A 220,799-nucleotide genomic window follows, 5' to 3' on the forward strand; every position below is an offset into this window, starting at 1 on the left:
AAGCAGTTTGCAATTTGACAAATGAAAGACAGACAGATCCACAAAGCGGCCTCTGCAGCCCTTGGGATCATCAAGTCGTGTAAGCCGTACATCAACGGAGATACCGAGATATAAGAATGCCAGCCGGGAAGCAAAGAAAGCAGTCGCTGTCATCCGAGCGAACAATTACAAAAATCTTTACGATAAACTGGACACTCGGGATGACGAGAGAGATCCGCATCGACTTGCCAAAAGCTGAAACGAACGCACACAGGATATCGAACACTTCTGTTGCGTTAATAACAAGAACGGTACTTTGCTTACCAATCGTCGAGCCGCGACGGATAGATGGCGAGAATACTTCGTGCAGATTTCAACTAAAGAATTTGCTCACTTTCCTCTTCCACAATCACTGCCGACATTTGGACCAGTTCCATCAGTCAGCACAACTAAAGTCGAGGAGGCAATAAGACAAATGAAATCGGAGAAAGCCACAGGACCTGAGGACATCGCATCTGAGCTCTGGAAAGTGAAGAGCTGGGACCCAACACTGTGGCTCAGTGAATTCTTTAATTTGGTTATTCAGGAAGGAAGAACACCATCTGACTGGCAAGAAAGTACCGCTGTACCAATATGGAAAAAGAAAGGTAGTCCAGCAGAATATTCAAATTACCGTCCGATCCGATTACTTTCCCAAACCATGAAGATTTTTGAATGCATTCTTGACAACCGTATTTGGGAAATCGTTGAAATACCCGCGAATCAAGCCGAATTTGTCAAGAACTGCGGAACTACTGACGTAATACACGCTGCGCAGTTTCAGTTACATTGCATTTCTAGATCTAGAGAAACCGTTTGACTCGTGCGCTGGGTTCAATTGCTCTACCACGATCCGAAAAGTAAAGTTCGAAGTGTGGCGGGTGTATCAAAACCGCTTCGTATATCTGTTGATGTTCATCAAGGAAACGCCCCCTCACCACTCCTCTTTAATCTTGTTATGGACACATCCAAAGTCTAGCGCCCTATACACTGCTTTATGCAGATGATGTTTTCCTAGCATCACATAGCAAAAATGATCTCGAGCAACTTGTTCAAAAATGGAATGATCGCCCCATGCAACACGGTCTCAGATTAAATCTGAATTTTTTATGACCGATCCCCATGAAACAGGCACAATCACTGTCAGTGGCAGTAATCTGCCCAGAAATGAGCGATTTAAATACTTCAGATCAATGCTATCAGCCAATGGAGAACTGCGTTATGAAATTGCTTCACGCATTAACGCAACCTGGATGAAGTGGCGTTCCACAAGTGGTGTTCTTTGTGATCGACGTATTAACGAACGACTCAAATCTAAAATTTATCGCAATGTCGTCCGTCTTGTCGCATGACCTCTGGCAACGCAAATGGAACGAGTCTTCGAAGGACCAGTATGTCTTGGACATCCCAACACCGAGACCCCCGCTAAGCTTTTTGTTTCAACTCGCCCGGCTAAGAATCCTTATCTTGGGTACCCTTTATTGTCCCTAAAAGTTAGCTGCTGCTAAAAGGAATTACTATCTAAATTCCGCTTGGGCGGAAACACAAAGAAACGGGACACGGGGTTGTTACAGGCAATATCTTGTTGGAAATAATGTTAACTATTCATTGTAAATCAAACAGGTCTAAAAAAAGTTTATTAAAGGACAACCTTTTAACTACTCTACTGCAACGGTTGTTTCTACTGCCTCTATGGTTGTGTAACCTTAAAAAGAAGTGTAGTCGCATATTTAGTTCTTCGAAATAAATCGTGTATTATTATGTAAATCTTGGTTGGGATGGATAAATGGCTGGATGATTCGGCGAACTGGAACCGAAGGATGCTGAGCTTGGGATATTTCACTGCACCAAGCGCTGGGAAGGAACACTGAGCCTGGAGAATATAGTTGCAGAAATGCCGAGGTCAAAAAACTGGCTTACTGGCTTCTTTTGCAATTGTAAAAATACAGATTGAGCTGGTGGAGAAAGGGGGAGGAAAGCTTAAAGGACGACAATCGTGATGCCTAAAGGCAAACCCAATCCGCGAAGTAATACCTAAATGGTAGTCTCGCGGGGCAGGGGCTGAAGAGACCGAGAGGTCGTTTTTAAAAGATGCCAATCCCAAAAAAGCACATTCTAACTTCGTCGTTTGTGCAGCGGAGCTGGAGCGGACGTGTCTTAATACAATTTTCCACTTCCGTGTACGAACAGAGCAAAAAAAAGTATTTCCAACACTCGCTATTACACTTAACAGCCAAGTCGCTAACTCAGATTTTCAATAAAAGAAGCTACAAATACTTATTGATACGTTGTCATGTCCACTGTTGGGAGGATGAAGCCAGTACCTCACTTACAGCTACCAGAAGCGAATGTACATATACATACCTCAAAACTTGTCGATACTCCTTACGAAATCGAGGTGGTTTCTATTCGCAGCTTGCTCCGCTCGATGCATAGCAAAATCAGACGCCACTAGCAGTGATATTCCTCTTGAAGAAATTGTTGACGACCCACGGGATGGTACTTTCGAATATTCATATGGAATTGCTTTTAGATTTATGATTCCTGAAACCAAATGGCCTTGCCGTTTGTGGGTAGGTGTCAATTTGATAACAGCTATTAATCTTGATTAATCCTGCGGGGCCCGCTATGTGAGAATGCCTCGAATGCTTACAGTCGTTATAACCGACCCGCTTGTTTTTACTATATATTGGTAAGAAAATTTACTAAAAATATCTCAACTGAACATAATTTTTTCGGAAGAGACACTTTCTGAGATTCTTTTGTTGATTTGCTGTTGAAGATGGTAGGGATGGTGGCGGGATAACTCATTAACACTGCGACATTCCCTATAATTTTCACATGAAATCCACCATCAAAATGATGAACAAGGAATCCAGGTTTTTTTCGACTTCATGGGTTTAACTTCACCTTCAGGTTACACTGAGTCGAACACGACTAATTTCAACGTTCCCTTCTAACACTCCTCGAAAATCTTGATGACACTACACTTCCTAATTTAATCCCCCAACGCCTACATTTTTATAATGAAGCGCCGTGCAGATACGTATCAAGGCATTATTGCGGAGATGAATTCAGGTGTAGATGAACCTGCACGGCCAACATTCATCAATTTCGAAAATGAGGTACAGATCTGCCCCCTGCTCAAAATGTAACGACCAAAATGATTGTTTCTGACCAAATTTTGAGTTGTTTGTTAATTCAGCATAAGGGTTTGCACTTCATTACAAGTGCGGTCACTTCATTACAAATTGTGGGGATAGTTAAATACAAAATACATATTCGTGGTTAAGATTACAGATAAAACCATGTGACGTATAATATTTGATCATTATTATGACAAGCGCTTACCAAAATATAATAGTTTCAGATCTAACTCTACGGTTTGTATCAACTTTAAACTAGGATCTTGTTTTGGTTTTATGACTCCCTCTTTTCTACGTTCAGTTCTTCAGTACCTTATGAAATACTGTAAAAAATAAGTCGGGCCATAGTATTCGCCCTGATAAAACTGCAGTGTTGCATTGATATTAAATTTGAACATGTTCCGGATTGTGAACCAGTTTTTTGCTTAATTAATTTTCATTCGAAATAGGATAAACAAACATGCATACGTTTCAAATAAACACTCGATAGTTGAGATGTTGCTGATAAAAATAAATAAGAGATAGAATACTTAGTACACAGTCTACAAAATGAAGTATGAATACTTATAGATTATTATTCTAATGGTCGGGGTTAAGATGACGATATGAATTACGATGAAATGGGCAACTTGCCTTCATCATTCAGGTGATGCATGTTTCTTTGTTTTCTATTAACCTTACACTAAGATTTTACTTATATACAATTAATTACTAGGAAATGTCCTCTCCGCGTATGCTTAATGACTAAAACAAAAGCGTAAATATTTCTTAATTTAGATTTTCATATTTAAATAGTAATTTGATTCCCAGACGTCGATGCTGACTGTTCGGTCCCGCCGTTCATCACTTGATTTCTTTCCACTGGATTAGCTGAAAATCGACATTCCGGCGATTCACACTTGCAGGCGAAGTATTTTTGTTTTACGGCCCAGAATTTCTCGCCATAGTCGAAACTAAGGATTTGATGAAATTTGTGGTTCATAGTCTATGGGGAAAAGACAATTCAAGATACTCACGCAATTTCCTCTCCTATGGCGATGTTTTTACATGCAAAAAATGCGATTTTCGGAAAACGATAATCCTGATGGTCATAGTAAACACGTACAGGGACAATATTCGGTGAACACGAATGATTGAAAAATCGACTAACATTCCCGTAGTAGTTTGCGTCGATACAATGATCGGATGAATCAAGATCAAAAAAGTAACTGTCATCAGTGCGACGATCTGCTTCCATATCAGTCAATATTTCCCCAGTGTACTCAGCTACAAACGTTCCACGGGGTATTTGACGCAAGGTTCGTACGCCCCAACCTTTAGCACGTTGTTGACATTCAAATACTTGTAGAGGTAATTTCATGCCATTCTGGACTACACGATTTTTACAAATTAACTGTGGAAAGTGTAAAGGAAATTTTGTTGTGAAGGCGATATGTTGAGAGTTTTCCTAGCTTTACCTTATTGCAACCACAAACATCATTACATTCAAATATCATTGGCGGATCATCGAAATTGAAGTCCCCATTCAATTGACCTTCGGGTGTATACCAGTTTTGAACGGATATTGTACTACATTGACACTTGTCGGAATTACAGCTGAAAATATATGCAAAATATTATATTGAACTATGGACGCATTAGGACAGCTAATTTGTTTAAAATGTAACATTCCAAACTGTTTGATTTCATTACCAAATAAATCAGCTATTGACTATAAAAACAAAAAAAAATTAAACCAAGGGAAAATTCTACCGCTGAACCGGGGGGAAAGAGGGAGAAAAACGACTGGAAGTTGGGTGAATGGGCCAAATATATATGTTCCCCATTTACCGTACAGTGGAGTGGTAGCCTTGGCCATATGCAGCCAGTGTGAGGAGGTGGAAGAGACGGTCCTACACTTCGTACACAGCTGCCCGGCTTCCTCAGACCTCAGACAAAGATACCTTGGTAAGGTTTTCTTCAACGAAGAGTCTGCGCATTTTCTGGAGAATGTTCTCAGATTCGTGAAAGCCTGCGCACGCCGTCGGCGAGAGGCCGATGAATAGGCGATCTCCGAGGATAGTACAATGGACCTAGCAAAAGTCTGAGTGTTTGGAGCTGGGACTCCCCGCAATGAACTAAACTAACAAACTAACCAACGTATAGTGCGTCAACACATGTCCCTCGCGGTTACCTGAAATGCACTTCCTGAACCGCCCGCACTCCTTCTCTACTGTTCTACGCTAAATGCCCTTGAAGCTACCCAAACGTCGGCCAACTTCTGTGACTTATCAACTGCCAATTACGCCTTCCGATCACATCGCATACGGGTACCAGGTCTGTGCGTCGAGCAAGTTTTTCGTTTGCAATAGTATCAGGCGTGAGGGTCACTTTCCATGTACTACTCCCATATAGCAACACAGAACGGACATTAGCACGGAACAGTTTCAATTTGATTTTGATGTTGAGATAACTGCAATTCCAGGTTTTAAACAGGGCAGCGAAAGCGGATCTAGCACTGTTAATGCGTCGGACAAAGTGCAGTTTGGTTCCAACATCGCCAAAACCACACTTCCTAGATATATAAATTAATCGACGCCTTCGAGCCTAGGGAGGATGCGACGACCCACCAGACTGAAAACCTTGGTTTTATTGGTGTTAATCGTCAGTCCTCTATTTGCCTCTCTTTTCAAAGCCAGAGTCAATTGGCCAAGGTCCATGACTCGATGAGAGGGCAAACAGAAGTCATCAACATAGTCTATGTGTTTCAGGAAAAATCTCATCGTTCATTGAACTCCTGCACATCCTCTGGACAAGGTAGCATGAACAACGTGACCGATAACAAGAAGAAATAATATCAATGACACGATTCAACCCTGGCAACATCAAACCGATTTCGATCTCAAATTTTACCAATGATTTTACCTCGGTGTAGCACATAGCACTTTGCGCCAATATATGTCGCTCTGATAATAGCTGTTGCTTTTTTCAGAATGCCCCTCTTGAAAGGGAACTCCAGATAAACTCCTTATTCACACTGTCAAAAGCTTCCGCGAAATCGATGAAACGAAGATCCAAACTCCATGTGATGCGGTATATACTTCTGAAATAATTGCGCTCTGCGGCATTTTCTACTTCCCTGACTAGCACAATAGCATATTTCCATTTGTTACGTCGAACTTTCCAAGATTTCGCTCGGTATCGAAGTTCAAGCGCGTCACATTCGCCATCACTCGCAGCAGTCAATAAAGCCTTCAATCGTTTCATCGATCCGTTTCCAAGATCAACCAGATCTCTCGACGCCCTTATAAGATGTGCCGACGACCTGCGTAGCATCTGAGAAAAACATTTTTGATGTCGGCACAACTTTCATCGATATTATCTGGTTAATACAATTTGGAAGGACGCAGCTCCTTAGCCCTACGAGAAGTGGCGAACGCAACACGCAAGCGACGGTAAACGAACAACATCAAATGGTAATCTGTTTCAAGGCCAAAGTCAGTGTCTCTCGCACGCCCAGAAAACAATTCCTAAGTCTACTGCTGATCGTAAAGTGGTCAATCTGATTGTTCGTACGATGTCAGTGAGTTCTCTGTTCGAACCAATGACGAGGCGGTGGAAGCTACAGAAACCCACAAACCCCCCACTATTATCCATTTCCACGTACAGTTTGACCGGCGAGTGTGACGTGGATAAATTGCAATTGGTCTGTCCGTTTTGATTGTTCAACGACCGATGATCAAATCGCCCAACCGGCCAGGCATGTTTGTTTAAAATGTGAACGAGGATTTCATGCTTGTTTAGGCTGTGAGTGAGAATTTTATGGGCATCTTTATCGCTAATGGACATTTTTGATAAATGCTCGCGTAGAAAATCATCTTAAATTTGCATCTCAATGCCTTCCACTTCCAGAGTTGAACTAATGATGTTGCGACTTGCTGATACGTTGATGCTGCATTCAGTTCAACGGGCTCTTCCGGCATAACCGACAGGCCGAACTGTACGTGGATGGCGAGCTTTAGGAAGCATCTATTGAACTGCGTGTAATTGCTCGTAGGAAGCATCCTTTTCCACTATATCGGATATCTTCGTTGGTGCATAGCGCTACCCAATTGTGAAGCTCCTTAACCTGAACCGGAATCATGCAGTCAGAATTCTGTCAGAAACAGGCTTCCAGGTAAGGAGAGCGCTCCTTGCGATAACCGTCAGTAACAACCTGACATCTGATTCGCGCCTGCTACCACTTGACATTCCATAGTACAAGAGCACATTGCCGCAAGAGGGAGAAGAATACTTTCCAGAGTCTCATAATCTTAATTCGACCCAGAATGTCCAGCTTATATCGTTGGAATTCTCGCTTGAAGTTGAAGAAAGCGAGCATTCTGAGGACCTTCGGTACAGTTTTCGAGGAGCGTACGCACATGTCAGAAACCAATTGTAATCTGTTTTCGATGGGCAAAGGTCGCAGCCTTGAGGTCAGTCCCAATTCGAGACGTAGTTAATATTTCGGAAGCAGTAAAGTTTTAAAATTTATAGATTGCTAGCCCACAAATATCAGTCCCTTTTAGTTGCCCCTTACGACAAGCAGGGAAGACTTTGAGTGTACTCTCAAGCCCAAACGCACAGGGGCATTGGACCAAACATGAACTCAAATTTGTGGAAAGAGGCCCATGTGCGACTGGATCTCAATTAAACATTAATCAGGTTTTCACTTCGAATTTGCTGTGAGCTTATCAGTTGTACAACGTTAAGTAATATGATAGTGAAATTGAAGCACAGTCTCACTGTGTGGATGCCATATATCCACTGAGGAGTGAACATGAAACACTAGATGGGGTATACAGCAAATGGGGATCAGTAGCTGCAGATCCAGGAAGGGCAACCGTAGCTGTTGATTCAAGAAGGGCAGCCTAACAACGTAATCTATTTGAACTAAATTTCTTGGAATTCTATGCAAAAAACAAAGTGCAAATCACAAGAATCTTGGATATCCTCAACGTCAATTTTAAACACATTTATATGTTATATCTGGAAATGTCCAAATTAAAGATTTCGGAGGCCTTTGGACGTCTAAAACTTATCTTCTTTTTTTTGACCAACTTGGCCTCTAGCTTCCTTGAAACATTGGTTCAATAAGCTCAATCCTTCGACCGATTATACATTATTTGTCCTTTGAATGCCCTCTAAGGTATTATTAGATAAATTGACTGACGATTTCGTCCAGAGCAGATGCAACTCATAAGACACTGCCTCACCTCTGGCCTGGGAGCAACGTGACCTAAAGTGACTACTGGAGGCAATCGACCCATTTAAATATAATCGAAAACATGACAGGAGTGCGAATTATATTCAAGTGACAACCGGCTGGTGTTTAAGCCCAAACTAGCCCGAAGTGATTTTTTTCTTTGATTATCCAAAAAGCAATGTCACGTGAAATGGTCGTTGGAAGCGTCTGGTTCGCGGGGACAAAAATTCAAAGATAAACGCAAATCTCTCCAGACGAAATCACCTTCACTTACCCGCCTTGGTGACCATGATGATTGCTTTTTGGATCGTGTCTTTAATTTGGTTCCACGATTCTTCCACATTCGTAATGGTTGGTAATCGTGTGAGTGAGATCGTTTTTGCTATCTTCTCACCAAATCGCCACCATTTAATGTGTCGCGGGCCAGTGCGTTCCGCACGCTGTTTTATCGGTGGCTTAATTCGCAGGACAGCAATCAACGGTCGATGTTGAGGTGCGATGGTCTCAAAGGGAACGGCTTTGCAATCGGTGACGGTGGTAAAATGTCGGCGTCTTATGAGAATATAGTTGATTTGCGTTTAATGAACCATGTATTCATACGTACAAGGTCAGGGGTGTCCGCAAAATTGATTATACGCTCGCCACCCTCATTGCGCGCTCGAAACCCCTTTCCCCATGGCACCTTTTACCGTCTGCCTTCTTACCCACATGATCATTAAGGCCGCCGACAATGATAACATAGTCGTCAGCAGGGACGTGACAAATCTTTTTATCAAGAAGTTGCCAGAAGGCATCTTTCTCGGCATCAGGTCGACCTGTCTGTGGTGCGTAGGCAGTGAACAAGTGAATAGTGCGATTAGCTGATATAATGGTGAGCTTCATCAGTCAATCATTAAATCGTTCGACTTCTTTAATGGCATCACGGAAACCCTCTGAGATGGCAATGCCAACACCATATTCTTACAGGGTTTCTCGCAGAGCGCAGATATCAATGCGCCTTTTCCGAAGGGCTCTTGCGTGTTCCTCGGTCTTTCCAGTTAGGGTATCAACATTTAGCGTGCAGACAAGCATTTGTTTTGTTTGTTTTGTTCGGACTAACTTGCTTACGTCCTGACGCTGTCCATGCGTCAAGAACCCTTGCCTATTTCTCGACATGACCAGGGCCCGCCTTGCCGCGTCGACTAAGGTGGACGCCCTAGCATTTCTCCGAGGCTTGTGACTCAATCCGATCATCATGTTTGTAACGACATTTTATGCATTTTCTTGGTCGGTCTGTCGTGGGTCACCAAGAGAGATCAGGTAGGATTTAGCATAGTGGAATAACTCCAACTGTACTTTGTTTATCTCCTGTAAAAATTCAAGGCTTCCTGTATATAGTCTTCTTGCTTTTGAGTCTAGTTATAATGACGATAATGACATCAAATACGCCTTTCTACCATATGTTCGTTAGAAGAAATTTTTGGCATATTATACCTCTCCTGATGTATCAATGGTACCATGGAGAAAATTCTCCTGACTACATTAACATTAAGGTGGTCATAGAAAGACTCCCCTGAAGTGTCTCACCATGCCCAACTTTGAAGCATTGTCCAACATTTCCGCTTATAAAGCGAGCCTTGAAGACACTGCCATCATTATTTCAATCACCAATTCGTATGGGCTTTGCCAAAAATGAAAGATTACAATAGTACTAACCAGAAATGGACTTACCTATCGTTACACGAACAAATCCGCATCTGCGAGACGCGATAATCAATTTGCACAGAGTTTTGTAGCAGTATAGACTTCGTAATGTACTTAAAATCAGGTAGAATTGTTTCATCGTCGACTTCGTTGCTGATTTTACCTATCCTAGGACGACGCACTACTTCTATTGGATAATGTTCCCTTCCGTTCGAGATATCACTGTGTAAGGAATTAAATCGTCATTCAAAGTATCCTAAGGAGATTAGAAAGCTACACATACCTGCAGATTATTTTCACTTGTAATCCGCTTGGTCCAATTGATCTCATTTGCATGTTGAAACCTACAGCGCGCGCGCAAGAATCTTCTTCGTCTCGTATACAATCGTACGGTATTTGTCCTTCATTATTTTTTATCATTAAATCTGCTCCACGACTGATAAGCATTAGAGCAGCACACGTATTCGATTGTCGACAAGCTATGTGACTGCCGGGAAAAGATATTCAGTGAATTGTTTTGGTTTCAATAAGAATTAGGTAAAATGTGTTGCGCGATAATTAGAAACTTTGTACCCGTATAATCATTGAATGTTACGATTTATACTCACAGTGGTGTATCTCCATTAATATTTTGCACACTACACCGCACATTTGTTTGTAGAATTACCTTCACCACATCATCGCATGCTGATATTACCGCCCAATGAAGGGCCGTATTATTTTCCATATCACAGATACTTGGATCGGCACCATAATTAAGTAAAAGGCTGCGAACATGAAAGCTCTTTTCAGGACCGCTATATAGATAAAAAGCAACACAAATTACCTAACAATTGACGTGTGATTCAACTCGGCTGCCCACACAAGAGGAGTCCAGCCTCCATCATCCTTAGCGTTGAGGTAATCATTGAATTGCTTAAAGCTCGAACTGCTACTGTAAGCCTCCAGTAGGATTTTCGCAGCTTGAAGATTGCCACTCCTTGTGGCAAAATGCAGACATGTCATTCCATCTGTCCCCTGAAGTTATTACACTCTAAAGTAAGTGGATTGCGACAATTAAGTACCCATCGCTTACCTTCAGTGAAATATCAGCACCGACTTGAATGAAAAGTTGCAAAATGTCACACTTATCTCCAATAATGGAGCACATTGCCGCCGTACGTTGCTCCTTATCCCTTTGATTCAAAAACTCAGGCGTCGAATTACGTGCCAGGAGCAGACAGGCCATTTGTATTGTTCCGAAATGTGCGACGAGATGCAGGCAGGTCCCATCGAGGAACTCTTTCATTTCACTTGTGATGTCAAAGCCTGATCGTATAATTTCCGCAACACGTTCCAGATCATCGTTGTTTACGGCATAGAACATGTCTTTGGTCGTGAAGTCGTTTATCGAAGCACCATTCTCACGAACCACGACATTCATAACGGATTCTGGAATATATTTGACCAAATCGAGGCACTGTTGTGGCTGATGCTTAACTACTGACAACCTTCCGTTAGAGGATGATAAACCCATTTTTGCCGGTTTTCTATAATTCACAAATTGATTTTTACATTGTTAGTGGTGGCTCTAGCTCGAAAATGTAGAAAGCTAGACTTACATGGGCCCTTTTTGACTAGGAAGAAATACTGGAGTGTTTTGACACTTCATTGTGACTAGTGACTCCTTCTCGGAAGTATCGCAACCGCAATGAGGACACTTCAAAACTAACTTTGGGCTAGGATATGTTGATCTTTTCGCAGGGTCATATGGTGTATTGAGAATGAGCTTCTGGGCACAGCCCGGGTGAAAGAAATGTCGATGTTTGCATAATATGAAACTCCCCTGATAAAAATACGTTTTATGACTTACTGATATCTTTGCAATAGGAAGCATAGGAAACTTACCTGCGTGCAGAACACACCGCATCCAGCACAACTGTTATGGGAAAGAAACCTTATGAGATGTTGATCGCAAAGCAAGAGATACGGTACGCGGGCACTTGGTCGATACAACGGAACTATTTCCGTGTTAACAACTTTGTTGAAGCAACCAACTCGATGGTCTTCAACATGATCAATTGCCTTGCAAAATACAACTTCGCTGCTCTTCCGGGCGTAGAACTTTGGTTTTGCTTGGCAGGAGCAAATCAGCTTCTGATCCTTATTCACTGTTGATTGACTGGGCGCAGCTTCTTGTGGTGGGACAACCGGTGCTCCAACTTTCTTATGCTGAGCGACAGGATGATGACTGCTTTTTGGGGCTTCCTTTCCACTCACTGAAGTTGTTGCGTTTTCTTTGTTATTACGTAAGCGAAGTGTGACGTTCGGTTTACCAACGCTAACTTTCTTCGATGGAATAAACTCTTCGTTATCGCTGGACGAATTGCCTGATTCGGTAACATCGTCCCGTACGTTACGACGAAGTCCTAGTCGTTCAAAATGTTTTTCTTTTTGTTTTAATAATTTTCTGTGTTGCTTTCTGTTGAGTTTTCTATCCTCAGGCGATCGATGCAAATTTATTCCCGATGCTTTGATTTCATTCAGGAAATCTTGGGGTTCAGGGCATGGTCGGCACTTCTTCGATGGGTAAATATTGTCTACGTTCAGATGATTCACCAGCGGTGACGATTTTTTCTTAACTGGCGTTACATTGTTCTTGCTTTCAATGTGAGTAATGTCCTTCGATTCGCGATTGCGACGGGCTGATTCTGAGGCATGCATGGTACCAGTCTTATTATCTCCAGATGTGGCTACAATGCGGGCAATGTTTTTCGATTCGAACTCATACCGAAGCTCTTCGTTCTCAAGGATTTTCGCAGTTGGTTTGATCCGTCGTAAAGGACGCTGAGATGTGACAGTAGGTGCAGAGTCATTGTGACTATTGTTTGCAGTAGCTTTGTCTCGCGATAAATGTTTTTCTTGTGAATTACTTTCAACGTTATCTTTCGTCGAACGTTGACATTTTTTACTTTGTGTAGGCACGTCGGAACTACTTGTGGCTGGACTAACGACAGGTTTTGCCCGTCTACCACGTTTTTTTGGAGTCTTATCATTAAGTTGTGATTGGTTTCCTGTTATTTCAGGTTTAACGTCCTCATTTTCGTCCGTTTTTGGGATAATTGCCGCGAACTCTTGTTGTTTGGGAATTTTCTCTGCAGGGGGATGACTGATATCGATGACCGACAACTGGTTTTGTGGATAGATGAGTAATAAATCAAGAATATAATTATCGTCAATACATATCATAAATAAAATTATCAAGTCCAAATAACATTGCGATAAATAAAATTCTTTATATCGGAATCATTCTTTTCACTTAGTTTGTGCATTGTAAAGCTTTGCGGTACTGAGGATGAAGTTTGTTATATTCGACAGAAACGTATTTTTACATTCTGTGAATTGATTTATGATCTGAATATGGTGCGTTTTATAACAATAGGACCATCTCTGATTTGGTTGATATAATTAGGATAATCCATAATCGTCGCTTTTGTGGGGAAAGAAGGGAACTTATTCAACAGCGTACGAAATCATATCCCTTGCCGAACACCGAAAATGGCAACGAAACTCCGAACCAAGTGAAAACGACGGCCCAAAAATCCCTTCGAAAAAGCGAGGACGGAAAGCCTGGGAATCCTACGGGGCTAGCCCCTCTGAATATGACGATGGTGCTAGAAAAGTACCCAAAAGAAAACCTCAGTACTGAAGGAACCTAGGAGGTGCAAAGGGTTATTCTCTCTGCGATGTGGAAATGTGAACTCTCCACTGAGCTTCAATTCACAAGTACCTGTTTGAACGAAGAAGTCTTGTTTATGATTTGCTACAGGTCAAGTTGCCGCTCATTATAATTTGTAGTAATACCGAATGCAGATATATTAGCTGACGGTCTAGAAGAACTGATCACGAAGTTAAAGACTCACAATATAGTTCTCAAAAGCCACGAGCGGAACGTCATCGGCTCGAAGCACAATGATCATGGTGTGCCGACCCTTATGAGCTGAGGAAAGACACCTCGGTGGAGACACCGGGTGGAAAGCTTACCGAGGTCCCCGAAGAAATCTCGGAAGCCATAGAGGCGAAAAGGACTGGATCAATCAGGGAAGTAGACCTGCTGCCCGGTGAAGAGCAGAAGCTGTACGGCATGGACTTAGAGTAGGCAGCGATGCGGGGAAAGTGTCATGTCGGGGGAGAAGAGTGATACTCCGACAGTGGAGAAGAGCTTCCAACAATAACGGGGTCAATGGCCACGACTAAAATGGCCCAGATAAGCCTCCACTATGCAAAAGCTGCATCTGCGTTGATTGCAAGGGCAAGTTCCAGAAGAACATTGGAATAGTATTGGCTCAGGAGCCCTGGGTGTACCGGAGGCAGATTCGCTGTCTGTAAGGAGAAAGCATGCAGATAATTTGGGGCTCCTGTTGCGAAAAAGCAAGAGCTTGCATAATTCTAAAACGTAATTTAAAATATATAGAACTATAGTCCGGATAGCTGAGTGGTTAGAGCACAAGGCTATCGTACGGAAGGTCGCGGTTCAAATCTCACTGGTGGCAGTGGGATTTGTATCGTGATTTGATGTCGGATACCAGTCGACTCAGCTGTGAATGAGTACCTGAGTCAAATCAGGGTAATAATCTCGGGCGAGCGCAATGACCACATTGCCTCGTACAGTGTACTGTAGTGTACCGTTACGGTCTTGAATGAAGTGCTCTAACACACTTCAAGGCACTGATCCAATATAGATTGTTGCGTCAACGATTATTATTATTATATATATAGATATATAGTTCCTTACCTTGTGGCTATTCAAGTATCACTGGAAACCGGGGGGAGCACTCGAGAAGCAGTCGTGGCATCGGACTACTTCCCAGGAGACGACATCCGGATTCCACCGGAACTAGTCGCTAAACTGGTGAAGATACTATAAGAAGAGGTCGTTACCACTTCTACGGTTACGATGCCAACGTCCATCGCGAAGTCTAGGGAAGCAGCAAAACCAATCAAAGAGGTGAGTACCTTCGTGAATTTATTCTTAGCTAGGAAACGCTCCAAATTCGTGACCAGCGCTAGAAAAGAGGTACTAGACTTAATTCTAAGAAATGCTCTAATGAACGGGCTGGTCAGAAATTGGAGGGTGTCAGATGAGCCCTTTTTTCTGATCATAGAATAACCGAATTCGACATTGAGGGCTAGTCCGAGATAAAAAGAATAATAAGGAATCCCAGGAGAGCAGATTGGCAATATGGCATATGCAATGTACCTGAAAAAAAAACATAGCTCACCTTCAAGGAAGCGGCGACATCAGGAGCAAACTGGAACTAGAAACAGTGGTGGAAAAACTCAACAAAGGTATTGACATTGACGCATATGAGGCCAGCTGTTAAGCAGTTAAGTCATCAAGGGATGCACCCTGGTATCACAGGCACAGCAAGAATAAGAGCAGAAGTATGAAAGCTCTTCAACCGGATAAAACAAACCGGGGACTGCCTGAGGTACAAAAATGCACTGACTGCGCATAGCAACGCGATCAGGGAAATAAAACGGAACATCTTCAGGGAATTCTGTGAAGAGATCAAGCAAACCACAGAATCAACTAGGCTTTACAAAGCTGTAGTCAAAGACGAGGCAATATCTTGTGTCTGTTTGAAAGAGGATGGGACATTTACCGAGAATGAGCTGGACAGAGTATACCTGCTTCTCAAAACTCATTTCCCGAGGTCCTATCGCACGGCGGCAGGCGACAACATTCTGCCTGACACCCCAACAACGAACAAAAGGAAACTAGCAAAAGAGATATACTCGGCAGTGGGAACTTGTAAACCATTGAAATCACTCGGAGTAGATGGCATGTTCTCAGTACTAACTTAGAGAAGCCTAGAAATCATCGTAGAGTCTCTTCTGAGGGTGGTAAGCGGTAGCGTAGCCCTGGGATATATACCAAGGGCATGGAGGGGCAAAATTGGTCTTTATTTCAAAAGCGAGTAATTTTTTTTATCCTAAATTTTTCAGACCAATTTGCCTAACATCGTTCATACTCAAAACGGTGGAGAATGTCATAGACAACTATATTAGAACTAACGTTCTTAAGCGTAATCCCCTACATCAGTATCAATAAGCTTACCGAGCAAGAGGGTCAAACGAAACTGCTCTTTATGGGCTGACTGTTGTAATACAGGATGCTATAGAAATAAAAGAAATAGCACTGTGTGCGATTTTGGATATGCAAGAAGCATTCGATAACACATCGCACACAGAGATACAAGATGCTCTGATCCGCAAGGGATTGGGAAACAGCCTGACCTTCTGGATGGCGAAAATGTTGGAGAGTAGGCAAGTAGAAGTACCGACAGGTACAAATTCGATTGGCATGAATACAACTCAAGGTTGTCCTTAGAGCGGGGTACTATCACCGCGTATGTGAAGTATGGCGAGTAGGCAAACTGCTGGCCGTGCTAACCAATATTGAAATACAGATCCAGAGTTATGCGAACCACATTGTGTTAATCTGTAAACTGGATTAAGAGTTACTGGTGCCTAATGCAGGAAGGCGGGACTGCGTATCAATCCAGCCAAAACCACCATAGTACCATTCACTAGAAAACGTAAGCTTGATCACCTGAGACCCATAAGGTTACATGGCATGGAGGTGAAACGAGAAACAGAGGACAAATTTTTGGGAATTACGTTAGCCCAAAAAGGTGCATGTCAGAAACACTTCTCGGAAAGCTACAAGGGCTCTGATGACTGGTAAATCCATCGCAGGAAAAAAAAATGGGGTTGAACCTCGAAGATATTACTTTGAATATACACTGCATAGTAAGGCAGAAAGAACTGAACTCAACACACAGGCCAACTCCAAAGACTGACTTGCATGTTTCAGTGGGGCAATGAGGACATGCCCAACGGCATCCCTGGAGGTCTTTCTGGGATTAACCTCTCTCCATGCGGACATACAAATGCAGGCAAGGAGAGCAATCTTCAGGTTGGCCGAAAGTATCAGTGAGGAGGGGAGCTACCTAAATCGAAGAAAGATTGACATTCTTTCTAGAGGGTACCCCGAATTATAGATACCAAAGGATAAGATGACAACGAGGTTTCACTTCGATAAAAAGTTTGAAATACATTGGAGTAACAAGGCAAACTAGGAGAGCGTGGCTGTAACATACGGGTTAAAAAAGCAACTGATTACTAGGTATACTGACGGATCCGTCACATCAGAAGGAGCGGGTCCCGAGGTTATTGGTCCAAGGTAAATATACTTGGAGCCAACGGGTAAGCACACTAGCATATTCCCATAGACAGATGTGCCTTCTTTTCTTCAAAGGAACTACTGTGAGCAGAACATTGCTATTCTGACTGACAGTCAAGCAGCGATCAAGGCACTTAAGTCCAACCAGGTGAATTCTACTGGTATGGGATTCCCTTGAGAGACTAAATACGCTCGCTCGCTTAATAGGGTCTGGATACTCTGGGTTTGAGGGCATGTTGGATTGGAAGGCAATGAAGCAGCAGACGAATTAGTAAAGGAGGGAGCAGGGACGCCTATACACGGGCCAGAACCCTTCCGTGTAATCGGAAACGGGTTCATGACTATGGCATTAAGAAATGAAGAGGAACGGTTGAGGGAATTATACTGGGCGAGTCTACCAGGAATGGAGCAGTCCAGGGTGCTTATTGGGGGATACGAACCGAAGCGCACAAAGGATTGCTTAAACCTTAAACCAAGAAGAAGAAGAACCTCCGAATCGTAGTGGGAATTTTCACTAGTCACTGCCGGCTAAACTATCACCTAGGGAAGCTAAGGATAGCTACGGACACTGCCTGCAGGTTCCGTGCGGAATGTGATAAAACCTCCATACACGTTCTGGAATATTGCCCGCCACTTACGAAAAGCAGGTCGAGGAACCTGGGAAAACACTTAATACCAGATGCAAAGTTGAAGATTTGGAAGTAGGGAATGTACTAAAATTCCTAACGGTTAAAATACTATAATTAATACGTACACTATAACCAGTCAAAGAGGCACAATAGTTCTTTAAGGACGCAGTGCGACTTCCCTTCAACAAAATAATATGTTGCGAAACAGTGACGAGAGCTTGAAAGGAAAGGTCTATTTGTATTGTCTGAGTTTATTTTCAAAAATGTAAGCGGAAGATAAATGCTGAACGTAATTCAGATGAACTTTTAGTATGACAAAGCTGCAAAGGCGATAAACCACCGACTAATTAGCGCTGAGGGTCTAGACGTAGGGCCCTTAGGTAGTAAATGGGAAAATAGCCGGACTCAGGAGCTTAAGGTAAGTTGACAAATATCACGTATTCTGGCAGGCCCACAACATGCACTTTTTTCAAATTCGAAACTCCAAAACTACCATAAACGACTCTATCTCCAATGACTTAGTGGTAAAGAAAAGGAAGCAAATGGGAAGTTGCATAACTGTAGCAACAGCTTTATCTCGTATGATCCACAGGTTAGCCACCCATGAACGAATCCGCGATATTCCGTTAAACGGAGGAATCGAGTACAATAAACCATTAGGTTCTGAGTGCTCAGAGGCCTTGTCGCTCCCCCACCTTAAACACATACACACACATAATAATAATAATGGCGTTAAGCACACCTACGCGCCATCGTTAGCCGTTTGCTGAAATTTGAAAGAATAGAGTAACATGATGGTCATATTCACACCAAGGCTAATTTATTTTGTTTCGAGAATCTCAGCAAGCGCTCAAATGGTATTATTAGGCACAACAACAGAGTCTCTTCTGAGGGTGGTAAGCGGTAGCGTAGCCCTGGGATATATACCAAGGGCATGGAGGGGCAAAATTGGTCTTTATTTCAAAAGCGAGTAATTTTTTTTATCCTAAATTTTTCAGACCAATTTGCCTAACATCGTTCATACTCAAAACGGTGGAGAATGTCATAGACAACTATATTAGAACTAACGTTCTTAAGCGTAATCCCCTACATCAGTATCAATAAGCTTACCGAGCAAGAGGGTCAAACGAAACTGCTCTTTATGGGCTGACTGTTGTAATACAGGATGCTATAGAAATAAAAGAAATAGCACTGTGTGCGATTTTGGATATGCAAGAAGCATTCGATAACACATCGCACACAGAGATACAAGATGCTCTGATCCGCAAGGGATTGGGAAACAGCCTGACCTTCTGGATGGCGAAAATGTTGGAGAGTAGGCAAGTAGAAGTACCGACAGGTACAAATTCGATTGGCATGAATACAACTCAAGGTTGTCCTTAGAGCGGGGTACTATCACCGCGTATGTGAAGTATGGCGAGTAGGCAAACTGCTGGCCGTGCTAACCAATATTGAAATACAGATCCAGAGTTATGCGAACCACATTGTGTTAATCTGTAAACTGGATTAAGAGTTACTGGTGCCTAATGCAGGAAGGCGGGACTGCGTATCAATCCAGCCAAAACCACCATAGTACCATTCACTAGAAAACGTAAGCTTGATCACCTGAGACCCATAAGGTTACATGGCATGGAGGTGAAACGAGAAACAGAGGACAAATTTTTGGGAATTACGTTAGCCCAAAAAGGTGCATGTCAGAAACACTTCTCGGAAAGCTACAAGGGCTCTGATGACTGGTAAATCCATCGCAGGAAAAAAAAATGGGGTTGAACCTCGAAGATATTACTTTGAATATACACTGCATAGTAAGGCAGAAAGAACTGAACTCAACACACAGGCCAACTCCAAAGACTGACTTGCATGTTTCAGTGGGGCAATGAGGACATGCCCAACGGCATCCCTGGAGGTCTTTCTGGGATTAACCTCTCTCCATGCGGACATACAAATGCAGGCAAGGAGAGCAATCTTCAGGTTGGCCGAAAGTATCAGTGAGGAGGGGAGCTACCTAAATCGAAGAAAGATTGACATTCTTTCTAGAGGGTACCCCGAATTATAGATACCAAAGGATAAGATGACAACGAGGTTTCACTTCGATAAAAAGTTTGAAATACATTGGAGTAACAAGGCAAACTAGGAGAGCGTGGCTGTAACATACGGGTTAAAAAAGCAACTGATTACTAGGTATACTGACGGATCCGTCACATCAGAAGGAGCGGGTCCCGAGGTTATTGGTCCAAGGTAAATATACTTGGAGCCAACGGGTAAGCACACTAGCATATTCCCATAGACAGATGTGCCTTCTTTTCTTCAAAGGAACTACTGTGAGCAGAACATTGCTATTCTGACTGACAGTCAAGCAGCGATCAAGGCACTTAAGTCCAACCAGGTGAATTCTACTGGTATGGGATTCCCTTGAGAGACTAAATACGCTCGCTCGCTTAATAGGGTCTGGATACTCTGGGTTTGAGGGCATGTTGGATTGGAAGGCAATGAAGCAGCAGACGAATTAGTAAAGGAGGGAGCAGGGACGCCTATACACGGGCCAGAACCCTTCCGTGTAATCGGAAACGGGTTCATGACTATGGCATTAAGAAATGAAGAGGAACGGTTGAGGGAATTATACTGGGCGAGTCTACCAGGAATGGAGCAGTCCAGGGTGCTTATTGGGGGATACGAACCGAAGCGCACAAAGGATTGCTTAAACCTTAAACCAAGAAGAAGAAGAACCTCCGAATCGTAGTGGGAATTTTCACTAGTCACTGCCGGCTAAACTATCACCTAGGGAAGCTAAGGATAGCTACGGACACTGCCTGCAGGTTCCGTGCGGAATGTGATAAAACCTCCATACACGTTCTGGAATATTGCCCGCCACTTACGAAAAGCAGGTCGAGGAACCTGGGAAAACACTTAATACCAGATGCAAAGTTGAAGATTTGGAAGTAGGGAATGTACTAAAATTCCTAACGGTTAAAATACTATAATTAATACGTACACTATAACCAGTCAAAGAGGCACAATAGTTCTTTAAGGACGCAGTGCGACTTCCCTTCAACAAAATAATATGTTGCGAAACAGTGACGAGAGCTTGAAAGGAAAGGTCTATTTGTATTGTCTGAGTTTATTTTCAAAAATGTAAGCGGAAGATAAATGCTGAACGTAATTCAGATGAACTTTTAGTATGACAAAGCTGCAAAGGCGATAAACCACCGACTAATTAGCGCTGAGGGTCTAGACGTAGGGCCCTTAGGTAGTAAATGGGAAAATAGCCGGACTCAGGAGCTTAAGGTAAGTTGACAAATATCACGTATTCTGGCAGGCCCACAACATGCACTTTTTTCAAATTCGAAACTCCAAAACTACCATAAACGACTCTATCTCCAATGACTTAGTGGTAAAGAAAAGGAAGCAAATGGGAAGTTGCATAACTGTAGCAACAGCTTTATCTCGTATGATCCACAGGTTAGCCACCCATGAACGAATCCGCGATATTCCGTTAAACGGAGGAATCGAGTACAATAAACCATTAGGTTCTGAGTGCTCAGAGGCCTTGTCGCTCCCCCACCTTAAACACATACACACACATAATAATAATAATGGCGTTAAGCACACCTACGCGCCATCGTTAGCCGTTTGCTGAAATTTGAAAGAATAGAGTAACATGATGGTCATATTCACACCAAGGCTAATTTATTTTGTTTCGAGAATCTCAGCAAGCGCTCAAATGGTATTATTAGGCACAACAATATCTCAAAAATTCTCTTTCTCCCTGCGGCAAGCGATGGAAAACCCGTTTGAATATGGCCATCAGTTGCACCATCTTTACATAAACTTTAAGGCCACCTATAATTACATAGCCAGAGTAAAACAGTACAGGGCCATGAGAGAAATCGGTTTCCCGACGGAATTGATAAGGCTGATTAAACTGACCCTGACCAATGTACGAGGCCAGATAAAGGCAGCAAGATAACTGTCGAGACCATTCAACATCAACAACGGTCTGACAAGGCGATGTTCTATCATACATCCCCTTTAACCTGACCCTTGAAAAAGTCATCCGCGATACAGATGTTAATGCGAGAGGCACCATCCTCTTCAAATCCACCCAACACATGGTTTATGTTGGCGATATTGGCCATATGGGAAGAACAACCTGAGGTGTAAAGTCTACCTTCATCCAGATTGAGTTGGCGACGATTGGCGCGAGATCTTGAGCAGTACATTAATGAAGGCAAGACGAAGTACATGGTGACAACATCAGCACCAAAAACCCAAAGAATTAATAGCATCAAATGGCACTGGTCACACACAAAGACAGCTGATAATTTTCCCTATCTAGGGTCAAAAATCACAACCGATAACAGCTATGACGATGAAATACACGCACAATTGTCGGTTGTCAACAGACCTTATGTCAGCTTACAAAAACGGTTCCGCTCGAAACGTCTCACTATAGGGTCAAAGCTCTTAATGAACAAGAGAATGATCTTGCCAGGCCTCATATATATTTTACTCGGAGACCTAGGTTCTTAGCAAGAAAAATTGGCCGCTTTCGAGGAAAGAATCCTCCCAAGAATTTTTGATCCCCTACATTAAGATGAATGATTCCGTTGCCCCTATAATGGCGAAATTTATGAGCGATACCACGACCGTTTGGTTTTGCGGTGGGCAGGTCACTTAATACGTATGGGTGAGGATGATGCAGCCTGGAGAGCCTATAAGGGCAATATCTAACAGGAGGACATGGAGATCCTCCCTTAGATGGAGCGATGGCGTAGGCCAGGACGCCAGACAGCTTTTAGAGACATCGAATTAGTGGGCCGCAGCGCCAAATAGTTCCTTACTTAGGGAGGATTATACAGGAAACCAGTTGTTGCGCCATTGATGATGATGAATTTTCTTTGAAATGGCCATATAGTGGTTTACGCTGCGAAACTTTATAAGATAGCTGGATCCTTTAGTTTCAATTGATTTAGGTAGAGTTGCATTTTCTATTATTACTCCCGAGCTAGCACTTAGCATCCATCGAATGATATGGCTCTATACGGAACGATTAATCTAGCGATTTCATCACCATCCGTAAACATTTGCCAGCACCCTCCGACCTTAACACCGTCAGGCCGTGGAGATCCACCTTGGGAGGACTATGAAGTTTGTTTTGTTAACACAAAAGACTTGACATTATAAACCAGGCATTCAGCGATAAATCAAGCACCCAGAAATGAACTACATGTGTAGCTTAGTTGACAAACAAATAAGAACACCTGAAGGATAATTGTCCTCCCTGCCACCTCCTACTTGACTTCCATAAATGTCAGATACTTTAGCTTCATAACGAGCTATTTTGTATAGAAAGAATGCTTTTTTGACATTACATGCAACTGTAGACCGGTATCCGGTCTAGGCGTGCCTTAATAAGGAACTCCAGACATTCCGGTTTTGTCCCATGGTCCACCAATTCGATATCCCTAAAAGCTGCCTGGAGTCCTGACCTACGCTATCGCTCCATTTCAGGCAGGGTCTGCCTCGTTTCCTTGTTCTACCATAGATATTGCCTTATATACCTTCCTGGCTGGATCATCCTCATCCATACGGATTAAGTGACCCGCCAAGCGCAACCTGTTGAGCCGGATTTTATCCACAACTAGACGATCGAGGTATCGCGAATAGATTTCGTCGTTATGTTGGCTACGGAATCGTCCATCCTCATGTAGGGGTCCAACAATTCTTCAGAGGATTCTTCTCTCGAACGCGGCCAAGAGTTCGCAGCTTTTTTCTTTTGCCAAGAACCCAAGTCTCCGAGGAATACATAAGGATTGTAGGTTCCTATTTTTATTGTTTTCGTTTGACTAGTGTGATTCGATGTTATTTGCTCATTTAGTTTTGGCGCTGACGTTGCCACCATGTGCTTCGTCTTGCCTTCATTAATGTGCAGCCTAAGATCTCGCCCGCCTGCTCGATCTGGATGAAGATAGACTGTAAATCTCGATTTGTTCTTCCCATGATGTCAATATCGTCAGCGTCGACCAGCAGTTGGGTGGACTTGAAGAGGATGGTGCCTCTCGCATTTACATCGGCATCGCGAATCACTTTGTCCAGGGCCAGGTTAAAGAGGACGCATGATAGTCTTAGACCGTTGTTGATGTTGAATGGCCTCGAGAGTGGTCCTGCTGTTTTTATCTGGCCTCGCACATTGGTCAGGGTCAGCCATGGAGGTTATCAGTGTTATCGGCTCAAGATTGGAGAAGCACGATTCCCTAACTGAGTGTTCTGCAATGGGATGGCGAACGACACTTATTACAACATTTTTCTTGGTGAGATCTAAATCGTCAGCAACTTTATGCCAATACAATCGAGCGCTCTGCGGACAATATTGGAAGAGAGATGGGGCGCTGAGTCCTTTTTTGAATTAACTTCTTTCACTCTTCTTCTTTCTTATTCTCGCGAAGAAAATTGACTTCGGCCGGCAAGGATGTCTTTGAACTAACAAATCTCTTCCCCCTTCCCCCCTCTCTGGTGTTCTTATTCACTTCTCTGTGGAGTATAGGGCATCCACGTAGTCTGTTTTCAATTAAGCTACGGTTCCATTATCAATACACTTAATGCTGTGCAAATGGTAGGCCTACAACAGGCGGACAGCACAAAGACGTACAGAAACATCCATGGCGACCGGGATTCGAGCCTGTGGAAACGAAATCGAGAGATTGGCGCTCAACTATCTCGACCGCCGCACCCGTTCCCTCTTTTGGGTGAAAGAAATTGCCTGACTTGAAGGCACCCTAAAGAGGGAGAATTGGAAAGCTACTCCTAAATAATGTGCCAAACGGTTAGTTCTCCAATGACGGGGAAGGGTTCAGTTGGTAGTCCGACGGCTTAGGTTGCGGAGTCCAAAACTCATTGAGGCAGATTCTCCTACCCTAACCGAAGAAAGAAACTTGATTATGGCCACATATGGAAATAAAGGGGAATAAAAGATGAAGAGAAAACGCACTTCAATAACTGTCCAACTTTTTAATTGGTTAACTCTGAATGTAAAAGTTTTTTATGTAAAGTGTGCACTGCAATCTGATTAACTACCATTTTCCATTCACATAGATAAAATTTCCAGACGACCTGCTCTTCACTATTCTGCAGCCTCATTACCCATTTTGCGGAGAAAACCCCGATGCTTATGGAATCAGCAGCAATCACTGTCAAGACTGACCAATAACGATTAGGAATTATTCACTTCATCACAATCGAGGAAGGTTTGATATCAGGTTTCGCTTCTGCGATGTTTTCCCAATTTTACATTCCCGTTCAAGTGAATGGAGGAAAACACGGTGATGCGAAAAAGCAATTGGATTTTCCAAAATAATTCTTTCTTTTGAATAAAATTTGCTAATTACCTTATCTGCTGGAACGTCGGGAACTTCGCCTTTCGTCTCCAATCGTACGCTCCTCCGCTTCCTATTCCGGATTTCCTCCTTTTCTGCAACCTTGGAAGTCCTTGGCACAACGTTGATTTCCCCATTGGGGATTTCCTTCCGAACTTCTGCCACGATCACTTTTTCTTGGTCACTATTGGGGTTCACATTCGAACCCATTTCCTCCTCGATTTCGACCTTGTGAACCTTTTCTTGGTCATCACCCAATCCAATCGGACCCTCTAACTGTGATTCCAATTGGATTTCATCTTCCTTTGGAACAGGTAAGGTCGGACCTGGGTCATTGGCCCTTTTTGAACGTCCTCGACGGCGCAAGGGGGCGGGCGAGACACTCACAACAGTTCTTGTGCGATTCGACCTTCGCGAGGGATTTTCTTGTACGTTTCGTGGTGATTTCTGGAAGCAAAGCGCGTGAGGTAGGAGTCATAGCAGTGCGCGAGCGGCCGCGCTGCGAAATTCTATTTCACAACGCGGCCCGGGCGGACGCAGCGAGTGCTGCATCTGAATTACTTACCTTTGGTTTCTGCGCTCTAGCAGCGGCAGCGCTGCTCGTGGACGCGGCCTCGGCCGTCTCATCACCGCTTCTAGCTGCGTTGATAAGGTCGTTATCAGAGCGTGCGGGAACCGAGTGCAGTGGCGTCGAAGTCACGGCCGCGGTTGCGGTCGAGGCAGGCGCTGGCTCTGGCGTGGAGGGCGGCGTCGACTTGGTGCGCTCCTCCACGGGCGACTGCTTCGGCGCTGGGGTCTTCGGAGTGGCCGCCACCCCGACCGCTTGACCTTTATCCTCATCATCGACGGGAGACTCTGGCTTTGCGCTCGCTCGGCTCACGTCCGCCGCCGGGTCGTCTTCGCCCAGCGACTTCCCCGGGTTCTTCTTGGCGTATTGGTTCTTGAAATGCCGCCGCCACTTGAGGGTCTTATCGTTGTTGAGGTCGATAACAGATGCCTCGTCACCTGGCGTGGGGCTCGAGTTGAAGGCTGTAGACATGCTACTCAGCACATTTTCTATGTCCGTCATTGTTCCGCGGCGGCTCCACCGAGGCTGGGTCCGCACTTTTCGGCCCGAGCGACTACTTTTAGACTGGGCGCTCTGGCTGGCTGGGGCGACTCGGGCTCAGGTCTCCGAGCACGCACTCGTCGTGGTTTGATGGTGCCACACGACTTGCAGATGGACAGCCCCACGCTCGGCTAACAATGGTTTCGCGTGGCCCACGACTTCCGCTCCACACTCCGCACGCCAATTATCAACTATATTTTCGGTAACTGCTGCCGTTCGGCCGTAGCGGCGGATTCCTCGCAATATCGAACGCTCGCGCACTCCAATCTCGATTTCACTTCACACGCGACGACTGCACATAATCTGGGACACGGGACACACGGTTCGATCGCCGACGCAATTTGTTTACACGAAACAAATGCTCAATCACGGCGAAAACATTGAAAATCACTTTAATTTCGACTCGGATACGCGGACGCGAAGAGAAGCAGCAGCACCAACGAAATCTTAGCAGACATTTTTTTCCTTTTAACTTTTTTAATCGCTCTTGTACGGGTGGGGGTTGATTTCGTGAGACTCGGATGGAAGAACTGTCAAATGAGTTGAGGCTAGACGGCGGCAGAGGACGTAAGCGAGTGGTTACAAAATTAGTTAAGATACGAACCATTATTGCAGTTGTAAACGGGAATTCCCCCAGTTAAGTGGGATTTCAGAGAATAAGTTCGTTTGCACTCGAAATTTCTTGGAATTCATGGCATCCAAATTTAAACATTTTCGATAGACGGCGTTTCGTCCAAATGAGTCATTTTATTTGAAATTTGATAAGAAATTTTAAATAAAAAGCGATTTTACTATCAACTTAGAGCAATCCGGCATTTAATGAATAAACCGTAACGCGTAGAAATGTAGTTATCAAGCGGGAAAGTTTTTCCACATTTTTCTTGAAAAACTTGCCACTATGCAGAGAATGAGGTGTCCAGCGGGGTGGATGGGGACCATAAACAAAAATTAAGTGCTGAGTTTTCTATTTCCACATAGACATGTTGCCACAGTTAAATGGTATGGCCATTTCGATCGGATTGGATTGGAATCCATTAATTGAAATGATACTGATCAGTAATTTTGTTTTGTAGATAATGACGCTTATGCTCTGCTCTGGAACGGTTTACATTGGTGGTGCCACACAGAGTCGGATGCTGCGTCCCCTCTGCTCTGGTAGCAGCGTGACGGAAGCGGTTTAAATTATATTGAAGGCACTTCCGTAAGTCCATACTTTTATCCAGAGCTGAAATATTTTGTTTAATTCACAATCACGTCGTACTTTGCGAATTATATAAAGTAACGTTTTATATCTACGATCCACTTCGGTGACGCTGCTACAAGGGCAGAGTGAGGTAGCGTCTGACGAGTTGCCTCTGCCCTGGTAAGAAATCGTAAAGCTGCTTCGTTCATTTTTGAAACTTTGGGTGGACCAAAAAAAGAGGGAGTAATTTGCTTCCCATTTGATCCCTCAATCCTTAAACAAAATATTTCAAAAAGGTATTTCTGAGCAAACTCAAATCGCTTTAATTAATGGACCTTATTAACATAAGTTTTATTCTGTGCAATAGGTAAAATGCATGGCTACGGAAGTGCTATGGAGATATGGTTGATACGAGATAGACGGCGTCGGTAATGTGATATTCGTGGAGACGAATGTGGATGCGAATTGTACATTGAAATTTTAAAAAAAAATCTACATGTCGACGCATACAAATTGGGTATTTGTCAAACATTCAACATATGCTAAAATAGTAATTCGAAACCTAAAGCGTGAAAACCACGAATGGGGTAGTATTTAATTGTCCGAAGATACTCAAAACTTCTCCACAATTCTCGGGCTGCGAAGGTCTTATTTCCAGCAAAAAATACTTAATGGAACGTCTCCTCGAATAATGGAGAAAAATTCCAGCGGAATATGTTTCACGTTCGGTCGAATCCATAATACTGCTCAGTGAAGGCTGTATTTAATGCGAAAAGTCCTCATACGAGGTATTCATTAGTCATTTTCTGAGTTTTTAATGTCATTATTTTGATTTTTTCGTTCTGTCTGGATTTTAATTTTGCCTACGAAAATCGATTTTTTTTTTAATTTTCGCCGTCAATAAGGATTTTATTTTATCGTTTTTCTTGAATTTCCATTGTAGTGTGTCCAGCAGACTGTATGTTACGTTTTTATAAAAAAAATAAAACACATGCAACTCTTTTTATTTCATGGAATAGTGCCCGGATTTCACTTTTCCTCGCTTTATACGCAATTGTGAAAATGCTTGACGAATGTAATTTGTACAATAAAAAGTGAAAATAGAGGCAGAAATGAAAGTCTCGAGGTCTGAAATTAGGACGCCAGAATAGCTCTTTCAAGAAGTTACCACTATAATCCAACCTAGTTTAAAAACGGTGCAAACGATCATTCCGAAGTGCAAAAAAGGGCAGGGTGGTTATCGTGGTAAAACACTGAAGAAGGAATACTGGCGGTCTTCAAACCACAGTTACGAAGGTGCGAAAAGAACCAACCACTTATGGTGGGTGGGCGCTCTGAAATTGACGAATGAACTCGTAACAGCGTTGGATAAGGGAGTGCATCTTGACACAATACGAATATGTCTGAGCAAGCGAGGGTGTCATGTTAAAATAAAAAGGGGGGGAGACCTTTTATTTTCGTATTAATCAAATAAAATGATCAAAATTCATCCGTCAATACGCATAGGAGGACTCCAAGTATTCCACTTCCATAAGACTAGGCTGCTCCATCATGTTCTCGCAAATATCTCCTTGCAATCGCCAGATCTGAACTCAATTGAACATCTGGATGCCTGTGTATTAGCCATACAAGCTACATTATTAGTAAACCCAAAAACGTGCTCTGCTGAAAATCTCGGGTGAAATTCCGTTCAAAGTTGCCCAGAAACCTCCTTTCTCCATGGATAGATGCTTAGTTGCTATGATAGGAGCTAAAATCAATTTTTCATTAATTTCAAGGCACTGCATTCACACAAAGTTACTTTCATCCGATTTTTTTAGTGGGTTTCATGGAATTGTTGTCTTTCAGTCAATAGAACATATCCTTCGAATTCAGTGTTTTAGTCGTTTTTCTTACCTCGTTACCGCCATTTTGGAGGGTGAATGGTAAATTTTGTGATGGAAGTCTTACCAACAAAAGTATTTGCACACTTATAGAAAAACGGAACACTAACCAAAAATCGTGTGTTAAAGAAAGGAATAATGCAAAAAATACTGCTAGGCTAGTATAGTAGGAAGACTAACTCATCCTGAAAAAAAATCAGCTCAGGATTATGTACCAGAAGAAATTCAAATGAAAGAAAACACTAGATTTTTCTGTGGGACAAAAAGAATGAGACACTTTGGAGAAAGAAGGAACAGGATCACCTAATTATGGCAATTAAAGAAAATCGAAATCGTGTAGTTTCTGCCTAGAACAAACTAATTTCCTCGTCTAAGTAGCGACGATTTTGTTCGCCTTCTACCTCAGCAAATGTACAAGTTCTATCTTCCCAATTCCCTCCTTTAATTTTTGGGGCAGGTCATGTTATGGTTCTGTGGAATGCTAGATGTCGGAGCATTTATAAAGTGACCAATTTTTGGTTTACTGAGATTTAATGTAATGATGAAACACAAAAGTATTCTTCAAGTGAAATTTCTCTGCCTCGTAATGAAATGTCCTTCCAAATGTATCTCTTTGGTTATTTTATATTCAATTACTATTCAGCGGCTTCTGCTGGGCGTATACAGCCCCAAACCATGAAACGTTCTTCTCCATTTTTGATGTCGGTAATACTTTTTTCTCTGTATTTTGTTTACGGTATATTTTCCGGTGTTTATACAAACAGAAGATATTAAATTTATTTGCTGTGTTTACCAGATCGGTTAGTTAAATGAGGCGAAATATATTAAGGACTGAGTTCGTACCGTCTTATGTATAAGAGAGAAGATAGGCATTCAGGTACATCTGCCACACGAGTATATTGCTACTCTAGACAAGCGTGGTGACCATCTTTATCTAGATATACTTGCACCCTGTAAACTTCAGATTGCCGGAAACGATTCCTTTAAAAATGTGAACAGAAATAAAGCTTATAACACCAGTGATTGAGAGATAGCATCCATCAATAAAGGCATCGATCATCTGAGACAACACGTAGCAATGAGTGGACAATTTATTCAACGTTTTACTTGGCTCACAAACTTCCTTGGGGACTTTAGACTACCAGCAGTTCAGCTTCTGTGAGCAACAATATAGTTTTTTTACAACGAAGATACGCCGTTGATTACAGCATTCTCCGTCAGGCACCAATGGTCTGGTTGGAGTTGATGGTCTTTCACGAAATGGCTATTTGCCCAAATCGGGAAGTCTTTCGAACATCCATGCGAAGATACTGGGAAAGTCATTGAGAGAGTTATATCTCAAGATTGAAGTCAAGGACAAGGTTAACACGGTCAGCATTGATAGATTAAAATCTGCTTTCATTGAGCGCACCGTAATATTGGTAACGATCTTAGCAGTGAATCCCACGCACGCTCCACCTTCTTCCGTTCCTATGGATAATACCATACCACTAGTTTGGAACTCTTTGATCTCCATCTTTACAATTATGAGCTTCCGCGACGGTCCGAAAAGCGCTACATAGGCTTTTTCTGTACCAGGAGCTATAACAAATTCCCTAGTTGGAGGAACCACATCAGCGCCTTGACGGAGAGATGCGGAAATACTTTGAGAACAATTGGCTAATCCGCTACCTCAGCAGTTTTATCATTTTTGAAAACTACATTTCCTAAAATTCGGGATTTTTTTACACCGTATATTTTTTAATTACATAACTGAACAGAGTGCAAGTTTTTTCTGAAAAAACCCTAAGGGGGGGAGTTCTTTCTAAAGATAGGATAGAGATAGGAGAAAATTGTGTTGAACTTTTCCAAGGGCAAGAAATTTTTGCGGGAAGAGCACTCATGGAGTAATATATCAAGCGGGTGAGTCGAAGAGTATTAAGAAGCGTTGGACAGAGTCAAAGCCAGAAGCAGTGCCCAATGTGAAGCAGGTATTCTGGGACTGTGATTGCTGATATGAAGGTAGTGTCAAAGTGGAGTTAATCATCAAAAATTATTCCGGGGTTTCAGATGGAGGGTGGAATATTGGACGTTAAGAGAGTGGGAAAACAAAGTGGGAGAGAATTTAGGAGAGCAGAACCTATGTTCTGCAATGGTGTACTGACGTTTAGTGCCAACTCTATAGTAGATAAATTTTAGAGCGCAAGTTATAGAGGAAAAGAACTTAAAGTCAGCGGCATAAAGGAGGAAGGATAATGTAGTAGTAGTGGATCCAGACTGGAATCTTGTCGATCATCAGAGGAAGGAGGAAACGGGAACGGGATGTCCAACCCGGGAAGATAAGGAAAAGTTTCTTGGAAATTTTCGATAATCCACGTACAAATGAGACAAGTTAAGGCAGTGGAAATACATAGAAGGAAATCTCAAATAAACTTACGTTGGGTGGCGAAATATGTAGGGCAATACCGTCGTAAGTCGAAGAGGTGGAAGAAATCTCTGCTAATTGCCTGTTCTCTGTTACTGCGAAAGACAAAGTTACCTTCGGGAAGTCCAGAGAATAACATTTTTTCATCCAACCAGGTTTCAGAGATACCGGTGAAAGCCAAAGACGGATAGATTGAAGGGCAACAGTTTGGTTGGTTTGGTTTTTATGGTATATTTTGTATGATGTGGATGCGGAAGACTTGCGTTTTCAACAAGATGGCGCTACGCTCCAAACAGCTCAAGAAACGATTGATTTATTAACTAAATTCAATGAGCATTTAATTTTTGCGAAAAGATTATGTCAACATTGGAAGAATACGTGCACTAGTCCTCTGGGACCCCTTCGCAGTTTGGAAAATTAGGTGAGGTGTTCAATTTAAACCTGCACAGGTATTGACGGTATCCTCCATGGCCGATGACAAACTGGTTATAATTGATCTCCCCATGCTTTCTCTCCAGTCACTCCCGGATGGAAGGGGTCAACCTGTAAGTCCAACGTCCCTTTTCTGACTAGTCCGATTACTGTTGCCACCTGCATCATCCTTGCCAGAGCCATACTCTTAGTCGGTGCTTTTTCGCAAGTATGCTCTATGTGCTGCTTAAAATTGAGTTAACCGTCGGCGTAACCCATCACCTCTTCCTGAACCGGAAAGTTAAGTACATCATTATAGATGATGTTCCACAGTAGTGGACAATGTACTCCTTGAATCCATCATCGGTATTATACCAGAGCGTCCGCTCTTGCAAGTAGCTAGCGATAATAGCAGCGAGGTAGTTAGGAATACCAATCGTCGCCAGAGATTTTCGTATAGAATTCCAATTGGCCAAGTTAAATGCATTTCCCACATCCAGGGTCACCATCATACAATATTTGCTGGTACAATCCCTTCCGTGAATTACATTTTCGACCAAGCCAGTAACCATTTTGATGGCATCAATCGTTGATCTGGATTTACGGAACGCATACTGCCGATCTGAAAGGCCTTCTTGGCTCTCAACGACTAGGATTAATCTATTATAAATTATCTGCTCCAACGTTTTCCCCATAGTGTCTACAAGACATATGGGTCTATGAGAGGACGGTTCTCCTGGAGGTTTGCCAGCCTTAGGCAGAAGCACCATTTTTTGTCGCTTCCATGGTGCAGGAAAAAGCCCTCGGATATGCACGCTTCGAACGGCTCCGCGAACATATCCGGTTCACATTTGACGGCAAGTTTGAAGGCCTTATTCGGTACCTACCTCTTGCTGAGGATTATTTTCAATAAGAGCATAGGACACGTGTTTTGCGGAGATGATCGGCCTCTGAATCGTCCTATCGCTATCCCACGGATTTATGTCCACTTCCGAATAGAGCTCCTTAAAACATTCTCTCTTACCCCGCTGGATGGCGAGCTTGGGGTTCTTGCGGGCTTCTCTATAGGTATGCTCCTTTTACCCTTGATCGATCCTACCCATTGCCTTCTGAGCCGTTCATTTAGCTCTGTAGCAAATCGATTGAAGACTGGCAAGTTCACTATTCCACCAATAATTGGGTCTTCTAGACGATTATTCCATTTTGGACAAGTAGTTGGAGATCAGCTTTGCTGTGAAATGCTAGGAAATTATCGCCAAGTTTATATAAACTTTTTTTTCTTTTAGAATTTGGAAAAAATATCCTAATTAGCAGACATAGTAGCAGTAGGTAAGGCAGCAACCATCAAAACATTGCAGTTAATGCTAAGCTTGACCTCATTCATAATTCCATTAATTTAAATTGAGTTAATTTCCTGTTGTTTTTGACAAAGATATCTTTCAATTAAATTATTTTATTTGTACGCAGTTTTTTTGTTCACTTTAATAATTATTTTTCAAATTTAAAATGAAAGCCGTTACAGTAATATTCCATTTTCTTGGCATTTCGATTTGTTTGTTTACATTTGCTTAGTCAAATTTCTCTCCCACTTTATTCTCTCGTGGAAATTCAACTGTCAACAGCATCCAATCTGCACGATTTGATTGCTTCCAATCAGAATCCAGTGGGAAATCAGTCGTGCAGCGGCTCGGCGGCGAAGAAGAATTCACGCAAATCTCTTCCGTCCGTCAGTTCTGTCTGTGCAGCGGAACAGTGTGGTGGTGCAGCGAGTCGAGTGTGTTTGTATTGTGCTTTCGGATTTGTGTACTTTTTGCCTTCGTCTCCTTCGTAGTAAAAAGGAGCTGTCAAACTCGGACGGGGGTGGAAAAGCATTTCGACGGGTTCTGGCTCTGCGCACAACTGCCGTCGTCGTCATCCGCGAGTGCTGGGATGCAGAGTTCCTTGTGTTGTTGGGAAGCGAACGGTTGTATCGATTAATCGCAAAGTGGATGATTGATAACTCGGACGTGAACGGTCGTCGGTGGTGCAAAGTGAGCGAAATACAAAGGGTGTAGTGCGGTCAGAGTGGTCTGCGGGTCCTTAGTGCGGCGCTTGTTCGGTCTGGTGATCCCTGGCGAGCTGACGAGTCCTTGTGGCGACACATCAGTGAACGGGTCGTGGATCTCTGCTCTCGCCCGTCTGTGATTCCTTGTTCCGTCCCTTGCTCGAGACGCGTAGTCGCGGCGTAGTGTCTGAAGCAAAAACCTTTTTCGCTAAGTCGTCTGCGGTTTGCCATGCGGGATCTCGGCTCGAAAATGGCCGAGCTTAAATTCGAGGCTCCTCTGGCGCAGTTCGAGGACTCCGACGAGTGGGGCGGAAGTGAGTTCATTACCCAAACCGGTGGCGGCACAAATGCGTCAGCCCTGAAGGCCGCCCTCAGCGACACCCTCAATCTGAATCTCAAGGAAACGGACAATAACATTTTGATGCTGGAGGAGGCCGTGCGGGACATACATGTCAGCAAGAACGGGAGCCCCAATTGCAACTCCATCAGCAACGGCCTCGGGGACGGGAACGGCGACGATGCACCCATCGCAGCAAATCATCTGGGTGGGGTCCTGCCCGCCGCCACTACGGCCACCATCAAAAGCAAGGACGCGAATGTTGACAACTTCGCCGAAATGTTCAACGGGAGCTTGGAGGATTTGGTGAACACTTTCGACGAGAAGATCACCAAGTGCTTCGGGAACTATGAGGAGAACGTGGAGGAGCTGGCACCGGTACAGGTGCGGAATCAGGAGGAGATCATGAACGAGTGCCAGTAAGTAGGAATTTGTGTTGTTGTCCTTTTGCAGGTGGAAGTGCTACGCCATCGCATGCTGGCTGGGCTCCATTTGAAAACAAAACTTTGCGGCACATGCGTGGTGGGCCGGATCGATATTTCCGAGGTGATACCGTTCCGTGACTCGCTGCGATGGTTGTTGCCTTTATTGCCTCCAGCCTAGCAGTACTTGGAAATTTGTCGAGTAGTACGCGATGTTGTCGCCGGTTGTGAGGATTTGTTGGTTGTTGCTTACCTCACTGAACACTGGACTGCAGTGCGGCGAATGCACTTTAGTTTAAATATTGCATGAATGCTATGAGGGATGCGCTCTGTTTGCTACTTCTTCTATGGTACAACGGTTCCATGTGTGTCTTGCAGTTTGTAAGAGAGAAGCAGCACGTATTTTGCGTTGTCAACTCATGTCTGCCGATTGCCTTTTTGTTTTAGGAAAAATCGTTAGTCTCCTACCTTGCTATTGAGTAGGACCATGCATGGTCTGCTTCTGCCCTTTCTTTGTTGCGTCATATCTAGTCATCGCCATCAACGGCGCAACAACCGGTATCCGGAGCCTTACTAAAGGACTTCAGACATCCCGGGTTTGTGACGAGGTCCACCAATTCGATATCCCTAGCAGCTGTCTTGCGTCCTGGCCTTTGCTATCGCTTCATCTCAAGCGAGATCTGTCACATCTTCCTTTCCTACCATAGACTTGTCCTTACAGACTTTTTGGACTGGTTAATCCTCACTCATAGGGATTAGGTGGTACGCTCACGGCAGTCTATTGGGTCTGATTTTACCCATAACCAAATGGTCGTGATATCGCATCTGGCCGTATAACCATATATGGCCGCTATCCACTTTTGGTGGTCATAGTGCATCAAACACACGTATACGTTTCTGTTCACGGTTCGCTGGAATGCGCTTCAATTCCTTCCAGGACTTTCCGAGGCGCCCGCACCTCCCCTCTACTGTTCTGCGCCAAGTACCATCTTGGGGAGTACGTTCCACTGCATCCTCCCGATCACATCGTCTATGGGTTACAGGCTTGTGCGCCGTCTAAGTTCTTTGTTTGAAATACTATCCGGCAATCGTATTCCGATTATGCATCGCAGACAGGTGTTCACGAAGGCTTGGACCTTTTTAGTGGTAGTGCTGGTCACTCCAGAGAACAGCAGAGAACAATCTCAACTTGATCTTGGTCTTGAGGTAGCTACATTTCCTGGTGTTAGACAAAGAAGCGAAAATGCATCAAACGCTGTTAATGCTTCCAGTGACATCCAGTTCGGTGCCACGGCAAACACCATGCTTCCTAGATTTACAAATTAATCGACGTCTTTGATGCCTATTTAATGCAGATAGGGAGAGCACGATAGCATGCCAGACTGAGAATCTTCGTTTTGTTGGTGTTTATCTAAAATACAACTTCGTTTTCCTCTCTTTCAAAATTTAGGGCCATTTGACCAAGATCCATGATTCGTCGAGAGAGCAAACCGATGTTATCAACACCTGGACTAATGTTTGAGGAAAAATGCCTCTCGGACAAGGCACCACGAAGAACGTTACCAATAACAATAAGAAATAATATCGGCGCAAGAAGAAAACTAGACGGACTTCGCTTTGGACTTCGCATTCCTATGAGATTTTAAGTCGTTCTGATAATAGCTATTAGGTTCTCTGGAATATCCATCCTACGTAGAGCATGCCAGATGAACTCCCTGTTCACGCTGTCGGCAGCTTTGGATGAAGGGCAGGTGAAGCCAAGATCTAAACAGTGAACACTGTTCGAAAGCAATTCATAGGGTGGTCAGTTTGCCAAAAAACTCGAAGACTTCTGTTGATTGGCATTTTTCCGACTTGGTTCGTTGTTTACATCTCGTGTGGTTTGAATCCTGGTTATGCTCTAGACGTTTGTGCTTCTTTCTCTTAAGATCTTTCAGCTTTAGTGTTATCACTATCATTACATCAACGGCGCAACAACTAGTATCCGGTTTAGGCCTGCCTTAATAAGGAACTCCAAATATTTCCGTCTTCCGTCGAGGTCCACCAATTCGATATTCCCAAAAACTGTCCGCCGTTTTGGTCTACGCCATCGGTCCATCTGAGGCAGGATCTGCCACGTCTTCTTTTTCCACCACAGATATTGTCCTTGTAAACTTTCCGGTCTGAATCATCCGCTGCAACTGCAACCTATTGATTCGGATTTTATCCACAAGCAGGCGGCTGTGGTATCGCTCATAAATTTCATCAGTATGTAGGTTACGAAATCGTCCATTCTCATATGGGGGCCAAAAATTCTTCGAAGGATTCCCAACTTTTTTTGTGCTGGGGCCAACTATGTTTGTGGCCGTATCAATGATAACGTTCTTCAGGTGGTTATGAAGATTATTTGTTGATGCTTCATCTCCAGGACATCCCCCACCTAATATGTCCATTCATTAAGGCGGAAAGGGGTCGGGGTTCAATGAACACGTGGTCAATTTGGTTGAAAGTGGTCTCGCCTGGTGAGGCTCACGTTTGTTTGTGCACCGTTTTTCGCGCAAACCAGGTATTTCCATCAACCATTTATTGCTAATTGAATAATCCGTAGTCCGGCTGTTAAAATCTAAAAGTATGATTTCAATATCATACCTGGGAAAGGCTTCGAGGGTTCCTTCTGCTGCTTAGTATGAAGGTATCCTTCCCTGACTCTGCAGTTTCCTCTGTAGGGGGTGAATGTTGAAGATTCTTATATTTGTAAATTTGCTTGGCAAACGCAGAGTGCATAGCCTTTCGTTTATGTTTTCAAAGCAGCAGGTTTCATTTTTTGGTTGAGGAAGAAACCTATTCCGACCACATGGATTACGCGATATATGGTGTGGTGGTTCTTCTCCAGGAAACCGGTCTCTGTCCAGCGCATCTCTAGTACATCAGCCTTATATTGGGACAGGTTATCGGCCAGCTGCTGGGCAGCATTCGATCTATACAGGGAGCGTACGTTCCGTGAGAAAATGCGCAAATCGTTCGTCCGTTTTTGTTGCCGGATTCGTCGTTGTAAAATCCATTCAGTCCGAGGCTCCTTTCGTGGCTTCGTAACTTCTATTTTCCTTGTAAGGTCCTCAGTCCTACCCAACCCCAATCTGGAGGAATATTTGGCATCATTTGTCCCATTTTTAGGGCGCGGGAGATTCGCTTTGATGCTTCTCCGTCTGTAGCTTTTCGTTAAGAAAGAACTTTCAGCGGTCACCACGTTGAAGTGAAGATAGGGTTTGGTGGTTGAGCCGTTGGGGTTGGTTCAGTAGGGGGGTGATATCATGCTCATCATCATCATCAGCCTCTATACCTCGAAGTTTCATAAAATGTTTATCTACATAGTCACAAGTTCATGATTGTTATTTTCATATCATTGATACCTCTTAGCAAGGTTTTCTCTGGTGCCTCTGCCTCATTCCTCAATTTGCCACATAAATTTGGTGTAGATGTTCTTCATCGCATCAAGGACTGAAATTGGCCGCAGATCATATTAGTTTGAAGACATTGAAGCAACACAACTACCCAGCCGTCATGTAGTATACCTTAGAACGCTTGTTGAGGCAGCAGCTAAGGTTTTAACACTCCTACGCCTTTGTAACCCCAGGTTCCTCCACAAACCTAAGTTATTCTGTTAGTTTCCTAATTGCTACTATACTACTCAGGAATGTTTCTTCAATTGACTGAGTTTAGGCCACGGATGATTTTATCTATGGTCACATGGCCATACAATTGGTCGGGTTTTCACGCGCCAATGTTATCAAGCTCATATCCGCCATTAGCTGCTTTCAGTTTCACTTCCAAATGAAGGTAAAATGTTCTCATAACTCCAGTAATCTCTACGCAACCGAGCCTTTTTTCTTAGCAAAGTTTAGCCCCGATGAATGTCCACATCAAAATGCTCCTCGTTATGGATGTGTGCAGTGAGTGAACTTGCTGTGGTGAAAGCCCTCAGAGTTTTTTTATTGAAGTCCTATAATGTTAGAGCGATCTGCAACATTCTGATATTGCTCCTTAATGTGATGCTCTATTACGATCCGAAAAGTAAAGTTCGAAGTGTAGCGGGTGTATGAAAACCGCTTCGTGTCTCTGTTGTTGTTCATCAAGGTGTTCTTGTTATGGACATTGCTACACTCAACATCCAACGTCCAGCGTCCTATACACTCTTTTATGCAGATGATGTTTTCCTAGCGTCTAATAGAAAAAATGATCACGAGTAACTTGTCCAAAAATGGAATGATCATGGATGGGACACGGTCTCAGATTGAATCTGAATGAAACTGAATTTCTTACGACCGATCCTCACAGAATAGGAACTATTTATGTCAGTGCTAGCGATTTAAATATCTCGGATCAATGCTATCAGGCAACAAAGAGCTGCGTTATGAAACAGCTCACGCATTAACGCAACCTGACTGAAGTGGCTTTCTACAACTGCTGTTCTTTATGATCGACGTATCAACGAAATTCTCAAATCGAAAATTTACTGCAATGTCGTCCGTCCTTTCGCTCTCTATAGTTCTGAGTGTTGGCCGACTATGAAAGACAATGAACAGCGCCTTGTGGTAATGGAGACGAAGATGTTGCGTTGGACTAGTGGCGTGAAACGTTTTGTCAAATCCGAAATGAGTTGCGAGAGAGGCGTCTTCGATGGTATGGTCACGTAATTCGCGCTAAAGAGAATTCATTCGTCAAGATTGGTTTGAACATTGCAGTCGATGGTAAGGGAGCAAAAGGCCGGCTTGATACGCTGAATGGGGATTTAAAAGCCTCGCGATTGCATCCAGATCAGGCATTTGATAGAACCGAATGGCGGAACCGATCACGACGAGCCGACCTGGCTTGTGAACGGGACAAGAAAAAGAAGACTTGATGGGGCTGGTTGGATGAACATGACTACTTCAGTCTTTTACCACTGGCTTTTCACGTGCGAATAGCGATTGTCTGAATTGGGTTGTCAATTTTGACAATGGATTTATGGGTTTCCTCAAGATCAGTTTGTACATGACCCAGTTAAGGATTTGCAGTTCGGTTCCTACGGGATATTCTAGTTTAATATTGATTCCCTTGTTGTTCGAAGCTAGAACGTCCTCTACAGATATGGCCGGTGATACCATCATGTCGTGCTATTATCTCCATGCCTTTATTCTAGGTATACTGGATAGCTCTTATGAATGTTCTGGTTGTACGGGAAGCAGCACATCAGAAAATCTCTATATCTTCCATTTGAGTTTTTTGTGGTGTCGCAATCAAATAGGTCACGGTGCACATTTACCATTCGCATTGTGATGTGCAGCTCTGCTCTTATGCTGGAATAGGCGCGAGAAAAAAATGGACGGTACATACTAGTTACAACTGCTCCTTCATGCCCTGGGAGTCAGCTTCGACGATTCTAATTGTAAGGCGTTAATCCAGATCAGGGACCGTTTTTTAGACCACCGTTGATCGCTGCTTCGCCATCACCATATAGGTCGTAAATTAGGATAGTCTTCACGTCCTTCGCATCCACTGTATAAAAACGGGGGTAGCACCTCCGTTAGCATTCAGTAAATCTGCGTTCCGATTTTTTTTCTTAAATTTTCCCTATCAATGGGCCATGCTATTGGAATTAGGTACGTAAATCTTTTGCAGTGGTAATCCTTCAACTGATAAGGGTGCAAATTTATTTGTGAGATATGCATCATCATAATTTATACCTTGGATGAATGTACCGTGGACTGCGCGTTCCTCAATTTGCCAGATATTTGCAGCGTGACGCTCTTGTAGAAGAGCTAGCAGCCCCTGTGTTTCCAAATCGTCTTAACATAATTTTCGGGAATATCAAATTTGGATTCCTCTGATCCATCGTTTGGAAGCATCAAGTAAACAGCAGGCTCCCCCAGAATGCTGACGTCTGTTCGTTCCTCATCTAGGGAGAGGAGCTATGTGCTGAACGATGATAGCTCCGTAATTTCTTCTGGGGTTAGTTATCCCCTGCAGCACTGCTTGAGCTATCCGTTTGTGGTTTGGTTGACAAAGTCTAACTGCGATATATACCTCCCAACTTGAAGTGTAGCTTGATACCTTGCAGTTATGCAGTTCGCTTAGCTCAGAAGAGTTTTGTTATCGCCCCCCTCCTACGCTGTCCGCATACAAGGCCTTGGTTGCAAACGAGGAATCAGTCATTTCTGACCGAGCCTTGTTCACTGTTTATTGAACGATAACCAACGCCGTTTTAGTTTACCTTCGCCAGGCCAGGCCTTGCCGTCAGTCCTGATACAACCCGGAAGATACATTTTGCCCAGGAGGCGGTTCTTGTTCTATCTGAATATAGTTTGTTGTCCAACATGACTTCAGCAGGGGTAGTTTACTTCAATAGTAGTGGTTAATTGTATTTTCGATCCAGTAATGCTGGCAAAAGGGGTTTGCTTAGGGCCTCCATTATGAATTGGGATGCCAATTCCATACACTATTTTCAGACTCAGATTTTCCATCGGTGAGTTCAGGATTGCATCCTCATTCAGGGTTTGATTGTCAAGAATGACATTTTGATTTTATTTTTTTTTCTGGTTTGTTCTTACAGTTTTTATTTATGGTTTCTGTGGGGGTAGTTTTGACAGAGCAAGTATGTAGATTTCGACAAAGCTTCTTTGGTCAAGACAAGGCTAATTGAAATTGGAGAGCCTTTCTTTTTTGTTTACCTCTATTCTTGGGGCCACTCAACCTTCGGTACAGTGGTTATACCTTCGTTTGCACTTCGTTATTTTCTTCGGATGAGGTATTGGTTCAGGTAAACATAAAAAAGTAGTAGTAAAACTAGAACGTTATCTATCCAATTCTACATCCTTTTATCGGTTGAGTCCTATAACAGTTTTCCGCAAGGGGGAGAGTATGTATCGATGGAATAGCCAGTTTCCTGCAGAATGCGATTCTCATGGGCTTGTAATTTCCATTGATTTTTTAATTTTTTTTGCAAAGATACTTTTTTTTGCAAGGGCGAACAGTGGTTTTAGCCCCTATCTTTAGACATTCACAACCATCCATGATCATAGCTAGTATTCGAACCCGGGGCACGACGTCGAAGTTGTTCAACTGACGCCTCAACCATCTTTCCCATCGCACTGTCTGCAAAGACACTGCTGTAAATATTATGAGCTTTTGATTGTCATCACATAGTTGATTGTAAATTTGAAAGAGGGACATTCTCTACCTTTTCCCGATCTCGCTTGACATAGTTCAAAATGACACTTAGTTCCCATCTTTTAGCTTTGGCTAGAGTGCATTAAAATTTACCTTGATTAGAGAGTTTTTTAGTTGATTTGAATGCAAATATCGAGTATTTTCAGGAGGAATCACTCCGAAGATTTCCAGATTTTTAAGAATCATTTTCCACTCCAAACATCCCATCTCAGTCCTGGAAGTCCAAGAATGTTCGTAACCCTAACAACTCAACAACTTAACTTTAATCCAAATAAGATATTTCGTTACTCTCTCCTCTTTTCCAGATACATAGTTCAGTTCGTTACCCTTTTGTCTGAATCGCAAATCAAACTTCCTCTGCGAAATGAGCTCAATTTATAACTCCCAATTGCAACCACCAAATATGTGTATGACAGATTCATACGCAATCTATGCAAATTAGTTGCGTACTATAGCGTTCAATAAATAACCCTCGCCGCTGATAGTAAACTTTCCATAGTTAGGGGGCCCAGTTTAATGGACAGCGGGAACTTCCTTTTTTTGCATGACAATGCAGAGATTTTCACTGTGGGTCGTTGCGTTGTCGTTCGTCACAGTCTACCGATTGTGCAGAACGGTGCGGTGTATGGAGCTGTTTCGCTTAATCTATTTGTTGTTATCAGAAAAGTTTTTTTTTGTTGCTTTCGATTTGATACACGGTCGTCCACCTATGTAAGAGCACACTATAAAGTTTTGTTGTCTCTAGACTTAAGGGTCTAGAGAATGGAAGTTTGCATAGAATATATAAATAAAATTAAAATTGTCGGCTGCCGAATACTTATACATGGAATGTATCTTTTCCTTTTATAAATCAATCTCAAATTCGATAAGCTTCGCAAAATTTAAATTAATAATCCACAGTAATCTTTCTTCTTTCACTTGAACACTAGAAGGGGAGTGTTGTAGTTACAACATTCATGCCTTTAGTAAGCTTACGTCTTTATTTCGTTTTACATAGATACCAGAACCTTAGATTGATTTGAACCCGAGACACGCAACGAGATCGCAGAACAGATACTTCAATCAACTCGGTTAAATTGTTCCTCAGTTTTGCTCTGCATCTAATTCCGTCACCAATGAAGGTTGGATATGCTATTGTCAAGAGGCTGATAACGACACGACTCACTATTTGGCAGGGCCTTAGGAAGTTGGCCAATGGGAAGGTGCTACCTTGTTGGTAAGGCTGCCAGATTAGTGGATTTGGGTGATTCTCCGTTCTTTCGAAGAACCGTTCCAAAAAGTTGAGAACGAATTCTCGAAAAGGTTGTACTTTGGCGCGCCGATACACTTCGGTGTTTCTTCCAACCTTCTTGGTCTTCCAATTATAGGAAAGACCAGTGTAGTGCCTTAAAATTCGGCGTTCGAATGCCTCACATTTGGACATGGTTCGGCTGGAGCAAGTGATCCACGTGGGCGCTCCATAGCAGATAATCGGTCTGATCAGGGTCTTGTACAGAGTCAGTTGGCCTTGGTGCGGAGCCCCACCTTCTTTCGAAGAAGAAAGTAGATCCTACTGAGTGCCCCGCGTGCCTTACCGATAGCGAACTCAAGGTGTGGCTCGAACTTAAGGAGTTCGTGAAGTTTAAGTTCTAAATACTTTATGGTCTGGGAATTCCTCGCTATAGTGTTTCCGATCTTCATTTTTAAGCGTTTAGCTTTCCTGTGGATTCCTCTAGAACCTAGGTATCTAGATTTCCTCCGAAAGGTGCAGAATTGCGTTTTGACCCCATTGATTTTAGTGCCAAATTGCAAGTAATATTTGCAGAGGTCTTTCAAATGTTGCTCGACCGCTTTGGCTGCCCTGTTGGGGTCGAGGCTTGATGAGAAGATGAGAGTATCATCGGCATATTGAATAAGGTCGGTGCCGGTCTCGGGAGTTGGGACGTCAGCCGTGAAGATATTGTAAAAGGTGGGTCCAGACATAAATCCTTGCAGTACTCCCGATGTTATCGACAAGAAATCGGAGAATTCATTCTCTACGCTGACGTAGAAATACCTATCTTCGAAGAAGCTTAGTGTAATTCTAATTATCGGAATTGGGAACTCAAGATCTATTAGTTTATAAATTAGTCCGTTTACCCATACGGAGTTCAAAGGCCTTTTCTAAGTCTAATGCACATGCTACAGTCGGCTTATCATTGACGTTAAGTCTTGCTACGACAGTGTCGTGAAGGTAACTAAGTGCATGTTGTGTTCCGTGTTTGCTGCGGAACCCGAACTGGTGGTTGGGTATAATCTCTTTAAGATTTCAATATTGGACTAGCCCGATTGTCCATGTTCTCTCGAAGAGTTTACCTAGATTGGACAATAATGATACCGGTCTAAAGTTATTGGACTCACTAGAGCTGCCGTTGTCCGGGTTCGCAATTATTTTAACTACTTTCCAGGTGGTGGAAAAGTAACCATTATTTATGCAGGTTTTAAATACTGCCAGCAAAAATTTGATGGAGAATCGGGGATGTTGCCTAATGACGTAATTGGGAATTTCGTCAGACCCGGCTGACTTTTTACCGTTTAGGTTTGAGGTCAACGCGGTGAGTTGTGATAAACTCAGAAAATGTTGCGAATCCGTTGGATTATTTTGAGGCGGAGGGGTATTGAGCTCAGACTCAAATGATTCCGCAAGGACTTGCTCCTTTCTAGCGTCTCCGCAGATTGGTTCCCTGTTCCTGGTAAGAACGAAATTGCGGGACTTATTTTTTCCTGTTAGCCTATTTATATGTTCAAACATATCTGGTCCGGGCTTAATATCTGCGAGATTACGGGTTAATTCTTTATTGCGGAGTTGCGCCACCATTTGCCGGATAATTGTAATCCGGAAAAGCAATGTATTCAGCATTGATTTTATTTCCATATTTATGGAAGTTGCGTTTGAGGTTCCTGCGCCAAATCTGTCTGACCTTCATGTGCAACATGATGTCATGTGGGAGTTTGTTGTATACAAACTTATCGACTTTTCTGTCGGGTTTCTTCAAGCTCAGCATTGGTGCTAAATCTGACTTGAATTTGTCCCAGTCAGTGTGGGCGAATGATCTGATAGTTACCTTAACTCGCTTTTGCAGTTGTGAAGTTGAGGCCATTTTGAGTTCAACTGCAAAATGGTCGGACATGCTTGGCAAAGTTTTACAGGAAGTTACCTGAAAACTTTACTTGCTTTCGTCAGACAGCAGGAAAAAGTCAATGATGGATTGACTAGCGGGTCTTGTCGGGGAATCCGGCGAGACTACCTCAAGGTTGGTTGGCGTGAAAGGGTCGTGCATCCAGTTGTACAGGGTTTTCCCATTTAGATCTTCTGCCTTATCGCCTCAGGAGTTGTGGCGTTAGTTAAAGTCGCCACTGAAGATAAGATATTTGGATTTTAACTGGAGATCGCCCAAGACCTTTAAGTCATGGCCCAGTTGCTCACTTCGGGAATTGCATTTTATATAAACGGAAACTACTATTGTCGCCGCAGCGGAACAGACAAGTAATTCCTCGATGATGACTTCCCCAAAATGGTAGTTTTTTTTTACTAGAAGGGCAGCGCCCGTGTTGCTGTTATCCCGAATAGTACTGTATCCGGTGAAATTGACATTATGTCCATGGTTTAGATGAGACTCCGAAAAGCAGAATATGTTTGGTTTCAGAGTGTCAATCAACTCTTGGGCAGTGGCACGTTGGGCGTGTGAGACCAGGGACGCAGAGTTAAAGTTGACTATGCTTAACTCATTATTAGTTGAATTGCGGCAAACTGCCGCTGTTCGTTCGTCTGGGCGGACTTTCGATCAAATTCCTGAAGGCCCGTTTGTTGCCTTGTGGAGCTTGAGGTGCTGCAGTTCTAGGAAGAGTATTCCTAGCATTTCCCAAGTTGCGGAGAAGAGAGAGAAATCTTCATGCACTTCCTTTACAATTGTCTAGCTTAAGCTTGAGCCAGGCTAAGGGCACTGGGTTAATCATTCTTTAATCACCCCATGGAGCTGCAGCGTGGGAGAAATGCTATTCTTCGTGAATACTATGGGTTGGATTTGATCATTTGAATCGGCTGGATATTATCCCCTTGCTTTTACCACATGATGTCAATAAAGTGGGAATTGAAACGAAGTTTGACGTCGAATATTACACCCAGGTCTTTGAAGGAGGTCAGTAGTGAAAGGAAAAGGATGTTGGGGAGGATTTAAGCGAATAGCACATCCAGTGGCATTCGTTGACAGTCACTGTAAGCTTGCTGACCGAACACCAACGGACTAAATTATCAAGGTTGGACTCTAAGAGAGCACAGTCCAACGGAGACGAAACAGAGGCAAACAATTTAAGATCGTCTGCGTAAAGCAAATACGGGCAGTTGAGGATGGAGGCGAGGTCATTGATAAAAAGCAGGAAGAGTAGCGGGCCAAGTATAGAGCCTTGGGGAACACCAGAGAAAGGAGATTAGGAACGCGATGAGTAACCACGAAAAGAAACTTTGCAGGTACGGTATTAGAGATAGGAGGAAAGCCAGGAGATGACTGAGGGAGGAAAGTCTAGTAATAAAATTTAGAGAGGAGAATGTTATGGTCAACGGTATGAAAGGCTTTTGAGAAATCGGTATAAATAGGATGTACCTCCTGTCGTGAATTAAAGCATTTAGCAACAAAGTTGGTAAGGACCAGAAGGTTTGAAGCCGTAGATCTATGTTTTACGAAACCGTGCCGTTCTTTGACAATGAGGTGACCGAAGTGCGTGGTCAATCAGTCGTTAACGTATCTTTCGAGGATTTTGGAGCAAGAGGAGAGAAGAGAAATGGGGTGGTAGTTGACAGCAAGAGAAGTAGCATTCATCTAGACTTTTATTGTAGATTATAATCAGGGGGAGGGAGATGTGTTTTCTACAGTTAAGGAGGAAGAGGTTAGGAAGCGCATTGGAGCCAGGTCCGCCATTGGGGTCAAGATTACCAATGAGGAACTCAACCATGGAAGGACTAAGGAGGAGAATGGCCAGAGATTCGGAGCAGTCTGCAGTTATGAGAGATGTAGAGGGTGGAGGACTCGAGGGAAAAACACTGAAGGGCAGTAGGTGCAGAGAAGGTTGCAGGATTGTTGTGGGAAGTTGGCAGTGGAATCAGCGAAACTGATAGAAGAACGGAGAGATTGAGTGGGATTACGAGAATTGCGAGTGTGGGACCAAACAGATTTTAAGTTACCGCGGGCAAGTGTGGCTTCGACGCTTAATGAGTACCTTTTACGCGCTTTTCTGACCATTGACTTCACAGTAGAGTGTATAGAATTAAAGTGAGCAAGGTCAGCGTCATTCTTAGAAGCCCGAAACTTCTTCGGCAGTGTATATTTCAAGCGAATGTTAATAAGAATTTCGGTTGTGAACCCAGTTGGGTACGAACTTAGGGAGATGAGTTGCTTAATATATGTACCTAGTTGAAAGACGCTAAAGCCGAGTTCAGACCGTCAAAATTGGCTTTGCGGAAGTTGAACTTAGTGGATTTACGCTTGGTTTTGGGTTTTGAACGAGGGAGGTCCGCTTCAAATTCAACCGGCGAGCGTCAGTTTTGACATACGGGGATGTGCAAGGAAATAAAGAGAGGTGGCACCTGGGGAGGTTGGAAAGGAAGAGATCGAGAGTGTAGCCCAAGGAATTTTTCGTGGTATTGAAATTCAAGGCAGAGCAAGTGTTCATAAAGGTAGAAAGTGGAGGGGAAGAATGGGAGAGGTTGTTATAAGGAATTGGAAGGCTAGGATGTTTAGGCCAGTGGAGCATGGGGAGGTTAAAATCTCCGTAAAGGAAGAAAGGGACGGAAGGGAATCCGATAGTAAGGTGTTCAGACGAACTGCCAAACTATTCTTCATACAGGTGAGAAGGGCAAGCACAGGGGACATATACACAAAATACAATGGGCGGGGAGACACGAAGAGCAACACAATTAAAAGGAAAGCCAGAGGAGGAGAAGACGAATTCGGCGGGGAGTGTATTTTTTATTGCATTTAGAATTCCACCGCTGGTGGACTTCCGAGATGCATCCCGGCCCCTGTCACAGCGGAAGGTGGAGTAACCAGCGGGGAGCTCGGAGTTTAATATGGCATCGTCCAGCCAAGTTTCGGAAATACAGATGGCATGGTGTTGCTGAGTCAGCGCGGATAAATTGAAGGCCTCCAGCTTGGTTCTTAACCCCATAACGTTCTGATAAAACAAGCGGACAGTAAACATGGATCCAGTTATATAGCTCGGCGAGGCAGGTGGGTTGCCCTGAAATTTACCCGCGAATTGGGGCGCTTGTATGGCTGGATGAATATACTTTCAGGCCAGAAAGAAGGGTTGCCGAGGACGTCAGCATCGTGTGGATAAGTCACCTTGAAAGATGCAATCACCCGGTCGGTGTTGTTGTCTTTTGTCAGTTTAATGCAGGACAGGGGAGAAAGTAAACCAACTTTGCTCTTTATATACTCCAGGAGATGTTGGTTTTAGTATAGTGGCTGATCTACGATCCATACCTACTGTCGTCTAACTGGGGGCAGGCAGCTCGTCCCTTGATAATCCATCTTTCCCCTCCTATTGATGACGCTTTTGGTTCAAGAGCAGGTACTGTGCTTGGCCTTATAGTTTTATGGAAAAGGAGATGAAATCGAAGTTGAGTAAGAATTCTCTAAACCAAGCTCCTCCTTGGCCACGCAGTGCTCGGCGTACGGTCTTCTCCTCGTGCTGTTGCTCCAGTTTGCCTCTGAAATATCACTAACAGTCAACACTTTAAGATTTTTTATCACTTCCATAAATAGGTTTGAGGAGACCGCCTTAAGCAACGCTGTCCACAAACAAAAAAAGCAAATAGCGATTTTAGGTCGGTAAACATTCTACTGACAATTGTTTACCCCCTACAGCCATAAAGTCACTTTTCCAGTACATTTTTGATAACAGCTCAATTTAAGTAGTTTACCAGCACATCAAATCGAATTGGAAACTTTTTATAACAGTTTCCACTAATCTATTGTATGCCATGAATTAAAGATACCATTGATTTCCTAAATCTATTACCTGCCGACTTTCTAGCGAATGACTTTGATATTTTTTTCGGGTAACGAGTACGGAGCATTGCTAATAGTAGCGTTCGATACGGTCAGTAATTTTGTACCACCACATAGGGAGCTCGTACGGGTTTAGTTCCGATCAAGTAAGTACTCGCAATGTATCTCTTTACTTGGCTGGACGTAGATATGCAGGTTCAATGTAAAAGTTTGAAAAGAGTTACTGATACTACTGGCGCAGTTTATTTTTCAGAAAATGGACAGTTGACGGGCCCACCGGCGAAAGTTTAGACCAAAGATGTTTCGTAACTGATAAAATTCAAAACCGGTCGGTTTTCATGTGCGTGTACTGCATGAAGTACTTGAAAACTGTATGCGTAGTAAAGCCTGTTTGTGTACGGAATTTAATGTTTGTTGGAGTAGCATTTATCAGGGCAGATAAAAGATTGAGCATTCAACTCAGATACCGTCAATTAACCACGGAAATCTGTCTAGAATATAAGATGGAGCTGCAATGGGAAGTATGTAGTTAACGGAGAATCTCTCCCATGGTGCATTTAGATATGCCTTTGTTTTGTTACTCCATTCGAAAGCTATACAAATTTCAAAATCAAATCCAACAAAATGTTATAATGTGCTCGGCCATGATTGAATGGGAAACAGTCCATTAAACCCTGCAGTAGAGTCCATAGAACCCTTTTTAGATTGCTTACCGACACGAACTGGAAAGTAAGCAAAACTTTTAATATCCTGCCTGTCGAAGACGTTGCAAGTTTTGTTCGGTTTTTTACACTCTATAAGTCTAACGACAGCGCTTTCTCTCGTACCGAAAACCATTTCAACTTAACAACTAACTTCAAGCGAAGAATCTAGAACAGCATCCTTCTTTTCCGCTCTAGAAAAATAACAAAGAATCTTCAAGAATACTATTATCCTTCAAGGACCAAAAATATAGACCATCCCAACGATTACACATCTAATCACAAGGACGATTTCTCTTCCAACTGACTCGTGGCTGACAAGGTCACCATCGTCATAAAAGTAGACCGTCGGGTCCATTTGTCCCGAGTAGAAGTCGCCTTTTCGGGTCAACCCGCCAACCATATATATCTGACAACGGAGATTGGAATCCATAAAAAAGGACTCGACTTTCGAAAAAAATCTCCAACAGAAGGCAACGAACAAAAGAGAGAAAAAAGGAAACTTGCCTTTGAATTGGCTTCCGTGCCAGATGACATTACTGGCCCTCATTCTTGGGTGAAACAAACCCGCACAACATGATCAGCGTTTATGCGAATAAATTCGCATTTCTCTTGGCCATTTGCGTATGAATTTCACTGGGCCTTCTTACATATGTACGCACGTATCATGTTGTGTGTCATTCACTTCCTCACACGCCAGCTTGCATACTAACTAATTAGATAAGTCCAAGAGTTTGGTTGAGAACTAATGGATTGAATCAATTACAAAAGAAGCCTTCCCGCAACATGTCTATGGTTTTCGTGTTACACAATTGGGCAAAGTGTGCGCCCAATAAAACGACCGAATTACCTCAAAAGCCACTTGGTTCGTTTGTCACAAAGCTAGTGTTCAGTGAAAGGATATCCTTTTTTCGTGATAGACTACGGAGGATGGGAAGGGGCACAGAAATAACGACGCCGATATAAAGTCCTCATTCTCATCATCATCATCCAGAAAGTCGATGACTAATCGGCTACCGCGTCACGTAATACGAATAGGGTGTCCTTTTTCCTCATTTGTACGGTAAATTGTTGTATATGTGCATGCAGTTTTCGATGCAGGATATAATACGGCGTCTATGTTTGGATATTGAGTATCACAAACACAATAATGCGAACGTCGACATCGAGGAGCCAGAAAAAGGACATTTTTTCGCGTGACTTGAAAACATCTGAGTATTTTGTGGAATTGTTGTTGGGGGGACTAGAGTCTGCGATGCTATCGTAAAGCCACGTCGTACTTTCCCTAAAATGGACTTCTGAAACTTTTTGAGGAATTTACGTAAATGAGAAGGCTCATTATAGTTGGAAAGTGTAGAGTTAACATATCTTGATTTTGGTATTACCAAAATATTCAGTTGACGCAAATCAACCTTTATGAAAATACTGGCATTTTCTTCTTCTTCAGCCTTGGTCGCGTTCAGAAGTGAGGTCGGTACGCCTTGATCAGTTGTCATATCGAGATTGAATTCTATTATAGATAGCCAATATTTCTTTTCTTTCAAAAAATTACATTGTTTCAATCTGAGAAGGACAATTTGACTCAGATGTTGGCTTTTCTCTTTAGTAACTTACTTGGATGAGGAGGAAATATGGTTCGAATCCTTTTAAAATATTCTCCCTTAAGTTCCATCTGGATATTTTGCCAGCTCATCAGCCCTGCAAGTTAGGGCTTAAGAATGTACTAAAAGTCTTCCCTGCTTGTTGTATAAGACGACTAAAAGGAATAGAAATTTGTGGGCTACCAACCTGCAAATTTTGAAACTTCACTGCCACCGAAACGTCAACAACATCTCGAAAAGGAACTGATTTCACGGCTACAACCTTTGGCTATTGAAAACGGACCAAGAACGATTTCTGGAATGTCCCCAGAATGCACGCTCTCTTCAACACGAGCGAGAGTTCCAACGTTTTAATCTGAACCTTCTGGCCTTAAGCGAAGTAAGATGGTGAGAGTCTGGAGAGTACTGCTCTCCCTTTTGTGGCAATGAGGTTTTGTATTGTGGAAAGCCAAGCACTAGCAGACGTGAATCCAGTGTCAGGTTGTTTCTGACGGCTACCACAATGCGCGATCTCTTGAATTAGGAGCCAATTTCTGATAGACTTCTAACTGCCAATTCAGGTTAAGGGACACCACAATTGTACAGTACTATGCCCCAACGGAGATTTCGAATATAGTGGGGAAGGATGCTTTCTATGAGCAATTGCACGCAGTTCAAGAGAGGCTTCCCAACACTTCCTTTTTAGTGCCATTAGAATTGCGGTGGGTCATCTGAATGCGAAGATGAGCTCTGACAACTTGCTAGGATATGTGAAGGGGAACCACGGTCCTGGCCACCGTAACGATAATGATGGGAGGTTTGTGAATTTCTGCAGCTTCCACCACCTTGTCATTAGTGGCACATTGTTCGGGCACAGAGCCTACTATAAGATCAGTTGGGTTTCAATTGACCGACACCGTCCGAACAACCAGATCGACCACTTCGCGATCAGCAGTACATTTAGAAGTTGTTTCTTGGATGTGCGTAATAAAAGAACCGCTGATATCAGCTTCGAAACAGATCACTATCTAATGGTTGCTTACGTTCATTTGTTCATGTTACATCCGCCACTTCTCGCAGGGATGCAGGGCTGCGACGACAAATACACTGAATAAATCACCTAAGAATATCAATGAGCATTGGGTTGCCATAAAAAATGCTTTTGTTACGGGTGTTATGCAGGTAGTCGGCCTGAAGCGGCGTCATAAGATCTGGCTGATCGCGGAATCATAGATGCGAATCGATGAATGAAAGAGGTTGAAGGCTCTATTGACCGTTGCGAGTGTTGGCGGGCGTTACGCGCTAGAACTCCGATACTGAGCGAAATTGCGGAAAGTTCAGCGCAGTGCGGTCGTGATGGAATGGAATTTGTCATTGCGCTAGTCAGCGAGATGCCTCGGATGGCTCGGAACGCTATGATTTCAGAATTGTGTATCGACTCAAGAAAGAATTTGTATGTGGTCACAGACACTCCGATGGTCCTGTGGGGGATGTTAATGATGACCCTCATCTACGATCAAGAGCAACTGAAGAGGTATAAAGACCACTTCATCACGGTTGCTAATTCTATCAACTCCGGTGAACTTCCCCCTCATCTCACATTCGGATGTGCACTCAAATGAAGTAAAGCCGCTGGGATCGACGGTCTCCCCCGGGAGCTATTTGTCGCTGCACCTGCAGCTGCTGTTTCCACTCGCACGGGAATCCGGAACCTTTCCCAGAGAATGGAAGATGATCGTTAAGGGTATAAGGAACAATTGGAGGGGTATTAGCTTGCTAAAATAATCCACGATCACATCAAAGAACATCTGGAAAACATAGTTGATAGAGAGCAGGCTAGTTTTCATTTCGAGTCCTCCTGCATTGACCACATCAGAATCTTAAAGATCATTTTTGTGCGGAGTTTAGATCTGCTTCACCTGCTCTTCATCGATTTCGAGAAGGCTTTCGATAGCGTAGGCAGGCAGTATATCTGGAGAAGCTAATAGCAATTATTTGAGTGACATATGATGACGTAAAATGTCTCGTGCTGCATCAAGGTAAAATCTTAGAGGAATCTATGACTCAAAGCGGAGTTCGCTAGGGCTGCATCCTGTCATCGATATTATTTCTTCTTGTTATTGGTGACATTTTTCATGCTGCCTTGTCCGGTGGGCATGGAGGAGTTCAATAGAGGATGATATTTTTCCTCAAAGACCTCGAGTATGCTGATGACATCTGTTTGCTCTCGCGCTGGGTCATGGACCTTGGCCAAATGGCTTCGGATTTGGAAAGAGGAGCAAGTAGGTTTCTCATTAATATGTATGAAATACCTGGTGGTTTAACGTGAGTACCTGCCATCTAGGCATATTCCCACGGTTCTCTTCAGACCTGGTTTGATTTGGAGACCGCAATCAGAGCCCCGCTGTGACTGGCAAAACGGCGCCAGTTTATACTGAGTGCTGGCTCCTGAAGCCTCTACCGTACCTAAAGGGTACGCTATCCGAGTTATACAGCGTAACTCCACGCTTGAACCCACAAGGAGCTTTGACCATGATATGGTCACAACCACCATCAAATTCGCACAATCGGCTAACCGCAAATAATCGAGGCGAGAGTATATCCCCCAGATGTTCCCTGGAACATAGGGTCACAGAGGGCTATCTCGGTTCCCATAGTACCAGATAATCTCCGTTGAGGTTTCGCGGCAAGAGCTACTTCAGATGAGGGGAAAGGCACTCCCGAATGGGGGAACGCATCTGAGCTCTGGAAAGCGAGGAGCTGGGACCCAACACTGTTGCTCAGTGAATCCTTTAATCGAGTTATTCAGGAAGGAAGAACACCATCTGACTGGCAAGAAAGTACCACTGTTCCAATATGGAAAAAGAAAGGTAGTTCAGCAGGATGTTCAAATTACCGTCCGATCCGGTTACTTTCCCATAACATGAAGATTTTTGAACGCATTCTTGACAACCATATTCGCGAAATCGTTGAAATAACCGTGACTCAACCGTGATTTGTCAAGAACTGTGGAACTACTGACGTAATACACGCTGCGCGGTTACTCATGGAAAAACACCGTGAGAAGCATCGCCCTCTTTACATTGTATTTCTGGATCTAGAGAAAGCGTTTAACCGTATGCCACACGAACTCATCTGGTATGTTTACGACAACAGTTAGTGCCAGAAGAACTCGTGCGCTGGGTTCAATTGCTCTACCACGATCCGAAAAGTAAAGTTCGAAGTATGGCGGGTGTATAAAAACCGTTTCGTGTCTCTGTTGGTGTTCATGGAGGAAGTGCCCTCTCACCACTCTTCTTTGTTCTTGTTATGGACACCGTCACACAGGACATCCAACGTCCAACGCCCTATACACTGACTTATGCAGATGATGTTTTCTTAGCATCTAATAGCAAAAATGACCTCTAGCAACTTGTCCAAAAATGCAATGATTGTCTCATGGAATACGGTCTCAGATTGAATTTAAACAAAACTGAATTTTTGACGACTGATCCCTGTGAAACAAGCACAATCTTTGTCAGCGGCAATGACCTGCTCAGAACTGAGCGATTTAAATACTTCGGATCAACGCTATCAGCCAAGGGAGAACTCCGTTATGAAATTGTTTCACACATCAACGCAACTTGGATGAAGTGGCGTTCCACAATGTTCTTTGTGATCGACGTATCAACGAACGTCTCAAATCTAAAATTTACCGCAATGTCGTCCACGCTGTCGCCCTCTATGGTTCTGAGTGTAGGCCGACTATAAAAGACAATGAACGGCGTCTTGGGGTAATGGAGACGAAGATGTTGTGTTGGACTAGTGGCGTGTATTGTTTTGATCACATCCGAAATGAGGATATCCGCGATCGTTATGGGATTGCACCGATCGTGGAAAAATTGCGAGAGAGGCGTCTTCGATGGTATGATCACGCAATTTGCGCTAACGAGAATTCACTTGGCAAGATTGGTCTGAACATCGAAGTCGATGGTAAACGACTAAAAGGTAGGCCGAAACAACGGTGGCTTGATACGCTGGATGGGGATTTAAAAGCCTCGAGATTGCATCCAGATCAGGCATTTGATAGAGCTAAATGGCGAAACTGATCACGACGAGATGATAACGGAACAAAGGCTGAAGAAAAAAGAAGTACATGTGTGTAAATGTAATGATAAAGAGAGATAGTCAGATATGTCTTAAATCAACATGTGCATATGGATTGAACTTTCTAGTAGACCTAATATTTTGCCCCATTTTGCCGTATTGAAGGCATTCTTCACATCAAGAGTGACTACCGCTTAAGATTTATAGACCTCCATTACTTCCTTCGCAATTTTCGTCACCATACCGATCGCATTGATAGTTGATTTTGCCTTTCGGACTCTGAATTGCCAATCTGAGAGACCACCCTCGCTTTCTGAGATCGGTACAAGCCTATTGAACATGACCCGTTCGAAAAGTTTGCCAACGCCTTTTATAGGCATATAGTCCTGAAGTGATGGAGGATCACCCAAAGGTATATTTGGCTTCGGAATTAACATAAGCGGCGGTTTCCTCCACTTTTCCAGGAAAATATCTTCTTGGAGGCACGTCGTTAATGTTTCAGTGAAGCACCTGTCTGTCTGCCTGTTACACCCGATTCATTCGGACACGGTGCCACTTTCTATTGAGTTTAAGCGTGTTTTCAGACACACTTCAGGCCGGCGAGGAGAATCTTGAGCTAGAGCCTTGCTTGGAAGCTATGCAATCGCCTCAACCGTGGGAGGCTATCAAATCGGTAATTACCGAGGATAAGATCAGCTGGGCTATAAACAGCTTCTCCGCATATAAATCTCCGTGTCCAGATGGCATAGTGTCAGTCATGCTACAGAAGCAGCAGTGAAGGAGTGTACCGTGACTTTCGAGATATACCGCAGCTGTATCTCTTTGGGATACGTACCACAGTCTCGGAAACGCGCAAAGTGGTTTTCATATGGAAAGCGGGCAGGCACGACCATGAGCCCATCTAAGTATTCCCCATAGACTATGCCGCACGCAAGCCGAGTTTTACGAGGAGTCTTGCTATGGACTTTCCAACCAGGGCATAATGGAGGATCCGAAACGTGCTGCAACGCTATGACATAGTATTCTTCATTTACGGATCAAAAATGGTCAGTGGAGTTTTCTCGGATACCAGATTTCGCCAGTATATTCCAAGCGGAGGTACTGGCGATACCGGAAGCCTGTCGATGGCTGGTATATGATCCGAGTTCCAAGTTTAACATAGTCATTCTGACCAACAGCTAAGCGACCATCAAGTCCTTGTATTTCATGGCGACATTATCCTGGCTGGTGGGGCAGTCTAAAAGCGTACTGAACAGTGTGGGCCACATGCTTACGATCACCTTCTTCTCGGTTCCCGATCATGTGAACATAGAAGGTAGTGAGCGGGCTGTCAGAGTGACCAGGCGGACTTCGCCCTTGACAGTCATTCGACTGGTACAGTTTGTATCCCGCTGGCGAATCTCACGGGAGGAATCTACTCAAACTACTCAGTAGTCGTGGACCTCAGATGGCTAAGGCTCGCGACCTGTGCAAGGACGATTTGGTTCGCCTATAACAAAACCCGATCGCCAGAACTCGCCAGACACGTGCAAAAACATGCAAAGTTACGATGGTATGCACGGGGCACTGGCCTATAGGGGACCATGCCGCCAGACAAGGCTTACTCAACAATTCGCATTGCGGAAGCTGCGGAGAAGAGGGGGAAATCCTTAAGCACTTCATTTGTGATTGCTTTTGGTTAAGCTAGAATCAGGCTAGGGACACTGGGTAAACCATCCTTTGGGGATCTCAGAGAGATTTCTAGCTGCAGGGTGGGAGAGCTGCTTTCCTTCGTGAATGCTACCGGCTGGCTCTGAAGATCTGTGCCGACTAGACTCTGCCTCCTTGTCCTCGTAACAGCAGCCATGGTCCTAGGAGTTTGTCACACAAAGTAACAGTAACGAATTTTTAAAATCATCGTCGAAAGTATCTTTTTGACCATATTTTTCGCAGTGTCTCAATTTTTAGGAGAACTATGTTTCACAGTTCGATATTAATTATATACGTGCAGGCGGAGTGCTACCTTAATTGCTGCTGGAGTCTTAGAACTAGATCACTCCCAGCATGCTTTTCTTCGAATCCTCCATTCAAATCTCAACTCCACCTTAAAACGGTTATCTTCTTTCATAGAATTCACTGCATACCCATCTGCCGATGCTATCAAATAAAAAATAATCATAATCGATAATACGATCATCATCATCCCATCAGCAAAAAAATTCTGCAATATGCTTTAGTACAAAATCCAATAACCGGCCGTTGGTGGCCGGCTGTTGCAAAAAAGATACTTGGTAAGAAAAGATTTATATCAGCTAAGATACCGGTTCTGCTTCAAGCACGTTTCGTATATAACGTATACGGTCATGTTTCGTATGGAATGATGGCGCAAAACTATGACACAGATTAACAAACCATGCACAGCTTCCACCCCTTCCTCCACAGCGGTCATACCAAATCTGGTTCGATCAAGACGGTAAGAAAACTTCACATAGCCATCTTGGGAAGAATTTAAGAGGATTTAACAAAATGAAAGCAATAAAAAAAGAACCTGTGCCGGGTTGCTGCTGCCGCTGCAGTACCATCGCAGCACATTGACCAGAGACGCAGCTTCAGCACAAGATAGCCGATAGTGTGGTCATATTGCTCCACCATGAGGGGAGCTATGTCCGTAGCTGAACGATTCTTGATGGGCTAGTTGTGACCGTCAAGGTCGAAAGAAATTGAAGATACTTTATGGACAAGTTTAAAACGCACCCAAACATTCCGAAAACTAGTCATAAAATCGTTGAATCTTCTTAAACAGACCATTTGGTAGTAGATTTACGACCCTGTTATCAAAATTCAAAGGGTCTCTCTCGGCATTGCTGGCATTATCATAACCCGTTCTGCTATCAATCAATTAAAGTATTGGTAACACCATCGCCTCCTGAATCCAAGTTGCGGTTTCTCAGAAGAACTAGTAGAAATTTGAAAGCATCTTTTCAAGACTGGTTTTTGTGCCCGATGCCGAGTGGCGCGATTATAGTTCTTCCTCGTCCGCTGTCTTCTTATAAAGTTGCTTCACTCCAAACTGCAGATGATAGTTCACCTCGACCTCATGAAATTAACTTTCTTGAATCAAAGGTTCTTCAGATCTTTGCGATACCCTACGAGTAAATAGCCAGTGAATTAACATCTATACAATTTTCAAAAGATACAAAATGATTTATAGTTATTGGAGCCAGTTGTGATTAACTGAGGAGTAAGTTCAGTGCATTGCTAAAACAATGCAAGAGGGTCGGTTGTTTCTATATTGTAGGACAAGGTGGATGGGCCGTTGATTGTCAGATTTACTTGGAGTTATGCATGCTGGCATTTATGGGGACATGTACATGATGAAATGAGGAAGGGACTTCCAGTCCCAAGAGCTGTTATGCATGGCTATCTTTCGAGGAAACATCAAGATACAAACTGTACATGGTTATTATGTTACATGTTGTGTTATGCGATGTCTCAACGACTCTTTTCCCTCGTGTGCACTGCTAAGTTTCCATCTTAGGAAATATGAGATGGTATAACTTTTTGAAAGTATGCATTGTGATCAGAATTTTAAAATTAGAAACTTTGTTTTTTTTTTGCTTTAAGTAGAAATTCAAGCTACACTGACCAAATCAGATATTTATTAGTTGCGCGATAAATTTGCACTTGTGTTCTCTTCCTTTGTTCAAGTTTCTCCAGGATTGCGTCTAGGAGGTAGCGTCTAGGATCTGTCAATAAACCAAAGGAATTGGCGAAGGTGTAGGTGTTCAATTCCTTAGCCAATTAGTGATGAGAGATGTTGTGCTTCTACTCCAACTACTACATTTATAGCACCCACAAGTATCTGGATCACCTCACGCAGTTTCTCACTGGACGGGGTGGTTGCTGTCGAACGTATCTGCATCGTATCGGTGTGAATGATTCCTCGAACTGTTATAGATGTTGTGGGAATCCAGAGGACCCGGAGCATGTGCTGTTTGAGTGCCCGAGATTCCGGGAGGAGAGAAGATACCTGAGCGAGGCACTGGGAGTCGGCATGAGCCCCCAAAACTTAATCCGGGAAATGCTCAGGTTGAAGGCGAAGTGGAATTGGGTCATCCACACAAGAAGAGTGCAAAGAAATGGAGAGACTGTACCCTAAGGACAGAATGGAACTCCTGAAGGAAGCAAAGAAGCGGAAGACTGCAGAGTTGGAAACATGAGGGCCTACGGAAGGCACAGCTTGCCCCGCGAAGTAATGCCTAAATGGGGTCCCGTGGGGCAAAGGCAGGAGAGAGGTGCGGGTGCTTTTTTAGTAGGTGCCAATCCCACGCTACATCCATGCCAGCTTTGACGTTCACACGGGAGAGCTGGAATGGATGTGTCTTTCTAAGATTCTTTAACAGCTCCGTGTATTAATAAAAACCGCTTCTCCCAGCTGATAATATCTACAAGCGGTCGTATGTCTCGGGCAAGTGACCACGAATTTCAGTTTGAATAAAAATTACTCCAGTTTTGATTATAAAAAGCGAAAGATGTTCAGTGGAGAGGATCGTTGGTGAAACCGATACTTCAAGAACCCCGGGAGGAGTTTTTAATCAAGCAAATTATCGAACATCATTCGCAAGTTATCTACACAGATCGACCGTTTTCTTTCTTCACTGCTCTTTCTTTCTGCTCTTTTCCGTACTTGTTCCGTTTGCGTGATGTTGATTTTTATGGGTTGTTCGTTTCTGCTCAAGATGTCTACCGATAGAATAGAGACAAGTCCCCCATCCTGGTATGTGCGGATTCGCTGTCTCTGGTGACGTTAGCCGTCACTACGGACAAATTTCATGAGGTCCACATATCACCCGTGTTTCACACATCAAGCCAGACGGTTCAACTGCAGCAAATGGTGGCAGCATTAATAATGACTCTTTCTGAATTGGCAAAGGCCTTGCGTTCAGGATGTATGGCTAGGTCAAAGTCCAGATCCGCCTTCCGAAATGAGCGATCGGAGGCTGGTACCATTGTAAGTTCACTAAGAAGACTGAGAAATGTATCAGCCTTTGCAATTTCTCATCAAAAGAACTAGACTTACCGAGAGTTCTGGTGACTGCTATTCGAAATGTAGCACAAAGTTGTCTCACAATGTACGACTCCTTGAGCCGGCGCAAGGCTTGGTTCTTTTCATATCCCGACATCATAATTTACCAGCGACCCCTCAATTTCCCGTAGGTTATCAGGAAGAATCTCATCCTGGTCACCCAGCACTCTTTCTATCGTTTTTAAAGATGTCGCCGGCCCACATATTCGCGCACTTCTTCAAAAATATCGCAACATCACTACCGCGCGTAGTCTCTCTAAGGTCGTTAAGCATGATGTTCTACACCACACCAATACTACTAACTATCCGAACCGCGTTCGCAGAACTCGCCATTTCACATGGTCCCAACTCAATGCTACAGACTACAGACATCTAAATGCTCAGACCGATACCTCATTTTGCGCACATATCGCAAGGTGCCGTATTTTCTCGACTTTAGATTTAGTCAGGGCATACCACTAAATCCCTGTAGGACGACATCCCGAAAACGGCAATATGCATACCTTTCGGACTCTTCGAATTCACTGGGATGGCTTTTGGACTGTGCAACGCGACGCAAACATTTCAGAGGTTCATCCACTCTGTGCTGTGAAATGTATAATGTATATTTGGAGGATGTTCTGGTTTCGTCCTCCTTTGAGTCCGAGTTCATTTTGCATTTCTCAACGTTTCCTTGAGGCTGGTCTAGTACTTAATATTGAGAAATGCAAATTCTTACAATCGCAGGTGAGATTCCTTGGCTACCCTCAAGGTATTCAATCGGACCCAGCCAAAGCAAGCGATTCATAATGTCCACGACCCTAAGCCACTCACAACAAAAGTCCAACAAAGTATCCCCTTGCCAGATCAATTGCGGAGGGGCAGAAAGACAACGCAGCTCTTCAGAGCCTTAGGATCAACTCTAAATACACATTTAGGGTTTTCGGCTTAATATTCAGTATATTTTGCGATACCTTACATAAGGGGTCGTTTGGCAACGGATTGGGGAAGGCAGTTTCACATAAGCTAGAGCGGCAGTAACGGCAATCGACGAGATTTCGGTAGAACTCCTATAAAATGAGGGACGGGATTAATAGCTAAGGTACGGACGCTAGGAGGAGTTCCTGCAACCACAGTGGAACAGGGTAACACATATGAATCCAAACGGACTTCCAGAATGAGTGAGGACTACAACAAACAAAGAGAGAGATTGTTTCGTCCCCATATTTTTGGCCTAGCAGGAAATTGTTGTTAGAAAAGTCGTCACAGAGGAAACAGGAAACTCGTTGCTAAAAAATTTGCCCAGTTAGAAGTGTGCGCTGACAATGTTGACATCATGGCATTGTTCCTATTTCCTGTGAAAAACTGCCCCAGGAAACGGGCTTAGCTGCTAAGCAGTTTGGACTAAAGGTCAATGAGTTGAGAACAAAGTGTATCATGCAAACACGAAGCATCGTCCTCGACAGGCAAAACGTGATGAGCGATTACAACTTTGAACAAGTAGATGGATTTGGCTAATTAGAGTGTTACCTTCAAGATAAGGTAAAGAAAATACGACATACTACGGTAATTCCCAACGGTGAGTAAAGCCTTCCACAGACAATAAAATGCGAAATTATAAAGTACTATTACCTTTATTGCTTCTATAATGGTTGGGTGGAATGGTAGACCCTAATAAAGTCGTCAGACGTTTGATTGACACATTTAGGGATTCCAACGTTTGGCGAACTACGAGCATCAAAACGATTTAAATTCTGCTTGGGATGGGTTGGCCATAACGAATCAATGCCGGACAACAGAATTTCAAACTATATTCAGTCCTACAGGGTCTCGTGCAAGGGAAATGGCCTGAGGTCGAGCTGGTGTACAATGAAGGACTCAACTGGCAAGGGCAGTGAGCCACTTCTACGGTTTTCAAATTGGTGGATGCGATCGGTGGATTGAGAAAATTTTAAGTTATTGATCAGGGAAGCCAAGCTCCATGATGAGTCAGCAGGCAAGTAAACTTTACATATTCCGTCGCTATTTGCTTAGCTGGGGGCGAGGAGTGCGGTTTTTTTGCGACTTATAGCCCGTTCGTTTGATTGACTGATAAAACATCTGTGTGGTCGTGTGGTTGATCTAATCGTCTGTAGGGGATGAGATTACATGTTCTGATTATCAGCATAATTGACTTTGAGGGCGTAATATTTTTCATGGTTTTGTTCCTTTTGTGAGCAATTAACTTCCCCCACAGTCATAATCAAAAGACCTGGAAGATTAGAATAATCTTAAACTGAGTTACAACCATGACAGTAAATTCTTCTTAGTTGCTTTCTTCCTGAATTGGGGTCGTTCAATCGGGCTTATCGAGAGACGAAGAAAAAGGATGCGATCTCCTACAAGCATTTCTCGGGGGCCCGGATTTGAGAGTGTTTAACAAAATTTATTGTAAGGGGTAAAGCCACAGAAGTAATTTCAAAAAATTCATCTTTTTTTTGCTGAACGAATCCCTAGCAGCTTTAGAATGACTCAAAGGATATCTAAATACTTTTATTTTAAATTTTGGCGCAACCTATCTTTGTCCGCTGCAAACGGCGTTTTTTCGAAATTACATTTAGTAAGGAGTTTGCAGGATTTTTGGGGTATTTTAACCAATTTTTTTTAACTGGCCTTCTCATCGTTATTTTTCTGAATTCTGTTGTCTCTGGAACTGAGATAGCTGTTTGGCGTATTTTCCCAGAATCACCTTCCTTATCGTTCGTTGTAGGCCACATTATGTGGCTACGGAAAGTTGTATTACCTGGGTTAGATCTTAAGATTAAAAGCAATAGTGGCCATCAAAATTCTGTCTAATTTAATCCATTGACAGATTATCAACATCAATAGTGCTGGTATAGCTGTTTATATCAAGTGTCGACTTTGATTGCTCAAAATATATATTTATTTTCCATAAATTTAAAAATACTAAACAGAAACCTTAGCATCTAACAAACTGTAAGGTATCCCCACTTGTTGTCCTTATCCTTGTTGATCGCCTTGTTGCTTTGTGGAGAGGAGTCTAGTTTAGACCAGCCCATTCTTTGTGCAATGACTTGTTTTCCGTTTTAGGGATTTCTTTATTTCGTTATTATTTTGGCGATTATTACAAATTAGAGTAAGTCTTTTCTATGTTTCCACTGAGCTAATTTCACAGTAAAGTGGACGATCCCTTTTTAGTGTATAATGTTAGTTGATCTCCATCGTGTTGTTGTCCTCAATGCCCTCTACACTCTCGGCACTATGTTCTCTGGTTCAGGGCACTGATCGATGTTCCCGTCCATGCAGATTTCGCATATAACAGAATGGATTCCACCGCTCTGGTCGTGAACAGACTGCAACTTCAGTCTTTGATGTTTGGCATCATCCGTAATGAGCTAGCCCCTGATACCTTCTAGCAGGCATATTCTAAGTACATTTTGAATCTTGGAATCGATCATCTTCCTCAGGTATTCAACAAAGATTTTTTTTCAATCGTTGGGGGCTATTTCTTCTGTCAAGTCCAAGTCGGCCATTCATAACCATAATTATGTGCTTTGCTATTATAACCAAACAAGAGATCCTCGGTTAAGCCAAAGTGCCCGTAAACCAAACCCGATGGGCAAAATTAAATTCATTTTCGGCATCTTACCACGCGCTCTGCGCAGCACTTCCCTAAGGTTATTGTATCCCGAGCTAAATTTTCGACCATTGCTATTGCATCGACCACAGAATGGGCTCGTCGAAATCCATATTGCCCCTTTGACAGATCGCACCCTTTCTTTGAGAAACCAGGGCAATCTATTGTATGTCACTCTCTTTAATATCTTTTCTATGGTGTATAAAAGACAAATAGGGCTTGATGGCAGTTTTGTTTGACTTATGGCTTATAGTGAGAATGGAACTCGAAAAAAAATCCCTTCAATATTCTTGGTGTTTCAACAGTATGAGAAATCGAAGGAGACTGGAGGGCAAAATGAAGGAAAGCGGATAGGAGTGGCGGCCGGGGTACAGACTAAGCCGTCTTCTCCCCTGAATGGACGGTTATCCCTGGTGTAAAGAGCGAAACTTTGTGGAGATAGATTTGAATTGAGGAAATACACTCGTCAATAATAATTTCCAGACTAAGGGGTATGAGTGTAATTGGCATCTTTCTAGATTTTTTGCTGCATATTAAGCTAGTGTGGAGTGGATGTTCATTGCTTGGGAGATTTCGTATAGGATTGCTTTGTTGAATGTGTCAATAGTGGAGGGTCTGTCTTTAGGTCTTCATGGGTAGGAAGGCATCAGTTTGGTAGATGAAAATTCGATTTTTACATGTAAACATATCAGTATGGATTGATGGGTTTTTAGGAAATAATTGGCAAGGCCGTTTGCCCGCATATATTAGATCCAGTGTGTTGTCCTTTGAAACGTCTTGTCATATACCCTCCTGTTTGTGACACTCGCGGGCTTTTGCGAATTTGAGAAAATTCCACAGAGGTAGAGAGTGCGTAGATTCTTCGTTGAAGAAATATTTTTCAAAGTATCCTCGCTTGAGATCTAAGAAGGCTGCATAAGTACATCCGAAATGCAATGCCGCTTCTTATCCTTTTCACGTTAGCTATATTTAGCCAAGATCATGGCTCTGATTTTCTTCATTTAGTTTTTTAGGGTATTGTGTTCCGTTAAAACTTCTACTAAGATTTTCATGACCTCATTCTCTAGGAACAACATAAATGTCGTCCTGGTGGCATCAGGTTTCTTAAAATCGGTTTACTGTCTGTTTGTCTGTCTGTCCGTCACACGCATTTTTCTCGGAGACGGTTACAGCGATTGACACCAAATTTGGTAGAAAGGTGGGAACTGTGAACGTTCACGCATATAGTGAGTTACATCCTTTTTACATCGAATTTAAGGGGGGGATACATGCAAAAGGAGGGTTTAAATTTTTTTTTCATCAAATATAGTCATGTGGGGTATCAAATTAAAGGTCTCGGTTAGTACTTTTCGAAGGCGGTCTTGTTTGAAAGATTGGGAGGGGGGGGGGGGGGGTTGAAAGTGATCATTTCTTTAACGGACCCATTCTCAGAAACTACTTAACCGAAAAATCTGAAAAAAAATAAAGAAGCTACCACTGTATGGTGCCTAGGCTCCAAAATACCCTTCATGACGATACCTGTTCAAATAAAGTTAATAATAGTATGTTACTATAATTTTTAATAATTGGCAGGAAAACCCCACCTTAAGTTCATTCTAGAATCACAAAATTTTGCAGTAATATAGGCTACATCATGATGAGGCATGATCCTACCAAATTTGGTAAATCGCGACCACATCTTTCTGAATTGACTTGACATTACATGGCCTAATGCTAAATTCTGACTTTATAATAATAATAATAATACCCACCATTTGCAGTAAAGATCGCTCTCAAATAGAAGTGACATCTTCTGTCACAGTAGCTTGATTGGGAGGAATTTCAAGGTTCTTAATAATAATAATCGTTGGCGCAACAATTCATATTGGATCAGGGCCTTGAAGTGTGTTAGAGCACTTCATTCAAGACCGTAACGGTACACTACAGTATACTGTAGGAGGCAATGTGGTCAGCATTGCGCTCGCCCGAGATTATTACCCTGATTTGACTCAGGTACTCATTCACAGCTGAGTCGACTGGCATCCGACGTCAAATCACGATACAACTCCTATTGCCACCAGTATCAGCGATGTTTGAGTTCCGTGGTACCCAAATCGACATCGTTTCGTTTGTCGCTTGATGTGAAGTTGCTATTAAGCGCTGATCACTCTCTTACACTATGAGAATAGTTTGGTCCGACCTCACCAGGTTTGTAGCAGATCTGCTGATAATAAGTTTGCATATATTTCCATAAACGTTCTCAAAAATACTCTTGAGCCTGATCCGCCTTCCATGATTGCCCTGTCAGTGACCTCTCTAGGTTTGGTTGTCGCTGTTCATTTAATGCGTAGGTTACCATGCCTGTTTGAAGTAAATCAGGCGGTTTACCAGGAACTACTTGAACGAGACCGGCCTCAAACTGCTGGCTCAGGGGGTATAATTATCTTGGCCTTTGTCTGACAAATCATCTTTGCCTGTATTATCTACTTTTGTGGGAGGTCTTTCAATTCTCAGCATTTCTAAGGGTTGAATTAATAACAACTATTTTCCCTCTCAGGTACCGGGACATATGTATAAATCCGAATCTCATAGTTGGACTAACATGCACGTTCACTCTTTCGTATTCCAAACATGCGTTTGTTCATGAAGTAATAAATTAAGAATGTATTACATTGGTCAAGGTATCATTTCATCCAAATTGGCACTGTTGCCAATTAATCTAGGATCCAATCATCGAAAATTCCATAATTGCTGTAGTTTTATGGCTTTCATTTTTGGATCAAGCGTCTTTGCATATTTCATAAATTAGAAGTCTCTCTAGGCGGCCAATTTCTTGGCAAGAACAAGAAGTTGGCAGATTTCGATTTCGCACAAGTTTTCTTCGCAACTATCGTATTCATGCAGTTTTTTTGGAATTTTACGATCAGTCGTTTAATTGCGACCCTCAAAATTACGAAGCCAAAAATTTCGCGAATTTTGATAACAAATTGCCTTAGTTTTAGTGGCCTGGTTTTCGTCATCGGAAAAGGGCAATTTGAATAATCGCTGCAATTGGTGGCGTCAACATAAATATAGCTACAATCAATGATAATTGTTGAGAAATGGAATTTATTTTATTGTTCAATTTTAAAAATTTGAGTACCAGTAAAACAAAGCGTTTCTTTTTCTCCTTCTTCGGCCGTTGTCTCTTTATCTCCCTCTGGGTTGGTTCTAGTAACAGGGAGCCGAAAAGAAGGTTAAATGTTTTTTTTTATTTATCGCATACAACATGTGTTTATGGAAGCAATTATTCCTTTTTTAATGCCAGACTTTCATAGAAGGGAACAATTGGTTCCCGAAATACGTATATTCAAAAATACAAAAAAAAACTTCACCAAAGAAAGTATCTTCTTTTATTCCTACTTCAACTTTTAAAGTGCGCCAATTTCACCAGAAGATACTACATTTCAGGGGAAATTATTAATTCAATTTTATGAAGGCTTCCTATTATTTCTTGAATATCTGCCCAAAAAGAGCCAGAAATTTGAGTGTTACTCTCTAAAAAATTGAATGGAATAGTAACAACCTGTGAAATTTACTCATTAAACACAATGGACAATACAATGCGACAAGAGTTATCTCCAAAATTGAAATGCGCAGCAAGATCAATCTCTATTGTAATATTTTTGGGGACGACAGTTAAATATAACCCAAATTTGTGAACAACAAGTAGGAACCCACGCATTCATTATGGCAATTAGATAAGCTTTTAACACGTTGCCTTCAGACTGGTCAACTGATTTTGGAAACACTTTGAAGACTTCCTTTCAATTTGAATATTGACCTTTTTATTTACTGGGTCGGTTTTTTCACTCCTCGGTTGTTGTAGCTTGTTTTGTTTATTTTGATTATTTGTCGGGAAGCAAAGTCTTATTTTTCTCGAACTCTAGTCTTACGTATAGTTAATGCAAGAAGCACTTACATTGACTGCGTTTTAAAGAAATAGATTTTAAGTCAGTATTCACTATTTGGCAAAGCCTAAGGAATGTGGCTAATGAGGATGTTTCACTTTATTGGTACATAAAGTCGTTTAATATTTGGTAAGGTTGATAACATGTCCTGGAGGAAGTTTAATACTAGCTCGTTGATATACTTCTGCGCTTCGTCAACATTTTTTGTCTTCCAATTATAAGCCATGCTAGTGCAGTCCTGTCAAATCCAAGGTTGGAATGCCATGCATCTTCCAGTGGCTTTCATTGAGGGGCTTCTGTGGAGCTTGGTTTTGGTGCTAAGACCTATTTTCTTTCAAAGAAGACAGTAGATGCTACTCATTGCACCGTGCGCCTTACTGATAGCGAACTCGCTTAATGGCTTTTAGTGACTTTGGTCTGAGGTCACTAGAGTGTCCCGGATTTAGATCATGAAGCTGTTAGTTTCCTTGTGAACGACTGTAGAAGTAAAGTATCCAGATTTTTTTCCGAAAATTACGGACTTATCTCGTCTTCTAATCTAACAAATATTTCCCGGGTACTTCAACTGGCTTGCTAGGATTGAGGTTGGAAAAAAGAGGAGCGTGTCATCAGCAAAATGGATCACGGCAGTACCGATGTGAGGGATCGGGATGTCAGTCGTGAATACTTTCGGCACTTTCAATGTTGCTGTCACTCCATTGAAAATGTTATTTTCGAAACCTATTTTCATAGAAACTCACCGCAGTTTATTCATTGGAGGTAGACCGTGCTGTGTTCCATGTTTAAACAGGAATCCAAACTGCTGGTTAGGATATTTTCGATGTTACTACTGGACTGTACTGAGTACTGGGCCAATTCTTTGCAAATTTAATAGAAGGGCGGGTTTTTTCTGGCTCGTGGGAGATACTTTTTTTCCTAATGGAAGTGGAGGGAAGCTATCCATCATTTATGCAATTATAAATGCTAAGACGCTATTCACATTTTTGGTGAGAAGTGTAAGTTGTAATAAAGCTTAAATATTTCGCGATTAGGTGGGTTTAGATGACATATTGAAGAGAAGTTGTTAAAATCTTGGATTGTTGATTTAAGAATTGAAGTTATAGCTGGGTTGTTTCAAGGAAGGGGTGGGTTGAGTTCTCAAAGGATTTCCTAAGGATTTTCACTTGTTTAGTATCGCTGCAGATGGGTTCCCTGTTGTTAGTAAGAACGAAGTTGCACAATTTTTGTCTCCCTGTTAGTCTATTTATGTGTTGAAACACGTTTTGGTGGAGTTCAACATCTACTAGCTTGTGGGACAGACAATGAACAGACACGTCCTGTGAGTTGGGGCTTAAGAACATACCGAAGTGCTTGTCATAAGATCCTTGTCATAGGACCTCACGTCTACGACCTTTGACTATCGAAAATAAACAATAATTGGTTTCTAGAATGTGCGTACGCTTATCGATAACGGTAGCGAGTGTCCTTAGATTGCACGTTTTCTTCAGCTTGAGCTGGAATTCCAGCGATAAAAACTGGACATTTTAGGCCTAAGCGAAGTAAGATGGTGAGACTCTGGACGGTTTCTAACAGACTCCTGACCGGTCCAAATTAAGGAGCATCATAATTGTACAATACTATGCACCAACGGAGACTTCCGATATATTGGAGAAGGATGCTTTCAATGAGCAATTACACTCAGTTCAGGGGAGGCTTTCTAAAGGTGACATTGAAATCGTGATGGGTGCTCTGAATACCAAGGTGGGATCTGACAACACCTTGCTTGGACATGTGATCAGGTTAGCGACCACAACGGAAATGGTGGGACGTTCGTGGATTCCTGCAAATTCCATCGCCTCGTCATTAGTGGCACATTGTTTGAGCACCTGCCTACCATAAGGTTAGTTAGATTTAAACCGACCAATGCCGTACGAGCAATCACATTGCCACTTCGTGATCACCAGTATATTTAGGAGTTGTCTGCTGGATGTGCGCAAACAAGAGGGGTGGTGACATCACCTTCGAAAGGGATCACCATCTGATGGTGGCTTATGCTGGCTTGCGTGTTGCGTCTGTCACTTCTCGCAAGGTTGTAGAGCTGCGACCCCCCAAAATCAACATCGACCGCTTGTACGAGTCAGCTGTCGCTCGACAGTGGTAGAATTATCTTCCTGATCGTACGGCAGATATACTTAGTAACCCGTCTGAGAATATCGATGAGCATTGGGGCGGCATCAAAAGTGCTCTTTTCTCGGGTACTACGCAGGTCGTCGGTCATGTGTTATACCATCTAGCTGACTGCGGAATCCTGGAAGTGGATCGATGAACGGAAGGAGTTGAATGCTCTACTGACCGCTGCGAAAGATGGAGGGTGTGATGCGCTCAAACTCTGATATCGTGCAAAATGCCGAGAAGTTCAGCGTAGTTTACGCCATGACAAGAGAAAATTTGTTACTGCGCTGGTCAGGAAAGCGGAAGATGCCGCAGATCGCAATGATTTCAGGAATGTATACCGCATCATGAAAGAATTCGCATATAATCGCAAATCTTTCGATGGTCCTCTGAAGGAAGTCAACGGTCGACTTCTCATTCACGACGATGAACAACTGAAGAGGTGGAAAGAACACTTCATCATGGTTCTTAACCGTATCTTATACGGTGAGGTTCCCCCTCTTGAAGATGAAATGGCTAGTCACCGTAACATGCGGGTACGGACTGTTCTTCCAACCAGAAGAGAAATCATTTCGGTCATCAATGCATTCAAACGGACTAAAGCCGCTGGGCTTGACGGTCTCCTCGCAGAGTTATTTATCGCTGCATCTGCACTGCAGATCGCCTGCTTTCACTTGTACAGAAATCTTGGGAATTCGAGACCTTTCCTAGACAATGGAAGAAGGGGCTAATCGTTCAGATCCTAAAAATGGAGGGGTATCTGCGTGCTTTCGACGGCGTTAACAGGGAGTATATTTCGAGTGCTTTACGCACGAGGGGTATTCCGGAGAAACTAATAGCTGCTATCAGACCGACATATGATGGTACAAAATGTCACGTGCTGCACCGAGGCAAAGTCCAAAATTTTGAGATCCAAAGCCGAGTTCGCCTATCTGTCACCTATATTATTTCTTTTTGTTATTGGTGACGTTCTTCATGCTGTCTTTTCCGGAAGACGTGGAGGAATTTAATGTATGATGATATCTTTCCTTAAACACCTCGACTACGCTGATTGGTGATCTGCTTGCCCTCTCACTGGGCCATGGACAGTGGCCAAATGGCTCTGGATTTGGAAAGAGAGGCAAGTAGAGTGAACAAAACTAAGGTTCTCAGTCTGACGGGTTATCGCATTCTTCCCAGCTGCATTAGTGGCCATCGAAGTCGTCGATTAATTTGTATATCTAGGAAGCGTGGCTTCTACACACGGTGGCACCAAACTGCTCCGAAAATACGCCGAAGGATTTTCCTTTCGAATTTGTTTAGCAAATTTTCGGAGGCTTAGGTCTAGGCTCCAGAGTTTCGCACTCATAGCATAGCAAGGGTCGTAAGATGGTTGTATACGCGGAGCTTCGTGTTTCTATGCATATGCTTCGATTTTATTATGGGAAGGATCGAGAAGAAAGTCTTATTTGTTAGTTGTATCCGTCACTTGACCTCGTCAGTCTCATTGGCGTCCTTTGACAGGCTGTTACCTAGATATATAAAGCTGTCTACGAATTCGATGTTAAGGTCTTCTACGTTGATGCTCGAATGGTTGGCGTCCTACTTCTCGATGCGCAGTTCCATTTTTTTCGCAGCAGTGACATGAGTATGCAGAAGATCCTCTGTGTCGGTCAGTTTTCGAGACTTGACTTGAAATCAATTTCTTCTGCTGTCGGAGTATGTGTAGTTGGGCCAGGATTACCAATACCACTATCGATTTGGGCTACTTATATGGGGGCACCAGGTATCGGATTCAGAAGCTCCTCAAAATAGGACGCCCAGCGTTTGTTGATGCTGTCAGCATCGCTGATGATGTTTCCATCTTTGTTGTTGCAGAGGCTAGTCCTGGATTGGCAAACGTTCTTAATTGTATTCACTAGTCTATATGCTTGTCTGGTGTTTCTATTAGCTAGGTTTTCATTAATGTTCAACAACTGCTCCTCAAAATATATAGTTCTCTGGGATTTGTATCCCATTACCTGCAGGATTAGCTGGATCCATATGTTCGTTCGTTTTTTGAAGGCTAAAATGAAACAAGTATTTTTCTTACAAAGGATGAATTTTAACAATAATATATTTTTCGTTTTTATTGATGACCTCTTGCTATCTTGCGAACAATTTCATTATTGCTTAGAAGTGGTCGGCTGAGGTCGGTCAATTTGTTCTACCAGCGGACGATTTCCCGTTGAAGGAGCTTTGTAGGGACCAGAACAAGTGGTAGTCGGATGGTGCATATTCCGGTGGACGAGGCAATCCCAGTACTAATTTTTATTGAGTGAGTGTGCCATTGCTGGTGATGGAATATGACACCTTTGCAATTCACCAGCAATGGGCGTTTCTTTCGCAATTCTTGATCCAACCTTCGAATCGATCGTTTTCCCTTGAGGAAGCAGCACGTAAAACAGTACATCACGATCATCTGATCCTATGGGTAACAAAATCTTTAGATTCAGACCGGCATTCAGCGGCTCGCCCGCGGTTTCTCATGATCTCTTGCGAATAAAGGTGTTGTAGATGATCCACTTTTTATCGTTAAAAAATTGGAGCTATTAACAAAAACCAAACAATGTATGGATCCATTCAATATATTTAACGCAGGGTTGGTTTCACATCATTGTCTTTGGTTTACGCTAGTGTAGGAAGATAGCAACTATGATGGTCTCATTCGAGGTAGCTTATCTGACTAAATACTGCAGATTGTTGTAGAAGAGTTGCTGAAAAAATTAAGCGTGGAGGCGTTTTTAATGGTCAATCTTATGCATAACCATATAATTTTTATCATATAATCATGGAAACTCCGGGCTTATATGAAAAGATACTCCTGGAAATTCTACTCCTCCAAACATACTTATAAAAAAAATCTTAAAATCTTACTGCGGTCCTCATATCTTTCGACTCTAATATTTTTCTTTATTTTTTCCCTGATTGTGATCACCTGTCGCGTGCTCAATTTCAACCTGAAATTGAATTTCTCACCTCGAAACCGAGTAAACGCCCAAATTCTTGTTTTTTTCCGTAGTTAAACGCTACCCAACTTGGATGAAAAATTAGATAATTTGACCGACTTAAATTGAGGGAACAAACTATCATTCAAGTGGTAATTTTCTGACGGATAACCTTCCAACCCACTATCAAATTAACGAAAGAAAAAAGAAACTGTAAAAAAAATGATGATTGTGTCGTAAAGTGCCGGCAGGAAGCGCGCAATCATTTGTAGAATTATATCTTGAGTAATGGTAGCCATTTAGAGAGTTTAGATTCTCATTATTGTGACCATCATGTGGTTTGATATAATTTTATCAAGAGCTTGTTATATGGCGATGAAATGAATTGGGACAAGATTTCTCTTATAAATATAAATTGAAGATTGTGTTTTAATGAAATGATAGCACTCTTTATAATGTACCGGGGTAGCTGACTGCTTTGGGAGATATCTACTCTAATCCTTAAAAAACCCACGCCTTTGGGATTATGGTCAATCCAAGAAGATTGATTGGCAGTTATCCTTTAGATTTAATTAAGTTAATGAGAAACCTATCATCTTAATCGCATTATATCCATAAAATAATTAAATCACCAATTTGTATTGAATTTAACAATTACTTCCATGTTGGAGTTTTCGTAAAAATTAAGGGTTGTTTCCTTTTGACAGCCGTTTTTAATTCCTTGTTTGGGTGTTTTTTCCGAGTAAGTTTTTTCCTTACAGGAATGAACGTGTCCCCGTTTCAAAGCGAGCTTCGGAACAGGGGTGTTTGTGTGTGACTATTGAAATAATAATAATGTCAATTATAACCTCCATATTCATCGGACGCAATATTGGTGACCTCCGCATCCAAGTTATGACCAATACAGATTTCTTCAGGTGCCTAGGAATTCTGTAAAAAACGTCATGCTCGGGTTGATGACAATGTCTGAAGCTGGTGCTTAAATCGTATTTCTCAAGAACCAAATGTGTTCGCCATTCCTTCACTGAGATACGCTGTTCGTTGACGAAGAGCGATCTGGAAAACATCCAGCGGCGGATACGGACTACCATGTCCAAATTTCGAATACATTACTAAAATTCTGGCGTCTAGCGGATGAATATGCCTCGTGACATAGGACCCAGGGTCGTGATTGGCGTAGTGGGACATATCAAGATTGACGTAGTGGGACATATTGTCAAGTCGACGATGCGTTTATTTTTACAGCAAGGAGCAGGTAAGTCCCTTACATGGGGCTGTTTCTAAGCCAGCTTGCGGCTTGATTAGTGAAAGCCAAAAGTAATGCATCGGTATATCTTTACTGAGATGAAGGGATTGCGAGAAGGACCAATGTTGAATGTGTGGTTCGACATTAGAAACTTTGGATTATCTGATTTCGGGCTGTTCTGCGTATGTACGGTGATTGATCAGAACCTTGCATAGAAGCTTGGGCCGATATCGGAAACATACTCGATATTGGATTATTTTGCTTACGGCTAACTGATTGCTGTCTTCTACAAACAACAACCTGACTTTCGGCTAGTTGACGTCATTCAGTGGAAACACGCAGAAAAGGTGGACTATAAACTATTGGCTCGGGAAATTAGATAAATTTGGCATCTCGAGAGATAGTTCTCATAATATTGTCAGCTACAGCTATTGTAGGGGGAGGACGGGGGGCTTTTTTCGCTTTCCTCTGTTTCTGTTTATTCTTTTGTTCATGCGGAGGTGATTACATTTTTCGAATATGTAGTTGCTTGGCTTTTTTGTCAAACTTGGTTCCTTTCACTGGTCAATGGAAAAAGGAGTAAAGATCTTTGGGTCGCCGCTGTTATCATCCAACAAGCTACTTTCCTATTTAGCGGATAGACAAAGGGCGGTAAGAGCGATGAACATGAATCCTTAGATATTTTAAAACTTCCAAAGAATTGGTCTAAGTTATTACCATTAGAGAACCATCTAGAATGAATTAAGCTTTACTATAGCAAAGAGTAAGGTCACCGAGTACAATGGACCACTAAGGGCAGAGCGAGGCATTCGTTACGATTAATAGTTGAAAATCAACAGCAGATAGGAAAGTAAGAAAACTGTGATCATCCCGTAATTTCAAGCCGATATTAGCCCTATGGACGAGCGACCTTCCAATTCGGGTTAATAAGGCTCCGGAACGGCAGACTTGAACACAAAAAGAGAAAGCTAAAGAAGAACCAAAGCGAGTGGCTGAAGGAAGAAAAAGGAAACTCTGATCCCATTACTTATGTGACTGAGAGCAGTTCGTTTTCAGTGACCGAGGCCGCCCAAAAGGTGGCGAACGCGAAAATTGAGTTTTGGCTATTCGTCGGCTGTCAGAAAACTCCTCCGCCGTTGTTGCAATTCTCACTCGCTGCAAAGAATCCTTTAATTACCGCGTATCCAGGCGTACTCGAAGAGCCGGCGCCCCAGGTAATCCAACGAGCGCGAACACCTATCAACATTCGCAGCAGAATATGCTAAAGGACAAAGAACAGCAGTAGCGGTGCTCCGCAACTGCAGGCGAGAAGTCAAGGCACCTTCACTAGCCAGGTCGCAACCGTCTCCACAACAGATACTACATTTTTGTCTTTTATTATTTTATATTATTGAATAGGTTAAATTATTATTCTTTCTGTAAATTCTTTTCGTAAAGTAAAACAAACGTCAGGTCGCAAGAGTCGGCTTCTTTATATTATCATAACAAAAGAGAACGCCGCAAGAGACGGCGCAGGACCGTTTTCTTCTCCTCCGTTCTTTCACTTCTTTGGTTCTCGAACTTCGCTCATTCCACTTGTCCGTTTTCTCTTGGGTTGTTTGTTTCTGTTTCTGCCAACGATGTCCTCAACAACTACCGCGGCCCTACGGATACCGCCGTTTTGCAGTAGGAGCACGGCAGCATGGTTCCTCCAACTTGAAGCACAAGTCACTTTGGCCGCCGTCACAGTGGATGGCGTTCGTTTTAATTATGCGCTGGTCGGGCTTGACGAGGAGGCAGTTGAGCTTGTCTCTTACGTCTTTAAGGACTGGTCGTATAGACATTTAAAAGAGCAGCTCATAAAATGCCTGTTAGTGAAAGATGGCTAAACCTAACCGCTTACTGACAGAGCTAACGCTAGATGACCGTGCGCCAAGCCAATTGGTGCGTGAAATGAAGCAGTTGGGTGGTGACAAAGTCGGCACCGAGCTGCTACAATCTTTGTGCTTGCAGAGGCTCCCAGAGGGCACACAGACTATCCTGGCATGTGCCGATGGGGGGTCTCTGGATACGTTAATCGTCTTCGCGGAAAAAAATCATGAGGCCTACGTGGCGTCCATGGTTGGGGTGGTTTCTCGCGACAACTTAGGCTAGGTGGCTTAGTTGCAGCAGATGCTTGCAGCATTAACGGCAAAGGCTGTCGGTGCTTTGCGTTCCGAGTAGGACTATATCAAGGCCTAGATCCGCTTCCCGAAATAGATGATCGATTAGTTGTCGTCTGGACCTTCGGCAAGTACCAGGGCATGCTGGTACCATCGTACGCTTGCTGAAAAGACTAAAAAATATACCAGTCCCTGCAATTTCTCACCAAACAAAGCAGAGTTGCCGGGAGTTCTGATAACTATCCGAAATGCAACACCACGTCGCCTCACAATCTACGATCCTATGAGCCGGCGCAACTACCTGGTTGGTACAGGTTCTGAAGTTTCAGTACTTCCCGTATCCCGGCATTATAAGTTAACATCGCAATCATTGAAACTTGCGACAGCAAAATTCTTCGTCGATCCGCACGTATGGCTACAGGCAGGTAGACTTGAGTTTAGGACTTCAATGAACGTTTTCTTGGCGTTTCATAATCGCTGACATCAGTATACCCATCTTAGGCACGAATTTCCTGTGCCACTATGGGGTGCTAGTGGATATTCATAATAGGTCCCTCATTGACCCCACAACTTCCCTTAAGTCAATAGGAAAAATCCCTTAAGTCATTAGGAAAAATCTCATCCAGACGTTGCGACGCACGTATTCGCGCACTTCTGCAAAAATACCGTAACTTTACTACCGAGCTTAGTCTCTCTGAACCCGTTAAGCATGATGTTCAGCACCGCATTAACACTACTAGCTCCCCATTTTTCTCTAAGGTGCGTCCATTACCATCGCAGAAGCACGGAGTTGCGTGGAAAAGTTTTGAAGAACTTCTCAAGCGGGGTATTTGTAGACCATCACATAGTGGTTGATCCTCGCCATTTCACATGGTCCCACAATCCAGCGGCGGATGGAGACCTTGTTGTGACTACAGAAGTTTAAATGCTTAGACGATTGCTGACCGATACCCCATCTCACTCAAACACGATTTTGCGCATTCGATCGCAAACATTTTGGAAACGGCAATATGCACACCTTTCGAGCTCTTCGAGTTCTTCGAGTTCTTTCAGAGATTCAAACACTCTTTGCTGCGAAACCTCCACTTCTGTTTCGTATATTTGGATGATGTTCTGGTCGCGTCTTCCTCTGAGTCCGGGCATTTAGAGCACTTCCAGTGTTTTTTTCAAAGTCTCCTTGAGGCCGGTCTAGTACTCAACTTTGAAAAGTGCAAATTTCTACAATCGCAGGTGAGATTCCTCGATCATTCGATTACCACTGAAGGCATCCAAACGGATCCAGCCAAGGTGCAAGCGATTTCGAGCTTCACTCTTCCGCAAATGGTTAAGGATCTGAAAAGCAATAAGAGAAAGTAAATGTAGTTAAGTATATGGAGACGATGAGATTAGGTCTTGTTGTGGAAAACGACGTACAGTTCTATTTGCGGAGGTTTATAAAAAGTTGCTTTAACTAAGAGCTGTACTACCAAAAAAAAGGAAGGGGGGTGGTTTGTCCTTCTTGTATAAAATATTGGGGAGATATAAAGTGGGTAGCTAATAAATCTGCCCTAGTTGTCAGTAGTGGTTGGACTCATGGATCAGGGTGCGAAAAAGAAAGAATGTCCTCAGGAATAAACGAGGAGAGTTATGAATTCAACGAACTCTCCAAAAAAGTATCAGGTAGGAGTTGGAGTAGTCGACAAAAAGCTAACATTACAAAACTATCTTTTCGCGGTAAATGAGGCGTCTGTAATTCTTTCCGCGTTATGACGCATCTTGTCAAATGTTGGTAGACCAAAGAAATCAAGAAAAGTAGTGGTATTTCAAATGATCAGCGATGAATTTAACAGAACATTGCCTTTAGGATCAGACCAATCGAGATGGGATACATCGCAGAACAGAAGGTGGCCATATAGATTGATCTCAACCATCCAGTCCTGGTGGATGCTTCCCCTCGGTACCGTTCACCTTGGTCATTGCTCGCCACTGCAATTGCGGGAACTATTTATGTTCATTGCTTTGGACGTGACAGTAAACGCTGTTTGTGAAACCTGTGTTGATGCTCGGGAGGAGTTCTATTCACAGCGGATTCAGAAAGGCAAAAGAGAGGAGGGAGCGGAGATTTCTAAAGCGAAGTAATTTGGTCTTTCACTTACCGTACAAAATAATTTGCGATGAATGGGCCAATATCAAAATGGAGTTCAAATTTTAGCACTGTTGCCTGGTCTTTGAAATGATGCCGAGCAATTGTGGGTGACAGTCTTTCAGAGAGGTTTTGTATGACTCATTGCAATTTTGAAGAAAAAGAGGCAGGCAGATATATAGAATGGACTTTGATAAGGGCAAAGTGATAAGAAAAGATGAAACATAATCTAGCGAATGAGGGCGTCGTGGCTAAAATTTTGTCTCTAAAAGAATTTTGAAGTGCACATTAGTAAATTATAGTCCATTTGCCTTCTATAAAATTGGTGAAATTGACCTCCGAAGTTGAAACTGATTTCGCGCATTTGACAACTTCTTTATATAATATCAAATCCTCCGTCTAACGAGAGGTCCTTACTAAACAGGGAAGCACTGACTCTCATGGCGTTTTCGTTGTCATTGAGATTAGTCACGTAAAGAAAAAAATATAAACAACTGCCCTGGTTTATCTCTAAGATGGATTTGTAATTATTTATCGAGAAGTTATGACTTCTTCACTATTATCACTCTCATTTAATCCATTTACGAAAAAGTGAATCAGTGAATTAATCACTGTCTGCAATCGGCACAAAATTAAAAGCTAATAAAAAAAATATGCTCCAGATACAATTACTCAAGATACCGTAAATGTGAATGATTATGAGTTTCCTGCCACTCTTGTCTAGAACCTGCTCATCATTCATTTAATTCAACTTCAAGACATGAGTATTTAGATAGACTCAGCGGTCGCTCAACTGAAAATGACCGGTCAAGAATGTAATGCTCTTCAATCTCACTGAGTCGCTGTCCCGTTTAATTTATCTTTGTTTAGAAGATTCCCAAAAGCACTGCTTGGAATATTTAATGCTACATAATTTATGATCACATACCTTAAGCATCTGAAACCCTAAATCAACTGACCTGATGATGCTCCACAAATCAAGTTACAGAATGATTGCACCTTTATGTTCGCAATTAGATACAGTCAGGTATCCCATGTATCGTGTTAATCTGCATCATCATCAGAATGATATGGGAAACATTTCTTTTGATTAGATACTGTAATGGGAAACAATAGCAGAGCATGGTCGAAATTCATCAACATATCGGGCAGGTTGTAATTAATAAATGGTTTCACGCTTCGAGGTATCTTCCGTTGAAATCTGACTTTTTGTATAGAAGTTGAGATAGTGCTGGCTTAAGATATATTTTTTGCTGTTAATTGAGTGGTTTCACACTTTTCGCGGTTTGCAAGTGAAAGTAAAATCAATGCAGATTGATTCAATCCACTCTGAAGCGGAACTAGGGGACGTTAACAGCTTTTTTTGCTTAAATTGAAGAAAAAGCATTTGAGGTTCATTTTTATGATGATTTGATATTGATTTTTATTTTTATGAGAATTTATAGTGACAGTTTCGAGAGTAAAAGTTAGTCAATTCCAGGAGAAAGGTTAAATCCAGTTGCAATCCTATGAATGCATAATTTGATTATATGATTAAACAATTATCTAATCAAGTTGGTAATTAATTCAAAATAATATTATTGACTTGCGAAAATTTTAACTTATCTTGATTTTTTAAATTAATATCTAGGTCTAGGATGTAACATATTACAATAGTGGCGTCTTGAATGCATTAAAGTCTGTGGATCAATATGTTTGAAAGCTAGTTGACTCTCTGTTTCAAGGGCCATGATTAGCGCCCACTGTTTGCATGTTCAGTTTCAGCTGACATTCAGAGTTAAACATAGGAGTTTCAGTAGTATCTTCTGAATATTATTCGTATTTGCATATTCGCTTCATGTAGTCGAGTCCCCAATTCAGATTTGTCCTATGTGATATAGGACCATTCCCCCTTAAAACCCTACCAGGGCTTCCATGTCTTACTTTCTTCAGGTCCATTCTAGCGAAATCTCTGCACTTTCGGCTTTCAGATCAGATAGATACCACGACGCCAGTCCTGGTCTCTCCATTGTGGACCTAGATCCTCAGCGAGTTAAATTGTCAACCTACTCATTACAATATGTATATACCCTGGCATGGTATGGTAATATGGCCTTTTGTTTGGCTGTTTGTAAGGGCAGAGCTAGCATTATTATTGTATTATCGGAAAATAACTCTGAGGCCATTTCTTCTCTTATGATTGACCTGTCGCTTGTGACGTTAGTAATACTGAAATGACTTTTCGTGAAAATCTTACTTTAGTGAGAAATAAGGGAACTGGGACATTGTCCATTGATAGCTCCGTTAGTATAAACCGCCGATCGAAGAAAATAATAGTCCAAAGGGGCAATAACAGTGTAGTAGAATATCTTAATTGAGCGCCTCTTTTCTAGTTCATTTCGCACCATCAGGCTGATCGCTGTCATGTTGGAAAAAATCGAGTCTTTTTGCGTATGGTTGTGTGTAAAACACATAACTTCATCAATTTTTTTCCAAAGGTAGCCTTGACGCCTTGAAAACATAGTGGTGCTGCGCTAAAACTACGTTTGGTATCATCCTCGTCCATGCTACACTGTATATGTCTTGCGCCCATCATTACTCCCAGATATTTGGTCGGCGACTTGCAGACGCTAATGCAGTCGCCAACTTCAATGTCCTGTGTGGTTGCTTTGTGATGAATCCCCTTTTCTCGGTAGGGGTAGCGGGATTTTGCAACATTGAATGCTCGCCTGTAAACCAGATGTTCTCTAACCAAAAATATGTCATCAGAATAATTCCGAGATCTTGGGCTGCGCATCAATGAAGGCAAGACAAAGTATATCGTGGCAACGTCAGCACCGAAAACCAACCAACCAACAACATCAAACCGCACTGGTCAAACGGGAAGAATAAAGATAGGAGAATACAACTTTAAGACCGTTGATAATTTCTTCTATCTAGGATCGAAAATCACAACCATAAGGTCAAAGCTCTTACTGTACAAGACTATGATCTTGCCAGTCCTCATGTATTCCTTGGAAACTTGGGTTCTTAGCAAGAAAAATTGTGAACTCTTGCGCGTTCGAGAGAAGAATCCTCCGAAGAATTTTTGGCTCCTACATGAGGATAGACGATTCTGTAGCCTACATAATGACGAAATCTAGGAGCGATACCATGACCGTCCAATTGTGAATAAAATCCGGCTCAATAGGTTACGGTGGGCAGGTCACTTCCGTATGGATGAGGATGATCCAGCCCAGAAAGTCTATTAGGACAATATCTATGGTAGAAAAAGAAGACGAGGCAGATCTTGCCTGAGATGGAGCGATGGCGTAGTTCAGGACGCCAGGGATATCGAATTGGTGGACCTCGGCGCAAAACCGGGATGTGTGGAGTTCCTTATTACGGGATACCGGTTGTTGCGCCGTTGATGATGATGATGATAATTCCGAATTATGATCTCGTTTTGGTTGGATTTACGGAAGCGCTACCACAGCAACCGATTAGGAAAAAAACAGGCTCTAATATTTTCTCTGTAGAGTGTTAAAGCATACCGGTTTACTGGAGGATAACATGCCTGGAGGTTTATGACCTTCAGCCATTGATACTTGGCTCGGCCTCTCTCATAATGCCAAAAAAATCATCATGTATGTTTCGAACAATTCAGTGAACATATCTGGCTAGACTTCACCGTGAGTTTCTACACTTCACTAGGGATTTATGCTCGTCTTTGAGCATAGTTCCTTAAATTATTTCCTCTTGTTTCTCCTCCCTGTACGAGCGTATATTCTTTCTGAATCGAAGTATGTCATCGGACATTACAAACAGGTCTTTAAGGAAGGTCAGTAGTGAAAGGAGTTGCCTGGCAAGACAGTAGGGAAAGGTTGTTGGGGAGGGTTTAAGTGAATAGTAGCACCAACGGACCAAGGTATCAAGGTTGGACTGCAAGAAAACACAGTCCAGCGGAGACGAAACAGAAGCAAAAAATTTAAGGTCGTCAGAAACAGGAATCACGGACAAGTGAGGATGGAGGAGAGGTCATTCATAATAAATAGGAATTCTAGGGACCAAGTGTGGAACCTTGGCGGAACACCAGAGGGAGAGACAAAAAACAGGATGAGTATCCATGGAGAGAAATTCTGCAGAAACGATATGAGAGGTAGGAGGGAAGCCAAAAGATGATTGAGTGCGGAAAGTTGAGTAGAGAGAGTAGAGAGTGGAGAACATTGTGGTCAGCGGTATCAAAGGCTTTGGAGAAATCGGTATAAATAGTGTGTACCTCCTATTGTTATTATAATTAAGGCATTTAGCAGCGAAGTTGGTAAAGACCAAAAGGTTTGAAGCAGTAGATCGGTGTTTTACGGAATCATGTTTTCATAATGACGTGACCGAAATTCGCGGTCAGCGAAAGAAGAGAAATTGGACGGTAGTTCACAGCTAGTGAAGTATCTTCGCTCTGGAGGATAGGGATGATCAGAGATAAAGACAGTAGAATTCCTCTAAACTTTTGTTAAAAATAATATACAGAAGGAGGGAAATGTGTCGTTTACAGTTAACAAGGAAAAGGTGAGAAAGCCTATCGGGACCAGGTCCAACATTGATGTCGAGATTAGCAATGAGGAACTCAACTAAGGAAGACGTAAGGGGATAAATGGCGATAGATTCGGAGCAGTCTCTATTAAGAACAGGCGTAGAGGGTGTAAAGGTAAAGAGGTCGAGGGAGTAAACACGGGAGGGAAGTAAGAACAAAGAAAATTGCAAGATTATTGTGGGGGTTGGTAGTGGAATCAGCAAAGTTGATGGAAGAAGGGAAAGATTGGGTGGGGTTTCAAGTCACCCCAGGCAAGGTCGGCCACGACGCTTAACAAGTATCTTTTATGCGCTATTTTAAACATCGACTGGATAGTGGACCGCATAACCTTGCAATGGGCAAGGCCAGCGTCATTTTTTGAAGTCCGAAACTTCTTCCGCAATTCAGGTTTCAGGCGGGTGGTATTAAGGGTTTCCGGGGTGAACCAAGTTGGGTAAGAACGAAGACGAGTAGGAGAAAAAGGGACAAAACAAGAGAGGAGATCGGACAGGATAATGTAAAAGATGTCAAGAGCTTGATCGCACGTAGGGTTTGATAATATGTCATCCCAATTGATTGACGCTAAGGCTGAGTTGAAATCGTCGAGGTTGTCTTTCCGGAAGTTGAACTTAACAGAATACCGCGCAGTTTTGGCGTCTGAGCAACGGAGCTCTGCATCTAATTCGAGTGGCGGATGGTGAGCGTCAATTTTGACATAGGGCGATGGGCGAGGAAATAGAGCGAGGTGGTGTTTGGGGAGATTTGAAAGAAAGAAATCGAGAATGCGGCGCAAGAATTTTTTGGACGTGTTGAAATGCAGGGCAGAACAAGTGTTCATAAAAGAAGAGAGTAGAAGGGAAAAGTGGAGGAGGTTGTTAGAAGGAATAGGAAAGCTAGGACGACTAGGTTAAAATTTCCGCAGAAGAAAAAAGGGAGGGAAGGGAATTAGACAGTAAGGAAGTCCGATAAGCTCTCAAACAATTTTTTGTATAGGTGGAAAGAGCTAGCACAAGGGACGTAGATAGAGAATATAATAAACGGGTAGAAGAAGAAGAAGAGTAGATATATAAGGCAACACAATGATATAGCGAGCGAGAGGAAGAAAAGGCGAGTTCGGGGCGGAGCTGATATTTAATTGCAATTAGGACTTGACCACAAGTGTACTTCCCTGTCGCAACGGAAAATGAAATATCCTTCGGGGCGCTCGGAGTTGCCATCAAGCCAGGTTTCACAAATACAAATTACATGATGCTGAGCCAGCGCGGCTAGATTGAAGGCTCCCAGCTTGTTTCTTAAACCTTTTACCGTGGGCAGTGACAGACAGTGGACAAAGAATTAGTTACAGTAATCGGCGAGGCAGGCGGGGCGCTTTGAAATTTACTCGCGAGTTGCTACGCTTGTACGGCTTAATAAACACACCTTCAGGCCGGAAAGAAGAATTGCCGATTGTGTCGCATTTGTACGGATAAGTGATTTTGAAAGAAGCTATTACTAAATATTTAAAATATAGCTATCCTCCAACTGTGGATGTGTCAAAAAAATACCTTTTGTATCAGCCTAATTATGAAAGTTTCACTATTTAAATTCTCCTTTTTCAAAATTATATGCAATAATTCTAAATAACAACAACGAACATTTTAAATATAAATTTTTTTTCTTTTTTTCAGGTAAGTGACGCTTTCTTCGAAATATTATAGTATTTTCTATACTGTAAGTAGTCTCACCTAAATTCGAACAAAAGCTGAGGTTCCACAGCTGCGAGTAATTCCTCCGATAGGGTCGAGCATAAAGTTGGTACTTACTGTAATTTCAAAGGATTGATTTCTTTGCCTTGGCGAATTTCAAACAAAGATGAATTTACCTGCTTTGTCTTCCGAGCCTTTAGTAAGTAACATATTTTTGAATGTTTATTGGTGAAGTCAACTTTGACAAGAAAATGACATTGGTGTTAGACCACTTCTTTGGGTTCTAGTGGCCTTCGGAAAAATATTTGGGTTGGACTTTGAAATTTTGCATGTGAAATAAATTACGATCCAGATTTTCTAATTATTGTTGTTAGTAGTCTTCAAATTAGGCTTTCGCATGCCTAATTTACAAAGTGATGAAAATATGAGAGCATATGAATTATTTATTGAAAGTGGAAAGTTTGGTGTAAATCTTATTTGTATTACGTAGACTAAGTCGTACATAAAATAAATTTTAGGAGTAAGAGGATTAGCATTTCCGCCATTGGGATGGTAATCATAAACGGTTCTCTCTACGTAGAAGTCGCTAAGTAGAGAAAAGGGACGAATGGTAATTGAAGTAAATGCGTCTTCTTTTGTTGGGAAGGTAAAAGGTGATAATGAATGTAAGAAAGGGATAATCAACATTGCAAAATATGCAAGCTGTCTACATCACATGTTTCCATAATACAAGTTACACCCTGCAAGTATCACATAAATATGGAAAAGCGTCACAGCCATCACTACAGTTTGTCATTGACCGGATTATCCTTGAACTTTATCAACGTCAGTTTCCATTCCATGTGCATCTATGCATGTGTTTAAATTTCACAATAATAAATTCTGTTTTTGTTATGACTTGGTTCCAATGTTTTTGCATTCCATTAGCTGCTTTACATCCCCTGCTGCCCCCACATGAGTTCATGCCTGTACATAGGTGAAAATTCAAATAACCGTGACTTCCTACTAACTCAACCATCACCTCATACTCTCCCTCACATATGAGAGAATATTCTGACGAGCAGCCTCTAGTGTGACGAGCTACATAAATTATTTTGCACAATATCAATTTATGTCAACAATTTTCTTTTTTGTTGTTAGAGTTCATCAAAGTGATTTTACAATTGACTGACTTTCCAGGTCATGGTGAACACTTGAAAAATAATGGCCAGCGCGAAAAATATGTAGAACGTTTGTCGCACGCATATGACACATATTGTGTGTTAAATCGATTGAGGGGAAATTATTGTGTTTGAAGAAAATAACTTAATTTTCTAAAAATAAAGTTTGTTTTTCCCAGAGAAATTGAGATGAAGCAAAGCAGGTGGAAATTGTTCAAGCGAAGAATTTGAAGAATGGGGTGATTGATGGAGATTGAGGTGAACTAGCTGGAAGATTCATGTAGTGGAAAATTAGATAAAAGATATGTTAATGGCCAAGTTGTGTTAGAACTTTGCTAATACATTATGTGTGAGATTATAGTGAAAATGGTCAAGAGGGCGAACTATACTGTTGGGACGTACAACACTGTACAGTGGGGGCGATGTGAAACTTATAATAGCGGACACAAATGGATTGAGATGTTAGCCTTCATTGTAAATGGAAATGAAGATAGATTTGTTTAGGCTTATTTATGACGATGTATCTAAATGCATAAAGTTTAATAGAAACTTTTCCAGAACTCGCCTGTATTTTATAGTCCTTTCTTTAAGAGCCCTGTATTTTGTTTATTAGATCCAAACATCATGGTAAATTTGGTGGATTTTATGATAAAATCTAACATTCCGATAATAAAAGGCTCAACGTTATCTAGAGATTTGTCGTGAACCATTAGTTGGTGTGCATACTTTTGTTTTCTATTCCAGAAATGATGCTCCAGAGAGTCATGTGTCCAACCGATCAGAGAAGATGTTGTTGGGATCCATTGTTTGACGAATATCAGTCAGAAAAGGGCAGGAATGAATAAGTTGGAATAATTAGAGACAGAAAATGAATGAACCGAGAAAGTTGGCCTTTGATTTTTCTATTGTAATTTTTAGTCAATCCGTTAGAAGTGGGGTCGTTAACTACATTCAAATGTATAGCTTCAAAGTATACATAAGTGCAGAATCAAAAAATTCTTTTTTTATAGTCTTTCATCAACGGCGCAACAATCGGTATCCAGTCTACCCCTGCCTTCGTAAGGAACTCCAGACACCTCGGTTTTGCGCCGAGGTCCACCAATTCGGTATACCTAAAAGCTGTCTAGCCTTTTGACCTACGCCATCGCTCCATTTCACCCAGGGACTACCTCGTCTCCTTTTTCTACCATAGATATTGCTCTTACAGAGTAATAGACGGATTAGATGACCCGCCCACCGCAGCCTGTTGAGCTGGATTTTATTCCCAAGCAGACGGTCATGGTATCGCTCATAGAATTCGTCGTAATGTAGACTACGGAATCGTGCATCCTCATGCAGGGAGGCAATTCTTCGGAGGATTCTTGTCTCAAACGCCTTGTCCTTAATGGGCAAAATATCAAAATTATTTTGACAAAAGATTTGAAGAAGACCCCTTTGGGGATTATTCATTACTTGATTACGAATAGTTCTGTGGTTCATAGAGGCAGCAAGAATCTTATAAATTAGGAAGAAACTATTAAGTGGTTTAATATAGAATAGATTTGGGTAGTGTTCATTTTAGGTGAAGCGATTCAATTTAATTCCAAATGCTTCAACAATGAAATTATGTGTCATGTATTGATTTACTGAAATTTAGATACTAATTTACAATAGTCATTGGAAATGATAGAGGCCCATTTGTCCAGAAAAGAGTCAGTTTCATGGCGAGTGTCGCTAGACGTCAACATGACGGCTTCATAAAATTAACTTACCAATTACTGAAATTACTAGTGGGAGCTAATTCTACTTTTCCAGTAAGGACACGAGTTTTCTTTTTGTATAAAAATAACTTGCACACCGAAATTCCAAAGACTATTTGCGGAAGAAGAGTGACGCCGATCTTGTTCATTTTAAAGGTATGCGGTCCACTGTGCAGTCTATGATTAAGAAAGTGCATAAGATATACTTGTTGAGCGTCGAGACTATCCTTGTTCACGGTGATTTGAAACTGTTTTTGCCCCACATTCGCTACTCCTAATATTTCCATTCTTTCGTAGTTTTTGCTGATTGCAACTCCCCACAACAATCCTGCATCCAACTCTGTTCCTATTTATCTTCTGGGTTTACTTCCCCCCATCTTTTGAAAGAGACCCTTATTATGTCGATCCTCAAAAGCAGAGGCTCCAGCTGTGAACTTGTGTCCCAACTCTATTCTCTCCTCTTGCTGTAAAGTCCTCGAGAGATGCGTCAGCGATTGTCTGACCGCGTACTTCGGTCAGCTCATATTGAGAGAGCAGCGTGCTTTCGTGAAACATCAATCTACTGCTTCACACTTTGTGGTCTTCACCCACTTTAATGCTAAATGCCTTAATTTATGACAGTCGGTACACGATATTATATACCGATTTCCCCAAAACCTTTCATACCGTTGGCCACAATATTCTTCTCTCTACGCAACTTCCCTTCTCCAATCATCTCAGGCTCTCTTTCTATCAATTAAACCGTTTCTACAGAGTTTCTGTTCATAGTTATTCATGCTGTTCTTTCTCTCCTTCTTCTGATGTTTCACAAGGCTCCGTACTTCGCCTCCTTCTGGTCCTATTTTTTATTAATGATTTCCCCTCCATCCCCATCTGTTTGTCCCTTAGCTGGCCTGTGCTGTCTTGCAGTCTAATCTAGATACTTTGATTCGTTGGTGCTCAGTTAACAATAGTTGTTTAAGGAGGCGGTGCGACTTTCCCTTAACAGAACAAGTTGACACTGAATGTCAGCAAATGCCACGGGATGTGGTCCTTTCTCTACTCTGTTGAAGGACACTCTTATTAACGCTGACCTCCTTTTAATAACTGGGTGTAATCATCGTGTCAATTCCCACTTCGTTGACATTATCATTTTTGATTCCAAAATGTCTGGTTTTATCCTACGTTCCTCCTCCGACTTTATCTCAACTCAGTAATCCTTAACACTTTTCAACTCTCTTGTTAGAAACAGCGCGAGATTACGCTGGTGTTATAATGCCCAACAGCTTGGGTCCTTTGGGTCTGTCTCCTTCCTTAGTTTTAAGCGTAAACTAAGGCAAAGTGCCTTGCTCTTTCTTCTGAGGACAGTATATATTTAGAAATTTACTTTTCTATGTATTGTGCACTAAAATAAATAAATAAACTCCAATAAATAGATCTGCAGATTGGATAATGTTTTACCGGTGTTCATGTTTGCTGGTGTTGCTCAGTGGCATGGGTTGATTTTGATGAGTCTCATTCTTTGGGTATAAGAGGGATGTTAAGCGTCCTCATCTTTAGTGAATTTTAAAAAATTACGAATAGCAAACAGGGAAGTACCGGATGAGATGGTTGAAAATCTCATATCTATTCTTCAACTTTCTGTCAAAAAATTACAATGAAAGTTATTTTTTCTGGAAGGCGTCTTCAATGTATATATTAATTTGTACTTCTGCGTTAGTTGCGATAATGACAAAGGAGGTAATCTAACGATATCGCTCTTGACGATTTGCCCGAGTTTTCGTGGTTAGGCCTTAGAATAGGAAAGCTTTTACTTTGATTATTTAATGACGTAGTGATTGACATATCACACAAAATATTCTTCAAGGAGTAGAGAATATTGAATATTCTCCGGCGACCCAATATAATTATCTCATTTTTTATTCCGTTTTATTCAAGTGGAGTTTGAAAGCATATTGATCGCCTTCTGTTCCACGTGTATTCCTATAAAATGGGTTTTCCACACTCACTACTGCCGTGGCTGTTTCAGAAATTGTTCTGTTTCTAAACCGAATTTTATTCAGCTGCAATGTAAGTCAAAGTAAGAAATTTTCGTGTTTGGATGGGAGTTTTAGCACATTTTCCCAACTTTTAAGGAATTAGTTGTTCATTTCTCTGAAAATCTAACATTCAGGTTTTTGCAAATCAGTTAATTAGATTTTGCTGATCCACAAAATTGATTTGACAGGCTTGAGACTTTAGCTGCTCCAGAAGATTTGCTTGGAATTCCTATAATAATTTAATATTCCATTGCTTTTTCACGATAGAGAGCCAGGTTTCGGAAAAAAGAAGCCCTACAAGTTTATGTGGGAGAATGATTGAAGTCATCATATTCTATATATGTAACATATATGTATACGGTTACCATTACCATTCTGGGTCCCTGTGCTTTGACTCTGTCTGGTTCACCACTGAAGTCTACAAAAAACTTCGTAAAGAAAACACTGCGAGGAAGAAGTTCCTATTCTCTAGAACCTATGCTGACTTAGTTATTTTCAAAACTCTGCGTTTCTCGGTCAAATTCTTAATACTTAGTCCAGGAATGAATATCTGGTCAGTGTTGAAAACTCATTGAAGCGTGGAAGCCTCAAATCTTTCTGACCCTACATTCGTAACTCCCACAGTCCCGCCCAGCTAATCCCTCTGTCCCTTGAATTCTCTGGTTCCTCAGCTAACTTCCCCAACTATCTTGTGATTTGGTCTGCTGCTCCTTTTCCTCAGTCCATGCCTTCCTTCCTCCCACCTCTTCCATCCCGCTAGTGGGTATAGCCTGCCTCGTATTGCCTACCATTCTCCTCCTTACCCCTCTCCTTGTGAAGTACCTCATTGTCAAAATTGTACTCTTTCCGAGAATTACTGTCCTATCTTGCTCCTTTCTTCCTGTTCAAAAATCTTGGAAAGATACCTCAGCGACTGATTGTCCGCCCACTTTGGCCACCTTATAGTGAAAGAGCACAACGGTTTTGTTAGGTGTAGGTCCGTTGTCTTCAACTTTCTCGACTTTACCAATTTTGTCGTAAAATGGCGGCAGGACTAAACTGACTTTGCTATTGCCCTCGACACTATGAATCTCAAAATGCTTCTGTTCAAACTCTCGTCTCTAAGCGTTCCTATACCACTTGTTTCATGACTTGCCTCTTAGTTTTCCAACCAATCCTACCGCGTCTTTTTGGATGGCTGCACATCCCGTTCCTTTTCCCCCTCCTCTGGCGTCCCAAGGGATCTATTCTTATTCCTTTATTATTTTCATTTTTTATCAACTGCACCACAGTTGTTCATTATGTACAGGGGTGCAATTGCACTTCCTTATATCCGAAAGAATGTCAAAAGGTTCAACGATTGTTTTTGCTTTATCTGTAGCAATTTGCTTATGATTAAATGATATTTATAATGAAGAGTGGTTATGGGATCAAACATTATTATGGGAATGATGAAAACAAAAACCAGCCAATTATCAAACCGCACTGGTCAAACGGGAACAGTAAAGATAGGAGTCTACAACCGTTGATAATTTCTCCTATCTAAAATCACAACCGATAACAGCTACGATGATGAAATCCGCGCACGCTTGTTGGTAGCCAACAGAGCCTATTTTAGCGTACAAAAACTGTTCCGCTCGAAATGTCTCACTATAGAATCAAAACTCTTACTGTACAAGACTAAAAAAAGATTTTGCCAGTGTTCATGTATTCCTCTGAGACTTCTTAGCAAGAAAAATTGCGAACTCTTGGCCGCGTTCGAGAGAAGAATCCTCCGAAGAATTTTTGGCCCCCACATGAGGATGGACGATTCCGTAGCCTACATAACGACGAAGTCTATGAGCCATACCATGACCGTCAAGTTGTGGATAAAATCCGGCTCAATAGGTTACGGTGGCTTAATTCGTATGGATGAGAATGATCCATCCCGGAAAGTCCATAAGGGCAATATCTATGGTAGAAAAAGAAGACGAAGCAGACCCTGCCTAAGATGGAGCGATGGCGTAGGTCAGGACGCCACACAGCTTTTAGGGATACCGAATTGATGGACCTCGGCGCACAACCGGGATGTCTGGTCTTATTAAGGCAGGCCTAGACCGGATACCGGTTGTTGCGCCGTTTATAATGATGAATGATGGAAGTGTGGTAGGAAAAAGTGCCGCAAACAATCAAACGAGTTCTCCCAACAGTTCGGCGCAGGACAATATATCACTTGCTTGCTATGAGATCAGCAGACTCTATATAACCTACGTGGTTAGTTGAAATATAAACGAATATTTCGCGCAGTTAAACCTATAAGAGGGCGAGATGGTTCAGTGCTTGAAATGAACAACAGAGATTTAATTAGGCATGCTCTTGAAAAGCCTAGGCTAGTAGTAAGAAACATGAATAAGAAATAATAAGTAAATAATAAGAATAATAAGTAAATGAATAAGAAATAATAAGTAATTGCTGCTCTAGGACGAATTTGAAAATGCAAGATTGCACATAACTACGATAAACTCTTCGCTTGGTAATTGCACTAATTTGTCAACAATTCAGGAGGGAAGAATGCAATGGAAACCTAGAGATAAGCCGAGGGATCAGAAATTTTTAAATAAAGATTATCTACATCAATCGAGACAATACCCAACGCTTTGGTTTTCTTCTTCAACTTTTCAACTCTGATTGAGTTACCAAAAGCCGAAAGACTAAGAAGTACTTCATAAATTAAACGATTGCTTTCTCTTTCAATAGTATGTTTATAAATACGTTTATTTCCGGAACAAAGCATTCGTTTTTGAATATGATTAAATGAAATATTAATATTTTTATCTTAAGGAAAAAAACATATGTTCTCTATAAATTATTCAATATATTGAAATAGTTGACCAATCAACCCACTTGCTAGATTGAACACAACAACTACAATTTATAGGAGGAGAAAATACGAATATAAGTATTATCAAATGGAACGCCTGTTAATTGATAGATATTTTTCAGAATTTCTTGAGTAATAGCTTTTCATCAAAAACGATAACGAATTTCCAAGACGACAATAAATCTTAAGAACTGATTTTTCACAATTCAAATATCTTCGAAATAGAGTAGTATCTTTCACAAACAAATAATAAATATTTCCACGTCAGCAGAATACTGCGAGCACCCAGTAGAAAACTCATGAAAAATATCTAAGTCAGATAAAAATAGTAAAGAATGGTGTCGCAACCGCCGCTTTTTAATTAGGTCTCATATTTGTCTTACTGCCATTTGTCACTTCCATAAATCCATAGAGCAAAGTATTGCTAAATCTAATAAATTGATCACCAAAAAGCATAAATCAAAAGATTCATTCTATATCTTTTCGTTGCGCTTCCTCTGCTTTAATGAGGTTAAGAAAAATGTCTTTTCCGAGGTCTCGTGTAAAAACATTTCATTTCCTCTTTCGACTTTCAACTTTTGGATATGTTTGAAATTATGAATGAACAGATAAATGAATGGGAGAGTCTTGTGTGTTGTTTGACTTTAGAAATATTAATAGGCTATGCAGCATATGCAGACTCAGATAAAATATACAATAGAATTCAAATACACAATGAATAATGCATCCAGTTTTGTTGTGCTATGAATTTGCAATGCATCTGATAATTACATAATCTTCACTGTATATCTCATAGCAACTGCGTTAAGTACGATACAATTAGCATCGAACAGATTACAAAATTAATTCAAAAATTCTTAGATTTATTGAAGATTTGTATGACTTGAAAGATAATTTGTAAAATATTGATTGAAATTCGAGTTCTATTTGATGAAATTAGATACAGTCTAGGATTGTGGTTGACTGTGGCTAGATTGCACTTTGCCTGCTCTGGAAAAGATTTGTGTGGTAGAGCCATTCAATGTAAAACCGCAATAATTCACAGTTGACTGAAGTGTGCGATATTTTTGAATGAGGTTTAGATAGATGGGAAAGGTCAGTGTGTATAAATCATTGAAGATGATATAAATTTGAAGAGAGAAAATTATGTTTTGAGGCTAACTCGATTTCAATAGGATTTATTTTCAGTTTTGAATTATATCTTCGATTTTGATACGTATGCATATAGCATGTATAATTTATAGTTAATTGTGATGAATTGGTAAATTTTTGAACGTATGATGATGATTGTTGATGATTACATCTGCTCGGTTGTTTTTCTACACTGATAATTTGTATTTGGTTTGTTTTCAAGGTTAGATACTTGTTTTGCATGTAAAGTGTACTAATCCCTTTTTAAGGTTTTTTATAAAACAAAATCTTATTAAAATCGGTTTACTCTCTGTGTGTCTGTCTGTCTGCCTGTCTGTCCGTCCGTCGCACGCATTTTTCTTGGAGATGGTTGTAGCGATTCACACCAAATTTGATAGAAGAGAACTGTGAACGCTCACGCATATAGTGAGTTACATAATTCTACATTGGCTTTAAGGAGGGAGGGGAAGTCCTCATACATGCAAAGGAGGGGAGCACATTTTTTTTTCGTCAAATATAATCATGTGGAGTATCAAATTAAAGGTCTAGGTTAGCACTTTCTGAAGCCTGTATTTTTAGTTTTTAGTTTTAATATTTGCTGGAAAGGTGGGGAGTGCGGGGGCGGTCCAAAGTGATCATTTTTTTAACGGATCCATTCTCGGAAATTTTCCAATCCACAAATCTGAAAAAACAAGGGGTTCCTAGCCTCCGAAATATCTTCCATATTGATATCTATTAAAATAAAGTTAATAATAGTATATTACTATAATTTTTAGTAATTGTATGCAAAACCTCCCTTAAGTTCCTCCTAACATGACAAAATTTTGCAGCTATGTAGGGTATAGAGCATGATCCTACCAGGTTTGGTGGAAATCGTACCATTACTAACAAAGTTATAATAGGTCAACGTTGTCGCTTTTTTTCAAATTTAAAACTTTGAATGGCAATAACACCTGAATGCGGACTTTTTCACATAACATATGCGTATATTACGTGCCACGTACTAACGGGACAAATGCACACTCAAGTGTCTTTATAGAAGAGATACACAAAACCTTTCATGTTTGTAGCGTCCAGTTTCCGGTTTCACGAATTGTGTTATGGTTGTTATCTGTGGACTGCATGGTGAAGTAGCCAATTGAGAAAGAGGCGAGGTAGGTGCTTTACTTCTCTACCGCTTTACACATTTCTATGAATGTGTGCCCTTTAAAGCGTCATTTCTTGTAGATCTTGCCAACCTACCCAGTATATATTCATATTGCTGCTTCTGATTACATATAGTTGCTGAAATCTTTGTAAAGGTCATCTATTAAATAAAGTAAAGAGCAATTTTTGACCTTTGCTTTTAGCTCTAAGCATTCATTTTTTGGAAAGGTGAAAGTCGGCCAGTCTTGCCTTCAAGAAATCAGTTTTTAGGTTGGCTTGGATCTCTTTTTCCTGCTCAAGGATGCATTATGCTAATGTTCATATTATTTTTGGTAATCGTTCTCATGTCTTTTCGCATATCTTCTCCAACAGTGAGTTCTCATCTCATTCTTCATCTCATCTCTCTGCTAAAGTTGATTTGCATTCACTTCTATAGGTCCTCGCATTCCTCATTTCTTTTCAGGTGCAGCAACTCGTAACGGACATCGTAGTTTCTTTAACATCCTCCCTAAAACGCAGTTACGAAGGTTCTGAAAAATTCTGTGGTTTCCCAAAAATTTATTAATTAAAAAATGTTTGATTTAAATAAATTAATTAATAAATTTTTGGGTTCCGGGTTGCTACACCTGAACAGAGATGAGGAGTGCGCTTGTGAACGGGACAAAGGCTGAAGAAAAAGAAGAATTTATTTAAGTCAATGCCGTGTAATAATATCAACGAAAAAAATCTTGACAGATTCATTGCAAGGACATCCAAAAATGAAGCCTTCCATCCTGATCCAACCCGAGCTAACTCAACAAACAACACATGATTTAGATACCATTTCAAGCGTTTACTAGTTTTTGACAAGTTCCTGACAACCCAACTCTTCATACCGGCTACGCACTCAAATCTTTCGATCGCCTCAAATGAAACCGCATCCGGGATTATGCCCATCGATTCCCTCCACTGCCCCAATCAATTCTTTGATCCGAACGACGTGTTTACAATTAGATCCTTCTGTGTAGACCAATCCCATGCAGTTAGCAAGTTATAGTCCTTAATGTCAGGAGCTGACTCAGCCGTCAAACAAACCAATTTGTAAGGACATTTGCCTCAATAAAAATGGTTACAACTGCAACACTGATAGACCACATATCCCGCTTCACGTAACAAATCCCATTTTAGTTTGCCGCTTACATATATAAATATAAGGAACAACCACTCATTTCTCGTCAATTCATTCATAAGCCGCACCATTAATATAAAACCTTCCGTATCCCCATCGCATCGCATGAGCACAATGCCATTATCCTTGATATACCCATATCGATACACGTTCCGGAACATTATTTCCCTTTCGGAGAACATCTTCCAGGATGCGATATCTATGTATGAAAGTATCCTCACTCAGTATACAACTCACCTCCACAACCACCTATTCAACGTAGAACCTAATCAATATATATACCGAGAGCTCCGGATTTGCATAAGCACTCTGGCGTGCCAGTTATATTGATATTTTCATTCAAAAAATATCCCTGTAGAAAAGTAAATCTCCTCGCGAACTAGTTCCTTACTCGTAAAGCGCACCATTCCACATTCCACATGTTTAGCTAGAATCCCAAACCGCTAGCCAAACTAAACTTATTACACTTACACTTGGTACCCCTAACTAGATCCCCTGGTCTGATTTCATGAATTAACTTCATTAAGCTAAAGCGGTCTCAGATGCCACTAAGCAGAGTAAAAGTAAGAAATAACCAGGGCTTGACAAAATTTTAAATATTATTTTGAAGAAATGCTCTATAACGATTAGTCTTTTCTTTTAATTTCTCATTAACTATTTTCACTTTGCCCATTGGCTATTGGTTCCGTTATTGTTTGGAGCTCTTCTCCACTGCGCGTCGCTGAGCCCTGAGCTCTAGAAGTCCTAGGTCGTTCAGCTTCTGCTCTTCATTGCGCAGCAGTTCTACTTCCCTGGCTGATCCAGTCCTTTCTGTCTCTATGGTTTCCGGGACTTCTTCGGGGACCTCGGTATGCTTTTCACCCGGTGTCTCGTTCGAGGTGTCTTTCCTCGGCTTTTCTCTGTACACATGCACGGGATTGTTGCCAAATCGATAGTTGACATGGCCTGTACCTCATACAGGGTATGATTATCACAACTCATTAATGGTCAGTCACGCCTAGAGGAGAAATCTATCACCCTCAGAGAGGGAGATAGGTTGGCCTCAGGGAGGTTGGCCTCAGAGGTCAGTCTATCCTGCGGTGCACTGCTTGATTCCTTCAGGGTGTTACACTTATTCACAAAGAGGTCAACCTGTTTTTGTAGTACCCTATCCACCTGATCATCTCCTGTCCGCATAGCAAGGATGATAAAGTCATTCGCGTATCAGTAGATTTCAGTTAAGTCATTGAGTTTGGAGTGAGGCGAGGTTGTGCACAGATTAAAAAGTACCGGGCTTAAAGTACTTCATTGGGGTAGGCCACTGTTTACGGAGCACGACCACTTATCCAGCTTCAGCTCCCTGCATTCCAGAAAGCGTAGGGTTCAAGAGTATATGTCAGATGACACGTTTTTTTCGCTTATAGTTTCGGAAAGAGGGAATAGGTCCACTTTTTCGTATGCTTTGCTGATGTCAAAAGACTCTGCCCTTACTCTTGGCTACAGAAATTTTTAACAACAGGTCGTTTAAGCACGTCGTGATCGATTTCCCTTTTATGTACGCATAGCAATGCTTCGCAAGTACATTTTTTGTTTCTAAAAAGTTGGAAAGCCTTCTTCTAATATACCGTTCAGAATTTTTTGGAAATAGGTCTGAAGTGCATGGTATTGTTCAGATCAATGTGGTTTTTGGGTATTTCCATTCTTTTGGTGGTTGGAGGATCCTCCAAACCCCATTAAGTGCGCTCAAAAAGTGCAATTTGGTTTCCTCATTCAGTCAGTTTACATAAGAGTAAGTCAGCGGATTGTCCCTTGTGCTTAGCAAGAACTTTGTTGAGATCATCCGTGTTGAAGTCCGTATGGCAATAGGAGGCATAAGGTGTTGTATCTAGGGGTACAGATCTTTTGCCATAGTTACCTTCTATTTCTGAGAGAAAGTTTTGTTTCTTGTCTTTATTCAATGATGTAAGTTTTCTGGACTCTTCCTGAAAGTTTTTGAATCTACTGATCTTTAGCCAGAACTGTTTGGTGTCGGTCTGTTCCGACATTTCTTCCTATAAGTTATTCTAGAAGTTTTTCGCCCTCTTGATTTCTTTCTTCCATTGTTTAGTTGCCTGTTTGGTCCTGAGGAAATTCTAAAAGCTCTCATCGCTTCCATTTTTTCCTTTAGATGGGTTCCTAGGTCCTTATTCCACCAGGCGTTGACTCTCTTAGTTCTCCTAACTTTTTATGACGCCAACTTGCTCTAATCCCGTATTTGAACCGTGAAATTCCTAAGGACATCTTGGGGCTGTAGGTCCTGAATGAATTCCCTAAGTCTCTGATGACATCTCTACGCTTGACATCCAGGCTCTGTAACAAGATAGGTTTGTGATTACTGTTCGAGTAGGATGTGTCAAGTGTTTTCCAGTTCCAGGACGTGGCTACTGCATATGTTAGTGATATATCCGGTACTGAAGACTTGCACGCTCCGGCGTATGTTATTGTAGAGGAGGTGATCTCTCCATTGTTCAATGGCCTGAAGTCGTTATTATAGGCGCTATTTATAAGTATGTTACCTTTTGCCAAGTTAACCGTGTCTCCCATAATAATGACATTTTGTAGGTTGCATGAGTCTCGCAATCTCTATCCTGAAGTCTGCTCTGGGGGAAAATAAATTGACGTTACAATGATGTTGGGTTTAGAATTTAGTGTTTCTGCAATCAGTGTTTCATGTTCAGTGTCAAAATTGGGTTTTCTAAAGGTTATTTCGTTGGAAAAGTCGGGTAGCACTCCACCATCCTTCAATCTGGACACTAAACAGTATCGTGTTATTACCTTGGGAACCGGAGTAGAGTAAATGTCATAGGTTTCTTAGAGGGTTTTCTTTTCAGGTGTTTTAACTTCCTCTTTTAACTTTCTCCAACACATCCACATATGTTCGTTCTGAAGTTTTCCAATATCGAACCTGATAGCTGGGGTGAGTCCCCTATTATTATTGTTTTCTATCCGGTAGTGATGTTTGCTCTTAAGAGGTAGTGGTGGCCGCGGTAGGAACACATGTCAAGAATGGTAGATCCTTTCTGGATGAGAATGTAATAAACGTTAGAACAGTCAGTTTTCAGTGGAAGTGACCCATTTTTTGGATTGATTGGTCTGTTGGCTGAGATGGCTAGATTTCCTCCGCTTTCAAAAATAGTGTGTTTCAGAGTGAAACATCTCACTGCCTAATAATTTCGTCTCCTGGATGGCCAAGGCATGTATATATCTCTTACTTTTTGGCATGTCCCATTACTCATCTAAGAGGGCTAATTGTCAGTAGCGAGTCCCAATTATTATTATTTTGTTAAGGGAAAGTCGCACCGCGTCCTTGAAGAACTATTGTGCCCCTTTTACTGGTTATAGTGTACCTGTTGATCATAGTATCTCAAGCAGGCCAGTAACCGTTAGGAACTTTAGTATGTTCCCCACTTCCAGAAGTTTCAGCTTTGCATCTGGTATTAAGTGTTCTCCCAGATGTATCGACCTACTTTGCACAAGTGCTGGACACTGTCCCAGGACGTGCATAGAGGTTTCGTCCTCCTCCTCACAGAACCTGCAGGCAGTGTCCGTAGATATCCCTAGCTTCCCTAGGTGGTAGTTCAGCCGACAATGACCAGTGAAAATTCCCACTATGATTCGGAGGTTCTTTTTGGTGAGGTTTAAGCAATCCTTTGTGCGCATGGGTTCGTATCCCCCAATAAGCACCCTGGACTGCTCCATCCCTGGTAGGCCCGCCCAATATAGTTCCCTCAACCGTTTTTCTTCGTTTCTTAGATTCATAGCCATGAAACCGTTTCCGATTCCACAGAAGGGTTCTGGCCCGTATAAAGGCATCCCTGCTCCCTTCTTGGCTAGTTCATCCGCTGCCTCATTGCCTTCCAGCCCAGCATGGCCTGGAACCCAAAGTATCCAGACCTTGTTGGACGAGCCGAGTGTATTCAGTCTCTCAAGGCATTCCCATACCAGTTTAGAGTTCACCTGGTTGGACCTAAGTGCCTTGATCGCTGCTTGGCTATCGGTGAGAATAGCTATGTTCTGCCCCCTGTAGTTCCTTTGCAGATTAAAGGAGGCACATTTGTCTATGGCGTAAATTTCCGCCTGGAATATGCTAGTGTACCTGCCCATTGGCTCAAAGTACATTTTCCTTGGACCAATGACACCGGCACCCGCTCCCTCTGCTGTGAGGGATCCGTCAGTGTACCAAGTAATCAGTTGCTGGTTTAAGCCGTATGTCACAGCCACGCTTTCCCAGTTTGTCTTGTTACTCCAACGTGTTTCAAACTTCTTATCGAAGTGAAACCTCGTTGTCATGTTGTCCCTCGGTATCAGTAATTCGGGATACCGCCTAGAAAGGATATCAATCTTCCTTCGATTTAGGCAGCTCCCCGCCTCACTCATGCTACCGGCCATCCTGAATATTGATCTCCTTGCCTGCATCTGTATGTGCAGATGGAGAGGGGTTAATCCCAGAAGGACCTCCAGGGATGCCGTTGGGCATGTCCTCATTGCCCCACTGATACACACGCAAGCCAGCCTTTGGAGCTTATGTAATTCCCTGGCTTGTGTGCTGAGTTGGGTTCGTTCTGCCCAGATTACCGCTCCATAGGTAATCATTGGTCTTACTATTGCAGTATATATCCAAAGTAGTATCTTCGGGCTACAACCCCATTTTTTTCCTGCTATGGATCTGCAAGTCATCAGAGCCCTCGTGGCTTTCCGACAAGTGTTTCCGACATGTGTCTTCCAGAGTAATTTTTGGTCTAGCGTGATTCCCAAGTATTTGACCTCTGTTTCTCGTTTCACCTCCATATCATGTAATGTTATGGCTTTCAGGTGATCCAGCTTACGCCTCCTAGTGAATGGTACTATGGTGGTTTTGGTTGGGTTGATCCGCAGTCCCACCTTCCTGCACCAGGCACTAGTAACCCTTAATCCAGTTTGGATTCTATCACATAGGGTATCTTCATATTTGCCCCTACAGATTAGAACAATGTCGTCCGCGTAGCCCTGGACTTGTATTCCAGTATTAGTTAACACGTCCAGGAGTTCATCCACTACCATACTCCACATCAGCGGCGATAGTACTCCGCCCTGTGGACAGCCTTGAGTGGTGTTCATGATAATAGAATTTGTACCTGTTTGTACCTCTATTTGTCTGCTTTCTAGCATTTTGCCCATCCAGAGTGCCAGGGTGTTTCCCACTCCTTTGCGGCTCAGGGCATCCTGTATCTCTGTGTGCGATGTGTTGTCGAATGCTCCTTCGATATCCAAAAACGCGCACAGTGCAATTTCTTTTGTTTCAATGGCGTCCCGTAGTACCTCTGTCAGCTGATACAGAGCAGTTTCAGTTGACCTTCCTGCCCGGTAAGCGTGTTGACAGTGATGTAAGGGATTACGCTTTAGAACGTTAGTTCTAATATAGTTGTCTATGACTCTCCACCGTTTTGAGTACGAACGATGTTAGGCAGATTGGTCTGAAAGATTTAGGGTGAAAAGGATCCTTTTTACCCGCCTTCGGAATAAAGACCACTTTTGCCCGTCTCCATGCCCTTGGTATGTAACCCAGTGCTATGCTCCCCCTTACCACCCTCAGAAGAGACTCTAGGATAATTCCTAGGCCCCTCTGGATAAGTGCAGGGAAAATGCCATCTGCTCCGGGAGATTTCATTGGTTGAAAGGTTCCCACTGCCCATCTTAGCCTAGCTTCCGAGCATACCTCTTTTGCTAGTTTCCAGCTCTCTTTCCTTCCCCTTTTATTCGTTGTTGGGGTGTCAGGCAGATTATTGTCGCCTGCCGCCGAGGGGTAGGACCCCGGGAAATGAGTTCTGAGAAGCAGGTGTACCCTGTTCTCCTCATTCTCGGTGAATGTCCCATCTTCCTTTTTCAAGCAGACAGAGGATATTCTCCCGTCTTTGGCTACAGCCTTGTACAGCCTAGTTGCTTCTGTGATCTGTTCAATCCCTTCACAGAATTCCCTAAAGCTGTTCCGTTTCGCTTCCCTGATGGCGTTGCTATACGCAGTCAGTGCATTTTTATACCTCCGCCAGTCCCCGGTTCGTTTTGCCCGGTTAAAGAGTTTTCGTACCTCCGTTCTCATTCTGGCTAAGTTTCTGTTCCACCATGGTACATCCCTTGATGACTTGACTGTCTTGGCCGGACAGCTGGCCTCATATGCGTCAATGACGATTGTGTTGAGGTCTTCCACCACCGTTTCTAATTCTAATTCGCTCCTGATGTCACCGCTCCCTTGAAGGTGGCAATGTTGTTGCTCAGGTGCATTGTGTAGGATTCCCAATCCGTTCTCTTGGGATTCCTTATTATTCTTTTTATTTCGGAGTTACCCTCAATGTCGAATCTGATTATCCTGTGATCAGACATTGAGGGTTCATCCGACACCCTCCAATTCCTGACCATCCCGTTCATTAGGGTATTTCCTAGAGTTATATCTAGTACCTCTTGTCTGGTGCTGGTCACAAATGTTGGAGTGTTCCCTACGTTGTATATTTCTAACTTATTACTAAGAATAAATTCGAGAAGGTACTCACCTCTACGATTAGTGTCACTGCTTCCCCACACTACGTGGTGGGCGTTGGCATCGCAGCCGAGAAGAAGTGGTAATGCCCTCTCCTCGCAATACTCCGTCAGCTTTGCGACTTGTTCCGGTGGAGCCCGGCTCTCGTCTCCTGGGAAGTATCCCGATGCTACCACTACCTTTCGAGTGCTCCTCCCGGCTTCCAATGAGACTTGGATAGCCACAAGGTCCCCGGTTAAGAACTCTGAAAGACATATGTATTTTAGATTACGTTTGAGAATTATGCAAGCTCTTGGTTTTTCACAAGACGAGTCCCAAATTACCTGCATGTCTCCTCCTTGCAGACCGCGAATCTGCCCCCGGTACACCCAGGGCTCCTGAGCCAGCACTATTCCAATGTTCTCCTTGGAATTTGCCCTTGCAATCACTGCAGATGCAGCTCTCGCATGGTGGAGGTTTATCTGGGCTATCCTAGTGCTGGCCATTGGCTCCGTTATTGTTTGGAGCTCTTCTCCACTGTCGAAGTGTCACCCTCCTCCTCCGACATGGCGCTTTCCTGCGCGTCGCTGTCCACCCCGAGCCCTAGCAGTCCTAGGTCTAGGTCGTCCAGCTTCTGCTCTTCACTGGGCAGCAGGTCTATTTCCCTGGTTGATCCCGTTCTTTCCGCCTCTATGGCTTCCGCGACTTCTTCAGGGACCTCGGTAAGTTTTCCACCCGATGCCTCCTCCGAGGTTTCTTTCCTTGGCTTTTCCTTGTGCACATGCACGGGTATGTTGCCAAATCGGTAGTTGATATGACAACTCCGACGTTTAATTGCCTCTAGGGATCGGTCATCTACCCCGATCGTGAGGAGTTTACCCTTTCCCTCCACCTTGCTTCTGAAGACTCTCCATAGTCGAGTATGGAGATCTTCGTTCTGAGCAATTAGGAGTCTCATGAGGTCTTCTGTTACTATTGCCGCGGCCTTTGGGAGAAAAACTGTCACCATATGGGCTCCTGGTATATCATCTCCAGCACATGTTGACAGTTCCACCCCTTCCCAGCCTGGCAATCTAGGAATTATGGTTCTGACCCATTCTGCGGTACCTTCCGTCGCGCAGTCCACCAGTATAAGGCCTGGTCGAAAGCGTATCCCGGTGAACACCAGTTTCGACGTCCATCCCTTGATCATCTGCTTGACGACCAGTTCTTCAATGGTTTCCTGTTCCTCCCGAGTGAGTATTTGCTCGGGAAACCTTTTTGGCAGTATGGCCAGCCGAATGCCCTTGACCGCACTAGCATAGCTAATGCCGGGCTTCCTGGGTCCTGCCTTCACTCCTGACCTGCCCGGGTTTTCTCCTCCCGTGGGTTCAGGTCTGGGTTTTTTGGGGGCATTCCCTTCATGCGGGCTGATCTCTGCTGCTCCCCGCTTTCTCGGCTCCGGTAGAGATGGCTTAGGTCTGTCCTGAGCCTTATTAAGGGCCTCTTCTGGTTTCAGGCCTTCCTTCAGATAGCGCAGGTACCATTTAACCCCGGCGCCACTGAGACCTGTCTCCTTCCTGACGTCTGTTATGTTTATCTCAGACGTGCTTTTGCTGGTCCCTGCTCTTTGAGCAGTGGTGTTCGTTGGCTGTAGTCCATGCAGTATACCAATGGTCACCTTGGATCCACTGCTTGACGTCCCAACTTCTCCCTTCTTGGGTGTAGTCACCTGGCTTTCAGTAATTCGGAGACGTGCCTCCACCTGATTAACCAGTTTTGGTGCGGTACGGGGCCCCGCTTTTTTGGTTTTTGTTTTTTTTTTCCAATTTAGTACTCATTTGATTCCCACGAGTATGGGGGTTAAGAGGTCCGCCGTGCCATAGCCCCCCGTAGCACGGTAAGATCTAACTTACTCACTGAGGCGACCAGGTATCAGTGAGGCTCCGTTCGAATACAGTCAGTTACCCCCGACTGCAAACTATCCAATGGGCACGGTTCGCATGACACCCTGGATTGGGGGAGGTGTTTCTCGACTCCCCAGTCTAGATCCGTAGCGTTTTGTTAATAGTAGGGTCACCTCGTACAGGGTGTGGCTATCACCACTCACTAACGGTCTTGGTAGACGAGAGGCTTGGCCCCTGAAAAGGCACACACCGTCCCAGAGGAGAGACAACTCATCCTTAGACAAAGATAGGTTGGCCTCAGGGAGCTATGTTCCGCATCAGTCTATCCTGCAGTACACTGCTTGACCCCAGCGAGTCCCAAACTCGTAGTCCTTTTTCCGTTGCCGTAGTCTTCGTGTATTTACAATCCGATTCGAGGCTCACTTTCGAATTTCAAGACAATGTTTTACCGTGAATAGGCTGTCAGTCTATTGCGTATCCTCCAGCCTAGAAGGTCAGTCGGCTCATCTCTGTTTTATAGCGCCGTTTATTTTCTCTTGTCTGCTGCTTTGGGGTTATTAGCCTGGAAGTGAGAGTGGGATTAGGCAGTAGAGCTGTCGGTGTTGAATCCGGTGCGTACATAGGTATATGTTGAGGATTGTAGTGCCGAATCTGCAAACCTCCCTAAGACACATGCCATTCTTTAACCCCTAAATAACGTCTGAAGTTTGACATTTAAAGGAAAAAATTGCTTATCATAAATTTGGAATTAAATTAATTAGATACTTCAACCTACGTCCATGTATCTCGGAGGATCCATTACTGTGGATGTAGGGTTTAATTTTAACCATAAATTACATTCTTCCTGTCCTGTCCGTTTCAAAACTGTGGGTATTGTGCCACAATAAGAACATTTCATTTAATTATTTATTTTCAAAATTAAACGAGGAAAAGAAAGCAAGCAGGAAATGTTACCAAGAGTACAATGACTCTGGGACTTCTATTTGTATTGTATTTCAAAGCTTTTCTAAAGATAATTATCTCTGTTTGCATAATACAACCATAGAACATATTTCCATCACATGTAGAATTTCCGCACTTTGTCTTTCGCGATTTTTTTTCTCCCCGTCATATCCTCAATGTGTGAATAATTAGCTTCGACAGACAGTTATATCACCAGAGGAGACAACAGCTAAATCTTAAAGAAAAAAAACAATCTTTAGCATACATAATGAGGCTGAATAGCATAATCCAAAATTCAAGTCCATATCTTTGTCTCGTACAGTTCGGTACATATTTGAGGACCCAAATTTGGCAGAAGGTGACTCACCAGTGTAATTGCGTGAAAAGAGGTGAGGCTACTCCAACTCGAGCGCATTTCACAAAATAATAGCAATTTAACGCGGAACGTGCGGTGGGTGGGACTTTATGGATCCCCATAAACAATTTTCGCCTAGTTCTAGTAGCTTTGGTTTTAGCAATAATTTATTCAAGAGCTTTTTGCCCTCCGCACTGGCTGTCGTGGCCGTCGTAATTTTGTTTTTAATCGCATGAAGTAATTGTTTATATTAGGTTAGCCTTGATGCCATATTGACTACTTAAAAATTCCTCTTTTTCAATATGCGCATGCATGTGAAAACATGTGGTTTGGACAGACGTAAATGGCTGGATTTGTGGTACATATGATCTCTTGGAAAAATATTTGTCGTCTCCCATCATAGAAGGTAATATGATATCTGTCGGCGGCTTCAAGCTTGCTCCATGATGGGAAACTTGCGATAATGAGCCAGTCTTAGAACTCAAAGTTCAGCTGTCTTGCCTCGATGCAGAGTTTAAGTTCTTAATTAATTTATCGTGTTTCTTATGGTGGAAACTTTTGTAATCCAAAGCCACGAAATGCGATTATGCCGCGAAGGTAGTTGGTGGAAATAGTTCAATTGCTGACCTATCTTAATTGGATTGGATTAAGAGGTTTATCGCCCATTCTTTGGGGTTCAGAAATATGCATTACGCAGTATAGAATGCTAGAATCGTCACTTATTATCCCAAGACTAGAAATGGTAGAGGAGAGTGAGCATAGAAAGCGAAAAGTAGGTCTGCTACTACTTCAGACAAACTTGTTCAATTTAAACCTACTTCAGATGCACCATAACGCTTAATATCAGTTGGTCTCGCTCTGGAGTATCTCCAGTCGAATATCGTAGCCCCCACAGTCAAGTTCGGGGGTATTCTATCTTTTTGTCCGTGGTCCGGCTATTTATATGATACATAACCGGATTACCGGCATGAGAATCAAGAATTAGACCATTCCTGTCAAGATACAGGAACGCTTTGGGAGGAATGAAGCCTCTCGTGAGAGTTTTCTCGAAATACCCATCATTTGGGTAGAACAGCTGTGAAACCGAAGGGTCCTCGCCATGCGAAACAGATCGCACTATATGATCCTGAATCAATCTGACAATAACTGTGTCAATTCTCGGCACAGCATCAGCTGCAAACACCACTTCATTAGTTACATAGTGCTCATAGTTTGACGAAGTAGTCCTATTAAGCCCCGTGCAAGCACGCAGACATTTCCTTTTTAAGGTCCTTATTTTCTCCAGCTAGCACTCAAACCAGATAGGACCCCCGTAGGTAAGCACCGGTCTAACCAAAGCAAGATCGCAAATAATCTTAACGTTCAGGCAAAGATGTGGAGCAGAAAAGAGTCTTCAAAGAGACATGAATGCAAGTTCAAGTTCCTACTGGCGTACGCCAAGGGATTTCGAAACAGCATCGTTTCAAACTTCTGCGCATTGATTTTCATCCGCCAGCTGTTCGTGAAGAACTTAATATCATTGAACATCTTCTGAAGTTCAACTTGCACCTCAGTTGCCTTCTTGTGTGCCATTTAGGCTATCAGATCGTCAGCAAAGGCAACCAACGACCTTTTAGGAGATTTATTAAACTCTATTAAAGTTGAGTAAATCGCCGGTAAATACTGCGAAAAGTGTAGGTGCAGTCACTGTCCCTTGCTGTAATCCAATCAGAACATGAAATTCTCTACTAGTAGTGAGATTTCCGTCCGTAATGACAAAGCACTTGCCATACAGCATACTACACATCATCGCTACGAGGTGGCTGGGAAACTCATTTTTCAGGAGCCTAAAAATCAGTCCATCCAACCAGACGGTATCAAAGGCCTTCTCCATGTCAATAAGGCGGCGCCTACGTACTCAACATTGTTAATCCGCCAGCAAATATCATATGTTACCTTCGTTATTGCATGTATTATCCAGTATCCAGATTGAAATTCGAATTGCGCATTCGACAATAATTCCTTCTTCTTGATATGCCCGTTCAAGGCTTTCAATACCAAAACCTCAAACACCTTGCTGATGTTAGGCAGCAAACTGATTGGGCGGTAGCTTTTAGGACTGGATGAATCCTTCCCTCTCTTCAAAATCGGGAACACTCGGGCTTTCTTTCATTGTCCTGGAAAGAAGGAATTGTTCAATAAATTATTGAACAAAATGCAATAATTCTTTTCTTTTTTTCTTCAGCCTTTGTCCCGTTCACAAGCGGGGTCGGCTCGTCGTGATCGGCTTCGCCATTTGGCTCTATCGAATGCCTGATCTGGGTGCAATCTCGAGGCTTTCAAATCCCCATCCAGCGTATCAAGCCACCGTTGCTTAGGTCTGCCTTTTGGTCGTTTACCATCGACTTCGATGTTCAGACCAATCTTTGCAAGTGAATTCTCGTTTGCACGAATTGCGTGACCATACCATCGAAGACGCCTCTCTCGCAACTTTTCCACGATCGGTGCAACCCCATAACGATCGCGGATATCCTCATTTCGGATGTGATCTAAACGTGTGACGCCACTAGTCCAACGTAGCATCTTCGTCTCCATTACCGCGAGACGCCGTTCATTGTCTTTTATGGTCGGCCAACACTCAGAACCATAGAGAGCGACTGGACGGACAACATTGCGGTAAATTTTAGATTTGAGGCGTTCGTTGATACGTCGATCACAAAGGACACCAGTTGTGGAACGCCACTTCATCCAGGTTGCGTTAAGGGGGTCATCCCGTGTGTCGGGTTGGAGAAATCGATTTTTTTTTTCTTGCATGAATTGCATCTATATATAGTGGAGAATATGTGGGCAAAGGGATTTTCCGATATTCCGAGTCCTTCAGAAATTACAGGCTTAAACAGGTAAGGAGTTTGCAGCCGCGGCTAGAGTACTCGATGAGAAAGAGCATCGAATCTTTTTTTACCTGTTAGTTTTTTACCTGAGCCTTATAAATTTGAACACAGGTATAAATATAAAAAGATGAAAAACCAATCAATTGTCTAAACTTATTTGCTGTTTGGAACAAAAAGGATAATCCAGTCTAGAGTGAGCACTGAAAGGCGTTCAAGTTATACTCAGTTATATTTTGTTGTAAGTATTGTGCTGTTTGTGTGTTCAGTGATTTTTTTAAATGGATCGTACGAAGGGAGATCGCTTTAACGTTCAACGTCATGCTCGAACAAAAAAAACAGTATTTCGTGGGAATCGATAGTTATCAGAGAAGAAAAAGGACTTTGCATCAACATCAGCAAAGAAACTTTTAGCAAGCATGAACATGGATGTTCCAATTGCGACAAGTTTTGTATATTGTATATTGGATTTTGCTGGAGTTTTCTCCGGTATTTCTGCAAATAGTAAAATATACGTAGTAGTAAAAAAGGAATACGTAGGACATGTCGAGAAAAGAATGGGAACGCGGCTTAGAAATGCAAAGAAGAATCACAAAGGCATTGGTGGAAAAGGGGCTGGAAAACTTACTGATAAGGACCTCACTACATTTTCTGGGCTAGCTATTCGTCGACACGCAAATTCGATAGAAGGAATGAAGCAAGAAATTTGGGAAACTTTCTTCCATAAATATTCTACAGACGAAAATCCTCAGCATCAAAATTGTCCAGCAGGCGGGGAGTTGGTGCAAATGGCGGAAAGCGGAAGCCAAAGGAGAACTGGATAGTTTTCACCACGAGAAGGCACCTTTGACTGAAGAAGTTCAAACAGTGATCAAACTAATCTACGAAGATTTGTCACGAGATGATCTCTTGAACAGATGTTTAGGAGCAGAGACCCAGAATAACAATGAGTCATTAAATGCATTGATCTGAACTTTCGCTCCTAAACACCTTCATTCTGGGGCCAAGGTCGTAGAAAAAGCCAATTTTCTGGCTGTAATTATTTTCAATGAAGGATTCAATGGCATTCTCAAAATCCTAGTGACAATGGGATGTCCAGTTGGTCACATATGTCAGGTTTATGCCGACCGCCGTAATGAAGCGCGAATTTGGCGGTCCGAACGACGATCGACTGACGTCGCTAAAAGAGCCACAATTGACACCAGAGAGCAACAATCGCCATTACAAGACCTTTTTGAAGAAACGGAGGGTGCTCTCTATGGACCAGGTATAGCAGATTAATGGTGAGCTAAAATTTTACTGTTGATAATCACATTTAAATTTTCAAATGCGTTTTTCTCGAAACTGCATCTTGAAAATCGGCTGCCACCATAGCTCAAAATCTATCCAACCAAATTCTTTGAAATTCTCACGGCTTCGTTAGTACATATTTCTACGGTCCGCAAACTAGGATAATTGCAATCGGACGGGTAGTTTTTTTTTTATTCATAAAAAAAGCCGTAAAAAAACACCAAAATCCAAAAAATTAAGTTTAAAAGCCCACCAAAAATTTACCTTTTAATATTTTCTAATTATCCTAGTTTGCGGACCGTAGAATATTGTCCACATTAAAATGCCGTTTAGTTTTTTTCCCTCAGATGAACACAGCGCCCTCCAGCGTGGCAGCAGAAAAACACCTTTTTTTGGAGATGGGTGCATAAATTGACACGTATTCTAAAAACTAGCTACAAAATCAAGGTGAAAATTTTATCACATATACTAGAGATATCAATAAACATATGGTGAAAAAATCACGTTTCTATCTTTATCCAGTCCTTCAAAATAATTTTTCAAAAAAAGGCAAAAAAAACGGCCTTCACACGGGATGACCCCCTTAATGCGTGAAGCAATTTCATAACGCAGTTCTCCATTGGCTGATAGCGTTGACCCGAGGTATTTAAATCGCTCAGATCTGGGCAGATCACTGCCGCTGACAGTGATTGTGCCTGTTTCATGGGGATCGGTCGTCAAAACAACAAACAAACAAACAAACAAAATGCAATAATTACGAATGGCAATGTCTGGTAAATGCCTGAGGACCACGTTGGGAATGCCATCCATACCGGATGATCTCTTATTGTTTACCCTTCTAAATATGGAAGTTAAAGTCCACAAATGAGACAAAGTACTCAAGCAGATTATCACTCGGAATGAGATCAGCCTGCAATGCAGAGCTAAATTGGAGAACTGTGGTGACGTTCAGCCTATATTTGAAATTGTTGACATTTCGTTCTACAATTGCCGAAAGTCGCGTTGGCTCTAAGTCCGTTCTGGGCCGATGCACTGATTCAAAGTACTCCCCTATAAGTTCGAGTTTCAGAGCATCATCCATCACGATGTAATTGCCTGTCGACGCCACTGTCCATCGGCGGAAGGCCAACTCTTCGTCCATCAAACAGAACTTCAATAAGGATAGTGTTATGGTCGCTATCGTAAGGAAGAGTCTGTAGTTTCCGTTGAGGATTCTTAAAATTAAAGTTCAGGCGCGCGTCAGCATTGCACAAATCCGGATAGGAATTTGCCCTGGGCCAGGTTGGACTCTCTTACCCATATAATGCGCATTTGTACTCTATCTGGTATTGCTCTATCCAAGATTTGAGGAATACCCCACTGGGATTGTTTGTGGCGTTTAGCCACGAAGTATGCGTAGCATTCAAGTCGCCAGCGATAATATAATAATTATGCAGCCTGATCAGTTCGAGTATCGTAAACAGAGAATAGAATTCCTCCTTGAACTTGGCTGGATTGTTTCCCTGCACTGCACTGCATAAACTGACAGAATGTATAAATTTCCTCCTCTAGGCAGTGAAAACAGAATAAAAGAGACTACGATACATTCAAAGGTTTCAAATTCAGGCTGTTTATGTAAATATTCTGTTATACTGTTTATTTTTGTATTGTGTACGTGTAGTGTACGCTGCATGTTTTCACACATGGTTAATATTTTATTGAGGATGCTGTTCATCCCGCCACTTGCATCTTGTTGGGGCTTCCTAGCTCCCCCTTGTCGGACTACTTCTGCAAACGGGATCCCCGAGACGATTGGTGCCGAAGGGACGGCACCGTTCAATGCCACTGACACCTTCGTCCTTTGGGCCAATCTTGACATCTACTGCCTTGTGACCCTAACATTGCGGTATGCAGGACATCAACGATACGAAACCGGATGTCCTCTGCTTCCGCAGTTGACACAGGAAGTTTTTTCCTTGCCCTCTGCCTCAGTCAGCGATCATTCGGCTGCGGTATGGCCTTCCCCGCACTTTACGCATCGTAAGGTCATTTGACAGTTCACTCTCGAGTGACTGGGCTATTTCGACAGGCGCTCAAAACGAATGGCCTGGTAATTAAGCGACCTGATGCCGATCAGATCGCCTCCCCGGCTCTCCGGGCTTATCTGCACGAGGAAGTGCGGCAGGATTCGTTTTTTCCAAAACTTTTGCAGCTTCCATTGCTCGGGGAGTTCTCCTTCTCTAAGGCATGCCGTAAACATTTCGGCAAACATACCTGGTGGTGTCCTGCCTGCCACTTTCAGGGCGATATTCCGGATTCCATCTGGTCTTGGGGTTTTATTTTCTGTAGGCGCCACCCCATGGATCAGAATCAGCTTCAGTTCACATCCGCTTGAAATGTTCGGATTTACTCTTCGTTATAGCTACTTGCAATTTTTTCCTCGCGTCCTTGTATTGCATGTGTAGCTCAACGAATTCAGGTTGACTTCTTCTGCGCTGGGAGCATCTCCTAGCTCTGAGGTAGTTTTCCGACATTCCTCAATTTCTGAATTCCACCAGAAATTGGGATTTCGTCTTTGGAAAGCGCTACGCCGTGGCATTGAGGCATCGCATGCCCGCTGCAATTTTTCCGTGACCTGTCAAGCTTTTTCTTGTGCGCTTCCCGATAATAAAGTGTCATCAAGAAGTACCTCCTTGAACATTTCTTCATTGAATTTGTTAGTAACCCAGTTCATCGTTATTTTTTTTTGTGGTTTCATATAATTCCCACGCGAGGTTTGGAAGACAATAGCCTGATGATCGCTGTGTGTACTCTTCGCTGACATGTCACTGCAAATCTTTGATAAGGGTGTCACTGACGAAAGTGGGGTCTACTACCGATTGTATTTCTCCCCTCCGGTATCTGTTGGCTCCCCCAGAGTTCGCCAGTACGACATTTAAACGCGAGAATGTCTCTAGCAGTATTTGCCCCTTGCATTTGTTTTTCTGCTTCCCCATTCTTCTGCCCATGAGTTGAAATCGCCGGAAATTATTTTGGGATTGTAGCGTCTGGCATCAAAGGATAGTTTCTCAAGCAACAAAGTGAATTCCTCCAGTGTGAGGCTCGGAGCTGCGTAACAACTATAGATATATATACCTCCTATCTTGGCACGTGTAAATCCGTTCTCTGGATATTTTTTCACATCTTCTATAGCACGACCTCCGCAGCTCCATATCGCGGCTTTGCTGTTTTTGTCAGCTACCCATCTCCGTTATGCAGATTTTCATATTGTTCGTATACAATAGCTATTTCGACATTATTTTCGAACACGCTCTGGGAGAGCAAGTCTTGGGCCGCTCGACAGTGATTCAGATTTAGTTGCATAAACTTCATTTGTACTTATTTATGAACGTCTTTCTGAACACTGGGCATTTACTGTTTCCTGCAATGTGGGCGCTGTCACTATTTTTCGTTTCGACACAGAACACGCATTTGGTCTTTCCGTCGCAATCTTTCGCAAAATGGCCTTGTTCTCCGCACTTACGGCACAGATTAGATCTGTCTTGTGAGCTGGTACAGGCTTTCACAATGTGGCCGAACTGCCAGCACTTAAAACATTTATGCACTTGACTTTGCTCTCGTACCACCCATCCAATACGAACTTTGACTGCTGCTATCGCCTTTTTTGCTGCTTCGACAAGAAGACTTATCGACGCTATCTGTGTATCCCCGCACGCCTTCTTAAGTCGTAGCATGTTGACCTCGCTCACTGATTCCAGTCCTAATTGAGATTGCAAGGCTTCACAGATCTGCGTGTCCCTCTGTCTGTTCGTCAGACGCATTTTTCTCGAAGACGGTGGGAACTGCGAACGCTCACGCATATAGTGAGTTACGCCCTTTTACGTCGAATTTAAGGGGGGTCCCCATACATGCAAAAGGAGGATGTACATTTTTTTTCATCAAATATAGTCATGTAGGGTATCAAATTAGAGGTCTCGGTCGGTACTTTTCGAAATTGGTCTTAATTTTGACATTTGTTAGTAACATGGGGAGTGCGGGGGGTTGAAAGTCATCATGTTTGTTTTGTTCGCCCTAAAGGCAGCCCGAGTCCTCCATGGTTGCAAAAGTATTTGAAGAAGCTTCACTTTTTTCCTGGCTACCTTTGGAGACGGCGGGGTCACCTCCCCAGCCATTAGCTGCTCCGTAAGCTTTCCATTTTTCTTAATCAATAATAACATTTGATTTTTAAGATCTTCCAGTGTCTTCGCCAACTCGTCATTTCTTTTTTCAAGGTTGGCTATCCTTACTTGGCTCTTTCGAGGTCTGGATCCTCCTCGTTACGAACTCCACGACCGATCCGAGATCCCCTAGTCCTTATGGTGGGGGCCGGTCTGGTCCGCTAAAAATCGAACTTTTTCTCAAAATTTTTCGGGGAAAAAGTAGCTTAGATAACAAATCAAACGTAAGTTAGTTTAAATTAAGTTTTAAATCATATTTTATTAATTAAGTAATGTAAATATCTTTTTATATTATTGATAAAACTTAATTTAATTTAAATTTTAAATTCTTTTTATTAATAATATTAATTTGTAGACAGGTCCGTTCTCTACATATGTCAACCTACTACTCGAGATGCATAATTCAACCTTCCATTTTTGGACAATGCGACAGAACATGCATCTAAGCTCAATTGATATTTAAACCATGCAATATCCCCAATAAGGCGAAGTTAATTGATTAGGTTTGCAAGCAAAACTTATTCAGAACAGCTTAATTATTCAGACACTGACGTCAGCCAGCCATTGATTCTTTACCCATTATTTTGCTTCTCCTTTTTAGCTTTACGTAAACAGAATGCAAGGTGAGAGATATAGAGCAGAAGATATTGGTTTATCGAATTTTTGTAGGAGAAACGCACATCAAATGCTCCGAATAAACAATTCGAGCAATGAACAAGATTTCATTTAATTTGCTTGAAAAATGATAATCTCTTGTGCTTTCTCCGGGCACGGTTCATTGCAACAGATTAATAATTCGTTTATTTAGTTCAGTGAATTGGACGAAATTGCCAGTGCTTGATTGCGAATTGGCTCATTATGTATAATTTTCGCATTGATTTTCGAAAGAACTGAAAATGTCAGGGAAAGTGGAATTTCCCCCGTTCGACAAATCTATTTTTATCATTTCCCTTCACCGAAACCTAATCATTGAAATGTATCATCATTTTGCTGACAAATTTCCCCATAATTCTGAATGCAAATAGATTACCCTGCACTTGCAGTCAAATATTGAATGTGTCTCATATTGCATGACTCACTGACTCCGAAGTGCATTGAAAAACCACACATAGCCATATTTATGCAGCATTCTCGGCCTGCATTGGTGCATTCATATTTAGTTCAAAGGCAAGCAAATGAGAGCAATTTCCTCCCCTCGAATAACATCTGCATAGACGCTTTGAATGTTTGTAATAACACAGCGAAAAGGGATGTGTTGATTAACCTAAGGTCATAGCTGATTATGGGTAAGTTTGTGAACTTGCTACCAGATTTGCATCTGAATTCTTTAGATATCTTGCGCTTACAGGGCTTGAATTATACCAATCGGGAGTCGATATTATAGCATAGGCTGAGCCACCCCTTAAACCCCAACTACATCTTAACGACGTGTGTAATTACAATTCCAATGTCAAGAAGAGCAAGAAAAGCCTTACTGTAAACCCTCGGCCATGAAGAAGAATTATCTTGGGAAAATTTCAATTCTGCTACGTAAGCGAAATTTTTAGATTAAAGCATTACCTCCCACGTCCACGGACAGGCAGATTTGATTTGTTTGCAGATTTTATTATTTTAAATTCGCAATGACACAGAAATGCTGTTTATGTCTTGTCAACTCATTGTTGGCAGATGTTTAATTTTCTCCGTACTTTTATGCGAAATTCCAAGTTTTGAGGTATATTTTTGTTTTGAGTACGTGAAAGGTTGATGTGGGCTTTTAATGGAAGGTCTCTCGTTTTATCTTTTGAAGTAAAATTGGTTTATTGCTTATTAGTTTTCTCTGTCCTAGTTTGCCGTAAGGACGTAAGCAAGTTAGTCCGAACAAGACATACGGCTTAAACCAGCAACTGATTACTTGGTACACTGACGGATCCCTCACAGCAGAGGGAGCGGGTGCCGGTGTCATTGGTTCAAGGAAAATGTACTTTGAGCCAATGGGCAGGTACACTAGCATATTCCAGGCGGAAATTTACGCCATAGACAAATGTGCCTCCTTTAATCTGCAAAGGAACTGCAGGGGGCAGAACATAGCTATTGTCACCGATAGCCAAGCAGCGATCAAGGCACTTAGGTCCAACCAGGTGAACTCTAAACTGGTATGGGAATGCCTTGAGAGACTGAATACACTCGGCTCGTCCAACAAGGTCTGGATACTTTGGGTTCCAGGCCATGCTGGGTTGGAAGGCAATGAGGCAGCAGATGAACTAGCCAAGAAGGGAGCAGGGATGCCTTTACACGGGCCAAAACCCTTCTGTGGAATCGGAAACGGTTTCATGGCTATGAATCTAAGAAATGAAGAGAAACGGTTGAGGGAACTATATTGGGCGGGCCTACCAGGGATGGAGCAGCCCAGGGTGCTTATTGGGGAATACGAACCCATGCGTACAAAGGATTGCTTAAACCTCACCAAAAAGAACCTCCGAATCATAGTGGGAATTCTCACTGGTCATTGTCGGCTGAACTGTCACCTAGGGAAGCTAGGGATATCTACGGACACTGCCTGCAGGTTCTGTGAGGAGGAGGACGAAACCTCTATGCACGTCCTGGGACAGTGTCCGGCACTTGTGCAAAGTAGGTCGATACATCTGAGAGAACACTTAATACCAGATGCAAAGCTGAAACTTCTGGAAGTAGGGAACATACTAAAGTTCCTAACAGTTACAGGCCTGCTTGAGATACTATGATCAACAGGTACACTATAACCAGTAAAAGGGGCACAATAGTTCTTCGCGTCTTCAAGGACGCGGTGTGACTTTCCCTTAACAGAATAATAATAGTCCGAACAAAATAAATACGTGTCTGCACGCTAAATGCTGGTACCCTAACGCGAAAGACCGAGGAACTCATGCGCTGGGTTCAAATTGCTCTACCACGATCCGTGTCTCTGTTGGTGTTCATCCAGGAAGCGCCTTCTCACCACTCCTCTTTGTTCTTGTTATGAACGTCCACGGTAAATGGTAAATCAATTCTGCAACTCTTCGAAATAACTTTTCAAGCTCAAATAAGTATGGAAAAGTTAGAAAGTGCCTCAATGATGAAATTCATTACAAAAAGGTCCATATTTATTTCAATATACTTATAAAAAAAGTGATTACAGAAATTTTTGCGTGAACGGTCACGTTTTGAGCATTGTTCGAGTTTTGCTTTTTCTTCCGCGCTGCAGCTTGCTCACTGGTTAACTGTTCCATTGTCGCCTGATCAACCAAAATGGTCGTCGTGCGTCGCTTTCTCCCTTGATTAAATGGTGCACGCGGCACGAATTGATTCAAGAGCCCTTTCAAAGTCAGTTTCTTCTTCAGTGCTTGAATCAATTGAACCTGTCGAAATCCTTGTTGAACCTGGTGTCTCTTCCACCTCGTTGTTCAGTCCCTCTTCTTCAGACGGTCCTTGCCGGTTCTTCGAAGTCGTAGATGAGGTTTCTTTAACAGGATGCACATCAGGATGGGCCGGAGCTGGCTGTTCAGTTCAGATGGCATGAAGTCAGTGTCGTCAAAAATATATTCATTCATGGGCCAAATTCCTGTTGATCTGAAGCCGGAAATATGTTGCTGCATGTCACTCGAGCATCCATAGTTGAAGAAGCAATTCCAGGAATGTCGTATATTGACATGGAGCGTATATTGCGTGGGATTGGCATTAATCCACCCATCAACAAAATAATTGATAGTCTTCTTGAATGGACCGAATACTGGTCGATCGAGCGGTTGGAGCCGATGGCTGTAATGAGATGGGAGAGAGAGGACCACAATGCCATTGCCAATGGCGTTCGATTCGTGGCTGTCGAGTATGACAAGAACTGGGTTGTTAGACTTAAATGTTTCAATTTGCAGCTCCTACCCAGCCTTGCAGACCACCGTTCAAAAAATGAGGCTTGAATTGGACCCGTGGAAAAATGAAAAATGGTGGTGCTGTATTTCCTGTTGCACTTACTGTCAGTGCCATCATCAGCAGGGTGCCACGCTCACTCGATGTGATACGTCCACCTTGCTTGCGGTTTTGGACCGTCGTAACACCGGTTTCGTCAACATTCCAAATTTTTCCAGGTTTAAAGTGATAGCTCTCATACAGTGTTTTCAAATAATTGAAGAACTTTCCGCTGTCGCTCGTTGAAGGCTCGTCGCTTCGGGTTTCCGTATGGCGAACGTAGGATGGCGCTTCATAAAGCACCAGAACCATTCTGTTCCAGCCATTTCATCATTTTCCTCATCAGCAATTTTCAAACTCTTTGCATATTGAAAAGCCAGCCGTCTCACATCTCTCGAAGCAAGTCCAAAATAAAGATCGGAAGATTTAAGCAAGTATGCCATTAAAGCCAGCTCCTGTTCCTTAGAAAATATCGTTATACGCCCAGCCGACTTCAACGTGACTGGCGTACTAGTGGAAAGAGTGGGTGAAATGGAATTTATATTTTCTTCCGGGGATGGGATATGACCTTGTAACATTATCTTCTCACAATCATATGAGCAAGGTCAAGATCTTTTGCAGCTTTGACCACCGACCATCCCTCTTTTTGAACTGCCCCACCATTTTTTTACCAATTTGTCCCACGGTACTTTTTTTTAGAAACGTACTTACTTGTAAAATATCGTCTACAGGTGAAACAATCGGCAGCAGACAATTCTACACCAACTGGTTTGATATGCCGTTGCCGTTTAGTGTTGGTAATGCTGCCCGACTGTCGAAACAGATTCGGATGGTGCGCCAATTTTGCCGCAAAATTTATGCCAAGTAAATTGGCATATATCTCCGCCTGGAATATAATGATAATCGTTGGCGCAACAATCCAATTGGATCAGGGTCTTGAAGTATTCGTAACGGTACATTACATTACACTATAGGAGGCAATGTGGTGCGCTCGCCTGAATTATTATCCTGATTTGACTCAGATACTCATTCACAGTTGTGTCCACTGGTATCTGGCATCCAGTCACGATACAAATCCCTCTGCTACCAGTAAAATTTGAACCGTTACCTTCCGCTACGACAGCCAAGTAGTCTAACCGTTTAAACCATCCGCCTAGAATATGGTTGTCATGTTTTGGACTGGTCGGGCCGGTTCCATAATCGGGTTTCCGGCTTATGCGCGCGATCCGACAGACCTATTAGTGAAGTTATTATGTCTGTAATCTCAAAAGGCTCGTGACCATTTATCGACCATTCTTCTCTTTTGATGATTACGAGGGAGTATGTCTTTTCGCAGTTGAATCTGAGGGGGAGTTTATTAAAGTAATTTCCAGGGCCTAAAAAAAGAAGGCGAAGAAGGATAAAAGGAAACAACTGCCTATGCCGCCAGAGACCCGTCTGTCCAAAGACAAGGAGGCTGCAAACCAAAAGTCAGTAGCAGAAACGACGAAGAAACATAAGGGGACTAGACAGTCGGCACTTCTCATTAAGCCGACGGAAGGCAGGACATTTGCGGAAATCCTTAGCGAAATTTGCGATAGGATGAAACTCAGAGATAAGGTGTCTTCCATACGGAAAACGAGGGGTGGCGGAATCCTCGTCGAACTGGGCCCGAGGACGACTAGCAAGAGTACGTTCTACGAAGCGGTCAAGGAATTATTGGGGGTGAAGGTTCTTGTTTCTAATCTAGAGCCTATGTGTTCTCTAGAAATCCGGGATCTTGACTGCCTCATAGAAAAGGTTGAAGTGGAGTAGGCGATAAAGCGTGAATGTCCAGAGGTAACCAATGCCCGGATAAGTATCACCTCTCTAAAAAACCGCTAAGCCGCTCTGTAAAAAAACGGCCAAAAACTCGCCGTGGTGGAAGTCCCCGGGCAATATGCGAGGAAGCTCCTTAGCAGCGGGAAAATCAAAATTGGTTGGGTACTATGCAGGTTACGAATACGGAGAGTCCCCATCAAGTGGTACAGGTGTCTGGACTGAATACCGCTGCTATTTGGGTTCGGGACGACGTTCGACTTCGTGTTTTTGCCCAAGGCCGAAAGAATGGGTTTGTCATGGAGGTCGTGGATGCAGTTCATCGAGTCGAGGCATACAGCCACCCATCTGGATGGATAATGCTCCTCACAATGCTTGATGTCAGAAATGTTTTCAATTCCGTAAGATGGACAGATATGCTATGCACATTAGAAAACTCATTTCACGTGCCAAGCTATCACTTGTGGATATTGAGCGATTATATGAATGACCGCTCCGTGCTTTATGAGACGCTAGACGGCCAGAGGAGGATGGAAATAACGTCGGGAGTAGCACAGGGATCCATCCTAGGGTCGGACCTTTGGAACGCTTCCTACGATAGTCTACTGAGACTCGATATGCCCGAAGAGTCACGTCTGGCCGGTTATGCAGACGACGTTGCGGCACTTGTTGCCGAACGCACTGTCGAACAGGCACAAAGCAGACTTGGCATATTGATGCGACGGGTAAGCGGGTGGACGACTGCTCATGGTTACAGTCTTGCGCTGTAAAACGCCGAAATAGTCATCTTGACCGGAAAGATAATTCCGATCCTGCGTCCCATATCGATCGGCGAGTTGACTATAGAGTCAAAACCAGCGGTTAAATACCTTGGTTTAATGCTCGACTCGAGGATGAGTTTCTTCGAGCTAATCGAAGCAGCAGCGGATGGAGCTGCAGCTGGAGTCTCGGCCTAGAATCGGTTAATGGCAAATGTTGGGAGCCGTATATCTACTAGGAGACATTTCCTTATGGGATCAAGGCAGTCGGTTCTGCTCTATGGTGTGGAAGTATGGGCTGACGCCCTTGGCATCGTAAACGCTTTGCTCAAGTGCAGAAACGGAGAGCTTTGCGAGTGGCGTCTGCTTATCCCACTGTCTCAGAACCGGCGGTGATGGTGATCGCGGGAGTGATCCCCGTTGCCCTCCTTGTCAAGGAGTGTAAAGCTATCTACCGCCATAAGGGCGAAAACTTAAGAGAGGTGATTGCCCGTGAAGAACATCAACGTGTCCTTGGCGAGTGGCAACTCTCTTGGCAAAACGAGTCAAGGGGTAGATGGACTGCGCGGCTTATCGATAATTTAGACCCATGGCTGAACCGAATGCACGGTAAGATTGATTACTTCCTTACACAGCTTCTAAGTGGGCATGGATATTTCCCCTTCCCTTCCTCCCCTCCCCTTCCGTTGGCGAAAGGGATTCCCTGACTTGAAGGCTCCTAAAACCGGGAGAGCGGGAGGGCTAGTCCGAAGTAATGTGTCAAATGCTTCCAGGCTAGTTATCTGATGACAGGGAGGTGCTTAGTTGGCAGCCCGACAGCGTACTGTTGCGGGAGCCCAACACTCTGTGCGTAAACGCATTCACCTACTCTACGCCCCCCAACAAAAAAACAAAAAGAAGTTGAAGTTTAGCTGGATTCTCAATTATGTGGCTGCATTTCTTTAATACTTTTTCCACTCGTTTAATGGAATCCGACAAGGGTCTTTCCTCAGTTCAAAGTACCCTCCTGTCCGAAGTTTTCCGAAGTCCGTAGTCCGTATTCTCCACTATTACGACCTTATTTCCTTTGTACGCTTTAAAATAAGATACCAGTTTTTCTGCTAGTTCCTTCATGACTTTTCTTTGTCTTTGCGTTATCCGTAGTTCCTTGAGGGTAGTTTTATTATGCGAGGAAGGGATGTTAGCTACATTATTACGGGTTGCTGCTTTCAATTCATTACTTTCAAATTGGATGTCTGCTTCAGTACTTTGTTTTGATCCTTTCTTCTGAAAGATGACTTTTAAGGATCACATTGAATGGAAATGTCTCGACCAGGTACACAGGTCCATCTTTTCTCTGTTTATTTTGAGTTGCCTGTAAGCCTTTGTTTGAATGGGTTTTTTGATATTTGTTTCTTTTATCACTAACGTGCTAAAATTTTCCTCAAATAAAGGTAGAAGAGGAAACAAATTCCGCTTCCCGGTAGTATCCTGGTTGCTCCTAAGATTATTTGCTCTTCTGAGAATATGAGGAAAATTTAAAAAAAAAAACACCACAAACTCGTTATATTGACTTTAATTCTTTCGGCGGGACTTTGTTTATGGTTTATGGTATTCTGACTTCGATAAAACTAAGGGAAATGAAGCAAATGAAAGCTGCGTTTTGTGCATACTTTAAATACCGTTGAAGGTTACTTACAACTGATAACAACAATCTCAGATACTTTTGATTGTCACGCAGTAAAACTAGAAGAAAATATAGTTCGCGCGCTCTGCTATCGGGTTTATATACGTTCTATAAATTTATGAATAGATGGAAGTGCTTGGAAAACAGAATAGCATGAAAATCGAGATTAGTCACATTTTATAGCTCATTGTGTGAAGATTCGCACTTGCATTTAATTATTCAAATTTAATGTTTGCATTCAACAAAGTTTAAAACGATTTAAACGTTGCACTACTTTCTTCACATTTATTTATTATTCTTCCGAGAATCTTGGCTAATTTGTATCTTTTGATGTGCTTTCCTCAGATGAGCTCAATATTTACTGTTTCACTTTTCTGGTGCATGCATGTATGCTCTCCGCAATTCGGAATTTCTATAAAATAGAGAAAACTCGACTTCCATGCGCAATTGCATATGCCTGCCAATCTGGTTTCTGTCAATTTCACTTGGCGTTAAAATATATCAACGTCAACGGATGCACGCAAACACAAACCCCCTTGGCTAGTTTCGAGACTGACGACATGTTCCATGAATTTGGGTGGTACTTGAAACCGATGAAATTTGCTATCTTAATGTGAACTTAAACTTGAACTGGAGCCAGGAATGGGATTTTGCATGCCACACTATCAGCTAGCACTCTCGATATGGATTTTATGATTTATTATTGTTACCCAATCCAACGGCACTGCACTATGAATGTTCCTAGGCGGTGCTTACGAAATTTTTAAAATCTAAAAATAGCCTCCACCAGTCGTAGGTATCTACTTATCCCAAGAATATGTCGCCAGATTCTGAACCGAAATTGTTTTGATTATAGGGAAGATACTTATAAATAAACGTGTCTCGATGTCATCATCATCAGCCACGTTATCTTCTTGGCGTCAGGTCTTCGATGCACGGAAGGTATTTCAGAGTAATATGTACTCTAAATGGACTTTTTCCTAGGATTAGATACATTGCATGAAGATAGATATCCAGATGGAATGCGTCAGAATGGATGGTGCACGCTTGAAACTTTGTTGGTGGAAGAAATGAGCACACGACGCAGTTGAGGCTACACGTTTGTTTTCAATTTTGTATTCAGCTTTGCATCTATTTTGAAACCGGAGACGTCTGACTCTCCTCCGAAAGGTGAAATGTCTTTGGGTTCAGACTAGCAACTTTTCTTTCTCTTCAGAAAGAGCACTAATAATTTAACAAATAACAAGACTAAAATCAAGTAGAAGTTCTTATGCCACTTTTTTTTTGTATTCTCTCAATCGCATAGGATCCACCTTTAAGTGATGCATTACTATCTCTAAAGGACCAAGTGTAGCGGAGACCATAAAAAAAGCACCGAAAGGTCGTTTTAGTGCGTGCATCTTTTATTTTTGTCGGCACTTTCAGTTTCTAGCTTCTTTTCTATTTGGGTGCTTTTAAATATATCTTGTGTTCTTTTTGATGTTGCAACCAAGAATGCTGAGAAAATCATTAAATTTATGACTCAGATACGACCCCCAAAATTTTTCAGTTGATGCACCGGCCAAATTCATTTGAATTGGAACGACAAATCAGTTTTAGACAAGATTTGGAAATGCGCCAATAAATTGAATTTTGGTCTCTATGTTGTGAAGAAGTCGGATTCGGTGGGAGATTGTGTTTGGGGGGAGTATAGGAAGGGTACATACGAGGTTAGGATGTCTGCTGATGCGTCATTGTAAGGAAATAAGGTAGGCACTTGCATTGTTTGATCAAAAGGAGACAAGGCTTAGTTGATATAATAAAAAAAAACTTGTTTTTTCTTTTTCGCTGGTGTAGATATTTATATTTCAAAATTCCAATATTTCGGGAACCACTTGTTCCCTTCATCAGTGCTAACAAGTCTGCTCCTCAGTAGGTTTATTAGTTGCATTAGGCTGTTGCAAATGAAATGGCCGTTTTTGTACTAAAATTTGAAACGACCGTAAAGCTTACAAAAATTTATTTATTTAATCAAAATAGGTGCCAGTCGATTCAAAACACTCCCAGCGAGATTCAAGAGCATGTATGCCAGTTTCGGAGAAGTCTAGAACTGTCGGGTGTTGATAAATTCGTCGAAGGCAATTTTGACCGCCTCTTCGTTCCTAAATTGTTTTTCCGCCAAAAAATGATCTAAATGCTTAAAAAAGTGGTAGTCTGTTGGCGAAAGGTCCGGTGAATATGGTGGATGAGGCAGAGTCTCATATTGCAATTCGTTCAACTGTTGAACCGTTGTTTTGGATACATGGGGTCGTGCATTGTTGTGAAGGAGTATCACACCATCTTTGTTGACCAATCTCGGCCGTTGAATACTCAATTTTTTGTGCATTTCCTCGAGTCGGGCACAGTATTTCTGTGCGTTCATCGTTTCTCCAGGTGCCAGGTGGATAACTCCAGCTGTAGACCACCAAACAGTCACCAGTATCTTCTTCGGATGGAGACTCGGTTTCGGCATATGCTGCGGTGGCTCATCAGTATCTAGCCGTTGTGCTGATCTGCGACGATTGTCGTATAATATCCATTTTTCATCACATGTCATTATTCTATGCGAAAAGGGATCACTGCTCCTGCTGGAGAGTAAAGAACTGCAAATTTCCCTTCGAAGCCCCATATTTTACTCCGTAAGGGCATGCGGAACCCATTTGTCGAGTTTTTTCACCTTTCCAAGTTGGTGCAAGTGCCGGGAAACTGTCGAATAGTGTACACCCAGTTTCTCTGCAATGTCCCTCACAGACTGACGTGTGTCGGATTCGACTAGCAAACGCAGCTCGTCGTTGTCAATCGATGGTCCTGGATGTCCACGTGGCTCACTTTGAAGGTTTACGTCGCCTAACTGGAATTTTTCAAATCACTGCCGTGTGGTTCGTTCGCTTACCGTATCAGATCCAAATGCGCTGTTAATGTTCTTGGTCGCCTCCGCAGCTTTATGACCGTACATAATAGATTTTGTAGCTTTTTGGGAGTACTTGACAGCCAACTCTGCCTCCTTTGTATGCTCCCTAAATCTGGTAGTTACCAGTCTTTTCGTTTGTCCGATATACACCTTCGGACAATCTGAGCAAGCGATTTTATATTGGGTTGGAGAAAAAGAAATGTCGTATTTTGTCAATAGATGGCAACACTTAAACATATCTTGTGTTGTACTTATCGTATTGGGTCATAATATGTGGCGATTTGAAGACGACAATCTGCGCTACAAGTGCCTCTTTGACAATGTTTTGATCGTATGTCTCGGTCTCAAGTTATAGCGCGTCAAAATAGAGTGCACCAAGCAAGAAATTCATTATATTTTACGTTTTTACTACTTGAGAGGTAAAAATGCAACGAAAGCGGCCCAAAAAATTTGGGAAGTTTATGGGCCCGATAAAGTAACGATTCGCACAGCACGGCGTCGGCGATCGATTTCATTCTGGTGTAGTGGATGTCGAAGATACTCCTCGTACTGGTAGGCCAATCGTCGTAGAAACCGATAAAATGCGATAAAATCGTTGAAATCATCCAAACAGACCGACATGTGAGCATTTGCTCGATTAGCCAGGAACTGGGTATAGACAATAAAACCGTTTGGAACCATTTGCAGAAGATTGGATTCCAAAAAAAGCTGGATGTTTGGGTGCCCCACGAGTTGGCGGAAAAAAATCTCTTCGACCGAATCAACGCCTGCGATGCACTACTGAAACGGAACGAATTCGACCCATTTTTGAAGTGGATGGTGACTGGTGATGAAAAGTGAAAAGACAACCTCAAGCGAAAAAGATCGTGGTTGAAGCGCGGCGAGCCGGCGCAAACAATCGCCAAGCCCGGATTGACGGCCAGGAAGGTTTTGCTGTGTGTTTGCTGGGATTGGAAGGGAGTCATCCATTATGAGCTGCTTAACTATGGCTAGACTCTCAATTCGGTCCTCTACTGTGAGCAATTCGATCGTTTGAAACAGGCGGCTGACCAGAAGCGGCTAGAATTGGTCAATAGGAATGGTATTGTGTTCCACCAGAATAACGCTCGGCCTCACACATCTTTGCAGTGTCCATAATGTAGAGTTTTTCGCTCCGGTAGTCTTCCTCTGTGAGTGGAATTGTTAGGAGGCGGTGGATCATCGTGCCATAAGCTGCCATTTTATGCTGGTAGCTATGGAACGAAGTGGCCGAGATTGTACGCTGGGTGCTAGTGGGTTTCCTGAAAATAGAAAAAGAAAATTGTCCGTTTTAACGCTTGATTAATATATCTAAGAAAGGCAATTGGTGGTTAGCTTCAATGTCAATCTAATGAGTGAAGGTTATTTTCGGGTCTAGCGTGTTGATTTTATCCAACATATTTTTGATACTTGTGTCCGGGATCACTGTCAAAATGTCATCCACGTACCTCAACCATATATTTGGCAATAATCCATCCTGCTCCATTTTCTCCTGCAGTGATGCCATAAAAATTTCACTTAGGAGTGGGGAGAGAGGATTGCTCATCGCTACACCCGAGGTTGTCTTGAAGTATTTTCCCCTGAATGTGAAATAATTTTCATTCATGCAGAGGGAAACCAATCTCGCATATTGTTGGGCCTTTCCCCTCCATTCTCGTGTCGAATCAAACCGTAGTAGCCACTTTTCAAATTTTGTTGTTGCCTCTTTTACAGGCATACTGGGAAATAAAGCTTTGATATCAACTGACACTAGGCGTTCATTATCCGCCAAAGTCCCCACTACACCTAATCTTTCAATCAATTCTTTCGAATTTTTGACAGATTGTTTCCCGCTGATTGACCATAATTTCTGGCATTCCTCAACCAATCATTTCACAATGTTGTAAGTAGGAGGGTTAGAATCTGCAATAATCTCCCTCATCTCATTGCCTGATTTGTGTATTTTTGGTTGGCATCTAATTCTGGGTAAAGAGGGGTTTGGAATCCGAAGCCGGGCTGGGTTATCAACCACTAGAGAGCATTCTTTTAGGGCCTTCTCTATACTCGTTTTATGGACCCTGGTAGCGGGTCATTCCTCAATTCAAAGTAGTTTCCTCCAGTCAACTTTTGCATTACTAGGTTGTCGTAATGTTGCTTATCCATAATTACAATGGCATTACCTTTTTCCGCTTTTAGGTAGTATACCGGCTTCTTCTGCCTTTCTTGTACGATATTGGTTTCCCGCTGGTTAGCAGGTTTTTGAATGTTAGTTTGGCGAGCGATGGCTTTTGATAGTTCGTGTCGGATTTCCTCCTTCGTTTCGTTGCCCATGAATTTTATGGCTCCTTCCACATCTACAATGACGTGTTCAACTGGCAGGTCAGTTTTTTATCAACAGGTTGAGCTTCTTCCTTAGCAATGTCCGTTTGCGTTCCTTTTCACATTCGTAACCCCGTTGAATTTTGAAGAAGGTAGATTCCGCACAGTTGTCTTTTGCTACTATTTGCTAGTGTGCATTATATGCCTTCAGTGTGGTAGATGCTAATTTTGCATGCAGCTAATTAAGGTTTCTTCGACTGATCTAGTAAGATTAGAGGGTAAACTTAAACCTGACTTAATACTAACCACATGGGACTTGGGCGTGACACCATACTTCAAGTAAAGTTTGACAAATTTGATGTCTTCACTAAGTGCAGCCATGCTTTTTTTGAATTTGAGCAGACTATTGAAAACCGCTTGAGGCTTGGCTTTCATGTTTAACTGAGTGTAATTATGCAGTGTTTCCAGCGATTAATTATTTAAAATAATAAACAAGTCGGGAAACCAGAAGCTAGACACTTCAGGTATGAAATGTTTTGTGTATTTCTTTTGTAAAGAGATTTGAGTGTGCATTTGCCCCATTAGCATGTAGCACGTAAAATATGCATATATTATGTGAAAATTGCCACTTTCAATTGATATTGACATTTATAGTCTTGCATTTGCAGAGAAGCGACAGTTTTGACCAAGTATTTGCTGTAACATGGGGTGAACTTAAGGGGGGTTTTCCTGTCAATAACTAAAAATTATAGTAATGTACTATTATTAACTTTATTTGAACAGGTATCGGTATGGAGGGTATTTCCGGGCCTAGGCACCATATAGCGGCAGCCCCCTGATTTCTTTCAGATTTTCCGGTCGGGTAGTTTCTGAGAATGGGTTCGTTAAAAAAATGATCACTTTCAACCCCCCGCACTTCCCACCTTTTCAACAAATGTTCAAACTAAGACCGGCTTCGAAAAGTATTAACCGAGGCCTTTAATTTGATATCCTACATGACTATATTTGATGAAAAAAAAATTTACACCCCCCTTTGCATGTATGACCCTCCCCCCCCCCTCTCCGAGAAAAATGCGTGTGACAGACAGACAGACAGCCAGTAAACCGATTTTAAGAAACGCAAAACCTTAAAAAAGGCTGAGTTCTTTTTCAGATTATTCAGCAATTCGTATAGGGGTTTAATATCTGAATATGTAAATGGACTCCTGCGTTTATTACTTTCTCTCCAATACTTCCAAACATTTCTGGGCCATTTTTGGTTTCACGCCATGATATTGATTATACGCTGAGCCTGGTGCATATTCCGAATCAATCAAAATATTTTTCCCATAATTTACTCTCAGCAGGTGCTTTCCCTATCAGCATATTAACCCATATAGAAAGTGCAATAATATCAATATTTCAATTGAATTGATTCATTTCTCTGTATCGGCCACCAACGCTATAAATATACGTAACAGGAAAAACCTTCAACGCGATCAATTATTGACCATATGGAATTTTTCTAATTCTGAATTTTATTTTTGGATCAACATTAAATTGTTCTGGATTTCTGGCGTTGAAGAAGATATTGATCGGGCCAACTTCACACTCAGCAGGTATGAGTGCACACTTTTTTTAGTAGCTTCGGTGTTTAGGTGGAAAGACGACTGTTTATGCTTGTTAAAATTTTTCCGGGGAAAATTTCGAATTCAGAGGAATATGCGTCATCAGTTGATTTGGATGTTTCATACAAGTTCTTATTTGAAGAAATCAGTCGTCAGTTTTTATTCATGGAAAGCACCCATTCTTTGGGGTTTTAAACCATTTACTAATTTAATGCATATAGTGGGTGCTGTTGTTTTCAGCCACACAGATTTATGCACCCCCATGAAAACTAATTCCAGTCGCAATATGAAAATGGCATTTTAAAGCTCCATTCTTCCCCATTTGCAACCACGTGCCGATGGATAGTTTTGTGGGACTCCAATCAGCTGAAACGGACATGTCAGGATCATAACTTTTAGAATGTCAGATGTAACTCTGCCCTCGTAATTGTCAACAGTGAATCTATCCCACACAACAGAATATTAGAATTGGAGTTCAAAGCGGTATCCCGGGAAGTTAGGCAATAGAAATGTTAGGCTTTTCTTTCAACGTGACACAAAAGCTCGTCCTTTTTGTGTTTGTCTTTAGATTTATGTCTTCGAAGGTCAAGATTGAATTTTCAACCAGAGGTTCCCCTCTTCAAACTCGATGAAAATTCGTGGCGGTGAGTTTAATTTAGAGCCCTATTCCCGCAGACGAAAGGGAGGGTATGACGTGAGAAGCCGGAGATCTTCTTTCTCAAACCTCATTAGAAAATTGTGCCGATCATTCCCCCTATGCGAGGTGTTTAGCATCATTATAGTAAAGTTTGATTGGTCAGTGCCACCCTCGGACAAGGAGGTGATGAAGAGTCTAAGTGCAGTATTTCTACCGATTAAATTATTTGAAATAATAAAAACATGTTTTTCCTATTCGCTAGTATTAATTTATTGGTCTTGCAAATACCGCTATTTCGGGAACCACTTGCTAACAAGTCTTGTTAGCACTGATCAAGAGAACAAATAGTTCCCGAAATATCGGTATTTTCAAAACCAATAAATTAACACTAGCGAATAGAAGAACAAATTTTTATTATTTCGGGATGAAGATGTTATGAAGGAGGAAGATGAAGGTCTCCCTCTCTAACACTGTTGAAGAATTGTGTTGGTCATTCCGCGTTGAGGGAGGGGATGAAGAGGTTATGGAGGAGGAAGCTGAAGGTCTCATCTTTCTAACACTATGGAAGTTTTTTGTTTGAAATTCGACGGATTCCTCAGTCCAGGATCAGTAGGAAAGCACCCAAGTTACAAAAAGTATATGACTTGTGGTTTCGTCCAGAGCAGAGGGAACTCATCAGACCTCTGTCCTGGGAGTGACGTGATCGAACTGGTTACAAGGTGGCATTTATGGCATCTGTTATATCAATTCAAAAACACTATATGTGTATTAATTACAACGAGGACAAAAAGCGCCTTGTAAAATTCAGGGCAAAGCGGCCGAGGCTAAACTAGGCTTTTGTTTGAGAATCGAGGGATTCCTAAGTCCCCTATCCATTTGATGGTAGATCGGACCAGTTGGAAAGCAACAAACTTCCACGGTTGCGGCCCACGTATCTCTCATTTTTGGGTAAGCATCTAAGTTGCACCTCCCCTTCCTTCCCTGTCCGGGAATGGGATTGAAAATTCAACGCTTACCCAAGCGTGTGGTGCTTGAATTTCGTCAGCGTTGTGCAGATGAAGCGTTTAGAAATTAGACATAACGAGAAACTGCTGTAGATCAATAATAATTCTTGGATGCCCTCGGCTCGTTCCCTAGGAAGTTTGTTTCCTTCTGAAGTGATATGGTGACCAAAATAATTGATTCCAAGGACTCGAAAGACCACTTTGTCATGTTGATGGAAAGCTTGAAATCTGCTGGAACACATTTCTCGGATGCTGTTTCTGTGGGTCGGGTGTTTTAAAGAAAAAGATGTCGTTGGTGAATTTGGAAACAAAGTCTAGTCCTCGCAAATATGTGTGTCAGAAAAATGTTTGGCAGTTTTTCGAAATCTAAACATTTTGAATTTGACTTCATAAAGTCTAGAGGTGTGATGATTACGGTTGTTGGGATGTCTTTTAGTATGATTGTGATCTGGTGACACCGATACAAGCCGTTATCGATGTAGTGTTGGAAATAGGCCTTAGCTATCTACAATTTGTGTGGACAAACACGACAAGCTCCTTAACTTTAATAAGTGGCGATAAACATAAAGTAAAGTAATATCAATGACCTCCGCGAGCAGATCTTGGTAGTGTTCGGTGCGCTTAATTGAAAAGAGTTTAGGCAGGTTGCTGGAGATGATCTTGTTTTGGGTGGAAATCTCCGTCTTTTTGTCTAGGGCCTTCCAGTTGTGCAAGTTTTTGTAACAATGGCAAAGAGGAAAATGATTCGTCTATAGTGGCATCTATAATTTCATTTTGGTGTTTAAACGAAGAAAAATGAATGTTCACCGAGAAATTCTAAGTCCAAAACGGATTCTGACACTATCTCGTCTTGTTATCGATATTCCTCATGTTGCCTTGGCTGGAGGACGTGAAAAGCTTCGGTGAGCTCGACTAAGCTGACGACACTTGCTGCTAAAGTTTTGCATTTGGAGAAGGACATAGAATAAAAAAATTAATAATAAGTTTCTTCGAACAATGACAATTCTATACTTTTTGTGGTTTGAGTTAGGTCATTTATTGGCTAAAATTTTGTGAAAAAACTACGGCACACAAAAGCTTACGGCTTACAATTTCATAATGAGAAATAGATTTTATAAAACAACCTCCGGAGCAGCAATGGGCAACCCCTTCTCACCGCTGCCATCCCGCGTGTTGAATCTGGAGAATAAACTCGCGAAACCTAACACGCTCTCGGATTCTGGAACAGATATGTGGAAGATGTACTGGCAGCCATCAGAAGGGAAGAAACAGGAACGATTCTTGAGAAACTTAACCGAGCACATAGAAACATTGAATTCACCATGGAAAGTGAAAAACAAGGGGTGATACCCTTCATGAATTTAAAAATAATCCGGGAACGAGTGCATTTTGAATTCGACATTTACAGGAAACTAGCTCAGACACAACGAACCATGACATACACCTCAAGTAAACAAGGACAAAAGGAAACGCACTACATCTGGAACACAGCTAAGAAAATCGGGCATAGTAAGGATATAATCGTGTTTCGGATCTAGAAAAAGGTGCACCAGCTTTCAAGGCAACAATTTTCCACTTTCCTTGCAGAACCAAACATGGAGTAGACATAACATCAAAAGACGACTGCGTAAACGTGGATTCCGGATTACCTCAACCAGTAGACGCTACTTACTGGGGACTCGGATACAACCGGTTGAGAACAAAAAAGAGAGAACCGAAAAGAGCGGCGTATACAGGGTTTTCTGTCAAGATTGTGGATTGATTTACATAGGACAGATCAAGTGACTAGTTGACACCCAGAATGGAATACATAAAAGGGGCCGAATCAGCAAAAAGGGGCAAGAACGCACACATAAGGTCCGCGGTTGGTAAACATATAATAGAACAAAGACATCATTTGACATTGAATAACGCTCAGAGTATTAAAGAAATAAACGACGCAAAAAAAATTACATCGTATGACAGCATCTATATTTCAAAAATTCCTCCGGAAAGAGAAAAAACTCTGAAGAAGGGACAGTTGGTTCTCGAAAATACGGTGTTAGTTTTTTTTTTCACCAAATTTTAAGCCAATAAAAACAGACATTTCCACATTTTTTTTTTTAAATTTAAAATTTAATTTTGAAAAATCTATCTTATATCTTATTTTTTGAAAAATTAAATATAAATATGATTTTTTCTTTTTCAGGTAAGTTATCATTTGAATTATATGCTATGTATCGTACCGTAAGTATATCACTTCTACATATATGGCTGTTAATGCACTCGTCGATCGAAATTACATAGTTGGATGTATGGAAATGGTTGGGGTAAGCCCTTAGTACCTCGTCTTTTTAAGGAATTCAAATTTGAAGAAAATAATAGGAATCGGAAAAACACGTTCCTAAAATACAATATTTGTGACTGAAATAAATTATGAAATAAGGCTGCTAAAACTTGCCAGCAAGGAGGGGTTTCTAAAAGGGGGTTGTTTTCAAAAAAGTAATTTTATTATCTTAACAACCCTTGGTAGACTTGCCTCAGCAATTTTTCAAAATAACAATATTCTTTAAAGATTTTATGTAATAATAACTGAATTATTCCCTTATCATTTCATTTGTATTCAGCTTAACATTCAGAAAAAAACACCAGTAGTATCCATCATAGCTGGTCAGAAATTGCGTCAAGTAGTTACGTCTCTGTAGTTTTACGCGAGTGCCTGTCTTACCTCAACCCCACGGTCTTCTTAACAAACGGATTGATTTTGCAACCACAATCAGAGCCTCGCTGACAAACACAACGGTACCAGTCCATACTGAGTGCATGGCTGAGTTTATTCATACTGGTGGATGCAAGACCTACCGAAATCTTTATCGAACTATGGAGTACGGCAGCCGCGTTGAAACGCAACACCAGGTTTGAAGCCCGAAGGTCTCTGTTCGCTTGAACATAACCGCAATCTAATGGAGCTCCCACTAGGGGGCCAATCGCAACCACCGAGCTGAACGCACATGAAATAGGAATTCTCCTGGAATAAGTGAATTTAGGGGTTATCCCGGTTCCCATAGTACCAGTTACCCCTTGTAAGGTTTTGTGACCTACTGCCACATTAAATGAGTCCCCGTGCAGACTCGGGTTTGATCGCCCTATTAGGCCCTCGGAGCATTCGCCTACTGCATCACGGCCAGCAAACCAAAGTGAATACAGCGTTTCCCGGAGCCACCACGATGGAGGTCCTCGGTACGTGGTTTTGGTTTGGCTGACAGGGTTGCTGTCCCGTCTTCCTCACTGCCACCTCTGTACACCTGCGCCAAATAGTAATGAAAATCGTCATTACTTGTCCAGCTTCCTTTGACAGCACTACCTTAGCGTTCCTTTGTGAAATATACCGGCAACAATGAACGATACTTCATCTGACGTTGTTCGGAATATGCTAGGAACTCTCACTGCGTTCAAGCGGTGTGCTGTCCATAGTTACTTTTTTCCATAGCCCAAACTGATGCTGCGGGTAGCAAGATGAATATGCACATAGTCACGTTTGGAGTAGCTTCTTCGGTGGTTTGACTCCTCGAGTGTTAGCCATCATGTCAGTTAACGCTGTTACTTCTTTCCTCGTTTTCTCACTCGTTTACCACTCTTTATTAGCAGTACCAGCAATTACCTTTTCCATTGACTAGAGAAGGTGCACTCTTACAAGCTGCGCAACGTTCGATATCTTCAAACGACTCTAACCCTATAGCCCCAACCCGTCAATGTGTCGAATTCTCATCCACTAAAACTACCACTGATCCCTGCCGAATCACCATCAGATATTATATTTCACTCACTAGATCTTCTTTTCTTCATATGCGTCTCTCGTACCCGCACTCTTCAATTATGTTGGATCAATCCAATCATGGAGTTGATTGTTTTCCAATTCTCCAGGCGAACTAGTATTTTCTGAACTAGGTTTTCTGCTAGCAGCATTTACTATAGAGTGTTCTACAGGTTTCTTCTTTCGTTCGCGAATCTCGGGTAGTGGAAAAGTACGTCTTATTTTGGACAATCAGATGACGTGTATGCGTTGTTTTCCTATTTGTGGCTTCAATTAAGATGGGGATCATCATCCTGGGTATAGGCAGCCTGCATAGCCATATTTGGCCTGGATGCATTATCGCAAGCATATTGTGCGTGTTGCTTAAAACTGAACTTCACGTCATTCAACCACCCCACTAGTTCGGTCCTCCCTAATCAAGCCACGAATATAACAGCATTCTAAAGCTGGTTTTCAACTACAATCAATGCTCTGTCATTGGCGTAAACCAACACCATGTCTTCCACTAGAACTGGAAAATTGAGTATTGTACATGATGCGATACAGTAGTGGGTTCAGTGCAGGATGCCTATGGAGAGAACATCATTTCTATCATATCAGTGCGTTATTACTTGGAAGCTACTATCGACAATAGCATCTAGATGGCTGGGAATGACAATTTTCGTTAGCGACTTCCATATAAGGTACCAATTGGCCAAATGGATTACTGTCTCACGTATAGTGTCATCCTCTCCTAAATTACATTTTTAGCCTAGCCAATAACTAATTTGATGGCATTAGTGTTCTATCTGTGGAACTCATGGTACCAGTCTGAAAGGCCACCTTAGCTCTTGGTAACTGTCAGCAACTATTGTAGATTATCCGTCCCAACATTTCTCCGATTGAGTCTAAGGGAAATATGGGTCTATAGGAGGATAGTTCGTCATGAGATTTACCAGTCTTAGGCACGATACTGTCGCTTCTATGATGATGTTATTTAAGTACACACTCCGGGCAACTCAGCGAACATGTCTGGTCTAGATTTTACTGCGAGTTTAAGGGACTTCATTGGTGTGCCATCTAGGCGACCAGTAGCCTGGTGTCTCTGGTGCTGCTGCATCCAGAGATGTCGGTGGGGGGGTTCGTTGAGTGGGTGTTGGGTAATAAATGTTGGGTAATTTTCAGCAAGAGGGTAGAGCACGTGATCGCTACTTACTGAGTCTTCTGCTGGGGAATGTACATTTCCTTGGCCTGGACCTGTGAGATCCTATGACGATATATTGCATTATATGGATAGTTCTTTCTGTGGGGCTCCTTACATGATTAGGTTTGCCCATCCGTTGCTTTTTGAAATCAATCTGATGGTCCTTCTTGGTTTTTATCTATTTGTCACATGCACTTTTCTTGGAGACCATTCCACCCATTGACGCGAAATTTGGTGTTGAAATTGAATTAATAACCTCATTTTGGGTTGAGTTTAAACGTGACAAAAAGAGGGTTTAATTTTTTTCCCGAATATGGCGATGTCGGGTATCAATTGTATTAGATTAGTATTTTTCGAAGCAGTTAGTTCTCGTCTTGGCTAAAAGGGACGAGGTTGTGATTTTAAACCAAAAAATCTGTAAAAAATCAAAATGATGCTTTTATATTGTATCTATTATTATCACTATTATCACTATTATCTTGGGGGACATTGTAATTATACTTTCTTTTTGAAATTTTGCCGCCGAGACAAAGAATATTCAATGGCCAATCTACGTGTTTGCTTTTACGAGTACTATTGTTGGAGTGTTGTAGTTCAACAATTTCTTTTTCCAAATCGTTTTCATTCTATGAAGGTTACAGTCGTAAAAGTGCTATATATGCTAAAAAAGTTAATTTACGACTAATTGTACTTACACTTTTCTTTCAAATGTAATTGTTTTTACGTGCGTGAAAAAAGTATGTAAAAACTGAAGAAAGAAGAAAAGTCGTAAAAAATTTATTGCTCTCTCTACAGTGATCTGTGGAAATATCTTGTTAGAGGCATTCAAATGTAACCAAATGTGCGGAGATACAAATTCTTTCAATGAACATCACTTCTATTTGCTTCTACTGGTTCTTTCTTTTTATTTATGACTGTCTCAAAGAGAAATGTCTTTTCTATGGTGTAATAAATTTCCCTTGACCTTGCGTACCTTGCGTGCACGTAAAAATAATTTTTTTAGAACTGAATCAGGAATGCTTTCAGTTGGATTTAAATTCAAATGACGAAATTGGCCTAAACAACCGTGAACAATTGCGTATTCGAAAAGTAGAGAAAACAGGGTGTTGGGGCAAACGACGAAATTTTTGAGAGTTGTAATGAAAGGATATCTGAGTCATAATGATTCTTTGTGGAGCATAGGACATTCATACGGTCCATTTTTCATGCTCGCCTCAGATGCTCCGAGCCGAGTTGACCCGTTTGACTTCCCGTTATTTAGGCTTAACCCCAAGGTCCTTTTAAGACATGGGTTGATTTTGTGATAACAATTAGAGCCCCACTGTGACAAGCAACAACGGCACCAGTCTATACTGAATGCGTGGCTCAGCATCCATACTACTTAAGTTTCCATCGAACTATGGAGTACGGCATCCGGGTTGTAAGCGCAACTTCATTCTTGAGACCCTAAGGTCTCTGTCCGCGATTTGTACGTAACCATAACCTCTCACTAATGGGCCAACCGCAAATAATCGATCACGGTACCCACGACATCAGATGATCTCTGGTGAGGCTTCATGGTTGAAGCCACTTGAGATGAGTCTCCGTGCAGACTCGGGTTTGATTGCTTAAGTCCTTGGAGCATTCGTCTACTGCATCACGATCAACAAGTCAATGAAAATACAGCGTTTCCCGGTGCCATCGCGTGGAGTTTGTCCTCGGTCATGGTGTTGATTCAGTCGAATAGGTTGCTGCCCCGTCTACCTGGTCGCCTTTGCACTTGGCGATTTGTGGTAGCCCGGAAATTTTCATTCATTTCAGATTGAAATTGCTTGACATGTATAGATAATGAATGTTTGGTCTCTGTAGTGGATTCATTTCCGAAAATTCCTTATACGATTTTTGAAATGCATCTTAAACCTCTTCGGAGACTTCGGCGGGATGCTGAAGAAGAGTGCTTCCCCGAGTACTGAAAATGTTGCTTGCAGAGCTACGTGGACTGGTTGATCTCGTATGTTTGTATGGCTTCTGAATCTATTTCTATCTATCTTGTTAGCTTATTTTAACCATCAAAATTTCTCTCTTTGTGAGGCCTACCACCATGGTGTGGGGTGTTTGAGTTGAACAGATACGGCTTGAATAGAGGCATCTGTATACGAATATAGAGTTTCATGAAAATGGTAACCTGTAATTAGCGTCTCTGTGCCTTTCTTTCTGCTTCCTTAATGGGCAATCTGACATTTGTTGCTTCAAATATTTGTAGGTGTATTCCATTTTTTGTTTTGCCAGTATATCTAGCCGCAGTTTCGGTTGCTTTTGTATCTCGCCCGTTCTTATTCCGTTTTATTTATTAATAATGTGTTGGTTAACAAAATAGAGAGTACTGCCTAATTTTGGGATACCTCTTTCGGAAAATGGGTATCAACGTTTTGGTCACCGTAAACTAAGTGAACTGAATTGATTGATGAAGCCACTCCGTCCTCTCGTGTACCTTAGATTTTGACAACGTCTGGAGTGTCGAAACGCCATGCTGGTTAATAAGGCAGAGAGTATTACCTAATCCTAGCGGGGAAATACTGCAATTGTCTGAGCGAGTTAGTATGAAGGCCGCCAATATTTTATCTTAATTCTGAAAACTCGCCGGTAATTGCCACTGTTCTAATCCTTTTTTACTGGGCATTCACCAGCTAGTTCGGGGAATTTATGGGGCCCGTGTTACTCATGATATAGCTGCTAAGGTGCTGGTCTACTTGCATGGTTGATTTCAGTTAAGTTCAATTTTATGCTATAGTTCATTTTCAAAGCAGTCCTTTTGAAGGGCATCGTTTCTCTATACGAAGGATGACTCTTGATTGATTGTCCTTTGTCGTTTAGGGGGCCTCTAATGTATATAAGTTTGATGAATTTCGGTGTTGAAGTGAAAAGAAAAGTGTTGACTGGGAATGACAATCTTCGTCAGCGACTTCCATATAAGGTTCCAATTGACATAATTGATCGCCTTTTTTACGTACAGTGTCATTCTTTCCTGAATTGCTTTTTTGGCCCAGCTAATAACCAATTTGATTCCATTAATATTCATTCTGATTTTACGCAACGAATGCCACCGGTCTGAAAAGCCACCTTGGTTTTTAGTAACTCAGTAACGTTCCAACATTTCCCCGATTGCGCCTAAGGGAAATAGAGATCTACAGGAGGATAGCTAGTCAGAAGGTTTACCAGTTCTTGGCAACAGTACCTTCTCTTGCCTTTTCTACGATGCACGAAATATTGTCTCTTAAATGTACGTTCCGGAGAACTGAGCGAACATGTTCGGTCTAGATTTTACCGCGAGCTTAAAGGAGTTATTCGGTATTCCCTCAAGACTGAGAGTGTTGCTGTCCCCCATTCTACTGGATGTATCCAGTGGCATTTAATGTATATAAGTCTATCAGTTAGGCCTAGACCGGATACCGGTTTCTGCGCCGTTGATGATGATGATGATGAAGTCTATCATTAGACATGACTGGAAAATCGTTTTCTTTGCCGAATTTCAGTGGTGGAGTGAAAGCAAAAGTATTGAAAAAAAGTTTTGTTGGTCAGTCATGCTAATCGTTAGCATTACCTTGTGGTTCGGCTACGAGCACCTTTTAATTCTTGGCTTTTTCAAATACTTTCAAATTTAGCGATAATTTGTAATGTCCTAATTCTTCTGTGGATGCTCAGAAGCATAAAAAATTTTGAGTTGAGTAACCCGAACGAGAGGAGATTCAATACTTGTATAATACTACATAGTTCGTTTCCCTTTGCACTGAAGACGCAGGGCAGCATTATTCGAACTATACCTCTAGCAAAAGCAACTGTCAGAGTTCGCTCTAGCATTTCTCTCAGCGTATTTCTGGTTCAGGTGGTGTGCATTCATCACCGGTTTTTAAGGTTTTGTCGAAAGCACTTATTAGTATCGATTCAATGTCTGGCTGTCTGTTTCTCTGGCTCACCCGATTTATTTGAAAACGGCCGGGATCATTATCACGAAATTGAGTGAGAACATGTGGTCTGTGAATCTCTTTTAATACAAGTGGTGCCGTTTTGTGTTGAATTTAAGAGGGCTCCCCATACATGTGAAAGGAGGGTGTAATTTTTTTTTTCACAGAATATGGTCATTTGGCTCGATTAGTTCTTTTTGAAATTGATCTTATTTCTGATGTTAGGCGAAATATAGGGGAGTGAGGGCTCAAAATATGTGCCCCGAAATGTGAAATAGGTCTCGTTCTGAGAACCTATCCAGTCGAAAAATGTGAAAAAATTCACAATGGTGTATCTGCACGACATCTAGGCCTCAAAATACATCCCACTTCGATACCTGCTCAAAAAAAAGCTAATACTAGCATATTGTCATATTTATAAATTTTCCTGAGTTAAGTTTATTCTAGAGGTACAAAATTTGGATTATACCCTGTTATATGGTGCCTAAGTAACAATAGTTATCGTACATTGAATAGCCGGACCTGCGCCGATAAGTACCCAGTTTGGTGTATCCAAAATTGCACCTAAAAGTTCTACGCGAAAACAGTTTTTCCAAAAACAGGCCTGATAAGAGCATATACTTAGGTCGCAGTAGCTGAAGGGGATATACTGAAGATTGTCATCACAACACCTGTCGGCTTGTACGAGACGCAGCGGAAAGTACCAGCGATTCATCGACGAGGCTGTGAGACTTTTGGTTGGACTGCCTATGCCTATATGGATAACATATTAGTGATTTCCTGTTGCTTGAAAAGCGAGTCAGCCACTTAAGAACTCTATCTCAATTATGGAAACATGTTGGAGGTGGTGTTGAATTAAAATTTTTTTTGGATAAGTAACTGGTCTCAAAGAAGAAAGCATGTCTCAAAGTCATTGCGATTTATTCATATCCTAAGCCACTTAAATTCACCGATCAACTGATCCTGCGAAGGAAGCTTCCAAAAAGGCATTGGGGTAGCTTAAGTTGCTTGCGCCTATCTGAAACTCGACTCACTTTTGGCTGTCTTCTTTGATGCATCAAATTTCGTAATTGAAGCAACAAGGGGTCAAATCAGTTCGAAACCATTGGGTTTTCTCTGAAAGGAGCCGTGGGATTGTCAACTACTGGCTAGTTCATCATCTTTTCGAATCGCAAGTCATTAATTTTTGCATTCCATAGAAAAAACTAGTGTGTGCTACGTGAATTTCGTAAACTAGGTTATATCGGGACTCTACCACCCATGTCAGCATGTAACCGCTTACGACAACGTTGTCTGGGACGAATTACCGCATATTTAGGAGTTAGAATCAATTATTGTTCAACTCAAAGTTGGCAATATCCCAATTCGCTGACGAATAGTTGAATGTGGTAACTGCGAATCCTAGGGCTTTGATTGGAGCGATTCCAGGTTGGGATGTGCCTACTAACATCCTCCAACTCTTGACTTATTTTTCTCATTCATTCCGGAAAATGAGTTTGGACAACGCACACTAGCTATCCCACTCTAGAGTAATTAACACCGGTAAAGTGATGGACTGTAGAAATTTAACGCTGATCATGGCAGACTGTTTCTCACAGAGGCCGTAACTAAGACGTTATTAGAGTTAACAGAGTGTTCCTGTATGGATCTAAAAATCCGGCATTCCACTTCGGACCACCTCAGATCAGGGACGGCGATTTGGTTCGAGGTTATTTCAGGAAATCAGTAACCTGATTGGCATAACTCACATCAAAACTACAGCATACCATCCTGCAGTTCTTGGTTTGGTCGAGCGTTTTCATTATAAGGTCAGAGGAGCAACACGCTATCACAACGGCAGGGGGGGGGGGCATTATCTGTCTCTTTCGCACAGGAAGACCTAGGCGAAGAGATGATGTATGATCAAGTATTATATATAATATTATGTCTTCTATGCGAATTCTTCGACTCACAATTTTACACGTCTTACTTTACCAATAAGCTCAGGGAGCGTTTCTGAATGTTACCTGTAGTCAGTAGCAGAACACGACAATAAGAGTTGGATAGAGGTCCTTTCGTTGAGCGGTTGTGGTTGCGTCACAAGCCGCTGTCCTTCATCGGCCATTGCTTGGGAGGGTCGTAGGTTGGCGATATGCACGATGTAAGAAGAGGCGCTTTGTGTCATGCGTGGTCTGCCTTAGCCTTCTCCTTTGTATGTTCATTCATGTACCGGTGTAATGTTGGTTATTTTCGTCGATGAATGGGATCGCACAGATTGTTCATAAAACGCCTGATGTTTGTTAATGACATATTAGAAACCAAAGTACGAAGGCTATCAAAGTGTTGAACTGCAATCGATTTTCTAAATTGTTTGATAGCTTCACTCTGTAGTTGATAATTGTCATGACTATGAAGATTGTGAAGGCCAAAATAAACCAACGCCGACTTTCATAGTTGTTACAATTGGCATCCAATGTGGGATTCTATATTCGTTAGGTTTTACGTTTATGTCACGTTTTTTTTCTGTTTACCGGATAGAGATGACAACCATCAGTCCATCAGCTTGCTTCCCGGCTAGGCTTCTCGTCCACTTTGCCTCATCTTTAAGTTATTGGTTACAAGCCTTTTTCCCGAGGAAGTATCTGCTACTTTGCTCTATTCCACTGTTATTTGGCCGAAATTGCCATCAGGGTTTAGGTGAAGCGCAACGGCTGAACTATCCAAAAAACAGGACATTATAGATCTGCCAGCAAGTAAGTGCAATTTTATGAAAGCGTCCCATCGATACGCGCTTGGCCAGCTCAGAAACATGCTACCGTACTTCGTCGAGGGAGAGACGGGACGAATTTCAGAGTTATTTTAAAAAAAATCACCGCATTGTGCCCAAAACTAGAGGTTATACGGTAAACAATTTGGGGTCTGTCATCAACTGGATACAGCTTGGGTAGCGATTGAAGGATTCTAGACTTTTTACCGTGTATAATCACAGCCAAGAAACTAATGTTTTAGGCTAACCTTCACTGGTTGATTCTCTGAAAGTAACGAAATTATATTTTGAATAGATGAAGTCATGGAGCCTTTAGTTCTACCAATGAAGGATTTTCTTCAGCTCTTAGTGAAATCGATAGTTTATAAAACCTTTCCCTTTCATCATGACATATAAGATCATTAATACCCCATGACTTTGTCTCCAATCAAACATCAAAGATGCATATCATTCGGACTCCATACGTCTATAATGATAGGTTTAAACTATAAATATGTACGTAAGTAGACGACGCTTCCAACATTCTCAGCCTAGACGTGCACGCCTAGAATAGTACACCTTACATTCATTTCTCATCTTATTTACGTACATCAATGTCACAGTCATGAATAAATACAATTGTTCGCTCCCTACACATTTTGCAGGCATGATCAGTGTGATCAAGCCTTGATTGCCTGCACTTATATGACTACATAATGACGTAGTACCAGAATGAGTTTGCCGATCTGTGGCGCACAAACTGCCTGCAAAGATCATTATGGATATTGTCTGAAGGCGGCTGGAAGCGTGTGGTAGCCTCTTTGCTGTACTTAGAGGAATATTAAGTAAGCTGATGATGGGATGAAATCGTCTTGAATTGGCTTGGATTGGATTAGGCTAGTAGATTTGATTGAAGGCGGCAGATGGTCTGCAAGGGTGTATCCGTTGGTATGACTTACGACTGTACGATAGCTAATGCCAATCTGTAATGGCAGTGACGGGTTTACTAGTAGAAAATTGCCGGTATTTATTTCACACATAAAAGTGAAGCTTTGCAAAGTCAAGAAATCTAACTTTATCGAAGTTTATTCAGTGTGAAAACAGCTGGACCATATACTGCTGATCTCATCCACTCCAATCAACCTTCTAGCGAAATTCTGAAACAGTTAGCACAAGGCCAGTGCAAAGAACTAGGTTCAACCAGACGTGGCTAACAATAGAATCTAATGTAACAACACCTTCACAAATTACCATCTTTGCAATGCTAATTGCCGCAATTAGCATTCATCTACAATCTCCCAATGTTATCCCCCATTGTGTCCACGGTATTACTGTAGGTGATAAATTGATTTAAAAATCACAAGTAGTTCTTTGTATTTCACAAGTCTATTTGTCTGCTAAGACGACAGCCAGGCTATCTATGTGCCAAACAAAGATACTATCTTCCACTCATCCTGCGGGTGGCAACTTTTTTACATTCATTTTCAATTTCGCTCAATACTGAAACTTTTGTAATCGATTACGTGACTCGAAACTGCAATGAACGTGATGAAAATTAACACAGTCCTCGATAAGAGTGGCGAAGTAATATTGACATCAACTGATGGAGGCGCACGGATATTGTCCTTTGTGAGATTGCCGTCATGAGTATTGGTATCTACTGGATGAGTGCATGATCACGTTTTGGAGGTCGAAGTAATCCTCATGATTTCGTGGACGAATACGACTGGTCCATCGTACGCTCAGTCGGTTGAAATGAATGGTTTATGAGGGGCAATCCTGAAGTGATTAGTAGCCCAAAAGGTGACGATAAATTTCAGGATAATAGGGTTTTAAATAAGAATCTTTTGGATGCTGTATTTTATTGTATTGATCTCTTGTGGAGGTGTGATTCGGGGATTTTTTTTGTTCTGTACTTTTTTCATGGAGAAATAAATGGATGGTTTGCTTTTAAGGCTCTTTGTGGATTCGTGAACGACCTAACCAGCGATAAATTACATTTCTACACCTTTCATTGAAAATGTTTTATCACATGTATGTGTATGCATGCTTTAAGTCTATTATACTTTTGAGTAAAAAACAGAATGCTTATCATCCTTCTTAATTGTGCGTTACTAAATAGGTGTTGCTTGACGGCGCGATGGTAGAGAGGGTAGAGCGTCAGTCTTTCTCAATCTCGCTGTTCTGGGTTCGTATCCCAGTCATCGTAGATGTCTGCGTTCGTCGTGTGTTTGCCTCACTGCTGTTAACTTATCACTTCCACAGCATTAAGCGTGATGATATTGAAACTAAAGCAAAATCTTACTGTGTGGATGCTCTATACTCCACTAAGGAGTGAACATTAAACACCAAAATAGGTAAAGCTTGGATAGATCTGTGTCAAATAAGACTTTATTCAAGTTGGTAAGCTACCTATCTGTCTGTAGTCTTTCTTATTTTTTATCGTAGAAAGGTTCAAAATTGACTGCTTGCCATATCATTATGTGCGACACTTACTTATTAAAAGCATTCTCTTTTCCTTAGTTGACTTCACGGGGTCCTGGTGTAGAATGTATTCCTTGTAACATGGGAAATCAGCATGTGCTCCAAGATATTCTACGGTGGTGGTAGTGCTGCGACCACACCTTCCAGTTTCGCTGTGGGCATAACAAATTTGGGTAATCAAAAATAATAACAGCTCCACGCCCCTTTTCTTGTGTCGGTTTAAGAAAGACTACCGACTAAAATTCCACCTGTGGTATTTAGGACACTAACCTGGATCCGTTTGACAAATTACCTCAAGCGTAGTAGGATAACCCTGTGCTCCAGGAAGTTTCTGCTACCCTGGTGTCTTTCCTGTCCATCTTCATTGTTTTCGCCTTAAGAATAAATTCAGTGTAAAGTGCCACTCTGGGGCACGTGTACTCACTTTGTAGCACGACCTTAATTATAATGTTCGAAAACACTTCACATCTCCCACTTTCTGCAGAAAAAAAGATGCGGCAGATTTTATCTTTTCGTGTGTGCGCTGACCAGTGCCCTGAATCGTATCAGGCGTTCAAAAAGCCCGCTCTCCTTCCTCGGTCTCGTAGAGCAGGGCATGGTCCTTTAAATAGCCCCTCAATATCCGCAATAGGGAGCGTGGAGTATGGAAATGATTTTCCAGCGCCTCAAGCGTGTGGCACCACCTCGCAGAATTGAAGGCGTTTCTTATATCTAGGGCCATAAGGAGTACTCCTTGCTGTCAGTGGCAACTGTGCACCTCAGACAGTTTCATCGCTTGGACCACTACATCAATTGCATCTATTGTAGATCGCCCCGCTATAAAACCATATTGTGTTGGTGAGTAGTCTCCCGGAGCACGTATTGCGTCGGTCAGTCTTGGCTTGATGAGCAGTTTCCCCACTGTATCCAACATATTAAGAGACGGTACCTCAGGGTCGCTTTGGCCTTTGCTTATCAGCACAAGCCTTGCAACCTTCCAGCGGGAGGGAAAAACACTCGTCGTCAAACATGCGTTGAATGCGCTGTTTAGCAAGTTGGGCTTGTATTTACATACAAGTTTCATCACGTCGACGGGAATACCATACAGTCTTGGTGCTTCCTCTAGTTCCTTTACAGTGAAGAATGGGTTTTCCGCTGTAATCATTCTCTCATCGACAGCGACAACTCGGATAGGGTGGATAGAAAAAATGGCCTGCACGATTTCTTCCATATTCGTTGATTCGATGGAACAAGGTGATCGATACTACTAACGTCGCTGATTAGCTCCTGCCAGCAATACAATGGGTATTGTGTCGAGTGTAAATCTGGCTATTCAGAATTCGAAATACTTGGCCAAGAGACCGCCCTCTTTCTGACGCAGGCATTAGTCTGTTATAGTGTAGATTATCCGTTGGAAAACTTTACTGATGGTTTCAAAAAAGTTTTGTTGAGGCTGCCTGGCAGTTATTGAGGTTCAACTGCTAGGGTTTCGTTCATATGATAATCGTCTTAATGAATGCCAGAGATATGATGCTGTTGTAATATGGGCACATAGTAAACTTGATGGCTCTTCTCTCCGCAATTTCAGCACAGTTTGGACCTCGTAAGTTGTTTAAATTCCATTTCCATTACTTAGCGATATCTGTTCTTGCAGTCGGTAGTTAAACCTCGTCGATTTTGTGCACAGTAATATCATTTTCTGCCGCTTCGAGTGAAAGAGTTATCATGGCAGCTTTAGTATTCTGTATGTATTCCGTAGCCTTATAACATTTGATTCATTCACCGGCCGCAATTATAGTAGTTGCATTCTTGAGGTGATCTCGCCGAAGTCCTTTCACTCAACCACCATCCTGACTCATTTTTATCCACCCTGCAGAAGCTATCATTGATTCGATTTTCCTTTGAAAAATGCGTGAACTATTTCCTCCGGGTCTAAGCTTAAGTAATCAGATACACGCATTCTCCCAGGTACAATAGAAAATTGCCTGTCTTATCCTGCTACGTATATGCGTATACTGTATATGCGGGTTGGATATTTGCTGTAATAAAAAGTGAATCATTGATTAGTTGCATTAGGTCACTGCCAGTTGTTCCAAGGGCTAGAATATCAGCCGGAAAGTGATCCTGAATTGGATTCTTGTTGTCCTTTCGATGTTATGAGGAAAACAATGTGTTTTGTGTTCCCCAAGAAGTGTATCACTTCGAAGAAGTTTGTTAAACATCTAACAGAACAGTGATTGAGTGTTTGCCCAAAAGCTTACAGATTTTGAAGGGCTGAATGGGCTAGAGTGTTCTCCTAATGGAAAATCCGCAGCTCTTACAGACTCAACAACTTTAATGTGGTACAGTGCATAACACCCTTATCATTAAAGAAAGCTGGCAGCAATATTGGATCACACATGGCGAACTTAGGCCCCTTAGGAACGTTTCACCTATCCACTGAAGGATTAAAACTTCATTTCAATGTTATAACTATAACTAAATTAGACATCTTCTGACAAACCGGGACCCAATTAGCTCTTTGGTCGTCCGTCAACACGCATGTCGCAAATTTTGCAGTGTCACGGTTGATATTAAAAATTCCGCCAAAAATGTTATAACAAGATCCAATTTTACCCTCATTGGTAAATTTCTTAACAGTCAGGCGTCCCTTTGCCCCTATCAGGGAACCTGTATGACGTGTGGTTCGTTAATATATGTGGAAGAATATTCAGGAGGCTTATTCCGCCACCCATTTCGCCACATGAAATATTCTGAACGATTAATGGCTACATCGCTTAGACGCCATTGCTCATGGTTCGAGGAAATGCGCTTCAGCTCCCTACAGGACTTCTCGAGATATTGGTACTCCTCCTCCACTGTTTTGTGCCATGTGCTCCACTATCTCAGGATGGTCATAAGGTCAGAATGGGATACATAAATATTTCCGCAGAAGTTGAGATCATGTCTGCTGAAGTTGAAATTTTGAAAGGCAGTAAAATTCTATTTTAAAAACGGCGGTCACTCACTAAGACCTTGAGTATGAGTTACGTGGAATTAACGATGATCATGTTTAATTCGATGATTTCAAAAAAGCTTTCTACTGGCGAATTATTGAAGCTAAAGCAGAAGGTTCAAACAACTGGGTTGTTGGGTGTTAGGGAGACCGTTTGAATTGAAGTTTTGAGTATGCCTTTTTTAGTTATTTGTTTATAGGCGTTATTGTTGGCTTCTGTAAGCTTAAGGACCAATTGTTTTACTTCCAGTAGAATGTTTAATTTTTCTAGCTCCAAGACATTTCTAATTATCGATTCTGCGCTCAGTTTCACCGCAGATGCAGTAGTGCTATTTTTATTATGTTACCTTGTGCATGCCATTGGAGTTCCTGGAATAGTCCATATGGGCGAAGAATAATGACGGCAGTGATTTAACGGCGAAGGAGGGGTTTTCCTGGTAGAAAAGTTTATCCCCTTGTACACTTAGAGTTGCACACGGTTTCGGATGTATGACTTCTAATGATCTGTGGTCTAGGCGGAATGTTTGAGATGTGACGAGAGGATTAGCATGCAAACTTTCCATCAAGTAGACGGCAGAGTCAGGATAACAAAAATGGAGTTGTCATTTGGTGTGTTTCAAACATTTACATTTTTACATGTTCTAATCTCTTTGTCCGAAAACACTTCCCCTGAAACCTATTCAAACCTATTCAGATGCCATGAGGTCTGGAAAAAGTAATCTTTTTGTTGGGCACATTTTAAGAAATACCATTGCGTGTGGCGGAGCAGACCTCTGGTGTGGGGCTCGAGTGCAATCGGAGGGGGAAAACGACTACTAACCAAGAGATGAGCGGCAGATGTCCTCCCTTTTTGTCTCTCTGACAGTCATATGGACTCAGCTCCTCGATGTTCATGCGCCAAGTAAAAATAATTTGCTACAGTTTTTCATTTTGCCCATGATGTTCGTGGATTTAGTTATTTTATGAAAATTGCGATAATTAAGGTTCTTCCTAATAAAAGCAAATATATTTTTGTGGTGTTCACAGGGGTCGTCCAGAAGACGGGCTCTGTTTGGTATCTTTCTTGTTAGACATTGTCAATGCTCTATTGAGTTGTACATTCATGTTTTGCCTAGTCAAACCCTGCTAGCGCTTCTGAGATATGATTGGGCGCTTAGTTTCGCCAGGGTTGCAACAATTCACAATTCACAAATGTTCTGGTTTTGGGCACTTAACACATCGATGTCAGAGAGTTGAACTACTTTTCGGCATCAGCTTGGTCGCTCGTTGCTCATTGAGCGTAAAGAACTGAGGGATTAAATCGACAACTCCGCTCCGATATCGCAGCAAATCGCGAGTAGTATAGCATATCATGCACAGTGACAAAAGAGTATTTGGAGAACTGTCAGGTGCTAGTAAGTCTTTCGATCTGCGATGACGGATAGCTTAAAGGGTGGAAGTAGTATTTCACCGCGATTCAGAACTGTGTAACATCTCGTGGACTTCAACCTTGCGTGGATGAAAAGGCTAGTAACGGTAATATACAATGCGGAATGCCCCTATGAATGAAACCGAAATCATCTTAGCCACCAATGCACTTAAGCGCGGGAGTATTCATCAGACCTGAAGTTCCTGTAGAGTTGCTACTTCCGGAAATCTTGACAATCTAAGGACTTTCCTTATGGGTGCGGGAAGAAGGTGATCGTCAAGATTCTAACAGAGAGCAGACTGGTTTCTACTCTGGACCCTCTTGCAATGACCACATCAACATCCTTCGGATCACTTTGTAGTGGTTTCCAGAGGCAGCTCATCAAAGGGCTGCCTCAATTCTACATTGGGAATCGCGTAATTGAAGGTAGAAGCCGATTTATTGAATGTTCTTATTGATTTATTTATAAACAAAATATGGTTAGGAATTGTAATGAGCGAATACCACCTGCTTTCTTCTCACCGTTTTAGTGCAGACTGGCATCTTTGTTCCACGCAAAAGTCAGTCTGTTGCATTGGCTTTGCTGTGGATGAAACAGTTGGACAATATTTTCCATAAAACAAGTCGGAAATGGGAAGCTCGGCGCTTGAATTGTGAAAGGTTTTGTGGATTTTTTATATAGGAATATTTCGGTATGTAATGATTGAGTATTCATTTCAATGTGAGACTGACATTTTATCCCTTATGATATATTAATACTTCATGAAAAAAGATAAGACGACCTGTCGTACGGAAGGTCGCGGTTCAAATCTCACTGGTGGCAGTGGAATTTGTATCGTGATTTGACGTCGGATACCAGTCGACTCAGCTGTGAATGAGTACCTGAGTCTGAATCAGGGTAATAATCTCGGGCGAGCGCAATGCTGACCACATTGCCTCCTAGTGTACCGTTACGGTCTTGAATGAAGTGCTCTAACACACTTCAAGGCCCTGATCCAACATGGATTGTTGCGCCAACGATTATTATTATATTATTGCGAAATTTTATGGTTCTAAAATGAACATATTTAAAGGGGCGGATTTATAATAAATTTCTAAAATATGGTAATATACCATTGTTAATTTCGTTTGAGCAGATATCGACATGGAGAGCATTTTGAAGCCTAGATGTTCCCTAAAGATATCACCTTTTTAGGTGGGTAGTTTCGGAAAATAAATGAATACTTTCCCTTACAACTGATGCCAAAACTAAAGCCTGCATGGGGAAGTATTAACCAAGGTTTTTTCGTTCGATGTTTTGCACGACACTAAAAACAAATTATACCCTCATTTATTGTATATATTGTATATCCCCCTTAAATTCCACGTAAACGGAAATCGTTCAATACATTGGGGCTTTCAGCTTGGAGGTTTTCACAAATTTTGAGTCAACAGGTGTAATACCGTTTCCAAGAAAAGTGCATGCAACAGCAAACGCTCGGACGGATGGATGGACAGATAGACAGTAAACCGATTTAAATAAGGTTTTCTTTTCTACAAAACCTTAAATGCACCAAAAACATCGGAAATACATATAGTTTCTTTTCTAGTGGTGCGGTCTGTCACCAAACGTAGATTCAAGATTGTTTCATCTACTAAAATAAAAAAATGTTCATTCTGGCTGGGTAGTCCGCTATGTAATCTACTACGACCACTCGCACAAAGGAGCTGCATTTTATATCAACAATCTATCGTCCTTTCTCAACGCATCTTTTATTCACTACTATTGCATTATAAATGAGTAGCTTAGCTTTGTTGTAGTTCCTATTACTGTGTAGATTGATCTTCAGACAGTTGCTAATTCCTTCACAAAATTGGGTGGGATTCCTAATTAAGCAAACAGTTTATGTCTGCATTTAACTTGCCGGACATCGACTTGATTCAATAAACATTTGTCCTTACGTAAATATTTATCAGATTCTTTCCAAGAAAAGATACTTCATCATTCACCTAGAAAAGATTTTCGCAAATTAATGTTAAGAACCATGACACAGTGCGAAGGATGTTTGTTACTTTGGAAAAATCGTTGTACATATTTATCTTTTCTTATTTTTAGAGCCATGAAAACTGCCATAGGGTACATGCATGTCTGTTGTCTGGATACTTTGCCCTCTCGATACGTTCTTACTTTACCCAAAATTTCTAATTAGGTAGATGGACCGGAAAATGTCAATTTGTGGTGTGAAAGTGCGTGCCAGCAAATTGAACTAATTACAATGTGTTGCCACGTGTCCTTTCACCAATACCTAAGTCTACTTTATCCAAAACTCTAGTTTGACTTGCCTTTCTTTGGAAGATAAAAGATTGAAAGGTCGATTAGTCACTAATGAGATTTGATTAGTTATTCTGGGTTTTCGGAGAAGAGGCCAAGACGCAGACATCACAGTTTGATTGATGTGAATAAACAGAAGTTTCTGAGTTGAAAATACCAAAATGTTGTTGAATTTTCCATGAGATTAGCATGCAATCTGAATTATGAATGTATCTTTGAATGGTAAATTTAGACAGTTGCTCGGTTTTGAAGATACTCACAAAAACTGAAGTTTGAAATTCTCGTCAATAAAAATGTCAAAACAAAATTTAAATTCAGATAAAGTTTGCATTCGATTGTGCGTCGCATGAAAAGCTGACATGTCGAACTATTCCTTGCGGTGTGAGGTATTGTAATTCGATATTGCTGAAGTGACCATAATATCGGGCATCTGTTTTGAAACTTCAATGTAAGGGCAGGTGTGGGGACTGCATGTAGACTTACTTCTGAGGGGTTAATATGACTGACTAATGAGTGCAAATTTTTCAATTTTGTGGTTTAATGTGCAAATTATTTGGTGGAATTTAGGGCGGGCTCTTTGTAAACCAAAGGCATATGAAGCTAACGAGGTGTGATGTGATGGAACGACTCTGTATAATCTGGAAATTTCGTTACGCAAATAAAATAGCTCTGAGTTTTCTTAGTTTAAAACTATTTGTTGAATGGATTAGCTGCCATAGAAGCCTATTTTCCCCTGGACGTTTCTTAAATCTTTTAACACATAATAGAATTTAATGCAGCATCACCCACGACTCATATGAACAAAACAACTTAATACAACCATTGCGCAATCTTTGTCCATGACTGAGCTAAGATTTGAATGTTCAAGTACTTCTTAAAGGGACTGGTAAGCGCCATTAAACTATTGAGCTAATGAAGTGTTGAAATAACTCTACAATATTGGATTCTTTTATTATGAGATCAAGCGTATTATACGCATGAAACTCGCACGATCTTATGAAAAATTCGAGTACGTTTCAAGTTGGGGGAACCAGCAGATCTGATATGATTAGAGGAGCCAAAATAGACGGCGAGTATCAGATTAAAATATTTTGCTTGCACCAATAACAAATCGCTTTGGCGACTGTCTTATCGTTTGTGCTGAAGGTTTAAGGGCTATAGTCTAGAAAAGAAATGAGTTTTATATATTTTGTTGGTTTTTGCTGGTTAATTTGGTGCCCAAATATTACGATCTCCGTATCTATAAGTTTCCTAATATAGATGTTCCGTAAGATCTAACACTTTCATCAATGCAAGGTCATTTTTGAAGAGTATAAAGAGAGAGAGAGAGAGAACCTGCAAGTTTAAAGGGAATGAGTGGTCTGTTCGTGAGTGCATTTATTGGGATTTTCATAGCCAGGAAAGCTGCAAATTCTTCCGTTCAGTTTAGAAGATCAGCAAATTCACTTCCGCTTCCTTATTGAACACAAGGCTTGATAAATCAATGCGAAGTTTGATAATATAATTCTGCGGCCAAACACTAGGGAGATTATCTGCTTGCCTCGCATAATAAAATCAATTTAGAATGCCAACGGATGAAAGGTAAGGACCATGCGCTTTTAGGAAGACTGCACATCACATCTTCAATTCTTGAATTTAGGATGATAATATTGAAAGTCAGTGTATCGGGGTATGGGTCAAAAAAGGAGCGAAAAACTTGTTCAAATTCCGCAAATGAGATGCAAAACTTTAAATGCTAAATGTTCAGTAAATAAGCTGAATTTCAGGAAAACCAATAAAATATGTGGCTGGAAATTGTCATGGAAATAGGGGAAGATGCTAAAATTAAATGGAAGACTTTGACGTACGAAAGTATGTGCCGTGAATAAATCCAATCAAAATTCAGTTAGCTTCATAAATTGATGGCGCGATGGTTAGGTTAGTTGACAGTTAGTTCCCAATCTCGTTGTCTCTAGGTTGGCATTCCGATCGTAATGGATGTTTGTGCTCTTCTCTGTGCTTATGTTGCTACTATAGGATTATCGCTAATGATAATAAAACTATAGCACAATTCCATTGAAAATAGAATGTAGAAAAGAATAAAATAAAACAATAATAAGGGCGAAGAGACTGACGGCCTAGGTTCGACAAGTATTAAACAAGAGACACATATTTTCGTAAGTAAGCCCGAAAGTTGTTTCGAAAGTTGGATAGGTTCAGGGAAAATGAGGTTGAAAATCAAGATTAAATATTTAAATGTCGTTATCTCAATAAAAAAATGGATGTAACTCATCAACGAATATTGCAAGTGAAAGGCCTGCTGAAAATTAGGACAGATCTTGACAGCTTCAAGAAGCCTAGAATAAAGATATTGATAATGTCTTGCTGTCGGAAAAGAAGGAGCGATAGCCCTAAACATTTATTTTGAACAGAAGAGGCTTTAAATATTGGTTTATCTGGTATGGTGTGGGGAAATGTTGACAAAAACGATAGGAAAAACCTGAAAATTAGGTTAAGCACTTTAAACGCCGATATCTGGATGAATAAGTTAATTTCGAGAAAGAAGTCACTTCAGAAGGAAAAGGGGTTTGCAAATTGGGATCGAACATGTAAAATAAAAAGGTCAGGAAGAAGGTGAGAACCACCCGAGACTTAAGATATGAACACTTGCAAATAAGTAATGGAAACGAGGGCTGAGTAAATACAAACATTTGAAAATGAGTTGAGTATTTTTAAACATGGATATCCCTGTGAATACTTCGAGTTTGAGGAAATTTTAAGGAGAGAGAGACCAGAAAAATCGCACAGGGTATCAGGGATGACATTGGATAAAAACTGCAAAGTTGAAGGGAACATTCTAAAGGAGGTAAGTAGGGAAAACGAAGTAACAATTGGTATGTAAAGTGAGGGGCCGAGAAAGTCAGCAGATCAGTGATCGTCGATTTCGAACGGAAATAAGTTAGAAAATAGGTAATAGAGAGTGTACGGTTCAAATGGGGGAAAGGGATCGGAAGTCAGTGTATATTGTCTGAGATTACATTTACAGAGTCAAATAATGAAAAATCAGAGAATGGAAAATTTTAAATATTAATACCGCCGTGTATTAGCTGAATTCGGAGAAAATTACCGAAATTTGTAAACAGAGGTTTTGACGGAGTAGAGGGTTTTAAATTGATGTTTAGTACAAAGAGTCGAATAAGCCGAAAAATTGTGAAGATTCGGAAAATTGGATGAAAATCCTTGAAAATTCTTATTGCGGTAAATAAATTGATTTAAGCGGATGAAATTGGTTATTATCGAGGGGGAGAGAAAGATAGACAAATAGGGGGCTAAGAGCCAGGAGGATTAACTACATATACAAAAGTCGCCTAGATATCTTAAAATGCAATCCTCTGTAAATAAGCCTCATTCGTAGGAGCGGAATCAATGATTACCGAACCGAAATATCGAATAGCAAAATGGCGGAATCAATATTTTTGTGTTAGAGGAACAATTGCGAAGTGATGGTAGGTAATGGTAAGTTTCCACGAATTGCTATGGTGACGCGACTTTCTTCGCTTTTCGCTCGGAAAGGATGACTCTCAAACGTGTGATGCCATGCTTAATTCTGCTTTTTGAATCACTTAAAAGTAGTATACATTGGAAAAAATGTGCAGTAGAAGCGCCCTTTGGTGTTCTTTATTCCGAACCCAAATCATGCGCATCAACAACAAATGCGGTCCAACTTCACTGTCCACTTCTTTTCGACTGTCCTGCACTAAGTGCTTTTGTCCGCCACCTTGGAAGAGAGGGTTCCATCTGCATGGTATAGCCATCAATGCAGTTGTCCGACCTATCTATTGCCATTTCCGCATTTCGATCTCATGGTCAACGGGTGAGAGGCCTGTGCGCCGGCCAAATTCTTCGTTTGATGTACGTACTATCAGGCGAGCCTACTCCGATGACACGTCGCTGACAAGTGCTTGGTTGGAGACTTTGGGTGGCAGTGACTTTGTAAGTGCTACTCCCAAATAGCAACACACTGTTCCACAGTAATTTGGAGGGTGTTAATCTGGTCGCTACAGAAGAATCCTAAGCGGAAATCAGCCTGCTCCTTGTCAATTGCTTTCGATATGTTTCTTGATGCATTCCAGGATTATTTTAGCTATTGTCTTTGCGACGGTGGGGAGCATGCAGATACCCCTACAATTGTTGCATTTAAGATGTTTGTCCTTCTTTGGAATCTTCCCTTTCCACTCCCTGGTAAAGATCTGGGATTCTCAAGATTTTCGTACGAGTGAAAGTAGTAGATCTGCAGAAACTGAAGGTGTAGGTATGAATAACACTGCAGGGAGACCGTGAACCCAAGTTGCTTTACTCAGGTTGAGTGCATTGATGGCCAAAATGATTTCTCTTGTGTTTGGAACAGCAGCCCATATCTTCATGTTACGGCGACTCTAGTTCAGCAGCACGAAATACCTTATTTTCGGCTTCCAAGGGTGCCATATAGGGAGTCAGGGCGAAAGGGTCAGGAAGAACAATTAGATAGCCAAATGATCGATGATTACCGGGTCCAAAGTGAAATAGGTTTGAGAAATTTTATACAGGGTATGGAGCCAAGAAAACCAAACAAAGCGTCAGATGAAAACGTTAATGTTTTTGTAAGTAAACCCAATTCTATCAAGCGTGGAGGCATTCATGATCCTCCGTTTTAAAGGGAAGGAGGGTGGAGAATTGGTATTCCCACAATTACAAAATAACGAACACATTACAAAATAACGAACTCTCTTTTTTGATTAATATTGTAGAGGATTCCCATTATTTTTATAATATTTTCAACGCAGTGACGGATTAGAGAAACTAATATTTCTAAAACGGCTTTTGTTATTTCTTCATCCGGGCTTTCCAATCCGCAGATAGTTGTTGCCTCTTCTCTTCAATAGGTTCTTTATAATTCCCTATTTATTTAAGTCTGGTTCTTATCCTTAAACATTAAACATCCTTAAATTTATGCATCTTGGAGCACAATAGAATCGTCGTAATAATTACACATTTTTTTAATGTTTTGTGTGAAACAAAACCTTATTAAAATCAATTCAATGTTTGACTGCCCATCTGCCTGTCTCTCCGTCTGTCACACGAGATTTACTCTGAGATGGTTGCAATTACCGCCACGAAGTGAACATGTGTTATCTGAATCGCTATACTTCAGAAGAGTTGCCCGATTTTGTGTTGGGTTTAGGGGGCGGCTCCCCGTATATGCGAAAGGAGGCGTACATTTTTTTCACAGAATGTGGCCATGTGGGATATCAAAGGAAAATGCTCAATTAGCACTTTTTGAAAATGATCTTATTTCTGATATCAGATGAAACGTGTGGACCAAAAAGTGAAACAGACCTCGTCCTCAGAACCTATTTAATCGAAAAATAAAAAAGAAATCACAGTAATTCATCTATGCAAAATTTATGCTTCAAAATATATCCCATCACGATATCTGCCCAAATAAAGTTAATAATAGTATTTACCTGAATACAACTAACAGTTTTATAACTACCTCAGACCCAACCTATATATCACTTCGCATTTGTTTTCTCCGAGTTCTATATAGTAACGAACACTTCGGAATTAAGAGTTTTTTTTGTATAAATTTTGTATTTTGGGTTACTATTTTGCTTGTTGTTTTTTAAACTATTTATTATTTTCCACCTTCTAAAAAAGAAAAAATACCGCGAACTGATGATCATGAATTTTGTGAAATTAGCCTCAGTCAAAGCAGGTTAAACCGATTTCGCACTCGAATAATGTCAAAACGAAGAGATAAGTTAGCTTTTATTTGTTTATTCAATATAGCATTTGATTACCTAATTAACCTGGAGTGTGGGGATGTGTAAATGAATAACTCAAGTTAGTATATCCAAAAAGTTAAGCTGTACATGATTTTTGAAAATTTACGGCTAATGATCATTCAGGTTTGTCCGCAACTAAGCGTATTTTTATCAAAGTACCCATCAATACACGCTTATGCACCGGGATCAAGGCCCTTGCACTTTTGGTCCCTGATCCGCTACTATTTAAAATTCACTTGTCTTATTCCTGGCACGTCGGAATTTGCAGGGAGATGGACTTCAAAACTCAAAAAAAAAACAAGTCGGAATGCCGGAGGCTGCACGCTTCGGGTATAGAAGTTTTGTGTTCATCTTGCGTGAGAAATTTTCTATTCACATTTTCCCATGCACATATACCTCTAATTCAAAATATTCCTTGATATACATATGTGTTTCCAAACTCGAACTCTGTCGTTCATATGAGATCACTTTATATGATGATGATGTCATATACGTCTTAGAGTGAAATACACAATTTTGACCTTCTATAACTTTGTTAATAATATTTAGATTTTTGTCAAAATTTTGCATTTGGGGCCTAGATTTCGTATCATTGTGATTTTTTTTTCAAATTTTTCGGTTGGATAGTTTCTGAGAACGAGACCTGTTACACTTTTTTGGGCACATATTTCGAGTCCTCATTCCCTTAAGATTCAGCCGGTATCAAAAATATCATCAGTTTCGAAAAGTACTAATTGAGTCCTTTGATTTGATGCCTCACACGACCATATTCTGTGAAAAAAATGTACACCCCTCTTTCACATATATGGGGACCCCTCCTCAAACTCAATATAAAATGGCGCCACTTGCTATATGTAAAGGAGCTCACAGAACACATCTTCTGGCCAAATTTTGTGGCAAATGGTTCAGCCGTTTCTGAGTAAATCGGGTGTCACAGATAGACATCGAATTGATTCTAATAAGGTTTTGTGTAAAACACAAAAGCTTAAAAACATTCGCAATCGCGATTAAAATAATCTGGCTTGTTCTTGAAATGAAACGTAGGACTAAAAGTACAAAAGGTTTTGCTAATTTTTTTATATAAGAATATTTGGGTACACGATAGCTCGATTGTTATACAACTTATAATGAATATACGTTGAATATACCGACGTAGAAGCGGCAATTTTCAGCTACTATAACTTTTGAAAAATATCTTCCCAGGGCAATCTTTCATTTTACTATAACTTTGTTAATGAAATTACGATTTCAAACCTATATTACTGCATTATGGCACTAGGATGAACTTAAGGGGTATTTGCAATATACTTGCAAAATAAAATAGGATATCGTAACTGAGAGTATTTCAGAGCCTAGATAAATGCGCGCGAACCACCATAATATTTTTCAGATTTTTCGGTTGAGTAGTTTTTGAGAATGAATAATTGACTCCTTTCGGACCCCGCACATCCCCTTTGCATCTAATATCAAAAGTGATATCTGCTTCCGAAAGTATTCCTCACCTTCGTTGGATACCCCACAACCGTAGGTATATAGCTCCAAAGGACTGCTTATTCCTTTGATACTTCCTTTAGGTTTCAACAGACAATGACACATTGGTCTTGGGATTTCCACCTTTCTTTGACATTTCTCATCTTACAAAATTTAAGTTATCCCTTCAATGTTTGGTTGCCGCGGAAAGTCTTCCTGAGAACTCTACACTGCAGCTCTACTGTTCTGCGCCATATATTTCTTTCAGATTTTCTTTTCAAAACATAAATATTGAAAAAAATCTTCAAAAAAAAATTAATCGTTCATTTATAAAATTGCGGCACCATGTGGATCACGTTCAGAAGATTTAGCATACGGCACTTGGTATCTTATGGAGTCTCGAATATATTAAATAAAATTTATTGATTTTCATGAAAAGGAAAAACTAATTTTTTTTAGCATTTCTCAAAACTCTTATTTCTATAAGTAAAACCTATTGTTACTCATGCCAATTATCAACTATCAACCGGTTCGCCCAATACCTCCACCGGTCATCTAGTTCCTCATAATGCCAGCAATAGCATAACAACCATAACAAGTGAAGTAGTCGCGAAATATATTTTTTTATTGTAAGCTGACGATTAATTTTGGAGATAAAAATAAGTTGACAGAAATTTCGTAAAATTGAATTTTAAATATAAATATTAAAAATATTACGTGTTCGAAAGGAAGTCCGTACGTTGAATATTGAGGACAGCTCGATGTGGAGATGAACGACAAATAAAGTATAACTAGGGAGTGTACGGAATCTACAACGAACCAGAAATCTTTACCATCATAAACCCATAAACCACAATCAAGGCTCCAATGGGACATCCTGCATCACCAAACAGGTGAGAACCGATTATGAGGAGATATTCAACGGAAATTTACTTTGGGGATCCAAGGGAAGGTTGGAAGATGCAGCCGATTGCCGATAGTAATTCAGTATTAGGAGTGGTCAGTGAACTGAGCTGGTTGAAAGTGTGTGATGGAGGAAACCAAGTGAAAAGTGAAACCGGTTGTAGAGCTGCAAAAGAAAAGTCGAATGTAACCCATTTAAGTGCTATCCATTAAAATCATTGAATTTTCTAAATTGTTGTTCTTATAGAAATTTATTTGACAATTTCTAATATATTTCACTATTAAATTAGTTATTACTTACAAAAACAATGACATTGAAGTTCAACCCCTTTTTATGGACTCTAATTTAAAAAAAATAAGTTCTTGAACTGTGGGCGACTCCACTACTATCTTGTTATGGCGGTGATATAATTTTATTGAATATTATAACAAACTCGATCATCTGTCAGCAATTAACAGATAATATATTTTCGATTCAGATTCAAATTGTGGCATCACAATCTATAAATTGTTTCAAAAATAAACAAAAACAAACGTTTTTGATAAGGTTGTCTGTGCATGAATTTCGGCTTTACAGATGATGTTTCCTCCTCAGCTTTTTCGTAACTAGAACAAAAATTCATAGAATGAGGTCATTCTGACCAGATCAGATAGAGTAATCATATTTTTTCTGATTCAGTTTTCTTATGGCACTGATAAAAGATATATATGCGAATATGTTTCATAATCTATAGTGCGTAATGGAGTGTGGCAGCTGTGAATTCTAACGCCCTCGAAATTGTTGGACAGGGTTTGGGAAATTGAGAGTTGGACGGGCTGGAAATTCTGGAAAAAATAAGAATAAACTTATATATTTGAAAATATTTTGGATATGCCTAGTATGGAGTTGGATTGGTTTTAGAATTAGGATTTATTACATTAAAATTCGATTCCTTTTTGAATATGGCCAATCAAAGTAAGGGTTCAACACGTGCAAATTCTTGGAAAGTATTTTGTTAGTTTGGTCTATTTTCTATTCAAGTTCTTCCAGCAAAGTATTTTGAAATTATTAAAATTCAAATAAGGCATCAACTTACAGACCCCTTAATGAACTTTAATACCGCATTAGCTCTATAAAATTGCACCAATTAATGCCAATTAAAATTATCAGTCGCACAAAGTCATGATAAGCTCATCTTGTTGATTCTAAACTGAAATTAAACATTATTCTCCAGAATGGCTTTGAATTCAAACACAAGGTTAATGAGCACTGTCACATTGTGTGATGTCAACAATCTATTAAAACATTCTTTTTCAGAATTGTTTCTATTTTTCTCTCCTTTGAAGCTCATCTGCTGTCAGTTCCCAGTATATGTGAAACTGTTGATACATTTAACAATGCTGGAATGATACAGTTCTGAAATGAGTAAGCTTCGAGTGGAATTTCGTAGTATTTAATTGGACTCAATTGGATGACACATTCGGCGGGAAGCATGAGCCTGTTACAAAGAAAAGAAAATATTATTAACCGCCATATGATGAGTAGCCTTTGGCATTTATCAAGCAAACCCATTAAGGGAACAAAACGAAGAACGTGTATCATCGACGTTTTGAAATTGACCAACTCCTCCAAGTTATCCAATTGCGTTGTTTAGCTTGCTCGTCGCTGGCCTCTGACTCCCTCCATTGTGAAACTTGAACCCTTTTCATTTCAGCTGTAAATGTAACCATGACCTAATCGTACCCTTTTTGATAACCAATAAATCACTTGCAGCCACTAGAGTTAATTAAACATCAATTTTCAATTTACAACCGATAAATTGTACTCAAATCGATAAATTCGATATTAAATTGGGCCAAGTACTCTTCTAACATATTTTCCTGTCCTTTTTTCATTTCAGGATGTGGTGGACGATAACCGGGAATTTCGGGAATATTTTACCAATCGATTGGTCGAAATCGTATGCACGACGTATGCACCTGCCAGCTTTGAATTTGGGAGAGAGACGTATGACCAATGGCGATGGACTGCAAACCCCGGACGATGAATTGAATGATTTGAGTAGTGAGGATGAGGCTGTGGCGAATGATTTGGATATGCATGCTCTGATATTGAACGGCCTCCATGGTGAACATGATGAACCCATAAAAACAGCTGAGGAGGTGATAAAGGAAATCGATGATATTATGGATGAAACGACACCATCTGAGGGTGGCGGTTTGGAATCTGAAGTGATGGAGAAAGCCAAAGAGGTTTTAGGATCGCCATTATATGAGGAGAGTAAGTACTTTTATTTGGATTTCAGGATTAGATTTTGATTTGATTTCTTTTACTAAGGGAAATACGTGGGTAGTTTAGTTCCTGCAATCATAACTTTTTTAATTAAAAGTTCGGGATGAAATCAGAGTTGGTTGTTTTAAGGTGAAGGAATATGAGCTCCAGGAAAATACGTTGTTGAAAATTAGATCATTTCAAAGTAGACTTTAGGAGTTTTTTCATTCAGAATCACGAATGAAGTCGATAAGGATATTCATTCTCTTGTGTGAATAATAGTCATATCTCTTTCAGTCGGAGAATGGGCTGGTTTTTAAGGTTTTGTGTAAAACAAGACCTTATTAAAATCGGTTTACTGTCTATCGGTCTTTTTTTTTCAGCGTTGGAAGGTAGAAAGGTTCAAAACCTACTGCTGGCTCCTGCCATGAGACTTCTACTCACTAAAACCACTCTCTCCATGGAAGTCCTATAAAGTATTGCATCCTGGGGCTGGGCCAGCTTTTAACTGCGGCTTATAGTTTTCTACCTTTCTTGTTTTTGTCTTAGTTCTTCCTGCCTAAGCTGTTGGTTCCAAGCATCCGTTGACTCCAGCATGAACTCCACAATATTTTCGGTTGTTAAGCGCCTGTATGCGACTGTTTCCATTCTTGTTCGCTGCGAAGTAAACCTGGCGTAATCAAATATGACATGCTCCCCATTCTCAGCCATGTTACCACATGTTGGGCAGCATGATGACTCGTCGTGAGCAAATCGATGTAAATAACTACGATAACCTCCATGTCCACTTAAGAATTGCGTTAACTCGTAGCTTGATCCCCTTGGATATTCGTTCAAATCATCTCTGAATATCCAGAATGATGCAGTATGTCCAACGACCAGTTTGTGACTCGTCCCATCTCTTTTGTCACTCTTTCATAGATTCCCACCATGCCAGCTGCCGTCGAAATAAGCTACATTCCCCAGCTGCATATATTTTGTCGTAGAATGGACGGCCTTCGGGTAGGTAAGTAGGTATCCGTGGCCGCTCCGAGGAGCTCAATTAGCGCTGTGGTGCGCTGTTTTGATGCCACAAACTCCTAAGATCGTGACTGCTGTTTTGAGAGCAGAGAGGCAGAGTCCAGCCGGCTCGTATCTTCAGAGCCAGACCGTAGCATTCACGAAGGAAAGCAGCTCTCCCACCCTGCAGCCAGAAATCACTTTGAGGTCCCCACAGAATGGTTTGCCCAGTGTCCGTAGCCTGACTCTAGCTAGAGCTGGGTAATCGCAGAGAAAGTGCCTGAGGGTTTCTCTTCCTTCTCCGCAGCTTCAGCAATGCGAATTGTAGAGTATGCCGAGCCTGGGGCATGATCCCCTATGGGCCACTGCCCCGTGCAAATCGCCGTAATCTTGAATGCATTTGCACGCGTCTTGCACAGAAGCTCTCGCAATCGGGCTATATTATAAGCGGGCCAAATTCTCCTTGGTCTTCGTCGAATTCTCTTATGGGCGTGTACAGTTTTACCCTGGCTATGCTATCATAGGCGGCTTTAAAGTCGCTGAAAAGATGATGCAACTGACTTGCCTGGAGTGAAGCCTCTTTGGTATGGGCCAATGATGTTCTGGGCGTATGGGGCTGTCCGACCTGGCAAGATAGTGGTGAATATCTTATAGATGATACTCAGCAACGTGATACCTCCATAATTGCTGCACTGTGTGATATCTCCTTTTTTATGTATGGGACAGGTAATGCCTCTTTGGCAATCGTCAGGCATTGATTCGCTGCCCAAACCTTGAGTATAAGTTGATGAACCACTTGGTGTAATTGGTCGCCTCCATATTTAACCAATTCGGTTCTAATTCCATCGGCTCCTGGCAACTTATGGTTTTTAAGCCGATGAATTGCATGGATTGTTTCTTCTATACTTGGTGGTGGCAGTATTTGTCCCTCGTCTTCAGTTGGCGGGACCTCCAACTTGCTGATGTTCTGGTTGTTCAGTAGTTCATCAAAATACTCAAGCTATCGCTCCAATATGCCCATTCTGTCGGAAATCAGATCGCCATCTGGGGTATCAGATGGAAGGTCTCGATCAGTACTTGCCGAAGCCGGTCTCAATTTTGACATTTATTAGAAAGGTGGGGAGTGAGGGGGGTTGAAAGTGATCATTCCTTTAATGGGGCCATTCTCAGAAACTATTTAATCGAAAAATCTGAAAAAGATCAAGAGTTTGTCACCTTATGGTGCCTAGGCTCCGAAATACCCTTCATATCGATACCTGTTCAAATAAAATTAATAATAGTCTATTACTTAAATTTTCTGTAATTGGCTGCAGAACCCTCCTCAAGTTCATCCTCCTTGTGTCAAACAAAACCTTATTAAAATCGGTTCAATGTCTGTCTTTTCGTCTGTCTGCCTGTCATAGTCGATTTACTCGGAAACGGCTGAACCGATTGTCACGAAATTTGGTGAGAACATGTGGCCTGTGTGTCCCTTAACATGCAGGGAGTGGCGCCATTTCGTGTTGAGTTTGAAGGGAGGCTTCCCATACTTGCGAAAAAGGGAGTGTAAAATTTGTTTTCTCAGAATATGGTCATATGGGGTATCAAATGAAAAGGCTCGATTAGTACTTTTCGAAACTGATCTTATTTCTGACATTATGTGAAATATAGGGTGAGGGTTCAAAATGTGTGTCCCAAAAAATGAAAAAGGTTTCCCTCTCAGAATCTACCCAATCGAAAAATCTGAAAAAAATCACAGTACACAGGCCTCAAAATAAGGTGCGTTTTATATTTATAATAATAATTGTTGGTGCAACAATCCAATTGGATCAGGCCCTTGAAGGGTGTTAATGTACTTCATTCAAGACCGTAATGGTACACTACAGGATTACAGTATCCTATAGGAGGCAATGTGGTCAGCATTGTACTCACCCGAGATTATTACCCTGATTTGACTCAGCTACTCGTTGACAGCTGAGCCGACTGGTATCCGACGTCAAATCATGATACACTGCCACCAATGAGATTTGAACCACGGTTTTCTATATGACAACCTTGTGCTCTAACCGCTTAGCTATCCAGAGACATTCATAATTATAAGGTCAGTTTAAAAATCGCATTATTTTCAAAATGTCAGTAACATAATGTTCAACGAAAACGATGAGAGGCGAGAAGCAAAAACACACAAATAACTTCCAACGACAAATGGTGTCCCTGCTCTATTATATGTCTGGCAACCGCGGACTTTATGTGTGGGTTATTCAAAGCACTGCATTGAGAGCAGCTCATAGACTAATTCGATTAGATCTATGGGGAAACAGCGGATGTGGTGGGCACAGAGCATTGGAAGAGCCACTGGGAGGACTGAATTCAGTTCTTACAATGCCTTCCGATTCTCGTGTCCCCATACATCTGTTTGGTAGAAGATATGAAGTTACCCTGAACCGTAGAGAGAACTGGGAAGTCCCAGGGGAATGCGTGGCGGGGTGTACGGAAGTCTTCTACATCGATGGCTCAAAAACAGAACAAGGTTCTGGAGCCGGAGTCTACCTCTCCAATAAAAACAGGAAGCGGGCTTTTCCTTTGGGACAATATTCAACGGTTTTTCAAGACGAAGTTCAAGGGCGGCAAACTGGGTGATTGACGAGCGGTTGAAGGGCAGGCGCATCGCAATCTGCAGTGACATCCAAGCTGCATTGAGGGCATTGAGTAGTCTTTGACCACCTCGAAAATCGTTCAGGAATGCAAAAACCGTTTGAACTCTATCTCTAGATTCAATGCGGTGGAACTACTCTGGGTACTTGGTCACTGTCGCGTAGAGGGAAATGAAATCTGGGATGTTTTAGCGAAAGAGGGGTCAATCTCCCCTATGCCGGGACTGGAGTCAGCAATTGGAGTATCAGTAGCATTGGCTAAGTCTGTTTTCAAAAACTGGGAATAAGCTTCCCATAATGAAAGGTGACAGAGCTTAAATGGTGCTCGACACACCAAACTTTTCCTGTCAGAACCGAACATGCGTACCGCAAAGTTTATCCTGTCGAAAAGCCCATTTATTTTGCGGCTATGGAATGGACACAGTCTGCGCTTATTGCTGACGATAGGAATAGGATTCGCCATTGTCTCTTGTCTTATAGAGGTGTTGATCCTATGTTGCCGGGATTTTAACGGGGGCAATGTTTGCTACCACATATGCCGCCGTGTCAAACTTTGTCAAAGGAGTGCTATATCAATTGTATCCATTCCGGGGGTGATTATAGCGGGTTATGCAACGTCTTCATCATCATGAGCCTGTTTTCATAGTCTTTGGAGCTTGGTTTTGTGGTTCATTATGGTGGTTGCATTTTTCAGCCAAATAAAAGCCGAGTTGCCGAGATGAGAAGAGATAAATTCCTCTTAGGGACAAGTCCCTCGAGAATGCGGCCAGAAAAAAACTTATTAAATATCGATAACGAAATGATAGCCCCATTCACGAGTTGTCTTATTGTTTATCATTAAAAAAGAAAATTCTGCTTTTAAACGTTGGGAAACCGAGTACCATAGTTTCCTTTTAAACCTTATTAAAATGAAATGAACTCTTGACGTTACAAAAATTTCCTTTTTTTTCAAAAATATTATGATGAAGAAAGTGTTCTCTCAAAATTGCTCTGATATAGAATCACTTTTAAATAATCAAGAGGATTAAGGTTTTCGCTTTAAGAAAAACCCATTTGTATGTCCAGCAGATTATGCTTTCCAAAAGATGAAGCTGTATTTTCATAATGAAAATCCCAGTTGAATTAGTGACAAAATGTGCTTAGGATTGGACGTTCGTGCATTTTCTATTAAATAACTTGTTCTATATTTCCGAGATAAACGGTCACATATGTACGATATTTCCTCTGAAGTAATTAAAACAACACCTCTTTACTCATTGCATCCTTAATAACCTCTTATGAAAGAGGATTTCTATTTATATCTGTTCACAATCCTTTTATAGACCGAGCGGAAATATTCTGGGAAATTCCCACAAGAACTGTGCAGTAGGATAAAATTCTCAAAGCAGGACATGGTTGACCTCAATTTGAATTCCATTGTGCTGGGCTATCTCCTGACTCCTTTCATCTCACTGCAATTAAACTGCTTTTATGAATGGAAGCATTCGATCGGAAAATATTTTCTGCTGCTTCTTTAAATTAAAAATAATGGTTTCTCATTATGTAGGCTTGAAATATTCAAAAAATCCCCTTATGAATAGTTTTGTGTGTTGTCCAATTGAGATCCAGGATTATTTTTTAGTATATGCGGTAAGTCGATTTAAAGTAGGTCGAACATGCAAATATTTTAAAGTCGACATAAATCTGTAGCCTCCTTTAGACAGCATTGTCTATAATAGTTACGCAGGAATAGCTTTGTTAGCTAATTTTCCAAGATTGAATATGTATAGTTGCCATAAATCCACATGTGGGGCATAGTGCGCTAAACACGCCTACGCGCAATCGCTGTCGGTTCTTGGCAATGTGCTTCACCTTCCCTCACGGCTTTCCGAGTGGCTTGTACTCTTCTTCTACTGTTCTGTGTCATGTAACTTTAGGGTGACTCATTCAGTTCCCCTTTTTATCGATTCCTATCTTTTTTAGGTGTCTATTGGGAGTATGGGTTGTTATCTATTGCGAGTATGGAATGCTCGTGATTTTGTCTGTCAAAACATATTTGTCTGTCAAAACATGTGAAAAATAGTTTGCTGTCATCTATCCGCTACAATCGTCGTCGTTGTCAAGCATTTACAGCCTGTTTCGGGTCTTGGTCTTCATGGTGTTCTTCCTCTAACCATCTCGATCTATCTAAATTCGAAATCTGACCAGTGATGCGTTTCGTCAACGGAACCTGCCCTACGGGGTTTTACCACCTCTCTTCGTCATTGAACATGGTCAGCCCATTGCAAGCTGTCAAGTTGATTATTTTGGAGACTTCAGGGTCGTAAAATATTTGGTATAACTCATGGTTGTATCTAATTCGCCATTGGTCGTCTTCTCATTTAGCTCCGTATCATAGCACAGGTTTTCTGTTGTGCTTTTCTGTGTATGCAGCTGGCTTTCAAAATCGGCATTCGTCGATTATACACCTAACTAAATAATTTTCCAGGTTGTAGTCACTAATCGTTGCATTTTGTCTAGTTGGGCGTCATTTTTCTCGTTTGCGTCATCATTTTCGTCTTGTTTTCGTTAAGTCCTACACCAGTTTTGTTTGTTGTTTTGTCGAGGTTTATAAAAGTCTTCTTTGCTGATTTGAAGGATAGCGCCAAGATGTTTATATTGTCTGCATATGTGATGAATTGTCAGGAGTTATAGAGCAGCGTATTTTTGTGTCCATAGGCATCTTTTGAATAACCTGCAGTAGATTGAACAGTAGAGGCGCTAGCCCATCTCCTTGCTTTAATTTGATGTCACAATTTTCTGTGGATAGGGCATATCATATTTTTTGACAACTATTTCTGTATTTCTTCTTGGTTCCAGATGGAGAGAGCTAAATTATAGATAGCTTTCAAGTTCCATGAAACATCTAATTTGATGAGTTCAGCGAGGATATCATCTATGCCTGGTGCATTGTTCATTTCTTTGCATTTGATGGCTGACTGTCTTTCATCCAATGTTGGCGGTTCAATGTTCCTCGACTATAATTCTGGTAGGTTCTGGTGATTGAGTTGTATGCGAATGGTTAAGGAGGTCTTTGAAGTAAAATGTCTACCTCTCAAATGTTTCACTTCCCCCATTTATGCTGTTACAAAGGTGGTTTTGCATTAATATCGACACCCCAGACTCTTCTCTACTTTGTAGGTTTTGGTCGTTTTGGTATCGCCTTTTAAGTTATATGAGGTGTCATTCTATGGGCTTCCTCGTGAAACTCTGAGGAGTAAAACCTAATCGTTCTTCTAGTGGGAGTAGCATTTTTTAGTTTCTCAACCTCAAATTTTCGAAGTCGATTTTTCCGTGGATTTTTGAGACTTGGCAACTGTAAATGCTGTTTTCCAGGGTCGGAGCTGCAGCTTGCTCCTCGATATGACCTCACGTCAACGATTCTGTATGACCATCTTTTGATGATGAAAACGTGGTTTATCTGGTTTAAGATAATGTCATTTGGGGACACCCCTTTTGTAGGAAGCATGTCGATTTTATAATTTTCTGTTATTTGTAAATTCACAGTGTCAATGTACAGGATTTTGTAGTCGATAAAGTTTGCTTGAAAGTCCCTACCCACGATGGAAGCGACTCCAAACTCACATTTTCCTCGTAGGTTCCCACTTTTGAAGATTGTGTGCGACGGCGTGTCGTTTATCACGCAGCCATTCGAGATAGTGTCCTGTATTTGTTAGCTTGTCCAAGTGAGTCTTCGACAGCCCCAAATATGTTTACTGACATTACATTCCATAATCCAAGAGCTGTCATTCGTTTCGATCCTGCCCGATGCTGTTCATCCTATCTCTGCATATGTTATTTGATTTTTTGATGGCTGACGGGTAGTAAGCCCATCGCTTCGAACCCTGGAGGACCCTTTTTCCACTTTTCCTGATCACGGGTTTTTTTACTGAGGATATCACTACATATGTCGCCTCAAATCCTCCTTCTTTACCTGAATTTTGGACTACTATGTTATTCCATAACTGAAATCAGACAAAAATTTTAATTGTTGAATGTTGTTCTTTTGCATGTATCTCCACGAAGCGCTCTTATTGGTAGGGTTACTTAACGGACAAAGGTGACTGGCGAAGTCCGTGATGAAACGATGATACCAACCCCTACCAACCAACCCCTACCAACTTGCCACTTGTAGGAACGGTGGATCCTTGAATATGTGGGTGTCTGGTGGGCTCCAAATTACATAATTAAACTTAATTTTTAAAGAAATATTTGTCAATCAACTATCGAGGTGGACAGGCTTGATATCAATTTTCATTTCTTAAGGAATCTTTTCTTAAGGAATCCCCTTAAAGTTTCACTTGGATATAATTCGCTCCCTTGACATGTTTTTGTGAATATATAAAGGAGCGTTTTCCACCTGTTGCCACTTACGGTCACGCTGCCCCCAGGACAGAGGTGCGGCAGCGTCTGATGAGTTGTCTCTGCCCTGGACGAAACCGCTTGGGTGCCATGCCCCAAACGAGGGATCCGTGGACTAAAAAACGTGAGAGTAAGTTGCTCTCCATTTGGTGCGTTCCAACATCAAGTGGATGTGGACTTAGGATACCTCACTATCCTAAACGACAAATGGTTGCCAAAGACATTTCTAGTGTTTACCGTGTATTGCCTTCGACTTCCATTCATCGATCCGCTCTTGGTCCGACTTCACCCCACTCAGAGGATTGAAAGATTGCTCCTTCAAGTTAAGTGGATCAGTTCACAGTCTGCCTTACAGACAGCCACATGCAAAAGACTTGCCTGCTTTTTCCTGTAAAAATAAGCGTACGCGAGTCGACTTGGCAACGATGTTATGCTACCAAGTCACCTACGCTCCTACCTCCGATGTCACGAGGTAGGCTCATCCGCTCCACGGCAGAGTTTCGACACTTGTCTAATCCAAACTCCATCCGAATATCACGGCTGAACATTTCTATTATTCGCAACAGACTTCTAAGGTTGTCGTCAGTACCTGCACACAACTTGATGTCATCTAAGCACATCAAGTGTGTGAGTTAGCACTTAGCACGTAGGCCATACTTTATTGCAAAATTATTCAGTGCCTTGCAAAACTAAAGGAGACTCAAAGAATCCCCCTGAAAGATACCTCTCCGTATATGGATAGGGTCTATGGGTCTGAGGCACCCTCAGATGAAGGCACTGGTAAGGTGGTGTGCTACCCTTCTATGACGTCGCCAAAAACTTTATTAGCTTCTGATCAATGTGATACAGATGTAGGACATCGATTAGCCAACTATGCGGGATGCTGTCGACAGCCTTGGCATAATCAATATAGCAACTAAAGAGGTTTCTTTGGCCTCTCTCTCTCTACAACTACCGAGTCGATAATCAGTTACTCTTTGCAACTGACTTGGCGGTCCTTCTGTTCTTCGGACAAAATGCTGTTAGCCTCGAGGTGTGCAATGACCCTTCCATTAATAATGACGTTATGAATTATGAATATCTTGTGTCTGCGGGGTCCTGTACCGTGTCCTTTTTAGGGATAAGGTAGGAAATCCCCGGAGTGAGGAAGAGTGGAAATTCCTCCGGCCGACTTATGACCGGATTTATGCTGTGTGTCAACCGGGTATACTAGTGAACTTTTGGTACCAGGAGTTCTGCACCCGATCCAGACCTGGACTTCTCCAGTTCAGTTCAGCTGTTTATGGCTCGTCAAATTTGCTCTTCGGTAACATTCGCAAAATTCATGCCAGGCGTATTGACATGGCGGGCGCCTTGGGGGGTGATCCACTGAGCATGCTGGGCGGGTAACCCCCAAAGACCACCCCAATATTCTTTTGCTTCCGTTACCAAAAACTGTACTGTCTGGACGCTCTGTTGGGATTCGTTAAGTGATGTGAAAAAACTCCGCTGATTTCTCGCGTAAGTTGCATTCTGGATATGTCTGGAGAGACTCTCGCCATACCGTCGTAACCGAGTGAATATGACAGAAAGTTTCTGGTTTAGTGTGTCTAGAATTTCAACTATGAGTGTTTCACTGGGGATGGCATAGTTCCTGTAAACCCTCTGCACTTTCTAAGAGGTTAGATGTTGTCTTCTTTTCGTAGTTCAGCGTAAAATTGATAGACCAGTAGCTTACTCCAAACTACAATTTTATTTTATAGTGTATATATATATTTCGGGAGCAACTTACTCTCTTCATCAGTACAAAGCTACCCAGCTTCCCAGCAGGACTTCCGTAGCGGTTTTTTTTGTAACTCATGCGTAACCATATCCGTATTGTTGGTCGCTGACTTTCTATTTGCCTGGGCCGTTCTTTCGTGTATTTCGACAATAACTTGCGACGTTCCTTTTTGAGGTGTCACGATTTTCTACAGTTCTTTTAGTTCTCTTAATCGAACGAAATTTTCAAAAGGACATCAAATGTTTGTACTGATTCGATGCTAACTGAGTCTCGCTGTTAAAGTGGCAGCAGTCGATCTAACACAGCTCTCTCCTTGTACCCAACAATTTCAGTAGGGATCATTCTGTTTTGTTTGCGGTATATTTGCAAGGGGTTTTGCCGGTCTGAACGTAAAATTCAGCGGCATCGAAGCTTCTTCCAACCTATAGACGGAAGCATTTACCCATTTCACAATGAGTTCTAAGATCCTTCACTTCATTCATTCTCTCTCTCCAGTGATCCAGTGATTTAAAGATGTTGAGGCTTTCCTGGTTTTCGTAGCTTAGAGAAGTGAGAGAAGTCCAGTTTCTTCCGATCATGTATTTTAAGTTTTCTGATTTAGACGACTTTGGATTTATTTGTGTAGGAAAATCGTCAATCTAGGTTTATTTAGCTTTTTTTTTCTTTAGCCCTTTAAATTGGTTGTCACGATAGATGAGCCAGTTTCGCCTTAACACTGCCTTTCGAGTTATCGATGGACCTGATGGACTTGCAAGTATTTCGCTCTATAGTAGATGGAGTCAAATTGATTCCTATGTCTTTTACTTCCCTGAGAACCGCGATAGCATTTTAATTTTTGACTGTAATCTGCCAGTACCCATCACTGAGATCTTCCATACAGATCACTATTTTGCCTTGTGAGTAGTTATTTCTTGACTGTATCGAGCGGCTCGAAAAAGTCATGAGTGCCTTCGTGAGACTTTTCTTTTCTTTTCTCTTATTTTAAGTGGTCTATGCAGTGCGACAACAACGCTACGAAGAGTTGAAATTAGTTGACTACATTTGCCCCTGGAGGCGTTTAGTTGTTTCCCATGTCTAAGAAAGGCAAATAAATCTGGAGGACACGCAAGAAAATGATGGTTTAAAAACTCGAAATGATTGCACTTTTTCCTCCTATAAAACTGGAATCAGGCTACGCAAACTTTTCTCTTTTATAACAATTCCATAAAATCTATTTTCGCTTTAATATTGCACTTTAAGTGCATTGTTTGCTGTACGTGTTGTATTTACAAAGATGCACTTGATGCACTCCAAGCACTTGAAGAAGCTTTTCTTGTCTTCTCTCTGCTAACGATGAAGGAAGCCACTGTTTGATGTACAAGACGCTAACACAGCACTATTATAATTTGCCTTTCTTGCGAAATTGTTTTACACGCCTTTAGATCCCCACATATGTGCATATATGCCTGGGAACACAGTCATGTAATGTTTCTATATAATGTTATTAAATTACTTACCCCTTTGTGTTGTAATTCGCGAAGCTGGTTGCTTCCGAGGCATAGCACGATAGTGCAGCTACAACGTTCACATCCATGCAATTTTTTTTCATGCTCTGTCACCTCTGCTGGAGATTTTTATCTAGCAAGTAGCGTTGTTTGCAGTCGCCTCCTGGTGTATTTGATTGCTGTTGATTTGTAAGACAAGCACAGGGTACTATCTGAGTTACGATAAAAAGTACTTCCGAATCGTTTTACAATTTTGGGACCACTTTTCAAATTTTAATGAAGGATCAACGTTCAGGTTCTTCTATATCACAGGCTAATTAAGGAGACCAATTGGCCTGCTTTTTGTAGCCAGCAATGGAAATGTTGCCCTTTAGTGACAGCGAAAATTAGATCTCTAAATTGTATCTATTCACTCTCCTTCCTTCGCAAAACTGTCATGGGGGATCATTTCGGCGAGCTTTCGAGCTGTTTGTGTGTTCGTTGTTTGTGTTTTCGAAGCACAACTTGAAGAAGACACAGATACCTTGAATTCACTGCATTCTTTACTTCCGCCTTACAAATTAACTGAAATTACGTAAAAATATATTGCTGATTTTATAGATAGTAAAATCTAATCGATGGTTGAAGATTTGCGACCTTTTTTGACACTATGGTACGGCCGTTTTTGACACCACGGGGTCGGGAATCTCATTATGAAGTTATTTTTGGGAGAAATATTAAACACCGTCGGCGAGGGGGTTTTTGATATGAAGATGTATTTCATAGCCCCATGCGTATCATATTCAAGTTTTATTGGGGAAGCCGAGTTCGATTACTTTTGTAGAATTCTAAAGGACGTTTATTGATTCCACTGTCATGGTTCCTCATACCCATTTAGATGCCAACGGTATTCTCACATATTACTACATTTTACAAGTGAACAATCTTCTCTGAAATCTCATTTATAGTGCTTGGGAGACAGATGCGATAATACAAGGACAACTCTCCCGACTATTTGTTATGACCAAGTTTGAATGTATTTGCCTTCAGTCAAGCACTGCAGTGTTCACGGCAGGAAAACCACATGTACCAAATTTTCAATCTGGAATAATATTGGTCAACGGTGGTTGTCGTCGAGCAATAAGGCTTACTCGAATGAGATCATCTAGTGACACATCATTGCTTGGTGAACAATAGATCATTCGAAGTTCACAATTGTCAGTCACGAGAGCTGAACTAAACTTCATGATTGAATGAGTGACGAAGAATGGCCGTACAGGTTCGCTGACACCCGCTGAAGTGTCCATCAATATTGGATTGTATAGCCAGATTGAGAAAGTGCTCTAAATCTGCACATGGCTGTCTCTCCCTTCATCATACTTTCCGCTATCAATTTCTGTAAAAATGAGTCTTATACTTCGTCCTTCACTTTAGATTATTAGTTGCTGACTTATCTAAATCTTCTCTAAGCGCTTCGCAGATATCACATTACACTACATATTGATTCATTTGCTTTGACCATTATTAAAAGAAATTCTGAGCCTTTCGGCATATTGGTTTAGTTCCAGAGTAAGATATTTACCTTCGGGTAATGTTTGTTGTGTCATATATCTTATTAAAGGTCCCTTAGTTTGACTCTTTAGAACACGCCTATGCATACCATATTTACCTTCATAGAGTGGATGAGTGGGTTGGATGATTTTCTTCTTCCTCTTTTCATTTTTCTTTGGACCACCTCCCGTACTTTCGTACAGTGTGGGGCAATACTACTCTGGGATAATTTGGCTGGAGGTATTAGAGCGCCATGTTTTCTTTGCGGTATTAGGGTTATGAATATTTTTTTCATTCTGTTATTTTTCTTTTTTCCTTGTCTCTACGATTTGGATAAGGTGTTGGTTGCCTTATCTTTATTATAGGTGCTTCCTTGTTTCCGGTGTTCGTTTTTTTAATTGGGCCATACCTTCAAACTTTGACCATCAGTATATATGAATACCTTAAACGGTTACCATCATTTAAAGGTGTGACAGTTTTCGGGAATTGATTTGGACGAAGAGAATTTTCTCACTGATTTTGATTTCCAGGCACCCTGAAGCAAAGAAGTGGGAGTGTTTCTTATACCGCCCATTTACAGAATATGGTGTCAGTGTGCTGCGTTTGGTAGGATTCATAAAAAATTTCATTGGATATGTGTTTGATGCATCAGTACGGTACTGTTTGTCGTAGAAAGGTATTAGCCCAGAAGGTTGAGTAGATAGAGAGCAGTGGTCTATGCCATTAACATCATCATCAACGGCGCAACAACCGGTATTCGGTCTAGGCCTGCCTTAATAAGGAACTCCAGACATCTCGGTTTTGCGCCGAGGTTCACCAATTCGATATCCGTAAAAGCAGTCTGGCGTCCTGACCTACGCCATCGCTCCATCTTAGGTAGGGTCTGCCTCGTCTTCTTTTTCTACCATAGATATTGCCCTTATAGACTTTCCGGGTGGGATCATCCTCATTCATACGGATTAAGTGACCCACCCACCGTAACCTATTGAGCCGGATTTTATCCACAACCTGACGGTCATGGTACCTCTCATAGATTTCGTCATTGTGTAGGCTACGGAATCGTCCATCCTCATGTAGGGGGCCAAAAATTCTTCGCAGGATTCTTCTCTCGAACGCGGCCAAGAGTTCGCAATTTTTCTTGCTAAGAACCCAAGTTTCCGAGGAATACATGAGGACTGGCAAGATCATAGTCTTGTTTGTAAGTTTCGAGCGGAACAGTTTTTGTAAGCTGAAATAGGCTCTGTTGGCTGACAGCAACCGTGCGCAGATTTCATCATCGTAGCTGTTATCGGTTGTGATTTTCGACCCTAGATAGGAGAAATTGTCAACGGTCTCAAAGTTGTATTCTCCTATCCTTATTCTTCTTCGTGTTTGACCAGTGCGGTTTGATGTTGTTGGTTGATTCGTCTTCGGTGCTGACGTTGCCACCATATATTTTATCTTGCCTTCATTGATATGCAGCCCAAGATCTCGCGCCAAAAGCCGCCTGCTCGATCTGGATGAAGGCAGTTTGTACGTCTCGGGTGGTTCTTCCCATGATGTCGATATCGTCACCATATGCCAGTAGTTGGGTGGACTTGAAGAGGATCGTACCTCTTGCATTTACATCAGTATCACGGATCACTTTCTCGAGGGTCAGGTTAAAGAGGACGCATGATAGCGCATCCCCTTGTCGTAGACCGTTGGATTAATTGTAGGAATGTGAGGTACTGCACAGTGCCTTGGTTATATAGAGAATGTTTGGTCTGGTGGAAGAAATTTTGATATCAGTTAGTCGTCCTGGTTTTGAAAATAAACCAAAATAACTTTGTTTTTTAAAATGAAGTTCTTGATGAAGATGTCCGGATAGCTGAATGGTTAGAGGACAAGGCTGTCGTACGGAAGGTCGCGGTTCAAATCTCACTGGTTGCGCCTCTTCGTGGAAAAATTGAGGCTGAGGCGTTTGCGGTGGTATTTGCGCTGAGAACAACTTAACAATTAAGTTTGGCATAAACATCGTAGTCGATTGGAAATGACCAAAAGGCTGAAACAAGGTAGGCTTGATACGCTGTATGATGATTTGCGGGCCCCTCGACTTCATCGGAATCTCGTCTTGACCCTGCTACTAAATGGACAAAGACTAAGGAAGGCGAAGAAAATTCATATTTAGGTAGGTGTTGCGGACGACTTTTTGTGTTTTTATAATAATAATAATCGTTGGCACAACAATCCATATTGGATCAGGGCCTTGAAGTGTGTTAGAGCACTTCATTCAAGACCGTAACGGTACACCACAGTACACTGTGGGAGGCAATGTGGTCAGCATTGCGCTCGCCCGAGATTATTACCCTGATTTGACTCAGGTACTCATTCACAGCTGAGTCGACTGGTGTCCGACATCCAATCACGATAACAAATTCCTCTGCCCCCAGCGAGATTTGAACCGCGACCTTCCGCTACGACAGCCCAGCGCTCTAACCACTTGAGCCATCCGGTGTTTTTGGCATACCCAAATTGCGCACCTCAGTTTCTGTTAGAGCAGGTTGCACATATTGTATCTTTACGGGTTTGTGGTTCCCGTACCAGCAACTAAAGAGATGGTCATCATGGCAACGAGATAGTGATCCGAGTCTGTATTGGTTCCGCTATATGTGAAATTCTGATATTCATCAAAGTTGAGAGGTAGCGGTGTTCGATTAATACCTAGTCCCCCGAACTTTTTCGTGGGAGCTGGCGTGTCGCCTAACTTTTTTGTGTCATGAATGGTACACGTTTCGCGGGTTTGTTCCACTGGCTCGTACACGATATCACTCTCTCCTTTGTAGGGTTGCAAACGTTTGTGAGGCTGATGTTTCGAAATTTATCTCGCAAATGTGTACCGTGCGGCTGTTCGCTTATGTTTTCACAGCTGGTGACAGCAGGTTTCGGCTATGTAGGACTTCAATGAACTCTTGCTCATTGACGGAGACGGCAGATGCTGGGTCTTCCTTATGTTTTGTAGTTTTGTGTTTCTAGTATGCTTCGCGTGGCCGAGTCATGACTCCATGACCATGTAGGGTGTTATTAAAAAATACCATGAATAATTTTATTACCAGCAATGTAATAACCTGGAAACATATTTGAATTAATTTCCTTCCAAATACGTTCCTTGGCTAGCAATGCATTGCCTCCAGGCTCTGTTTTATCATGCTCATCTTAATTTTGGGAATGATATCAAAATCTGCGGATAGGAAGCAAAGCGAAGTGTGGTACGTGACGTTGCCTCCATAAAAATGAAAGACGAATCTATTTTCCTTGTATTTTTCTCCACAAATCCTTTTGCGAACGCAATTTGTAGTTGCTCTTTTTGTAATGAACTCTGATTGCACAGGGTTCCGTTCCTCATTGTCTTGACCACAGTCCCTTGTTTGCCATATTGAACTCTGAATTTTTGTTTCCGGTTCGTACTCATACAAGCCAATTTTTTTCTTCGGTTTTTCTGATGACAATTGATAGCTACTCACCCCCATCCCTATAGCGCATTAACCATACCCACTCGACCCATTCGTCGGGCATCTTTAAAGAGTAGGCTCCATTGCAGGGTAGTGTGTTCCGATGATACGACGCAGACAGCTGTTCGTGAAGGCTTGGAGCTTTCGAGTGATAGTAGTGGTCACTTACCATATGATACTCCCATATAGTAACATAGAAAGAACGCTAGCGCAGAACAGTTTCAATTTGATCTTGATGTTTCCATTTCCAGGTTTTTGATAGAAGCGAAAGCTGATCTAGCGCTGTTAATGCGTTGGCGAACATCCAGTTCGATACCACCGTCCGCAGAAACTTAACCTAGATATACAAATTAATCGACGCCTTGCATGCTCTACCCATTAATGCAGAGAGGAAGTGTGTAATGACTCATCAGACTGACAACGTTCGTTTTGTTGGCGTTTATTTTCTATCTGACCCTACTTGTCTCTCTTTCCAAATCCAGAACCATCTGGGCAAGGTCCATGACCCGGTGAGAGAGTAATTAATGAAAATCAGCGTAGCTGACGTGTTTGAGGAAAGATGCTACTGTCCATTGAATTCATCCACGTCCTCCGAGCAGGGAAGCATGAAGAACGTCATCGATAACAAGAAGAACTAATACCGGTGAGAAGATGCAACCCTTATGGAGTTCACGTTGGACCTCAAATTCCTTCGAACTTTTACCTGAATGCAACCCGTGACATTTGGTGCCATCATATGTCGCTCTGATGCCAGTTATTAATTTCTCTGTCAGAGAGACTCTCCGTCTGAGATGTTTAGGTTGTCGAAAGTGTCCTTGAAATCGATGAAGAGCAGGTGAAGCAAAGATCTAAACTCTGCGCACTGTTTCAAAATGCTCCGAAACGGAAACCGGTCTGCTCTTCTTCTCGATCAAGCTTTCGAGATGTGCTTTGATGCATTTAAGGATTTTTATAGGTATTATGTTTGCGATGGTATGGAGCACGCGGATACGGCTGGATTCTGCCTCCCTGCTTCCATAACACAGTCACGGTATTAGGAGTTTGTGGCATCAAAACGGCGCACCAAAGCCACCCACCTACCTACATGCAGATAGTCCAACCCAGGGACTTTATTCCATTTGAGTGCATTGATGACCGAGATGATTTCTCTTCTGCTTGAAGGAACAGTCGCATGTTACGGTTACTAGCCTTTTCATCCACAAGAGCCGGAACTTTTCTAGATATGGTACGTTTAAGAATCGTGGTGAAGTATTCCTTCCACTTCTTGAGTTGCTTATCATGGATGAGGAGTCGATAATTATAACGACCTTCATAGGACCATCGAATAGTTTGCGACCACATACAAGTTCTTTTGTGATGCGGTATACCGTCTGAAATTATTGCATTCTGCGGCATCTACCGTTTTTCTGATTATCGCAATAGCAAATCCGCTTTTGTGACGGCGCACAATTAATAGAACCTTCAGCCCATGATTTCGAAGTCAGCCAGATCTTATGACCTCCCTTCAGGACGTGGCCGACGACTGCGTAGACCTGATGGCCGCCCAGTGTTAATCAATGTTCTCAGGCGGATTACGCAGTGTATCTGCCGTCCGATCAGCAAGGCAGCTCTTCCACTGTCGAGCAACAGCTGGATTATATTATAAAAGAAGTGGCGGACGCAATACATAAGCGAACGTAAGCGACCATCAGGTGGTGATCCCTTTCGAGGCCGATGTCAGTGCCTCTTTTGTTGCGCATATCCAGAAGACAACTCCTGAATCTACTGTTGATCGTAAAGTGGCCGATCTGATTGCTCGTAGGTGTCGATCAATTGAAATCCAACTGACCTTATAACAAGCAGTGTGCTTGGAGAATGTGCCGTCAATGCCGAGGCGGCGGAAGTTGCAGAAACCTACAAACCTCTCACCATTATCGTTACGGTCGCCGAGACGGTGCTTCCTCATCACATGTCTGAGTAAGGTGTTGCCAGAGCCTGATTACTCATCACGTCACCTTTAGAAAACCTCTCCAGAACTTCGTGTAATTGCTCATAGGAAGCATCCTTCAATACTATACCGGAAGTGTCCGTTGGGGCATAGCACTATAAAATTGTGATGCTCCTTAACTTTGAGTGGAATTTTGGAGTCAGAATTCTGTACTCTGGCTCCGTAAATTGGAACTCTATGTGGTACCAAATAAAGGTTTTGACATGTCCTTTTTAACGCATGCCGGTGTTATTAGTAGGAAAAGAAGAAAGTTTCGGGTCAAAATATTCAAGCCGAATTCTACTTTAGGGATAGAGTTATTCCCTTTTGGCATGAAATTGAAATATTAATTTCTCCAAAGTGTAGAGTCAAATTATATTGAATTAGTAACTACCCTGCATCCTAGTTCACAGCATGAACTAGTGATAAAGCAGTAGTTTCCTGTCTACACCTATGTCCACATCTAGTTCGCACTGATTAAAAGGTGACTCTCTGGAGGGTATGCTAAATGGATAATGACGTTAATGCACACATGATGCCATTACAATAGTGTAATATTGCAAGCGCTCTTCCGCATAATCACAATTGCATTCCACTAGAATGCTCTTTCATAATATTTAGTGTCATCAGCAGCAATTGCCACCAACTGCGGCGAGCCTTTTGCGAATCTATGTTGTCTCCCCTCAATGAAAACTGGGAGAGAGATTATTATTCTGCAGCCAGGTTCCAATCATGAGATGAATTATTGAAATGTTAAATGCAGGATAGCGACGAAAAATTAATGGTATGCAGCATTCGGTCTAGAGTGACTGCATCCCTCGTAGGAGAGATCTATGCGATGGGGCAGTCATTGCGGTGAAAAACTGCTGCAATTGTGATGGGGATTGTTGATTTCCTTTAGATTTTTTTGCAACTCACCATTGCCGGATGAATTTTAAAAGCCATGGAGGCATTTCGCTTGACATTTTATTTGAACTATTACTAAAGGGAGTCATGATAAAATGATTGTTGGCAACGCAATTTTCTCAACTAGAGGCCGAGTAAATGATTTATATGTTCTGTAGTTGTCCCTAATTTGTTTGGATCTATAATTGGTTTTCGACGGTGATCCAGATTGTTTGGAGGCTACATCTAGTCTGGTTAGCACTCATGAATATCTGAAACCCAAATTCGATCAAATTATAGCCCCAAAATCCATTCTATCATTAACACAATTTATTTTTTCTTTTAGAGCTGCAATCACTAACGATATCACAGTTGAATGAACTTTATATGGAAATGGAAATTCTAATTCGGGAATTCAGTGAAACATTGATCAGTGAATTGGCATTACGTGATGAGCTGGAATACGAGAAGGAATTGAAGAACACTTTCATTTCGCTACTATTGGCTGTTCAAAACAAGCGGCGGCAATATCATGTGGAGAAAAAACGAGGGAAATCTCAAGGGAAGCAAGGCACAAATGGTAAGAGTTTTCAAATAAAGTCTTGTGGGATGATTTATGACTGAAATAGTAATTTGCTTTGAAGAAGTTACTACTTGTAGCTTCAGTTTGAGCCTCTCTGGTGATAATGTTACAGATTCGTAGGTATGGCTCGATGTTCCTTAGATACTCTATCCGAAGATCGTAAAAAGATATGATTGCACATCGTCAGATATAAAATTAAAATCAAAAGTTGAACATGATCGTAAACCGAATCTTACTTTCAAAATATTTTATGATTCAATGAATCTGTCACTATGGAGGAGATTTATAGATTCGTAACATATTAAAAAGAGCACGTTCTCTGGTACATCATAACTCATCCCGTCAATACCCATCATTAAAATAGCAAGATCATCACAAAATGAACCCTCAATTAATCATTGCTCCAATTTCTTTTGTAGGCATGGATCCAAAATATCTCACAACAGTTATACCATATAATTTGGATAACGGATCGCCCGATAATCAAGCTTTACAAGTTCTAATCAAAAGTAAGTATAATGGGAAGGTGACTTACCCGCATAAGCCGGTTGGAGCTTATTTTCCTCGGTGGAGAGATATCTTCTGCTGAATCCTCTAAGTTTCTTACGCTTCGTCGATCATGAATGAGGAATGGATGATACCGATACTGCACAGAGTTGAAGTACTCTGAAAGCAAGAAGAGCATGCAAAAACGAAAAACGGTCTCTTGATCTTAATATATTATAGTATTAAGGTGAAGAGCTGTTGTGACGATAATTATTATGTTTCATGAATGAAAATTAATTGTCTTCAGCTGTAGTGGAAAATATCGTTTCAGGTTGGAATGGGGTCATTTTTTTGTACCGCGCAATCATTACTTTCTAAGTTTTGATTAATATTCGGCACACGATCTATTATTTATGGTTACCAGAAAGAAGTGCGCTAGTAGATTGTATTGTTTGTGTGAGATATCAGGTTGGATACGATGTAGATTGCGTTGAATGGCGACTAATGAATTCAAGATGAATAATTGGTCTTAAAAGGTGTTAGTTTAATTTTTTGGCATACACGTATGAATTTTAATTAAATAGTTCCAAAATAAATCGCAAATTATTAGGCAGAATTTAAATACAGTTCTATAGATGTGACGGGCGGCGCTTGTCAGTATGCTTCTTCAGTGTTCTGAAAGTGGTTCGCTATTACTTCCTCACTTCGTGCCCGTGGTCTAGTCTTATATATAGGGTACCGAAATGAATTGTAAGGAGGAAGAGAAACCTATGAAACGCATGCGGAAATCTGAAGGATGTGATTGAAAGGGGAGCAATCGAATTTTACAGGAGCGACTGCGTCTTTCCATCGTTGTAACTCTGTCTCATTTGCGAAATTTATGAACAATTTAATATGCACTGCGAAGCAAAGGATATCTTGGGGAATAGATTTAGTCATCATCAACGGCGCAACAACCGGTATCCGGTCTAGGAACTCCAGACATCCTGGTTTTGCGCCGAAGTCCGTCCACCAATTCGATATCCCTGTGTGACGTCCTGCCCTACCTCATCGTTCCATCTCAGGCAGGGTCTGCCTCGTCTTCTTTTTCTACCATAGATATTGCCCTTATAGACTTTCCGGGCTGGATCTTCCTCATTCATACGGATTAAGTGACCCGGCCACTGAAACCTATTAAGCCAGATTTTATCCACAACCTGACGGTCATGGTATCGCTCATAGATTTCGTCGTTATGTAGGCTACGGAATCGTTCCAGCCCAAGATCTCGGGCCGCTGGCTCGATCTGGATGAAGGCAGTTTGTTCGTCTCGGGTTGTTCTTCCCATGATGTCGATATCGTCAGCATAGGCCAGTAGTTGGGTAGACTTAAAGAGGATCGTACCCCTGGCATTTACCTTAGCATCACGGATCACTTTCGTCAGGGCCAGGTTAAAGAGGACGCATGATAGGGCATCCCCATGTCGTAGACCGTTGTTGATGTCGAATGGTCTTAAGAGTGATCCTGCTGCTTTTATCTGGTCTCGCACATTGGTCAGGGTCAGTCTAGTCATTCTTATCAATAGTAATCCGAGTCTATATTGGCCCCCTATATGTTCTGACATTCATCATGGCTGAAAGGATTCGATCAACACGTGGTCAATTTGGTTGAAAGTGGTCTCGTCTGGAGGGGCCCACGTTTGTTGCTTTCTTTGCTTTCCGCGTGAACGAGACACTGCCAACAACCGTTTCGTGTGACACTGCTAATTGGATAATCCGCAGTCCGTTATGGTTTGTATTTTGATGTAAGGTACGGGAGCCAACGTATCGCCTGAATACGGGCTCCCTCCCCACTTGGCTGTTAAAATCTCCAGGTATGATTTTGATACCATATCTGGGACAGGCTTCGAGGGTTCGTTCGACTGCCTCGTAGAAGGTATCCTTCTTCGACTCTGCAGTCTCCTCTGTGAACGTTAATGAGGCTTATATTTCTAAATTTGCCTTGCAAACGCAGAGTGCATAGCCGTTCGCTTATGTTTTCAAAACCTGCTGTTAGGTTTCATTTTTTGGCTGACTAAGAAACCTACTCCGAGCACATGGTTTACTGGATGGCCGCTATTATATATGATATGGCGACTCTTCTGCAGGAAACCGGTCCCTGTCCAACGCATCTCCTTTAACGCTGTTACATCAGCCCTGTATTGGAACAGGGTATCGGTTAGCTGCTTGGCATCTCCGTCTCTGTACAGGGATCACACGTTCCATGAGAAAATGCGCAAATCGTTATTCCGTTGTCGTTGCCGGGTTCGTCGTTGTGTTATCCGTCCAGTCCGAGGCTCCTTTCGTGGCTTCGCAACATCGGTTTTCCGTGTAGGCTTGTCGGCCCTACCTAACCCCCTGGTAGTAGAGCTATTGGTGTTGGTTCAGCAGGCGTTTAAATTTAGTCACTTCATGTCATGTATTTTGTTTTTAGATTCTTTGATCCTGAGTCTTACTTCACTCGTTACTGGCTCACGATCAGTGCAACGCAGACACCAGCCACCATTTCTCTCTTCCTTCCTCAATAGTTCCATTTTAGTTGTTCGTTCTTCTATTACATAATAATGTTTCGTTTTTCTTGTCAATGATAAAAATTTCCATGCAGAACTAATCAATCAATCATCAATACAGGCGTTGGACGTTCGTATAAAAACTAGTACATCTCCGCATAAGTTTACGATATCAATAATGCTTTGATCAGCACCCTTTCCTATCTTTCAGTTAGAACGCTGATTCGTCAAAGATAAACATTTTTTTCTGATTCAATTTATTTACTGCCTTTGGGTAGGGATGAATTTATTCCGACGGTGACTGTATGATGGAGGGATTTCTAAAAGGTCTCTCTAGGAAGGGCTTTCGGCTGCCTTGTGGAAGTTCTGCAGGATTTTATTTTTGAAAAAAGGCAGAAGTCACCTGTGCTAAATCCAAAGGGTAAGACGGGCGTTAATCGAAACTTATTTACCCCCTGTGGGGTATCGTGCGTCAACCATTCCTGTACGCTATCGTTCGGGGTTATCCGAAATGCACTTCGACTCTCTCTAGGACTTCCGAGGCATCCACGCTCCCCACTACTGTTCTGCGTCAAGTGCATTTGAGGCGACTGACGTGTCGGTTTTTCGGGAGAGTGGATTCCATTTCATGACGTAGCCAGCAATGGAATTGTCGCCCCTTTTTAAAGTGGGATTTATCCGCTGCCAATTTCGCGTTCCAATTACAGCGGTCAAGTGTCGACTATGCGCTGCGGTAATTTCTTTCTAGACTGAGTAAGTTCCAGCTGGAATTTCAGATGTTTAAAAGTGCGTTAAGCAGGAAAAAAATTGCTTGATTTTTTTTCTGAATCAGGATTCTACCTTAATATTTCGAATAATTATCCAAGTTCATAATGAGCTAAGGCCCTTTAACTTCAACACAGCGAGACTCAGTACGAATTTTAGTTTTGATTTTCATATAGCTGAATCTGAAAGAATTTAGGATCGGTTTACTCATTTTTCGGTTTTCAGAAGCAACACAATTAAAAAAATTATGCGATTTCTAGTAAATCGCTAGCGTCTTTGAGTTTCTTTGAATTTATTTTATGCCTTTAGAATATTCTTGTGGCTTATAAATCCACAATAGTAATAAATTCAACTAAGTTGACAAATGCATTTCCAAGATCACGTGGGAAATAGTGTCGACATTATTTTCCTTATGATTTCAATAATGGTAACATTATTGGTGCAGCTGTAGCCTATAGCTCATCTAATATCAAAACCTGGGGCAGTGACACGTAGGGTGGTATTGTTAGGTGGAAGGATTTTTGTTTAAATCAATTCCTAGCACACCAATGAGGGGTGGCGTCCTCACATTCCTCTCTAGCCCTGTCTCTGATATGAATCAAGTGGTTAGCCACGTCCTGAGAAATCGCCACCTTGGGCCGTATGCCTTATGAGTTTCCTGTTCTTAGTAAGAACGAATTTGTGGGACTAGACTGGGTATTTATGAGGATTTTTTTCAAATTTTTGCGCCAAGTTTGCCTGCCTTTTTTGTGTGTTTGTGTATGAGTCAGGGAAGAGGCATATTCCTTGATTTCTTAGACTGTAGTTGTGGCTAGAATGGACTCGTTTACGTGTCGCAAAATTTCCGCTAGTGCATGTAATGCTATCTGCTGCAAGTGGAGTACTTCATCGCCAAATATTTGATGTCAGATATTCCATAGGCAGGGCAGTCAGTTAGGAAATGTTGCTTACATTTTGCATGAAATTAATCAGCCAAAGGCTAGAATAAGTTCCATTGCGAAAACATAGATAGGTATTCATCATAGAGCATAAACTGCTGAACGAACACTAAGAGTTCTATTACGACTTCTACGTGGTGATCGCTTGAAGTTCTTACTGCTTGTAATTGCAGCAGCAAGAGAAGCTAATAATTGTTTGTAACCAGCACCAAATCGATGTTTTGGAGCCTGCAGAGGGAATACTGTATGCCCCAGGAATTGACGACTCGATGCCAATAAATATTTTTTTAAATAAAAAATACAAATTTGAAACTTTAAATGCGATCATCTCAGAATTGTGTTTTTGTAAATACGCCTTTGCGGTGGACTCGGATTACTAAAAACCTACTAAACCAATCAACGACAAATTTTTACCACTTATTTATTCTGATAATGGTTAGTCGGATTTGCAATTCTCTTCAAAAATGCTCTTCTTTATAAGTAAAAAAATTAACATTCCGAAAAAGTAAATCTTTTGTTACAATCGCCGTCATTTCTTTAAAAGTTCGAATTTTGACAAATCCTTCGTTCAGCGACTGGATATACTAACGAAATTCATTAAACGACGGATCTGGCACCGAAACGGACAAACGATTTGCGCATTTTCACATGAAATGGGCGAGGCTAGCCGATACCCTATATGTAAGGCTGATGTTACAGCGCTGGGTAGGGGACCCATTTTCTGGTTTCCGGAAGAAAAGCTACCACAACAGATATTGTAGCATTAATCCAGTAAACCATGTGCTAGAAGTAGGTTGTCTAGTAAGCAAGTGAAACCTGAGATCATCGACCTTGAAAACATAAGCAAACGGCTATGAACTCTGCGTTTGCGAAGCATATTTTGAAATATAGGCTTCATTAACGTTTATGCCCCTACAGAGGACTGTAAAGCCGGAAAAGGACACCTTCTACGTGGCAGTAAAACGTGCCCTCGAAGTCTATGGTATGATATTAAAATCTTACTTGTAGATATTAACAGCTAAGTAGGGGCGGAGCGCGTATTCAGTCCGGACGTCCGTTCCCATAGTTTACATTGAAACAACAATGACAACGGACTGCGGATTATTCTATCAGCAGTTTCTCACGAAATAATTTTGGAAGTACATTACCCGCATGGAAAGCTGTCCATAAACAAACGCGGGAATTTCTAGACGCGACCACTTTCCACCGAATTAACCACGTGGTAATCGAACGGCGCCACTTTGATGAAGAGAACAACATCTGAAGAACATTATCATTGATCGGAATCGGAATGACTGGTCCAACGATGAATGTATGCTAGCAATGAAAGGGAAGAATGTTGCGCATCGGGCAATGTGAACTCCATCGATCGAAGAAGCGATTTTACACGTAGAAAAGGGAAACCTGTGATAATCAACAGGCCTGTAAACTCGAAAACGACCGGGAACAACCGCACCAGTTGCGTAAGTTTTACCAACAAATCAGTAAATGCTTATCTTGTCGAACCAAATTGGGAAAACTGATTTCCGATCGTTTGGGAATATTGAAGTGATGTGTTGAGTACTTTGATGAATTGCTCAATAGCCAATAGAATATCATCGATTTGGAGTTCCTATCAACTGATAACGAAGGGCAAATACTGCGATTCCCAATGAAATAGCCGATAAAATTACAGTCGAACATGAAGCCGACCAATTGCAACAAGCGATTTTCTCTGCGACAAACGATGAAAAAATTGTTGGACTATGACCATCAGTTGCACTATCCTTTCATCGACTTCAAGGTCGCCTATGGTAAGGTAGCCAAGGTAAAACTACATGGCTATGAGAGAATATTGATATCTCGACCAAATTGATAAGGCTGAACCAGGCAGGATCAGTTTCGAGATCATTCAACATGCCCTATCACGCATCCCTTTTAACCTGGTTCTGGAGGAAGTGATCCACCATGCCGATGTAAATGCCTGAAGCACCAACCTCTTAAAGTTCAACCAACTACTGGCCTATGCTTACGATATTCACATTATGGGAAGAACAGCCAAAGATGTCCAGTCTACCTTCATCCCAATCGAGCAGGCAGCGCGAGATCTTGGACTACACATAAATGGAGGCAAGACGAAGTACATGGTGACAACGTCAGCCCAAAAATCAAAGAAGGAATAGCATTAAAAGGCGCTGGTCAAAGATTGGAGACTACAACTTTGAGATCGCTGATCATTTCTTCTATCTAAGGTCGAAAATTACAACCGACAACAGCTAGAACAACGAAATCCAGTTCCTGTCAGTTACGTCTGAACAGTTCCCATTTGACCGGGGGCCGGAATGTGTATGGAATGCTGTGGCCTTCCAGTTTGGGTTTTTTAAGCTGATGGTGATCGAATGAAAAATGATTCGGCCAATCGACCATACATGTTTGTTTGGGGGAAATCTCATAATCTTCTCCTAAACGGATCCGGCTCTCGATACTGAGAGGCCTCTCCTAACTCTTTGCGATCGCTCTCTTTGTTTCCCGGCATTTTTATAAATTTGCCAATTGGCCAGCGTTTTATCGTCGAGAAACTTGGCGTTTTTTTTCACGGACCTTCATTTCAACATCCTCATTCCAAGCCGCTTTGTTGATCATGCCTTTCATTTGGTTCCACGATTCTTCCACATTCGTAATGGTTCGTATTCGCGTAAGTGAAATCATTTCTTCTTTCTTTTCACGAAATCGCCACCATTTAATGCGCGGCGGGCCAGTGCGTTTTTGACGCTATTTTATCGGTGGCTTAATTCGTAGGAGGGCAATCAACGGCCGATGTTGAGGTGCGATGGTCTCATAGGGAACGGCTTTGCAATCAGTGACGGTGGTAAAATGCCGGCATCTTATGAGAATATAGTCGATTTGCGTTTTACTGTTCCCACTATAAAGTGTAGGAAGATGAGATAATCATTTGATGAACCACGTATTCATAAGTACAATGTCATGGGAGTCCGCAAAATCGATTATACGCTCGCCACCCTCATTGCGCGCTCCAAATCCTTCTCTCCCATGCCACCTGTTACCGTCTGCCTTTTCACCTACAAGACCATTAAGGTCGCCGGCAATGATTATATAGTCGTCAGCGGGCGGAAGTTGCCAGAAGGCATCTTTCTCGGCATCAGGTCGACCTGTCCGTCAGTTGATATAATGATGAGCTTCAGCAGTCGATCATCAAATCGTTCGACTTCTTTAATGGCATAACGGAAACTCTCTGAGATGATAATGCCAACACCGTATTCAGTGTGTGGGCTACCAAAATAGAGAAGTTTATAGCCATTTTTACCGCTTTCACGTTCAATGTCGCAGCTTTTGGCACCCGATTATCGGGTTTCTTGCAGAAGCGCAGATATCAATGCGCCTTTTCCGAAGGGCTCTTGCAAGTTCCTCGGTCTTTCCAGTTAGGGTGTCAACATTTAGCGTGCAGACACGTATTTGTTTTGTTCAGACTAATTTACTTACGTCCTGATGCCGTCCATGCATCAAGAACCCTTGCCCATTTCTCGACAGGACCGAGGCCCGTCATGCCGCGTCGACTGAGGTGGACGCCTTAGCATTTGTCTGAGGCTTATTACTCGATCCGATCATCTTGTTTCTAACGACATTGGATGCATTTTGGTCAGCCTGTTGCGGGACCTGTCACCAAGAGAGATCAGATAGGATTTAGCTTAGTGGAATAACTCTAATTATACTTTATTTATCTCGTTCCCTGAGCTCAGCATTTTATTTTTGTTTTACTGAGGATAGTACAAAGTACGTTGCCTCAAACCCTTCTCCTTTACCTGGGCTTGGGACAGGCATACTATGTTAACAGAGGATATTTTGCTTTTATTTAGATATCGACATAACAAAATAATAAAATATTGCTTTTCTTGTTTCAGTACTAAAGGCCATTAATGAGGATAGTCCAACGGTACCAACTCTCTTGACCGATTATATCCTGAAAATCTTATGTCCAACATAGACGGTTTAATTGCTTTAATTTGTTTTTGAATTTCTGTAATTATTATTTTAAATTTTAACTAGATCACTAGATTTTTAATTTATTACCATTTGAGGATAGTCTTAAAAAAAACTTTGCAAAAATGAAGTCTTTAATAGAATGAACAAGAAAATAACACAAACTGTTGTAAGTTACAAATAAAATGTGGAAAAATCATGAAGAAAGAAAGTTCGGTTTGATATTTATCTTCTGGAAAAGTAAAAGAAATTGAGGTTTTTCTCGAAAAGAGCGTCCGAAGGCAACCAAGTAGAATATTTACTAAAATAAACAACACAACAAATCAACAGAACTTTACGCTTTCTTTTTCACTGTGGTTGATTAAAAACAGAAAAAAAAAAGAAATCATGTTCATATAGTTGTAAGCTTTCTAATAGCCATTGTGTAGCGTAATTTAACTCGATCGAGATAAATACAAATAAAATATAAACAATTTCCTCTAAACGCAATTTCCTTGATGCAATAAAGTTGATTGTATTACGGTGTGCTTCTAGAGTAGCAAATGTATCGTAGTAGAATGGGATACTTTATTCACATCACCATTTGCTACACTCGATACACGAATAATAACAATTGAATTGAATAAGGACCCAAATAGCCTAGAAAACATTTTATCAAGTCAATACTGCCCAGCTTAAAAGCAATTGAATTTATTCAGAAACATTAATAGCAAAACGTAAAGAAAATGAAGGATAATTGAAGGGAAGCTGTTTAAAATCTATTTCCAACTTTTGATATTATATTGCCTGCTATATGCATAGATGTGCATGCGACAAGAAATGGGTCTTTCCTGCTTTATTCAAATTGTTTTCTATGCAGCAATTTCCTTGAATTTTCAAAAATGTTTTACTTAAATGGACGCTTACGCTCTTTAATATTCATTTACGCGAATACATAATTTATAAGGGAATTATAAACAACCTTAAGAGATGGAAACAATGGAAATCTTATTGCTTGTTCAAAGTTTTTTAAAATTAAGCAGACAATGGAAAGGAAGAAGGAAAAAGATGTAAAAGTTATATGCGAAAGTTTCATTGAAAGCAAGTGTAGTAATAAAAAGATGTATCTATTTTGTTTATGCACTAATTCTTAGTCGTAGCGATTGTATTATATATGCTAGTTCTATTGTGCTGTATCTTTGTCATATAATTATTGCATAATGTCAATGAACCCCTTTTTATTTAGTAATTCAGTTATATACGTATGTAAATTTTGCTGTATGTATTTTTTAAAAATGAAGTCAATGTTTAAGTTTTTATTTGCAAAATAATTGAATGCTGTGATTTTAATTTTTTAAATGAGAAGAAATTCTAAAGTTGTAATTTTTCATTATGGGAGTACGTGATTTGAAGACGAAGCAGAGAAAGAAAAAGAGGATTACTTTGCATTGAGCTTATATCTGTTTTGATAACATCTTTGGTGATGATAATGTAAAGCAGTCATCATGAGGAATTCTTTAGACACATTTTAAATGACATGACCGGATAAAAAGAATCGCTTTCAAGGGGAAACTGAGACAACTGGTCTTCGATATAGTTTTCACTTCTAGATTTCCCAGTAAAAATATACCTGAAAAGACAAGAATGAGCTTAAAAAGGAAACAAATTTAATTGATTGAGCTTCTTTCCGTAGGTAAAATTTCGCTTCTTAGCTAGACTACTGCTCTCCAATGCACATGGAGTATTTAAAACTCAATGCTAATCAGAACAGACAGCTCTATTAAATTCCTCTCAAACAGTTTCATGTCCTGAAAATCATTCCCTGGACACGAGTTCACTATTACTCCCTCACGAAATTTCCAAAACTTACATGATTTCAGAATATCGCATGTACTCGAATTGTATAAAATAGACCAATTGATAGAGAATCATAAAATAGTCTAATCTAGTGCACCTTATAAGCTTAAATATCGATTTACACACAAACACACACAGATACCCTTATCTTAGAGATCAATTGATGATAATAAGATGTAAAATGATATTTAAAGTAATTAAAATCATATTTGAAAACGAGTATGCATATTGAAACTATGATTTATGCGTGATATTTGATTTTACCTCTCAGCTCTATTCATATTAAATAATTTCCGCTGTATCGAATTTTTCAATTAATTATCCAAGAAGAAGGAAAACATACTTTTAAGACAAAAAAAAAGTTGAGACGGAAGAATTTTTAAATGGAAAGCTTTATCAGATATAAATATTTATTTTTCATTTAAAATTTTAATCTATAATTTGTAAAAAGCAAACGAAGCCAACCATTTTTAAAGCGTAAGAATGTCTAAAAACACACGAAAGGAATAAAGGAGATTATTGAGAAAATAAAAACAAAAAATCATGTTTAGAAGCCTACAATGATGTCACATTTGTACATTTTTCAATTAATTAAAGTAAAACAAATATATAGATTTATGTTAAAGTAAGAAAATGCTGACAGAATCAGAAAATGCAACAAATAAATGTAATAACAATTCAAATATGTATAATTACAATAAACCATGAGTTATAATCTTTATTTTTTTTCCTAGTATCCGTTATTGTTTATCACTTCAGTTTTGCTCTTTTCGCCTTATTTTCATCCCAATTTTCATTCATTCTTGTTTTGGAAATTATAATGAAATGCCATAACTTGAATTATGTGTATGTAAAAATTTGAGAAATAAATAAAAGTAATAAAAATATATATTTGCGGTTTAAGAAGAATATTTTGGAAATGCTAGGTTCTTATTCTACAGACACCCTACACCCAGCCACCATGCTGGACGATTGTGACGTTTTTTTAAGAGGTGGAAATATTCAAAAGACTGACCTCAGGGTTCACGGTTCCTGAGAGTGTGTAACTTTTCACTATCGTTATCATCAACGACGTAACAATCAGAATTCGGCCTTCGCCTACCTTAGTAAGGAACACCAGACACCCCCGTTTTGTGCCGAGGTCCACCAATTCGATATCCCTGAAAACTGTCTGGCGTCCTGACCTACACCATCGCTCCATCCATCCTCGTCTTCTTTCTCTACCATAGATATTGCCTTTACGGACTTTCCGGGTTGAATCATTCTCATCCATACGGATGAGTTGACTTGCCCACAGCAACCTGTTGAGCCAGATTTTATCCACCCTCAGACGGCCGTGGTATCGTGCATAGATTTCGTCGTTATGTAGGCTACAGAATCGTCCATCCTCATGTAGAGGGCTAATAATTCTTCAGAGGATTCTTCTCTCGAACGTGGACAAAATTTGGCAATTTTTCCAAGTCTCCGAGGAATACATGAGGACTGGCAAGATCATTGTCTTGTACAGTAAGAGCTTTGACCCTATGGTGGGACGTTTTGAGCGGAACAGCTTTTGTAAGCTGAAATAGACTCTTTTGGCTGCAACAACCGTGCGCGGATTTCAACGTTGTAGCTGTTATCGGTGTGATTTTCAAAGTTGTAGCCTCCTATCTTTATTGTTTTCCTTTGACCAGTGGGATTCGATGCTGTTCGTTCTTTGTTCATTGGCGCTGATGTTGCCACCATGTACTTCGTCTTACCTATCGTTAGCGTGGGCCAGTCGTTGGCTGGACTTGAAGAGAATAGTGCCTCTTGTATTGGCATCTCCATCGCGAATCACTTTCTCCAGGGGCAGGTTACAAAGAACGCGTGACAGGGCACCCCCTTGTCGTAGGCTGTTGTTGATATCGAATGGTCTTGAGAGTGATCCTGCTGTTTTTATCTATCTGCCCATTTTGTCGGAAATCAGATTTCCCTCTTTGTTCCGGGAGGATGAACATTGAGGTGAATAAGGTTTCATCCTGCTGACTTGTTGGTAAAAGTTCCGCGTCTGGTGCAGTTGCTCGCTGCACTTTTCGAGTTCATAGACCTGTTGGTTCTACCTTCCTTTTTCCGTCTGTGAAGTCGTTCCTCCACTCGATGGAGTTCGTGATAAGTCTCTGTGCGTGCCTGCGTTCTTTGAGAATGCAACATTACTCAGCATGCAGCATTCTTCCGTTCCGTTGCTAGCTTACATTCATCGTCAAACCAGCCGTTCCGACTTTTCTTGCGCTCGGGGGCCAAGTATGTTTGTGGCCGTATCAATGATAACGCTCTTTAGGTGGTTGTGAAGATCATTTGTTGGTGCTTCATCTTTAGGGCATCTGTCAGCTGCTGTTATTGCGGCATCCATTTCCCTCTTATAGGTGTTACGGAGGGCTGTGTTGTGAATGGTTTCAGTATTCACTCTCACCTGATTGCTAGAGGGTTTTTAGGTGGTGTGGTAATTCGAGCCCGGAGCACTATACCAACGAGATAGTGATCCGAGTCTATATTGGCCCCCTATATGATCTGACATTCAACAAGGCTGAGAAGTGGCGGCGTTCAATCAGCACGTGTCAATTTGGTTGAAAGTGGTCCCGACTAGAGAGGACCACTCATGTTTGTGGACCGCTTTCCGTGCAAACTAGGTACTTCCAACATCCATTTCGTGCGATACTGCTAACTGAATAATCCGCAGTCCGTTATCGTTGGTATCCTTATGTAAGCTATGGGAGCCAACGTATCGCCTGAATACGGCCTCCGTCCTTACTCGCCTGTTGAAATCTTCAAGTATGATTTTAATATCACACTCAAAGCTCAACTGCCTCGTACAAGGTATCCTTCTCTAACTCTGCAGTCTCCTCTGTAGGGGCGTGAACGTTGATGGTGCATAGCCTTTCGCTTACGTTTTTAAAGCCGATAACAGCAGGTTTCATTTTTTGGCTGACTAAGTAACCTATTCCGAGCACATGGTTTACTGGATGCCCACTATAATATATGGTGTAGTGGCTCTTCTCCAGGGAACCAGTCCCTGTCCAGCGCATCTCTTGCAACGCTGCGACATCAGTCTTATATTGAGACAGATTATTGGCTAGCTGCTGAGCAGCATTCGGTTACTTCGTTTCCGTGGCCGGGCTTGTCGATTTAAAATCCATCCTGTCCGATGATCCTTCAGTCTGCAGTTTTTAAGGAAGAACTCCCAGCAAACACCACGTGGAGGTGGAGATAGGGTTTGGTAGTAGAGCCGTTGGAGTTGGTTCAGCAGGCGTTTCCCAGGTTTTATGATCCATTGTGGGTACCAATCCACGTTTCGCCCTGGGACCTATACTACCCTTTGACCACGGTGGGATTTTTGCCCACTAAAACCACTTTTCGCCAAACTTCAACTGAGATTTTCTCATCGAGAAGCTTTTTCTGCTCATTTAAGTTTTGTTTTTATTTGGATAAGACCACTACTAACGTTCCTGCATCCATTAGACTGCGGATGGTATTCCGTGGTCCTGTGGTGTTTGAAACCAAAGAGCTTGCCTAACTCTGTGAAAAGAGTAGACTCAAACTGCATTTCCTGATCCGTTATGATTACTCCTGGCATACCAAAGCGCAGAATCTACTCTCGACAGAGGGCCTCGGTACATGGTTGTGCCGTAATGTTCGAGGTATTGCTTCAGGCCACTATGTAAACCTATTGATGATTGTGAAGCAATACTTGTATCCGTGCGAGTCTCGCAAAAGGGCCAATGATGTTGAGATGGACCGTCGACCGAGTGAATATGTCTACTTCCTTTTTTTTGCGTGCTTGTTGATTTAAAACTTCTGGCGTGGGATGCACTGTCTGGAGTTTACGTTCTTGTTCGTGGACGACCACAGGTATTTTCCGGTAACTAACTGGTACGTCGTCCTGATGCCTGGGTGCCTGGAAATACTTCCCTGCGAAAATCGTGGAATAAATGGCCTAGGTGCCTTGTCTGAGCTCTCGTAAAGTAAGTAGGAGTTTGCGCCGAAGATAAGAAATTTCTTGAACTTATTTTTGGAGTTTGCCTCGGCGATCGCTGTATAAACGACCGCGTCGGGGACTGTGACCTTCATGATTCAAGAGAAAGCGTCCGCAGCGACGTTGTCTTTTAAAGACTCGTGTTGGATGTTGGAAGTTAACTGGCTAATGAAGCCCAGTTGTCGAAGTTTGCGAGGGGACGCTTTGTCGGCCTTTGTTTTAAGCGCGAAAGTAAGGGGCGACGACGACGATAGGAGTTTAACATGCTCCAGAACCTTTGCAGATCCTCCACCGTGGTTGGCAGGGGAAAGTTGCTTCAACCTTGTCTGGGTCCGGTTGAATTCCGTCAGGGGTAATTATGTGGCCGAGAAATCTTACCTGCTTTGCATTTTTGGACGTTTAGAATGAGCCCGGCCTCAAGGAGACGTTGTAAAATGCACTTGAGATAGTCCAAACGCCTAAATTCGGAAGAAGAGACTACCAAAACAACATCCACGTAAATGAAACAGAAGTTTAAGTTTCGTAGAACAGAGTCGATGAATCTCTGAAATGTCTGCGTAGCGTTAAGCAACCCAAAAGTCATTATCATAGGCGGCTTTAAAGTCGATGAAAAGATGAAAAGAGTTTTTCCATCGCTTGCCGCAGAGATCCTGATCTGTTGCTGATTTGCCTGGAGTGAAGCCTTTTTGGTATGGGCCAATGATGTTCTGGGCGTATGGGGCTATCCGGCCTAGCAAGATAGCTGAGAATATCTTATAGATGACACTCAACAGCGTGATACCTTTATAATTGCTGTACTGTGCGATCGTTTTAGGCTTTCCTTCAGATAGCGCATATACTATTTAGCACCTACGCCACTGAGGCCTGTTCGCTTCCTCACGTCTGATCTGATGGCTTTAGACGTACCATTGCTTGTCCTTGCTTTTTGAGTGCGGACCTTTTGTTGGTTGTGGGGTCAGTTTGTTTATTTTTAGTTTTTTTTAGGGTTTTTATTTATTACTGTATTAATTTGGATCCCACCAGTAAGGGGTATGAAGGTCGGCCGCGCCATAATTTCCTGTAGTATGATAAGGGCTCTGTTTGGATACAGTCCGTCATCCCCGACTGCAAATTATCCAATGGGCATGGTTTGTATAACACCCTGGATTGGGGCAGGTGTTTTTGGACTTCGAACTTGGATCCGTAGCATTTCGTTAATGGTAGGATTGCCTTGTAGAGGGTGTGGCTGTCACTACCAACGAACGGATTTGATAGACGAGGCTTGGACGGGGAACCACATGACCACTCCAGAGAGAGATATAGGCCGAGATCGCAGATTGCTGGCTCTCAACAGGGTATACTTCGAGTGAATTTTAAATCTCAACTCATAGGAAAGTTTCTACTCCCCTGGGGTTCCCACTTTCCGTCTTAACAGTAAATATTATTAGTCCGGCCGAGGTATTTAGAGTGAGACAGTGTTAGGTGATCTTTCATACTTCAGTGATTTTTTTCTTCTCTTCTCTGAAATGGGCTTGGGATTGTCTATAGCGGAGTCCCCACTATAGGGACTGCATCAAATTCTTGGCCCTTATGCCACACGCTGCTCAATACTGGGTTTGATCTTATCCCTTAAATCTCGCTTCTAGTTCAGTTTCATGAAATGTCAATAGGTTTATTTGGCGTCATCTGATCCGAAATTCATTCCAAGTTCTATAAAAAGAGCCCGGTTATAGAGGGATAACTCCAAGCTTTGGCTATAATTGTTGATTTTGTTGTTGCGAATAAGTAGCCTTCGCTCCTAATGATCCCTTTTCAGTGGGGGGGATTTTTCGGTTGTCGGTGCTTTATTGGTTACCAGTAATGTAACAACACGTGCCCAATGCCCTTAATACTATTTGGTGAAAATTGTCAAATCAGCGTAATTATCGTTATCAGCTCATCATAATCAGATGATGATAATATAAACTGAATAATTTCTTTCTCAGATTAACTATTTTGTTACCTTGAATATTTTGTGGGATGGTGACCAAATTTCCTAATCCAATGCGAGAAAGATTTCGTGTTTAGAATAAATTCAAGTTTGATTCGACTAAATTTTGAACGCCATATGATGATCTCTTGATTGATCTTTAATGAGATTGTTTCCATGATTGTTCGCTGAATAATATATTTTTGGGGCAACTTAACAGCTTTCAGTTGTCTGATACTGTTAAGGGATAATGGCTACTCCAATGAAAGAATTTTACGTTCTTCTACAGCTTTTGCTTTATATCAACTACGCAGAACAGGTACTATCTTAACGATCCCAAAAATAAATAAGTTCACGGTTCCCATTCTTCTTTACGCAGGCCCTAAACACGGTACAACCGATCAGTCATGGATCCTCTTCTGACCTGCAATTTGTCAAAGTTAACATGACCATCAAAGACCAGGCTTTCGATGTGGATGTGATTATCTTCGAGGCAATTAGTTGTCCTTTGCTTCACTTAGCCATTACACAGACTAGCCGGGGTACAGTGAAGAAGTGGATTGATAAATCCATAAGCATTTGTGACCTGAAGAAAAGAGTCATCGAAAATCCCTATGCATATATGATCATCGACCTCTTCAAGAAGCATGCCAATTTTACAGTTCAGTGCGACTACTCGCCGGGTACCTACACCATTCGTAATTTTCGCCCAGGATCGGCTGCGACACCTTTCTCGCCCTTTGTTTATAGACCAAACTCTTATCTGATGGCAAATGTGTCGTTTTTGAGCGCAAATGGAAAGGATCTAATGCGAATCTGGTGCAATATGAAAGTGGTTAGAGTTAAGTGATTTATTTTACGCGAAACAGCGCGGCTGTAGAAACTGATTACTGTAAAAATATACATAGTGGGACTGGTTTCTCAGTGTTAAAATATTTTTTGAACCATTCCCCAGTATTCACTGTCAATCTCGACTTCACAATGTATCCTGCACTACTCACACAACTCATTTTGAAATGGGGTCCAAAACTCTTATTTTGCCCCACATAGGAAACGGTTGCCACGCCTACAAGCGAGGGAATTACGGAGCCAGATCTATGGGGAAAAGAAGAGGAACCTCTTAAAAAGTTCTAAACGCTCGCATCTCCGTTATTGAGAACTTAGAGAAAAGGCAAATGGCGTATAAGTTGAAGAGTCTGAGTGGCAGGAAAATTTTTGAAATTTGGAGGAATTTTGCGAAAAACTTTAAACGCTTATATCTCCCTTAATATTGAGAATTTCGCAAAAAGGAGCTTAATTTGTGATCACTACTTCTGGTAGGGGATCTGAGCTTCAAAATGACCCTGCCCCGTAGTAGTGTTAACGTTCCGTTAGTGTTGAGAATTTCGCGTGAGGGAGCTTGGTTTGTAACCACCTGTATAGAGTAGGTTTGGACCTGTGAAATTGTGTATACTTTGAGATCCCCAGGTGCTGGGAGAAGAAAATTATTCCTGCCATGTTGTGGAGGATTGGCGGGTTTGGGAACTGTAAGAATAGCCGGAAAGTGAAGCGATATTTTGGGAAGTTTAAGCACCGGTTTTTTTTGTCAGTTTTAAGAGTTTAGCAGAAAGAAATGAGATTCGTGGTCACTAGTATAAGTGAAGATTCTACCTGACAGGAGTCATTGTGATAGTTTTGTTTTGTTAGTCCTTAAGATACGTCGAAATGTTGTGTGGTGCCTTTTCCTGGTCCGTTTTGACCGCATCCTCGTTTACTTTATCCAAAATATTGTGCGTAAAGGAACGTTATGGCGTTAAGGCGTAGCAAGTCTTCCTGTTTTTTTCTGCTCTTTAAAAAATGAATGCTGCGTTTTTCTGCTCTTTAAAAAATGAATGCGTACATTAATATATATCCCTCGACGATTACCTACCTTGTCGTGGTGAGGAGCTCAGTAAGGAAGATCCTCCAGGAAACGGGAGGTAACATCTGAAGCCAAGCGGTAATCAAAACCCCAAGCCAAGGTATGACTACCGTGCCGAGGGGTGAATGGTCACAGGGGTTAAGATGTGGCCGTAAACGGTGAACTTTGGGTACCAGGCGATCCCCAGTTTCAACTAGCCTTGTCTCGGCAAAAAGGGACTCTGCCGAGATCGACTTACTTTCCCCGGAAAATTGAGGCCATGGCAGCCAACTATGATAAAACAAAAAAAAACATAAACCTATAAAGCAAACACAGTTAAACTTCGATCGCGACGATCCAACCCCGAGTGAAGGCGCAACCCTGAGCTCATTGATGGAGAACCTGAGTCTAGACTCAGATTCCCCACTTATTCAAGTGGGAACCAATTCAATTGGGACCCAGTCCTTCACGGAGGAGCCGAAGCAGGCTCCTTCTGTCAGTACTCCTGATCCCAGGCTCCAATCGACGCCACCTGCTGAGGCTAAAGTCTTGCCCATGGGTAAGCACCTGCCCACGGACAGCAAACTGCCTTCGGGCAAACCGCCTTCGGGCAAACCGCCTTCGGGCAAACCGCCTTCGGGCAAATAGCCTCCGGGCAAACCGCCTTCGGGCAAACCGCCTTCGAGCAAACCGCCTTCGAGCAAACCGCCTCCGGGCAAACCACTTTCGGACAAACCACCTCCGCGCAACGCACAACCAAAGAGCTGTGCCACGGTTGAGGGGAAAGGAGCGTTCGGGGCACCTGCGGCTAAGGGGAAACCGAAGCGGCGGCGGTCCTCGGACGATCCTAGCTCTTCGACTCAAAAGGCAGCAAAGAGGGCGCGGCCGGCAACGGCTAGGGATTCATTTGCAGTCAAGGCTATCGAAGCCGATGGATGGGTCCTGTATGACGACTCACATTCATCCGGCTACGATACTGACCAGTGCGAACAGCTTAGGAGGAAACTCCTCCTAGCTGTAAGGACTGCGTCCGCGCAAGATATTAAGCTTTGCTTTGAGTCGGTAGGTGTATACCGTAAAATGTTACGGCTGAACTTTGCCGACGAAGACACGAACGAGTGGCTCAGGCAGTACTGCTCCTCCCTTAACGATGTATGGGAGGGTGCGCGACTAACCTTGAAAAGGGTCTCTGAGCTTCCATTGATAAAAAAGTGCTTTCTCTGGCTTCCAGAGAGAAATGGGGTTGGGGTTCTGGAACAACTTGGTGTACAGAACAACCTTAACACTTCCACCTGGTTGCTGCTAGGCAGCAAAACAGGGAGGAGAACCGATAGACCGGGAACTTTTCTCATTATCGGCGTTCCCGACCCTGATGTTAAGAAGGTTCGGGAAAAATCGGGTTGCCGGCTCTACTATGGGCTGGGGACCGTCACGTTACAAGTGTCAGCTCCTAAAACCATGGAAGGGGACATGCAGCCCCCGGTATCTACATCTGAAACGTAGATAAGGTGCCACATTTCCCAAGTGAATTTGCAGCATTGTAAAGCGGCGACTGCACTTATCGTCGTCGGATCAATAGCTGCAAGACATTTATATACCTCATACAAGAACCGTGGGTTGTTGGTGGGGCAGTCAGGGGCCTAAATTTCCAACATGCTGACCTATTGTATGCCAATGGAAGCGATCGACCCCGCACTTGCATGGTAGTCTCCAAAGACTTCCAGGCTAACCTGGTTAATGACCTATGTGGCGACACCACATCGGTTAAGCTAACCATAAAAAGTCAACAGGGAGATAAAGAGATACTATGGTGCTCTGGATATTTCCCCTAACACGCAGAAGACGTTTCCAGTGGAACATTCATCAGAGCTATCCAATATGCCAAAAGTAGAGGCATGGGGGGTAATAGCAGGATGTGATGTCAACGCTCACCACATATGCTGGGGAAGGTCGAACATCAATGCAAGAGGATCGAGACTACTGGAGTATCTAGTAGGAACCGATTTGCAGATCCTAAATGGGGGTAATGAACCCACTTTCTTCAACGTGGTCAGGCGAGAGGTCATAGACATCACGGTGGCATCTCCTGACATCGTGGCTCTGATCGGACAGTGGAGAGTATCAAACGATATCACACTCTCGGATCACAGACGCATTGATTTCGTTATGGGCATGGATCCACCTCCACCCACTCCATTTCGGAATCCGAGGAAGACAGATTGGGTAATGTATCAAACAGAATTGAGCGCCCGAGTCACGATCCCTGGGAAGCGCATCAAATCCATTGCTGGAATTGAGAAGACAACCCAGATGATCATAACTATCATGAGAGAAGCTTTCGAAGAAAGCTGTCCACTCAAGATGCCATAGAAAGGTAAAACACCATGGTGGAACTCGGATTTGGCAAAACAGAGGAGAACGACAAGGATGCTCCTTAATCGTGCTCTAAAGGGTGAATCAAGCACTAGCTGGAATCGCTATAAAGAGGCACAGAAGGCTCTAAAGAAGAGCATAAGATCGGCTAAGCGTTCATCTTGGAGACGCTTTTACGAAGAGACTAACTCTCTTGAGGCAACCTCAAAGCTGAAGCGGATTCTGGTCAAAGAACGTAGCAAGAAACTGGGTTATTTACGTTTACAGAATGGGAAGTACACAGAAAGCGATGAAGAAACGGCAAATCATTTGCTTGAAGTACACTTCCCAGGCAGCATCTAAAATCTAATCTCAGGGCCAACAGGTGCATACAGCCCTCAACCGAGAGACTGGAATCTGGCATGCAAAGTAGTATCGCTGGAGCGAGTGAAATGGGCGTTTAACTCGCTCCATAGATACAAGTCTGCAGGTCCGGATGGCATCATCCCTGCGCTAGTAATAGAAGGAATGGATGCCATGGGTCTACACATTCGAAATATATATCGTGCATGACTAGCACACAATTATATTCCAATTAAATGGCGTGATGTGAAGGTGTTGTTCATTCCCAAACCAGGAAAACCCACCTACACAGACGCAAAAAGCTTTCGACCGATCAGCCTAACGTCCTTTCTGCTAAAAGGACTGGAAAGACTAGTAGATCGGTTCTTAAGGGATACACACATTCCTAAGTGGCCACTTCACCATAGGCAACACGCCTACCAGAAAGGCATATCCACGGAGACAGCACTCCATGAACTTACAGCAAAAATTTAAAAGGCGATGTCCGAAAAAGAATACGCCTTAGGCGCATTCATGGACATCGCAGGTGCCTTCAATTATGCCTCATTCGGAGCAAATTGGGATGTGGCAAGACAGCATGAATCGCACCGCTACTAATCAGTTTGATATTTCACATGCTAGAGTGGAGAAAAATCCACATATCGGTCGGCCAGAAGTCTATTGAAGTAGGATGCCTCAGGGGCTGCCCACAGGGAGGGGTTCACTCTCCACCGTTATGGCTCTTGATGATGGATACCCTGCTGTGGCTCCTGGAGGACAAAAAAGTCTTCGCGCAAGCATTTGCGGACGACCTAGCCGTAATAATTACTGGGAAGCTTCCGGACACAGTATGTGACCGCTTGAATGCAACTCTGCATGTAATCCACAGCTGGTGCCTCCGCAATGGACTCACGGTGAACGCTAGGAAGACTGGACTAGTTACGTTCACTAGGAACGTCACGTGGGGCAGCTATACGCTACCCACCTTAGCAGGAGCGGAAATCCAGCTGGCACAAACAGTCAAGTACTTAGGAGTACATTTCGACTCCAAGTTAACGTGGAAGCATCATATCCAGGAACAATATCAGAAATCCTGCAGATTGCTCTGGTGCTGTAGGAATGCGATAGGTAAGACCTGGGGACTTTCACCTAAACGGATATACTGGATGTATACATCCATAATAAAACCCATTTTGATGTATGCATGCATCGTCTGGTGGCCAAGACTGAACTTTGCTAACAGCAGGAAGCTGATAACGCAGATTCAGAGACTTGGTTGCCTAAGTAGGAGCAATGAGTACTACGCCGACTGCGGTACTTGAAGCTATCCTAAAGTTACCCCCCATTCACTTGGAGGTGAAACGGAAAGCGGCCAATGACATATATAGGCTCGATACCATTGGGGCGTGGACAGGCGGCCAATCACACGGTCATGCGTCTATCTGGAAATTCCTTGAAAAACATCCGGTAGTCCTGATGCCGACCGATCATATGGTTTCCAAATTCGTCTTTGAAAAGACATACACTGTCGTAATCACTGAAAGAGAAGAATGGTCGACAAGTGGCCATGAGTCTTTTTAGATTACAGACCTAATAATCTTCACCGACGGGTCAGTCATGGAGGATGGATCGGGCCCACGGGTGTTCTCGGAGAATCCGATTATAGACAAAAATGGAGGGCTTGCACCATTCGAATCTGTTCCGACAGTCGGGCGGCATTATCAGCATTAAATGGCAACAATATATCAAGCCAGTTGGTGTGGAGTTGTCATCAGGTGCTGCTGAAACTTGGCCGACTGAACGAAACATTCCTGATGTTGGTGCCGGGGCACTCTAACATCGCCGGTAATGAGGAGGCTGACAGACTGGCTCGCCGAGGGTCTGGATCCACAATGGTGGGGCCAGAACCAGCTCTTGGAATCCGACCATCTACTGTCAAGTCTACTCTGAAGGGTGAAATTGCAAGGATTCACGCAACCGAGTGGAGAAATTTGGACTCTTGCCGGCAAGCGAAAATCATTGTGAAGGAGCCTAGGGTCACTAGAGCGGCATTTTGGTTGTCCCTTAAGAAGTGGGACATGAAAACCCTAGTGGGGCTTTTGACGGGACACTGCCCCCTAAACTACCATATGGAAAAGATTGGGGTAGTGGTTTCGGCTGTGTGCAGCCAATGTGAGGAGGAGGAGGAGACGGCCTTGTACTTTTTATGCAGCTGTCTGGCATCCTCAGATCTCAGACGACGACACCTTGGCAAGGTTTTCTTCAATGAAGAATCTGCACACTCTCTGCCTCTGGAGTTCTTCAGATTCGCTAAAGTCTGCGAACACCGTAGGCGGGAAGCCATTGAATAAGCAACTTACGGGGATAGTACAATGGGCCTAATAATGGCTTGAGTACTCGGAGTTGCGGCACCCCCCAGTTAACTAAACTCAATATATATCTAGTCTGTGCAAATAGATTGACATAATATAGTGTTGGACAAATGATAAATTATGGCCTACAATCCGAAAAACTGACTGGACCTTTGAAAACATATTTGGTTTGGTCATCTGCTCTCGGTAGTAATGACCGACTTCAAAAGATACGCTATTACCCAAGTATAACTAGGAAGTTACTCATGTGTGCCGTCCTCGTAGGCATCAAACATGCAGTAAAATAATGTGAGATGCAGAGGTGGTCGGCCTGGAGAAGTCTGTCTGTTTCCCACATGACAATTTACTTCGAAAAAAATACTGAATTCCCAGCGATAAGCATCTACGTAAACAATATTTGCTGACTCCAATTTATGCTAGAGTATGATTACGTATCTCCCTAACGAGGCCAGATATATAAATGGTTAACGACCCACGAAATTCAGTATTCTGCTGATTTTTGCAATATGATGGTATTCGCAAGATTACTTCACTCTGTATTCTGTCTGTTGGTTTACATCTCCTTCGCAGAACAGGTTAAGACTGTGAAACTGAATGGAAGAATCTTAAATTTGATTATTCTTCCTTCTTTCCCTAAACAAATAGATTCTATACAATGTGAACGTGATGGACTACGGTTCATGGGCCTATCCTGACTATGCTAGCGTGAATTTCTCCATAGTCAATGGATTGGTCAACATAGATGCCGATCTTTACAAAAATCTTGAAAATCCTTCCGTGCGCATCATCAACGTCGAACGTGGTCATAAACTATTCAAAACCTGGATTAATATCTCGTTCAAGGCTTGTCAGCTTAGAAACCTGATGAAGAGAAATCATGTGGCATTCCTGGTTAATGACATAATCCGCAAGCATTCCAACTTTGATGTGGCTTGCAGATACTTGCCAGGTCATTACTACTTGCGTAACTATTATCCTGGATCGGCAGACAATCCATTGTACTTCCTGTACAAGCCGAATTCGGTAGTGTCCTTAAACGTTTCACTGTTTGATGGAAAGGGCCTGATGTTAGCAAGTTTTAGAAGTTCTTTCAAGGCTGCTGCAAACTGAGCACTCTGTGAAAAGGATTACGCTGAGAGGAGAAATATTTTGTACGCTTTATAGTATTTTGTTTAAAGGAAGAATAGGCTTTTTTCGGGTAATCTTCGTGCCGGGATGTATATTTTTGAGAGTATATAAAAGGAAACAAGACGATAGGCACTGTTTGCACTTGGCCACCGAGAGGCTTCACTACGAGTCCGCTTATTTCAAGAGAGGAAGGGAAGGAGAGGAGGACCCTAAGAAAGAGAAATGGAGAAGCCTGAAGTTAAAGTCCTGCGAAAACGATGCCAGAGGAGGGGATGATAATGGAGACTTTCAGAAACAATGAAGCGCTGGGAGTTTCCTGGATGATAGACGATTCCGGTAGGCATGTTTAGAAATAATAGAAAGCCTGGGATTTTCTCTAACATTGCACTCACATTAGGAATCTTGAAGCTGTGCATTTCTCATAGATTTCGATTGCTTACTTTATCTACGTCCTCTCATGGGAGCTGAACTGGTCATAAAGTGAGGGTTCTCCTCGATTTTTTGTTGGTGTATTACTACCTGCAGCACGAAAATATCTGAGCAACCACGCATTTGGCTCGCTAGTGTTTTCAGTACCCTTACACTCCTCCTTTCGGCCTCGTTTACCCCACCTGGTGTAACATATCGTTAGAAGCAAATTGCAATGGATTCGTGTATATTGAAGCCATTGCTGTGTCTAATGGTCTCAGCGATCGATAAGTCCTTAGAATTATAGTTTTTTCATTTTCACTACCTAACATAAGAGCTTTTCAAAGGTTTGCCATTTAACAAATTCAGCACCTTCTGTTGGCATTAGAGCAAGGAAGAGCGAGTGCTGTTGTTGTACCCGCTTTTTACTTAACGCACTCCATACGCACCATTTGACAATTTGCTTTATAGGTATGACACTTAACACCGTTTTTAAGGCTCGCGAGAAAGGAAATTTATATACGATCCAGGGCTTCATAATCCCGGCCGTCGATATTCAGACTCCAGTGCCTCATTAGTAAGGAACTTGACTACTTTGGCATCTAATGCTATAAGAAATTTTAGTGGAGCGGGAATGAGAGCTAAACCGGGTCCTTTTCGCAAGGCTGTAAGCTAGGGAGGTTACAACTGAGGGCACCATTACCCCAAGGACTCGTTAAGGAACTTGGATAGCACTCGGATCAACATGATTACCGATGATGTAAAAGGCGCGTATAAGGCAGTAAACTGCAACAGCGTTTGTTTAACTGGGGAAGACATAAATGAGCTCTATGTGTTCTTCAAGGAGAGGTGGCATATCGACCAAAATATCAGGGCTCTGATACGAGCCATTAAGCTTTCCAATATTAGGGCGGCGAAGGAGAAAAACGCCCAACCGTCATGTGACAAAGTTATAAACACAGGTGCCACGTCCTCATCATTGGGTAAGTAGCAACGCGGGCAAATGGAGTAGCGACGGGATAAGTAAACCCTTTGGTGCCTAGCAAGCGACCAAGAAGAAAAGAGCTTCTTCGCCGAAGAAAGCTGAGCCGGTAAAATTTTCAGGTAGTACCCTGATTATGCTCCCAACTTTGACAAAAGGGAAAGAGTCTACAGCTCGTCAACCCGAGGAATGGACAAAAACAGGCGGAAAACAACGGCAGAAAAAAGAAAACGAAGATTCGTCGTTCGTTATTTCGAAGAAAGGAAATATACTGCGGAAAGTCAAAGCCCATCTGGAATTGATAGGCCTGGGAGGCAGTGTGAATTGTATTAGGGGTATGCAGAAGTAGGATCTGATTTTGGAGCCAAACAAATCCAGCGAGAAGACAGCGGATAGCTTGCGGAGCACGTGAAGAAGGTACTAGGAAAGGCAGTTGAAGGAAGAGCTCTAAAGTAACAGATAGTAATCGAATGCAAAAACCTAGACGAGGTCACATCATGAGAGAATGTCTGTGCTGCGTTAAGGAAACAATTCAACCCTCTATTCAGAAGAACGCGAAGCAGGCATATGGAGGTACACAGACCGCCACTATTAGCTTTCCGGTTGAATCAGAGACTAAAATTATTTCCGCGGGCATGGTGAAAGAATAACAAGTCGGGAAACCGGAAGCTAGACGCTTCAGGTATGAAAGGTTTTGTGTATTTCTTTGATAAAGAGATTTGGGTGTGCATTTGTCCCATTAGCATGTAGCACGTAAAATATGCATATATTATGTGAAAATAGCCACTTTCAAGTGATATTGACATTCATAGTCTCGAATTTGCAGAGAAGCGACAGCTTTGACCTAGTATTACTTTGTTAGTATTAGTGCGATTTTCACCAAATTTGGCAGGATCATGTCCTATGCTGTAGCCTATATTGTTGCAAAATTTTGTGATTCTAGGGTGAACTTAAGGGGGGTTTTCCTTTCAATTACTAAAAATTATAGTAATGTACTATTATTAACTTTATTTGAACAGGTATCGGTATGAAGGGTATTTCGGAGCCTAGATACCATATAGTGACAGCCCCCTGATTTTTTTTAGATTTTTGGGTTGGGTAGTTTCTGAGAATGGGTTCTTTAAAAAAAATGACCACTTTCAACCCCCCGCACCCCCCACCTTTTCAACAGATGTCAAAACTAGGCCTGGTTTCGAAAAGTACTAATCGAGACCTTTAATTTGATACCCCACATGACTATATTTGATGAAAAAAAAATTTACACCCTCCCTTTGTATGTATGGGGACCCCCCCTTAAATTCGTCGTAAAAGGATGTAACTCACTATATGCGTGAGCGTTCACAGTTCCCACCTTTCTACCAAATTTGGTGCCAATCGCTACAACTGTCTCCGAGAAAAATGCGTGTGACGGACAGACAGACAGACAGACAGACAGACAGACGGACAGACAGACAGACAGTAAACCGATTTTAATAAGGTTTTGTTTTACAAACAAAACCTTAAAAAACGAGAATACAACTTTGACACCGTTGATAATTTCTTCTATCTAGGGTCGAAAATCACAACTGATAACAGCTACGATGATGAAATCCGCGCACGGTTCTTGTCAGCTAACAGCTTACAAAACTGTTCTGCTCGAAACGTCTCACCATAGGCGCAAAGCTCTTACTGTACAAGACAATGATCGTCCATCCTCATGTAGGGGACCAAAAATTCTTCACAGGATTCTTCTCTCGAACCCAAGTCTCCGAGGAATACATGAGGACTGGCAAGATCATAGTCTTGTACAGTAAGAGCTTTGACCCTATGATGAGACGTTTCGAGCGGAACAGTCTTTGTAAGCTGAAATAGGCTCTGTTGGCTGACAACAACCGAGCGCGGATTTCATCATCGTAGTTGTTATCGGTTGTGATTTTCGACCCTAGATAGGAGAAATTGTCAACGGTCTCAAAGTTGTATTCTCCTATCCTTATTCTTCTTCGTGTTTGTGTTTGACCAGTGCGGTTTGATGTTGTTGGTTGATTCGTCTTCGGTGCTGACGTTGCCACCATATATTTTGTCTTGCCTTCATTGATGTGCAGCCCAAGATCTCGCGCCGCCTGCTCGATCTGGATGAAGGCAGTTTGTACGTCTCGGGTCGCTCTTCCCATGATGTCGATATAGTCAGCATAGGCCAGTAGTTGGGTGGACTTGAAGAGGATCGTACCTCTTGCATTTACCTCGGCATCACGGATCACTTTCTCGAGGGCCAGGTTAAAGAGGACGCATGATAGCGCATCCCCTTGTCGTAGACCGTTGTTGATGTCGAATGGTCTTGAGAGTGATCCTGCTGCTTTTATCTGGCCTCGCACATTGGTCAGGGACAGCCTAGTCAGTCTTATTAATTTCGTCGGGATACCGAATTCTCTCATGGCCGTGTACAGTTTTACCCTGGCTATGCTATCATAGGCGGCTTTAAAGTCGATGAACAGATGGTGCAACTGTTGTCCATATTCCAACAGTTTTTCCATCGCTTGCCGCAGAGAGAAAATCTGATCTGTTGCTGATTTGCCTGGAGTGAAGCCTCTTTGGTATGGGCCAATGATGTTCTGGGCGTATGGGGCTATCCGGCCTAGTAAGATAGTGGAGAATATCTCATAGATGGTACTCAGCAACGTGATACCTCTATAATTGCTGCACTGTGTGATATCTCCCTTTTTATGTATGAGACAAATAATGCCTCGTTGCCAATCGTCAGGCATTGATTCGCTGTCCCATACCATGAGCACAAGTTGTTGAACCACTTGGTGTAACTGGTCGCCTCTATATTTAACCAATTCGGCTGTAATTCCATCGGCTCCTGGCGACTTATGATTTTTTAGCCGATGAATTGCACGGACTGTTTCTCCTAAACTTGGTGGTGGCAGTATTTGTCCGTCGTCTTCAGTTGGCGGGACCTCCAACTCGCCGATGTTCTGGTTGTTCAGTAGTTCATCAAAGTACTCAACCCACCGCTCTAATATGCCCATTCTGTCGGAAATCAGATTTCCCTCTTTGTCTCGGCAGGATGAGCATCGAGGTGTATAAGGCTTCATCCTGCTGACTTGTTGGTAAAACTTGCGCGCCTGGTGCGGTTGGTCCCTGTACTTTTCTAGTTCACAGACTTGTTGGTTCTCCCAGGCTTCCTTTTTCCGTCTGTGAAGTCGCTTCTCCGCTCGACGGAGTTCGTGATAAGTCTCTGCGCGTGCCCGCGTTCTTTGAGAATGCAACATTACTCGGTATGCGGCATTCTTCCGTTCCGTTGCTAGCTTACATTCATCGTCAAACCAGCCGTTCCGACTCCTTTTGCGGTTGGGGCCAAGTATATTTGTGGCCGTATCCATGATAACGTTCTTCAGGTGGTTGAGAAGATCATTAGTTGATGCTTCATCTCCAGGTCCTCTGTTGACTGCGGTTATTGCGGCATCCATTTCCCTCTTATAGGTGTCGCGGAAGGTTGTGTTGTGGATGGCTTCAGTGTTCACTCTCACCTGATTGTCAGAGGGGATTCTAGGTGGTATTGTTATTCGAGCTCGGAGCACCATGCCAACGAGATAGTGATCCGAGTCTATATTGGCCCCCCTATAGGTTCTGACATTCATCAAGGCTGAGAGGTGGCGGCGTTCGATCAACACGTGGTCAATTTGGTTGAAAGTGGTCCCGTCTGGAGAGGCCCACGTATGTTTGTGGACCGCTTTCCGCGCAAACCAGGTACTTCCAACAACCATTTCGTGTGCCCCTGCTAATTGAATAATCCGCAGTTCGTTATCATTTGTTTTTTCGTGTAAGCTATGGGAGCCAACGTATCGCCTGAATACGGGCTCCTTCCCTACTTGGCTGTTAAAATCCCCAAGTTTGATTTTGATATCATATCTGGGACAGGCTTCGAGGATTCGTTCTACTGCCTCGTAGAAGGTATCCTTCTTCGACTCTGCAGTCTCCTCTGTAGGGGCGTGAACGTTTATGAGGCTTATATTTCTAAACTTGCCTCGCGAGCGCAGAGTGCATAGCCGTTCGCTTATGTTTTCAAAGCCGATAACAGTAGGTTTCATTTTTTGGCTGACTAAGAAACCTACTCCGAGCACATGGTTTACTGGATGACCGCTATAATATATGGTGTAGTAGCTCTTCTCCAGGAAACCGGTCCCTGTCCATCGGATCTCTTGCAACGCTGTTATATCAGCCCTATATTGGGACAGAGTATCGGCTAGCTGGTGGTCAGCTTCATCTCTGTACAGGGAGCGCACGTTCCATGAGAAAATGCGCAAATCTTTATTCCGTGTTCGTTGCCGGGTCCGTCGTTTTAAAATCCGTCCTGTCCGAGGCTCCTGTTGTGGCTTCGTAACGAGTTGTTTTCCGTGTAGGGTTGTCAGCCCTACCCAGCCCCCAACCTGGAGGACCAGTTGGTACAATTTGTCCCGTTTTTAGGCGCGGGAGACTCGCCTTCATCCTTCTCCGTCTGCAGCTTTTCGTTAAGAAAGAGCGCCCAGCGGTCACCACGTGGAGGTGGAGATAGGGTTTGGTAGTAGAGCTGTTGGTGTTGGTTCAGCAGGCATTTCCCAGGTTTTATGCTCCATCGTGGGTACCAATCCACGTTTCGCCCTGGGACCTATACTACCCTTTGACCACCACGGGACAGCTTTTTAGGATATCGAATTGGTGGACCTTGATGCAAAACCGGAATGTCTGGAGTTCCTCATTAAGGCGGACCTAGACCGGATACGGGTTGTTGCGCCGTTGATAATAATGGTGATGGTGATGGCTATGTGAATTGTGGGCAGATTTTGAAACTCACAATCTGGAATTTCTCGGTGCTGATACGTATCAGGAACAAACCTATTTCAAGCAAGAACCTTTGAAGGAGATCAAGCAGTTCTTCGAAAAATATAGCAGAATTTTCGAGGAAGCCATGTTGGCATACTGAGTCGAGAACGGAAGATCATTAGAATTAGCTGCGCTCGGTGAATCATCAGAGCAATCAACAAATGAATCGCAAATACAACTCAGAACACCATTAAGCGTCAAGAAGCTATCATCCAATCATTGAATCGGTTGCTGGCAGGACTGTCGCGAAAAACCGAACAACAATCAGAGGAATACTATGATGTCACTATATCGATAATTGAGAATCTTCGGCATCAAGAAGAGGAACTGAACCTCATATTTGGAAGGTGTCAAACGATTTGCATGTACAAGGACATGGGGCTAAGTGTCATCTGGATCTGCTAGCCTAGTAAGAAACGTCCTCTTCAAACTCGCGTCGGAATGAACAACTACATTAACCAAGAAGGTAGCACTGAATCGCCGGTAAAGCCACCGGAATTGAGCATACCCCATTTTGATGAAAGTTCCGGAAAATAGCGACAGTTCGCTGGTTTATTCAACCAGTTAGTGCACAAGCAAGATATTGCGAATTGCCTGAAGATGTTTTATTTCAAGGCAAACCTTTCTAGTGAGCCAGAGAAACTGATAAGACATTTTTCTGTAACCAACGAGTATTATCGAACGGCATTTTGAAACACTTTACGACCGCTATGGAAACAAGAGGTTACTTCTGGCAACATTAGTGAACAATTTGCTGGAACATCCCACCAATAACTTAGAATCAACAGCACACACCATCAAGGCTATTTACGACACCACAAAAGAGTGCTCACTTGGTTTGGAAAACCTAGACGTATCAACGGGAGACTGGGATCCAATTTCATTACACCTACTGACGAAAACACTGGACAAGGCGCCACACACGTTGTACGAACAGTGGTTGAAAAATTCAAGAGAACTTCAAACCATCGAGGGATTTCTGGAATTCCTCGAAACGCTGGAACCGCGTCACTTCAACCCTCAACACTAAAATGCAATGCAATGCTCGAACATTTACATCAAAACTTTTTTAAATAAAATGTATAACCAGAGGACGCAAATTATTCGAAGCAACTATCTGTGTTCCAACTGCTTTGTGAATAACTTAATAGTAGTTGTCACAGCAATGCAACCGCTGGCTTGAAAAGGCAGGTTTGTGTCCGGCAGATGAGAAAACAGGAGACGCTGGATATATAGACGTCCCTAAACAACGTACAAATACCTGAAATTGTTGTTTGACACCAAACTATGCTTTAAAAGGCAGCAATATGCGCCGCCTTTATAGGCGGAGACCCATGCAAATTCGCAAAGATGGAAGCTGTTGAGTTCGAACTACCTGATGACCCTGAGAATTACACCAAATCAGGCCGTACCAGCGATGAGACAGAGGGACAAGTACTGGAGAAGTTGCGGCACGCATAGTCTCATTCCTAAGATTGTAGGGTGGATTGAGCAAAGGCACGAGGGGTCCAACTATCATATTACCCAATTCCTCATCAAATATGGTGGTTGTTGCACGCAACATCAGCTTCACTTCAGGCCAGAAGATTGCTCGAATTTTTCTGGATACAATGATATACTGGAAGATCCAAAGTACATGATGTTCCACTGTCTAAGATTCCCGATCGAAAAGGGAATCTGAACCTAATGCTGAAAATGAGCATGAGCCCGGAGAGCATAGTTGCAGATATACTCAGTTCGAAGGAAAGCTAGCTTGCGGTTGCCTCTGGAATGTGAATCTGCTGAAGGAGAGACGGAGAAGGAAAGCCCATGTCTTCCTGTAATCAAACAAAAGTCTATTCAATTTTACCGAAATGTATTTCCAACTCCCATAAGCACTTTTGATGTCATACAGTACATTTTAGGTATACCAAGCCCGTGATCCCGAAAGAAATACTACCAAAACCTCGCTCAAGCTTTAATAACTTTCATAATTGTTAAAACATTCCCAAATGGATTAGTTCCATTCCCATCAAACAAAGTTAAATTTGTGGTCACCTGAGAGTTCGGTCTATAAATAAAAGTAAGCGGCATTCCTGATGTCCCTGGGCGAAAATTCCGGAGGGAGTAGAATCCAGGTGAGTAGCGGCAGGCTATCGTGATGTTTGAATATTTGCGAATCATATCGTGTGCGAAGTAAAGTATTGGATTTCCCTTCATTTGATTTCGAAGCTCGCAAGATTTGAATGTTGAATTGACCCAAGTTTTCAACTGTTTGCGGTTGCGTTCGGTGGTCGTCACGTAAAAGAATAGATTGTCGATGGTTTCCACAAGATTGAAGTCCAGATTCATAGATTTATCCACGATATAGGCACTAACGTCACCATACTCCGGGTCGAGTGTTGCATTGAATTGTAATATGCGAATCCCGTATATGACCTAAAAGGGTTGAATAAAAGAATTTTCACCCAATTTTTAAGAGGACGATTTCAACCTGCTCCACGTAGGTAACACAATTCAGAAGGCACAATGCAAAGTGAAGCGCTCTCCATAAAACCGTCATACTTCAGAAAGGTTTCAACAAAAATAGCACTATTGCGGGGTTGGCCCAAAGGTAATATTATTTGCAAAAAATAGAAGATAATTACATTGTCCGGGCAAAATCATTAAATTCTATTCATGTACTCATCACAATCAAATTTAGGTTCATTTCATGATATCTAGAAATCTGTGCTAATGAGAAACTAAGAATTACTTTTGCAGTTCGTTCTCGTTATTGTTTGGTTTTTAGAAAATGAAGAGCTTCAGTCATACTTTCAGCTAATGTCACTTAATAGTCCATTTCTTTTATTCTCCGGGGATGACTGACAAGCAGACGGGATTTCGGGATATCGCAAGGTTGCAGCTAATCACGAAGTGGTCGAAATAAGAATCGTAGTTACTTACGTTGTAAGTATAGAGCTCTTCTTTTTCAGCAGCCTTTTAACGTTCGCAGGCGGCGTCGGCTCGTCGTGATCGGTTTCGCCATTTGGCTCTATCTGGGTGCAATCTTGAGGCTTTTATATCCCTTTTATATCCCTATCCATCGACTTCGATGTTTAGACCAATCTTGGCAAGTGAATTCTCGTTAGCACGAATTGCGTGGCCATACTATCGAAGACGCTTCTCTCGCTACTTTTCTACGATCGGCGCAACCCCATAACGATCGCGGATATCCTCATTTCGGATGTGATCTAAACGTGTGACGCCACTAATCCAACGTAGCATGTTCGTTTCCATTACTGCAAGACGCCCTTCATTGTCTTTTATAGTCGGCCAACACTGAGAACCATAGAGAGCGACAGGATGGACGACATTGCGGTAAATTTTAGATTTAAGATGTTCGTTGATACGTCGATCACAAAGAACGTTGTAAGTAGGAAGCATAGAATTAAAATAAGATAACTGATGAATAATATTGTTTATATAAGAGTCAAACTAGGAAATGCATCTAGTATTTAAGTCTCCTCTCAAGACTAGGAACCACGTATTTCCAACTGAACGTGATTGGTCCGCGCAGTGGTGATTTCGTTTGGGTCAAAGATCCGTTTGGGTGTGTCTACTTCATGCCTCTTTGGAATGCCTAAATGTTACGGCCTCACTTCCTTTCCGAAAAGACGACGATTTTTCTGGCGAGCCAGTTGGAAGATTTTTAGAAGAGTGCGCTCTTACGAAACCCTCACCGCAGGTGCAACTCTAGGAATAACCCTGTTGGGTGGTGTTTCTAGAGTCGAAGAGATTAAGTTGCGGTTCGTAGTGCATCAACAAATTACACAGATAGAGTGAAAGAAATCGTTGAGGTTACGCTAGGTTTGCTTGGTTAGATCGGGTTAGTCCGGAATGAAGGAATCAGTTTTTGACCGTTCCTCCCCGCCATAATTCTAACAAGGTTCGGGTAATTACGGTGGTTGGCATTGTAGTTGCCTCTCTGCAATTCACAAAGTTGGGACTTGGAGCATCTTGGGACACTGACCCGACCCGTGTAACTCGTCACATTTGATTCGCTGGCAGTTTTTGCACTGCAGAATCTGTTTATTTGAAGTTCAATTCACTCGAAGCGGACCACATTGTGTTTTATTGCCTTAACAGAGGTGACATCATCGATCTCAAAAAATGTGTCAAAAGTGGTTAACCACTGGCTCATTCTACGGCCTACTTCCTCCACCTTTGTTGTGACGAAGGTTTCCAGGGGAAGCATACTGGAAATGCCCTGGGCCTTCAGATCCCCAGCAATCTCTTATGCCGGGTGAACATAGAAGAGAGATTATAAGTGAAGAACTTCGGTTGTATCTTGATGCCTCGTCCTCTTTATTCTAGAGAAAAATCTGACGACTTGAAGTTCCTAATTTTCTAACCGGGAAGTCTCCGTGAAATCAAGCTTTTCGTTCAATTGATCCGCTTGCAGCTGGATCCGCCGGTCATGGTAGCTTCTAGCAAGGCAATCGTCGGCTGCAAGGTGCAAGTTTAGCCTTCAGCGACTTGTTCTTACAAAGAGCCTGTTCCAGTTTTCCAAGCAGGATCTCACTTAATTTTTTTAAGGAGCAATTTCCTCACTTAGGGACTCATTTTTCGTTACACTTCCTGCCCGTTGACGCCATTTCTTCAGGAGCCGGGTTACTATTATTTTTATAACGTTTCTTCGACATTATGACTTTAAAGGCCCCCCCATTAAGTGTGGTAACTCTACTGTTTTGGTCCACTTTTTTCTGTGTGATTGCCTTCAACTTTGAAATTCAACGCCGACAGTGTGGTATTTCTCGCAAACCAATGGCAATACTAATTTTTTTTATTTTTATTTAAAAAATTTCACATTGATTCTAGTTTCTCCTCCTAAGGCAGCAACAGGGTGACCAGCGCTCGCAAATACCCACGTAGTTCTCTTGCACTGCAATGAGCAATAAGTAAACACCGTAAATAATGCACGTCAACTGATGTATTTCAATAAATTTGGGACTCCAGTCGCATGACCCAATTCGTGTTTTCAGGTTCTTTCTTCATAGTAAAGCGTTCTGGGAAGTCCATACGTATGGTTTGTCATCTGAAGACTCTGGTACTCCTCACCCCACATTGTGTATCCTACCGATTACAGTTTTCGCAGGTTGGTCTGAAGCGAGCCTCACAGCATAACTCAAGAACATGCAATGTTTGTCACTCAATTGATTCAACGTGTTCGTCGTTCATTTCAAATTTCATCGTTATGTAGACTACGGAATCGTCCATCCTCATGCAAGGGCCCAAAAATTCTTCGGCACATTTTTCTCTTGAACGTGGCCAAGGGTTCATAACAACCCAGGTTTCCCAAGACCATAATTAACCTCCATGATGAATAGCATGAGTTACGTTTTGGTTGGATTTATGATTTATCTTGCGGCCCACACGCACACCTTTTGCAAGGCTCCTCCCATGAAGGCATTCATACTGAAAGGAAACATCTCTGACACTAACTTTACCAAGTCGTCGACATACCAGACCACTCCTCTCCAATGTAATTATAATCTTGCTTTGAAGATCTTTGATGATTCAGTTGCCTCCGATCCAGGGTTCCTATACGAGTGGGACGTTGATGTCTTCCACTAAGAGGAAAATAAGCAGGTTGGCCGTGGCGTACCTTCAGCACTGCAAATTTATCTGCGTTACCCTCAACACGATCTGCTGTCGTAGGGGGTTTATCAGTCCCCGTGGGACCGTCGATCCTCAACTCCTCCAATAACTCTTTGACGGCATCGACTGGATGCAGGTTGTCGTCCGTTTTCGCGGTGCAAAAAAACTTTATAATTTTCCTTGCTAACAACCCAGGTCTCCAAAGAATAGATGAGGACTGCCAAGATCATTGTCTTATACAGTAAGTGCTTTGACCCTATGGGGAGATGTTGTGAGTGAACATTTTTTTTTAGTTGAAATGGGCTCCGTTGGCTACCATTTTTAGATTTCATCGTCGGTTGTGGGTTTCGACCCTAGATATTAGAAATTATCAACGGTCTCAAAGCTACAGCTCCTATCTTCATTGTTCCTATAATGCTGTCACTTCTTTGATCTTTGGTGATGACGTTGTCACTATGTACTCTGTCTTCCCTTCATTAATGTGCAGACTCTTCTGCCCAAGGAATGTAGATTCTATTTGAAAAAACGCAGATCATTAGTCCATTCCCGTTGCCGAATTCATCCTTGTGTAGTCAATCCAGTCCGAGGTTCTTTTCGTGGTTCCGTAACTTTGGTTTTCCGTGTACGGTTGTCAACCCTACCTAACCCCCAACCTGAAGCACAGTTGGTACAATTTGTCTTCTTTTTAAGCGCGGTAGACTCGCCTCCTTCTCCGCCTGCAGTTTTCCATTGAGAAAGAACTTCCACCGACCACGACGTGAAGCTTAAGATAGGGTTTGGTAGTAGAGTTGTTGGTGTTGGTTCACATAGTGTTTCCCAGGTTTTTTACTCCATTGTGTATACCAACCCACGTTTCGCCCTGGACCCAATATAATCTTTTGATCCGCTTCTCCCATGGAATGCTACCTGCAAATTCTAATATTTGGAAATACTACTCACACCTGCGGTTGGGATCAAACCAGCGTAAGTTATATAGGATGAGTCTGTCTGAACTGAATCAGATTGCTTCCGGTGGTGCAATTGAAAAGTTTTTCAGAGGATGGTAGTTTAATGGCATTATTGGAATGAGTGCAACATTCACACGACAACTTCGGCATATCTGGTTTTTCACAGTTTCATCACAAAAGGAGTCATCAATCGACAAAACAATCTCAAAATATGGAGCCCCAGCCATGATGATTACAATCTATATTTTCCCAATTTCGACTTGTTACGTACCACCACCATTTAGGTTCGGGATAGCGCCCGTCCTCGGGTTCATGCTAAAGGGTGAGGGATGGCTTTGTCTGGTTCTGATGTTTAGTGATACCTTGACTGACTTTTCAGCGCTTACCTACTTTCTGAACAGTTCGATACTTTACAGCGGTTTCCGGAGGGTGACTTTAATGCCAAAACCAATCTTGGAAATGGCAGACTTTTGCATTGGAGCGACCATTGTGGAGGGGTGACGACCTCTGGGGCACTTCTTGGCAACCAACCATCAACATATCTCGTTCAAAGAGGTTGACGCTATCTGTGGGCGTAGACCAGCCTATCGCTCTTCTGTGCCCAAAAATGTCACAAAAGGTAAACTTTTGGAGATTCGGTAGAGCCGCATTAGAGGATTCTTCGGTTAGAGGGTGGAAGAGTTACGGCTGACACTATCGAGGGATTTCATCTCCTGTATGACACCAAGCCGTGAAAACCTTTCAATAGATTGGCGGACGACAAAAATTACTGACCGGCAGCAAGGGGCTCAGCCCCAGCGTCTTCCTTAGTGCAAGGTTTAAACGACCGAATGAAAGCAAGCGCCAAAATGGCAAGTGCCAAACAGGTTGGTATTAGTCTTCTGATGACGGAATATGTATTTAATTGACGGTCCGACAGCTTATCATTGCGGGAGTTTAACAGGCGTTACTCTGCCCCTTGAGTATTGCTGGAATTGAGCCGTGGTATTGGCCGTTAACTCGCCTCATAACCCTTTAAAAGTGAATAAGATTCGACATCCTATGCAAATACTCGTCAGCTGCAACCATTGCATGGACTACCGTCAATTGTAACCTGCGGTTGACTAAGTCGGTCGTGTTGCAAAGAAGTAACTGTGACCCTGTGGAAAGTGAAAGTGTTTTTAAAAAGTAGAGACAAAACACCACGCCCTTAGAAATCAAATGCCGCGAGATTTCGGTTCCGAATGAAGAATAGTTCTAACGTACAATGCTGTGGTGCAGCAGTCGGAGTGTAAGCACTTAGCCCATCTCGAGTGCATTTTTCAACGTCTGCTTGAGGCCGGTTTAGTCCTAAACGTTGATAAATGGAAGTTTCTCCAAACACAGGTAAGATTGCTGAGCCACTTCATTTCCCCTGACGGAATACAGCCCGACCCAGACAAGGTGCAAGCAATCACAAGCTTCCCGCGTCCGAAAACTGTGAAGGATTTGCGGAACTTCTGCTAAATTTCTATCGTCGTTTTCTGCCCAAGGCCGCCCAACACCAATCCGTTTTGAACGCG

At 42.0% G+C, this 220,799-nt stretch overlaps 2 protein-coding genes across 2 annotated transcripts; one reads left to right on the forward strand and one right to left on the reverse strand.

The window, feature by feature from the left end:
* Positions 1-3,299: 3,299 nt before the first annotated feature.
* LOC119654640 lies at positions 3,300-26,916 on the reverse strand. Its single transcript, XM_038060115.1, has 12 exons — positions 25,867-26,916; positions 25,314-25,748; positions 11,959-13,239; positions 11,673-11,896; positions 11,147-11,600; positions 10,898-11,088; positions 10,680-10,838; positions 10,355-10,558; positions 10,099-10,293; positions 4,622-4,760; positions 4,181-4,557; positions 3,300-4,117 (listed from the first exon to the last, which is right to left on the reverse strand). The coding sequence occupies exons 1-12, from the start codon at positions 26,368-26,370 to the stop codon at positions 3,952-3,954; spliced, it is 4,329 nt and encodes a 1,442-aa protein (XP_037916043.1). The 5' UTR covers positions 26,371-26,916; the 3' UTR covers positions 3,300-3,951.
* Positions 26,917-33,963: 7,047 nt separating this feature from the next.
* Positions 33,964-193,160, forward strand: LOC119654225 (fasciculation and elongation protein zeta-2). The gene is made up of 5 exons (XM_038059442.1): positions 33,964-35,090; positions 161,858-162,237; positions 181,684-181,917; positions 182,340-182,429; positions 190,534-193,160. Exons 1-5 carry the CDS (start codon positions 34,564-34,566, stop codon positions 190,614-190,616), a joined length of 1,314 nt encoding a protein of 437 aa, XP_037915370.1. The 5' UTR covers positions 33,964-34,563; the 3' UTR covers positions 190,617-193,160.
* Positions 193,161-220,799: the final 27,639 nt, after the last annotated feature.

The sequence above is a fragment of the Hermetia illucens genome, chromosome 4 (assembly GCF_905115235.1).
Source record: "Hermetia illucens chromosome 4, iHerIll2.2.curated.20191125, whole genome shotgun sequence".
Classification (NCBI taxonomy): domain Eukaryota; kingdom Metazoa; phylum Arthropoda; class Insecta; order Diptera; family Stratiomyidae; genus Hermetia; species Hermetia illucens.

What these genes read in the sequence shown, in the direction of transcription:
- LOC119654640 (XM_038060115.1), bottom strand. Translation starts at nt 26,370, where the DNA reads ATGACGGACATAGAAAATGTGCTGAGTAGCATGTCTACAGCCTTCAAC. An exon ending in AATCACACGTCAATTGTTAG is followed by an intron (nt 10,839 to 10,897) that starts GTAATTTGTGTT and finishes TCATGTTCGCAG; the next exon opens with CCTTTTACTTAATTATGGTG. An exon ending in ATTAATGGAGATACACCACT is followed by an intron (nt 10,559 to 10,679) that starts GTGAGTATAAAT and finishes TTTTCCCGGCAG; the next exon opens with TCACATAGCTTGTCGACAAT.
- LOC119654225 (XM_038059442.1), top strand. Translation starts at nt 34,564, where the DNA reads ATGCGGGATCTCGGCTCGAAAATGGCCGAGCTTAAATTCGAGGCTCCT. An exon ending in GAGATCATGAACGAGTGCCA is followed by an intron (nt 35,091 to 161,857) that starts GTAAGTAGGAAT and finishes TTTTCATTTCAG; the next exon opens with GATGTGGTGGACGATAACCG. An exon ending in TTTACAAGTTCTAATCAAAA is followed by an intron (nt 182,430 to 190,533) that starts GTAAGTATAATG and finishes TTCTTGTTTCAG; the next exon opens with TACTAAAGGCCATTAATGAG.